The sequence below is a fragment of the Aquarana catesbeiana genome, linkage group LG05 (genome assembly GCF_042186555.1).
Source record: "Aquarana catesbeiana isolate 2022-GZ linkage group LG05, ASM4218655v1, whole genome shotgun sequence".
Taxonomy (NCBI): domain Eukaryota; kingdom Metazoa; phylum Chordata; class Amphibia; order Anura; family Ranidae; genus Aquarana; species Aquarana catesbeiana.
The window spans coordinates 494,780,067-495,068,424 of NC_133328.1; the positions used below are offsets into that span (position 1 = coordinate 494,780,067).

At 41.9% G+C, this 288,358-nt stretch overlaps 1 protein-coding gene across 1 annotated transcript; it reads right to left on the reverse strand.

Moving 5' to 3' along the window:
- Positions 1-82,150: 82,150 nt before the first annotated feature.
- Positions 82,151-224,926, reverse strand: KLHL14 (kelch like family member 14). The gene is made up of 9 exons (XM_073631530.1): positions 224,352-224,926; positions 220,376-221,297; positions 180,429-180,550; positions 114,271-114,360; positions 103,326-103,404; positions 100,114-100,304; positions 95,083-95,241; positions 90,884-91,041; positions 82,151-90,459 (listed from the first exon to the last, which is right to left on the reverse strand). The coding sequence occupies exons 2-9, from the start codon at positions 221,263-221,265 to the stop codon at positions 90,319-90,321; spliced, it is 1,830 nt and encodes a 609-aa protein (XP_073487631.1). The 5' UTR covers positions 221,266-221,297; positions 224,352-224,926; the 3' UTR covers positions 82,151-90,318.
- Positions 224,927-288,358: the final 63,432 nt, after the last annotated feature.

Here is a 288,358-nt window from a genome sequence, read left to right on the forward strand (position 1 = left end):
CAATCTATTTATACCCTAGGGAAGATAGAACCTCCCTCTATGCAGTAAAAATTGACCAATTACGATCTGTGTATGGAAGACAGACCCTCCCTCTATGCAGTAAAAAATGAACAATTACGATCTGTGCATGGAAGACAGACACTCACTTCCCCCTTTTACATAATTTCCTGTTGCCAAATTTAAAACTTTAATAACAACAAACACTTTAAAAGAACAATTTATCTGTCTAGCTATATGACAACAATAAAAGCAACTAATGTGATAGACATATGCAAAAGATTTCCAATATATAAAGAACAATGAATAAACATTAATTGAAAAAGGAAGAAAGAAAAATAAAAATAAAATAAAAATAAATATAAATATAAATAATAATAAATAAAATATAAAAATAAAAAGTTGGAATTCATTAGAAAACAAATAAACAAAACAATTTTTTTTTGAAAATTGACAATTTTTATTGATTTTCCAAGAAAGTAAAGAATTGACAACATGAGATACAAGGAAATACAGTTTTGTAGCAACAAAAGTATTTCTGCCACAAAATCAGCAAACAGTTGATTGATGAAACAAATAAACAACCGTCTAGTTTAACAACCGTCAATTGACAGCATCATTGGATTATTATTCAGATAGTACAGCATTTATACCTTGTATGACAGAACAAAAAATAAATGGACAAGAGGTAAGAGTGAAATAGAGAACGTAAAAAGGGAAGAAGAGTAGTAGAAAGGGAAGAAGAGAGGAGAATAGCCATCCGCCTCCAGAGCCCGGAGTCTCTTGAGAGAGAAAAGGGAACCAGTCAGATGCAACAAAGGGTAAGGAGCATTAAGTTATGGGGTTTTCGAAGAGGACCCATAGTTCCCATATGCGATTATGCTTCTCAAGAGTATCGTTCAGAGAGGCTGTCAGATACTCCATCCTCTTGACATCTCTGATCCTGGAGTGCAACTCAGACAATGAAGGTGGTTCTCTCTGTTTCCATTTTAAGGCCACCAAACATCGTGCAGCAGTTAGTACATGCAACAAAAGTTTTTTGGACATTTTAGAGAGAGAGATTGGTGGGAGACCCAACAAAAAGGTCTTCGGATCAAAGGGCACTTCAGCATCAAAGATGGACAGGAGAAGGAAATGTACCATTTGCCAAAAGGGAATGGTCAAAGGGCAGGTTCAATAGATATGAAATAGCGTCCCCCTATCTTTACAGCATCGCCAACAGCGAGAGTCAGCCGATGGATATATGGAGTGGAGCAGATCCGGGGTCTGATACCAATGAAACAGAATCTTATATTGATTCTCTTTATAGAGCGTGCAAACAGAGCTCCTAGAGGCCTGAGACCATATGAGCTGCCACGCATGTGGAGGCAAGTCCACACCTAGGGCCCGCTCCCATTTGTCCATATATGCATGACGAGGTCCATTTGGTGATAAATCCAAGGTTAAAAGCTGATTTTTTTTTCAAATTCCGATAGAGGGGAAAATTGAAGATTCGGTACCAAAGATTGAGCATAATGTTGTATTTGCAGGTAACTAAAAAAAGCTTGTTTGGGAATATCAAAGTCGTTTTGTGATCTACAAAAAAATTAAGATCTCAGTGATCGGGTTCTAGGGTCTATCAACTGGCCATAACGGAATAAGGCCTTCTCCATCCAAAAGTGTGACATCTGTGAGGTCAAGCTGTCTGGGATATTAGGAGTAAATAGAAAGGACCTAACCGTTGAAGAAGGGGTGGTAAGCAGATATGTCGATTTGGCTCGTCGCCACAACAGGCGTAGAAGGGACATTGGCCCTAATAAATGTAAGCCATCAGTAGGCACATCAGAGCTCCATAACATGGAGTTCGGATGAATAGGGGCTAACCACAACTTCTCAATTTGCGTCCAGCCATTGAAAGCATGTAAAGTGCACCAAGAGGCTACAGGGCATAGCTGGGTAGCAAGGTAATATTTGGCTATATTAGGAAATGCTAAGCTGCCCTGACTGCGGGAAGCATATAAAACCGATTTAGCAATCCGGTGCCTCTTATAGTTCCAGAAGAAGTTTATCAGGTCACCCTGGAGCCTCTTGAGGTGTGGAGATGGTATAGGTATAGGAAGCGTCTCAAAGAGATATAAGAGCTGGGGTAAAATTGTCATCTTCAGGGTCGCTAGGCGACCAAAAAGAGACAACTTCAGGGACTTCCATTTGGCCAATGAGGCCCTAATAGAGGTGTATAACTGGGGGAAGTTGGCCTTATAAAGGGTATCGTATGTGGGAGTGAGGTGGATCCCGAGGTATTTTAAGGAGGAGGTCTTCCAGGAATAGTTAAATGATTGCGAAAGAACCGCTAATGTCTGATGAGGTATATTAAGGGGGAGGGCTTCTGTTTTAGAGTTATTAATTTAATACCCTGAGAGGGCACTATATCGATCCAGCTCTGAGTGTAGGTTCGGAAGAGAAACATGAGGTTGTGTCAAGGTGAGGAGGACATCGTCAGCGTATAAGGAAATCTTAAAGTCTCTGGTATGGACTGGGATGCCGTGAATGTTGGTGTTCTCCCTTATATGGGCTGCAAGGGGTTCAATACATAAGGCATATAGGAGATGCGAAAGTGGGCAGCCCTGTCAGGTTCCATTTGATATTGGGAAGGTGGGGGATGAGGCGAATTGAGTGCGGACTAATGCCGAGGGGGATGAATATAAGTGGGAAATGGCTCTGAGAAAAGGGCTTTCAATTCCGGCTCTGTGGAGAGTTGCAAACAGGAAGGGCCAGCTCAGCCTATCAAAAACTTTTTCCGCATCAAGACTGAGCAAAAGAGCCTCTAACTTGGTCCTGTTGGCAACTTCCACAAGGTCAATGACCCTTCGAGTATTGTCCCCTGCTTGGCGAAAAGGGATAAATTCCACCTGATCCTTATGTATCAGCGATGGCATAAAATTGTTTAGCCTATTTGCTAATAACTTCGTAAAAATGTTCAAATCTGTGTTGAGGAGTGATATAGGTCTGTAATTAGATGGCAGAGTGTGGTCTTTTCCCAGTTTGGGGATCAACATAAGATAGGAAGTTTGCATATCCCTCGGGACAGGCGTATCAGACAGAAATGAATTAAACAGGGTTGTCATATGGGGAAGTAAGTGCGATAAAAAGGTTTTGTAATAATGGTATGGTAGTCCATCGGGTCCTGGGGCTTTATTATTCGGCAATGCTTTAATCGTATCAGTGACTTCCTCCTCTGTAATGGCTGCGTTTAGGGTCGTTAAGGCAGAAGGGGAGAGCTGAGGTAAATCACAGTCCGCTAAGTAGGAATGAATCGTTTGGGATAGGTCAGGCGGGGGAGGGTTATAGGGGACAGTCGGATCATTATATAACGTCGAGTAGTAGTCATGGAAGATCTGGGCAATTTTGGTGGGGTGGGATTGAAGAGTGCCTCTCTCATCCTTAAGAAGAGAAGTTGAGGCGGTTGCCGCTCGTTCTCGCAGTTGTCTCGCTAGTAGCATATGTGGTTTATTAGCCTTGTCGTAGTATGTCTGTCGTTATAGTGCCTTTTCGATCTCACCTAAATCTACATCCCTTAATCCCGCCCTGACGCTTACAAGTTCTCTAAGGATGTGTAGGGACGGGGAAGATAGCAATCTCTTTTCCAAAAGCTTGAGTTTATCCAATAGAACAAGTTGTGTTAGCATTTCTTTTAAGAGCAGTGGAGAGTGAGATGCACTGGCCTCTAAAGACCGCTTTATGGCCCTCCCACAGGGAGGAAGTGGAAACCTCAGAAGAGTACAAAACAAATTTTAACATATTTCCACGATATTTGTTACTATTCGTTACAATTTCATTCGGAGATTCGGATACATCCGAATCTCCAAATAACCAAAAATTCATCCGAATTTGTATTCGGACCGAAACTAATTGCATATGTCTTTTATTAATGTTCGTGCCCTTCCCAGGCATAAACCCAGTCTGTTCTGCATGAATCACCGTGGATATAACTCCCATTAACAATTTAGAAAAAACCCTTGAGGCTACATTTAGGAGGGAGATCATGTGGTATGAAGTGCATTGAGTTGGCTCCTTAGTCGGCTAAGGAATTACTACTATAGTTGCTTCTGACATCGAGGCAGGTGATATGCCCTCTCATAAATCCTCATCCAAGGCCTTGTGAAAGATAGGTGTAAAATCCTTGAATAGGTTTTAAAAAAACTCCACTGGAAGACTGTCGAGTACTGGGGTTTTCCCTTATTGGAGTGAAGTTTTAGCTGTCTGAACCTCTTCAACAGAGATCAAAGACTATAGGCAATTGTGTTGGGTCAATAAGAGAATGTCAACAAGCCAATAGGGGTCATAATAAAAATACTCATCACAATAATGTGTGTATAGGTGACAGATGTAGTTTCTGCTTCAGTCTTTAAAAGGCACAAGTCTCTCAGGTAACACCAAAACTTGAAGGAACATTGTCCCAGGAGAGGAGCACCAGTGAGGCAGCCAGAAAACATCTATGATAACAACACAGCTGGATAATGCAGCACTGTAATGCAGCATGGATAGATAGCTGGGTAGTGGCCAATGGAAGACTGTCACAACTGCAACAATATATATCAATAAAGGAGAGGTAGATGAAGCCGAGATCGATACATGGGTAGTCAGACACAGGATACATGAGTAGAAGCAAACGGGAGCTCCGAGAACTGTAAAGTTGCTCAGGCAATGCTGGCTGGACTTGGCACATGGTAAGCAAACTGGGAGGTGGGCCAAGAAGTGATGGAAGGAAAAGGAAATGGAAAGCCACAGAGTAGCAGGCAAAGCCCATAGATGAGCACAGAGCCAAACACCACACTTGAAAAAAATCACAGGACTAGCAGAACTACTGCAGCAAGGAGCTAAGAATACAGAGGCAGGAAACCTGCAGACTAACTTGTGACAAAATGAGTTTGGCTGGGTATATCATGCTATAAAGGACTCCTTATGGCCTTCACCTCATCAAATGATCTCCAAAAGCTTTACGTCTCAACTGAGAAGTCAGCAAAAATGAAAAGCTATGCATTTTCATAGTGGAGTTTACCCTGTAGCGTTGCTTCCTTGAAGACCAGGTCACAGTCCCAAAAAGTTGAGTAACTTGAGAACGAAAGTGTGTGGAGGGGTGCTAGGGGGCTCACATACAGCCTGCATGCGGTGAGCCCGCTCCCCCATGAAGAAGCTAGAAAATCTTGCTGGTGGTGAAGGTAGATGGATTAGAACATTCTATTCCCTCTGGCAGACCCAGTATACAGAAGTTGTTGCGCCGGCTCTATTCTCTGTAACCTCCACTCTGACTTACACATTCGTTTGTAGAGTGTGAAGGGAGACTGTATGGTCATGCACTATGTCTTCCACAATACTCATGCTCTGCTCTGTTGCTGTAATATGTTCATGGTAGGAGTCAAGGTTGGTGCGGATCAGGTCACTGTCCATTGCCATCTTGGACATGCTTGCAGTTAACTGGTCCAGTGTCTATTTTTCTGGTGCCTTTTTTCTAACTGTGTGCAGGATATTTGCATTTGTGCATGTGCAGGTGTTTGCAGCAATTCTCTACTCAGCCTGGTGTGTCAGAAGGGGAAAAGCTGTTTGCGGAGTTGTGACACCAGAACAAAGAACCTGATACATCCAGCAGCTCCTCCAGGGGTAAGCGCTACACTAAACAGCACTGTTTCTTATGGTAGGCAATGTTTTTGAAGCTTTCTGCCCACTGTAAAGGGATAAGGTTGGTTACTGAGGATTCCTGGCCGTCTTGGAGAATGGAAGTTTGTAGAAACAGGAGGCAGCAGATGTTGTCATATTCATTCACTGTACGGTACACATATGTACAGCCTGCTATGTAGTGTACGTATGTATTGATCCACAGTCAGGTAAATACCATATTTGTTTACAACAACAGATGGTAATTTTTATATTGTTAAACATATGCCTGTTTAGAGAAACTTCTGCACCATGCCTTTAATTCCAAACGTCACTCCAGCAGAAATGTTTCAGATAGGTGATTTGTTCATTTATTCTGGCTTCACTGTCTGTGTTTTGGATTTGCAGAGCAGTCAGAAGCATTGTTGTTTTATTGTTGTTAATGGCAGACAGTATGCTAATTAACCAGATTAACAAAGCGGGTGAATCAAGCAGTAACCCTTCTTGAAAGCAAGTGCCCATTTTGAGATGCTAAATGAGAACATAAATGCAGCCAGGCATATAGTTCTTGAAGGATGAAAGAGGTATAAACCAAGCTGGTAATATAGCTAGTCAGATAAACCAAAACATGCGGCAGTTTGTGCTAAAGCTAAGCCGTTCAAGCTACAAGTACGTACGTAACTGACACAACAGGGTGTGAATGAAATCTATTAGAAGGCATGAGGCCAAAGGCGAAGTATCTTTACCAACTGCTATGTGCATCAAGATTCTTTAATCTACATCCTGGAGTGCTGCATTGTTATAGAGGTTTGTGACAGCAGTCTCATTAACCCCAGTCATTCCAAACGTCTGCTAGCAAAAGGAAACAGTAATAAACACAGCTAATTTTTTCTTTGAACTTTCTTTGTAGGCTTCATTTCCTTGTTTAGTTCCGAACAGAAAGAGCATTTAGGTTTGAGTGAGATGGAGGTAGCATCTTTTTTAGGCTCCCAAATTACCTCAGCTCTCAGCACTTTGGGCTGTCATAACAGAGCTACACTTTTAGCACACACCAAACCACTGGCAACATTTTATAAATGAACCAAAATGTAGGTGCCAAGAAGCCCCATCTATTCCTGTGAAGCACCACCACTTTTGCAATGATGTTGATGCTAATGCAAACCAATAAACAAACACAACCAAAATGATAGTGCGCCTTTCCGAGTGTTTTGCTCCTTAAAATAGGATTTACTGTTGAAAAGATCTGTTCTAAAAAGTGACCTTTTGTCTTTTTGGTATATAACGTATAGCAAGGATAACTTGCCACAAATTTGTGAAGTCTGTTAACTTGCTGAACATTTTCACCGGCAAGTTGTACACTTGCAGAGCACTTGTAGCACAAGTTCTCGTTGACGTTTTTCCAATTTGCGTGGCAAGTCTCTAACAAGAGCAAAGTTGCATTGGTAAGTCTACAGCATGAAAATTCAGTCACAGTGACCCCTGTGGTGGGATGACTATTGTACAACATAACTGAACCAGAACTTGCAGCAGACTTGCAGAATATTTGCAAAGAAAGTTAAACTGGAGTCATGCAATGCGGACTTGCTGCAATTGTGGAACAAACTTGTGAAGCATGGCAAGTCTAGCAATAGCTTAGCAAGTCATTTACAAACTTACAGCACAATTGCTTGCTATCTGGGTAAATAAATAATTTCAAGTATCATCATCTCAGTGATTTCTAGTATTTTTATTGTGTATTTATTTTATAATTATTTTCAAATAAAATGCAAACCTTTCTTAGTTCAGTTTAGTTACAGTAACTCATCAGGAATGTTTCTTAGGAAATCATTGGAGTTGATATAAATAGGCTGTTCACTTTACAAGGAAAGTTGCAAAGGACTTTGCCTCAAAACGTATTGAATGTAGTGAAGTTTCACTTTGTAAAGAATACCCAATCAAGTGCAAGGAGAATAAAAAAAAACAGCATTTTTACTTGCACATGGTTGGATAAAGGATGTCAACAGAGCTTCACTTCATTCACTAACCTCTGGAAAAAGATTTCCATGCAAAGTACAACTTCCCTTGCCAAGTGAACAGTCTATTTGCCTTTAGCGAATCAACCCCCTCTCATTCTTTATATATAGTCTTTTATAGTATGGGGACAATTTATCGTAACATTGTAGGGATTTATAGCTTTATATCATTCTGAGCAAAACTAATCTCTAGGCACTTGTTATCACAGTGCTTTGGACCTAAAAGGAGATGGAATATTACAAGTAAAACCAAGGGGAAAAAAATAAGGTAAAAATATTGTAAGACGTGATTTGAAAGCAGCTAAAACTTCAGTGTTACATTTTAAACCAATAGATCCAGAATTGCTTCCATTCTTTTAAAATATTGTTTTTTTTTAAATTTGTTCTGAAAAGTCTTTAGTGTTTCTTCAGTATTCTCAAAGTACATACGTAGTATAAGTATTGTTGATCTTAAAATGATTATAAAGTCAATTTTTTTTTATTTAAAAATAACAAACATGTTATACTTACCTGCTCTGTGCAGGGGATTTGCACAGAGCAGCCCAGATCCTCCTCTTCTCGAGTCCCTCTTCAGTGCTCCTGGTCCCTCCCTCCTGACGAGTGCTCAAACAGCATCCAGCTTGCTATGGGGGCTCCCGAGCCGAGCCACTACTCTCTGTGTTCATTCAGACACAGACCCGCGGCTTGGCCCTGCCCCCTTTCTCTCCTCATTAGCTGACTGACTTTGATTGACAGCAGCAGGAGCCAATGGAGCTGCACTGCTGTCTCAGCCAATGAGGAGGGGAGTTCCAGGCAGACAAGACATTCCTGCAACATCGCTAGATCTAGATGGGCTCAGGTAAGCATTAGGGGGGCTGGGGGGACACTGCTGCACATAGAAGATTTTTTATCTTAATGCATAGAATGCATTAAGATAAAAAACCTTCTGCCTTTACAGCTCCTTTAATGCAAGAAAACAAAAAATTGTATCTTACTTACATAGAATAGTAAACAAAGACAGCTGTAATATACAGTGGATATAAAAAGTCTACACACCCCTGTTAAAATGTCAGGCTTTTGTGATGTAAAAAAAATGAGAAAAAGATAAATAATTTCAGAACTTTTTTCACCTTTAATGTGACCTAGAAACTGTACAACTCAATTGAAAAACAAACTGAAATATTTTAGGGGAGGGGGAGTAAAGATAAAATAATGTGGTTGCATAAGTGTGTATAACTGTGAATGTAGTTGTGTTCAGAATTAAGCAATCACATTCAAACGCATGTTAAATAGGTGTCAGTGCACACCTGCCATCATTTAAAGTGCCTCTGATTAACAATGAATAGAGTTCAGCTGTTCTAGTAGGTCTTTCCTGACATTTTCTTAGTCACATCCTACAGCAAAAGCCATGGTCCGCAGAGAGCTTCCAAAGCATCAGAGGGATCTCATTGTTAAAAGGTATCAGTCAGGAGAAGGGTACAAAATAATTTCCAAGGCATTAGATATACCATGGAACACAGTGAATATAGTCATCATCAAGTGGAGAAAATATGGCACAATAGTGACATTACCAGAAACTGGATGTCCCTCCAAAATTGATGCAAAGACGAGAAGAAAACTGGTCAGGGAAGCTGCCAAGAGGCCCACAGCAACATTAAAGGAGCTGCAGGAATATCTGGCAAGTACTGGCTGTGTGGTACATGTGACAACAATCTCCCGTGTTCTTCATATGTATGGGCTATGGGATAGAGTGCTAAGATGGAATAAAAACATCCAAGCCCGGCTAAATTTTGCAAAAACCCATCTGACGTCTCCCAAAAGCACATTGGTGTAAAAACAACACTGCACATCAACAAAAGAACACTAGACCCACAGTGAAGCATAGTGGTGGCAGCATCAAGCTTTGGGACTGTTTTTCTTCTGATGAAACAGGGACCTTAGTCAAGGTAGAGGACATTATGAACAGTTCCAAATTACAGTCAATATTGGCACAAAACCTTCAGGCTTCTGCTAGAAAGCTGAACATGAAGAGGAACTTCATCTTTCAGCATGACAACGACCCAAAGCATACATCCAAATCAACAAAGGAATGGCTTCACCAGAAGAAGATTAAAGTTTTGGAATGGCCCAGTCAGATCCCAGACCTGAATCCGATTGAAAATCTCTGGGGTGATCTCAAGAGGGCTGTGCACAGGAGTTGCCCTCGCAATCCGGCAGATTTGGAGTGTCTTTAAAAAAAGAGTGTGCAAATAATGCCAAATCAATATGTGCCATGCTGATAGACTCGTACCCAAAAAGACTGAGTGCTGTAATACAATTAAAAGGTGCTTCAACAAAGTATTAGTTTAAGGGTGTGCACACTTATGCAACCATATTATTTTGTTTTTTTATTTTTACTTCCCTCCACCTAAAAGATTTGTTTGTTTTTCAATTGAGTTGTACAGTTTATAGGTCACATTAAAGGCAGAAAAAGTTCTTAAATGATTTATCTTTGTCTCATTATTTTACATCACAGAAACCTGACATTTTAACAGGAGTGTGTAGACTTTTTATATCCACTGTACTGAAGGTCAATTTTCTGTTAGGCCCCTTTAATACATGGGTGAATTGGAGTCGCAGGCAGAATCACTGCGATTGCAAATCATGGAAAAACACGTGGCACATGTGCCATTCATCTTGAATCGCACCCAAAATGAGTTGCGATTTTGCCACGATTGTCGAGTGACAAAATGTGCGAGAATCAAATCAAAATGCAATTGCAAAACCACTCCTGGCTCAGGGCCAAAATTTGGTTCCTGGGCTTCTTTTCAGCGACAATTATGCATAGGGTAGCCCTAAGCATGACACGCATTTCTGTGTGAGAATCGCACTCAAACTAAATCGGGAACTTGAACAAAATCGGGAACTCAGGTCTTAGCGTCATGCAAAATGAAAGAAGAAACACATCAGACATTTTTCTGATCAAGAGCTTACTTTTATCAGATCTCAAAGGAATAAAAACAACGTAATGGCAATGCATTGATGGGTCAGTACAAATTTCAATGATACAGTTTTTATCCCTGCTGGATGTGAATAAATTAGTTTTATATTGAATGGACTCCTCGTACGCGAGTCACTTCTTAAATTTTGGCTCATAATTGAGTAGATGTAGTTCTTAAACGATCAATACACTCAAATATACTGTTTTTTAGTTATAAGTGAAGTATGATGAGTGGTTTCTTATACCTCTTGGGACTGCATCTCCCATAGCATAGTTCATGGTCATGTTCCTCCCTTACTTTTGGTTAAACATTTGAGTATTGCAGTTGAACTAAGGGTGTTCTCACTCACAATATTCTTCTTCATAATATAACATTAAAAATACAGTAGGGAATGCAGCAATCCCTTGTCATGGTCACAGCATGTGAGTGCAAATATCTTCCTAAGTCCCAAGAGATATTAGAAATAGTTAGGTGAATGAACATGAAAAATCGTCCTTGCCAAACCAATCTACTAACCTTCTATGAGGAGGTGAACTGCCATCTAGATAAAGGAAGGCCCGTAGACGTGGTGTATCTGGATTTTGCAAAAGCATTTGACACAGTTCCCCATAAACGTTTACTGTACAAAGTAATGTCCGTTGGCATGGACCATAGGGTAAGTACATGGTTTGAAAACTGGCTACAAGGGCGAGTTCAGAGGATGACGATAAACGGGGAGTACTTGGAATGGTCAGGGGTGATAAGTGGGGTCCCCCAGGGTTCTGTGCTGGGACCAATCCTATTTAATTTGTTCATAAAAAACCTGGAGGATGGGGTAAACCATTCAAAATTTGTATTTGCGGATGATACTAAGCTAATCAGGGCAATAACTTCTCAGCAGGATGTGGAAACCTTGCAAGAAGATCTGAACAAATTAATGGGGTGGGCAGCTACTTGGCAAATGAGGTTTTGGTTTAATGTGGAAAAATGTAAAATCATGCATTTGGGTGGCAAAAATATGAATGCAATCTACTCTCTGGGGGGAGAACCTTTGGGGGAATCTAGGAAAGAAAAGGACCTGGGGGTCCTAATAGATTATAGACTCAGCAATGCCATGCAATGCCAAGCTGCTGCTAACAAAGCAAACAGAATATTGGCATGCATTAAAAAGGGGATTAACTCAAGAGATAAAGCAATAATTCTCCCATTCTACAATACTCTGGTCCGGCCTCACCTGGATTATGCTGTCCAGTTCTGGGCACCGGTCCTCAGGAAGGATGTACTAGAAATGGAGCGAGTACAGAGAAGGGCAACAAAAGCTAATAAAGGGACTGGAGGATATTAGTTATGAAGAAAGGCTACGAACACTGAACTTATTCTCTCTGGACAAGAGACGCCTGAGAGGGGATATGATTTCAATTTACAAATACCATACTGGTGACCCCACAATAGAAATAAAACTTTTCCGTGGAAGGGCGTTTAATAAGACACGTGGCCACTCATTAAAATTAGAAGAAAAGAGGTTTAACCTTAAACTGCGTCGAGGGTGCTTTACTGTAAGAACGGCAAGGATGTGGAATTCCCTTCCACAGGCAGTGGTTTCAGCGGGGAGCATCCATAGTTTCAAAAAACTATTAGATGAGCACATGAACGACCACAACATACAGGGATATACAATGTAATACTGACATATAATCACACACATAGGTTGGACTTGATGGACTTGTGTCTTTCTTCAACCTCACCTACTATGTAACTATGCATCTTACAACATATATTGAACCAGGAATTATTTGTTTTGGTTGAACTGTAACTTAAATTCTTTTCTAGCTGTAACAGCAGAACTGTGTAAAATTAGGCTGTCTTCAGCTTCTGATAAGCTGTTGTGAGTGACTATGATTCAAAGGTTGGAAAAGGCCAATAAGAATCAGAAGATGGACACACCATACACTACCCAGCAAAAATGTTTCACTGGTATCATTGAATATCTCCACAGGGGAGGTGCAACCTCTTCTGCATACCTCCGAATAAGTAGGATGATATGCTAGAGTGGTGCTGGCACTTACAAATTCCCAAATCTGACCATGGCATCACTATAGCTATAAATTAAATGTCCACTTGAAATATTTTTATACACTGGTCTAAAATCCTTAAAATTTCAGTAAGGGCACAAATAAGACCTTAGAGAATGAACACGACAGTTGACCCCTCAGCATCATTCCTTATCACCAAGTTCTTCCTACTGCCCCAAGCATTTAACCATACACTAATGAATTATTAGGTTGAATGAGTAAAGTGAGTTAACCTGTTAAGACTTTTGTAGCCTGAAGATAAGGCAATTATTAAGTGATGTAAAAGCAGCAGGGGTGGGCTAGAAGGATCATTGAGAGCGTCAGCGTTTCCTTTGAATTCTTTTCATTTTGAGGCCTCTAAACCTTTATTTTAATTCCCCTTGCACTGTCAATTTTAAATATTTAGATACAAATGTATAATAATATATATTTAATGACTTTGTATACCTTTATAAAAATGCTTTAGTAGGAATGTCAGGAAAACGAATCATTCAGCATCTTTATCAGTTTCCCAGTATGACAATTATTTAATTAAAAAAAAGCAATTTGGCCAGTCCAGTGGCAATAAGTAGACATAGATGTAAGATGTACATAATCCTTCCTCCATACCTTAATGAGTTTCTTTGGGCAAAATGTCAAATCATATATTTTTTTTTACACTGTATTACAATTGTTTATAGCCTATCTTATTTTTAATAATCTTGAAGTTTGTAAACTTGCTATGTGAAGATCCTCACACTTTTAGTTCCTTGAATCCTAGGATAAGTATTCACTATGCCCTGTGAGAATTCACAGAGTCTACCTTCTAAACTACAGAGGTGCTGAGAGTCAGTCCTGCCTACTTAAGCTGTCCAGCCCAGGTGATCTCTGCCTTCGCCTTGGTCACATCTCTAGAGACGCTCTCCTGTGTTCCTGTTAAAGACTTGCTTGGCTGACATTCCTTCTGGCTCCAGATCCTGCTTGCTGTTCTACTACGCTCATCTCTGGCTCACTGACATTTTGGCTTGTCTGACTATCCGTTCCGATTCCTAAACTCTGGCTATACTTTGATTATGTTTACTCTGTTTACCTTTTTATTATTATTATTAAACAAGTGTGATTTAACTGTACTTCTGTCTCAGTCTGATTTGTGGTTTCTGACAGTAGGTGAAGGCCATGAATTCAGAAGATACAGTCAATCCACTTGTTGATAATATTTTTTCCAGATTGGATGTGCAGGTTCACCACATGGATCAGTTTGCCATGGCATTACAAATGCTCCTGAGTCGCATGGCTCACCTGGAATCCCCCACTGTGGCTGCGCCGGAACAACCTGAGTTGTAGGCCGTCCCTCCTACTGCTCCAGTCTCGAGTATTAACTCTATAAAGAGGTATGACTGGTTCTGCTCCGCTTCCCCAGTGATTTGGGGGTGAGCCAGTCCAATGCACAGGGTTTCTCAACCAGGTTGAGATATACTTTGAGATGCTGCCCCAGGCGTTTCCCATGGATAGAAGCAAAGTAGATTTCGTGATATCTTTGCTTTCTGAGAGAGCCTTGGCCTGGGAAAACCCTCTATGGGAGACACAAAAACTTGTTGTTTTGAGTTACCCAGAGTTTGTGGCTTCTTTTAAAAGGGTATTTGACGTTCTTATATGCTCCGCTTCTGCTGCCAAGTGTCTCATGTACATCGAACAGAGTACGAGAACTGTTACTGATTACGCCATTGAATTCCGAAGGTTGCTTGGAACAATGAGGCCCTCGTGGCTGCTTTTTCTCATGGTCTCTCGTATACCATCAAGGATGAGATAGCAGCCTGGGATATACCCACTGAGCTGGAGAAGTTGATCACCTTCGCCATCCTCTTTGACTCCAGACTCAGAGAAAGACTTCCTTTTAAGGAGCGCTTGCAGAAGCCTCTTGTACATTTGTCTCCGAACTTTGCAGTCCTACCCTTACCTCCCTCACCTCCCATGCCTCCTGGTACCGAGTCGGTCTGTGAAGATGAACCCATGCACTCGGGCTTCACGCATCTCTCTGCGGATGAGAGAACCCTTAGGAGGAGGGAGAAATTGTGCCTTTAATGTGGCCAGGCAGGTTGCTTTTTGAAGTCTTGTCCTAGCCATCCAGGCAATGCCCGAATGGTCCTGTCACGGACAGACCTTAGGTGGCGTTGTTTTGTTCCCAGTTATCCAGAAGGATAAGCCCCTGGTTTCAGTTACCCTTTCTTGGGCTGAGTCATCCGTCGAGATACAGGCTCTAATCGAATCTGGGGCTGCAGGCCTGTTCATTGATGCTGCCTTTGTATCGAAGCACTCGATTCCGCTGCAGCTGCGTGACACTCCACTTGCCATTGAGGCTCTTGACGGGAGACCTCTACAGCCTGCCCATGTGTGACTCATGAAACTGTTCCATTGTCCATGGCCGTAGGGGCTCTTCACCATGAGATAATCCAATTTGAAGTTATTTCCTCACCTAAGTTTCCACTGGTAATTGGTTATCCTTGGTTACAGAGGCACAACCCTTCTTTTGATTGGCTCCATGCTGTGGTTCTCTTCTGGTCGCACAATGCAGTAAGACGTGCTTCCAGAAGGTAGCCAAGGTCCCGTGCACCTCTTCACTCTCCTTCCTGCCAGAGGAGTACCGCGATTTTAGCGATGTCTTTGACAAAGGTCAAGCCGGTAGTTTGCCTCCACACCGGCTTTATGTTTGCGCAATTGACCTTCAACCTAGTGCCATACCCCCTTGTGGCTGGGTTTACCATTTGTCGGTCTTGGAGGATAGGGCCATGGAGGAGTATATTGCAGACGCACTTTCCAGAGGTTTCATCCGCAAATGCTTGTCTCCTGCTGGTGCTGGTTTCTTCTTTGTGAAGAAGAGTGGTGAACTGAGACCTTGTATTGATTATAGGAGTCTCAATCATTTCAAGATTAAGAATGCCTATTCGATTCCATTGATTACTGAGTTATTTGGCTGCCTCAAGGGAGCAACGGTTTTCACAAAGCTTGATTTGGGAGGGGCATACAATCTCGTGAGAATTAAGGAGGGCGTCAAGTGGAAAACTGCGTTTAATACCAGAACAGGCCATTGTAAGTACCTCGTAATGCCTTTTGGCCTTTGTAACGCCCTGGCAGTTTTCCAGGAATTTATTAACAATGTCCTCCGAGATTTGTTGCAGTTATGTGTGGTGGTTTATCTCGACGATATCCTCATATTTTCCAAGTCCCTGGCGAGCCACCACACAGATGTCTGTCGTGTGCTTCAGAAACTAAGAGAGAACAATCTCTATTGTAAATTGGAGCAGTGCAAATTCCATCGTGAACAGGTTAAATTCCTGGATTTTGTCATTTCCACTGCTGTTTTTTCGATGGACGCAGAGAAACTTTCAACAGTCCTACAGTGGCCCTGACCCGTGGGTTTACTTCCTCTGCAGCATTTTCTTGGCTTTGTCAACTATTATCAGAAGTTTATTCGTAACTTCTCATCTCTGGTCAAGCCCCTGACTGATATGACCAGAAAGGATGGTAACCCACAGAGTTGGTCTCCGGAGTCCAAAAAGGCCTTTGAGAGTCTCAAGGCTGCCTTTGTTGGCACATCCTGATCCTACGTTACCTTTCATCCTTGAGGTTGATGCTTCCGAGACTGGAGTTGGCGCCCTTCTGTCTCAACGTCCTACCTCTGAGAACGCTATGCATCCTTGTGGCTACTTTTCGAAGAAAATGTCACCTGCGGAGAGCAATTACGAGATTGGTGACAGAGAGCTGTTAGCGATCATTTTAGCCCTGAAAGAATGGAGACATCTCCTCAAAGGTACCACTGTGCCGGTTCTCATTCTTACTGACCATAAGAATCTCACATTTTTGGCTGAGGCTAAACGCCTCTCTCCCAGAAGGGCGCAATGTGCTTTTTTCTTCACTAGTTTCAATTACATTGTCTCATTCTTACCCAGTACTAAGAATGTAAGGGCTGTCGCTTTGTCACGACAATTTTCCTCCACTTCCAAGATGGAGTCAGTTCCGATTCCTGTGATTCCTCCTGATCGTATTCTGGCTACGGTTCGCATCAGTCTCACTTCTTCTTTGGGTGACAAAATTCTTGCCGCTCAGGTCCATGCTCCTCTTAAGAAACCTTGTGACCGCTGCTTTGTCCCAGAGAGTCTCCGTACTGCCAAGCTCCAGACTTACCATTCTCCCAAGGCTGCAGGCTACCCTGGGAAGAATCAACTCTTTTGCACCATTTCCCAACAATTCTGGTGGCCTAGTCTACGTGCTGATGTAACCACCTTCGTAGCTGCCTGTTCCGGTGGGCCTCCTACAACCCATACCTAATGAAGGGAGGCCATGGAACCACCCGTCTACGGATTTCATTGTGGAGTTACCCATCTCCCAGGGCAACACGGTTATCCTTATTGTGGTTGACAGGTTCTCGAAAATGTCCCATTGTATTCCACTTAAGAAGTTGCTCACTTCTAAGGAACTGGCTTCCATTTTTTCTCAGGAGATCTTTCGCTTACATGGGCTACCCAAGGTGATTGTCTCGGACAGGGGTAGTCAGTTTGTGTCCCGGTTCTGGCGAGCTTTTTGTGCATAGTACGCTTTCTCCTCTGCGTATCACCCGCAGTCTAATGGGGCCGCAGAATGAGCCAATCAGTCATTGGAGCAATTCCTACATTGCTATATTTCTGACCATCATAACAACTGGTTAGACCTCTACACGTGGGCGGAGTTTTCTCACAATAGTGCCTTGAATTCTGCTTCCCGATTGTCCCTGTTTATGGCGAACTATGGTTTTCAACCTTCCATGTTGCCTGACTCGTTTGTTCCGCAGAGTATTCTTGTGTTAGAGGAGCATCTCCGTGGTCTTCGTTCCACTTGAGCACAAGTCCAGGAGGCTTTGCGACATGCTAATGATAGGTACAGACTCCATGCTGACCACAGACACCTGCCTGTGCCTTCCTACCAGGTTGTTGGATAGGGTCTGGCTGTCATCTCGCAACCTCCGACTTCGTGTTCCCTCTCTGAAGTTCGTACCTCGGTTTATTGGGCCTTTCCATATTCTTTGCAGGATTATCCCATGGCTTACGCATTGGACCTTCCTTCTAATATGTGTATCTAGAATGTATTTCATGTCTCCTTATTAAAACCTTTGGTCTGCAACCGCTTTACCACCTCAGTGCCTCATCCTCACCCTGTACAGGTTGTGAACCATGAGGAGTATAAAGTACAGTACATTGTTGACTCCCGTAGGTTCCGTGGGCGCATACAGTACCTGGTGCAGTGGAAAGGGTACGGTCCGGAACGCTCTTGGGTCTCATCCTCGGACGTACATGCGGCTGTCCTCCTCCGTGATCTCCATAGACATTTCCCCCTCAAGCCTGGTGGTCCTCTGAGGGGGACGGGTCATTGAGGAGGGGGTACTGTCAGGGCTGGGCTCAGCCCTACCTTCTCATAGCTGGCCGCTCAGCTGTCGGCTAATTGCCAACTCCTATCTCTCCACAGTGACTCACCTGTTGATGATATCCTGCTCGTCAGTCCTGCCTACTTAAGCCGTCCAGCCCAGATGATCTCTGCCTTCGCCTTGGTCACATCTCTAGAAACGCTCTCCTGTGTTCCTGTTAAAGACTTGCTTGGCTGACATTCCTTTTGGCTCCAGATCCTGCTTGCTGTTCTACTACGCTCATCTCTGGCTCCCTGGTGGTTTGGCTTGTCTGACTATCCGTTCCGGTTCCTGAACTCTAACTATGTTTTGACTACTTATTATTATTATTATTATTATTATTATTAAACAAGTGTGATTTATCTGTACTTCTGTCTCAGTCTGATTCATGGTTTCTGACACTATCCAGAGGACCAGCTATGTTCTGCCTAATGATGAAGATTGAGTACTTTTAAGATTTTGCATTGACAATACTGCAGCACTAACTGTGGAGTGGGGGCATGGGAAAGCCATGTCTAGGGCCTGCTGTTTTGTCTGTTCTTACATGTGAATAAAATAAATCCTAGGTTTATTTTTATTTATTTTTTTCCCAACAAGCAATGTGGATAGTGGCTTGTATTTCATATTATTCTTTTCTCCAGATAATATGATTATGTGCCCCCACATTACATCTTTACAGCAGAATTAGATGATAAGAGAATGTTTAGCCATACAATGTGGAAAAATCCATCAATTGTGCAATGTGAGAGGTGTAGCTCAGTGAGTTGACTGCGTTTGTGAATGCTAGAATAAGTATCATAATGAAGCTTGTTCAGTCAAGTGAAAAATAAAAAAAAATGAGGATCTCATGTAGAGCGAGTCTGCCAGAAAATGCACAACATATACTGAGAAAGGGATTAACCCGTTGGCAACCCACCTGCCTAGCATCTCTGAATTTTATATCCTAAGTATAGGAATATAAAAAAAACTGCATACCATATAGTAAAAAAAATAATAAATACATTAAGGGGTTACTTATTACGATAGTACAGAGTAATAATGATATGCAAGATTCAGTAATACAACTAATCTATTCCAGCTTTCTATAGTTATCAATTAATGGCTTTGAGAAATTGTCACCGCCTGGCTTTTTTTCTTATTCCTTACTACAGTTTCTTAGACTCACACATCCTCGTGCAATGTATTCTTATCAATGTCTCCCAACTTGTATAACATTGCCCGCAGAGCTGCTTAGTGATTGCCTGTAGTAATTATCTAAGGAAATGCTATATGTGCAGCCCATAAATGATTTCCTCAGTGGGGGCACTACTGTTTTCAGACATCTTGTTGCTGATTATTGCTAGACCGGGTTTATGATGTTTGCTGCTTGGATCCTTGACCTGTTTATGGTTCTATATTAGTACTCCTGCTTTATTTTTGAATTCTCCATGGTACTTTTGCACTGTTATTTGTTTGTTTTTACTCCTGGGTATGGCTTTGGATTGTTCTGAGCAAACTCTTCAACGCCAGACACAGCTGGGCAGCTAGCATTTTGAGAACCACTGTTGCTGATCAAAAATATTCCAATGGTAGTTCCACTCACTGGCCACTATGACATTACTGTGCCCTGTACTGATGTAGCAGCTGGTGGGTGGAAACACAGCTATCATTGCTGGACAAAGCATCCAACACACCCAAATGTGTGATGGATTGTGTGGATTCTTCAACAAGCTAAAGCTCTGCAAGAGGGCAAAGGTAAGAATCACTGCCCATTGGACAGGTAGTAATAATTTTCTTTTGAAGGAGTCTTTTTTGTGTACATTTTTATTTGTTGGCTAGTGACAGAGTTGCTTTGAAGCTGAACTTTTAGGCCAATAGCTCAATACACAGATTACATACCTACAGTAAATTAAAAAAAAGTCTACACACCCCTGTTAAAATGTCAGGTTTCTGTGATGTAAAAAAATGAGACAACGATAAAAAAAAAAAGTAAACTTTTTCCACCTTTAACCGGTTCAATACCGGGCAATTTCACCCCCTTCCTTCCCAGGCCAATTTTTAGTTTTCAGCGCTGTCGCATTTTAAACGTCAATTGCGTGGTCGTGCGACGTTGTACCCAAAAGAAATTGACGTCCTTTTTTTCACCACAAATAGAGCTTTTTTTTGGTGGTATTTGATCGCCTCTGCGGTTTTTATTTTTTGCGCTATAAACAAAAGAAGAGCGACAATTTTGAAAAAAACACAATATTTTTTACTTTTTGCTATAATAAATATCCCAATTTTTTTTTTAAAAACACATTTTTTCCTCAGTTTTGGCCGATACGTATTCTTCTACATATTTTTGGTAAAAAAAATCGCAATAACCGTATATTGATTGGTTTGCGCAAAAGTTATAGCGTCTACAAAATACGGGATAGATTTATGGCATTTTTTAAAAAAAAATATTTTTTTATTTTTCTTAGCGGCGATCGCGATTTTTTTTGGTGACTGCGACATTATGGCGGACACATCGGACACTTTTGACACATTTTTGGGACCAATCACATTTATACAGCGATCAATGCTATAAAATTGCATTGATTACTGTGTAAATGTGACAGGCAGTGAAGGGGTTAACCACTAGGGGGCGGGGAGGGGTTAATATGTTTCCTAGGGAATGATTCTAACTGAAGGGGGAGGGGACGCACTAGGGGAGGAGACCGATCTGTGTTCCTCCGTTCTGGGAACACAGATCGCTCTCCTCAGAGCTGACAGGCTGTGGATCTGTGTGTTTACACACACAGATCCACATGCCGGCCCGGTTAACGGGCAATCGCGGGTGCCCGGCGGACATCGCGGCCGCCGGGCACACGCACCGTGTCCCGAGGAACGCGCGGGCGCGCGCACTCCCGGCGGCGCGCGCGCGCCCCCTAGACGGCCGGGAATCCCAGGACGTCATATGACGTCCACCCAGGATGGGAGATCCCATCTGTGGACGTCATATGACTATGGGCGGGTAGGGAAGTGGTTAATGTGACCTATAAACTGTACAACTCAATTGAAATACAAACTAAAATCTTTTAGGGGGGTAAGTAAAAATAAAAAACTAAAATAATGTAGTTGCATAAGTGTGCACACCCTTTTTTAACTGGGGATGTAGCTGTGTTCAGACTTAAGCAATCACATTCAAACTCATGTTAAATAGGAGTCAGTACACACCTGCCATCATTTAAAGTGCCTCTGATTAACCCCAAATACATTTAAGCTGTTCTAGTAGGTCTTTCCGGACATTTTCTTAGTCACATCCTACAGCAAATGCCATGGTCCGCAGACAGCTTCCAAAGCATCAGAGGGATCTCATTGTTAAAAGGTATCAGTCAGGAGAAGGGTACAAACGAACTTCCAAGGCATTAGATATACCATGGAATACAGTGAAGACAGTCATCATCAAGTAGAAAAAATATGGCACAACAGTGACATTACCATGAACTGGATGTCCCTTCAAAATTGATGAAAAAACAAGAAGAAAACTGGTCAGGGAGGCTGCAAAAAGGCCTACAGCAACATTAAAGGAGCTGCAGAAATATCTGACAAGTACTGGCTGTGTGGTACATGTGACAACAATCTCCTGTATTCTTCATGGCTATGGGGTAGAGTGGAAAGACGGAAGCCTTTTCTTCCAAAGGAAAACATCCATCCCAGCTAAATTTAAAAACACATCTGATGTCTCCCAAAAGCATGTGGGAAAATGTTTTATGGTCTGATGAAACCAAGGTTGAACTTTTTGGCCATAATTCCAAAAGACATGTTTGGTGCAAAAACAACACTGCACGTCACCAAAAGAACACCATACCCACAGTGAAGCATAGTGGTGGCAGCATCATACTTTGGGGCTGTTTTTCTTCAGCTGGAACAGGGACCTTAGTCAAGGTAGAGGGAATTATGAAAAGTTCCAAATACCAGTCAATATTGGCACAAAACCTTCAGGCTTCTGCTAGAAAGCTGAACATGAATCATCTTTCAGCATGACAACAACCCAAAGCATGCATCCAAATTAACAAAGAAATGGCTTCACCAGAAGGAGATTAAAGTTTTGGAATGGCCCAGCCAGAGCCCAGACCTGAATCCAATTGAAAATCTGTGGGGTGATCTGAAGAGGGCTGTGCACAGAAGATGCCCTCGCAATTTGACAGATATGGAGTGTTTTTGCAAAGAAGAGTGGGCAAATATTGCCGAGTCATGATGTGTCATGCTGATAGACTCATCCCCAAAAAGACTGAGTGCTATAATAAAATCAAAAGGTGCTTCAACAAAGTATTAGTTTAAGGGTGTGCGCACCATATTATTTTGTTTTTTTTATTTTTACTTCCCTCCAACTAAAAACAGTTTGTTGTTCAACTGAGTTGTACAGTTTATAGATAAATACTCACACGTTAGTATGGAATGTGATTAGTGATAGCAGCTGTCATCATACTATTATAAGATAAGGGATCTTTGGTTTGGTAGCTCGCAAGACCTTTGCTACTATTTTGTACAGTTTATAGGACACATTAAAGGTGGAAAAAGCTCTGAAATGATTTATCTTTGTCTGATTTTTTTGCATCACAGAAACCTGACGTTTTAACAGGGGTGTGCAGGCTTTTTATATCCACTGTATATGGGTGCTGTTTTACCTGTCAAATGATTTGTATATTTATCCATCCAGTCATGAAATTTACACAGCCTTGCCCCACGACACAGCTCTGCCTGTCAGTAAAAAAGACCTGATGTTTCTTAATATAACTTACAAGTATTGTCTCTCCTCCAGCCTGTAAGTGGACAGGAGAAGCAACAGACTTATCAGCATGCTTCCTGCACTGCAGCTCAACTGACTGGCTCCTTGTGCTGCTACATCCTCCCCGAGTTTTGTTGTACAGTGTACTGATTGCATTAAAAACAATTGTGTATTGATGTATACAGAACTGTCTTTTACATCTGCCTGGAGTTCAGCTTTGAGAAAAAGGTGGTTTTTAGGGGCCTCATTGATGGCTGATGGGTGTCAATATACGCCATAATTTCCTACCAAACAAGACAAATATGGCATATATTTCCATGAAACAGAACTAGAATACATAGATATTCAACACTATATCTACTCCTGCAAGTCCACATCATACTAGATCTCTTTATAGGCACTATGTAGCTGCTGTTGGAATAGATTACATGCAGAATCATGAAGCATGTGTAGCACTAACTCACGGTGGAGCTGCTGGTTTAAGCGGGTCTGTTACCTTCACTCTGCTTCCCTCTGTTTCACCGGCACAGGGTCTAGGGTTCCGTTGAGTTTACTTCTGGACGACACACGCACCAACACTGGAGTACGTTTTCAATGCTTTATTAAACAAACGACTTAGGAAGTAGCAGGAAAGAGGTAGAGAGGAAACTCGCAGAAGAAACTCAAATATTCTCTGAAAGGGTTCTCTTGGCAAAAGGTCTTGGTATAATTCAAATACTAATTTAAATGCGCTCCCCTTGTGGGACACACTCCTTGCTCGTCTGGATAGGCCTCTCTCACTGGTCTAGCAGCCAGTATGCAGCACAAATCAAAGTCTCTGCCACAGACTTGTTTGGAAATAAAATCCATACGATTCTCTGCCACAGGATCTATAGATTTGCTGTAGTGAAAGTCAGTCACAGTGCTTGAACCTTTAAGCCGAGCCGGCAACACCATGCTGTATAGCTACTTTTGGATACGTCCTCCAACCGAGTCACCAGGCCCTCTATAGACCAGCACGCGGCATGATCTCTCCAAGACGGGTCCTCCCCTGGGATCTCCTCGGTTGTCCAGCTTCGTCACACAGGACCGACAGCTCAGGACCATTCCTCGGTCACGGTGGCAGGCTCCAGACAAGCCTCTGGACCCACCCCTGCGCCGCTGTATAGTGGGCCTCCTGGACGGAGGACCACGAGGTAGCTCCTTAACGCATACCTGTCGGCCAGGAGGGCCAGCAGGTGGCTGTAAAACGAACCCCAAAAAATGGCGTCTGTCCCATAAATACCCTCTCCCACAATGCAAGTCGGAGGACCACCTCCACCGAGCGTGTCTCCAGGAGAGAGGAGCATCCATACGCTTCAACACATTGCCTTTCCAACCCTGACCAGTGGTAACAGCGACACCCACCGGTCAGCACGGAAACACCCACAACGTCAGCCAAGCTGGAACAGAGGCAAACTTTTAACCTTCCTAGCACACAATTTACTAAATTTACCTAACATGCAGTAGATTGCAAATCTACCAGCGCTACACATGCAAGACAAGAAGGTCTAGGATTTACAACCAAAGCCGTCAACCCAGAATAGCCCAGTAGAGTTGTGTTATGCAAAGTCAGATCAATAAAACAACAAAACAGCCATTATACATGACCTTGTTGAATCTTGTGTTGTAGCCTGTGGGGCCCCTCAATGGAAATTACTATAACAACTGGCAACTGGCTACTCAAGTCAATTCTATACTGAGAAAGACACGGCTATGACGGAGAAGCACTCTACTTAATATTCAATCTGAACATCAAATTTCATTTCTTAGGATCTGCTTTGTCCTTTGACTTAATACATTAACAATTTTCATCAGGCAAAAGCATCAAAATTATAGTCTTGTACAGTTCCTCTGGAGAAATTTCAGCTTTCTCTAAAGAGATAGCAAGGTTTCTGTCTACATTAACTCTGAAACGCCCATGATGGATCACACGTTTCAATTTCAATGCATGGGTAATAAGTTACATTACTAAAGGAAGTGAGCTACTCTAAAGCAGTGTTCCTACCCACTTGCAGATGGATGATACTTTGAACTTAGTATTTTAGACAGGACTTCAAATTCTAAATAGAACCCAATCCCTTTTGCCATTCACAAGACCAACCTGTATCCTCCTCGATTTCCTGCAATCAGTCGGGTGCCAAAGCCCAGGAGTCTGCTCTTTCTCTGCTGTAATGCACCATCCAAATAACAGGATGTTCAGCTCCAGCCCATGCTTATTGCAATGACAGCACACTGCTCACTCCCACCCAAATCTATGGCCCCAGCACCCACAACAGGGATTTATCGTGGGTATTCCCCATTCCCCATGGGGCTTTAGGTAAGAGTGAGCAGTGTGCTGTCATTACATGAAAATTATAATATTACAGTAACGCACTTGTGGTCATCACATCAACCATTTCATCCTCACCCCTTCAGATACTAAATACCATAGCACGTTGCTTTACTAAAGTACTACTCCTTAAGAGGATCATCCCCGGAAAAAGCGTTAGGGGCACCCTTTGGCTGAAAAGGCTTTCTGACACCCTCTCATGCCATACCGCATATAATTTATATATGGCCTCTACTTTTTAGCAGTGTTAACTTTGTCTACTAAATGAATACTATTTTAGTCGACTAAAATATGACTAAAACTAAAATAATTCAGATGACTAAAAATACCACTAAAACTAAAATTACAATTTAGTCAAAAGACTAAAATACCACTAATACTAAAATTGTGTTTTAGTCAAAAGACTATGACTAAAACTAAATAGAGTATATATCACAACAGCTAAATCTGTGTCAGTAGTGCATGTTCAAACCTTAATACCATAAATAATAAACATCTTATTAGATTTTTACTCCAGGAGTATATAATGTTTGGCAGTTCTAAAGAAATAATAACTAAACCCACCAGATTTTAGTAGACTCAAATACGATTAAAACTAACACAAATCAGATGACTAAAAGATGACTAAAACTAAAATGGCATTTTAGTCAAAAGACTATAACTAAATCGAAATTTGATGTAAAAATTAACACTGCTTTTTAGTTAATTATTCCTTTTTTTTTAATAAATCTTTTTATTGAACAACAAAACATCATACACATTGAACCAAAGATATAATGGTACGATTTCCAAGATCCAATATGGCAATTATTAATCCAAAGGGGAAGGAAAAAAAAAAAGGACAAATAAAAAACAAAACAAAAACCAAAACAAAAAAAACAGGTTAATTAATACATAAAGTAAACATTGGTTCCCTCTTTCGCCAATGACCTCAAACATTTCTCATATGGGAACACTCAGATTTAATACAATAGCCCCCATGGCCGTTCGATGCTGTATATGGTTTAATTATTCCTTGATGTACCAAATATCTTATTCCATAAAACCATGCACATTTATGTGATGACTCCAAGAAGCAGAAGAAAAAAGTTGCAAGATAATAACTGCAACATAAATCCAAGGAATACAAAATTTCCTGTGCATTTCACAATAAAGATTACCAGTCAGCAATCAACAAGAAAAAGTCCACTGTTTTATAAAAGGAGATTGTAGATGCAAGGAACTGACCAGACTACACAGTGTAAAAACCTCTGCAATTTATTCTGTTTACAACGTGCTATCCTAACATTACACAAATTTTTATTATTATATTATTTATATTATTAATAATACTGTACATATATTATATTATAATATTATATAATATATATTATAAGATTTTCCCTGAAACTTTATGGATAAAATCTACATCTGCTCTTGAATTCAAATGGCAACAACACAGATGATCAACCTTCATTTGGTTGGTCATCTTTAAGCTGTGGTGCATCTAGATATTGTGAGATCTGTTTGTACTCTTCCCTAATTAGGAAAATGTATAGAAAAAGCTGAACTTCAAACTCTCTACACCTACAACCCTTTCAAGTCTGATTATAGGATTGCAATAAACTGCTCCATTCCAGGTATTTAATGGTAATGGGAAAGGACAGGGTTAAATGTTCTCTTTGAATCTTGTAGAATGTTCAGCAGTGTTTGATACAGTTGACCACGAATAATAGACAGGTTGTAGGAGTTTTGTGGCAAGGGAAGGGTTGTCACTACTTCCTACCAGCCCAGCTGAATAAACAATAAAGAGCAGCCTCAGCCTACATGTCTCCACCAAGCCATTCACCCTGATGTATTTCTCCCTGCCCACCAGGGCTTAGTCATAGCGTTGGAGCATAGAGCAGGATGAAAGCTTTTATGCAACATTAACCGCAGGGAGAGGATTGTGAAAAAGGTGAGAAGCCGGTGCCAACAAGCTAAGAGCAATCCGAATTATTAAAGTGATACTCCAGCGCTATCACTGAAAATGGTGAAAAAACAAACGACTGCTGCAAACACCGATAGGTGGATCCGTGACCAATGATATGTAGATGAAGTCACGCGGTTGTGACAATATGCGTCGGGATTGATTGACAGGCACACCGGAAGTGACACGGAAGTACGAGTTCACTGCTCGTGGATTATATAAAGTGTTTCATCTTGCCAAATATGAGTTTTTTTTTATTGCCAGCTTTTATCAATAAATGTTTTAAATGCTACTACACTATTTGGGCATTCCCCTTCTTTCCTCCTACCTCCAGCTGATGAGCGTGAGAGGATTTCTATACTGCTTTAGAGGAGCCACCATCCACCATAGAGCATTAACCACTGGTGCAAGGAGAGGAGGAACCCTAAAGGTAGCGGGGATTACCAATACCTGAGAGCCAACAGCCATCCATAGGAGGACCCATAGACTATAGTGGAATACTCATTCACCTATGCTGTTACCTTACAGCAGTAAGGTGAGAGGCCATCTTGCATAGAGGTGTCACTGCATGGAAAGAAGAAACACCTGCTGCACATTTTTTATTTGCACAGTGAAAGATCCTAGCACTTCCATTTCACCCTCCATATTAGGATTTTCTTAGAGATTTATTAGTTCATTTCACGTTTTCACTTATATTATATGCTACTTCACGTTTGTACATATGCATCAGCCACGGCATTGTTTATCATTCAATATGAGCACTGATAGAATATTTGTATGTTATGCTTGAATTCTCTTTTCTACAGAGATTGTCTTTTCACACACCACTGTGAGGAATTTGCAAATTTGAAGGATTTGGCTTACTTATTTGCACTTTTGTCTGTGCTGTCATGTGATTTATTTCCATTATTTATTTAATTGTGTGTGATTGGAGCATATTTTTTGTCATATTGGTTACAATTTACAGCTTTATAACAGCACAGCACCACTCATTATTCATCAGCAATCAGAATTAGCCCTCGTTAACATTGATTGTGGCTTTGAAATCGTTTGACTTCATCTGAAATCATATGATTTCAAAGCCGCATGTCCGCATGGAAGAGATCTGTACGGCTTCATGCACAGATGTCTATCCAAGTTACACCTGAAATCGCCAAAAGTAGTGTAGGAACTACTTTTTCAAATTGATGCGGTACCACAAAGTCGGCATTTCACCGAGTAGAACAGTGCTATTGCCAACAAGAGAGTGCAACTTGTCATGCAATTTGACCTGTCAAATCGCATGACAAGTCACTCCAGTGTGAATGGGTCTTGAAAGCTACAGTGGGGAAGAGGAGTGTAAACGCACAAAAAAAAAGGCCAGGCTAAACCTTGGTTCATGTGCATGTAAAGGCAGGTGTCCCAATACTTTTGGTAATATAGTGTATATAGGAAAGTGTCGTTATAAACCACAGTGAAAAAAAAAGAATAGAGGGTAAAAATAATGAAATTAAAGATATAACAGGGCAAAAAAAGAACAAAGCAGATAAACAATAATGAGAAAAAAATAAATTATTAGAAGGGTGGAAAAATGTATAAAGAATAGAAATGAACCCTTATGACAGAAAAATTAAGATAATGTGTTAAAGAATACTGAAAAAGTGACTGTGAAAAAAAAAAATGAAAAAAAGACCAGGCATAACTTTCACTGCCTATAAAAACCCTGGATTCTGTCATCATATGTCTGTCACTAGGGCCAAGTTTACTTTTGAGCACAGGAGGCTAGGGCCAGTGACAAAGGGATTGCTTTTTCCTGTATTTATATCAACTGTGAATTTCGATGCCATCATCAGCACCTTGTCACAATATTAGTGGGAACAAGGGCCTCTTCTGCACCTTTCTGGCCCGGTGGATATGGGGGGGGGGGTAAATTACTGAATTCTGGAAGCTCCCTTTACTATAAGGAGGTCCTGCCCCTACGTCCTCCATAATTTTATGGAGGACATATGTACAGGCAGCACAGTGGTGTAGTGGATAGCACTTTTGCCTAGCAGTAAAGAGGGTTGCTGGTTCAAATCTCAACCACGACACTACCTGCCTGGAGTTTGCATGTTCTCCCTGTGCCTGCGTGGGTTCCCTCCGGGTACTCCTGTTTCCTCCCACAGTCCAAAGACATGCTTGTAGGTTAATTGGATACTGTCTAAATTGTCCCTAGTATGTGTATGAATGTTAGTTAGCTCCTTGAGGGTACGGACTGATGTGAATATACAATGTATATGTAAAGTGCTGCATAAATTGATGGGGCTCTATAAGTACCTGAAAAAAAAAAAAAATTGTAGATCCATCATCATCCACAATGAATGAGGCTCACCAACATGAAAGCGATGAGTATTGCCATAACAAAAGCTTATCAGCATTTGGAACACTTTAAAATATATGAGCCCCCAATATGAATGAGGAAGGTGTACATAGTACCCCTCAACCCCTACTTATTCACAAAAAAAGTCAAATGTAAATGAATACATACCCACTATTGACAAAGTATTTTATAAAAAAAAACACACACACACAAAAAGTGTCACACATTATACATCTATCATCAATCACATTGTCCAGTCATATAGATTCCCTGTGAATCACAATGAACGATGCCCTGATGACCCACCGACAACTACAATACACGACAGCCCATGCCTGCCTCCGATGGACTCTTGCTGCGAATGTCAGCTTACCAGCTGGCTGCTAAATGTCAACCAGGTGGTTACTGATGCTGACTGGTATTATTGACCAAATATCTATTAATAAATACATTAATCACTTTTGGCTGGAGCAGCAGTCAAAGTTCAGGTGGGTGAACAGACCAAACCTGGCCATTTTGTTTGCCAGTTCAGCGAACCTCAAACAGCTAGAGATCAGGTTGAAATCTCTGACTTGAACCCAAAGCTCATACCTACTGGAAAACACTCCCAAACAAAAGGCAGAAGCAAACAATGCTTAGGGGAACCCAACAAAAGCAAAATGCAATAACAATAGGATCTCAGGCTTATTATAGTGTAGTTGCCCACTAGATTTATATTAGTGGCACTTCAACCTTGGCAGGGTTGTTACACAGCCAAAACTTTTTCTAAGTTTGGATAGAGTGCGGATGGGTTAGAACATCTGTCAGATTTTTACCTCTCTCTGTGACTTAATTTGGGAGATTTTTAATGGAACAAAGGATAGCTTCCTCCAAAGGGAAACAAATACTGTAGCTGTGGAAACATTTCCAGATGACAAAGTTTGACAGGAAGTAAGGTTATGTGTACCCAAGAGGTTCTTAGTCCTATCTGAAGAGATTTGGAAGATTACTGCACTAAACCTATCATGTGAAAAGCTGCTGACACTAAAACAAGCTAAGTAAAAATGATATCTAAAAACATAGTGTAGCGCGAGAAAACATCAAACAGCATACTGTAATGTTTAGAAAGCAAAAAAACACTCAAAATAGTAATGGTATATACAGTAAAGAGTGATGGAAAATACAGTTCAGTGATTAAGAACTAATATGAATGAGAATGCACCACTGAGGTGAAATAATGGAAAAAACTGTTTGTGGATATAAAGAACTCCAGATCCACTCCTGTAATAAAACTGGGAAGACTGGAAACAGATGATTGGTCATGGAAACGCCAGAGATGGTGAGAGATATGTCCTTCACCAAGGAAATGGGCTATACACTCTTACCAGACAAAGTGTATTCACTTGCCAGCGGCAGAGAGTCATTCACACTTTTATTAGCCACAGCCAGGAAATCCAGTGTTGCACAAGCCTTTGAAAGGAACTGGACCTCAGCTGGAAATCGATCCAATCATGGGTAAAGGACAACAGGAAAACTCTCACCAGGACTAGTGTTTGGTATTTATTTTCCTCTTTAGGAGGAAGTCTTCTCTTCTACTGATGTCTGCTGTCATAGGGAATTTCAGGCAGGTGTGTGCAGGGCTCCATGACAAGTGCAGGGCTCCAGGACAAGTGCAGGGTTCCAGGAAAAGTGCAGTCCAGGTACAAGCTGTTGGAATTGTTTTTTAGGGTTATTTGCAAGGTACAGTGGAGATGTATCTATTGTTTTCTCTCCTTTTCTTTTACATTATTTTTCATTTTTATTTTTTTATTTTTACTTTTTGTTCTCCCTTCCACCCATGGCAGATAATTAGCTTTTTGGTTATGTATTTTTCAGATACATTTAGACGTACCCTGCATTGCTCCTGGCGAGTGGAGGTTTCCATGAAACGCGTAGAGCTTTCCTAGATGCGACGGTACCACTACTCATTTATTATCTGGATACACACTGGGGTTTTTCAGAAACATGATTGATTCTATATAACCTTTTGCACTGTCCATGTGGAATTAGGGAGGATGCATTATTTTAATTGTAACTATCATGTTGAAATCTATGTACAGTTATGCATACTCATGGTCTGTTACACATTTATGATTTTTCCTTATGAGTTTATATGTACATGTCAATAATTATTAATACTTATTTCATCTCTTTGTAGCCCATGCCTCATTTAAAGTCCTGACCTTTTTTTTTTTTATAAAAGACAAAAGATATGGAGTTTAACCATAGATGCAGCTAAAAACTTATAAACACTGCCATCTACTGGCTGATGTACTTGTTGCAAACATTACAGATGGACATTGTATTCCAGCAATGACAATTGATTCCCAGAGCACTATGAGTTACCCAAGTCACTGCTGATGAGTCATATGTATGTAAAAATTGCAGCTTGGGCTACAGAACCTGTGAGCAAAACGCTTATTTCAGCATTCTCTGAACAGAGTAGAATAAATATGTAAAAGGACCTGCTGGCTTTAAAAAAGAATGCACATTTGATATTTACCTGACTAAAAAAAAATGAAATAAATAAATTAAAGCCAAACTCTGGGAACTGTGCTATGTGCCTTTTGTTGAAGGGACATGCTGAAAAACAACATTTGGGGAGATTGCCACGCTAACATTGCATGTGTTAGTACAGCGATCTGTCCGTTTATTTAATTCAGCTCACTGGGTTGAATGAAAAAAATCTTTGTGTACCAGGCTTAACAGGGACACAGATAGCAATAAAACCTGAAAGGTGTCCTAATGACACACCGACATTCTATAGAAAACAAAGAAAAAAAAGGTTTTGTCTGTAGTTATACAATAAATTGCGAACCAAGATATGTGTGTGAGCCGCTCAGGCTGTATAGGAATGAAGTCCTGTGTCCACCACTGTGAGTGCTGGCCGGGAAGGGAGCTCGTCTATACTCAAGGCAATGGTACAGAATGATAGCTGTCCCGGGAGCCGCACATCAAGTCAAGGGCTGCTGTGTGATAGTGAATGGAAGTCTCATCCTGGACCCCTGTCAGGCCACAACCCCAATGCATTTAACTCCACCCACCGGAGCTTACTCATGTGGAATGAGCAGAGTTCCAGGCTGAGACTGCCATTCACTATCACACAGCAGGCTTTGACTTGATGTGCGGCTCCCAGGACACCTATCACTCTATGCAATAAATTGGCCACAGATAGATCAATAATTTCATGCATTGCTTCCAATCTTCTTTTTTCTTTAATGTAATCTTTATTTGTATTTTAATTTTCATCATTTTGTATGCAAAAATCACAAAATAAACAAATGAAACCTACAGAGAGAGAAAAAAAAAAGTCCAAATAGGTAGCAGTCATGGAACATAGAATAAAGTCCAGTTAACCATCCTACATTGAGGGTGTTAAGGCAGCGAGAGCAACATAACTAGTGCTTTAACATATGAACACTTACAATGATATACTACCTCAGGTAAACCAACATATATCAGAACTGATGATGACTCAGCACCCACAACTTGGACATAAGCAAAGATAGCAGTGGGAAAAAGTACTAGGAGGGAGAAAGGTGAGGAAAGTGGCAGAAGAAAGTGGCAAAGAAAGAAAAAAAAAGGGGGGGGGAGGAAAGTAACAAAATAGCACTCTACTGTAAAATAATTTAAATGATGTTTTAAAAATTGCAGAGGATCTGGTTTAATCTGTCTTATACAGTCAACCTCCTTTTAAGGTCAATGGCCTTAGATAGACCTAACAGCGTCAGGTATAGGGAATGGGGCAGAAGGGGCCATTTGAGATCCCAGCAGGGCTGTGTGAGTGTAATGACTCAACGTGGCCCAGATACTATAAAACTTGTTGTGACGATCCTTTCATGTCGCCATCAATTCCTCCGCAGCCATGATTAAGTTTAAGAGGCAAATTCAATCCTCCCACTTAGGAATTTGAAATTTCTTCCAGAAGACAGGAATTAAATGTCTAAGCGCTTTTTGGAGGTGGGGCAACACCGACTTTCAGTAATGGCCGAGAAGGATGTAGGGGACATGAAGCAAAAGCTCCAGCGGGGAGTCCGGGAGTCAGGAAGTCAGTGTTCAGGATCAATTTAATTTGGGATCTAATGTCTTGCCAGTAGGGTTGCAGCTTGGGGTACTACCACCTGCCAGCAAGCATGCGAAAAAGCTCCTTGCATTTTTGTATCCACCAAGCTGGTGTTGTTAAGGCAGTAAAGATGATCAAGTTGTGTTTCAGTAAATGTATGCTGCAGGTTTCTCTCCCACTCTCTGATGTATATAGGTTTGCCTCTAGGCTCCAGTGAATGCAACATCCCATATAGAGCAGAGATGGAATGTGGAATCGTGGAGGTGGACATACAGATGTTCTCAAAAGGGGTCGAGGAGGACTGGGAGCAGATGGCCTGGGGTAGACTACGAGTAAAATGTTGTAGCTGCTTGTAATGCCATTCCTCTAGAGGAAAACAATCAAATGGTTCTCTTAAGGTAGTCAAGGGTAACAGTCCCTGGTCTTGTACAAATCTGCCACATCTCACCTCCCCATCAGCTGCCCCGAAAAAAAGAGAGATGTTTGCTGGAATGAACTAAGGGAAGCCTCCCAAGCAAGCCAGAGAAGAAACTGGAGGGGCAATCTGTTCCAAATTATTTAAAGTATACCATAATTTCAGAGCATGAGTGGTAGTGGGAGAGGTAAATTCAGATAACCCCTGATGCTCCTGGGGAGCCAAGCAGCATGGGATAGGTTACGGCCTGCTAGGAGTTTTTTCAAGTGGAACCCATAATTTAGTGGAAACATTATGGTGCTAGTCTAATATCCGTTGCAGGGCAATCGCTTCACCCATGCCTCTCATCTATTTAGGGCATTGCAAGATGCGAAGAGCCAAACAAGGGCTTCGCCCATGACAGATTTATTTCAAGAACAGACTGTTGAGGGTCAAGAAGAAAGACCTGGGTAAAGAGGTGGGCACCATTTGCAAATAAAAAAGAATACAGGGCAACACATTCATCTTTAAGACACTGATTCGGCCCATCCATGAAAAGGTCATGCGGTCCCAACTTTGTAAATCTGCTTGTATGGTAGAAAGCATAGTTGCAGGTGTACAGCTGGGAGCAATGAGAGAGAAGATGAACCCCTAGGTACTTCAGAGAAGTATGACACCAGGTGAAGGAAAACAAGGATTGCAACTGTGTACGCAAACCCGAAGGTACAGCCAGAGGCAAAACTTCTGATTTATTTTAATAAATTTTGAAATTTGAGAACGAGTTAAAGCCCTGGAATTCTGCCACAATGTTGGGGAGAGAGAACAATGAATCGGAGATGTAGAACAGGACATGATCTGCGTAAGCGGACAGCTTATGTTCCACTGGCCCCATTTGAAATCCTTTAATATCGGGATTCAAATGTATTTTATTGAGCAGTGGCTCCAGTGTAAGTGTAAAAATTAGGGGGAACAGGGGGCACCCCTGCCTCGTTCCATTACAAATGGGGAACGAGCTAGAGAGGATGCTGTTCACCTTAACCCGAGCCTCTGGGGTGCTATAGAGCGACACTATCCATGAAAGCATATTGGGACCGAGGCCCAACCTGGTCAGTACCGCCCTGAGGTATGCCCAATCCACCCTGTCAAACGTTTTCTCAGCATCTGTGCAAAGCAGGAGACAAGGTGACTGGCCAGCCCACGACCTGGCCCAGTGGATCAGCTGGATTGCACAATTAGAATTGTCCCTTGCTTCTCTCCCAGAGATAAACCCTGTTTGGTCAGGGTGGATCACTGTTGGCAAGATGGGTTTAAGAGAGGTGGGGATTATATCCCAGGGTGCAGTGGCCTCTGGCAGGCCTCTGATGCGAATGTAATCCCTACGGCTTCTTTTTTCAAAATCATCCATCTGATCGAGCAAAGAGTTAATCCATTGATCCTGTGTTTTGCATCTCTCAGTAAGTGCCTGTAAGTTGGGGGTGATCTCCTTCCATTGCAATTCCAGGGATTTAAACCTAGTTACAGCACTTGTACCTACAGGTAAGACTATAATAAGTAGGTACTGTAAACATCTCCTAAACCTGAATGGTTTAGGAGATATTTACCATATACGATTGCGCCGACGTCATTGGCGCATGCGCACTGAAGAAATGGCTCGCTCGTGCCGTTTCTTCAGCTGCCGTCTTGTAAACGGCGACTCCCATGAACATGCATAAGGTCATTGTGGCTCCGGGCCAATCACAGCACCGGGGGCCCGCGAACCCGGAAATAACTCCAGAAGACACGTTGGCTGTCACAGCGGAGTGCGGGCTGCTGCAACAGCTTCGAGCTAAGGTAAGTATTTCACAATGAGCTGGTATGTGATGCATACTAGCTCATTATGTCTTTGTCTTACAGAGTTTTTTTTTATTTTTGTTTTCTTTGGGTTTACAACCACTTTAACTCTCTCCACAATGTGAGCAGTATCAGCCTGGAGGGCTTCTATGTCCTGTCACAGGGCCTTCTCTACCCTATTTGCAAACAGCTCTCGGCCAGCCTTAGTCTGGAGGGATAAAATATGGGAGAACAGGTCTTTATCCCCAAGGACCTCTCCCACATCTGAGTGTCTGTCTTGGCTGTCTGAGCAAGAGGGTGAGGTGGGGGAGGAAGCAATTGGAACGGTAGTTGTGGAGAGGGGATCAGGGAGGCTGCATGTGCAGGGGCCATCTTGGATGAGCCTGCAGGGAACCGGAGCGACTCCAAGGAGTCCACTGTGGTTGCGGGGACGTCCTCTGCTTGGGGGGCATAGCAGCAGTGTGACGGTATCTCCCCAATAAAGATGCTGCGGGTGTGGTGTGGTGAGCACGTCTCACAGAGCTCCATATGAACACGTCCTCACATGCTCATGCCATGACAATGCCCCCTCCCAATCTTCTTTTACTGCTTGTTACTTGCAGGCTGTTTCTACCCTGCTATATGGTGATAATCTCTCCACAAATGGCATCTAATTCTTTATTCCTCAATGAAGAAGAATGAAAGATCAGATGTACTGCATACAGTATGTGTGACTGTTAGCCTTGTAAAAGATCACTGCAGGACTTAGGACTTGAGTCCTGTCCCCACTCCTCATTGTTGGGTAGATGTCTACCTGCTTTTGACCAGCCTTAGCCATTATGTTTAGTCTGACACAAAATAATATTCTGAAAAACATCCAATTCTTCGATTTAAATTTTGCTTATTTTCAAAGTGTTAAAAGCGTTCAGTGTTACTGTAAAATATGTGCTTTAAGATGCCATTATACACATGACCTATTTCATTGCAGATGGCACTATGAAATATTTGCAGGTAATACATCCAAATTATTTTTCTAACTATTTATGTTGATGGACTTTGCTGGCATAACTGCTAAATTGCCAGCAATTGCAGTGCAGAGTGACTGGGCAGTGAAGTGGTCTGAGCAAGCAGATGCTATGCAGCAGGTAACAATCTCTTATGAAGTCTGGGTGTATATTTTTTGCAGATGGAGTTGAGATTACTCAGTTGATCATTCTTAGTCCGGCAACATATCATTTTCAGGTTATGCTCTCCCACCAAGCCTTTAACAATTTGATTTTAGGAGGTAGGTGAATTATTTCCATGAAAAAAATATAAGCATGAGGAAGCAATTTTTCCCCCAGCGTGCAATTCCTTTGCGAGAATTTACATTCTTCTAATTTCCTGGTTTACCGCACCACTTATTGCACTCCTGCAGAGGTGCAAAATGGCATCAGCACCGGAATCACAGGGATGTATGATCTATGCACTAAGGAAGTATCTTCACTTTGCTGACATTGTCTCCATTGTTTCATTTACTTACTGTGACAAACATCTATATGCCCCAATCAAGTTCAGTTTATCCTTATAATTCTAGATGAAATAAATAAAGAGATGTTTTAGACAAAGTGCCGAATAACATTACAGTGATATGAGAAATTGTGTACTGAAAGGACAGTGAACATCCACAGCAATGTGTGCTGCAATGTGCATAGCACTGAACTCCAGACAGATACAAACAACCTTATTAACCACTTGCTTACTGGGCACCTAAACCCCCCTCCTGCCCAGACCAATTTTTAGCTTTTAGCGCTGCCACTCTTTGAAAGACAAATGTGCAGTCATACAACACTGTACCCAAATTAAATTTTTATAATTTTTTTCCCACAAATAGAGCTTTCTTTTGGGGGTATTTGATCAACTCTGGGTTTTTTATTTTTTGTTAAAAAAATGTAAAAACACTGATTTAAAAAAAAAAAAATACAAAATCGTTTTATATTTCTTTAATAAATTTTGCAAACAGGTACTTGTTCTCCTTCAATGATGTACGCTGATGAGGCTACACTGATAGGCACTGATAGGCTGCACTGATGAGCACTAATAAGTGGCACTGGTGGGCACTGATGAGGTGACACTGGTGGGATCTGATAGGCTGTATTGATTGGCACTGATAAGGTGGCACTGATGGGCACTGATAAGGCGAAACTGATGGGCACTAATAGGTGGCACTGATAAGGTGGCACTGGTGGGCACTGATAGGTGTCATTGGTGGGCACTGAGAGGTGGCACTGACGGGTGGCACTGATGGGCGGCACTAAAGGGAACTAATAGATGGTACTGATAGGTGGCACTAATAGCTGGCAGTGATGGGCACTTATGGGTGGCAGTGATGGGCACTGATGGGTGGCAGTGATGGGCACTGATTGGCAGTGGTAGGTGACACTGATAGGCAGCACTGCTAGGTGGCACTGATGAGGCACTGATTGGCACCACTGGTGGGCACTGGTAGGTGGCACTCATGGGCATTGATAGGTGGCACTGATTGCTGGCACTTAGGTACTGGTGGGCACTGATTCGTGGCACTGGGCACTGATTCGTGGCACTGGCAGGTGGCACTGGCAGGCGGTACTGGTGGGCACATATGAGGCGGCTTCACATCTTCCTCTTCGGGACCGATGTCCCTTCAACAGAAGCCAGTGATCAGCTTTTTTTTCTCCTCACACTATCAGCGTGAGAAGAAAAAAAAAAGATTACCAATCTTCTGTTTACATCACGTGATCAGCTGTCATTGGCTGACAGCTGATCACGTGGTAAGGGGCCAGGATCGACCCCTTACTCCGATCTGTGATCACCCGAGTCTCATTGACTCGGTGATCACAGCGCACAGGGAGCGTGCAAAGGGGAGGATGTCTATTTGTGGCCTCCCGGCAAAGCAGATCCACGTTGTAGCTGTCATTCGGCTATAGCACGGATCTGAAAGGAGATGTATTAGTATATTCTACAGACATGCAAGGTAACGTGGAGACGTGTCCTATTAAAATAGTGCATGATTCACATTTATTACTGTATTGTGAATGTCTTTTTTTTTTTTTTTTTTTGTGGCCATGTAAATCTTATTAAATAGCTTCTACAGGGTCAGGGCAGTAAGTGGGGAGAAGGTGCAGCACATTGTTACTGTCTGGGACATCGCTTCACACCAAGGGACTTTAAAGTGATTGTAAAGACTTGTTTATTTTTCTATAAAAAAAATTTCTATGGATTTGCACAGAGCAGCCCAGATCCTCCTCTTCTCAGGTCCCTCTTCTGTGCTCCTGGCCTTTCCCTCAGGTCAAGTGCCCCCACAGCAAGTAGCTTGCTATGGGGGCACCCGAGTCGAGCTGCCGTTCCATATGTCCATTCATACACGGAGCTGCGGTTCAGCCCCGCCACCTCTCTCTTCTGATTAGCTAACTGACGTTGACAGCAGCGGGAGCCAATGGTGCTGCTGCTGTGTCTCAGCCAAAAGGGAGGGAGGGTGTCAGACGGCCGAGACACTCGTGAACATCGGTGGACAGACATGGAGCTCAGGTAAGTATTAGGTGGTTCGAGGGGTGCTGCTACACACAGAAGGCTTTTTATCCTAATTAGGGATGAGCTTTGAGTCGAACTCATGTTCGACTCGAACATCGGCTGTTCGCCAGTTCGCCGAACAGCGAACAATTTGAGGTAATAAATAAAGTGGAATACCGCGCTGTGAAAAATAAATAAATTGAGCTAAATACAAATACCCAGAAAAAAGCTGCTGCTAAAAGTGAGATACAGACAACAATACATAAACCAGAACAAAGCATGCTAAACCCACCAAAATTAAAATTGTACAGTAAAGACCAATATGGAAATAAAAATAGTGAAAAAAGTGATCTATATATTTGAATATGAATTAAATTAAAACTGAAAAGTCCATCTTATTAATTGCACAGTGCTAGTAGTAGAACCAAACTTGTGATGTAATCGAAAGTTCAATATTATCCTCCACCGCACCACCAGTGCTAAACACTAGGGATGAGCTTCGAGTTCGAGTCGAACTCATGTTCTACTCGAACATTGGCTGTTCGCAAGTTCGCCGAACAGCGAACAATTTGGGGTGTTCGCGGCAAATTCGAATGCCGCGGAACACCCTTTAAAAGTCTATGGGAGAAATCAAAAGTGCTAATTTTAAAGGCTTATATGCAAGTTATTGTCATAAAAAGTGTTTGGGGACCTGGGTCCTGCCCCAGGGGACATGGATCAATGCAAAAAAAAGTTTTAAAAACGGACGTTTTTTCAGGAGCAGTGATTTTATTAATGCTTAAAGTCAAACAATAAAAGTGTAATATCCCTTTAAATTTCGTACCTGGGGGGTGTCTATAGTATGCCTGTAAAGGGGCGCATGTTTCCCGTGTTTAGAACAGTCTGACAGCAAAATGACATTTTGAAGGAAAAAACTCATTTAAAACTACCGCGGCTATTGCATTGCCGACAATACACATAGAAGTTCATTGATAAAAACGGCATGGGAATTCCCCACAGGGCAACCCCGAACCAAAATTAAAAAAAAAAAATGATGTGGGGGTCCCCCTAAATTCCATACAAGGCCCTTCGGGTCTGGTATGGATATTAAGGGGAACCCCAGCCAAAATTTTAAAAAAAAATTGACGTGGGGTTCCCCCTAAATTCCATACCAGACCCTTCAGGTCTGGTATGGATTTTAAGGGGAACCCCGCGCCAAAAAAAAAAAAAAAAAAACGGCGTGGGGTCCCCCTAAAAATCCATACCAGACCCTTATCCGAGCACGCAACCTGGCAGGCCGCAGGAAAAGAGGGGGGGACGAGAGTGCGGCCCCCCCCCCTCCTGAACCGTACCAGGCCACATGCCCTCAACATTGGGAGGGTGCTTTGGGGTAGCCCCCCAAAGCACCTTGTCCCCATGTTGATGAAGACAAGGGCCTCATCCCCACAACCGTGGCCGGTGGTTGTGGGGGTCTGCGGGCGGGGGGCTTATCGGAATCTGGAAGCCCCCTTTACCAAGGGGACCCCCAGATCCCGGCCCCCCCCCTGTGTGAAATGGTAAGGGGTTACTTACCCCTACCATTTCACTAAAAAACTGTCAAAAATGTTAAAAATGACAAGAGACAGTTTTTGACAATTCCTTTATTTAAATGCTTCTTCTTTCTTCCTTCATCTTCTTCTTCTTCTGGTTCTTCTGGCTCTTCTGGTTCTTCCTCCGGCGTTCTCGTCCAGCATCTCCTCCGCGGCGTCTTCTATCTTCTTCTCCTCGGGCCGCTCCGCACCCATGGCATGAGGGGGGAGGCTCCCGCTCTTCTCTTCATCTTCTTCTTCATCTTCATCTTCTTCTTCATCTTCTTCTTCTTCTTCTCTTCTTCATCTCTTCTTCCTTCTTCATTTCTTCTGCGGGCCGCTCCGCATCCATGCATGGAGGGAGGCTCCCGCTGTGTGACGGCGTCTCTTCGTCTGACGGTTCTTAAATAACGGGGGGCGGGGCCATCCGGTGACCCCGCCCCCCCTCTGACGCACGGTGAATTGACGGGACTTCCCTGTGACGTCACGGGGAATGCCACAGGGAAGTCCCGTCATGTCCCGTGCGTCAGAGGGGGGCGGGGTCACCGGGTGGCCCCGCCCCCCGTTATTTAAGAACCGTCAGACGAAGAGACGCCGTCACACAGCGGGAGCCTCCCTCCATGCATGGATGCGGAGCGGCCCGCAGAAGAAATGAAGAAGGAAGAAGAGATGAAGAAGAGAAGAAGAAGAAGAAGAAGATGAAGAAGAAGATGAAGATGAAGAAGAAGATGAAGAGAAGAGCGGGAGCCTCCCCCCTCATGCCATGGGTGCGGAGCGGCCCGAGGAGAAGAAGATAGAAGACGCCGCGGAGGAGATGCTGGACGAGAACGCCGGAGGAAGAACCAGAAGAGCCAGAAGAACCAGAAGAAGAAGAAGATGAAGGAAGAAAGAAGAAGCATTTAAATAAAGGAATTGTCAAAAACTGTCTCTTGTCATTTTTAACATTTTTGACAGTTTTTTAGTGAAATGGTAGGGGTAAGTAACCCCTTACCATTTCACACAGGGGGGGGGCCGGGATCTGGGGGTCCCCTTGGTAAAGGGGGCTTCCAGATTCCGATAAGCCCCCCGCCCGCAGACCCCCACAACCACCGGCCACGGTTGTGAGGATGAGGCCCTTGTCTTCATCAACATGGGGACAAGGTGCTTTGGGGGGCTACCCCAAAGCACCCTCCCAATGTTGAGGGCATGTGGCCTGGTACGGTTCAGGAGGGGGGGGGGGCCGCACTCTCGTCCCCCCCTCTTTTCCTGCGGCCTGCCAGGTTGCGTGCTCGGATAAGGGTCTGGTATGGATTTTTAGGGGGACCCCACGCCGTTTTTTTTTTTTTTTTTTTGGCGCGGGGTTCCCCTTAAAATCCATACCAGACCTGAAGGGTCTGGTATGGAATTTAGGGGGAACCCCACGTCAATTTTTTTTTTAAATTTTGGCTGGGGTTCCCCTTAATATCCATACCAGACCTGAAGGGCCTTGTATGGAATTTAGGGGGACCCCCACATCATTTTTTTTTTTTAATTTTGGTTCGGGGTTGCCCTGTGGGGAATTCCCATGCCGTTTTTATCAATGAACTTCTATGTGTATTGTCGGCAATGCAATAGCCGCGGTAGTTTTAAATGAGTTTTTTCCTTCAAAATGTCATTTTGCTGTCAGACTGTTCTAAACACGGGAAACATGCGCCCCTTTACAGGCATACTATAGACACCCCCCAGGTATGAAATTTAAAGGGATATTACACTTTTATTGTTTGACTTTAAGCATTATTAAAATCACTGCTCCTGAAAAAACGGCCGTTTTTAAAACTTTTTTTTGCATTGATCCATGTCCCCTGGGGCAGGACCCAGGTCCCCAAACACTTTTATTGACAATAACTTGCATATTAGCCTTTAAAATTAGCACTTTTGATTATTCATGTTCGTGTCCCATAGACTTTAACGGTGTTCGCGTGTTCGAACGAATTTTTTTCCTGTTCGCATGTTCTGGTGCGAACCGAACAGGGGGGTGTTCGGCTCATCCCTACTAAACACCCAAAATGCTCGCTTACCAGACAGGCAAGCAATAGAAGCTTGCGACCTATACCCGGCCAGGGCCTTTATCCAGTCAGGAGCCAAACAGATGGATACAAGGAAGAACCCTCAGGCTGATCTATATACCAGGCAGGGACCGCCAAACTCGTGGTTCACAGATACCAAGTGTGGGTAGATGTGGATAACGTTCAGATGTATCCCAAAATGAAAGAAGGGTACCATAGCGTAATACTGACAGACATATTTAGTAAACAGGGGTTGTTGGCCGGCTAATTAGTCTGCGAGTTGTGCCACATCCTAAAACAAGAATTTGAAAAGAGAGAGTTCCCCTAGTGGTAAAAAATGAGAAAGCCACTTACAAGATTGTAGTATTTAAAAGCAGATTAGCCAGCCGACTCGTACAAACACCCGTCCCTCGAACGGCACATGCGAGACGTCAGCCTCAATTTGAGGTGTTCGCAGCAAATTCGAAAGCCGCGGAACACCCTTTAAAAGTCTATGGGAGAAATCGAAAGTGCTGATTTTAAAGGCTTATATGCATGGTATTGTCATAAAAAGTGTTTGGGGACCTGGGTCCTGCCCCAGGGGACATGTATCAATGCAAAAAAAAGTTTAAAAACTGACGTTTTTTCGGGAGCAGTGATTTTAATAATGCTTAAAGTCAAACAATAAAAGTGTAATGTTCCTTTAAATTTCGTACCTGGGGGGTGTCTATAGTATGCCTGTAAAGGGGCGCATGTTTCCCGTGTTTAGAACAGTCTGACAGCAAAATGACATTTCAAAGGAAAAAAGTCATTTAAAACTACTTGCAGCTATTAATGAATTGACCCCGTCACGGGGAATGCCACAGGGAAGCCCCCGTCAAGTCCCCGTGCGTCAGAGGGGGGCGGGGTCACCAGGTGGCTCCGCCCCCCGTTATTTAAGAACCATAGAAGAGGAGAAGCGTCACACAGCGGGAGCCTCCCTCCATGCCATCATGGATGCGGAGTGGCTCGAAAAGGAGATGAAGATAAGAAGATGAAGATAAGAAGATGCCGCGGAGGGAGATGCCGGACGAGAACACCGGAGAAAGAAGCAGAGGATCGGAGGAAGAAGAAGATGGAGGAAGAAACCGAAGGAAGATAGAAGAAAGAAGATAGAAGATGGAAAGAAGACTTTAAATAAAGGAATTGTCAAAAACTGTCTCTTGTCATTTTTAACATTTGTGAGTTTTTTTGTGAAATGGTAAGTACCCCCTTACCATTTCACACAGGGGGGGGGGGGCGGGATCTGGGGGTCCCCTTGTTAAAAGGGGCTTCCAGATTCCGATAAGCCCCCCGCCCGCGGAACCCCACAACCACCGGCCAAGGGTTGTGAGGATGAGGCCCTTGTCCTCATCAACATGGAGACAAGGTGCTTTGGTGGGCTAGCGCAAAGCACCCTCCCAATGTTGAGGGCATGTGGCCTGGTACAGTTCAGGAGGGGGGCGCTCTCTCGTCCCCCCCTCTTTTCCTGTGGCCTGCCAGGTTGCCTGCTCGGATAAGGGTCTGGTATGAATTTTGAGTGGGACCCCTACGTCATTTTTTTTAAAATTTTGGCACAGGGTTCCCCTTAATATCCATACCAGACCTGAAGGGCCTGGTATGGAATTTAGGGGGACCCCCACGCCAGTTTTTTTTTTAAATTTTGGTTTGGGGTTCCCCTGTGTTGAATTCCAATGCCGTTTTTATCAATGAACTTTTATCTGTATTGTCGGACCGGCAATTCATTAATAGCTGCGAGTAGTTTTAAATGACTTTTTTTCCTTTGAAATGTCATTTTGCTGTCAGACTGTTCTAAACACGGGAAACATGCGCCCCTTTACAGGCATACTATAGAGACCCCCCAGGTACGAAATTTAAAGGAATATTACACTTTTATTGTTTGACTTTAAGCATTATTAAAATCACTGCTCTCGAAAAAACGTCCGTTTTGAAAACTTTTTTTTGCATTGATACATGTGCCCTGGGGCAGGAACCGGGTCCCCAAACCCTTTTTAGGACAATACCATGCAAATTAGCCTTTAAAATTAGCACTTTTGATTTCGAACGTTCGAGTCCCATAGACTTTAATGGGGTTCTAACGTTTGTGCGAAGTTTTGGTCTGTTCGCAAGTTCTGGTGCGAACCGAACCGGGGGAGTGTTTGGCTCATCCCTAATCCTAATGCATAGAATACATCAAGATAAAAAACCTTCTGACTTTACAACCCCTTTAAGTCACATGTTGGTCTACGATATTTCCTACTGGGGGTAGAGGAGACAGCTATGTGCTATGACAAGACTATATGCACTATGGGCGTCAGCACTGTTCTATAGTCACACTGAGGGAGAGCACATGAAAGGTTCAGGACATTACTGCTGCATTGCAAGGCAGTGACTTACTGCTGTCACTCTGTTACAAGAAGTGGCAGGATCTCCAGATAAAATTTATGGAATCAGAATCTATTTATTTCCACATATATTATTTTTTATTAGCCTCATGTAATCCACTGTATGGCATCACTGCGAGAGGGTGGAGCATTATTATAAACTAGTCATGCTCTCCTACATTGCAGAGTGATAACCTCTATTCGTTCATTATCCAGTCACCTGATGAGGAGGGGGAACTAGACCAGGCTGCATTTCTTTATTGTAGTAAAGTAGAAAGGAGAAAGATCTGGTTATGCTGTCTAGTAGGGGTGACAAGTTCATAAGACTGACTGAACAGAGTTGCAAATCTTTTTGGCAGGTAAGGCAGTTACTGTATATGCATTTCTATGTTCAAGATTTTTTTTGTTTTTTCTTGTCATAGTATAATTAACACATTGTCAATAATACAAGGTAAAAATAATTAAGGTAGTAAACAAGTAAAAGAAGAACATATAAATATAACTGACAATGAAGTGTATCCCTTATAAAAAAGAAAGTATGGATATATCAGATTTGTTAACAAAATCAAACAATTAAACTAACATCATTGTTTAAACAAGATATTAAAAGAATCAGTATATAAAGTAATATTTACGTAGTATAATAAGTGTCATTGTAATTATTCACTAACCAATTGAATAGTGTTTTTAAAGTTGATTAAGTTAAAAGAAACATATATTAAATTAAAATAAAAAGGAAAGTAAAGAAAAGGAAGAAAAATGTGGGCAAGATAAGGACAGTTAAGGGTTGTCTTTCACGAATTTCTAGTATTCAAAGATGAATAATGTAACCAAGATCACAACATATTTTCAAAAATAGTCAGGCGTTTATGTAAAATGCAAGTCAATTTATCGTTGATTATAACCCAGTTTAACTTTTGTATAACATAATCAAATGTTATTGCAGATTGATTCCAAACAAAGTGCAATGATTACGGCTAGGATTATGTAAGAAATTAAGCGTTTGGTGTGTTTAGGTAAACTCGTATCAATTTTTAAAAAGAGCAATTTCAGGGGATTTAATAATATTTATTTTGGTGATTTCATGTATAAAGTCAAATATTTTGATCCAAAATTTATGTATTTTGGGACATCGCCAACAGATGTATACCATAGAACCTTCTTGACCACAATTTCTAAAACGTTTAGAAGAGATTTGTCGATTTATTTTAGCTAATCTCAATGGAACCATGTAAAATCACAATGGAGTTTTGTAATTAGATTCCACCAAAGACGTATTTATCAATAAATTTAGAGAGATTATTGATCGTTTTATACCATTCTGAGATTTCCCAAGAAAAATTAAGATCTTTTTCCCATTCTGCCATATACTGGAGCTTATGTTCAGGTTCAATTAAAATATTATATATAATAGAGATATGGTCTGTTATTGGATTTCTAGTAGTACAAGGCTGTTCAAATAGGGATAACTGGAGTGGGTGACTAATTCTACTAAGTTTATTCTCTAAGAGTAAAGTAATCAGGTTGTATCGAGACAGTTCTGAGGATGGTAGTTGTAGTATGGATTGATAATAATCCAGTGAGTATAATTTATTCCCAGATAAAAAGTTTGTAGTACGTGACAAACCTTTATTCTCCCACCACCAAAAAAGTTCAGAGGATAATCCAGGTATAAATTTAGGAATTATTAAACAAAGGAGATAAAGGGATATGAGGTGAACAAAGATTTTTCCTTATTTGACATCTAATCCTGAGTGATAACTAGAATGAAATATTTGGAAATAAGATTGGGGGCCTTAATTTGCTAGGAATCCACATCAAAGCTGCAATCGAACCTTTAGAGCATGCAAAGACCTCCATGTCAACCCAGTGTGAAGTTGGACCAGGAATTGTAGTGACTGCCAGTTGAGCTATCTGAGCTGCTTTATAGTAAACACTTACATTTGGGACTCCTAGGCCTCCACATTTATTTGAAGTGTAAATTGTTAATTTATTAACTAGGGTGTTTTTGTCCCCAAATAAAATTTAAGATTTTTCTTTGAAATAGAAGGAGGTCTTTTTAGGAGTTATGATAGGGAGATTACCAAAGAGATATAAAATTCTTGGCAAGATATTCACCTTGACTGATGAAATCTTTCCAAACCAAAAAAGATTCGGTCTTGACCATTTATTCATATCTTCTGAAAGCCTTCTAAACATAGAAGGATAATTTGCTGAGTAGAAAGTATGTATGGAAGAGGACAACTGAATTCCTAATAAGAAAGAGAATGAGTGGCCCATTGGAATTCAAAATTATGTTTAAGTAATGTAACCATAGATTCAGAGAGATTGAGGTTTAAGGCAATAGATTTATTTACCATCATTCCCGATAATCCCAAAAATGAGCTTAAAAGTTTCATTAGGTTAGGTATTGTTGTATGAGGGAAAGTAATATACGTTAAAACATCATCTGCAAATAATGCGCATTTATGTTCGTATTGTCCACAAAGAATGCCTTTAATATTTGGATGATCAGGTATAGCTATAGCAAGTGCTTCTATTGCAATTGCAAATAGAAGGGGTGATAGGGGATAACCTTGTCTTGAACCACGTTGTATATTTATGAAGTCTGTTTTATAACCCTTAAGAAGAATATGTGGTATAGAGCAGGGAGCATGAACAAGAAAGAAGGGCCGAATTGCATAGTTTTTAACACTGTGAACAAATAATCCCATGACAAACTATCAAAGGCCTTGTGAAGGTCTAATGATAATAACATAGCGTTTCGAATTATTGGGGAGTCCCAATGTGAAACAGCTCTGATAAGGTTTAAGGATCGACGAATTTGATCTGATGTTTGTCAATATCTGATAAATCCTTATTGGTCCTTATGAATATAATGTTCTAAGAAAGAATTTAGTCGTAACTTAAAAGCTTTCGTAAGAATTTTAAGGTCGCAGTTAATTAGGGATATACAGTATCTCACAAAAGTGAGTACACCTCTCACATTTTTGTAAATATTTTATTATATCTTTTCATGTGGCAACACTGAAGAAATTACACGTTGCTACAATGTAAAGTTGTGAGTGTACAGCTTGTAAAACAGTGTAGATTTTCTGTCCCCTCAAAATAACTCAACACACAGCCATTAATGTCTAAACCGCTGGCAACAAAAGTGAGTACACTCCAAGTGAAAATGTCCAAATTGGGCCCAAAGTGTCAATATTTTGTGTGGCCACCATTATTTTCCAGCACTGCCTTAACCCTCTTGGGCATGGAGTTTACCAGAGCTTCACAGGTTGCCACTGGAGTCCTCTTCCACTCCTCCATGATGACATCACGGAGCTGGTGGATGTTAGAGACCTTGCCCTACTCCACCATCCATTTGAGGATGCTGCGCAAATGTTTAATAGGGTTTAGGTCTGGAGACATGCATGGCCAGTCCATCACCTTTACCCTCAGCTTCTTTAGCAAGGCAGTGGTCATCTTGGAGGTGCGTTTGGGGTCATTATCATGTTGGAATACTGCCCTGGGGCCCAGTCTCAAAAGGGAGAGGATAATGCTCTGCTTCAGTATGTCACAGTACATGTTGGCATTCATGGTTCCCTCAATGAACTGTAGTTCCCCAATTTACACTGTTATACAAGCTGTACACTAACTACTTTACATTGTAGCAAAGTGTTATTTCTTCAGTGTTGTCACATGAAAAGATATAACAAAATATTTACAAAAATGTGAGGGGTGTACTCACTTTTGTGAGATACTGTAGGTCTCGTTTAATATTTTTGCATGGTCTTTATGTGGTTTGGGAATAACGCTAATAAATGCTATTCAAAATTCTTTTTAAATGCGTATTTATCTGTTTGCCTAGTGTTCAGCAGTTTTTGCATTTAATGGTGGCCACACAAAATATTGACACTTTGGGCCCAATTTGGACATTTTCACTTGGGGTGTACTCACTTTTGTTGCTAGTGGTTTAGACATTAATGGCTGTGTGTTGAGTTATTTTGAGGGGACAGAAAATCTACACTGTTATACAAGCTGTACACTCACTACTTAACATTGTAGCAATGTGTAATTTCTTCAGTGTTGCCACATGAAAAGCTATAATAAAATATTTACAAAAATGTGAGAGGTGTACTCACTTTTGTGAGATACTGTATATCCCTAAATAACTGCGACCTTAAAATGTTAACATTAACCCATTGCAATTTGACTTCAATAACACATTTTGTGGGAAACAAAAAAACAACATACATGGGATCCCATGTGTAGCGGGTATTGCAGCCAAAGATTTACATTAACATGGATGACTGCACGTACACAGGCTTTCCAGCCTGAAAGAGGGGAGAGAGCTGGCTGTCATGTCTGCATGGGCTTTTTCACCCCACCCCCTCCTTCTTCCTGTTTTCACTGACTGAGTAATGTAATGTGAACTGACACACACACATCTGTGCATTCAGCAGCCTCTCTTGTGCCCCTATTGGCCGGAAGAAGAAAACCAATTAAAGGCACGGTTACAACAGCCAATGGTAGAGACTGTACTGAACTGCAGGGAGAGCTGCAATGAATTCTGGGACATACAGTTCCCACATAAAAAGGCCCCATAGACTGTTATACAGGGAGAAATACAAATCCCAGCAGGCTTTGCTGACAGGAAACGAAAATACTAAATTTTGTGTCCTGAGGTAAAGGTCAGTCGATGAGGGAGTGAGAGAGACACGGATGTGATCTGAGGGGCTGCTGTTACCAGAGGGGATCCATCCAGCCACAGAAGTTGGTGTGTTGATCCTGCCATGGTTCCAGGAGTCAGATAGCGACGGACATCCAGCCTAAGAGGGATCCTGGCTATATCTCCAGGTGTTCTTGAGGGCTTGGGCCGATCCAGTTACCAGTTGACCAGTCGGGTTTTTCGGGGGAACTGGTGGCTTGATCTTTTGGTCGCAGGATGGGTGAGTGGGCGTTTGCCTATCTTTAAAGACACAGTAGTCAGGCAACATTGCCCCACCAATGCCCACATTTGTAGGAACACTTGCACCCTGCTGAACAGTCACTACATTCCACTTTACCTATCAGGATACTGCTAGCATCCTACATCTCATTTTTGCCTACCAGGATACTTTCAAGTACCCCTTTGTATATCCTGCGCAATAGGAAACCAAGTGCACCAATGCCAGGCTAGCTGAAGATCCTGGATATCTCCATTGTGAGGACCCTTTCTGTTACTCCTTCAGTGTCTGTAATTTAGTGATCCCAGTGACTACCTTTAAAGGGGAACTCTCACGTTAAATATTAAAGTGATAAATTGCATTTGTAGCCTATTGCCTCACATTTAATAGCCTGGGTCTGTGATTTCAGGATTTGAGGGAAACAGACTGACCGTTGTTAAGTCACATCAGTTCCCCTTTATGTCTGAGTGCATAGGCCACTCCAGACCTAATTAAGTTGTTTGACTGTGTTATTTTGAAGTCTGCATTTTGGGTTTGATTAACACTAATAAATACCACAGTTTGCCATTCTTGACTATTGAGTTACCAGATCACTGTTTGATTGTGGAAAGTCTCCCAGTAAACAAACTTCCTGCTCACTACATCTGTGTATGTTTTACTGTGTTTGCAAATACACTGTTTGCTAAGTGTGCCAGAGGGGCTGAGACAGTTCTTTGGGGTTGAGAGGCCGAGTAACAGACTGAACAAACTTAAGCAGCTCCTTCGGGGGTATCGCTACACATGCATTTAACAAGTGTGAAACATGTATTATCATTTAACACACAGTTATCACTACAAAAATGACTTTTTTCACACTTAAAAATAGAATTTAGTTTAACCTAATTCATGCACTTTATATAACAGGGGCAACAAAATAAAAGGTTTACATGTTTTACATCACAAATTGGCCAAGTTACAGTGGTAGTAAATTTTACTAAAAAAAAAATCTCCCTGCAAGCTAATGCCTTAAAGTGCTAGTATCCATTGCATACTAGCACATTATGAAAGACTTCACCCTGTCTTTCTTCAGGGATCGCAGGCTCTGGCCGCTTGAATGGCCAAGCCGCAATGAGATTACTGCCAAGCATGAGCGCAGGAGTCATGCGGCACAGAGCTGCTAAGGAACTGCGCGAGTATGCCATTCCTTCAGAGCGCATGCGCCGGTGACGTCATCAGCTGCAGAGAGACTGAATATCTCATAAACGGTGCACATTTAGGAGATATTTCTTGTACCTACAGGTAAGCTTTATTATAAGGTTACCTGTAGGTACAAGTGTCCAGGGGGAGTTTACTAACACTTTAAGCAGTATTGTTATTTATAAATGCATATGGCACATTTTGATATTGCTGTTTGGTAGTATGCAAGTATATCAAATAAAAAAAATAAAAACACAAACTAGACTACTATATATATGATCACACTTATCCACTGGTTCATTGCATGTTGAGGCATGTATTATAACATTTTTATGGGTTAATGACATTCTTTGGTACGTGACCTATGCTGTCTATTCTGTGTGCTTTTCATTTTTTGATGTTTATATATTGTTTGTACAATTGTAGCCATAGTGTTAGCACTACTGACAAATAATCCGCCAAATCACCCCACTGCCAGACTTCATGCATCCTTTCAGAAACAATGAACAGTCTTTTGCAAGCTTTGTTTTTGTTGTTTTATTGGGGGGTACAACTTGGATAGGGATTGAGATATGGGATGCCCATAGAATTAATCATTGCCATCATATTTACATATTTCAGTATACTTTGATCATAGTTAGAGCCTGAAGAATGAATGTGCACACTTGACTATATAGAAATCTTCTCCTGCAGCTCCCTGCAGACTGTAGACTTTTACTCATTCTGCATCTACATGCAGACTATTGCTACCTCTGCATCTCCATGCAGGCAACCGTTCCTAAGAGTTCTCCATCCGTCACCATTCTATCCGTCACCATGTGAGGGATAGAAACACCACTTTTGACCGTGTAAAAGTAATGGTCTTAGATCTCTTCACCACCTGCCCAAACTTGCTTCTCCTTGCACCCTTGGTTACCTCCTGCACAACTTGTAATTACATTTAAGGTATAAAACATCCTCTTCTAATGGGTATGAAGAACTCACTCTGAATAAGCCCCTCTACTGGCTCTGGTGACTCGCTGCTACTAGGCCTGCAGAACCTCTCCCCGGAGGCCTAGTAGGTTAAAGTCTATGTTTTAGGAAATTAACTACTGCTCCCAGCAAATCCAACTTGCAAACCATGTGCCAGCCTGCCACACTGATTTGACACACATCCCCACAGTCTCTTCTCTGATCCAGGACTCTTCACTATCCACTGTGTGCATGATAAAGACTCTTCTAGTGACCGTGTAGAAGCAGAGTTCCCTTACAGAATCCCTGGCACCTCCAGCCATCCACTGTGGTAACACTCACCGACCTTCTAGCCCTGAGTCCTTGATGAGGAACTTGCCCGGACCATGCATTTCAACAGCTTCTCCTGCTCCTCTGCTCCAGGAGTTCCCTGCCACCGACCGCGTGGTGACAGAGACATTGCCAATGACCGTGTAGAGGCACCTCCTGCGATCGCTACACCCCCCCAGATGGGGGTGTGCTCCTGCAGCTGTCTAGCACTCCATTCCTCACGTCACCCAGTCGACTACTCCTTCCCAGCAGCATGTGACCTCAGCATATATAGGAGGCCTGCCCCCTGCCAATGCCAGTTAGGGATTGGTCAGGGCTCCCACATGTGCAGGAGAGCTGGGGAGGCGCCTCAGACTGGAGCACAGGTGGTCACACCCACTGCTACTCTAACCACTCCCAGCCCCAAGATCAAAACAGGCAGACCTAGCTTGCAGCATAGGCCTGCCTAAATTTGCCTGTACTGAACAACCCTTACTAGCACCTACCTTCTGGTAGAGGGTGCTACACAATATTTCTCTTTACTGATATATATGCTTCTTTAATAGACGCCTGGCTCTGTATGTTATAAATCCCTGAAGAAGGGCATCAAGCCGAAAATGTCAGGTTCATCAGAGAGCCTACATGTGTCTGTATACCGGTATGTATCGTAACCCATAAAAATGCTACTGTATACTTTTGTCTTTTATGACCAAAGTTTTCTTTTATTGAATATACTATTTTTGTAATAAATCTTTTTTATACAATATAATCATTATTTCTGGTCACTTTCAAAGTCCAACCCACCAAGGGGGTTTTGCGGTTTTCTACAATCTTGGGATGTGGTGACCGCAAACATTTGATCCTGCAGATCTTGGATTTTCTCTGGAAGCGCCAATGGAGCAGCCACGCTGCCGGGATCAGCGTTGGATATGAGTTCCGGAGGCCGACAACCAGCGTGGACCGCAAACCAGAAGTGAGGTCATCAGAATGGGATGGGTTTTGGAACAGCTGATTGGTTCCTTCTTCATCAGGGGACAACCCTGATGCGTGGTCTGCTTTCCTCATTATACTTATGATGTCTATGATGAGCATGTTTTATCAACAATCTTGTAAGTGTTTTTAACCCCTTTGAAATATTAAACGTTTTAATGCTGCACTTAGAGGCACCTCGTTCTGTTTTATCTACAGTGAGTAAACCACTGTCACTGTAATCAATGGCGGGACATGCATCTGACGCCGGAGGATTTACTGTGGACCTCACTAAGATCACACATTTTGGAGACCCTCTAGGGTATTGAGCGTTTGCTCATATGTGTGCCATTTTTTGCTGCCTAAGAGCAGGACTTGTGTGGATGCTTGATGATCGACCCGGTTGAACAATGTCTTTGTGACATCAGTGGTGTATGTCTGTGATGCCACCGCCACCTCCAATCAGCAGTAAACTTACATGATGATCTTTCCATTGTGATTCCTTCCTGACTATTGCCCCGAGGAAGGGTCGCGTACACATGAGCATATTTCCCTCGGAAAAATCTTGGATGGTTTTTCCGACGGAATTCCACTCAAGCTTGGCTTGCATACACACGGTCACACAAAAGTTCGCTGAACTTTCGACCGTCAAGAACGTGGTGATATACAACACTACGACAAGCCGGGAAAATGAAGTTCAATGCTTCTGAGCATGTGTCAAATTGTTTTCCGAGCATGCATAGGAATTTTGCGCGACGGAATTACTACGGGCGATCACATTTTCGGATAGGAACATTATCCAACCAAAAAATTGAGAACATGCTCTCAATCTTTTGCTGGCTGGAATTTGGTTAGCAAAAGTCCAATGGAGCATACACACGGTCGCATTTTCCGACCAAAAGCTCTCATCGGTCTTTTGCTGGCCGAATTTCTGATTCATGTGTACGCGGCATTAGGGAGCCTGAAGAGGGTGATTGATTTCAGGTCCTGTATGCGGCTAGACTGCCAAAAAGTCTCACACATGTGATAGCTCCATACTCAGGATAAGCAGCAGAATGTATTTTAGGGTGTAATTTCTCATATACCCATGGCGTGTTTGAGCAATATATCTTCTAAGTAACAACTTTGTATAAAAAAAATAAAAATAAATGTTTTTGTCATTTTCCCGGAACTTGTGGCAAAATATAAAATATTCCATGGAATCAAAATGCCTCACAGCAAATAGCTTGGGGTGTCTACTTTTCAAAATGGGGTCATTTGGGGGGGGGTTGTGCTATCTTGGCATTTAATGGCCTCCGAAACTGTGATAGGTAACGAGGGGTAAAATAAAAAATTTACGCCCTTAGACATCCTGAAGGTGATGATTGGTTTTCGAGGTCCTGTACGCAGCTAGGCCAAAAAGTCTGACACGTGGTATTTCTGTGCTCAGGAGAAGCAGCAGAATATATTTTGGGGTGTAATTCCACATATGCCCATGGCATGTGTGAGCAACATATAATTTCAGTGACAACTCAATTTTCAATCAAATGTAACAAAATTCCTTGGGGTGTCTACTTTCCAAAAAGTGGTAATTCGGAGGAGTTTTGTACTGCCCTGCCATTTTAGCACCTCAAGAAATGAGATAGGCAGTCATAAACTAAAAGCTGCATAAATTCCAGAAAATGTACCATAGTTTGTAGACACTATAACTTTTGCACAAACCAATAAATATACGCTTATTGAATTTTTTTTTTACCCAAGATATGTGGCTGAATACATTTTGGCCTAAATTTGTGACTAAAATTGAGTTTATTGGATTTTTTTATTACAAAAAGGAGAAAACATATTTTTTTTTTTCAAAAATGTCTGTTTTTTTCGTTTATATCACAAAAAATAAAAATCCCAGAGGTGATAAAATACCACCAAAAGAAAGCTCTAATTGTGGGGAAAAAAAGAAGCAAATTTTGTTTGTGTACAGCCAGGGCCGGATTAGCCACAAGGCCACCGAGGCCAGGCCTCGGGGCGGCAGTGGTGTAGGGGCGGCGCCGCTCCTGCAGCGACTTCGCGGCCGCCCCCCCTTTCGTGCTGCCCATTAAAGTCTATTATGGGCACCAGTGCCCATAGAAAAAAATGGCCGCGAGCCGACCACGCAACTGCGCATGCGCTGGCCCGGCTCGGGAAAGCTCGTAAGCGCTCGGCCGGGCGGCGCATGTGCAGTAGCGTGATTGCGCCGCTCGGCGCCATTTTTAAAAAAATTGAGATTAGTAGTGTCAGCAGTGCGGCGGCGTGGGAGAAAGATGACATCTCCTATTGCCCGCACCGCTGTTCCGCCCTCCTCCTGATGGCAGGCAGCATGGCAACATCGGCAAGGGACATCCCCATCTGGTGGCAAGTGACATCCCCATCTGGTGGCAAGGAATATCCCCATCTGGTGGCAAGTGACATCCCCATCTGGTGGCAAGGGACATCCCCATCTGGTGGCAAGTGACATCCCCATCTGGTGGCAGGCAGTGTGGCAAGTGACATCCTCATCTGGTGGCAGGCAGTGTGGCAAGTGACATCCCCATCTGGTGGCAGGCAGTGTGGCAAGTGACATCCCCATCTGGTGGCAGGCAGCGTGGCAAGTGACATCCCCATCTGGTGGCAGGCAGCGTGGCAAGTGACATCCCCATCTGGTGGCAGGCAGCGTGGCAAGTGACACCTCCATCTGGTGGCAGGCAGTGTGGCAAGTGACATCCCCATCTGGTGGCAGGCATGGTGGCAAGTGACATCCCCATCTGGTGGCAGGCATGGTGGCAAGTGACATCCCCATCTGGTGGCAGGCATGGTGGCAAGTGACATCCCCATCTGGTGGCAGGCAGTGTAGCAAGTGACATCTCCATCTGGTGGCAGGCAGCGTGGCAAGTGACATCCCCATCTGGTGGCAGGCAGCGTGGCAAGTGACATCCCCATCTGGTGGCAGGCATGGTGGCAAGTGACATCCCCATCTGGTGGCAGGCATGGTGGCAAGTGACATCCCCATCTGGTGGCAGGCAGCGTGGCAAGTGACATCCCCATCTGGTGGCAGGCATAGTGGCAAGTGACAAGAGATGGTGGCAAGTGACACACTCAGGGCTCCCAATGATTCTGCATTATGGTGAGTTGAACTATTTCAGTTTATATTACAATGTAATGATAGAAGTAATGTGTTTCAATCATCCTGACACCATAACAACCATGGTGTCGGGGATGATTGAAGCACTAACACCAGCCATTGCCTTGAAAAATTGCCTGCGAAAAATCCTTACCCCTCGCGCGCTTACCCTGAAGTATTTTTAGTCTGTACAATTAAAGCCAGTTATTTTCAGTGTTCTCGTGTATGGAGATATGTTTTTAATTGATCTATTGTAGAAGTCATCGATAAAGGACGTGGTGTGTGTATGTGTGTGTGTGTGGGTGGGGGGGGGCGTCATTGAAGGACCCAGCTTTGGGGCGGCAAAGGGAGTAAATCCGGGCCTGTGTACAGCATTGCAAATAGGCTGTTTAATTTTCAAGGAAATTTTCACTTTGCAAATGAATTTGTCCTTAATGACTGGGGAGAAAATTCACTTTGCAAAGAACACCCAATCATGTGCAATTAATTTTCCTCATTCCCTACGTTAAGGGAAAGTTCCCTTGCAAAGTGAATATTCCCTTGCAAAGTGAGCAGCCTATTCACCTGTAGTAAATCAACCTTCTGAGTAAGGATGAGCTCCGACGTGTTCGCACACCCCGCGTGCAGAGCCCGCCAAGAAGTAGGCACTGCGCTGTGCTAATCACAGGCAGTAAGACATTTCCCAATCTCTGCAGCCCTGCATCGGGACAATGTCTCTCTGCCTGTGATTAGCGCAGCACAGTACCGACTTCCTGGCCGGGCTCCGCACGTGGGGTGTGCGAACACGCCGGAGCTCATGCTTACTTCTGAGTCACTCAGAAGGAGCAAGAAAGGAAAAGACTTAAGCCTTGTACACACGATACGATTGTTGGCAGGGGATTGTCTGTTAACAGACTGTTGTCCTAAAATCTGACCGTTAGTACGCTCCTTTTGGCAATTGTTGTCCAACTTTCAGCCAAAAAATGTTGGATGACAGGCTAGTAAATTTTCGGCGGACAACGGTTTGATATCTGATTTTCGTATGGTCAGTACACAAATCCATCACACAAAAGTCAAAAGTACAAACACGCATGATCGGAAGCAAGGAATGAGCTGGAAGCGGTCGGTCTTGTAAACTAGCGTTCGTAATGGAGAATTAACATTCGTAACGCGGCAAATTATGAAATGTCGAAATGCAGTGCACATTCTCTTCTTTAATGGGATAATAATGAAGCTGCTTTGCTGGTGATACTGATGGAGTTATGGCAAACATACTTTAAAAGGCATTTTTTTCTAGTGCTATCAAGAATATTATTATAATGCTTGTTGTTTGTTTTTTTAGGCAAGTTACCACAACACCATTATCCCGTAGTTTTTAAGATCAAAGATACAACTATGTTGGTGTACCTTGTCCATTGTACATTGTATTTTTTTAATGTAACTGCCTACTCCCAAACTGTCATTTGAAGTAAAACACATAGCCAAGTATTATTTTACACAATTTTTTTATTGTGCAGAAAACAAATTAAATTAGACATGCTATCTGCTATCCAAATGCAAAGAACTTAACCAAAAAGTGTATTCTAGGCATACAATTTATAGAAAATATAACAAATAAAATCATTATTAAAAAAAAAAAAAAAATAGAAATTATTAATGCCGACCGGTTTTTCCGTCGGAATAAACTATGAAGGTCTTTCCCATGGAGTTCCGACGGAGTTCAGCTGAAACTGTCTTGCCTACACACAATCACACCAAAGTCCGACCGTCTAGAATGCGGTGACGTAAAACACATACGATGGGACTAGAAAAAGGAAGTTCAATAGCGAGTAGCTAATATTTGCCGTCTCGTACTTGCTTCAGAGCATGCGCCGTTTTTGGCCTGTTGGAATAGCATACAGACGAGCGGTTTCCCGATAGGATATGATTCAGTCGGAAAGATTTAAAACATGTTCTATTTCTAGGTCCATCAGAATTTAAAAAAAAAAAAGTCTGATGAGGCCCACACACGATCGGAATGTCCAATGGAAAGATTCCGTTGGACTTTTCCTGCCGGAAAGTCCGACTGTGTGTATGCGGCATAAGTGGTGAAGGGGTTAAAATCCCCAGTCCAGCGGCCTTGTTGGGGGGTCTAGTGGCTGGTATTGCCACTGATGTAGTGGGTGAAGTGGCTGTGGTGTGTGGGTTGGCTGTGGAGGTGGGGCCACAAAATCAGAAATGTGGGTGCTTTCTGAAATTTGGCCCCTCACCCCCTTGTTGAGGAGCTGCATGATGAGTTCCTCACACCTGCTCCTTTGTTCACCGGCCATCTGCCTTAATTTATTGACCGTCACAAACCCAAATGCCTCAGCCTTATCTGGGTCAGTACAGAGCACAGTAGTGGCCTGGCTGAGAATGGAAGCCTCCTCCAGATTCCTGCTCTTCCCGGCCCTTTTAGCAGCAGGACACGATGTGCGACTCTGTCTGACTACTGGCCACTGGCTCCTCCAGACTGACACTTTCCTGTGTATAAAAATGGGACATAATTAGAATCTTTTTTAGGGTTTGGTCATCAATCACACACAATTTCGATATCCTCACTGTTGCAGATTGAATGTGGAGAAATAGAAAAGACTATCATTCTGACCCCAGCATTTTTCATTATTGCACAAATCATTTTTGGTCACTACTGTCTATTGATATGGAAACCACTTTGTTAAGGCAGAAATATTTTCACAATAACGTCTAGTTATCATCATTGTATTTTTTGATACAAATATGTTCAACAATGCTATACCTGGGTCAAGCTGGGCTCCTCCACATCTTCATCCTGTGCATCAGGACCTGTGCAGACCTCAGGAGCTGTGTCCTCAGCAGATGTGGAAAGGAGCGTAGACAGTGGTGGCCTGGGTTCTGTCTGGTCTGTCAAAAACCACAGGCCATTGTAATATCACAGCCTGGGGACATATAGGTCATCCACTGCTGCTTCAGATCTCTCTGATTTGAGGACCTTGTTCAGCTCCCTTTTAAATGTACTCCTCATGTTAGCAATCTTTTGCTTGACGTAGTTGGAGTCTTCCCTGGGGTATACAGGTTTGACCAACTCAACCAGTTTCTCCACAGCTGCCTTCCTAAATATTTTATTTGAGTAGTCTCTTCTCTTCACCTTCCAGAGACAGGGCAGCTCCCGGTACAGGTCAATGAATTGGGGGAGAAATTCAGGCGAAATAAATATATCCGTCATGATAAATGATATGATGCCTGCAAGACAGAACACATGGCTTAACCCATAAGCTGGTCCCAATACAGGCCTCAATCTAAGCAGTATAGACCACTACCCACCTATGCCCCAATTTCCAATTGTACCTTTGTTTTATGCATCCTTTGGTGCGTTGGCGATCATTTGTCCTCCACTCCAAAATTGTTCCTACGGCCGTTCCATCGACCTTGCATTCTGGCTTCATATACACATACACATGCGTCAAACTTCTCTCTCAGTGCGTCATGACGCTGGGGTGTGACCATCTCTCTTCTGCATGCGACACACACTGTGGAACATTCGGGAGGGACAACATGGCGGATTCGGAGGATTACAGCCAGCCCCGCTGTGGCGGAGCTCATTGGAGTCACAAAGCAACCCCCATTAGCAAGGGTGAGATGGTGGAGATGGTGCGCATCCTAGAGAAGCATGATTACGACTGCAAGCTGCACAAATGCCATCACCTTCCCTTTTCTATGCATTTTTCACAGAAAAAACCCAGAGTGCAGCATGGTGGAGTCCACTAGTCAGGAGCAAACATTGACATCAGACCAAGTGCAAGGTTGGTCAACTAATATAGCAAAATGGATGCTAGAAACAGATGTGACTTGGGGTGGCTTAATAAATGGTGTATTGCAGGGGCGGACTGACCATTTGGGCACTCGGGCACTGACCGAGGGCCCGGGCCACTAGGGGTTGCCAGCCTCAGTAAAACCAGGGACAGTATGTAAAAAATCTGTTTTTTTACATCTGCCCCTGAAATGTCCCTTACCAACATACTTTTGATGTAAAAATCCTGAGAGGTGTCTGTAGCTGCCCTGCCTCTCCACTGAATACTCAGCCAATGGGAACACAGTGTATCCGCCCCCTTCTCCAGCGCGATTTATTTGTGATATGAGCAGGAGATGCCGACAGCTGGAGGAGAGGAGAGGGAGGAGGGGACAGCCTACAATCTGATAGAAGGTAAGCTAACTGAGTGGAATATATTCTTATCAGTGGTTTACCCTGGTGAGCAGGGGGAGGGGAAGGCTGTGTTTCCTCTAGCAGGGCTCCTCCTGTCCCTGAAGCTGTCTGAGGAGAAGTGAACTGCTTCTGGAGGAAGGACATTACCTGCCCACCAGTACACAGGCACAGTCCCCTCCCCTGCATTACCACTTCCTGTGTCTGTGAGCTGCTGGGGCACTACAAGTCCCAGCATGCCAGGAGATGGAGGGAGCAGTGTGTTCCATCAGGCTGATTTTTGGGTGAAAAGTGCTGGTGTGTGTGTACTGTGTATATGTATACTGTATGTATGACTGTTTGTGTGTCTATGTGTGTACTGTGCATGCGCGTGTCTGTAAGTATACTGTGCATGCGTCTGTATACTGGCATGCGTGCGTCTGTGTGTATACTGTGCATGCGTGTGTGTGTGCTGGGCATGTGTGTGTCTGTGTGTATACTGTGCATGCATCCGTGTATACTGTGCATGCGTGTGTCTGTGTGTATACTATGCACTACTGTGTGTGTATATTGTGCATGCATGTGTCTGTGCATATACTGTGCATGCGCCTGTGTGCATGCGTGTGTCTGTGTATACTGTGCACACTTCTGTGTATACTGTGCATGCGTGTGTCTGTGTATACTGTGCATGCGTGTGTCTGTGTATACTGTGCATGCGTGTGTCTGTAAGTATACTGTGCATGCATCTGTGTATACTGTGTCTATACTGGGTATACTGTGCATCTGTGTATACTGTGCATGCGTGTGTCTGTGTATACTGTGCATGTGTGTGTCTGTGTGTATACTGTGCATGCGTGCGTCTGTGTATACTGTGCATGCGTCTATGTATACTGTGCATGCATGTGTCTGTGTGTATACTGTGCATACATGTGTCTGTGTGTATACTGTGCATGCGTGTGTCTGTGTGTATACTGTGCATGCGTGTGTCTGTTTGTATACGGTGCATGCGTGCGTCTGTGTATACTGTGCATGCGTGTGTCTGTGTGTATACTGTGCATGCGTGTGTCTGTGTGTATACTGTGCATGCGTGCGTCTGTGTGTATACTGTGCATGCGTGTGTCTGTGTGTATACTGTGCATGTGTGTGTCTGTGTGTATACTGTGCATGCATGTGTATGTGTATATAGTGTGTATACTGTGCATGCGTGTGTCTGTGTGTATACTGTGCATGCGTGTGTCTGTGTGTATACTGTGCATGCGTGCGTCTGTGCAATTTTTGGTTTTAAAAAAAAAATATGTAGACTACATATCGGCCTAAACTGTGGAAGAAATTATTTTTTTTAATATATATTTTGGGGATATTTATTACAGTAGAAAGTAAAAAATATTGCTTTTCTTAAAAAATGTACGTTTTTTTTGTTTATAGTGCACAAAATAAAAACCGATGATCAAATACCACCAAAAGAAAGCTCTATTTGTGGGGAAAAAAAAGACATAAATTTGTTTGGGTACAACGTTGCACGACCACGCAATTGTCAGCTAAAGCGACGCAGTACCGAATCGCAAAAATTGCTCTGGTCAGGAAGGGGGTAAATACTTCCTGGGCTGAAGTGGTTAAGACTCTCCCACTGGCCATGCCCATTGTTCACCATGGTTCAATATGCATGCCGCAGATCATCATCTCCCTGGTAGGGGTCCCAGTGCAGTATTTTGCCCAGGGGCGCATGATGTTGTTAAGGTGGCACTGCCAAAAAGAGTCTCCTGGTGCCTTTACTGGGTCACCAGCTCTAGGTCTTCTGCAACTCTGCATGTCGCCGAGCTTGGTGCACCTCCTCTAAAAAAGACGGCTGCCATGTGGCGGTCATCTGTAAGCCTGGGGGCCCCATAATCTCCTATTGCTCGGGGGCCCATGAGTTGTCAGTCTGCCCCTGGTGTATTGTTTCTTTTTAGAGGAAAGTGAATGTGGTCACCTCACCCAGGATGTTTCTTTGAAGCCATGGGATCTGACTCCTGGACCCAGCACAGACATTGCCATTGTGGATGTCAAATCCCCTGATGCGAGTCACAGTGAGGGCCAAAGCGAACCAGAAGAGGAAGAAAGTATTCAGGAGCCTCTTGTTTGCGCAAGTAAGTATTCATGGAATCTTGCTTCAAATGTGTATACATGTCGAGTGTTTAGATGTCCAAATCAAACACCCACATACATTACCAAAGTATGTAGTGCCTTAACATTAGCATGGAGAAGGAAGAGGTGGAAGGAGCTAGCAGTGTTGTTAGGTACCTTAAGTTTGGGAGACCCAGGCACCAGGGCCAAGATTACAGAGTAGTTGCAGTGTGTGCATTCCTAGTAGTGTAGGTGTCTGAAGGGCAAGCAGGTTGCAAGCAACAATAGACTGGATAGGTAAGTATTTCCTGAATTTGACTAGTAACTTGACCATAACTCACTATGTATGGCCTCAGCCACTTGACCATCATTCCCTTAATACTTTTCACTCTTCTTACTAAGTCACGATCTTCCACAATGTACTATTGGCAGAATGAGTGCAGATATGTTGCATTGTTTGAAGGAACTGGAGCAAATCAAGGAGGCTGCCACTGATTTACAGTGAAGAATAAGAGATTTTGTGGACATGCTTGCCAAATTTTAATTTCCTCTTGCCTGGTCTGAAGTTTATTGTTCCACTTGTTGGCTCCTGTTTGCCCTTTTACTAATTACCATGTTTTTATGACATTTAAATGTGAAAGTTGAGGGACAGAACTCAGTGTTTCTACACTCCACTCCTCTAGGTGCACCACAAGGTCCTGTTTTCTAGATTTTCCTCAGTCTAAAAATTACTGTGCGAATTATTAACAGTGAAAATGACAACATCACCTATGCCAAATTCAAGAAAACTCGAAAACACGACCTGGGTTTGCATCTTGAGGAGGAGAGTTGGGAAACATTACCCTAACTAATGTAAATTGTAATGTTTATGTTTTTGTTTTTTTAGAATCTAAAACCCAAAATGTGAAGGTGCCCCCAAATTGGTCCTTAACATTCTTATTTCCCCCCATGATCTAAAATGTGTGTAGTTCCATACATCTATTTTCAAAAACCCCAAAACACACAGTGTGTCAACATGTGCTATCTCCCATCATGGGGTATCAATGGACGCGTTTTGGGGGTGCAACCCCTTCCTCATAACTAAAGTAGCTCAGAGGAAGGGGTTGCACCCCGGAAACGCGTCCATTGATGTCCTGTGATGGGAGATAGCACAGATAGCACATCCACACAGTCTTGGGATACTAATGTCTCATTTGGCCTTCATTTTACCAAACTTGAACTTTGTAAGTTACTGAGTTTGGGATGCGTATCTAATGTTTTAGAACATGCCTGTTTAGCCACAAAAAAGGAGAAATAAAGCAAAACATACACGTTATACACCAAGATGTTGGTTTGTTTTAAAACCTTAAAACAGACATGTGAATGTGCTTTGAGTAAAATGTTTCTTACTAAACAATGTGTGGCTTATTATTTCATTGCTCAATACCAGTGTATTTCGTAAGTTGTAGTTACAGTGACAATGTGCTCTTAAATGTGGACAAAGCCTGCAATTTTTAGGCCTCCAAAAAATTAAAGGAGTTGTAAAGGCATAATGTTTTTGAACTTAATGCATTAGATCCAGTAAGAACAAAAACATTGTGTGTGTGTGTGGCAGACCCACAGCACACCATAATAGTTAGCTGAAGAAGATTTTGTCACCTCATGTATCAATTAAGGTACATTTGCCCTATTGGAGCAAGTGGTCAAAATAAAGCCCATTTGGGAACATATTAGAATTACAGGCAACAGTAGTTCAAATGAAATAGGAGTTTATGATCTACAAAAAAAATTATAAATGATCAGCTACAATTTGCTGCCAAGCCACTGCCCCTCTTCCCACAAAATATTCCAGGGATTTCTGCCGTAAATCTCGGACAATTTGTGAGGGCAATCCAGCACAAGCATTTTCAATAGCCGTCAGCACACCCACAGACGGACGAGCTTCAGCCTCTTCAACTGGGCCTGCAACTGCAGGGTCCATGTCACTTGGCCGTGAAGCTAGGTAGCTGGTAGCACTCCTCCTTAAAAATTATGTAGAATACAGTAGCACAGGACCACATGGTTTATCTTGTAGAGTGCCAGGTTGATTGGAGTCAAAAACATACTGAAACGATTCTATAGGATGCCAAAGGTGTTTTTGATCACCCTTCTGGCACGAGAGAGCCTGCAATTGAAGGTTCTCTCCTCTGGGGTGAAATTCCTCACAGGAAACGGCTTCATCAGATGTTCCCCCAGAGCAAAGGCCTCATCTGCCACAAAAACCAAATTGAGGCCCTCAACATTTTCCTCAGCAGGTGGCAAGTTTAAGGTGGCATTCTGGAGCCGCTTGTAGAACTCTGTCTGCATAATCACTCCTCCGTCTGAGTTGCGGCCATTCTTCTCAACATCCAAATACAAGAACTCGTAGTTGGCAGACACTACAGTTAGCATGCTGCAAAAGACCTTATAATTAAAATAATTGGAGCCAGAGTTGGGCGGTGGTACAATAGGGACATGCTTGCCATCAATAGCACCACCACAGTTGGGAAAATCCCACTGATGATGGAACTGGGCTGCAACGTCCTGCCATTGCTCTGGGTTGGAAGGAAACTGTGGATTAAAAAAGAAATTACTACTTCTGCCCATAACATTGCAAGCAGATTTGACACAAACATGCTTAACCAACATAAGGATACACTTAAATGAGTATTTAAAGACAAAATTGGAAGGTCAACTTATCTGATTCCTCTCCCCCTAGGGTGGCCCATTAGACAAATTTTAGGGGGGGAGGTAATGGATAGATGTTTTGGACAGGTAACCCTCTCCACTTCCATGAGAGCTGTTTGCATAAATAATCAGTGATACTTTGGCCAGCCCCTCCTTACTTACACTATTGGCAGCCCAGTGGACAGGTAAGGAGTGTCATAATCCATAAAGCTGGATACACACTGTCCGAATTGCAGCACATTAACCAGTCAGTATATAATAGTAGACAAAAACTTAATAAGTTTCAATATGAAGGTAATCAGCCAGGCCCTTGCACTACATGGTTTGGTGAATTTATACAGAAATTTGAACACAAAAGAGGGATAGTGTGTATGGGTTTTGCAAACTCAACAGATAGAGTATTTGGATCTGTTGACTTCGCATTTTTAGGGGAGAGGGAGGGTTCCAAATGAATTTGGGCCCAAAAAAATGGCCTCTTACACTCTGTTGAGGACAACAATAATATTTGTACACATTTTATTATTATTATTATTATACAGGTTTTATATAGCACCAACAGTTTGCGCAGTGCTTAACAAAATAAAGGCAGACATTACAGTTACATTACAATTTGGTACAAGAGGAATTAGAGCTTACAATCTAAAAAGGGAGGGTCAATTGATACAAAAGGTAATAGCTGTGGGGGATGAGCTGATGGCAGAAGTAAAACAGGGTTAGTTAGAAACAGGATAGGCTTCTTTAAAGAGAAGGGATTTCAGGGATTGTCTAAAGATGGATAGATTAGGGGACAGCTGGACAGATTGGGGTAGGGAGTTCCAAAGGATGGGAGAAGCTCTGGAGGCGAGCATGGGAGGAGGTGACAAGGAAGCTAGAGAGCAGGAAGTCTTGGGAGGACCTAAGAGAGTGGCTTGGTTGGTATTTTGGGACTAGGTTAGTGATGTAGCTGGGGGCAGAATTATGGATGGCTTTGTAAATTATTGTTAGTACTTAGAATTTTATTTGTTGGGTGAGTGGAAGCCAGTGGAGGGATTGGCAGAGATGGGTGGAGGACACAGAATAGTTGTTAAGGTGAATAAGTCTTGCAGAAGCATTCATTATAGACTGAAGGGGGGATAGTCTATGTAAAGGTAATCCAATGAGGAGGGAGTTGCAGTAGTCGAGGTGAAAGATAACCAGGGAGTGAATTAGAAGCTTGGTGGTGTCATTAGTTAAAAAGGGGTGTATTCTGGAAATGTTGCGAAGGCTAAGGCAGCATGATTTGGACAGGGATTGGATGTGGGCCTGAAAGGACAGTTCAGATTCTAAGGTTACCCCTAGCACCCTGGCATGTGGGGACGGACTGATAGATGTGCCATTGATCTTGATAGAGAAGTCAGGGGAAGGGGCACGTGGGGGAGGAAATATTAAGAGCTCAGTTTTAGATAGATTCAGTTTGAGGAAGTGGTTCGACATCCAGGCTGATATGTCTGTTAGTAAATCAGTAATGCGTGAGGAGATTGATGGTGTGAGCTGAGGGGCAGAGAGATAGATTTGGGTGTCATCAGCATATAAATGGTAGTGAAAGCCATGGGAGGCCATCAGCTGGCCCAGGGAGGACGTGTAGATTGAGAATAGTAGAGGTCCAAGGACAGAACCTTGGGGGACCCCAATGGTAAGAGGAGTTGGAGAGGAGGAAGTGGAGTTGTAAGTGACACTGAAGGTGCGATGAGATAGGTAAGATTCAAACCAACGGAGAGTGCAGCCATGGAGACCAAGCAAATTTAGTATTTTGAGGGGGTGGTCAACTGTATCAAAGGCAGCGGAAAGGTCCAAGAGTAAGAGTACGGAATAATGACCGTTGATTTTGGCTGTTAGAAAGTCATTTGTGAGTTTTAGGAGGGCAGTTTCTGTGGAGTGCTGTGGGTGAAATCCAGACTGAAGAGGATCAAGAAGGTTATTCTCAATGAGGTGGTCACTCAGTTGGCTGTAGACTAAACGGTCAAGGAGTTTGGAGGCAAAAGGGAGTAAAGAGATAGGTCTTAGGTTGTTAAGATTGGTGGGGTCTAGTGAGGCCTTTTTTGGTATGGGAGTGGCTAGCACATGTTTTAGAAGATTGGGGAAGATGCCAGTAGAGAGTGAGAGGTTGAAGATATGAGCTAAAGAGTGTAGGATAGAGTCAGATGGTGACCGTAGTATTTGAGAAGGAACAGGGTCCAGGGGGCAGGAGGTTAGGTGGGCATTAGAAAAAAGTTTAGTGACTTCCTCTATAGTACCTGGGTTAAAAGAGGGAATTATTGATTGTGCAGGAGGACAAGGAGTGTAAAGTGAGGGAGGTATCTGTAGAGTGGAGATCTCAAGACGAATTGTCTCAATCTTATTTTTGAAGTGATTAGCAATCTCCTGGGCAGTGAGTAAGTTAGTGAGTGGAGGTAATGGAGGACAAAGTAGAGTGGTAAAGGTAGAAAAGAGTTGACGGGGACTGCGTGAGAGAGTGTTAATGAGAGTGATAAAGTAGGTCTGTTTGGCAGTGTGGAGGCAGGAATGGTATTTTTGGAGGGCAGACTTATATTGGCTGAAATCTTGCTGTGACTTACTTTTTTTGAGGCTTCTGGTATTGTCTGTCTGCCAGGGTTGTAGCAGTCGGGGCCTGATTCTGTGTGTAGTGAGGGGGGCGAAGGTATCCAGGGTGGATGACAGTGAAGAAGTGGCCAAGTTGGGGCAGGACAAGGATGAGATTTTGTCGTAGAGACAATCTGTAGCAGAAAAAAGAAGAGAAGGGTTAAGATGACAAAGGTTTCTACGGGGGATAGTTTGGTAGTTGGCAGGCAAGGAGGAGGCAGACAAGGAGAGTGTGAAACTAATAAGGTGGTGATCAGAGAGAGGAAAGGAATATTGGAGAGGTTGTGCAGAGTGCATAGGTAGGAGAATATGAGGTCAAGGCAGTTGCCAACAGAGTGAGTAGAAGCTTGTATCCATTGTTTAAGGTCAAAAGAGGAGGTTAGGCTCCGCAGCTTAGAAGTAGCGGGAGTGTTAAGATTAACAGGGATGTTGAAGTCACCAAAAATGATTGTTGGAATTTCAGAAGAGAGAAAGTAGGGTAGCCAGACAGAGAAGTCATCAAGGAAGCTTGATACCGGTCCAGAGGGCCAATAGATCACAGCAATTCTCAATGAAACTGGAGAAAATAGATGAATACAGTGAGCTTCAAATGAGGAGAGGGACAGAGGGGGGGTGGATGAAGAACCTGAAAAGTGCTTTGAGTGGATAGGAGGATTCCAACACCACCTCCTTTCTGTCCACTAGGCCTGGGAGAGTGAGTCCACAGGAGGCCACCATAGGAGAAAGCAGCAGGAGAAGGAAGGTCAGATTCTTGAATCCAGGTCTCAGTAATTGCAAGTAGGTTCAGGGAGTTTGTGATAAAAAGGTCATAGACAGCGGTGAGTTTGTTACAAACAGAGAGGGCATTCCAAAAGGCACAGGAGAAGGGGAAGCTGGTTCTAGGCTGAAGCAGAATTGAAATGAGATTGTGTGGATAACAGCTGCTATCAGAGGATGGGGGGTGCTGGGTATGTTGGCCGAAGGTAAATGATGGTGGTCCAGGATTTGGGGAAATATCTCCAGAAGTTAGGAGAAGCAGAAGGGTGAGAGAGGTGATATGGGAGTATGACTTATGTGGGGGGACATGTCCCAGTGTCCTGCAGGTTTTATTGGTATATAGGTTCAGAATTAGAAGGAGCTGATACGTGCAGTAATAAGGTGAAGACAGGAGTGAGGGTGATATATATAAGCTGTGGGGTGGAGAAGATGGGTGAGAGAATTTAAGGAGAGAGGATGCAACTGTGAGAAGGAAAAGTAGGGAGTGCATGATACAGAGTGGTGAGATTGAGAGGAAGCTTGGATGAGAGATGAAAAAGTTTGATGGAGAATCAGGTCACCTGTTTAGGTTTCTGTCGAAGTCTGTTGTGTATTTTCGCTTTGCGCATTCGCTGAAGTGCTGAACCGAAGTGTAATACTTAATCCAATATGAATACTTTATCCAAGATGATAGTTGTCAATGCAATCCCTGCCTGTGCAAACCCCTGGCTTTAGGGTAAGCCCCAAAATGTAGCTGACAAAAAACATTGTTAAGTTACTAGGCTAGGTGTGTATGGGCCCAGGATAGCATGCTGGGGAGGTTAGTGAAGGAAATATGCATGTAGGCCACAAAAGGAGGAAAAGCTTACAGCATGCACAAGGACAAAGAGGGCATTCATAGCATATTACAATATTGATAATTATGTAATCAACAAATTAATAAAATAGATTAGCAAACATAAATACATAGAATGTGATCTTAAAAGAAAAAACTTACCCGAATATAGTCCTTCTTCAGGACTTGAATGATGGCTGAGCAGGTCTCTGGAATAATGACTCCCAGAGCCTGGGAGGAGATCCCAGTCGTAAAACTTGAGATCCTGGAGACTTCTCCCCGTCACCAAGCCCAGCAAGCTGGCTATGAGCCTTTGCTCTGGAGTGATGGAAAGCCTCATACATGTGTCCTGCTTCTTAATATAGGGGGACACCAATGCCAAGAGTTGGTGAAAGCAGGGGTCCGTCATCCGGAGATAATTCTGAAAATCATCCGGATTATTCTCCAGGAGCTCCCTCAGCAATGGCAAACGACATCATTGGTCACGATTAAGCAACCAATTTTTGGTCCAAGAACTCCTCCTCCTCCTCCTGTTCCTGGACTGGACTTGGGTCGAAGCAATAACTCCTAGCCCAATAATCACACATTCTCTCCTCTGATTACACAACATGGCTGGTTGACGAACGGCCTTTCAGAAACAAACTGAAAAGCGCAAATCAACAATCACCAACTTCTACTAAAACAAAATTAGCAGAAGGAGCCCAAAGGGTGGCGCTTGAGAAAAGAACTTCCTCTTTATAGTCTTGTAGTACGTCTAGTACGTCACTACATCCATGTTGTCGACCGACAATTTGTGTACCATTAGTACACAAGACAATATCCTGGCACACGCCCTTTTGACCTACCCCTTGGGAGGCACAGCTGTATGGTCCATATTGACCACACTCCCAAAGTGTGTTTTCTCACACTAGACCAGATTTCTACCAATCCGAGAGGTGATGATTCAAATAAATTACTTTTACAGAGTTAATTGAGGTGGATTTTCCACCTCAATTATACCATACCTCCTGGCCTCAATGGGGCATTTAACTTTAAACCATACCTTGATGGGTTTCAGTCGGGGGTGTGCGAATTGGATCTCTAGGTGGAGTGGTATTTTCCTACTTTGGTGACCACTTCACCTATTAGTTTTCACAACCCAGAGGCTCACATTTATTGTTACTCTCTTTTATACTTGTGTATAGATTTGCCATTATGCTTAAGAATGCGATGTCTGTGTCATCATTCTATTGTGGTGCTGATGGGTGAACTTTTCTTGCTGACCACCGAATTGTGCTGTTTTTTCCCCCTCGGGCCATTGCTGGGTCGCCTGGCTTGGTTTCCCTGGGCGGATGTGTTTAGTGCGGCCCTGGTCCCGCATGTGGATGACTTACGGGTGTGCGGCATTGTATCCTGCTGCGCGGCACGCGAGGGTCCCCAGATCCCGGTCACCACTGTGGCCGGGACTCAGGACTCCTTTGGCTGTAGGGGTCTGTCCATCACAGGATGAATTCTTTCCTGTTTGCGCTCCACTGTGAGGCGCGCGGTCCTGTCAGAGAACTCTCTGACAGAGTGTTGCAGCAACTGACCTGGCACAACGCTCTGCCATTCCGGCCACAGCTGAATCTTGTTTGCTTTACAGCACTCAGCTTCAGCTTGGTTTACCAGCCTTATATAACCCTACTGCCAGCCTACACATCCATATTGATGCTGACTAGCTGATGGGACGACTACAGTCAGACTGAGTGAGAGAGGTACTTTGAAAGCAGTAACTGTTATTTATCTCTACTCTGCTTTACTTATAAGTTTTGTATAGATTTACTCAGTCCATACTTTGCTCAATATAGTGTGCAGCCAATACAGATTGGCTTCTTATTGACTTGGAATATGCTTCCTCTTAGCACCCTCATCATCTTTTGTTGTCTCTTTTTTCACTTTTAGAGACACTACAATTGGCTATTTCTGCCATGAATCCCATACTGCATTATTCCACTTCCATACCTATTCTATTCTGGCACTTCTCTCCTACATGTAAAAATCATCATTTTTTTGCTAGAAATTTACTCAGAACCCACAAATATTATATATGTTTTTTTAGCAGACACCCTAGGGAATAAAATGGCGGTCATGGCAACTTTTATCTCGCACGGAATTTGCACAATAATTTTTCAAACACCTTTTTTTTGGAAAAAAAAAAACGGTTTCATGAACTAAAAAGTAACAAAACAATAAAGTTAGCCCAATTTTTGTGTATAATGTAAAAGATGATGTTATGCCGAGTAAATAGATACCTAACATTGCGCACACTCATGGAATGGCGCCAAACTTCGGTACTTAAAAATCTTCATAGGCGACACTTTGAAAATTTTTACAGGTTACAGGTTTTACAGAGGAGGTCTAGTGCTAGATTTGTTTTACACACTCTAACGCGCACGGCGATACCTCACATGTGTGGTTTGAACAGCGTTTACATTTGTGGGCTGGACTTGCGTGTGCGTTCACTTCTGAGCGCAAGCTACCGGAGACAGGGGCTTTTAAATTTTTTATTTATTTATTTACTTTTTTATTCTACTTAATTTTTTATATTTTTAGACTTTTTTTTAACATTTTTATTTTTTTGATCACTTTTATTCCTATTACAAGGAATGTAAACATCCCTTGTAATAGGAATCTATTGTGACAGGTCTTCTTTATGGAGAGATGTGGGGTCAATAAGACCCCACATTTCTCCTCCAGGCTGGAAAGCATGAGACTGAGAAAAAAAAATTCACCGATCTCATGCTGACAGCCGCAATCGCGGCTTTGTTTACATCCAGGAACGTCGCGCCCGGGCCTCCGACGGGTATAGAGATGACTGGTGACTATCTGGTCACCGGAAATCTCTATCGTTGTCATCCAGTGCCGGTCGATTCTTTCTCCGGGCCCCCGATGGCACGGGAGAGCCCGGAGAAGCACCGGAATGCGGTGGGAGGTAGCTGCAGGCATCATTCAGATATCCCCGCACAGTCACAAGTCAAGGACGTCATATGACTATGTGTGGTATTGAAATGGTTAATAGCCGGTTTTCATTGGTAGGAGTATACACTCCAGCCAGCAGAGTTCTTGCAGTGGTTTTCCATGTGCCTGCTCTCCTGTTTTTATGTCGTCACTCGCGGGTCTGGTCTCTGACTGTATACCGTCCAGACCCCTCCCTTGATTGCAACCCACTGGCCCGGGAGAATCCAGCCTATATTCATCTTTCCCTGGTTTTAATCAGCAAGTAGCTCGCCCATGTAAGTACAATTTCTGATGCTATAACATCAATATATATGTGCAAGCATGCAGCTTTTTGCTAATAGCAAAATTATGAGAAAAGATTTTTAAATACATAGTATGTTTCTTATTAAATTGTACTAATATTCCTTATAGCTATATTGTGGAATACGTTTCGATTCTCCAAATGATATTAAGCCTCTGAGGAAGGACTACACGGTCCAAAACATGTCAGGCGTCATTTTGTAGCTTGCACTCTCGCTAGCCCATCAATGCACATAGGGTAGCTGAGATCTATGCCAATGTTTGTATCCAATCTTTTTGGTACTAACATTGTATAACGTATATATATATCCTTCATTATCATACTCTTCTTGCTAATGCAATTTTACTTTGTGATTTCAATAAATATAATTTTTTTTACATGAATACCTGGTCTGCCTTTTAAAATCCAGAGGGGTCACACCGTGCCTTGAGCACTAGGTTTTCTCTTGTTTTGACAAAAATGAGATGCTCGGTTGGCCAACAATCGTACGGTGTGTACGAGGCTTTACTGACAGTTTGGGGCAGTGAACAAAGGCACTTGGATGAAAAAGTGATAATGACGATATAGTATATGGTGTGACACTTTGTGGCTGTACCCACGTGATGGCACTGAGCAAGGCTTACAAGGAAGTGTTGTGATCCATTGCAGATTAAAAGTGTAAATCAATGTAAATGCTGCTCTAGGTGAGTCAGCCAACAATCACCTCCATACTCCTCTCATACAGGTACAGGCACAGTTCAAGTTGCTGAAGCCATGTAGATAAAAACTCCGGAAAGTTGCACTCCAAAAATATTCACCTTTATAAGATATAATATAATGGCAGCTGTCAATGGCTACACAGACTCTGTGGGCACTGGAAAAAAAGTGTAATTATGACTACTTCCCAAGGCAGATCATTAGTTTCAATAGCCCGCCCAAAACCTGGAGCAGCTGAGAGAGTTATGAGATTACTCATATAAAAACACGTACACAAAACAGTATCAAAACTACAAAAGATAATAAAATCCACAATGCATATACATTGGAGAAAGTGCAATAATACTTCTCAGGTCACCCCAAACAAAACATTCACATGTATATATATATATATATATATATATATAGTGCCTTAAACTCTCTCCGTGTTGATTTCATGATCTTACAGTCAATTAAAAAATAAAGGTCAAAGGAGAAACTGGCACAAAAACAGCAAACCGAAGGAGAAACAGAATGAAGCAACTATACTCCATCAATTGTCAAAGATTGATCCATGTATATGATCATCCACTACTCACCCAGCACTATCCAAATCGGGTAACATTTTAAATGTTGTTCTACTGCATTGCCTTTATATGGGTGTTGTGTCTACTGAAAAATCTTTCCAGAACAGCTTTGAGTGTGCAACCCCAAGGGACAATGGCAGGACATGAAAAACAGTGGAGGAAACTCTTTAAAAGTCACCATGGAAGAAAATTGCAGAAACTCTCTGTTGAAATACTACATCTTTGTAGATATTTGGAGCTAAGAAATTGGCAGAATCCTGGTGAAATCTCAGTTCACCCATCTCTAGTAATAATACAAAGTAGCACCGAAAAGGATTATTAGTGGAGAATTGTCCATGGGTGGACTTCTCCTTAAATTCTAACAGCCAATTAACAGATACAAGTGAATTTGACATGAAGAAGGTTTGTAATCTCAAAGCAATTAGATACTTAAGGTTTATCAGTTGTTTAACAAGCTTGAAAAGCAAATGTTTGCCCAGGTGGCCCTGCTTGGCAACCTTCCCATTCCCGAAGAGAATATTATGAAAAACAGAGGTCTCTGCATTATTACACAAATAAGTGCAAATTCCAGTATGAGTGTGCAGCTACTCCTTAGGTAAAAGGTAATGTTACTGTGATTTTTCTTAACAAGATAGTAAACCAGAAAAACTAAAGGGTGTAAAATACAATTTTCCTGTATCTTAGTACAGTATTTTTTGTTTCCTCAAGAAAAGCTGGAAAGCTCCAGCCACAGGGTACAAATGCAGATAGTGTACATATGGTAACTTTATTTTTTCATAATGCATGCTAAAGAACAATGTAATATATTGTAAAATACAACCCTATACTACTGTAAAGAATCAAGGCACTTATTTGTGCCAAATAATATTCTTAAGTTTCTATTACACATTGTGTTATGCCAGGTCAGCTGCTGAGACCTCTTTATGTTATGGAAACAGTGTTGTGTTACTGTTAATCTATTTTTTTTTTTACACTAGTAAAGTTTTTATAATATGTACATACATTTTTTTTTTCAATAAACATTTATTGCAGATTGTGCCCATGACATTAAATATAAAATGCACTATGTTTCTACAGTGAGAGTACAGCAGAAGCTGTTTGCTTTCTACCTTTCTCTGTCTGTGATTTAAATTTCAACATCTCTGTATAATAGAAGGCCTTTTTTAAGTACAGCTAAGAAAAGGTCAACAAGTGAAAAGAACCATAAGTGTAAGCTACACCTGAAGCTCATGTTGAAAAGTGAACTGATGAGCTGCTGCTGCCCACAACCCTGAATCTGCAAATAAGAGCAGAGGAACATACAGGTCACATGACCACGAAAACAAATGTGGAATAAAGGTATTTTCCAGCTTAGGTTTTATTGCTACTGAATGTATGTGAAAAGTACATGTCTGAACGGCACCCCGTCTGACTAGGTTGGATGGGATTAACATATACTTTAACCCTTTTTCTGCCAGGACCAGCCTCTCATTTTTTACCTTTACCATTTTTGCTACTTTTCACTATTTTACACTTCCAGCTTTATAAGTTAGTAAATTTACTAACTTTATATGTTATTAAAAATTACTAGTTAAACCATATATTTTCTGAAAGCACAGGGCTTGTAGAATTAAAGGACGGTGCTAATGATTTTTTATGCTCCCTTTGAATTGCACCCCAACAAACTTTGGCAGTAATCCCTAATGAACCATTTGTGCGTTGCTGAGCACTGTGCTGAAAAAAGCTTCATACCAGATTTTAAGTCTATTGTGGTGTGCTGGCACTCCATTAAAAAAAATGAGGTTGCCTTAACACCCTGTCTATTTGCCCTCTCAAAGCAAAGTGACAGTGCTAGTAAGAAGTCCCCCATCTCCCATAATTACCTTTTCATTGAACCCCCACTGCTCCTTTCTTATTTGCAGCTGCTACTGAAATACCCAGTGCCATAGTCTAAAGGAAGCAGTGACATGGGGCATGGGGGGATTTTTAAAGACATTGTCATTTTGCCTTTAACTGGCCATTAGTGGCCCATTCACACTTGTGCTTGTGTTAATAAAACAAGTGTTTTGCAGCTTGTTGCTGCAATGCACAGCAATTCAGTGCATTGTGGTAACATTACATTTGAATAGCACCCCAATGCTCTTATACGGTAATGAGCAATGTACCCCCACATGTTGTTCATTGTGATGTGCTAGAATGTAAAAAGAAAGTAATGAAGGCCATACTTTCAATGGTTTAATAGCCACAGATCACATCCAGCCATAATTCCATGCAGTACTGGGCACTAGATGGCTGCAAGATTTTTGTTACTGAAGCAAGCATAAACCCACAGCCTGTGGAAATGCACTGGAGGGCAAGGGCTACCGGCTGGCCTGCTGCAAGCCGCTCTGCTCTGGCATAAGCCTTACATTTGTGGTAGTTACAGACGTAATGCAGGTCCCATGATATCACTACTCATATTTGGCAGTGATATCACAGAAAACTCCTTTTTCAGACTACCCGGGACACATAAAACTGTGGTGGGAACTTTATTATTGCTAGAACAGAGTCTAAGAAGTAAAACAGGTAGGGCCTGTTCTCCTCTCTCCTCTGAGCTGCCAATGCTGTAACAGATGCCATGGGACGTTTTCAGACATCGCTGGAACTTGGCAGTTAAATATTGATTAAAAATACAACATTGTAGATTTATTTCTATTTTCCTTTGGAGTTGTGTTAATGTTTTTTTATTTTTCTTACATGTAAACTGATTGAGATAAACCAGTTCATTAGGAAGGGTGGCAACCACCAGTGGTGAGCAGGTAGGTGGCACATAAGCCCCCCCTTGTTGACACATAAGCCCCCCGTTGTTGACACTCGCTCCAATAAAAGGCATGCGGGCTGGTATAAGTATCATAGGGGCACGCTTTTTTAATATATATTTGTTTCATAAACACAGGTTCAGCACTCTATCATGAAATCAGTACAAAATGCAATGAATCGAGAGCTCCACCAGGTGTAATTTATTGGGAAAGATTCCCTTTTATTTTACCTAAGGTTGGTGTTACTATAAAGATTTTTCCTCCTAAAAAAACAGATGTTGCCAAATGTCATTTACTTGGGATAATCTAGGACAAGTTTCCAATAATTTGGCTGGATACATAAGGTGAATATCCACCAAAGATACTTCAGCAAATATAAGGTGAAATGACCTTTGACTAATTGGTAAATATTCCCATTAGAAAGTATGCACCCTAAAGTAAATGTGTCATGAGAGAAATTTGGGGGTTGCTACTGTTTACCTTCCTATAATTTATGTTGCCCAGCTGCTATGCTTTCTCCTTGGCTTCAAAAGTCACTGATCTGAACCAATTATGCAGCTCAGGAAAGTATACAAAAAACAGGGCCCTTCAGTCAGAAAATTATAGTACGGAAGCCAGAGAGTTGGATTGCCAGCAACAAGGCAATTTTAAATAAGAGGGTTGTCTATTTCTCTACAGCTGTGTCAGGATGAAAAAGTCCAGGGGTGGTAGACAATGTTGCCGCATGAATTTCAAAGCTAGATCAAGAGCATACCTTTATGGGATGTTTAATTTCATAAAAAGAAAAAAACATCAGCTCACCCTCCCTAACCCACTAATCTAGTTTAAACCAAGATCTCATTTGCTTCTGCCTGACAACAGTGGCCTCTGTGGTGTTTACCAATCTTTGGCTGAAAATCTTCTCTGATGCCCATAGTCCCCATAGACTTGAATAGGCCCACAATACTAGCATCTCTAGTGTTCAATAGTAGTGCCCCATTCAAGTGTATGGGGGGCTCACCGTGAAGACGCAACCTGTGGCGAGGAAGACTTTTGGCCAAAGAAGTATACAAACCACCTGTTAGAGGTAAGTAAGCAACTGGTGCGGGTGTCTGGGTTAGATTATCTTAAGAGGTGAGGGAGGGTGGGCTGTTGTTTTTTTTTTTCTTTTTCCTAAAGTAAATGTATTCTTTAATGTTCATGTACATCTTGTGTGCTCAGATTTCTATACAGGTGTCACATTGTCTTTATTACCCAACCCTACGGCATGGTGATCCATCCCAGTGTGTGACAGGAAACAAGCACTTTTATTTTTGGTGTCAGGCTCTTGTAAGTGTGTTGAATACTTTGTGCAGTGGTGAAGGACTAAGACAGCAATTGCAGAAGTTAGCAGAGTTCACTTTGCAATTCATGTAAGCTTTATTAAGCAAAGTATGGCATATTCATTCAAGCAGGGAGGAGGGGATTAATCCTGCATAAGTAATTCTAAAACAAGTTCTTTCTTTCCCATTTCTGTAAACTATTTGAGTTTCCATTTTCAGGATTACTGAGATTTCCGTCAGTCAGATTTTAATTTTAGTTTCATCTGAAATGGCTTATGCATAAGGGTCCAAAGCCGTGCATGGAAGCGCCTTGTGAAAAATGTAATTGGTGTGGAACAGTGACATACACAGAATACATCTGACAAGGTCCAAGAAATGAGTTTCGGTTCTATAGTTCAGCATATCAGCTAGAGATTAGCAGAATCTTTATTGCAGATACAAACTATACAGCATTAACAGTGAAAAATATAACTTTTGCATCAATAAGGTACATTGACACAGTTACTATGTACTATTGTAATACTGTTTTAGGCCACGCAGAATGTTGCAAAACAAACACATCTATCTGTTTTAATGCTATTGGGATTCATCTATAAATAATAGTTTAATGAAACTAAAAGTGATCACAACAGCTAATATGTTTCTGACTGTCATTAGTGGGGATGAAAGACATCTCATTGGTTGCTATAAGCAGTATTATCATTGTTTTCATTTACTTAGTTCTACAGTACTTAGAAATAATTGAACTAGTTCATTATTTTCTTTGATATAGTAACTGCAATATCATAGTAAAGGATTTTGGCACATGTGTCAATTAAAGAGAGCTATATAAAAGTGATAATGAACTATAGTGAAAAGATACTTACTTATCTGCTTTTTTGTTTTGTTTTTTTAAGTACAATTTGGAAGAACAAAATGTCCTATGAAGTTTTGGGCCTGTACCAAGAAATTAAGCAAGATTTCAGTTCCCAGGCCACTTTTATTACGCTCCTCCTTGTGATAACAGACATCCATGGCTGCATAGTTCAATTTTGGATTGAGTTGGAAAAGGTTGGAGCCTTTGTCAGGTTTTAATGATAGGTTAGGTATCTCCTCTCTTGCACCAATGTCATCATGGCAGAAAGAGACGGGAATTTCAAAATTTAACAGTTAAAAGGAGCAGAAGGGGAAATCTCCCAATGTGAACATCTGTTTTATGACAGCTGTAGAGGGTTTAATTTGCCCTTCATTTTGTGGAGTTTTCTTCCCATTTCCTGTTATGCCCTTTCAAAGGAAGTGAGGAAAATATCTCCATCTGGGACAATAGTTGAAAAACCAGACAGAGTTTCTAACTCTTCTCCATGCTATCCAAAATTAGAATTAGAAAATTTTTTGGTTCGGGTTTCATTTTTAGTATAATTTATATAAAGATGCATGTTGCCTTGACTAAAACACAGACTGACATTCACCAATGAGCATAACATGGGACACCATTATTGTCATAGACTCCAACTTTAGGAAAGGAATAGACATACCTGGGGAGTTCCTTGTGAAAATTATACTTAGGCTGTGGAGTTATAAGGTATGACCACCACGTTACATTCTCCATTTACCTTCAAAAAAGCTTTTCAGAAGAAAATCAGTTTGGCTAAGGTTTACAATGCGTGGGCAGGGCTAAATGTAAATGTCAGTAATTTAAAGTTTTAATTTTCTGACTGTAAACTGATTAAACATTTTATAGAGACATCATTTATATAGGTATTAAATAGTAATGGTGAATAATAATGTTTATTCCTGCAGTTATCTAATCGGACTTGCCATTTGAGAAGCATGACACTTGAATACCAAGTTATGGTGATTTACTAAAGGAGTAGAGAATGTTCACTTTGCTTAGTGATTACAGTAGAGCTGTTTCCACTCCAATCATACAGTAAAAGTATTAACATTTTCCCATTGGGGGTCAATGGGTATCTTCAAAGTCTTTTTAGGTTATCCAATGACCACATATGTCTATGCAAGCAATTAACATAAATATTTGCATTTTCTTCTCACAGGCCAGAAGATTGACAGATGTCCCAAATTTCCAGATAGTTCAGACTCAGAAGAGACTTAGTCAGATGTTTTAAAGATCTGGTTGTCTAATCTTAAACTCCAGTCTGGTTGGGCAGCTGGAGCGCTTTAATAATGGCCATATTTTTCATGGCTAAATAAAGACAAGGAACGATATCCTTTGATACTTAGCATTACTGTTATAACAGATGAACTCTTGACAGTAATGTGCAAAGCTGATCAACTGAGGTAAAAATAATTGTTATTCAGTGAGTCTTAACCATTATCATTAGATTTAGACATGCTAATCAGATGACTCTACCACCTTGTTAATGGACACAGCAAAAAAATTCATATAAGATACTTTGTTCTTTAAACATATAAGTTTCATCTAATGCATAGTCTTTTCAATGTTCTATATAAATGACATGTAGAATAGACCAGCTTGATGTAAATGTTCTCATGAAAAATATGGTAATGTTTTAAAAGATGTTTCTTCTGTGTTAACTTTGTAATTCATTGGAGCAGCCATACTTGCTCATTATATTTGCGTACTCTGTTGCCTGTTTTGCAGTGTTACACAGTTATTGATCTTTACTCAATGCAACTATATAGGGGTAAAATACTATCGACATTAGGACAGCTCATTTTGCAGGGGAAGCAGCATTTTGCAACAGAGTTAGCCCCAGAGCTTAGCGAATGAAGTGAAGCTTCAATGACTTCCACCATCCAATCTCGGCAATCTCGTGCAAGCACAATGTTTTTTTTTTTTTTCTTGCATTCCTTGCACATGGGTATTCTTTTCACTATAAAGATATAAATATAAATTTTACTATATTCACTAAGCTTTGGGGAAAACCCCACTGCGAAGTGCAACTTCACTTCCAGAGAGAACAGCCTATTTGTAAATCAACCCCTATTAGTCAGCCAACTCAATAAAAACATAATGGCTGATATCCAATCTCAATGCTCATTGTGGCAGAAAGAATATTTGCACTAAGCCACTAAGAACGTTCTCTAGCAGCTCATATACATATCTTGTTTCTATAGTCAATATAGTGATACAAATATTGACATGTAAGCTTCTGAAAAGATTGTGAAAGACTTCTTTAAGAGCCCATTCTGACCTATGCATCAATATGGTAAAATGAGAAATATAATGTGCATTACTGCAATGTTCAGCAGCACATGTACACTAGTTCAGTGTGATGTCATTCATTTGTCATTCAATGGAACTACCAAGAAAATGCATGTTGCAGAACACCACGACACATGGTAGCACATTACTATGCACAGTGGTGTACTTGTAAAAGAAAAAATATTGTAAGTCCTAGTTTAAGTGCATTAGCAACTTATTCAAATAAATAGTCTGCCTTAATGCCTATAATGCACGTTAGGCAACAGACCAAAGAGTCTCAATGCTCCCAGATAGTTTGAAAGCAAATACTACAATAATGACTCAAAATACATGCAAACTGAAAATATGCTATTCCTTCAGTTTAATAGCTAGGTTTTCAACTTACAAATATACAAAAACTCACATAAATGGTTCTCTTAATGTTGGTAAAAGGTAATCCACTTTATGTGCTAAAACCTAAGCATTTGTAGTTAAAAAAACTAATAATCAAATACATACGAAATAAAATCATTTTTTTCTATATACTAAACATGACTGTTTACATCACATTTAGTTTCACCAATGGCTTTGGCTCTGAACATACATCATACCAAATGCTCTCTTTGTCTTGTCTTATTAGGGGAAATAGCTCTTTCCTCTGGTTTTCATATACAGACAGTCCCCTAGTTACAAACATCCGACTTACAAATGACTCCTACTTACAAACGGAGGGAGACAACAGGAAGTGAGAGGAAATCTACCCCTAGGAAGAAATTCACTCCTGTAAGAGTTACTATGGGAAAAATTGTCTCCACTAAAGCTTTATCACCAAGGCTTGTTTCCACAACAAGCCAACATTTTCAAAATCCAGTTGTCATTGGGACAGAAAGTGAGGTGAAATCTTCTGAAATGGGGCACAGACAGCAAAACAAACATTACTGGGGAGTTAACCCTTCCCTATGCTATCCAAAAAGCTTAAAAATATTTTTTTTGGCTGGAGCTACACTTAAAAAATGTACCTGTTCCGACTTACAAACAGATTCAACTTAAGAACAAACCTACAGACCCTATCTTGCTTGTAACCTGGGGACCACCTGTATTGTCTAGAACTACTATAAACATAGACTTCAGAAGATATGATCTTTACCCAGCCTACTACATTCCCCTCTTTAATGACATCCAACTGAATGTTCATTGAAAGGATTTCTTTTCAGCTAAGTCAAATTTAACCAAAAGGCCACGACAACAATAAAGAAAAGATTTTGACATGACAAGAATGAAACACCAAAAGAGTAATTCTTACATAAAGTTTTATTTAAAGTTTTCTTCCTACAAGCAAGCTCAATTTATACATTCTGATACTGTACAAAATTTACATCCTTTTTATGATTTGTTCAATAACACTGCTTTTCTTGGTCATGCCTTCTTGAAAGATAGAAAGCTTTAAATTACCATGGTTAAAAAGGAACCTTTCAAAGGACAACAAATAGCCTTTTAAAGTTAGAATTCAGAAGATTGCACATTTCATTAGACAAGTCAGGTGACAGCTGCCGTAAATTGTTCCGAAACAAGTCTTCCAACAATTTTAATACTAAGCAGGGATGCCTCACTTTGTGCTGGAGTAAATTGCTTTTACCGTTTTCTTCCAACGGAAAAAAAAAATAATCTATCTCACCCAATGTCTTATTTTACAAGGAAATTGGAGTCCTTGGGATACAAAATGTAATTTTCCCTCTTACCACTTATACAAAAACAACATACATAGCACTTTACATTAATCATAATATGGGTATTTAAATCTCACCAAATAACCTAATGTTTTCATTTATTTAAGGGGCCGGTTCTGCTGTGCAACAAGGTGGACAAGAGTAATTACCTTCAAATGCTAAAGTATGCCTCAGAACAGCTTATAACATCAGTAAATTACAATTCACTTTTTCATTTAATGTACTTTTTACACTTAATTATAAAACAGTGCAAGGACATTTTACAAGTTATTCTTTACAATGGAAGATACATTCTATAAGGGCTGCATAAACAGTAAGGGTGCTCTCTATATAAATGAAAATAAATGCCTTAAATATTAATTTAACGTAAGCAAATCAGTTTTGAAATGCTGTTCGTTGAGTTAAAAAATATTGAAGCGAGAACTCATATGACATAATCACTGTAGAAGGTGCTGTAAATGTGCTGTTAGTCCACGTTACAAGTATAATAGGAAGTAAAAAAAAAATTACGATAGGGAAGCATACTTTTGCAGGTGTTCACATGATATATATATAGCATATGCATAAACCATGACTATTAAGGTTTGTGTAGAAGTCTTTTTAGGAGGCTGTGCATGCTAATCTGTGGGTTGCATTTACGAGCATGGTGCAAAATATCTGAATAGGATATGTTCTGCTCCTGGCAAAACAGCTAGATACATATGCACACCACAGTGGAGCCACTGCCAGAAGGGTTCAATATGCCCTCCATGCAGCAGGTGGAATTTCCTCATACAGAATCTGATCATGGCTGGAGTTGAGAAGGTGAATTGTACGCAAGGTAGTGGCTGGTCTGTCCTTCACAGGAGACAGGTAAGTGTCTGGGGGACGGGGAAAAGGAACAGTCTTAAATTCAAAGTCAAGGCAAAGTCTATTTTTGACTTTAGGTCCACATTAACCACCTTAAATAATAGTTTGCACAGGAAATCTGACTATTTTGACCCGGAATTCCAGGAAAAACTATACCCAGTTTATATGTATATATATATATATATATATATATATATATATATATATATAGGTACTATTTTACATGCCAAATAATTTGCATTTCTTTACAGCCAATATTGTAATTTACATACCATTGCCATGCCACACCGCTTGCCATTTGATGAACTTATTTCTTGGGTGAAGAAACCAACTTGATATATAACCCCATACCCTACACACTGCTCAATGCACAATTAATTAGCATCATCACATCATTTAGCATGGAGCTGATTTGGGAAGAAGTAAACCACACTTTGTGCAAACCACAAAGGAGGCTAAGCAAGATTACAATAATTCTATGGTATGAAACATTTAGGCTGTGTATTTTATTTAACTCTTAGCAGGATGCCTCTAGGATATTTCCTGTTTTATTGGAAACGGCCTCTGGAATTCACTTTTTTAATAAATGTATTTTTTAAGTGAAGTAAACCTACTAGCAATTGTAAGCCCTAGTTTAAGTCACTTCTGTATGCAAACTTTTTTTCCAATGAATAAAAATATATTTTGAACTAATTTATAAAATGAATCAACTATCTAACCATTTTTTATTTTTTTATTTTACACCATAGAGAGTGATTTTTAGATTTGTATACACATTTTAGATGTCCATTGTCACTTCTTGTAAACAACACAATATTATCCTATGAGAGCTTGATGCAAAATCTCCACATTATATAGGAAGTAATAGGATTCACTGAAAATTCTGCTTAATTTTCTTCCTAATATAATATTTTCCCACCACAGTTGTATTCATGTTTCTCATAATTCCACGCCATATACATACAGTATGTGGAAAGTACAATAAAGTTAGAAACTTCTTTGTACGAAAGCCCATTTTACAACTATCAGTAGTATGTGTTAAAGTGACTCTGTCACTGGGGAAAAGTGTGGCTAAAAATGGCCCCCATGTAGTCATGATGGAACCAGAAAGTGTTTGGGTTAGTGAAGCAAGGCAAAGTATTCATGCCTATAACAAGGATAAATATTTTGTCAGTTTCCAAAATTAACTTGGATCCATACTAACAGAACATGTTTGATGTCCATTTAAACACATTTTTATACATAGGTGACTGGTTCATCTTGTAGTGAACCCATGTCCTTAAAATAATTCATGATCAGATCGTCTCAGCACACAAAGGAGTAAGATGAACATAGAGGTTGATTCACTAGAATGCACTGCTGACATTCAGATTACATCCTGATGGTGAACCTATTAATACTTCATGGTTGTCTGCCTATTAAATTATATTTTTCCTTCAACCTGTAAAATTTGTGTGCATGTAGAGCCCTGTAGGTAAAACTGATTATATTCTGTAATTGTAAAAAGAAGGACCCTTTGCACTTTTATGCACATAATAAAATATAGTACATCAAGAACAGATGCTGGTAGATGATTGTCTTAGAGGAAAGTCAAAGGGAATTTGATATGTAAGAAAGTGAACAAAGAATTAAGAAAAATAAAACAGTAAGAACTGATTTGCTGAACAGTGTGAACATCAATTACCGTGTGAGTTTTTTTAAAAAGATAAATGAAAAGTGTACCTTTGGAAAAAGAAATCCAGCAACACTTTCCCCGCTTGCTAAGCCATTGCATCAATAAATAATCTAACATTGGTTACATCAGATCTTTCTAAATGTGTTCACTATGCATCTTGTACTGAGGCCTTCTATGCTACATGTAGCCTTGTGCATACAGGGAACGCTCCATTTTCACCTTGAAACATGTTCTGGGCTGACTGCCATCATCCTAAATGGCTTTACCCTGTCCTCTGAGTGCAAAATCCAGCACAGTGGTAGAAAAGACTGTGGTGGTTACAGACAGGTCATACGGCTATGCAGGTTTATCATTTTTATTGGTGCAGAAATTAAAAGAAGTGGGTAGTTGCAGGCTTTTTCCTGAAGATTTATTTACAAAATATCTACATTCACATTGATCAGAATGTGAGGTCTTTCCAATGTTATTAGATATGAATTAAAAAAGTTAAAATGATAATTTTAGGCTGTGCTTCCTCTATTGCAGTACTACACAATGGTTGTGCTTTACTGCTCCTTTTTACAGAGTAAGTCATGGAGCCGGTTGACTCACTGAAAACAACGTGCTTCCTAGATGGCTAATATCTTATTGCAACTAATGTAGAGGCAAGGACAATAATATGGAAGATTAGGCTTGTAAATATGTCAAAGCCAAATCAAAGTTTGCTATAGGTAAATGCTGCAACAATAACTGAAAATGTGTGCTAACCAAAAACACATATACTTTCTCTTTACGTTGAATGCCAGTAGAAACAAAAAAACATTTAGGTCGGTATAGCCAGAACCATGTTCCCCATGTTTTCATTGAAAAATCATATAAAAGCATGGTGCTATAAATGGTGGTATTTCTTCAAATTTTTCATTTCTTTCATTTCTTTTGTAGGATTTTACAAGTATGGAGCTTTTCACCTTTTTATTTTAGTATTTTGATGATTTCATACCATAGAAATGTTTGTCTTCTTTAGAGGGTCAATTTACAGGAAACTATATTTATATGGTAATTGAACATTTAATCTGTGATTCCATCAGTGAGTAAGTTCCCAGTAATGCGGCCTACATGTACACTATACATGTGCACACTATACATTGTACGACTCTCTCCTATAGCTATTCTTCTGCTGTTCGTATTTCTTCTTTCATCCCTCTTAGATTTCCCTTTGTGTTCCTTTTAAGCTTTTTAAATGTGTTTCTTTTCAGTTGAGAGCATTGCGTTGTGGTTTTAAATATACTGCAAACAGGTTTCTGTATGGCCTCATTCAGATGGGCACTGAAACCCAAAGTCTGTGAAGGAGCGCATTGTTTATGTTGCTTTAGCTGCCAGGTGCTGTGTGCAGGCAACCTATCCATGTCTATTGGGACAAAGCGATAGCACAGACACAGCCATTTGCCCCAATTTGACAGCCAGGTGATCGGCCACGAAGGCGGGCAGTCTGCATTCAGGGCTGCTCACCCACACTCACATGATTGTCAAATTAGGAGCCCCAATAGACATGAATGGGCTGCCTACATGCAGCACCTGGAAGCTGAAGCCACATAAATAAGGTGCTCATTCACAGACTATGAGTGTTATAGCCTGTCTGAATTAAAGTGTTTTTTAACTTCTGTGTTCAGCTCCTCCCGCAGCCCCCCACATACTGATCTCAATCCAGCCATTGGTTCCTGCTGCTGTCAATCACAGCCTGTGAGGAGGGAGCAGAGGATGGGGCTGAGCAGCACTCTGTGTGTCCATTGACACACAGAGCCCAGCTTGGAAATCAAGCCCACAGGAAGCTGGCTATGGGAGCACTTGTAAGGGGGAGGGGGGAGAAGCGCTGGCTAGGATACCAGAAGAGGAGTATCGGGGATCGGGGCTATTAAAAATGTTTTTTTTTTTTTTTTTTTCCTTTACAATAATGTTCATGTTTATATTTCTGTGGTCTTGAATCCATGTGACCACATCTTCCTCTCTTTCCCATCTGTAGTGGTGCACAGCTCAACCTTGTCATTGATTGCATGCATGATTGATAGTCATTGAAGTAATAAATAGTGGTACTTACTCAAAGAGCTACACATTTCTAATAAAACAGAGGAAACATGTGTCTATGACATACCAAAAAACAAGCTACTGCGCTGACGGACCCATTAATGTCATACTGATTTCACTAGTATATGGACAAGCCACGGTCTTGAGTTCTCTTAATGCACACACATATTAAAAGCAAACAAAAGAGGGCACCTTCATCTAAGTATAGACAATTTATTAAAACAAGGGTTAAAAGATATAAATATATATATATAGATATATCTATATATATATCTATATATATATCTTTTAACACTTGTTTTAATAAACTGTCTACACTTAGATGGAGGTGCCCTTGTGTTTGTTTTTATTATGCATCTATGACATGCAATAGATGACGAGATAGAATATGTATTTAAATATCTTTAATCTTAAACCCCATTCAGATTGCCATAGGATTCAGTAGATTACCAAAAACACTGTTTTTCCTAGGCAATGTTCTGTCCACAGCTGGACCACTCTACTACTAGTGGAGAGAAACCATGGAAGACCAAGGTCAAAATGTTGCAGACAGGCCACTTCAATGCAGCACCCTACAGCTAATTGTAAACCTTGAATGAATATGTTCAGCTTAGAACGTACTTCCAGATCCAGCTTTGTGAGAGTCACAACTGCCTGCCAAGCATCCAAAAACAGTCAGAAAAGGCTGCAATCTTCACCCAAATACCGTATAGAGCGTTGTTTTAGAAAACAGTTGTAATGTCTTATTTTGCAGTAGTAACTTGCAGTATATTGTTCCCCACTGCACAATTCAGAATCTGTATCAACAGGCTTTTGTTTGCTTCAGACAGGTTTTGCTTTCCCCAACAAGTCTATGGCAATGCAAAAACTGCTTGGAGCAGGTCATATGCAACTCAGATAGATATCAACAGCCGGTCAGATGCACCTGTCAATGAATTCTAAATGATCTCAGCAGCATCTTAAACTGACTTCAAACTAAATCCATCAACACAAGCCCAAAACCTGTTAACACAGGCCCCTAGTTTCACTACTTCTGCTTATGTAATGTAAAATAATGGAAAATCCAACAGAGAATGGAACTTCATCACAATAACTATGACAGTAGCTTCAATCAGACATCACCAGCAAAAGCTTAAAATATCAACTTTGGATGGACTGACCCTTTAAATAAACATAAATATTAATTCTGTTTTACTTTAACCAGTATAATAGATCTTTCCATACCTATTGGTATGCATGGTAAAAGTAGCACTTTGCACCTATTAAATGTTTTGGTATTTTAACTCAAACTCTCCTAAATACACATTCCCATTTAGCCTCACCAAGTGCTTCTTTAGAAAATTAGTATACTGTTATCTAAGCTTGCTTGTCCTAGGAACAGGGAACAACAGCTAATGTTGGAGACAAATAAAGGAGTACAACACACCCATCTGTCTATATGTTATGCTATAAAGTCCCACTTTAAGATGTCTATTTATAAAGCACAAAATGTGGCTTTCATCAAACATTCCCTGGTGGAGAAGCAATCACTTCCACTTAAAACAAATCCAGGAAGTTTCTTCACCAGAGTTTGGTGAAAGTCCACTTTGTAAAATGTTGGGTGGTCATTTATGCAGCTAACACATTTTGTTTTGTAGCCATAAATTCTAAGAGATTGTGACATTCTGATAGCCACATGGGAAAAAAACTGATATAGAAATCAGTACTGGCCTATGTGATATTTTATGCATACTACCAACTCACCTAATATTTATGGTCAGTGGGCTTTATATAAAAAGTACAAAAATCAGGTGGTAGAGCCCACAGCAACCAATCAGCTTCCAGCTATCAGGTTTTGATGCAGAATAATAAAGTAAAATGAAGGAACACCCTATATTACCCCAAATCTGTTTGTCTGTTTGCTTTTGGCAACATGGGCAGTTACCCTTTGACTAGCTTTATGCAGAAAGCTCTGTATGTGTCTTCTGACATACAAAAACAAAGAACTAAAGAACTATAATAATAATTTTTTGTGGAAGATACAAGTTCCCAGAGCCTATACTGAAAAATGTATTCTGTTTCATTAGACTATATTTCAAGAAGGGGCAAAACATGCTTTTTATATCTTGAAAAATAATCCTAAAAATAAAAAAATGACAATCACGATCAGTTTTCAGCTTTCAATGTGCTGTATGAAGGGTAATCTATAGAAGGATTCTTTACTATAGGTCATACCTCCAGTTATCCTTTGCAATAATTTTTACACCTCTGTGCCAGGTGTCTTTGTGAGATTTTTAAATGTTTGTCAATAATCTATTGGAAAATCCCCTGTTTTTAAATAACTACTTCTTTGAGTAATTCCACCAACTTGATGAAAGTTCCAGTACTGATAAATCTCTCAGACTTTGTCAAGCCGCCTTCTCCTTTTACAACCTTTTTAAGGAAGAAAAATTCCAAATAAAAGTGGTCCATTAGTCTCTGTAATGTTACAGTGTCCATCTCTGTACAGTCTTTATTTGTTGTAGGGGACACAGGTTGGTAATATGACAGTAGCGCAAGCTGGGCCGGCAAGAGGCTCCGCAACATCTCCCTCCAGTTCTGTCCAGCTGGCTTTATCAGCACTGTAGCAAATAGTGGAGGATTTGTAGGCACCCTGGAAGCACACAAAAACATACTGTTAAAATATGTTCATTTTCATTATACCATCAAACGAGGATAATAAAATTGAACCATTCAGTAACTCTACTATACCATTACGATTAATAGAAGTCTTGTCTATAATATGGTTGGCAGTTTGGAAAGGTTTTATCAAATTAGAGACCCATGGTACTTCATTCAGTTCCAGCATGCAGCTCTTAGACTATAATGTTGAAAACTAAGATGATCCAGCTATATGTACAACTTATGCACTTGGCTACAAAAAGTGTGAATCTTTCTGTTTGCTCACATTAAACTGCTTAGAGTGACTTGATTTATTTTTTACTCTAATTTCTGAAGCGCACGATCAGGTTAGCCTATCTCTAAGTCTAGTCACATACCAAACCAGCATATATTGCTGTTTATAATATAACACTTACCATACTCCAACTGTAGCCTCCAACAAGGTAAACTCGATCGTCCAGTACTGCACACCCTGGGCCACTGCGTCCTTCCAGAATAGGTGTCTGTAGAATGTTCCACTGGTCTCCCTTTGGGTCATAACACTCCACAAGCATAACGTCCAGGTGGGAGAATCCTAAACATTAACAGACATTAATTTATATCTTTCTATGGGGATGATCACTAATAAACATTGGAAATAATATCTAAGCCACACTGCTATCAATTTTTAGAGAGAAATAGCAAGGAAAATATAGTCTCGAAACATCAAAATCTAAGTTTGAAAAGTGGATTATTTTTAATTTGAGTTTGTGTACAGATATGATCATAAAAGCTATGGTGCTTTGTAACAAATGTATTTTGCAATAGGAGGGGGAATTTTTATAGGGACGTTCACTCCGTGTTATGGAGTTCATTCCGTGCAAATGAAAAAGACTAGATTTGTATAAAGCAGCCTGTAACACACTGTAGGGGTTATTTACTAAAGCTGGAGAGTGCAAAATCTGGCGCAGCTCTGCATAGAAACCAATCAGCTTCCAGGTTCTATTGCCGAAGCTTTAATTGAACAAGCTGAAGTTAAAAGCTGATTGACTACCATGCACAGCACCAGATTCTGAGTGCACCAGTGTTAGTAAATCTACCCTTATATATGTTTTTATTTCTGGACAGGTTCTCTAAAAATTGTCACATATTGCTACCATAAGCAAAATCACCACTTTCTTTTTCAAACCTTCCCTTAATGATCTCCTATGTCCTGGTGATTAAATAAAAATGGTGCACAATTCTTATCTTCTTTCCCGTTAATAAAATCATGCCCCAGTTAAAAATAAAAAAACTATTAAAGAATTTCTTTTCAAAGTAGATATTGTTTTTCAGAATTTGATCTTGCTGAAACAAACTGAGCATCTCCTAATTCTCTGAATGCCTTGATGCTAGGTGAAAAATGCTGAGTTGGCCAATAAAATCCGTCTGTGTATAAGGGTGTACCTGCAGCAACCGGCCTGTGACCATACACTTCTATGACCAAATCTGACAGATAAGAGATTTCAGCAGCCATATTGAATCTCTAGTTTATGTGAGGAACAGTAGGAACAGTAGAAACAGATGGGCAATGACAGACGCTAGGCCCCATCATACCATCAATCTACATAACTCTCTTAATGGAGATTTAATTTCAGAATGTTATAACTGTTCATTGCATAATTACCACCAATGACTATAGATGTTATGAAGTAGCTCTCTTTCTTGTCCTTGCTTTCTTAGGCATAGTTAGCCTCTCAGCTTTGTAGACTGGCTTTCACCATGTCAACCATGATACTCACATGCTGCACATAAAATCATATTAACTGGATTGACCTTTCTTTTTTGTTAGTTATTCTTTTCCAAATACTTGACTTGATAATGTATTTTGTTAAATGAAACATAAACTGGTAAAACCATTTTGTTTTAGAATACTGTTAAAAATTAGATTTTAATCTATAGTTGCTTTATTAAAGCCAGTGATTTGCTAAAATACCACCCATTCAAATGTTTGTACTATTTTACCCCATCTCTCTGCTAATATGCATAGCAAGGTAAAATGATAGGCATTCCCTGATATTTGATTATTAGTGTGATAGCATGTGCACTCATAAATGGAAGCTGGTGAAGCAGGTTTTATTATAACAATATTGGGACTGCCGATGTGAAAGAAGGACCCTCTTACTTAGCAATTTAGAGAACAAATACTGAAAAGGCCTACATCTGTATCTACAGAACAGAAGTAAGTCATTCTCTCCTACAGAGTTCTTAAATTCCATGTAAACAGCTGATCTGAGAGTGATTTTTTCTCATTAAAACTAGAATGTCAGAATGACATAACTACCATTACATGCAATGATGCAGCCATTGTCTGATCAGACATCTCTTCCAGTTTCCCCACGATTTTTGAATATAATAAATGGACAGGTTCTACAATGTTTCAATTTGGTTGCCAGTTTGGTTATGTATTATCCTTTAGTGAAATTACTAAACAGCATGCACACTCTAGCAATCTTTCCTTTTAAAGTGATTGGAAAGGTTCAATTTTTTCTTTACAAATATAACAAACATTTTATACTTACCTGCTCTGTGCAAGGGTTTTGCAGAGAGCAGCCCTGATCCTCCTCTTCTGGGGTGCCCCGCCGCCTCTCCTGGCTCCTCACCTTCATCGGCTGCCTCCAAGGAGAGTCGCTTTCAATGGGGGCACCTGTGCGTGCCTACTCTCGAGTCCTGCTGCTGCGCCCATTGACACAGACAGCGGGACACGGCCCCACCCCCCGCTTCCGTATCACTGGATTTGATTGACAGCAGTGGGAGCCAATGGCTTCTGCTGCTATCAATCTATTCAATGAGGACAGAGACAGCGGGTGGAGCTTCTGGGCTCATGCTCAAATAGGCTCAGGTAAGAAAAAAGGGGGCTCTGGGGGCAGCATAGAATGCATTAAGATGAAAAACAATGAGACTTTGCAATTCCTTTAACTACCTCATACAAGGTACAAGGTAACTATCTCAAACAGTGTAATTTTTAATACAAAAATTTGTAATAAAACACTTGTATTTGTGTAGCGCCCTCTTCTGGTAAGGTTGCTAGGTACATTTAGTTTTTGGCTCCATTGTAGTGAATGGAGTAGTAATTGATTGTGTAAGTCTGTTCAGGTTTTCCTGAGCTGGGAGTTTGATTACTTCCACCTGCCTCTGAAAGAAGCTTCCAGAGCATACTAGCTGGGAGTTTTAAAGGATCAGCTGAATATTTATCATGCCAGATTTACTAGCCATTCCCTGCTACCTCCAGAAAGCTGTATTTAACCCCCGGTATTCGCAAGTGTGGCTCGGGGTGAATTTTCAGTACCAAAAGCGGTAACCCCAAGCCGCACTCAGGATTGCATTGCAGGATCCAGGTACATATTACTTACCTTGTCCCCAGGATCCTGCGATGTCTCCCCGCACTATGAGCGAGCCGTCCTCCACTCGATCTATCACAGAGCGGAGCTCCATTCCCTGCGAGCGTTGCGATGCACGGGGACAGAGAACGGCGCCAAATTCAAAAAGTAAAACACCCAATACATATACAGTACACTGTAATCTTACAGATTACATTACTGTATCAATTTTTTTCACATCCCTTTTGTCCCTAGTGGTCTGTCCAGTGCCCTGCATGCAGTTTTATATCATAAATACTGTTCTTTCTGCCTGGAAACTGGAGATTGTCCATAGCAACCAAAACCGCCCTTTACATCAAAAGTGGTTTTAGACCAGCTAGAGAACAGCGATAATAAATTAGAATCACTTGCAGAATTGAGCGATATCGATTTGTGGGGAGATTCGTTATCAAACACTGAAAGTAATGACAGCGACAATTCTGCAACTGAGCAAATTTCAGTGTTTTTGATTTGATTACATTATTGAATAATTTTTATTATTATATAATTATTTGTTATAATTATTTATAGTTATTTATTATATTATAATTTATGATTTCGTTTTTCAGACTTTATCATACCCAGGATGTCTACTAGACTCTTGTTTGGACAGATTTAAGTGAGTTATTCCTAAGAATTACAGGCCTACAATATAAAATGCCAAATTTCCATGCAAAATAATTGTACCGCTTTCAGCATCAAAAATAATCATACCGCCAGGGAGGTTAAAGACTAGAGAGACGTTTGTTCTCCTATTATTGCTACTGATCATTTTGGAGTATCATATGACCCTAAACCCTTCTCCTGTTAAAGTTCTTCAGCAATAAATGCTAAAAATAAATTCAGTCATAATTGTGTGTGTGCATGGGACTGTGCTTGTGTGACTGTTGGCCTCTGTACAATTTAGGAGGATCTGGGCATATTTTCAGCAGCTCCTTCGGGGGTGAGCGCTACATTTGTAAATATTATTGAACATTTTTTACATTTACAAACTAGTGTTTGAAATGTATGAGCCTGTTGATGATAGCTATGCAACATATTAATACAATAGGATGGTAGATCTTTAGGACAGCATATCATAAAATTGTTCATAGTTACAGAATACGTGGGATATTAGTAGATCTGGTTTAAAAAATACATATATATTTCCATAACAATATACTACAAAGGTAATATGCAACTCCCAATGCATTGCCTATTGAACCATAGCAAAACAGGTATAGTGTTGTTAAACTGACCTTTTAAATGGTTTCCGCCAATTGCATATAGACGATCATTCATTACAGCTAAGGCATGGATTGCTCTCTTAGTGTTCATATCTTGCTTCCGAGCCCATACATCCATTACTGGATCATAACAATACAACCATTGCACATACTCGCCATTATGAACACCACCTGCAATTTGAATGATTGATGATTAATGATTGCCTTTTCTGATCTAGTCTGAAAATTTTGGATATTAAACAATAAGGGAATAAGATCAATTTTTTGGCATTTTTAAAGCCATTTTTGAAAAGAAAAGAAACATACAGACAAAAGCATTAAAACGTCCTACTCTCCTTCACTCTTTATGTAAGCATTACATTATGTCATCATATAGCAAAGGCGCATTACAAACTATTTAGTTAGTTCAGGTTTCTATCATCATATCTGAACACATGTTCCTTTTGGTGCATTGTTTATGAGATGTGGACAGTGAGGGCATTCCCATTTTTTTTACAGTTTAAAAAAACCCCAAAACATATGATTGTGTAACCAGTGTAATGGAAATTTGTAAGTTCTGTATATAATTGTATTCTATTTTGTACTGTATGTATCGCACACTGCCCTCACTGTGCACACAGCACTAATAATGTTTTCAGTACATGTTTACATTCTTTTGAGTCCTGATTAGAATAAGCCTGCCTATGTAACGCCCCTTGTTACCATAAACGTACAATTGTAATATTAATGTGATACCTACGTAATCATGTTCATAAAAACCTTCAATTGCGTCATAATAAAGCAGAACAGTTATTTGGAAAGATACTGAGCGTATCTTTTGTGTCTGTTCCCTACTGCAGTAGTTATTATTAATTTGGAACCACTAAACAATATGAGGATAGGAGTTGCCTATCATCAATTTAACCGAGTCAGCATGGCGAGCCAGCCAGGAGGGGATTCCAGGTGACCCTGAGTATCCGAAACGAGGAGCTTGAGACGATCCGGGAATTTCTGATAATCAGCCAGCTGAGGTAAGCCTTTTGCTTACATTTGAGTTATCAGACTTCCTTGATTGGTAAGGCATTTTCGGGACAAAGGGTACCTATTTTACTCCCCTTAATCGAACTGTATTGATTGGTGGTTATATGTTATGTTGTCCCTGTCTATTGTCCATTGGAGTGTTATAGATAAGAAAGAGAATAATAGTGCTGTTCACAGGTATATGTAGTAAATCTGCTAGATAAAGTAGTTTAGAGGCAAGAGGGTATGGGCACATGTAGAGAAGAGAGAAGACTGGCCAGTCATTATGGGCATCGAATTAAGTAAGGGAATGAAGGGTAAGAGACCCTCAAAAATGCCCAGCACAAGAGGAGCGCTATATATGAACCTAAGGTGCGGAGGTTCCAGGTTAAAGGTGATAGCAGGTATGGTTAGTGATCAAAATATTGATCAAAAGAGGGGAGACTGTAATGGAAATTTGTAAGTTCTGTATATAATTGTATTCTATTTTGTACTGTATGTATCGCACACTGCCCTCACTGTGCACACAGCACTAATAATGTTTTCAGTACATGTTTACATTCTTTTGAGTCCTGATTAGAATTAGCCTGCCTATGTAACGCCCCTTGTTACCATAAACGTACAATTGTAATATTAATGTGATACCTACGTAATCATGTTCATATAAACCTTCAATTGCGTCATAATAAAGCAGAACAGTTATTTGGAAAGATACTGAGCGTATCTTTTGTGTCTGTTCCCTACTGCAGTAGTTATTATTAATTTGGAACCACTAATCAATATGAGGATAGGAGTTGCCTATCATCAATTTAACCGAGTCAGCAGTATCAACATATAACTTCAAGCTAACAATAATATAGTACAACTGGTGGTGATGCAGGTCTAACATTCCAATATTTAACAGGTCACTCCCGTGATACTTTTTTAAATATATTTTATTTGCACTTAATTTTTCAGGACAGCTTCCTGGGTATGTCCCCTTCTTTAAGGTTTTATATTCTTATATTTCCCAAGTATACTATTGCCATATACCGGTAAGTTTCCAAGTCTGCACATCTGCTGTGGCATTAGGAAGGGGTTTCTACTCTTCCTGTTGCATTTTTTTTAATAAATTTTGCTGCTGAAGTGTCCAAGACACAAAGGAATGTCTGACTTAGTCTAGCAGGCTTCATCTTTTACTTTTGGGTTGACAGGAACATTACAGAGAAAATCAGATCTCACAATGTGCCAGTACCTAACATCTTATTAACGCACCAAAGAACCATTTAAAATAAATAGAGCAGCCACTTTAAAGAGACAAATGTATATAAAAATATCTACCAAACACAGAATCTAAGGTAAATAGTAGCGCTAAAAATGCAATAACATAACCATTATATATTACACATCTAGTGAATAATAGTGCAAAGGATGCAAAAAAGAAAAAAAGTCCATAAGATATAACATCCAATTCTGGGTAATAAATCCATTGATAGGTATTCAGTTGCTTGAATGATCTGACACCACATCACTTGATCAAAACCATGTCTCCGTTCCCCAGTTAAATGTAAACTCACCAACACCAATTGCCTCATATTCTCATGTTCGGCTAGTAAAGCATTGTACCTCTCAGGGTCATGGATATCCCATCAAACATTCCAGGCATCCAAAGACCACAAGATTAAAGGAAAAAAGGAAAATGAAAGCTCCAAATGCAGTAATATCACAAAATGGAATTTATTGAGAACACAAATCCTAATGGTAATGCACCTACAAGAAGGCAGAATAAAACACGCATTGGTATGATAAGCAGATGCTAGGGATACTTATTTGCGGCAGACATAGGCTAAACACCATATCTCACCCAACCAACATGGCAATGCATACGGAGTATCACTTCCGGTGATGCGTAAACGTCACTTCCGGTTGCCATAGAGCCACGTCCCAGTGTGTTTCGTCATTGCAACTTTGTCCTGGGATTCAGAATCACTGGCATCTGCCAATCATACCAAAGCGTGTTTTATTCTGTCTTCTTGTAAGTGCATTACCATTAGGCTTTCTGTTCTCAATAAATTCCATTTTGTGATGTTATTGCACTATTTGGAGTTTTCATTATCCTTTACATATTACGGATACCTTGTGGTCTTTGGATGCCTTGAACGTTTAATGGGATATCCTTGTGACCCTGAGGGGTACAATGCTTTACTAACCGAACATGAGCATGTGAGGCAATTAGTGTTGGCGAGTTTACATCTAACTAGGGAGTGGACACGGTTTTGATCAGGTGGTGTGGTGTTAGATCATTCAAGCAACTGAATACCTATCAACGGATTTATTACCCAGAATTGGATGTTATATCTTATGGACTTTTTGTCTTTTTGCATCCTTTGTACTATTATTTACTGGTGTGCAATATATATTGTTTATGTTATTGCATTTCTAGCTCTACTATTTACCTTCAATTCTGTGTCTGATAGATATTTTTAGGAACATTACAGAATTTAAAAAAGAATAGGCATACTCTCTTTTCAAAACAACCCCTCATATTATGTCATTTTACGTCAATAATGGCATACCTTACACCTTTTTGCAAATTGGACAAATAGTAGATGAAACACCACAGTCTATGTTAAGAAATCTGCCTTAATAAAGTTGTGAAAGTAAAAACTGAAAGGGGGAATTGAAAGGGGGAGATATTCAGCTTGGGAGGAGTATGATCATTGCTTTTACCAAGAGCTGTTTATTAAACAAATATACACCTTTATCCGGTGCTTGGTGCCAGGATGAAACCTCCTTTGGCAGCTCAGAGGATCCTCAAACATACAAAACCTGCATACAGGTCTTTGTCCAAATTAAAAACTCTTTCACTTCATTACAAAAGCATTGCAGTACAAACCAGTCAAGCTCCCTTATCCCACAGTAATGTTTCAGACCATGTCTAGCCCTTTAACAAACCAGGAGCAAACTGCAGGGAGCTTGCCTGGCTTGTACTGCCATGCTTTAGTAATAGAGTGAAAGAGCTTTTAATACGGACAAAGAGCTGTTTATTTGGATTGACATTCTTGCAAGTCTACAGTTCTTTTAATGATGACTAACATATATAGATCTATATACAGAATTCTAAACTGGCACATGGCTAGAGAAGTGGCAGTTAACCCTATTTGAATATGCAAGCATTTGCTTTTCCCTTTAACACTCTCACTTTGTTGCTATGGGATACCAGAAGAAATAGATCTATTAAATATAATGTAATCCTCAGATTCAATTTAATCCAAAAACAGATTACAGTAAGTCCCCTACATACGGATGAGTTCCGTCCTGAGAGCCCATTCGAAAGTCCAGTTTGTTTGTAAGTCCAACAATTTGTTTGTAAAGCCTAATAAATTACTGTAATAGGTTTATAACACATTTCACATAAATAAAATATGGAAAAAGAAGGTTGAAATAAAGATACAGTACTGTATACAATAGAGTAAACAGAAACACAATCAATTGTAGAGGATGCACGCATGAGCATGTACACCAGAGGTTTGAACTAACTCACATCATTGGACATGTGAATGCATGTTCGAATCTTTGAAAGGTCCTAACTTGAAAGTTCATATGTAGGGGACTAACTGTATAGGATTTCTTTTCCAACCGATTTTTTTCTAAATGTTGGTCAAGGCCATATTTTCATGATAATATAGCAGTCTTTCTGAAAAAGATTTTTCTTTTTTTTTACTATACTAAGATGATAGAATTACCCCAGTACCTATACACACCGGACCCTCGTCTTACCCCACTAAGCCATGTCCATGTTGTATGCATGTTCCATTGTGAAGCCATATCTTACCATGCATCCAACAGTAGAATACATGCATATAACTGATTATGAGTAACTGCCATATATGATGGGGAAGGTAGGTTGCTTTGAGGGATAACAAGGGCAGGAATCTGGTGATTTTATTTCTATTTGAGGCATGTATTACCTATTTGACTCTCATATACATTAGTAAAATGCTTCTTTTAAAATTTTGAGCAATGTCAAAACTAGAAAAGTGATACTCCTTGCATTTTTCCCACCTGATGTATATATTTTGCCATTGTGGACGGCTCCTGCATGGGCTGCCAGAGGCTGTGGTAATGGGGACACATAGCACCATTCATTTGTCTCTAGATTATAGCACTCAACACTCGACAAGTATCCTGTTTCATTTCTTCCTCCGATGACATATAGGTGCTTATCCAGGCGACAGGCATAGAAACTGGCTCTCCTGAATGAAGAAAACACACAATATAAAGATTATCTCCTGAATCATACTGTATTAATCACTTGTAGAGTAACTACTACGTTTTTACTTAAATGCATAGTTACTCTAGTGCACTAAATACAATTTACTACTGATTGAACATGTTTTTATTTTCCTTTTTTTCTTGTGAGGCCGTTTAGGGACTGCTAGCTCTTTAAGAAGAATTTGCCAATGTATAATGACAATGAGAAAGATAAAGAAGATACCTTAACAATTATAAATTATCTTGACATTCACTATCCTTATGGTCCTTCAAGGGTCATTGTTTCCAATTTACTAAAAGAAGCACATCATCAAAATTTTTTTTCTTCCGTTAGCTTTCCCTTTCCTTGCAGTTAAGCTGTAAAGAACACAACATTTATGTGTCCAGACACACATGAAAGTTGCAAATTGTGCATCATCTATTTCACTTTTTTCTGCAACTTGTACCAGAGTACATATGCCTGTTGGTAAATTGCAGGTATAGACTAAGAATGTAAATTGAATGGCTGTGATCTATGAAACTACAATAAACTCCAGCTCTCAGATCTGGGGGAAGAAAACTTTGAGGTAGGTAGCCTCCAAAATCTGTTGCATTTGACTTTAAACACATTTTAGGTTTTTACATCTATACAGCAGAATTGTGTGAAAATAGCAACATTTTCATGAGGGTTCACAAAGCTACTTTTCTTGACTGACATACAGTATCTCACAAAGGTGAGTGCACCCCATACATTTTTGTAAATATTTTATTATATCTTTTCATGTGACAACACTGAAGAAATTACACTTTGCTACAATGTAAAGTAGTGAGTGTACAGCTTGTATAACAGTGTAAATGTGCTGTCCCCTCAAAATACACAGCCATTAATGTCTAAACCGCTGGCAACAAAAGTGAGTACACCCCTTAAGTGAAAACGTCCAAATTGGGCCCAAAGTGTCAATATTTTGTGTGGCCACCATTATTGTCCAGCACTGCCTTAACCCTCTTGGGCATGGAGGTTGCCACTGGAGTCATCTTCCACTCCTCCATGACGACATCATGGCGCTGGTGGATGTTAGAGACCTTGCGCTCCTCCACCTTCCGTTTGAGCATGTCCCACAGATGGTTTGGTTAAGGTTTTAGGTCTGGAGACATGCTTGCCCAGTCTATCACCTTTACCCTCAGATTCCTTAGCAAGGCAGTGGTCGTCTTGGAGGTGTGTTTGGGGTCGTTATCATGTTAGAATACTGCCCTGCGGCCCAGTCTCTGAAGGGAGGGGATCATTCTCTGCTTCAGTATGTTACATTACATGTTGTCATTCATGGTTCCCTCAATGAACTGTAGCTCCCCAGTGCCGAGAGCACTCATGCAGCCCCAGACTATGACACTCCCACCATCATGCTTAACTGTAGGCAAGACACACTTTTCTTTGTACTTCTCACCTGGTTATCGCCACACACACTTGACACCATCTGAACCAAATAAGTTTATCTTGGTCTCATCAGACCACAGGACATGGTTCCAGTAATCCATGTCCTTAGTCTGCTTGTATTCAGCAAACTGTTTGCAGGCTTTCTTGTGCATCATCTTTAGAAGAGGCTTCCTTTTGGGACGACAGCCATGCAGATCAACTTGATGCAGTGTGCTGCATATGGTCTGAGCACTGACAGGCTAAGCCCCCACAACTTCAACCTCTGCAGCAATGCTGGCAGCACTCATACATATATTTCCCGAGGACAACCTTTGAATATGCCGTTGAGCATGTGTACTCAACTTCTTTGGTCGACCATGGCAAGGCCTGGTCTGAGTGGAACCTGTCCTGTTAAACCACTGTATGGTCTTGGCCATCATGCTGCAGCTCAGTTTCAGGGTCTTGGCAATCTTCTTATAGCCTAGTCCATCTTTATGTAGAGCAACAATTCTTTTTTTCAGATCCTCAGAGAGTTCTTTGCCATGAGGTGCCATGTTGAAATTCCAATGACCAGTATGAGAGAGTGAGAGCGATAACACCAAATTTAACACACCTGCTCCCCATTCACACCTGAAACCTTGTAACACTAATGAGTCACATAACACCGGGGAAGGAAAATGGCTAATTGGGCCCAATTTGGACATTTTCACTTAGAGGTGTACTCACTGTTGTTGCCAGGGGTTTAGACATTAATGGCTGTGTGTTGAGTTATTTTGAGGGGACAGCAAATGTACACTGTTATAGAAGCTGTACACTCACTACTTTACATTGTAGCAAAGTGTAATTTCTTTAGTGTTGTCACATGAAAAGGTATAATAAAATATTTACAAAAATGTGAGGGGTTGTACTCACTTTTTTGAGATACTGTAGACAGTCTGTTGCACCCTCACAATTAGCTCCCAGATTGTGTGTGCTGTTTTCGGAGTGTTGTACAGGGAGCCCTATCCACTTTAGAAGACCTGAAAATCTGAGTAACCCCAGTCTCTAAATTAGTAATCTCAAGAATTACAGGATGGTCTAAGGGGTGAAAGCACATTTTTAATTAGTATTAAGGTAAAAAACAACTTTTGTTGAAATCAGCCTTTTTCAACCAGGATGCCTTGAGGGTGCCTTGGCAAAATGCCTAGAAATTGCCCAAGAATTTTATAGAAGCCAGTGTGCAGATTGAGCCTGCGTATTAGTTACATAAAGCCACAAGTTTTCATTGTGCACCATTACAACCTTCGACCCGTCAGTGTCCTAACAACCAAAGACATCATCGGTTGATAAGGAGGATGTCGGGTACTTGCACAGCATCATATTTTGCCCCTCTCCTGATCCACTCCATCAGCTCTGGGGTCACATTAGCTGAGTGAGGAAGAGAAACTGAGAGAGACGAGAAACATTAGAATACTAGTCAGTACCAATGTGCAAAGGTGTGTTTAGTTTAGTTTTTAAATTTTAGTATGGGTGCCTCAAGATTGTACAGAATTTTAAAGGGTGCCTTGGCTGAAAATAGGTTGTGAAACACTGGTTTAAATTAACAATAAGGGGCAGAAGAAGAAACACTTACCTTTCCTGCATAGGTGGAAGCTGTATCCAGCTGTTAAATCTTGGATCATATCGACTCACAAAATTTGTACTGTGTTTTCCTGCAAAAATAGAAATGTGTTATAAATAAGAACTTTGACTACAGTTATAACAAGACAATGTGAATACAATACAGCAGCAAAGAGTGCAAGGTGCCAGCATAGTTCTAGTATAATTATACCTAATCACAGTAGCTAAATAAGCAACAAAAAATCAACTGGAACTTGACTGAATTATAGTAAAATGTTGCAGCTTTAGCAGGAAATCCAAAGTCTTAGTGTGCCCAAGACTTTCTATACTTGGCTGTTACTTTTTATCGCACACTCAAAGCACTTGTCTAGTTATTTAGTAAATATATTGTATATTGCGTACAAGGTTTGGCAAGGCTCTGGTGCTGTATTTATAGCCTGGAGCCAGAACATAGCTTGTCATTTTTTACATAACTTCCTGAGCTGGAAAGCATCTAAATTCAGAATGGAGCCGAGCTTGAAGCTGAATTCACTTGGGGGCTAAAAACATAAATGCAAACTATTCACTAGGGGGAGAACCTCTGGGGGAATCAAGGATGGAGAAAGATCTGGGGATCCTAGTAGAAGAAAGACTGAGCAATAGCATGCAATGTCAAGCTGCAGCTACCAAAGCCAGCAGAATATTAGCATGCATATAAAAGGGGATATACTCCAGAGATAAAACTATAATCCTGCCACTTTATAAAACTCTGGTAAAGACACATCTGGAGTATTCTGTCCAGTTCTGGTCACCAGTCCTCAGAAGGGATGTGCTGGAGATGGAGAGAGTCCAAAGAAGTGCAACAAAATTATACAGGGATTGGAGGACCTCAATTACGAGGAACGACTACAAGCACTAAATTTATTCTCGCTGGAGAAGAGACTCTTGAGAAGGGATATGATAGTGATTTATAAATACATTAATGGTGAACCCAGCATAGAAAAAAAACTATTCAGTCTCAGGGAGTGTAAGAGGACAGGGGGCCACACAATGAGACTGGAGCAGAAGCGGTTAAAGCTAAAGCTGCACAGGGTGTTTTTCACTGTCAGGGCGATAGGGAAGTAGAACGCTCTTCCACAATTGGTGTTGTTGAAGACATCACTACCGATGCGATAGAGATAATGCATGCATTTAGCGACTATTATAAGTCTCTGTATAAATCCAATAGGGGAGCAGGGGGTGAAATAATGGATGATTTCCTCCAGTGAATACCAATCCCAACCTTGTCAGAGATAGATAGAATAGATATAGAAGCACCAGTGACTCTAGAGGAGCTAAAATGGGCAGTGGCTGGGATGCCCAACCAAAAATCACCAGGCCCGGACAGGCTCCCGGTAGAAATATATAAACGTTATGGTGAAGTATTACTCCCAGAACTGCTGAAAACATTGGGATGGGCGTTAGACAATGGGAGTCTACCTACCTAAATGTCGGAAGCCACTATTATCATAATATACAAGGAGGGGAAAGATCAACTGGATATCTCCTCTTATCGCCCAATTTCATTATTATGCACTAATGTAAAAATCTTGGCTACAGTCTTAGCAACCTACCTAAATAGATGTATTCAAGATCTGATACATCCTGACCAGTCTGGTTTTATCCCCAATAGATCAACTAGCATTAACATCAGAAGAATCTTCTTAAATATGCAGATCCCAACTGACAACTTAGGCTCCAAGGCCACATTAGCCTTGGATGCCGCCAAGGCCTTCGATAGTCTAGAATGGGACTATCTATAGAAGGTGCTAGAGCGATTTAGGTTTGGCCCCTCTTTTATTAGATGGGTTAAACTACTCTATAGCGAACCAAGAGCAAAAATAAAAATTAACAATGAACATTCAGAAGTGTCCCAGTTGGAGAGAGGGACGAGACAGGGTTGCCCCTATCTCCCCTATTGTTCGCACTTGCAATGGAACCACTAGCAATTATGACTAGATCAAGGCTAGACATACAGGGGTTCCGGCGTCAGTTAGAAGAGGACAGGATAGCACTGTTCGCAGATGACGTCCTGTTTTTCCTTGGGGATGTTGAAACCTCATTAAATACACTGATACAAATGGTTGGTGAGTTCGGGCGACTTTCTGGTCTGGTCATCAATTGGGATAAGTTGGCTCTGTTACCGGTTGACCCAATATAAACCAATATGTTAACAATAATTTAGCCCCATTGCTATTGAAATAAAGCAAAAGGGACACATCTGGTGCCGATTCCCCCTATCTGTTGCAGGGCGTTGCAATCTAATAAAGATGATATGGCTACCGCAGATATTGCATATGCTCCACAACACTCCGACCTGGATAGGTCAGAAGTGGTTTAAGAGAATAGAATCCCTTTTCAGGGAATTAATTTGGAAGAAGGGCCAATCTAGGATTAGCCTGCAAACTATGCAATTACAAATTAAAGAAGGTGGTATGGCGATCCCGCACCCGAGATGATATTTTTGTCATCCCAGCTGCAACACCTAGTGGGCTGTGGAGCCCTAGGTGGTGGGAACTCCAGCAATAGAATGATGATAATGGGTGCTCCACAAAATACACTAGTGGAAGCATTACAGGCAGACTCTTTTATTCATAGATGCCCGACGAGAAAAATAGTTAGTAAAGTGTGGCAGGTAACGAAGGCACTAATGGGGTATAATGGGGTAACACAATATACCCTTTTATGAGCACAACAAAAACCTGGCCGAAATAAGGGGTATAGAGAGACCTAGGGAATGGGAAAGGCGGGGTATTAGCCATTTATTTCAACTATATGAGGGTAACCTCATGAAGACATTCCTATAACTAAGATGGGAATTTAATATTTCAAACAAGGTGTTTTATAAATACTCCAGATTAGGCATGCCATTCAAGTACAGTTCAGGTCTTAAATCATTGAATGGACCCAGATCCCTGTACTCCTAAAAATAATTAAATCAGCCTCAACTAAAGGTCTAATTTCCAAGTTATATGCTAGATTGGAGGATAGAATTATAGGTGGAGTGGGACCTCTTAAGAGCAGAGCGGGGTGGGAGAGAGACGTAGGAACAATAACTATGGAACAATGGGATAAGATTTTAGAACAAGGAGCCCTGGTCTCGATTTCCCCCTCGCAGAAAGTCTCTCACCTGTTCCTAATCCATGGAGTCTACTATACCCCCCCCCAAAAAAATGTTTAAACTTGGATGGAAACAAAATGATGAGTGCCTCAGGTGTAAGGCGACAGGAGATCTTATCCACATGGTGTGGAAGTGTCCAAAGCTGTTTAGATATTGGGTGGCGATAGTTGATAGGATAAATAAAATCTTTAGGACCACATTAGAACCTGAGGCCAAGACATGCCTATTAGGGAGCTTAGAGGAAGATAGAGCTCTGCCTGGTACTACTGTAGCATTGCTGAGATAACTGTTCCAAGTGATTATTATTAACACAGAAATGGCAGGCACAGACCCCCCGATTGTGAAGAATTGGATTGAGACTATTAATTCAATAGTTTGGAGCAAGAGAGAGTGGCATATATTAGGCAAGACAACCTCAGAAAGTTTGAGAGAATGTGGAGACCTTGGCTGGAGGAGATGGGGTGTCCCTTATGAGGGGATGGGGGGGAGCTGGGGAGAATTCCTCTCCCGCTCCCCACCATGCCCCTGTCTCTGCCTTTTTTTCTTTCTGTGGTCTCTTTCCTATATCTCTTCTCTGCCCACAGAGAGGGTTTCTTCTTCCTCTTTGGCTATATAGATAGACAATAGACAAGTAGTCATGTATAATTAATGATTGGGTGGTGTGTGGTAGGGGGGTGGGAGCAGGTTGGGAGGTGGGGTGGGAGCAGGTTGGGAGGGGGGGTGGGAGCAGGTTGGGAGGGAGGGTGGGAGAGGGAATATAAAATAGCAATAGTTTTTTGCATTATGCGATTACTATATAAAAATTCATGATGCTGTATGTTTTTAAATTTTGCAATATGAAAAACAATAAAAAGGAAATAAACTAAAAAAAAAATTGGTGTTGTCAGCGGGGAGTATTGATATTTTTAAAAGACTCTTGGACGTGCATCTTAGTGAACACAATATACAGGCATATGGGAAATGATTATTGACACTGACACGCGTACACCGACACAGGTTGAACTGGATGGACTATTGTCTTTATTCAACCTTACCTATTATGTAATTATGTAACTATGAAGCTCAAGGATACCAAAACAAGTAAATAGTTTGAATTAATTATTAATTGAATGCACCTTAATTTTTTGGATCTAATGCTGATTGTCATTTTATGCTGGTGAAAAAATGGCACGAAAATGTTTCAATCTTTTTTCCTACTCATACTATTTTGTGACTGGAAATGGAAAAATACTAGATTTGTGGGCATGTTAAAGCCCACCCCACGAAAAATTAACAGTCAGCAGCTACAAATACTGCAGCTGTCGACTTTTAATATATGGACACTTACCTATCCAGGGAGCCCGCGATGTCGGCACCCCAGCCGATCTTCGGATCAGCTGTCGTGTGCAGTCGCCAGCACTGCTGGTAAGGAAATGCGGCAGTGAAGCCTTTTGGCTTCACAGCCGATTCCCTACTGTGCATGCGCTGGGACAGCTGGGGCCACTTGGAATGGAGCTAGATATTTATCTAGAATCTGGAATGGACTTGAAGCTGGAGAGGAACTGCTCCACTGTAGAGTAGTAGCTAGCAAACGTGGATACTGCAGGCTCCTCTAGGTACTTGTGTTAGGTTGCTAATACACAATAAACTGCTAATTATTGCTGTGTACAGACATCTGTGGTAGCATGGCCTTTATAATTAAGCTTCAAGTATCAGAAGATCGTATGATGGTCTACCAGAGTCTACCTGAATTATAGTGAATAAATTCACTGTGAATGTAAATTCACTTATATTATTAACAACTACACTGTTTCAGTATAGGAATTATGCATTGATTTTAATGTAATTGTGATAACATAATCTAGTGGAGTGTTGTTGTTGTTGCATGGAAATGAGACTCCTCAGTATGAATATGCAATAGGGATACAGTATTTAGCCTCCACGTGCCTTAATTGGTTAACATGAGTAATATCAGGTTTTTACCACTGAAGACATTTTTTAGTTGGGTGAGGCAGGAATAGAACATGTCAATTTTTTACTGCTATCTGTGTCCCCATTTAGGATTTTCCCTCACTTCTTCTTCTGGTGATTGGGACAGAAAAAGAGGGAAAGTTTAACCATGAGGCCCTACAAGGTTGCTGTTACATATTAAGTGCTGGGTGTTAGAATAAACTACAAAAAGCACGACTTTGCTTCTGTACTGTCATCCTACCCTTTCCAGCCTGGCTTCACCTCTACAACTTCTAAAATTTAGGAAGAAACTTCACACCATGTAACAACCTTTCCAATATTTGAGATAAAAATAATAAAAAAAGCAGCAATGTTTAGTTAGTGCATAGCACAACAGTAATGCACAAAGTGTAATAACCCATAACCAACAATCAACACAGTTATTGTGCTATTCAGTTTTACCACCATCTTACTGAATAGGCCTACTTCTGTTATACAGCAATGCTACATTTGTTGATTTGTATCTTGAACACCAGAGATGCTATTACACTGTTTAATTTGTCCCCTTAAAGTCAATTTAAAGTGCTTTAAGTGTTCATATTTCTTTTTGCCTTTTTCTCTCTGAGTCAACACTTTTAAATATTAATGTATTTTGCACTTTCAGAATTACTCAGCCCAGCATTAGGATGCACTGTAATTTAACATGGTCTGATAACTTTTCCATGTCTTTGGACGGATTTCATTTATTAAAGTAAGATTATTTAAATGTAATATCTTGGGCTGATGTTCCCCTGTGTTGCCATCATTTTAGATTATACAAAAAGAATAGATGAATAAAATATCAGTGCATGGCGCAACACTGATGTAGCGATATGTTTTACCCTGAAAAATACATGCAGGGCATTATTTTAATTATTTTTTAAAGGAATCACAGAATGCTGATATTTTTTTAATAACATGCTATTGTGATAATGAATAAATGAACATATTTTTAGAGCAGAGTGCACAATCAGTACATATCCAGATTCACCTAAAACGTCTCCAGTTTTTTATCTGGGAATATCAGTAGAAAGATGGGATGGCCTTGTTCATTTGTTTTTATCCACCAGTACCCATTGCCAAAATATATTTATTTAAGACTAGCAATCATATTCCATATAATGCATTTACGTTCCAACATTGGCATCATTCTCTTTTCCTAGTGTACTGTACAGCTTTATGTCACACACTTCTTTTTTAGTTTTGGTTGGAGTAGGTAAGGGTTGGAACATCTGTAATGTTTTAATGCTATCTGTGTCCCCACTTCAGAAGACTCACTCTATTTGTTGTGGTGACTACTGTGACTGGAAAGAAAAGTGATGGGAAATTCCAAAATGTACAGCTGTCCCCAGAAGAGGCATTGAGAGGACATCTGTTCCAGGGACAACTGTCTAAGAGGAGATATCCCCTCAAATTAGAGAGATTTCCTCTCACTTCCTATTGTAACTAAATTAAACAAAAAAGAAAGAAAACTGACAAACACTATAACCCTTTAGTGCAGTGGTTCTCAACCTCTCTAGTGCCGTGACCCCTTGATAACATTTCCCAAGTTGTGGGGACCCCTAACAGTAAAAATTTTGTAAATGTTCATGGGTTTTCAGCACCCAAGGCAAGACAAGTAATTTGCGCCCCTAACCCACGGACATTTAGCACTCTCTGAGTCCCTTCCACTCCTACAATATTAAAACCCCTTATGGTACATTTCAGGATGTACCACTCTCTCTTTGTTCTCCTTTATTTCCCTTTTATCTGTCTCAGTCCTAATTGTTTGTTTTTTTCCCCCATCCCTCTGTCTAGCCATCCTTCTTGTTCTTTCTCTTATTCTTTCTCTCCCTTTTTCTTTGTTCCTCCCCCTCTTTTCCTCTCCCTTCCATGTATTCTCTGTTTTTTTTCTTTCTCTTACTCCTTGGTGGGGGGGTGGGGGGGAAATGGGATGAGTGGCAGCGCTGGTGGGTAGTTGGGATGAGTGGCGGTGCTGGTGGGGGGTGGGATGAGTGGCAGTGCTGGTGGGGGGTGGGATGAGTGGCAGTGCTGGTGGGTAGTTGGGATGAGTGGCAGTGCTGGTGGGTAGTTGGGATGAGTGGCAGTGCTGGTGGGGGGTGGGATGAATTGCAATGCTGGGGGGAGTTCTGATCAGCCAACTTAGGTGCTCTCGATGAAGGTCATCTGCTGATCTAAGAACTGTAGTCGGGACTTCTAATGGCAACTCTAATCACAGGTAGTGTTTACTCATTGTGTTTCCGGCTTCACTGTGACTCCAGCCCTGTGGTGTCTCGTAGCAGTGACACCTATGCCAAAATCAGGAGATAGGGTCTCCTCCAGCCCCTTCCACTTCCCATTACTCATCAGTCGGTTGACCTCTAGTCTCTGCCCCCCCAGCCATCTTGTGAACTGAATGGACGGCTGCAAAGGGGCTGAGTGGGCAGCCACGGGCTCCAGGAACAGCCCAGCTGGGTGGCCGTGAAAAGGCTGGGAGAGCTGTGTGGGCTTCAGGAACAGCCCAGGATTCAGTGACCCCTGGCAAATCGTCATTCGACCCCCAGGGGGGTCCCGACCCCCAGGTTGAGAACCACTGCTTTAGTACTATGCTCTAAACCAGGGGTCTCCAAACTGTGGCCCGTGGGCTGGTCGTGATCCTTTCTTCCCTTTATCTGGCCCTTGGGTACAATTCCTTCCACTGACACCAAAGACATGGCACTATTCCGCTCACTGATACCAACAAGGGGGTACTAACACTCCCACTGACACCAATTATGTAATTTTTATTACTTAAACTGACCACTAAGCCTATGGCATTGTTTACTCCCACCAATGCCATGGCATTTTCTACTCCCACTGTTTACAGTCCGGCCTCTCTAAAGTTTGATGGGCAGTAAACTGGCCCTTTGTTTCAAAAGTTTGGGGACCCCTGTCCTAAACTATAAGAAAAAGGTTTCAGCTATATATTTTTTTTTTTGGAGCAAAATACTGTAGATATGTGCCATGACAACTAACCAAGTTATGTCTTTCAGAAACATGCATGAGAAAACAACAATTACAATAAAACAAGGAATCTGACTGGTTGTTGTGAAAAAGTGCCCTTTTTGCTCTACTTTTTGCACCATTTGGGTAATCAGTCAAGAACATATGCTAATAATATATACACTCACTGTCACATTATTAGATATACCTTGCTAGTACTGTAGTACTGGATTAGACCCCCTTTTGCCTTTAGAACTGCCTTAATTCTTCATAGCATAGATTCAACAAGATGATAAAAGCATTCCTCAGAGATTTTGATCCATATTGACATGATAGCATCACGCAGTTGCTGCAGATTTGTTAGCTGCACATCCATGATGCGAATCTCCCATTCCACCACATCTCAAAGGTGCTCTATTGCATTGAGATCTGGTGACTGTGGCAGCCATTGGAGTACAGTGAACTTGTTGTCATGTACAATAAAGCAAGTTTGAGATGATTTGAGCTTTGTGACATGGTGCATTATCCTGCTGGAAGTAGCCATCAGAAGATGGGTACACTGTAGTCATAAAGGGATGGACATGGTCAGCTGCAATACTTAGGTAGGTCATGACTTTTAAACTATGACAAATTCTGACCCTACCATCTGAATGTCGCAGCTGAAATTGAAACTCATCAGACCAGGCAACATTTTTCCAAACTTCGATTGTCCAATTTTGGTGAGCCTGTGCAAATTGTAGCCTCAGTTTCCTATTCTTAGCTGACAGGAGTGGCACCCGGTGTGGTCTTCTGCTGCTGTAGCCCATCTCCTTCAAGGTTCGATGTGTTGTCCATTCAGAGATGGTATGCTGCATACCTTGGTTGCAACAAACAGTTATTTGAGTTACTGTTGCCTTTCTATTATCCTGAACCAGTCTGCTCATTCTCCTCTGACCTCTCCTATCAATAAGCCATTTTAATCCACACAACTTCCTCTCACTGGATATTTTCGCTTCTTCGGACCATTCTCTGTAAACCCTGGAGATGGTTGTGTGTGAAAATCCCAGTAGATCAGCAATTTTTTAAATACTCAGAGCAGCCCATCTGGCACCAATAACCATGTCATGTTCAATGTCACTTAAATCCCCTTTCTTCCCATTCTGATGCTTGGTTTAAACTTCAGCAAGTCGCCTTCACTACGTCTAGATGCCTAAATTCATTGAGTTGCTGCCATGTGATTGGCTGATTAGAATTTGTGTTACCAAGCAATTGAACAGGTGTATCTAAAAAAGTGGCCAGTGAGTGTATTTACAGTTACTAAGCAGTACAACTAGGGAGCTTTGGCTTAAAAATCTACCACCCTAATTTATGGGAAACTTACCACTATGTTGATCAACATTAGAAACATTTGAGAACCAGGATGCCTTGAATAAACATACCTATCTATGGGGCTCCCGTTCATGATAGCATATACAGTATATCTTCAGGTTTTATTTTACTTTAATTCCAAGAACTAACGCTTATCTAATTCTTAGTCCCCGTTTGTGCAGATGTTTTGTCACTTCACTTTTGACCTGTACTCACACAGATCATAAATGAACAGCAATGTATCCCTCTAGGTGGTCGGATGTAAGATCTGACTGTATCCGCCACTATCCGCCACCATCCAGGTTCAGTCAGGTTTATCGGGCTCAATGGAAACAATTTTTGTCTATGTCTACTTTTACTGACCTGATCGGATGTGAGTGGATATAGGCAGATGCACATCCACTTACATTTGGCCACCCATAGGGATTACATGGGTCCACTTTTTCCTTCATCATAAGATGGAGTAAAAGAAAAATGGAACAGACATAGATGTCACATATATGATGATATCTGTTTCCATTCTGATCCAACCAACCTGGGATCCCCTGCTGAGATAGAAGAAAGGGCACCCGCCTGAAAGGGGCCTAAATGATATCAGTTTAAAAAATAGAAGTATATCTTTCATGCTTTAAAATACAACTAAAATTGCCTAAATGAAAATATAAATCCAGTTACTATGCAATGCAGAAGCCTCATAAGGTTAACAAAAAAAAAATTCTTCCCTGAATTGGTCAAATCTTCCTTCATTCATGTCTTAAACTCCCCTCCCCAGGCTGTAGCTCACAATGGGAGGGTTTCAGAAACAGAGAGAATGCTGTCACTACAGAAAGCAGTGTGCAGGACTTGGTGTGGCCAGGTGGTGAATGACAAACTATGAGCTTGTGAATTAGCAGTGACAATGCTGATGGCCACACCTCCTGTCACATTTTATCATCCCACTGCAGTGAAAGCAGGGAGAGTCTACATGAGAGTGGCAACTCTGCTCTGAAATTGGGAGCAGTGCAGCATCATTGTCACATTATCACAGGAAGACTGCATTTGGTTGACTTTACCAGCAGGACATATTGGCATTTGTGGGACAGGGGTACTAAGAGAAATCTGTAAGTGTGGATATGCTTATAATTGATTGCTGCAGGTCATGCTTTTTCATGGGAGACCAAGTTCTACTTTAAATTCATATTTATTATAAAATCTGAAAAACAATTAATAAAAAAAAAAGTATGGTAGCTTTGAGACAGAACAATTATATCGTTTTTTTTTTTAGAAGCAGATCTATCGCTGTGATTTGAATGCAATTCCTCAATGCTGCAGGTCATCTACACCAGCAGTTATGTTACTATAATGTGCTTAAGTGAAGTTTCACATTTGTTCTCCAGCTACAAAAAACTGAAAAAAAAAATCTGAAGCCAGCTAAGTATTGGTAGCTCAAACAGGCTGGTAAAATTGTTTTTAATCCTGTCATAATTATACAGTATTATAAAGGCTCAATATTAAAAAGAAGGAAACAATAGTAATGTATAACGTATAAAGTCGTAGTTCTTACCATTAGGATTCCACTGGTCTTCTCCTCCTAGCACAAATAAGAAATTTTCCACTTCAACCACACAGTGGTGAGCACTGTTGTATGGCATAACTGAGAAACAGACAAAAGAAAGATGTGAGATTCTGATAACATATGTGATACGCAGGGAATATTCACGGAGCAAAATGCATTAAAAAAAGCTTCTGTTTTCCAGGAAATAGGGTACTATAAGTTTCTCACAAGTGATCCAAAGCCATATTTTAGACTAAAACACACTCTGAGCTAGTAAACATGGGTGCTTTTTAATTTGCTTTTGTTCTGCAATACTTTGCTGTAAAAAAGAGCAAAGCTAGGCTGGTGCCACTATATATAAAGTGATGTGCAAACTGTGTACAGTCACATGGGGTGAGGTTCAGATATGAATTGTAGAAAAATATACCCAACACCACTAGGAGGTCTTATTTTAGGGCTCATGCCCAAAGGGCATTTATCTAATGCTCACAAGCGTTGTTCCTCCTGGCAGCAGCGTTTGTGGCCATTGAAATGAATTAAGGATCAAGCGCTTCACATACCTGGCATTAATGCACGTTTAAATGCTTGTACATGCACCTAGGTGCGTCAAGTGTTTTTTCTGCTGAAATGTGCTGGATTTTTTTTACACCTATAATTACCCTTTAAACCCTTGAAATGTGCTGGCAGTGGATTTTCTTTTACACCTCTATTTACCTTTAAAAGCCTCCAAACATCTATGTGACCATGGACACATAGGCTAACATGCAGGGGCATTTAGAGGTGGGAAAAAAACACTGGATGCCCCTAAAAGCAGTGTTCTTAAAAGAGGAGTATGGGTTTCCCCCCCAAAAAATACATATATTGATATTTACACTGAGAACTGAGCGATCAAACACCAATGATTGCTCAGGTCTCCCATCTGCTCTGAGCAGAGAGCAGTGAGTGTCAGTCACCAACTCTCTGCTCTGCCTCTCCAGTGCTTACTGCAGGGCTGGCTCAGTCTCCCAGCGGCTCACTGAGAGGCTGAACCAAGTGCCATGCAGGCTGCTGGGTGAATCCTGTCCCGACTGTATAGTTGGGATCGCTCAAGTGTTTGGACCAGCTGGGTGACATCAGCCGACAGAGACAGTGGGTTACAGGAGTGCAGAACAAACTGCACTCTTGTGATCCATAGGAGAAGTAGGGCCAAATAAGCTTCGGCCATACTTCTCCTTTAATGCTCAGTATGCATAAGGCCTAAACTGGATTAAGTGCAATTACAGGTGTTGTGATGTGATTAGTCATATCCTGGATCTAAATTACAAGGTCAGGCTAGAGAATGAATGTTTAGGAAAGAGTTCTCAGGAGAAGATAATCATGGAATGACACCAGGCACTTAAATCTTCTTGCCAGGAACACTGGCATGCTCACCAGTTTTTTACACAGAAGATTGAAAGATTGTGTTGGCTTCCAGGGAAATTTTGCAACAAATTGTAAATTCTCACTTTTAATTTAAGCAGCTCTTCCCATCGCTTGGGGGACATGTTATCGCCTACTGATAATTCAGAAATTGCCTAGTTCTTGCAAGTAATGCTTATAAATTGGCTGTCTTAAACATAATATTTTTTTCTAAACACTTTGAATTTTACTAGACTGGCTGCTGAGCCCTGATTACCGTGGTCAGTTTACATGCCTCCGTCATCCGCTGATCACCTCTCACAGTCTCTCCCCTCTTCCCCTCCCTCCCTATCAGCATGAGAGAGCTTTCCTCCCGCCGCTATTCAGCTGCATAATGCAGCACATGTCAATGTATCCCATGCAGGTATCCTGCCATTAACAAAAGTGTATGTGTTTGTTTAAAATGAAAAGGCTAAATAGCTTTTCTGACACTGAAGCTGTGCGGTCACGCGATCCACCTGTGCATGTCCGGCCCTGATCTATGGAGAGAAGCAGGAGGGGCCAGGATTCCACTGTGACATCAGCCGGCCAGCAAAGGGGAATCTCAGCCCTTCCCGCTTCTCTCCATAGATCAGGATTGGCCAGCACAGGGGGATCACATGACCGCACAGCTGCGGTGTCAGCAAGGGTATTTAGCCTTTTCATTTAAAAAAAAACACATACACTTTTGTTAATGGCAGGAAACCTGCTTGGGATACATGTACAGTCACATAGTTACTTTACAAACACTTTAAGTAGGGGTAACTCCTAAATTTAGTTCTGCCAGGCTGAAGCAAGCCTTGATTTCTGTTGGGTGTCCTCTACAATGTGATTATTGTTTGCTTCTGCTTGCTGCTGGGGAGTGTTCCTGGCAAAAAGATTTAATAGCCAGGGTTATGGATACTTATATTTCCTTGGCCAATCACTAGAAAGCTTATTTCCAGTGTTGCATGCTGAAGAAAGGTATAAATATTTGGGGGAACTTTCAGGAAGCTCTCTTACCTCCCAGGCTTTGTCGCCTGAGGAGCACACATGTGCTAGTTGATGACAGGCCCTGGGCTGCACTGCCAGGCCAGAGAGCCTTGCCCAGGAGAAGTGCAACTGACTTCTCGACAGCAGTAACTAAGGAGAAACTAAGCTGTAACTGCTTACAGCTGGAAGGCCGCAAGATGCTGGTCTGGCCTAAAGGTTCTCTTTTTCTGTATGGCTGTGAGTAGAGGTTGTGCTGCTATTAAGTCTGTCAAAACATTCCTAGTGTCAGTGTTCACCTAAAGGACTTTCTGTATGAATGGAAGTGGTATTTTGTAATCTGTAGTCTGTGCTGTATTTATGGCTATTGTGTTTCCCTATCCTTCTCTCCCTGGAGTTTATTGGTGTTAATTGAACTCTATCAATTGTCCAAGTGACTGGCGCCAATCTGTTCATCTCCTCACTTCGCATCAAGAATCCTTGACAAAGACAATGCTATCTTTCTATTTGGGGATTTGGTATAGGGTGCTGTATTTATTTTTGTAATTTTATACTTTGGCAATGTGGAGTTTATAAATGTAATAAAAGTATTAACGTTAGTAAAACCTATTTAAATTTCATATTGTGTACAAGCCATGTGGGTTCTGACAAGGTGGTTCCTTTTGGTTCAGGGTATCTGTGCCTTGACCTATCTTTTTATTGTACATCAAGAATCCTGCCTTGAAGTGAATCAGTCAACTCACTTAACCTCTGGGGGTCCCAAATATCTCTAGGGGGTAAGGAGGAGCTACATATTAAAACCTCACATTCTTATTTAGAATATTTTATTGTTGCTATCTAAATGACATTGTTTTAAAGCTGAAATCCGGGCAAAACATTAAATTCATGTTGTTTTAGTATGCACCTAGCAAACAGTTTGTATATCCGTCCATTCTATTCTGAGATTTCTGCAAATATGCTAGGTAGCAGAGCCAGGTTGACGACCTCACTTTTATATACTGTATTTAAGCAACACAGCTAGGTCACCTTCCTGCCCACAGCCTGTGACTGGAGGATGAAAGAGTAGCAGCAGCACACCCCTCCCTCTGCTCTGTCCTGCTGGCAGCATGTTCCATGCAAACAGTAACGGCATTAATTAGTCCTTTTATTGTATGCCTGGAAATAGCCTTTAATTCATAGTAAGGGGGCAGAAAATGCAACAGAAAATGTTCCTGTTACAAATCACAGTTTCCTGAAACAAAGCACATTTTCCTCCACCTCCGGTTGTCATGGGAATCCTGTACATACTGATTTCTTTTCAATTCTGCCAACTAATATATGCTTCAATTTATTTGGATTAGTTTAACCATCCTAGAAGTGTCATGCGCTAGGCCGTATGTTATACCTGTCCATAAATGTCATGTCACATCCTTTGAAAAACATACAAATGTAGCTCTGTGGTATCATGTAAAATGAGCTGGAGCAATAGTCAGAAAATGATGTCCTTGCTCATCTCATCAAATGGACACCTTAAATCTAGGTGAGGACAAAGAGGGAAGCGATGTGCATGTTGAGGCTGGGAATTTATTGCTGGACACGGATCAACAGAGCACTTAGAAAACCAGAGCAGTGGGAAATCAATATGACACAGGGCCAGCTCTTTCTCTATAAACTTCTGCCAAAGAGAAAAAAAAAAGCCAGCCGAACTCACACGTGAATTTTTTCAGTTATATATCTCTCATTGCACTTGATTTACTATCTCCTTCTTGCAAAATGCAGCAGTGCAATATGGAATGTTTAATGATAATTTTTATCATTTTGATGCTACTGGCTGCCCAAACTTGGCTACAGCTCAGGAAAGATTTATCAAACTTTAACTCACACACACAGCTATTCTGTTGTATCTTTTTTGGTTTCATTATATTTTAATGTAAGGTTATTATCAAATGGCACACAATGATGTCTATCATTAATTGACATCAGACTCATTTCCATATATCAAGAGAAAAGCACCTGCTGGATTTGTTAATGTCAGTTGTCTGGACACTGAAGGCTGCTCTTACAAATAGACTTTTAAAGGGAAAGTGAAATTGTTTTAGTGAAATATTATATATATATTTTTTTAAGTTTACACATTTATCAAGCTATTGATATATATTTTATTTTTATAAAAATCTTCAATTTGCAAGTTAACTAATCTGGAGATCTATACATGGCATTGTGTTTGCAAAGGATGCTGGGCTTTCTCATAACAAAGCCCATCACAACCTCTATGCTTTCTGGTAGACTGCATTAATCTACTAGGTAAAACTTGTCTATCTGTGCTAGAAGAGGAGAAGGAAGTGTGTATCCCTCCTCTGAGTTATTTAGGTTTCTGTTAAGCATAACTACTGCTCTCTTAAGCCTCGTACACGCCATTTTCTTTTTTCGTTCAACCCAGCGGGTTGAACGAAAAAAAAAAACCTGACCGCTCAGGTGGGAGCTGCTGTACTAACAATCCAGTGTTAGCACAGCAATCTTCCCTGCTGTGCTATTGTGTTCTGACAGTGTTTTGACATTTCTAAGCATTTAACATAATTAAAAAAGAAAAAACTCACTTTATAATTCAAAGAAGGCTGTAAAACCAAAATCTAGACATAAAATATTTAAAAATTAAACTCTCAAATTTCTAAAGTTACCAAAAAAGAACAAATTTAAATACCGGTAGATACTTTGGGCAACATTATTGATTTCCCATTGCTCAAAAAAAGTTACATGTAGGTTGACACTGAACATAATCAGATAAAATGTTAAGTAAACCTGGAGCACATTTCTTAAAACTGGTGCTTACAAAGTAGTTGTCTGTAGGAAATTCAGATTCCATATTTAATTTTTCTACTGCAAACTAAAGATGAAATCTAACTGGTTGTTGTAAGCAAGGTGCCACCCACATGGCCCAGGAATTATTGAGGATTGTGTTTTGGCAGTTCTAATTTGCCTGGCAAACAGTATATGAAGCAGTATATGTGTAAACACACATTTCAACCCATATGCTCCATATAATGCTTTTTTAAGTAAAGAAGTAATTAGACAGGTTGGGGGAGGTTTTAATAGTTTTTAAATAGGATGTAGTGCGTGGATGTTGCATGAATGGTTTGTGAGCTGAACTAACATGGTGTTGTGCATTCACCTCTACACAAATACCAGGCCCTAGACTCCCATGTGGGCTGCATTGTGGTTAATCTGGATCTGACAAAAATACCTGAATCTGTTGGGGTATAATCACACTAGGCATGGTTGCCTTGTACCTCCCCACTCCCCCACCAGCTGGTGCTCACATTGTGCCGGGCCAGCCAAACTACAGTAATCCTTGCTTCTGTGGCCACTGAATGCTCATTGATCAGGGAGAGTTCTGTGCTTGGACAAGGTTAGCGTTAATACAGATGAATACCCTGTCCAAATCCAACTGAACCATGCCTAAGCCAGTACCTCTTCAAGAGGGCTAGGACGTGTTACAGAGTGATCACATTAGTCAACCAAACTGGACTTCAGGGGTTAACTGTGCCCGGCACAGTAAGGATTGACTAGTGTGAGTATACCCTAAGATAACAACGTCCTGCAATACCCTGCCAGCATCATTCATACTAGGAGAGGGAGTGCTAATACTCTGGCCTTGTTGCTCTGGGGGGGTTTTGTTAGTCTAATGCCCCGTACACATGGTCGGACATTGATCGGACATTCCGACAACAAAATCCTAGGATTTTTTCTGATGGATGTTGGCTCAGACTTGTCTTGCATACACACGGTCACACAAAGTTGTCGGAAAATCCGATAGTTCTGAACACGGTGACGTAAAACACATACATCGGGACTATAAACGGGGCAGTGGCCAATAGCTTTCATCTCTTTATTTATTCTGAGCATGCGTGGCACTTTGTGCGTCGGTTTTGTGTACACACAATCGGAAATTCCGACAACGGATTTTGTTGTCGGAAAATTTTATAGCAAGCTCTCAAACTTTGTGTGTCGGAAATTCCGATGGAAAATGTGTGATGGAGCCTACACACGGTTGGAATTTCTGACAACAAGGTCTTATCACACATTTTACGTCGGAAAATTCGACCGTGTGTACAGGGCATAACAGTATGAATATGTTAAAACTAAGGGAGAGTAGAGGGATGGCCTCTTCATTGAGGCGCTGCTTCTTTACTGCCCAGTTATTCCCTTCATTGGCCAAAGCCTGGGCCTAGTGCTGGTCCTGGCTGCATTGCTAAACTGTTGTGTAGCCTAAGGAGTAGCCCAGGACATGGCTATTGGAAGTTATGCCTGGATCACAAAAATGGCTTAATGGAATTATAGGTCCTTTGGAAGGTAAATTGAGTTAACACACTTTATAACACCCTATGTTTAGCTGTTTATCTGCAGTTTAGCTTTCAATTGTTTTCCTAGGTGACGGGTCAATTATGTATTCAATTGCTAGTTGAGGAGCCATTTGACAGTCATTTTGTTGATACTTTGAGCCTGATATTTCCAGCACAATTCAATAATAAATCAATCCTTCATATGGGAGATGTGTTTGATTGAGGAGATCTGTTGGGCAGTGCATTGTCTCAAGCACCTCCCATGCTTATTTGCTGATGCACCCAATTTCTTAGCCCCGCTATCATTAATCAGACTAGGAAAGGGAGAGGCAGCACTAGGGACCAGACTACATGAATGTTACTTGTGCTGACAAAAAACATTTTGACCAGAGAAGAGTGCAGAGTGAGCAGATAGGTACAACAGCAACCATATATTTTTAGAGACCCTGTCACTAAGGCTCCATTCACACTTAGGCGATTTGAAACGTGGTCAGAATCACAACGATTCTGCCCGCGATACAAAACGCCTAGGTGTGAATGGAGCCTAACCTAAATAATTGTAAGTATAAACAGAAAAATCAGGCATTTTAAATGCTTACTTGCAGTGGTTTTCTTTTTCTATTTAACTGCAATATGCCTTTGAACTTGCTAGCTAATTTGACTTCTTGAGGAAATTCAAATTTCTAGCACAGTCCCCTCCTTCCTTCTATTCATAGCCCTTTCCTTCTCTGGGAGTGTCTAATTAAGCTGGCCATACATTAAACCCTTTCTTTATTCAATTTGCTTTAGATTTACCTTAAACTATGTAGTGCAAGGGCCTACCTGTTTGCGCACAAATTGAAAGTGTTTAGGTTTGATCTCATATTATAAGGTTTTGGTAAATCTAAAGAAAAATTGTAGAAGAGAATTGTATAATGTATGGCCAGCCTTACTGTCTCCGCCGGCTTAACTCCTCCCTCATCTCCTTAACCGGTTCAATACCAGGCCTTTTCACCCCCTTCCTTCCCAGACCAATTTTTAGTTTTCAGCTCTGTCGCACTTTAAACGACAATTGCGCAGTCGTGTGACGTTGTACCCAAACAAAATTGACGTCCTTTTTTCACCACAAATAAAGCTTTTCTTTGGTGGTATTTGATCACCTCTGCGGTTTTTATTTTTTGCGCTATAAACAAAAGAAGAGCGACAATTTTGAAAAAAACACAATATTTTTTACTTGTTGCTATAATAAATATCCCAAATTTTTTTTTAAAAAATCAAATTTTTTCCTCAGTTTCGGCCGATACGTATTCTTCTACATATTTTTGGCAAAAAAAATCGCAATAAGCGTATATTGATTGGTTTGCACAAAAGTTATAGCGTCTATAAAATACGGGATAGATTTATGGCATTTTTAAAAAAAATTATTTATTTATTTATTTTACTAATAATAGCGGCGATCGCGATTTTTTTTCGTGACTGCGACACATCGGACACTTTTGACACATTTTTGGGACCATTCACATTTATACAGCGATCAATGCTATAAAATTGCATTGATTACTGTGTAAATGTGACAGGCAGTGAAGGGGTTAACCACTAGGGGGACACAAGGGGTTAAATGTGTTTCCTAGGAAATGCTTCTAACTGTAGGGGGAGGGGACTCACAAGAGGAGGAGACCGATCAGTGTTCCGCTGTACTGGGAACACAGATCACTCTCATCTGAGCTGACAGGATGTGGATCTGTGTGTTTACACACACAGATCCACGGTCCGGCCCAGTTAACGGGCAATCGTGGGTGCCTGGCGGACATCGCGGCCGCCGGGCACACGCAGCGGGTCCCGAGCAACGCGGCGGGCGCGCACGCCCCCTAGGCGGCCGGGAACCCGAGGCCGTCATATGACGTCCACCCAGGATGGGAGATCCCATCTGTGGACGTCATTTGACTATAGGCGGGTAGGGAAGTGGTTAAACAACCTTTTATGTAGCTGCTGGGGGAAGAGTGAGTGGGAATACTATAACATGACTTCTTGAGTGATAGCTCTGAGACAGCTGTGGCTACTGACATCACATACAAGATGGCGGGCACCCAAGTGTAGTCTCAGGGATTTTGAATGCCTACACAAGGGAGGCTTTTATGTGTAATTAAAATGGCTATATTACATAAATAATGCACATACTGTATGATCTTATAGGAAGATTTTTGTTGGGATGAACGGTTTAGTGACAGGTTCTCTTTAACATTAACAAAGTTTTTTTACTTTGCCTGGAGTTCAGCTTTGTCACTAAATAATGGGATACAATAATGACAACTATATTTGCCTGTGTTATCATTCTACTTCTAAAATGATTGGCTTTCTTTACATTAAAAAAATGTTTGCAGCACTTTATGATGCTCAAAATTTAATATATTTGTAATTATACTTATTGGAAAGCTGGCATCTCTGTTACGCCACTTAAAAATATAACTACACGATCAGAAGCATATAACTATGTGATTAGGCAGAATACTCATTAATATTCATGATGTCACATTCAACCCATGTGCATGCTCATGAATATACGCTGGAGAAAGTTGCAGCCAGCTAACTTGAACATTTTCCAACTCCCACAGCCAACGCAAATATCTGTACCCAACCTTGCTATGTAATGGGCATATGTGCTTGTGCTCTGGAGACTTGCTTGTCAGCCATATAGTATAGTATAGTATAGTATAGTATAGTATAGTATAGTATACATATATACATATAGTAAGTGTTACTTTAATAAATCTGTGGAAATATTTGCCGAATATGTTTTCACATGTACTAATGTACACACATGTATGCTCAGTCTCAGTCAGAAAGTTTTCACCATTTAAATTAATAGGGCAGGTAGGGGGCATTTAAATCTATTAATTCAATTTGAAGACACAATCGTTTTTATTGTATATATGAGAAAGTGAACAACTTAAAGCAGAACTAAAGGTAAATTTGCAAAAGTTGTTGCAGGTAAGTTTTTTTTGGCTGAAGAGGGTCTGTATGACTCGTCTATCTGTAAATTGCCTTCCACGCATGTGCATCTAAGTGTACCATTGCAGCATCTGTAATACGCCAAAAGAAGAAAGGTGTGGGGATGAAGTAACTTCTGTGCATATTTGTGGCCAGCCAACAGAGAAGAGAGAAGACTGCACACCCAGAAGAAGACTGGGAGAAAGTGTTAATAATGGAGCAGTGAGAAGCATTGTGGCCATTGTGTCGCTTGGGGTCCAAACCAAGCCAAAATGGAAGATAAGGCTAACTATAGATATTCTTAAAATGTGGCCTCTTCCCTACTTCTACCTATTCTGCATAATCCACTCTGATGTGGTCACTTGATCCAGCAGCTGCTACCTCCTTGTGTCAGAGAGTGGCTGCTGCAGGAGAAGAGGGAGCGCCAACAACAGAGGGGAAATGGGAGTGATGTCACAACTCCAGGAACTCAGAGCCATTGGATTCCTGGAGCTTCTGGATCACGTGACTGCACCAAAACAGATTTAAAAAGGTCAATACACAGAAATGTTTTAAACAAGTTATTCAGTATAGGTAGGAGGGGGGAGGGAATGTTTATAACCTCTTCGCGCCAGTGGTATGCATATATGCGGCCTCTCGGTGGGTGGGCCTTGATGCAGAGAGGCCGCATCTATGCATACCAGAATGTAAACAGAGCTGTGCTGAGAGCTCCTGGCACAGTTACTGGTGGCTAATGAAAAGCTCCTGATCTCTTGCAAGCTTTCTGATCATGTTGTAACAGCCAATCACAGCGTTTACATGACCAGAAACCCCGCCCCACCTCCCGGCATTAGAAACCTCTTAAAGGGCTGGAAGGCGCTGGCATTAAGGAGTTAAGTATACTGAAGCTGGCCATAGATGGTTCGAATCTCGGCCTGTTTAGCAGGGTCCGTCCAAAATTCGATCCATGTATGGGCAGGCTCATTGTACCTTAGTCGATCTATCCTTCAACTTGGGTACTACCAGCATGTCAGATTTCTGGCATGCGATTATTGCCAGCGGCTATAGCCACTAGCAATAATCATTGTGTTCTCCCAGCAGGGACGCGCCGCCCCGTGCCCCCTGCTGGGCGAATACAATAGCTCTGCGGGAGGGATTCCCCCATTAACACTGACTACCAAATTTACTCTTTAAAGAAAAACTATAATCTTTGCATTGTTTTTTCAGATATCCATTACAAAGGGCTGGTCTGATGTAAATAATGTTATCAGTAGGTTGTAATGTTTTAAAAACCATACCTCTTTGTAAAGTTATTTCATCTGTACATGGGGGCAGCCATATTTGATCGGCATACATACGGGCCTTGCTTCCTGTGTTCTGAAGATTTTTTTCGATTAAATGTAGTTGAATTGTGCCTATTTGTCTGACCACCCTCTGAAATTTGCAGACAGTTTTACTGTTCCTTTCTTTCAATGCAAGCCTACCAGGCAGGCCTGTTTGATTCAAGATGCACTGTCTATGCAGTGGAGACTTTTATCACTGCAGTTGTTATAATAGTATAGTTGTTGTAACCCTTCCCTACAGTAAGACGATCCTACAAATCTGTATTGTAATACACTGAAAATAATTTGTAGCAAGCATGAATAAAGTATCCTATCAAAATAGCCTTAAGGCATATTTAAGATGTGTTCACATTGAAAACGCTCTCAGTTTTCCCTTTCACATACATATTCATTTCTATCAGTTGTGGACGCTGATTCACAATTGTTATTTAATATATTGTACTGTGAACTGAAGATCTTTTGCCTTTTTAACCATAATTACATGAGTAACAAAGAAAATGTTAATACAAATTACACTTAAAAAATTTCATATGAATTGTATAATATAGAAAGACTGTGTATAGTTTGTAGTAACATATTTACGATGGAGCAACTATATTTGCTCGTATTCAGACTCGGCCTCCTGCTTGGAATTGCAGTAAAGTGCTTGTGTCTTTTGGTTCTTTTCCCTCATTGCAAGTCTACCAGTTAGGGCTGACTGACTGAAAACAATACCTTATCTATGTAGCTGAAATTTTACCTTGGCAACAATGGATAAGGGTGCTTAAAATTACGGACACTAGCTGAGAAATCCCAAAATCTGTTAATATTATATAATGAAAATATTGTACAGAAAGCATGTGAAAATGTGAACGTTGCATAAAAATATTTTAAAATAAATTGTACAAGAATAACTCAAACGATCTGAAATGAAAAATAATTTTAAAGATTTTTTACCATTTGCAAATATACTATTTTATTTTGTTATTTTTGTTAAAAAATTTACTTTTTGGATTTGTTGCAAACTATGGTAAATCAGCAGATGTAAATAGCCTTTTTCATAGAATGTATTGTTACCATCTTAATCCTTATTCTATAAATACGTTTAACACATTTTTATGCAGCATGGGCTATTCTTTAGTAAATCAAGTCCTTAATGCACACTCAGGTGCCCCAAATAATCATTTTCAGGGTAGCTGAGTTTCCCTTATTAATGACAAGATATCCCTTTCTCATTTTTTTTCTAGACATGCTATCTTTAGTAAAACCTCGTACACACGATCGGATTTTCCAACAGGAAATGTGTGATGACAGGCTGTTGGCGGAAAATCCGACCGTGTGTATGCTCCATCGGACAATTGTCAGATTTTCTGCAGACAAATGTTGGATAGCAGGTTTTAAAATTTTCCGAGGACAAATGTCTGTTGTTAGATTTTCATAGCGTGTGTACACAAGTCCGTCGGACAAAAGCCCAAAGTACAAACGCGCATGCTCAGAAGCAAGGATGAACCAGAAACGGTTGGTCCTGTAAACTAGCGTTCGTAATGGAGAATTAACATTCGTGACGTGGCAAATTATGAAATCTCTAAATGCAGGGCACATTCTCTTCTTTAATGGGATAATAATGAAGCTGCTTTGCTGGTGATACTGATGGAGTTATTGCAAACTAATTTTTAAAGGCCTTTTTTTTCTAGCGATAGCAAGAATAATATTATTTTATTTTTATTTTTTTGGGCAAGTTACCACAACACCATTATCCCGTAGTTTTTAGGATCACAGATACAACTATGTTGGTGTCCCTTGTCAATATTACATTGTATTTTTTTAAATGTAACTGCCTAATCCCAAACTGTCATTTGAAGTAAAACACATAGCCAAGTATTATTCTCCACATTTTGTTTATTGTGCATTAAAAAAAGAAAACAAATAAAATTAGACATGCTATCTACCAATAGAACTTAACCAAAAAGTGCATTCTCTGCATCCAAAAATATAGAAAATATACCAAATCAAATCATTATTCAACCAAAAAAAATAATGTCAAAGAAATAACTCCAAGGACAATAATTAATAACACGTTATCTCCTCCAATTCCGCAACATGTCTGGTTGACGAACGGCCGTTCAGAAACGAACTGAAAAGCATGAAATGCAAAGCGCAATTCAACACTCACCAAACTTCCACTAACACAAAATTAGCAGAAGGAGCCCAAAGGATGGCGCTAAAGAGCTGAAAAACCATGTAGTATGTCATTACATTCGTGATTGTTGGCCAACAATTGTGTGCCGTATGTGTGTGCAAGACAAGTTTGGGGCAACGCCCTTCGGACAAAAGTAAACGGTTTTGTTGGCCAACAATCCGATCATGTGTACGAGGCTTAAGACTGACCAGGGCTTTCCACTGAACTCTACTCTCTGCTGATTGTCCAGTTCACCCATTCTCTCATAGGCAACCATTTTGCAGCAGTTTGGTGTCGTAGTCAAAAACTTAATTGAGACAAACGGCTGAAGTCTTGCTCGAAACAATCAGTGATGCAATGATCTAGAAGTGTCTCTCTAGGTTGTGCCAACACGTATTTTTCCAGGCTAAGATTAATGGATACTGGATACTTTAGTCTACATAATCTGTCAGCATAGTACAGACTCTCCACTGGAATGAATGGTAAGGGCCCATTCACACCAGAAACTGCACATAACTGCACGTTTTTGACTGCATGTCTACATGCATTTGAAGTGTGTTTGAAGCAGGCTTGATGTGCACTTGAAGAGTGCTTGAATGCGTTTAGCGCTGCGTTTGCAGTACATTTTTCTATACATTTTTGGGCTTGACTTTCTTGGCTTAAAGGGGCCCGTTGCGGTGTGTTTGAAGTTCGTTCCATACATTTGCGGTGTGGAAAGCTATATATATATATATATATATATATATATATATATATATGTGTGTATATATATATATATATATATATATATATATACTTTTTTTAAATTGCGCTGAACTGCACTGCAATGATGTGAACTATGCCCATAGGATTACCTTGATTTTGGTCTGTCTATATAGTTGGGGTGCAGTTCAAAATGCATCCAACTGCAGCCAACTGCGTTCGGTGTGAAAGGATCCTAATTGCAGCTTTAGTGTGCAAGGGAAGCAGAACCCAACAGTTCAGAATTTGAAGAAGAGGCTAAGTAAGTAAGTAAAGTAAGTAATGGTAAGTGTGTGACTAGTTATGGGTGATCAGGAATGACATCGATGACCACTAAATGTAACCCCACTTAAGGTGGCAATACACTTTAACCACTTCCGGAATGCCGCACAACGATATATATCCTAAGTTTGAAGAGGAATATTGTTGTTAGTGCTGCAGCCAGCTGCCATATCCCTGGTATAGTCTTTTTCATCCGGCGGTCCGGTTTCCGATAATAGTGGTCTCTGCGACGGATTCGCAGCAAGATTACTTTTATCGGTGGCGGGAGAGGGCCCCCCTCCCGCCGTGCTCCGGTGCCATCCGCCACTTACCGGAGCCATCGGCAGCAGTGGAGGCGATCGGATCCTTTCACGTCAGTGGCATGGAGACGAGTGAGGGGAAGATGGCCCCCACCTGTCTCCATACCATTGCAGGGCGGAAGCAACGTCAAAACATCACTTCGGCCCATAGCTCTTAAAAAGCCATTTTTTTAAATTTTTTTTTTTTTTAAACGACAACATTTTTTTTTTTATTGCATTTTAGTGTAAATATGAGATCTGAGGTCTTTTTGACCCCAGATCTCATATTTAATAGGTCCCGTCATGCTTCTTTTCTGTTACAAGGGATGTTTACATCCCTTGCAATAGGAATAAAAGTGACACAATTTTTTTTTTTTAAAGAACAGTGTAAAAATAAAAAATAAAAGGTAAAATAAATAAGAAAAAACACTTTTTTAAATGCGCCCCGTCCCGCCGAGCTCGCGTGCAGAAGTGAACGCATATGTGAGTAGCGCCTGCAAATGAAAATGGTGTTCAAACCACACATGTGAAATATTGCCGCGATCGGTAGAGCGAGAGCAATAATTCTAGCCCTAGACCTCCTCTGTAACTCAAAACATGCAACCTGTGGAATTTTTTAAACGTCGCCTATGGTGAGGACTTCTGCTCTGCTCCAACTTATTGGTTTTCAGCAATAAATATACAAATTACAATACAATTACAAATTAAAATACAGTATAAGTCCAGCTCCACCTCAACTACCTCCTGCATCTCACTCTTGGTTTTGTAATGAATGGCAGCCTAGTGCATCAATTATAAGGCACAGAGAAAAAAAAGGGCAGGTCCAGTGCTCAAATTTCACAAACAAAGTTGTGATTGCATAATAGTGCAATAGAGGGCTTCACAGGTCCTGGGGGGTTCCAGTAGCCTGTAACTGCCTACTACAGGCATACCCCACTTTTAAGTACACAATGGGGTTTATTTACTAAAGCTAGAAAGTGCAAAATCAGGCTGACTTCTGCATAGAAACCAATGAGTTTCCAGGTTTTATTAATATTATTTTTATTTATAAGCTTAATTGAACAAGCTGGGGTTAGAAGCTCATTGGTTTCTCTGCAAAAGTGAGCCTGATTTTGCAATTTCCAGCTTTAGTAAATAAACCCCATTGTGTACTTAAAAGTGGGGTATGCCTGTATACAACTCTGAGGTTAGTTTATTTTAATAGTGGAATCATTTTAAAATTTATGTGAAATAAATTAATTCCTGTGTTAAAATAACCACAGAAAAGTCATTAAATAACCTCTGCTGAAGACCTCTGAGTTCCAGCAGTTAGCAAAGGATATTATGATTCTGTAGCATAATGCATACAGTACATATTCCCAATACACAAATCTGGAATAATTTAACTTCGCTTAAATTTCAAATTAAAATGAACTTGTGACCATCACGTCGTAGATAATGAATAGCCTGTATTTTAAAGACCATTCTTGCACCATCCTTTCTCATTTGTCCTATCAGACTAAACAAAGAACCCCAAACAGGAACCATATGTATGTACAGAAGTGATATCTATGAAGCTTGTGGCTCTCTAGAAGAGAAGGTGTTAAAGATAAGTTTTGTAATCCGCCCTGAAACACAGCACACTATATGAGTTTCTAGCGTGTCAGTCAGTGAGTTAGAGGGAAAGGGTAAAGAGAAGCTAATCAGGATGAAATGAGATTAAAGGCTGTCTAATTTTACAGCAACTGTGATCCATCAGGCACTGTGAAAGTGACAGTGGAAATGAGTGATGGAGACAGACAGGTGGGGCTGTACATTCCACTGATTTATCCTCAAATGCACTGGGCCTTATTTTATTGAGTGAACATGACCGCATTCATCATGACTGTCATCTAGGCCCACTTCCCTCCATTTAAAAAGGTCACTTTACTAGGAAGGAGTGAAAGAGTAGGGGAGAGGCTCTTTCAAAACAGATTTAAAATCTCATGCCACTTTTTTCTAATAGATCACGACGACTCCGAAGTTCTGCATACGTAGCTTGCAAACTGGCAGTGATCAGATAATTGTCTGACAAGACGGTAAACTGTCTCATGGCAGGGTGCGTACTAAATTTGATACAGCCATAGTCACCCATAAGAATCCAAACATCACACAGCAATACTATTATTTTACTCTTAAATATGCTCTTTATGTAACTAGAGTCAATAGGGTTAATTTACTAAAGGCAAATAGGCTTTGCAAGGGAATTTTCCCCAGAGCTTAAAAAATATATTGATATATCATAGGCAAGGAAGATAAAAAAAAGAAATAATAATAATTTTTGCTTGCATATGATTGGATGATAGAAGTCAGCAAAATTTCATCTCATTCACTATTAAGCTCTGGGAAAAATTTCCTTGCAAAGTACAACCTCCCTCTCAAAGTGGACAGTCTATTTGCCGGCAAATCTGCATCTATCTGCAGACAAAAACAACATAGAGGGAATAACACTGTGGGGTTTATTTACTAAAACTGGAGAGTGCAAAATCAGGCTCACTTCTGCACAGAAACTAATCAGCTTCCAGGTTGTATTCCGAAAGCTTAATTGAATAAGTTGAGGTTAGAAGCTGATTTGTTTCTACACAGAAGTGAGCCTGATTTTGCACTCTCCAGCTTTAGTAAGACCCCTTTCACACTGAGCCATGGTCGCGTTAGCCCTAAAGCACCGCTGGTTTTAGAGCAGATTTAGCGCTGTGTAAGCAGCACTTTTCGGCCGCTAGTGGGGTGCTTTTAACCCCAAAGAAGGGGTTAAAAATGCCCGTGTTTCGGGGCTTCCGAAGTGCTTTTTAGGCGCTTTGGAAGCGCTGCCCAATTAATTTCAATGGCCAGGGCGTTTTGGAAGCGCTGTTTACAGCGCTCCCAAACCGCCCCAAAGATGCTGCTCACAGGACTTTTCCTAACATCCCACAAGCGCACTGCCCCAGTGTTTTCTGGCGCTATTTAGAAGCTATTTCTAGCGCTAAAACGCCTGAAAACTGCTTAGTGTGAAAGGGGTCTATATAAACCCCTATAAAACAAACTGTGAGCAGGGCCTTTTACAAGCTAGAGAAAATTGAGTAAGTATAAGGTAGAAGTGATTATTTTGTGCTGGGAACCAGACAATATAATGTATTATTATATAATGATATATATAATTTTTTTCTATTAATCAATTAGATGCTACCTGATTTATCTTTGCAAGTTCTCCCTGTGTATGTGTGGTTTTGTTCCAAGAACACAAGTTTCATCCCACACTTAAAAGACGTGCTAGTAGGTTAATTGGTTACTGTCCCAGACAGCCCTTAGATGGCCCTGCAGAGCTATTGTATTCTGACAGCGGGGAGACTTCCCCGACATCAAAATACACTGATCAGCAAACATCCGACAGGATGGTTGTACAAAAGTCGTTCTGTAGATCAACTTCTGTATAACCTCCCTTCCCATACATGGATCTAAATTCAGCTGCTCCCTGCAAATTTCGATCTATGTATGGCTGGCTTAAATTGTCAATAGTATGTGTATGTATACATGTGAGATAGGGACTATTTTAGATTGTAAGCTCCTTAAAGTGGTTTTAAACCTTTGTTTTTGATCAAAATAACAAACATGTCATCCTTACCTGCTCCGTGCAATGCTTTTACACAGAGCAGCCCTGTTCCTGTTCTTCTGGGGTCCCCTCGCTCTTTGGCGAGGGCCCCCATGGAAAGCTGACACAGACAGTGGGACTCGGTCCTACCCTCTGCTCTGGTGTCACAGCATTTGATTGACAGCAGTGGGAGCCGCAGCACAGAAGGTTTTTCACCTAAATGCATAGAATGTATTAGGGTGAAAAACCTTAAAAGAGAAGTCCAACCTAAGATTTTTAAGGTTGGGCTTCTTCTAAGGGTCACAGGAGTGCAATTCATTTTGCACTCCTGTAACCCGTTTTCAGCAGAGAGCGGTCTGAAGTCCGCTCTCCGCTGACGTCACAGGGATCAGTCGAGGCAGCGTGTCATCCCGAGTCTGGATCCGCCAGCTGCCTTGACTGATGGCAGTCTCTGAGATGGCCGCTCCCTGCCCCTCCACAGCTCAGCGCTCCAGGGAGGGTGGTGGGGGGGCAGAGCAGGAGAGATGCTGACTGACAGTCAGCAGCTCTTTGCTCGGGGAGGAGTGAGAACCGAGTCATCGGCGGTATTCGGTGGTTGGTTCTCAGTGTAGAGACGCCGGGGGACAGCTGCAGCATCTGATTCACCTAGGTAAGTATAAATAGGAGAAAAAAAAAACATACTTCTCTTTTAAAGCTTTACAACCACTTTAAGGGCAGGGATTGATGTGAATGTAAAACATATATGGAAAGCACTGCATATATTGCTGGTGCTATATAAATTCCTGTGACAAAAAAATAAATAAAGATTAATGACCCAGCAAGATCCTGTCCAAGGACTGAAATAAAAAGTGCAGTTGAATTGGGCTGCTTTTGCTAAAAGGTAAAATCTTATGGTTGCTGAAAGTAAGCTGCACTTTGCACCTCAACTTTATGATCGTTTTTACTAATATCTAAATTGTTATGTAATGAATAAATGATTATTATTACAGTAGTAACTAACAGTAGTGATATGTAGATACAGAAAACCACTGTGGACTGACTTACAAACAGCAGAGAACTGAAAAATATGCTATGGACTTGGAGTCCAATAATCTTTTTCTTCTAGTTGGAGTAAGAGAATGAAAGGAGACAACTCAATATTTGCTATAAAAACATTAAGACTATTGCTCCTTTTGTTCATGTGTATGTAAATGACACTCTTCATGATGTAAACATGACAGTGATAATAACAATATATAATCCATCAGCATATCTGGAAAAGTCTATGGTGTCAAAAATACGTGTCCCAGCCTAAATCCCAACTGTGATCTGTGTATTTTAAGGTTCAGTTTTTCAATTGATTAAAAAATTGATTTATTTGATTTTTAAAAGATTCAAACAACTTTTACCCAGAATTTACACATATTTCCAATTTGAAAAAATGTGTGATTCTTGGGTGAAAGTTGTGTAAATCTTGTGTGAAAGCATTATTCTACACTATTTTTTCAAGCTGACCCTTCTTTGTGAATCTATTGTAGTTTGCAGGAAGACCTGCCAATTCTTCCTGCAGGCTGACAACAGATAAGCTACTAACTTGCAATTAGCATTATGCCCCGTACACACGGTCGGACTTTGTTCGGACATTCCGACAACAAAATCCTAGGATTTTTTCCGACGGATGTTGGCTCAAACTTGTCTTGCATACACACGGTCACACAAAGTTGTCGGAAAATCCGATCATTCTAAACGCGGTGACGTAAAACACGTACGTCGGGACTATAAACGGGGCAGTGGCCAATAGCTTTCATCTCTTTATTTATTCTGAGCATGCGTGGCACTTTGTCCGTCGGATTTGAGTACACACGATCGGAATTTGTCGGAAAATTTTATAGCCTGCTCTCAAACTTTGTGTGTCGGAAAATCCGATGGAAAATGTGTGATGGAGCCTACACACGGTCGGAATTTCCGACAACAAGGTCCTATCACACATTTTCCGTCGGAAAATCCGATCGTGTGTACGGGGCAATAGAGTTGTCAGCTTGCTGAGTGACCTTCTTCTGTTGGCCATTGGACTGCTTATTTGATTGGCAGCCTACTGAGTAATTGAAAGAGTAAGCCTGGCAGTCTGAGAATACACACAAAACTGTATACAGTGAGACATGATACCAAACATACTGAAAAGTAGATTTAGAGTTTACATACACTTAAAAACTCAACTCAACGGAAACGTCTGAACCTCTTTCAAAATTTTATTGCTATCTGTGACCTCATTGAAGAGATTATCCTGGTGGAAAGGAATCACATGGACAGATATTAATGGCAAAACTCCATAATGGAAACACGGATAGCACCAAAAAACACAAACCACCCTTTTTTGGTAGAATGGCTCTGAACGGTTTTTCATATTTCTGTGTTTTCCAAGAGACAAAATGTCCAAAATGTGAATACAGACAACAACAAAAACTCAAAGCATGTACAAACTGTTCCCCATTCTGTACAATACAAGAAAAAAAGAAAAAAAATGACCAGAGTTGGGTTTAAATAGCTGATCAGTAATTATCAGCAATAATTTCAGAGAGTTTACCTAGTTTAACTGTACCTCACTCATCTTTGTTGACACCCATACTCACTACATTAACCTCAACCAAAACTTTTTTGCTTTTTTTTTTTTAAGCCAGGCAAAAGAGTCAATACATACTTTTATTGCTTGTGGAATATATACTTCCTTTGTGAATTGAAATCATTAAACAATGGGATATTCAGTAAAGGGACTGGATGATAAAAATCCTAAAATGCCTATTCCCATTTCTGTTCTATACTGCAGTCACATTGACTTGAACATTGTAAATTTAGGTATAATATTCAATGAAGTGAAGACAAAAACCAACAATATGTATTACAAAATAATGCTGTAATTTCCCAACAGAAGGTTTATTAGATCCATAGCAAGAAATGGAAATACAGAAAAAATACTGCAATGTTTTTATTCTGTTCATACTGATCGAATCTCTCATCTCGTCTTGAGTATTTCAATGCAGCGTCGCAATTCTACATTGTACCACTAGATGACATACCTTACTCTCGCCTCTCAGAAATACCAGACTGAAGTCAAACATACACAACGGTCTTATAACAGACTACATCTTTGTGCAGCAGCTGCAACAGTGTCTATATATCCAACCGACTATATTGTGGGAAGATGTGTCATATATGCAAAGGGTGAAATATTTCACAGCACTTCACATGTACTATTCAAATTACTCTTTATTCTAGAGGAGTGACAGCCAAACGTCCCCCACTCAGTCATACAAGCAAATACGAAACTATACACAACAGAATCAGAAGCTACTGTTATTAATGTATAAGTAAGGTTTTGGGATAAAAAGCAAAACAGACGGCACTCCAGTAAAACAGACTCCTTTATCAATACAAATCCATGAGGCTTGTACAACAGGAGGACTGAGACTTCATATGTGTTTCCTGCTAAAGAGTGCTTCATTGGAATCTTTGACTAAACACTCTTTAACGTGAAAAGTATAAGAAGTCTCACTTCGTCTCCTGTGCCAGCTTTATGGATTTGTTTCAATAATGGAGTCTGTGGTCTTCCACTGTCTTGCTTTCTGGGCTTACAGTAATGAGCTGAACTTGCACCCAGGATATTCCAAGCAGGTGTGGACAAACGTAGAGCAGTATTACATATGTTTTGACTAAGACTTTGTGGCGTTAAGGGAACAAGAGAACCTAAAGTAGATCCACGCAAACTCCATACATATAATTGTCTTTATGGTAGGCAATCCCAAAACCTCAGCAACACAAGAGTTTTAAACCAGATAAAAAATTCAACTTTCACAACAATGGCCACAGCTGACATAGTAAGCCTATGGGACAGATGCAGGTGCTCTTGCCAAAACGTGCTTGTGGCAACACTGCTGATGACTATCTCTACTTGGCATTGCCTTGGTAACGTTTTACGTTTTTAATAAATGTTAAAACTACTTACAACCAGCAGGAGTAAACTCACATAATATACAGTCAAATACATGCAGCCACCCTGGTGTGCATGTTGGTATCACCGCTGTAGTTCCTACTGACATGTTTCATTTGAAAGAACATTATCAAGGGGTAAAGGAGTACAGAATAGGGAACAGTTTGTACTTCCATTGAGGTTTTTTTTTGCTGTCTGTAAATACATTTTGGACATTTTGCCATCGTGCCCACCAGGGTGCTGGATGTGTTTGACTGTGTTTTATGCAAGTTTACTCCTGCTTGTTGTAAGTAGTTTTAACCTTTATTAAAAACTTGAACTTTTAATACTACACTATGAGTTCCTCCTCTGTTTCCCCTTCTCATCACGTGCACTGCTGGACCATTTTGACTGCATGGTCTATCCATCTTGGAACCCTTGCTCTTGGCATCCATCCATCCCATAGGGATATTGGGTTTAGGTGCAGTTATACTAATACCTAGGGTCCTAGCGGTTGATTGTGGTTTATCCTGTTTTCTTGGATTTGACCATTCTGGAATCTTGGCTCCTGGCATCTATCCTTCGAATAGGGATCTTGAGATATATTCTGACCTCCATTCTAGGGCCTTAATAGCTGGTAAACAGCTAGTGGATAAGGAGTGCACTGTCTAGGTGTGAAGAATCCTTCTTTATTCACTTTTGGAGCACTGGATTTTGTTAACACTTAAATGTTTATATGGACTTTTTTTGCACTGAAGCACTTTATTTCCTGGACTTTATGGATTGTTTGGACCCCTTTCACACTGAGGCGCTTTACAGGTGCTACAGCGCTAAAAATAGCGCCTGCAAAGAGCCTCTCCTGTCTCTCCAGTGTGAAAGCCAAAGGGCTTTCACTCTATAGCGGTGCGCTGGCAGGGCGCTAAAAAAAGTCCTGCTACCATCATCTTTGGAGCAGTGTATACACCGCTCTTTCACCGCTCCTGCCCATTGAACTGAATGGGCACCGCTGCCAAACCGCCGGCAAAGCGCCACTGCAGCATCGCTTTGCGCTTTGTTTTAACCCATTTCGACCACTAGCAGGGGTTAAAACCATCCTGCTAGCAGCCAAACCCCCCCGCAAAAACTGCGGTAAAGCGCCACTGAAAATAGCAGTGCTTTACCGCCGACGGCGCCGACACCCCAGTGTGAAAGGAGCCTTATGGATTTTTTAATGAAATGTTAATGCTTGCCAATCTGGAGGTTTCTTTGTGCAGTTGCTGTACATATGGAGACTTATGAAGACTTCTACTACACCGGGATAAGTGGAGTCACAGGAAGAACAAGAATTTTTCCAGGTACTTTCTCTGCTACCTGGCACCATCAAGCATTTATTGCATATTCTGGCAGCAGGGTGACTCTGAGGCTCCATTTGCAATCTAAACCTGGCAGGGTTGCCAACCGTCAATACATTTATGGACAGTTTGTAAAAATCAGTATTTTTTTACAACGATTTGTAAATATCAGTGGATGATAATTTGTCATGCTGTGTTGACTTTTTCAGTGTAAACCAGGCAAATTACTTGTTCTGGGTATTGTCAGTGTTTCCATATTGTGTTTATACTGTTTCGTTATTGATTGTCTTCGTCTTTAGTATGAGTTCTGTAATTTTTCAAGTTATCAGTAAAAAATGCACTCCATCAGTAAATTTTCCATGTTTTGTCAGTAAAACGTGCTGCGGGAGGTTGGCAACACTAAATCCTGGTTATGTAGAAGCAAAAGCATCAGAAGAAATTACTACAGGGACTATGTTTCTTAAGGGTTGTGTTTTAACAATCCTTCCAAGCTTGTTTCTTTTCTCTTGAAATGGAACTTAACTGAGATATGTTCACTAGGAGAGCCTTCACCATTGCTATTAAGGTGATGCTGATATGGTGACTGAGCTACAGCTATCCTTCTTTCCCACGTCACAGGTCTTAACCCTGCATTTAATTATGCATGTTGCCTACATATAGGTGAAAGCTGACCTGGACAATTCTAGTCACAACTAAGACCATAGAAATACAGTACAAAGCTTATTCCACCAAGTGCGATCAGAATTAGGCAGACCTATAGATAACCTGTGAGGATACAGATACTAGCATGTTGATCATATAGAACAATTCGATCACACTATCCTTGATGTACTGCAGTATATTCACTGCACAGTGTATAGCAGCAGACATTTGAAAACTTTCAGAGAACTTTATGGTTTTTTAATCAAATTAGTTTCTGCACTATAAAGTGGAGTGAACATCTTTTTATTAAAAGCAATTATGCTCAATACACAAAAGTTAACAATTCAACTAGTTTGCTTGCTCCAAGCACATTTTCTCTGATTAGTCCTCAATGCTTAATTTGAAAGGTCTTTGCTAAACAGAACATATAAATGTAACAGCAATATTACAATTCTTTAATGAACAGCTTTATTTAAAATGTCACTTAAATGAAAATGCCTCATATCCTTATGACTGTGCATAACAATATACAGACACAAGGGCAAAGTAACAGTAGTTGGAGTATTCGCAAAAGTACTGAGCAGGAAAAAGTTTATATTGTTCACTGTGCCACCTCCCCTCACCTCCCCTCCCTACATATACAGGACCAAATATCCAATATATGCCCACTAAGCCTCAATGTATGTCTTTGATCACAGATCCCCCAACACCTGGCCAAAAAAAAAGAGGAAGCTGTAAGACTAGAAGTCCTATCTTCATCACCCCATGGTGTTACTTTGTGGAGGAACCAATTTTACAATCATGTGTAATCCCTGTCTTTCCTGCTCCCTGTTTTTTAAGTTATTTATTTCCAAGGATTGGAAATACAAACTACACATCCGATAGCTGATAGCTTGGAAGTATATTCCCTTATGCACATCTCTTTTGAATAAGGTAACTTGTGTTTGAGGTTTGATGGTCCTTTAAAGCAGCTGCTTTGGTAGTAACTGGAGGATAACTGATGCTTTGTTCAGCTACATTGCACCCGATTTCATAAATTACAGAATATATTTAAATATATTATGCAAAATCTATCTAGGCAGTTTATATTTCTTTAAAAAAATAGCAAGACATTTTGAATGTTTGAGAAGATCGGGGTAATATAGAATTTCCTAGTGGCTGAGGGTACTTGTTTCTTTAAAAAAGAAGCTGTGCACTCAGTCAGTGGCAAATTTGCTTCTATTTGCTGAATCTAGCTAGCATGGACTATGTAAATTAAATTTTGCTCACTAAATGAAGCATTTTGCTTACAGTCCGTAATGGTGCTATGTAGCTTAATGCTGAGAAGGGTGAAATTTTATGAATTGTGCTTTGTTGCATTTAACAATGGATGAGCAAATTTACTATGCAATTAGAAGGTTGCTTTCTTTTCCCTTTCAACTATAAAATGCATATTTATACAATATTATTAAAATGATCACATTGATAAAAATGAAACAATTATATTAAATGTACTTAAGTAAAGGTGTGCCATAATGCAGACAATGCGCATGTTATATTGCCATTTTTACAATGTATATATTATTAGATACAAGTACATAATGAATTATTGTTCAGGTTTAGCCTGAAAAGATGCATTTTCATTAGGTTTAGCCCTTCATCATCAAATGGTATGATGATTCAGATGGAAGCAAAAAAAAGCACTGTACATAAAACCATACATTTAAACTCCAAGCAGATAAAAAACACCATTTAGTTCAATCATGTATTCTTTTACAATATTTGTATTTTTACATACGTGTACATCTAACATAAGTACCGGAATCTGTCTTGAGATTAACCACTTTCATCTCTTGCACAGCAACACTAATGCCTTGTACACACGATCGGATTTTCCGACAACAAATGTTGGATGTGAGCTTGTTGGCGGAAAGTCCGACCGTGTGTATGCTCCATCAAACATTTGTTGTTGGACTTTCCGCCAACAAATGTTGGCTAGCAGGTTCTCAAATTTTCCGCCAACAAATGTTTGTTGTCGGACTTTCCGATCGTGTGTACACAAGTCTGTTGGACAAAAGTCCATGCATGCTCGGAATCAAGTACGAGCCGAAGATATAACTAGCGTTCGTAATGGAGATATCACGTAAGTCTTGTACGTCACTACATTCGTAATTGTTGGCCAATATTTGTGTGACCGTGTGTAAGACAAGTTGGAGCCAACATCTTTCGAACAAAAATCCACGGTTTTGTTGTCAGAAAGTCCGATCGTGTGTTGTACGGGGCATAAGACTCGAAGAAGGTGGGACAACACTATATATATATATATATATATATATATATATATATATATATATATATATATATATATCTCTCTCTCGCACATGAACTTTAATGGCATCCCAGTCTTAGTCCGTAGGTTTCAATATTGAGTTGGCCCAACCTTTGCAGCTTCAACTCTTCTGGGATGGCTGTCCACAAGGTTTAGGAGTGTGTCTATGGGAAGGTTTGACCATTCTTCCAGAAGTGCATTTGTGAGGTCAGGCACTGATGTTCAACGAGAAGGCCTGGCTCCCAGTCTCTGCTCTAATTCATCTCATTCATCCAATCTATCGGGTTGAGGTCAGGCCAGTCAACTTCCTCCACCACAAGCTCTTGCTTTGTGCACTGGTGCATAGTCTATTTGGAACAGGAAGGAGCTGTCCCCAAACTGTTCCCACAAAGTTGGGAGCATGAAATTGTCCAAAATGTCTTGGCATGCCTTAAGAGTTCCCTTCACTGGAACTAAGGGGCCAAGCCCAACCCCTGAAAAACAACCCCACACCATAATCCCCCCTCCAACAAATGATTTAGACCAGTGCACAAAGCAAGGTCCATAAAGTAATGGATGAGTGAGTTTGGGGTGGGGGAACTTGACTGGCCTGCACAGAGTCCTGACCTCACCCAGATAGAACACCTTGGGGATGAATTAGAGCAGAAACTGCGAGCCAGGCCTTCTCGTCCACATCTGTGCCTGACCTCACAAATGCACTTCTGGAAGAATGGTCAAACATTCCCATAGGCACATTCCTAAACCTTGTGGACAGCCTTCCCAGAAGAGTTAAAAATGAGTGGAGTGTACCAGGCCTTAGACACTATAGTGACGTTAGAATAGCATTTGGGAACATATCACTCTTTCCAAATGATTCCTGTTCAGTTTAGCACCAGGCATGAGAGCATAAAATGTTTATCTTGCCACACTACTAGGTACTCGAGAGTGCCAAATGTTATGCTCTGAGTGACTGTTTACTATGCATATACACTGACTGAAGAGCAATGTTTCCAAGCAGGAGGTGGACCATGCCTCTTCCAGCATTACAAATATCAGCTTGTATGCACAAATAGGTTAGGCAACTAATCTACTACTTCACTTTCCAAGGTACAGATGAACACATAATCCAAGTGAAGGCTGACAGACAGAAAGACTAGCTGCTTACGTGAAGTATGGCAAGAGTCTCCTGTGGTTCTGAAGAGCTAATTAAATTAGATGTAAATCCAATTAAATGACATTTAGTTTGCTAAAACACTGTGGGGGAGATTTACTAAAACTGGTGTACACAAAATCTCGATAGTAACCAATCAGCTTCTAGGTTTTATTGGCAAAGCTTAATTGAACATGCTGAAATTAGAAGCTGATTGGTTACTACTCACAGCTGCACCAGATTCGGTGTGCACCAGTTTTAGTAAATATAAGCAATTGCCATTTTTTTAAATACATTCTTTACTTCACTTTTTCATTCTTTGCTACATCTCAGTGCTGTTGATCTCTGGAAATCACTGGAGTCATTTCCTGTTCATATACAGTACATGCACTTCAGGCTTGCTGATGACAGAAGTGGACCATGACTGTGTACCAAGTTAAAATGGTCCCTTGTAGACTCTACAGGAAGCCAGTGTTATGTGGTGACAATGCAGGAGCACAAAAATGAAAGCATGGATATCATTCTATCATCCTATAACAGGAAGTATCGGAACAAGGGCCTTCATGGCAGGATAACTAGATATTATAGTGACGGTTACCTCTTGTTGCGCTCACTGCCAGGGTTGGTAAGTGTGCTTGGCCAACTTTTTCAAGTACTATATATATATCCTTTCTTATTCCCCTCTATATAGAGTGTGGTTCACTATATCCGTATATTTTACAGGAATTTGTCGCATCTGCTCCTGATGAGTGGAGAAATATCTACGAAACGCGTCGAGCTATACTTGATGCTACAATGATATCTATTATGCCCTGGTGATGTTAGCAATATCAATTTAGTACATTATTATTACAAATACAGGTACCGTGCATGCCGCTTTTGGCAGCTGCAGGCCATATTATTGTTCTATATACCATCAATATCATGTATTCATCTTGATTAATGCGTTTTTACATATACCTTTGTATTATTATGCTTCTACCTTGTGCTTAACAGATGTATATTTATGTATACATATGAAATTACCTTTTATCATATATTGTTATGAATTCATAAAATATTTTTTCTATTCTCACCTCCGCATTTCAACTGCTTCATTCAAAGTCCCAATTTCCCTTTTATGTATTTGATTCAGGGATGGAGGCGCTATTCCGTGCCTCATTTAAAGTCCCAAATTTCCCCCCATTATAAACTAGATATTACCACACTATAAGATGCAGATTTAAAAAAAGATTCAAAAACACTTTTCACAGTTTTTCATTAAAGCGGTTGTAAAGGAAAAGGGGTTTTTACCTTAATGCATTATCTGCATTAAAGGGGTTGTAAACCCTCATGGTTCTTCACCTTAATGCATTCTATGCATTAAGGTGAAAAACCTTCTGTGGTGCTGCAGCCCCCCCAGCCCCCATTTTACTTATCTAGCCCCGATCTTTCTCCGGCCAGGAATGAGCACACCAGCACTAGCTGGTGTCTCGTGTCCTGATTGGATAGATTGATAGCAGCGCAGCCATTGGCTCCCGCTGTTATCAATCAAATCCAATGATGCGGCACCGGGGGGCGGGGCCAAGTCCTGCATTCTGTGTGAATGGACACAGAGGCGTGACTCAGGAGCGCGCCCGCACGGGTGTCCACCAAGAAGAGCACTTCTCCGAGGAGCCACCAGCGCTGCTGAGGGACCCCCGAACAGGAGGATCAGGGCCTCTCTGTGCAAAACGAACTGCACAGTGGAGGTAAGTATGACATGTTTGTTTTTTAAAAAAAAAGAAAACAAGGCTTCACTTCTCCTCTCCTCTCTCTCACAGACTTGGCTGAGAGCAGTGGGAGCCATTGGCTCCTGCTACTGTCAGTCACATCATGTTTTGAGGGAGTGGGGGGGCAGAGCCAATCTATACTGTGCGTGTCTATAGAGGCACACAGCCCTGCTCAGTAACAAACCTACACATCTTCCCCCCTAGCAAGAGTCTTTAATTAAAAAAAACTAACCTTTCTAACCTCTTTAAAAATTACTATATGAAAATGTATATGCCATTTGGTTTGGTTTACTTATGCGTTAAAGACACAAGTGATATGTGGCTATTGATGATGGTCCTATATGTGTGTGTGCATATACATGTGTCTTCTAGCCTGATTTTTTGCCCAGATTCTGCTCAGCTGGGTATCTCAGCCCCCACTTCATAGAATCTTGAATACTATACCCTACCAAGGTATTTGTCGGGCAGCACTCACGTTCTCTCCAAGTTGTTTATCTCTAGGTATTTAGGGTCCCTGTAGTGAGTCTTGAGTTGGTTGAGGATGAACTCTACTTTGAGGGATAATGAGGAACAGTCACGTGAAAGGCTAAGCAAGGGACTAATGCCTTGTGGAGATGGGGGTAAAAGACAGATGAGTTCCAAGTTAGTGGAGATAAAAGATGTTTAAAGCTGCCAGAAGGATGTGAGTACAGAGGCTCTCCCAACTGAGTTTTTGTTGTTACTACTTTCAAGAAAGCATCTGTGAAAGAACAGACCCTATTGTAATGGAAACTATGTATACTTTTTATTTCACCAAGTAAAGAAAAACTTTGCAAAGTCAAGACCTGCTAGTTTGGACATTCTCTTTCTTTGTGAAATGCACCTCATGAAAGATTTTGCTTAAGGAGGAGTTGGGTTAATGCTTACTTGGTTTTGGACTCTGTGGTGGTAAAGATTAGTCTGGCTCTGCCAGGCTGGTGACTCGCTAATGTATGCATTAAGGTAAAAAATCTTATGTGTCACAGGATCTCCCCCTCACCTCCCTTATACTTATCTGAGCACCAATTTCGATCCAGAGCTGTGCGTGAGAGAAGCGTCTCTCTCCGCTCTCTCCCTCTTCACAGGGCAGATTGATAGCAGCAAAAGCCATTGGCTCCCACTGCCGCTTCAATCAAAATCTCTGAGCCCTGATGGAGCCCTGCTGTGTGTGCCAATAGAGGCAGACAGGGCGGCTCAGGAGTGAGCCCACACAAAGGCCCCCCACTTTCAATGGGAGCACTCGGGGGGGAGCCAGGAGAGCCAGCGGGAGACCCCAGAAGAGGGGGATCGGGGCTGCTCTGTGTAAAACCACTGCACAGAGCAGGTAAGTATAACATGTTTGTTATTTTATAAAAAAACAAAAGTGTTAAACAGTAAAAGTGTTGGGGGGGGGGTCGTTTTAAAGTGTATAACAGGGCAAAGAATTAATATACAGTACATCTTCCTAATACATGTCTTTGTTTCTTTAAAAATACTGCACGTACAGAAAATATCTCCTGATCCTGCCTGAAATCTAGTGAGCGTTTAACTTCATGTGCGCCTCTGCGCCATTGAAATCCTAAGCTGTGTTATCAGCCCTGCTCACTTTTCCTCTGCTGAACTGCAGGATACACCCCATCTCTATCATATGGGGATGAGCAGAGGCAGAGGCTTTTTGTAGTCCAAATCAGGAGTGTGCAGCCTCTGGAATGAGTTACGTTATTGGCAGGATCACTAGGTGAAAATTAGGGAAAACATGTACTGTGGGGCAAAAAAGTATTTAGTCAGCCACCAATTGTGCAAGTTCTCCCACTTAAAAAGATGAGAGAGGCCTGTAATTGTCATCATAGGTATACCTCAACTATGAGAGACAAAATGTGGAAACAATCCAGACAATCACATGTCTGATTTTTGAAAGAATTTATTTGCAAATTATGGTGGAAAATAAGTATTTGGTCACCTACAAACAAGCAAGATTTCTGGCTCTCACAGACCTGTATCTTCTTCTTTAAGAGGCTCCTCTGTCCTCCACACATTACCTGTATTAATGGCACCTGTTTGAACTTGTTATCAGTATTAAAGACACCTGTCCACAACCTCACACAGTCACACTCCAAACTCCACTATGGTGAAGAACAAAGAGCTGTCGAAGGACACCAGAAACAAAATTGTAGACCTGCACCAGGCTGGGAAGACTGAATCTGCAATAGGCGAGCAGCTTGGTGTGAAGAAATCAACTGTGGGAGCAATAATTAGAAAATGGAAGACATACAAGACCACTGATAATCTCCCTCGATCTGGGGCTCCACGCAGTGGAGTGCCAGACGTGTCCGCCTGCTTAAGCCAGTACATGTCCGGGCCCATCTGAGGTTTGCTAGAGAGCATTTGGATGATCCAGAAGAGGATTGGGAGAATGTCATATGGTCAGATGAAACCAAAAGTAGAACTGTTTGGTAGATACACAACTCGTTGTGTTTGGAGGAGAGAGAATGCTAAGTTGCAACCAAAGAACACCATACCTACTGTGAAGCATGGGGGTGGCAACATCATGCTTTGGGGCTGTTTCTCTGCAAAGGGAATAGGACGACTGATCCGTGTACATGAAAGAATGAATGGGGCCATGTATCGTGAGATTTTTAGTGAAAACCTCCTCCCATCAGCAAGGGCATTGAAGATGAAACGTGGCTGGGTCTTTCAGCATGACAATGATCCCAAACACACCGCCCGGGCAACGAAGGAGTGGCTTCGTAAGAAGCATTTTAAGGTCCTGGAGTGGCCTAGCCAGTCTCCAGATCTCAACCCCATAGAAAACCTTTGGAGGGAGTTGAAAGTCCGTGTTGCCCAGCGACAGCCCCAAAACATCACTGCTCTAGAGGAGATCTGCATGGAGGAATGGGCCAACATACCAGCAACAGTGTGTGACAACCTTGTGAAGACTTACAGAAAACGTTTGACCTCTGTCATTGCCAACAAAGGATATATAACAAAGTATTGAGATGAACTTTTCATATTGACCAAATACTTATTTTCCACCATAATTTGCAAATAAATTCTTTCAAAAATCAGACAATGTGATTGTCTGGATTTGTTTCCACATTTTATCTCTCATAGTTGAGGTATACCTTTGATGACAATTACAGGCCTCTCTCATCTTTTTAAGTGGGAGAACTTGCACAATTGGTGGCTGACTAAATACTTTTTTGCCCCGCTGTATATGCATTTTTTTCTCTTAAAACAAACAGAAGACACTTATTATTATTATTATTATTATAATTATTATTATTATCATTAATATTTTTTGTTGTTGGAAATGTGTAAGCTCTTGGACTGTCATCCTCATCTTTGCTTTACTACTCACACTACTCTACTTCACTATTTATTCACTTACTTAGTCACTTACCAAGAACAGTTATGCAGCCAGTAAAGTCAGAACTGCTGATCTGCACCTCTTTTTTAGTAACAGATGCAAAGAAAAGATAACTCTGGATCCTGCACTTTCAAAAGCAAGTCTCCAATAGCAGCTACCATATTTCCACATTGACAGGTCCCCTTTAAATAGATTCTGACCTTGAACATGTTTGAATCAATGCCATATTTTCCAGACAAACATATATTCAACCGTTTGTTTTTGTCTCCAAACCTGCAGTCCGGTCAATACTTGTATTATATATTTAATCTTACATGCACACATTACATTAAAAACGAGTAATTACCCATGGGTGGAAGGCATTTTGCTGTTATGCAAGAGTAGAAAGCGTATCGCCAATTCTAAAAGAGAACTATTGGAACCATTAATCACTGAGTGGGAATATAACAGTTCTGTATGATCATCCTTTGAATGCACAGTACAGCTAAATTAGGTCCTCTCAAGTGATGTACAAGAGTCTAAAAAATTGAGTTCTTTTCTTTCTGTTATAAAAATATGCATAAATAATCCTCGGCGCTGAACCTCACAACAGTGAAAGAAGTTATAGGAAATAAAAAGAAGAAATAAGGTCAATGTGGATAAGTCCAAAGGTGGTTAATAACCCCCATTATTTTCTGTAAATCAAAAATATTATAAATTTACAAGCAGAAATGTTCAGTTGTTAAAATGTATGTACACATTCTCATAGCATTAATGTGTTGGATTCCTAAAGGCAAAGTATGTTTTTTTCTTTTTTTATATTTTCTTTCTGTTACAGATATTGCATTCTTTTGACACTTGCTGACCATTTTTATTTTTCTATTCTATTTATCCAAAGTTTTTTTATGGCAAATTATATGCTTTGCATGTGGAAACTGGTCATGGAGACACAAGCTTGCTGCATCAAAACTGATATGAACTAAATATATCAGAATTAAGATGGCTCCAACCACAAACTTCAAATAAGTAATCATATAATACACATGAACTTGTTAAAGCACCAACAACAGATATACACTATATTATCAAAAGTATTGGGACGCCTGCCTTTACAGACTTTAATGGCATCCCAGTCTTAGTCCGTAGGGTTCAGTATTGAGTTGGCCCACCCTTTGCAACTATAACAGCTTCAAGTCTTCTGGGAAGGCTGTCAACAAGGTTTAGGAGTGTGTCTATGGAAATGTTTAACCATTCTTCCAGAAGCACGTTTATGAGGTCAGGCACTGATGTTGGACGAGAAAGCCTGGCTAATTCATCTCAAAAGCGTTCTATCGGGTTGGGGTTAGGACTCTGTGCAGGCCAGTCAACTTCCTCCACCCCAAACTTGCTCATCCATGTCTTTATGGACCTTGCTTTGTGCACTGGTACACAGTCTATTTGGAACAGGAAATGTCCCCAAACTGTTCCCACAAAGTTGGGAGCATGACATTGTCCAAAATGTCTTGGTATGCTGACACCTAAAGAGTTGCCTTTACTAGAACTAAGGGGCCAAGCCCAACCCCTGAAAAAAAACCCCACACCATAATCCCCCCTCCACCAAATGATTTGGTCCAGTGCACAAAGCAAAGTCCATAAAGACATGGATGAGCGAGTTTGGGGTGGAGGAGCTTGACTGGCCTGACCTCAACCCGATAGAATGGGTGGGCCAATGCAATATTGAACCCTATGGACTAAGACTGGGATGCTATTCAAGTTCATGTGCGTGTAAATGCAGGCGTCCCAATACTTTTAGTAATAGTGTAGATGATCATCACTAAGTCCAGCCTAAAACAAATCACAGCAGGAATTGATATAACAAAAATACTGTATTTCTGGGAACCCCCACCGACCTATGCAGATACTCTCAAGATTACTGATCATGGAACAGATGACAGGATTGATTGTTTGCAAAGGATTTTCTAAAGTTTTTTTCCCAGGAAATATTGACAGAATAAGAAGTGTCTACTCTGATTTCATAAACATTCATATTTGTCCAATCCAATCATGGAGGTTTAAAGCATTATTGGACTTTTTTTATATCAATACTGATCAGACTGTATAAACAGCAATAGATATGGGCTTCTTTTTTAAACATTTTTTACACTATTTGCTAGAACAAGGATTAAAATGTCACAAATGGTCTTCAGGAAAAATGGTCAAATACTCCCATAGACACACTCCTAAACCTTGTGGACAGTCTTCCCGGAAGAGTTGAAGCTGTTATAACTGCAAAGGGTGGGCCAACTCAATATTGAACCCTACGGACTAAGACTGGGATGCCATTAAATTTCATGTGCGTGTAAAGGCAGGCGTCCCAATACTATTGGTAATATAGTGTATGTTACATTCCCTACTTCATGATTTTTAATTTCTAGTGTCCTTCTGGCCTTGCCTACTTTTTAATATTTTGTTTGTTGCCCTGGGTGATCTGCTCAAAAGAAGCCCTATATATTTAATACAGAGTCCTAGTCACAACAGTCAAGGAAGGCAACCAGTGCATGGAGTGAAGTAGTATGAAATATATATATATATATATATATATATATATATATATATATATATATATATATATATATATATATGTAGCACTAACCCCAGAAGGAGCTGCTGATTTATATCGGGCTGTTACTATCACCTCTTTACCCGTAGTTTCACCAATACCAGAACTTAGAGTCCATGTTGAGCTTTGTACCTGACAATGTAAGCACCAGTCACTTTAGTACTTTTCCAATGCTTTAATAGGAAATAACTGGAAGAAGTAGCAGGAAGGAGGTAGAAGAAGAGTTGCAGGAAAGTTCAAATACCTTTTCTTTAGGACACTGAGGAATTAGAAATCTTTGGGATGAATATACCTTCAGTCCTGGATTAAATATTTGCCCACCCGGATAGGTCTCTCTCACTGACCTAGCACCTCACTGACCTAGAAGCGTAGCACGAACAAAAAGGAAGTCTCTGCCACAGGCTTGAAAAGAGCAATATAACTGTAAGATCCTCTGCCACAGGACGTAGTAGTTTTAGATGAACAGCAACACAGTACCAGAACCTTTAAGCCGACCCGGCAGTACTTGTGTGGTAGATTAGGTTGAGATGCATCCTCCAATTGAGTCACCAGCCCCCTCTTGAGACACCAGCATTCCGCATGGTCCTCTCCAAGTTGGGTCCTCCCCTGGGTCTTCTCAATTGTCCGGCTTCTTCCCGCAGGACAGACAGCACAGGACCATCTCCGCAGCAGTAGGCCCCAGACAGGCTTCTGGGCCTACTTGCACGGCTGCAGCATCACAGCCCTCCAGCCTGGAGGGCCACAAGGTAGAACTCTTCCCTAGCACATGGCATCTGTCCCTTAAGTACTCTCTTCCATAATGCACAGCAGTGGACCACCTCTGCCGAGTTACCTCTGGGAAAGAAGAGCACTCAATATACTTCAGCTTGTTGCTTTTCCAACACTGACCTAAGGTGAAAACGACACCTACAGGCAACAGTGTGGAACTACACGCAACACAGCCAATGCTGGAACAGAGGCTAATTTAGCCATAGATTAACTCTGAACTATATACAGAACAGATAACCCACTAAATTTACAAATAAGCGCCTGATCAAAAATTTATCAGCGCTACACACACACACATATATATATATATATATATATATATATATATATATATATATATATACATATATACAGGGCTTCTGACATTGTTAAACCAGTGGGAATTGTGTATACACTCTGAAGGAAAAGAAATTGTATGAACTTCTCATCTTCTGTCATTTGTCCAGCATAGGCTAGAATATGATCTCTTCATCTTCTTAGCTGCTGCAGACAAAACGGGCACTTGTCCATTTGCATAACTGTTGTACCTAATGCACCTAGTATGCCATATTCAGTTTGCAGTTATATATTTCTTATTTTGTAAGCTAAAACAGTTACTCATTTTTCAACAAGAAAATACAGAGTGACTGTTCATTGTACTCATTGTAATCATTGTACTCTCTAGCTGTGTCATGACCACATTCAGGAAAACTGGGTGTAGCTAACACTCCTTATAAATCTAGCTTTTCCACATTTCAGTCTGGAAATACAAATGAGACACATTCATGACATGTACTGAAAATATTTTATTTGTGTGTGTAAACACACAAATCCCAGTTAGGGGAGTAGAAACAGATTGTCTGTTTTTACTAAGTAGGAATAACGATCTGGCTCCTCCTCTAGTCAGTCACATCCCCTTACAGCTGGAAATACACCTAGGGAACACACTTAACTCCTCAATCGCCCCTAGTGTTAACCCCTTTCCTGCCAGTGACATTTATACAGTAATCAGTGGCTATTTTTAGCTCTGATTGCTGTAAAAATGTCAATGGTTCCAGAAAAGTGTCAAAAGTGTGCGGTCTGTCCGCCACAATGTCGTAGTCTCGATAAAAATCGATGATCGCCGCCATTGCTAGTAAAAAAAAATTAAAAAATAAAAATGCCCTAAATCTATCCCCTATTTTGTAGACGCTATAAATTTTGCTCAAACCAATCAATATACGCTTATTGCATTTTTTTTTACCAAAAATTTGTAGAAGAATACATATTGGCCTAAACGAATGAATATTTTTTTTTATATTTGGGATATTGCGCAAAAATTGTTTATTGTTTTTAGTATATATAAATTCTTTATCGATCGATTTAAATGATAAAATAAAGATAAGTTTTTAATAATAGCCTTTAAAATCCCAATAATGAGGTTAACATATCATTTCAAATAAGTGCTTTTACCAATATTTACAGATAAGGCACAGACAGCAGAGTTCGGATGAAGTAATGCCGCCCTTTTAAAAATTCTAGTAAGAGCTACTTACACTGAAGGATTAATATATCAAAGTTGTGTACTAATATTCATCTAGTGGCATTGGAAAATAAACTGGAGCTCCCATGCAGAGTAAGGTAGGGAGATGACGTGCGGGAGTTGACTGATGAGCAGTGGAATCGTATATTAAAATAAGTAGATTTAATATCTTTGTCCCTATCACATTTTAAAATTCACAGGGCGCATTATACACCATGGAAACGGTTTTTGTTTGGGAGACGTCCAGATGCATCATGTCCCAGGTATAGGGATCCATCTGGAGGTTTCATTTATATGTTTTGGAGATTCCCCAAATTACAGAGATATTGGGAGGGGGTGGTAAATACAAAAAAGTCGGTATTTAGAGTAATATATATGGAATATCAATATGCCCCAGAAAACTGATTGCTCAGAAATAGATAACTCCCTCTCCACCTTCTCACAGAATGATTAAGAGTCTCTTATATGCTAATAAGAGGAAAACTTGCCTATGTAAGAATGCGGTGAGAATGGGGTGTGTGGGCAAATTTGAAAAGCCATGGAAATTATGGGTGGAGGCCCATAGCCCCTGGATTGGTACCTGGATTTGGAATATCATATAATGGTTTTCTTTCTTTCTTTTTTTGGTAGATTATCATATTGTATCTTGTTAGTACACTATTTTGTTATTGTTGTTACAATATATGTCTGATACTTTTGATAGTTTGGGGTGTTTTTTTTTTCCGGCGGGGGTATGGTAAAATCTAGATAGAAAAATCTAGATCGATCTATATAGACAGAAAAAAATCATATATTTAATTATGCACATACATTCTTTTACTATCTATCTATCTATCTATCTATCTATCTATCTATCTATCTATCTATCTATCTATCTATCTATCTATCTATCTATCTATCTATCTATCTATCTATCTATCTATCTAACTATCTATCATATATATATAGATATGAAGCATGTTTAATAAAAATTATTTGAAAAAAAAAGTTAGGTAAGTGCATTCTCCCACATATGTTTTCATATATATTTCTTTTTCCAATCAACAACATGGCTGGCATTAGCCTCTGCCTGTCAAACATTTACCATTGCCTAACTAACTCCTAGAGCAGTGCACATGTCTCTGCCACAATATGTACGGAACATAGATTTGTTGGTTTACCTGTATTTTGGCTGACTAATCCTTCTTTTTCCTGCTTGGGGTTTCACTTCTACCCTAGCTAATATGTAAATTTTTTCTCTAACTTAGCTTTGATACTCTTCTACTCTCTACACCTTTACTATTGCACATTACTGAGTCTGTAAGTTCGTATTACTTTGCTTATCAGTTTTGATATTGCTTTTCTTTAACCTCCCTGGCGGTATGATTATTTCGGATTTTAGGTGCTGAAAGCGGTACCATTATTTTGCATGGAAATTTGGCGTTTTATATTGTAGGTCTGTAAATCTTAACAATAACACACTTAAATCTGTCCAAACCAGAGTCTAGTAGATATCCCGGGTATGATAAAGTTTGAAACACAAAAACATAAATTATAATATAATAAATAAAAATAAATAATTAAAAAAAAAAAATAGTAATAAAATAAATTTCCCCACAATTCACTATCGCTCAATTCTGCAAGTGTTCTAATTTACTATCGCTGTTTTCTAGCTGGTCTAAAGCCACTTTTGACGTAAAGGGACACTTTTTGGTTGCTATGGACAATCTCCAGTTTCCAGGCAGAAAGAACAGTATATATCATATAAAACTGCATGCAGGGCATTGGCCAAAGCATTGGGGACAAAAGGGATGTGAAATCATTTCATACAGTACTGTATGTGTTATGATTTTTACTTTTTTTTAATTTGCCGCCAGGCTCCGCCCCCGTGCGTCGCTCGCAGGGAACGGAGCCTGGCACGGAGAGGCTTCGGAGGAGGACGGAGCCCTCGGACACTGCGGGTGACATCGCAGGATCCCGGGGACAAGGTAAGTAACGCCGCCCCAGGATCCTGCAATGCGATCCCGAGTGTGGCTCGGGGTTACCGCTAATGGTACTGAATTTTAACCCCGAGCCACACTCGGGAAAACCGCCAGGGAGGCTACGATAGGCATCAGAAAAAAACACTTTTCACTATTGCATATATTAAATAGACAGGTTACTGTTTACTGTGGGTATTTCATTATAATCTAAAAGAAGGCTTGTTTTAAATCTCTACTTTACCCCTCCCTCCCAACCCACCATCGGGTCACTGGTAACAAAAAATCCCTATCTAAATGCCCATTTTTACTTACTCTAAGTCATGGTCATGTAATGCCACACCCTGGAGTCTCTTTGTCTTCTGTTTAGTTTAGTGGCAAAGGACCTCTAAGGGAAACTTAGGTGATTATATATCTGGCTTCCCAACATATTAAGAAAGAAATGCCTAGTAGGATGGGAAAGGAGTGGTTTGGGAAGGGGTGGAAAAATAATACCCCTGGAATGGGACAAACTATTTTTATGGGCTAGGATGTATTGTCTGTATTTTTTTTTTTTTTGAATACTCAAGCTATTTGTAATTGCATAAAGATTTTTTTTAATTGTGCTGCAGCAAATTGTTTTTGGAATGCATTTTTGTGGCAATTTTTATTGAAAACATAGAGCCCAATGGTATTATCCTTTTATATTGAGGGCTCCCTGAGAATATATGGCTTTGGAGACGTTTAAGCAGTGGCGGCTGGTGGAAAAAATGTAATTCATGCGTCGGGTGACCCAAAAGGGGCCGGATGCATGAATAGGGGTTGGCCACGGCGGCCATGGGTAGATTCATACTATGCGTGAATCTATCCATTATCAAATAGGGAGTGGCCTGGAGAGAGGGGGAGGCGCCCGGGTGCCCCTAATGGATGGGCCGCCACTGTCTTTAATAAACTTTTAGTTCTCTAATGGGAGTTCATGGTGCACATGAAAAACAAAAAAACAAGCTCAGCCATGGGGCGCTTATAAGTTATAGTACTGAACTGGTTAAATGATAAAACAAAAATCAGCACTTTTGTTTTTCTGATGATTTTCTAGAAGTATTTAGGCATTTTCATGTGCTTTAAAATTCAGACATTAGTAAATGAAATCATGTGTAAATAGTGGTAAGATAAGTGCTCAATCAAATGGTAAGACTGCACACATCTATGACTTTCCACACTGTCATATTAACCACAAGACAAAGGCATTACAGAAGAATTAATCATGTCAGAAGATTTTAGCACAAACAAGTGAGATCAAGCATAAAGCATCGCTATGTCTAGTGTGAATTCATGCTCTGATTAAAGACATATAATGAAAGTGAAAGTGATACTTCATTGACTTAGCAATAGGGGTTTTACAAGTGGTATACAAGTTATATTAAATCAATCAAGTCTATACTTTACATCAATGCATGTTCCCATACATTAACATAATTACAGATTGAAGAGGCTGCAAGCACTTTTTTTTATTAAATGCATTATATTATTATTATTGTGATTATTGTTATTATTAAACAAGATTTTTATAACGCCAAAAGTTTGCACAGTACTTTACAATATAAAGGGAGACAGTACAGTTACAATACAGTTCAATACATAATGATTAGGAGGGCCCTCCTTATGGAGTTTACAATATAAAGGGGGGGGGGAGTTGGTATAAAAAGTAATAACTGTGGGCGATGCTCTGATGGAGATGGCCGAAGTTCAGCTGGGTGGAGGTGGAGGTGGGTTTCTCTGAAAAAATATGTTTTCAAGGATTGCTTTTAGGTGATACAGGGTACAGTGGAACCTTGGATAACAAGTAACGCAGTTAACAAGCGTTTTGAAAGACGAGCAACTTTTTAAAAAAAATTCTGACTCGGTTTGCGAGTGTTGTCTTGAAAAACGAGCAGAATTCAAGCAAATGTGGTGTGCAGTACCGCATTTGGCCAGAGGTGCAGGGGCGCCGGTGACACTCGGAACGGTTCGGAGCCCCTCAGAAATACTCAGAAACACTCAGAAATACTCAATTTCCCAGCCTTTCCAAAGGTTTCTGAGTTCAGCCGAGCTGTCCCCAAGTATTTCCAAGGCTCTCCGGCGTCTCCCCATCTTGGGCCACATGCGGTATTGCATGCCATAGAAGTCAATGCGGAACAAATTATCTTCGTTTCCATTGACTACTATGGGGAAACTCATTTTGATATGCTAGTGCTTTGAAATATAATTCTCCTGGAATGGATTATGCTCGTAATCCAAGGTTCCACTGTATTAGAAAACTGGACATGTTGGGCTAGGAAGTTCAAGAGGATGGGAGAGGCTCCGGAGAAGTCTTGGGTGGAAGTAACAAGAGAGCTAATTATATTGCTTTTTTTATGCATATTAAACGAGACAATTTTGTTCTATTTTAAAAAGGTAACAGGTATTGTGTTTTTTGTGATTTCAAATTTTTGTGAATTAATAAAGATTATACTGATTAATATGGTTGTAAAGGCAGGGATTTTTTATCTTACTGCATTCTGTGCAGCAGCTCCCTTCAGCCCCCCCTAATACTTACCTGAGCCCCTTCTCTATCCAGCAATGTGCATGAATGCCATCGGAGACTCTCCCTCCTGATTGGCTGAGACACAGCAACATCACCATTGGCTCCCGCAGCTGTCAAAGTCAGTTTGTCAATCAGAAGAGAGAGGGGCGGGGCAGAACCGTGGCTCCATGTCTGAATGGACACAGGGAGCTGTGGCTCGTCTAGGGTGCCCTCATAGCAAGCTGTTTGCTGTGGGGGCACTCAACAGGAGGGAGGGGCCAGGAGCGCCAGCGAGGGACCCCAAAAGAGGAGGATCCAGGCTGCTTTGTGCAAAACTATTACACAGAGCGGGTAAGTATAGTATGTTTGTTATTTTTAAAGAAAAAAAACGAGACTTTAGTATCTCTTTAATTTAAGCCACATGTGTCAATTAAGCAGCTAATGTATGCTTGAGACATTGTTTTGTACTGTGTCCCTGGAGTTATTTATTATGGGGGATCATATGACTTACTCAACTTCCTCCTGCAAGACATCACTGGTTCTTGGCAAAAAGCTATTTAGGTACCCAGAGTTGTCACAAGGGGGTAGAGAGAGAGTCTTCAGCCTTCAGTAAGCTATGACTTAGAATTTAAATAGGACTTCTCCTTCTTACTGTCCTGTGGGAACATAGTGGTGGGCACGCAAAGGGAAAATAAGAATAAACTCTTATGGAGGTCAGCATTAAAATGGTCCTATTGCAGCGCTCTGCACTTTAAAAATAGGCTAAAGGCAACACACAATAAAGTATTTATAGGTAACCTATTTATACTTTTTTCTTTCTCAAGTTACACGTAAACCTGAAACAATTATATTAAAATTAGTCCTCATTAATATTCATGATACTAGACACTCTGTTCATGCATGAGCAGAGTGGTAATCATTGTAACTGGCAACAGGATAGGCAAAAGTGTGTAAATACATATGGTTAATTTCACAAAACTTGGTTTACTTTGGAGCCAGTAATAACCCACCACAATCCACCATGGACTATATATCTGAAAGTTACTTTTTACTATCTTACAGTATTCCTTTTGATATTAAACTTACATTGGAATTACACTGCACCACAAACCAAAAACACTATTCATTTCATTTTTAATATTCAAAGCAAACTCAACCATCCATCCCTGTCTTCATGCTTTATTTTTTTGAAAAATCACTTTGAAAAACACCTAATAAAATTTCTGCCCATGGCCATCTTGCATAACTTGCATAAATGCAAATGATTAATGTAGCATTTACTTCCTGGTATCCATCTGTCCTTAGCTCAGGCATACAGGCAGGAGGGTATACTTAGCTGAAAAAACCCTTCCTCCCCTCCTGAAGTCTCTTGGGATGTATAAAATCATTTGCCTAAGCTTGGAAACCAGGAAGTAACTGAAGAAATGTAAAAAAAAGGTTAAAACAAGTAAATATGATAAACCTTCCTAATATATTTACTAATGCTAGAAGCATAAGGTTTAAAAAAAGTAAATGTTGATTGAGAGAGTGAAGTTCTGCTTTAAAAAATATAAATAGATTGGAATGTTAACATTAACAGAGTTAACATTTAATGTAGGAAAAAAAGATTTATTTTAAATTGATTTTAAAATATTATATATGCATTATAATAAAAGGATAACTCCACTTTTGTAAGAAAAAAAATAGCAAATAAAACAAAACAAAAAAAAATTTAGCATATACAATTGCGACACGAGTCATATTGTTATTGTTTGACATTAAAAATTAGCTTTCCTTTTCAATCTGCAGCTCTGTAATTTTCTGTAAAATGCAATGCAATATGGCTACCTGGAGGTGTTCTGTACACAGAGTGTGTACAGACCACTCCCCAGATATGTCATTTCCTGCTTGTGTGATTGGCTCGCTGATATTCCCAGAAGTCTTCACTAAGATACAAGTCAGATTTCAGGCATCCAAAAATGTAATTTTTTGGTGAGATACTCCCATTAGGAAATTACGTCTAAAGGGATGCATACCCTGCAATGTTCCTCGTTAGAGCCCTGCATGTGCAGCAGCTGGTTGATAATTATGAAACCACTCCCATTAGATTCACTTTTGTACATGGGCAGAGAGAAACACACAGGGATTTCTTCACACTAACAAAAGGTAAGAATCTGCAACAACGTTTGTTAAAATCTTTCCAATGTACATAGATCACTCAGAGGGGAATATCTGTTTCTCAACAAAAGTGGAATTACTCTTTAAACTTTTGGAATTACTCTTTAAACTTTTATCCTAATGGAACTGGACAGGCCTCATCACTATAATGCAAGTACCCAACAGTGCCTGAACATACCTTTAGATGCCCTCTTCAGGTCTGGGAGCTGTTATGTGCAAGCACGTTTTTTTTTTTTTCCTGATAGTGTCAAGTGCTCATCCACATTCTTCTGCATGATCCTATTTGCCCATAGGTACTATTAAAGTAAATAACCAATAGGAATACATGGGAAGCGGAAAGAGAAAGACCTACTCTAGACACAATCAGAAAGTGTGTAAATGTATATGCTATAGCTCTCTGGGATTCAGGACAACCAGAATGCTGGAGAGGTTATTGTTAAATTTAATGCTGTAGCCTTTTCAGCACCATTAGGACTCTTTCATATGGTGCCCTCTGAAAAGTGATTGGCACCGGATGGGTGGTAGAGTGGTGGCTGCCAGGAATTCAGGAGGTATTCTTTTTGCTTCTTTTTTTAAATCCCAAGGGACCTCCTGTCAAATTTTGCAAGCCGAGACAAATTTGCCATGACTATGAAGCAAAGCATCATGGCCATATCATGTGTACTACACCATCTGGCTGCAATGTTATTTAAGTGGGTGGTTAGGGGTGGTAAGAATGTGGAACAACAGTCGGTTTTTAACACCCCTTTGCCACCTGTGTATACTGACCATTATAGTACTGCAGATTTACAATAAAATGTTTATAAAAAAAAGCCTTCTGTTTGAAAATCTGCCAAAAAAGCTTGTAATCTGATTGTTTCCTGTGCATAGGACTCCAGTCCGGATGACCATGGTATAGCCAGCAAGTTATTACTAATAATCTTCCAGAAGCTCTCTGTCTCACTGAAAACAATACACACTCTATGTGGCTTATTATGTTATCGATTCTATTTCAGCAGTAGTCCACCAGAGACACTGACCACCCTCCCTGGTGCCCAGGCAACCAATAGAAGAAAATCCAATTAACATATATTAATATATTGGATATATATAATACAATAGTGAAACATGGAAGTTATATATAAGACGTGAAAGTCACACAAAGATAATATTTACAAATTACAAAAAAAAAGTAAAATGCATATTGGGAGAAATACGCTTTTCTGCAGAATGGAGATGTGTGTTACAAGGAAAATAAGATGCATAAAACCCATGCCAGTCATAATCTCTACTTCCGTCACCAATCTGACAGGTGAGAACGCTGTCATAAATATTTAGCTATAACAAGCTTTTGGTGAAAGTTGATATTTAAAAAAAAAAGAATAAAGCATTTTCAGTTTTTAGACTACATTGAATTATCTTCTGAAAACACAGTGGAGCCAGATCCAGCAACTCAGGAATACTGGTCTACTGTATATTTGGGTATGACTGCAGTAGGGATGTTACTAGGCCTTTTCCAAAGCCTCTCCAATCCTATGGAATGCCCTACCCCAATCTGTCCTACTTTATTAGCTTTCAGAAGATCCCTGAAAACCCTTCTCTTCAGAGAAGCCTATCCTACCCACACCTAACAACTGTATTTTCATTTTTTTTTCCATCAGCTCATCCCCCACAGTTATTACCTTTTGTTTCCACTTGACCCTCCCTTCTAGATTGTAAGCTCTAATAAGCAGGGCCCTCTGATCCCTCCTGTATTGATTTGTATTGTAAGTGTACTGTCTGCCCCATGTTGTAAAGCACTGCGTAAACTGTTGGCACTATATAAATCCTGTATAATAATAATAATACTATGTAAGCTCCTTATTTGGTAGGGTTAGAGAGCTTCTATCTGATAATCATTTCCACATCTGTGGTGCAGTCAATGTTCACAACACTGTGGCTAGTCTGCAGTCTCCATGACTTGAAAGTATGAAAAAGTAACCACACTTCCCCATACTGGCCTTCACCATCTACATCAATGGGAATCAAATCATTGGCTCAGGTTCACAGCACAAAATACATGAACATATACTGTAATTTGCCAATAAAGATTACATTTCCCACAAAATACAGGAGGCCTGGAAATAAGATTTTAACCAGATGTTACCTACAGTCCTTTATAAAATGTTCTCCACCAACCCAAACACATGCTGAAGATGCCACAAATACCCAGGTACTCTTGCATAACCTTTGGCCTAACATTACTGAATTTATTCACAAAATTGTGCATGTCTAATTGGATATGTAACCTGCAACATCCCTGCTCCAATACCTGCACCTAAATAACTCTACAAAAAGAACTTTACCAACTTCTTACTGATCCTTTCATGTCATTCCCTCCATAGCAGTTTCTACCCCTTCCCTTCTACACGCTAACATTCCCTACCCCCTACCTTTTTCTTTTATTAATACTGTACCTATCCGATACATTAATATTCAACATGAATCACAGATAATCCCTTACATAAAACTAAAAAAGCAAGCAGGAGGGGAAAATATGCAAGCCCACAACAAACAAAGAGAGTAATAGGTATCCCGTAAGCCGCACATCAAGTCAAAGCTTGCTGTGTTATAGTGAATGGCAATCTCAGCCTGGACCCCTGACAGGCCATGCTCCCATCCTCCGGAGCTTACACATTCCATCCACATTCCATTCCCATGAGTAAGCTCTGGTGGGTCCAGGCCCAGCTCTGGTGGGTGGAGTAAAATGTGTTGGGAGCGTGGCCTATCGGAGGTCCAGGCTGAGACTGCCATTCACTATCACACAGTAGGCTTTGATTTGATGTGCAGCTTCTAGGACACCTATTACTCTCTACCATTGCCTGGAGCATAGACAAGCATTCACAGCGGTGGGCGCAGGCCTTCATTTCCATACAGCCTGAGCGGCTCACACACATATCCTGGTTCGCACAACAAGTTGTCCTCATACACTTGGCTACTACTAAGATGATGGTTCACTGGAACGACCTTGGGTTCTACCAAATTACATGCAATGTACACAGGGCCAGGACAAGGGGTGGGCAGGAGGGACAGCTGCCCTGGGAACTGTGGTATCATGTGAGGTGGAGGGCACCACAAGGAGATTGGCAGGAGAGGGTTTGTGTTGAGAAGGGGAATTTAGGGGTAGCGGGGGTAAGAATTGTTCTAGGAGGGCCAATTTAGGGAGGTGTGTTAAGAGCTGTGATTTGGGGGGGATTTGTGTTGGGATGGGGGATGAGGGAAGAGGATGGGGGTGCTCTTTTGGCATATTCGCCCTGGGTTTTAGATAACCTTGTCCCACCACTGGATGTTAAGGCTATGTTGTGTTTGGAAATTTTCTACTATGCTTGTGCAATTCTTCTTATGCTCAACTTAAATAAAGAATTTGAAGAAGAACCATACTCAAAAACACCATCTGGACTTACCATAAGTGGCAAGATGTCTCCAAATGATGTAATTTGTATAAACTGATAATTTCGTTATCAGATAACTATTCCCCAGAAATATTGTAAATATGTGGCTGCTTAAATGCTGTTACCACTAATTACATAAACATAGAAAATGAATCCTTAAAAACAGTCACCACATTCTAATATTCTCTTTGTTTCTTTGATTACCAAAAATTCAAATGTACAATTCAATCTACACTGTTTTGTTAATTTGTAAAAAAAAATGCTCAAGACTGTATAGCTCTTCCTGTATACTGATATTGCAGTTCATATACCTAATGCTCTTTATTAATGTAATTTTCATTTAACAACAATTTTATTTATTTTTTTATTTAGACTACTTCTTTATGGCTCACTATTTCTTGTTGTGAAAAAATAAATAAATAAACGGATAGCATGGCTTTTAAAGCAGGGGTCCACCTATCTATCGTTTTTTTTTTTTTGAGTTCATTCACAAACTTTTCTTCTCAGCATTACATACTCACATATTGTGTGTAATATGTCCGCCTGTGTCAGATTTCGTCGGAAAGAATAACTTGCTGTATATTATTCACTGCAGGCGGTTTCCATCTTCATTGTGGGCATTTGAAGCCCACAAGCATTTATTTCCTGGATGTGGTGAATGCTGTGCTCCCAGCATTCACTGCTCGTTCCCGCACATGCTCAGTGGCATCCTGGGAAGCCTGAGACTAGCTCCCAGGAGTCTGGGAGAGGCTAGAAACACGCCTACTCCCACGGGAGGAGAACCAGGAAGTGCAAAGAAGAATAGAAAAATAAAAGGTAATTACGGCGATTTAAATTTTTTTAAACGGCATGTCAGCATCTAGGCAAGGAAGAGAATACATACAGATATTGTTCAAAATTTGGGTGGAACCCCGCTTTAACTATTATGCCATTTGTTCAAACAGAAACATTAAAATGTGAGATCAATTTATTTTATCCACCCTGGCTCTACAAATGATATTATCTATTTTCCTCCTGATACTCCATATCCAGAACAACTCCTACAGTGGTATATTAGTTATTTTGTGCAGCCAGCCAGGGCTGAGAGGGAAGTAACCGCTGTCACTGGATGTAATGATGTAATATTATGAGAATTTTCTGCTTGATACAGAGGTTTTATAAAAAAAGAGATCTGTTGACCTATACTGCAAATTAAGTTTCCAGAGGACGTTCACATATTCTTCAATGCAAAAGTACATTTTCCATGAAAATAGGACATCATTTGAATCCTTCACTTCTAAAACACCAAACAGCTTAATTTGGGTAATAAACAACAGTGACAGCTGACTTCTTTATATAAAAATAGATCTGTAAAGAAGCATATCATACTCTATGGGCATATGGAACAAAGGGTGGAAACATTTTAAATCAAAAATTAGCATTTTAGAGTTCTCTAGTTCCATTTTCAAGTCTCGGTTTCTGGTGATGACATACTTTGTATAAATCTCCTGTACTATGCACTGTGCACTACGCACTATGTGTGTTTCTGGGATGCTACCACCAACAGTGGTCCCAGTTGCTTCATTTGTTCCTACGGTATGGCAACTGTCCCACCTCGCCACTTCGTCCAATCAGAGAATGTTCTGCAATCATTGAGAAAATGCAAAGTGATTTCAGAATAGCACTTCTGCTAAGAGGGTGACCTCCTATATTCAGAATGCAGCAGGGCAGCTTCTCGGCACAGGACCTGGAAGCTGGTGGAGAACACTGTAATAGTGGTGTCTCCTACAGCGATTTCCAGTTTATGGAGGGATCTCACCGGTATGGTATATACATAGCTAGACTGGTCCAAGCTGGACCAATGCAACTATCTAAAAATATCTATACCTGGAGTTCTTCTTTAACCCCTTAATGAAGAGGGTAAAACAATTCCCAATGCCTAAACACAGTTTTGCAAGTTTGACATGTGTTAGAAAAACTGTGCATAACATTGCACCTGGTTAGTGTATCCAGATGAATTATTTTCATTTGATGGTAAATGGTAATGGATATCTCCTGATTTTATTTATTAGCAAAGGAAAACTGACATAAAATAGTAAAAGAATACAGTATAATTTTTTAAAATGTAGCTGTATATTTCTCGCTATTACCATAACCTACAGTACCTCAAAAGAACAACCCAAAACAGATTCTCCTACTTTTGATGATCACAGCTATACCACATATGCGTGTTATTTGTTGTCTATACCTGTAGTACAGCCCAGAAACAATGGCACACATTTTCCTTCTTTTTTTTTTTTGTCCTACTTAAAAACCCACTGACACTTACTGATATGGATACATTTTTTTTTAAATCCTTCCTAAAATACATTGACCCTGACCTTTGATCCTGACTCTGATCTTTGACCCTGGCCTTTCCCCTAACCCTGAACCAGATCAAACCCTTATCTATCTTTTTTTACACATGTTTTTTTTTGGTTTTGTGTACATTTTTCTCCTCTAGCAAGAGGAAAAATATATATTGTATCTTCTTCTCATTTCAAGAACAGAAAAAAAACACAGGGGTGGGCTGCACAGTGAGTGATCATTAGTACAGAACCTGAGGCTCTTTGTGTATACATATATATATGAATATATGCGGTCTCACGGAAGAAGACCCACTTCTGTGATACATGTGCACACGTGTGGGGAAGGGGTTATATAGAATTCACCAAAACCTCTGATTTGAACATGCCAATTACTGGTGACACACAATGGCACCCTGCTAATAGAAAGTAAATAAGATTTTTGCATACCTCTCAATCTGCTCTATAGTAATGTGATCTCGTTTCACATGTGCTTTACACAAAAGGGTTCTGAATTTAAAAGCAGGAATCATTATATACAATACATATTCCCATTTCAAGACCAAAATGCAATATGAACACCATGCACAGCACAAATAATTCAGAAATATTACTGAAAATGTTCTTCTCACTCACACCCATGGGTTTTAAGTTAAAATATACATATATTAAGATATACAATATCTGGTAACAAGCTCCTCCGATTAAAAAGAATATTAGTTCAATACCCCATTGCTTGACTTATGGCTATTATGTGGTCCATCTTGGCAACTGATGTGGTTCCTCAGTGACTCGGTGCTGAAGACAAAGGATTTGCTAATACATTTTCCATTTTTGTTTTTTCCAATATTGACAATGCTACCTCAAGATGCATGCTGTGCATTACTGTGGGCCATTTTAGGGTTTTATTCAGTGCCACAAAGTCATATTCATAAATCATATCACCATTCAACAGACACATTTACTTTGTAAAGCATATGTCATCTGACTATATGAAATTTCTTATCAACAATTACACTCTTGATCCTAACCCATTACTTTTTCAGCTAGTCAGTTTTCCATGATTTTAATGGTTTTCACTTTAAATGTGTAGCCACTCTGTCATAAGCAGGAGTGTCTATCCAAACTGTAGTCAGCTTACTCAAATTCATAGTTCAGATTTCTTAAGTTTCTCCTATGCTATGGTTACTGTGTGTCCTTCTACTGTCAGCAGGTTGCACTGCCACCTTTGGCAAAAGTATGAGAGCTACACCAACCAGAGGTATTACTATTTATATCTTCCTAGCCAACCAGTAGCAGTTTCCTTGCTAGTGATGCATGCTGGGAGAGAGTATAGATGGTCAGGGAGTGACCTTGGGAAGTCAGTTCTTCCCTGGTCCTCCTGCCTAAGGGAAGTGGCGTGTCTCTCTGCTGAAACTTCCCAGGCCTGTAGCCTGAGAGGGTGACCATGAGGCTGGGCAAAGGCCTGATGGTGATATAACAAATATGTAATTATATGTAAAAAAGAAATGAAGGCCTCAAAAATTCAAAATTAACGACAGATTGCAAAAGCTAGTGGGAAAAACCTCCAAAAATTCTTCAAATATATTAATAGAAAAAAGGTCAGGTCTGACCATGTAGGCTCGTTACAAAATAATCTAAAGTGGGTGACTGGGGACAAAGAGAAGACAAATTTATTAAATACCTTCTTCAGCTCTGTGTATACAAAGGAGCATAGGGGAGCTCATGTCCATAATGGGGATGGTATTGACACAGCCCTAAAAGGGTCCACAATGGCTCAAAACTGATATGGTCCAGAAATATTTAGACAGAATAAAGGTGAATAAAGCACCTGAACCAGATGGCATACACCCACTGATTCTAAAAGAACTGAGCTCTGTCATTTCAAAGCCATTGTTTCTACATTTTAGGGATCCTTTAATGACTGGAATAGTACCACTGGATTCGCGTAAGGCCAATGTGGTGCCTATATTTAAAAAAGAATCAAAGTCTCTACCAAGTAACTATAGACCTGCTAGTTTAACTTCTATATTTGTGAAGATACCAGAGAGTTTAATAAAAGACCACATAGATGATTTCTTGCTGGAAAAAAAGTATTTTAAGCAACATTCAGCATGGACTCATGAAATTTAGAAGTTGTCAGACAAATCTGGTTTCTTTTTATGGGGAGGTAAGTAAAACCTTAGAGGAGTTGCTGTGGATGTAGTATACTTGGATTTTGCAAAAGCATTTGACACAGTTTCCCACACATGGCTAATGTGTAAGGTAAAGTCAGCAGGCTTGGAAAACCTAGTTTTTAATGGATAGAAAACTGTCTAAAAGACCATATTCAGAGAGTAGTGGTTAATGATTCATATTATGAATGGTCTAGGGTTGTTAGTGGTGGGAGTCAGTGTTGGGACCCTTACTTTTTAATATATTTATAAATGATATTAAAAATACCATTTCAGCGTTTGCAGATGACACCAAGCTATGCAGTGGAATAACATCATTACAGGAGGTCTCCAACTTACAAGTTGACCTCAGTGCACTGTTTAATTGGGCAACTATTTCGCAGATGAGGTTTAATGTTGAGAAATTTAAAGTTATGCACTTGGGATGCAGTATATACTAGGGGGAGTACAACTGAGGGAATCAATGGTGGAGAAGGATCTGGGTGTGCTGGTAGATCATATGTTTAATACTAGCATACAATGTCAAGCTGCAGTTTACAAAGCAAGCAAAATCCTTTCTTGTATTAAGAGAGGTATGGACTCCAGAGAGAGAAAGAGATATCTTATTGCTCCTGTACAAATCATTAAGACCTCATCTGGAATATGCAGTTACGTTTTGGGGAACCAGTTCACAAAAAGGATATCAGGGAACTGGAGAAAGTGCAGAGAAGAGCAACTAAACTGATAAGAGGCATGGAGGAGCTCAGCTGTCAGGAATGATTAGTGGAACTGGTTTTATTCTCTCTTGAGAAGAGGAGATTAAGGCGGGATATGATCAACATGTATAAATACATATTTGGTCCAAATAGTTAACTTATTGTTGAGATTTTCACTTTAAGGTCATCACAGAAGACAAGAAAGCACTCTCTACATCTGGAGGAAAAGAGATTTAATCTCCAAATATAGAAAGGTTTCTTCACAGTAAGAGCTGTGAAAATATGGAATAGAGTCCCTCAAGAGCTGATTCTGTCCAGCTCAGTTGGCTACTTTAAAAAAGGCCTGAAATCTTTCCTAAATGTACATAATACAACTGCATACTAACATTTAAAGGTAAAGTTGATCCAGGTAATATCTGATTGCCTCTTGGGGGATCAGGAAGGAAGTTTTTCCCCTGCTGGAGCAAATTGGATCATGTTTTGCTTTTTTTTATTTTTTGCCTTTCTCTGGGTCGACTGTGGGTATAGGATTGTATATATAAGATTGTAACATTGTTTTCCCTTTTATTGGTTGAACTAGATGGACTTGTGTCTTTTTTTAACCAGAGTAACTATGTACAGTAAATATTGTAAAAAGTGCTTTACAGTCAGGGAATACAATCACAAACTGCAGTGGCAGTTTCATGATTCTCTCTCTGTGAAGACTGTAAGTACTTTTGTTCCCCTTTTTAGTCTTCTATTTCATGGGTGCCCTATGCCCTTACTCTCTGTCCCTGGAGCTTTGAGTGTGAGCAATAAACACCTTCTTGTTGCACTTTAAAGTGAATGAAGCCCATCTGTTCACGTCCTACTATTGCACAAGTAATCTACACCTTGAGGTGAAATGTCAGCTCACTCTGTCTCTAGGGGACCACCACGTCTCCAGGAGTTCAAGGAGCTGCTACAAATGAAAAAGTGAAGAACCCCTCCTGCCACTATATAATTATTTTTTGTACCCTCCTTTGTAGTCTGTTGACTGGAGCTCACATGGCTGCTAGTTGACAAGCAATTTAGAAAAAACAGGGATGGGTGTTGAGCTTTTGTTGAAAACAATACAAAGTGTAAATACTGTACATATGTGTGAACTCCCTTATCTGGCAGTAATTCTGTTCTGCCAGCGTAGTGCCCTTGTCCTAAACAGGGCTGCTAGTAAATTTAGTTGTGCTAGGTGGTAACTAGCCTGTCTAATTTGTAGTTTGATCAAATGAGTTTCTCCTAAGATTGAGTTGAACTGTGACTCTCTCTCTTCTGTCAATAGGTGGCACTCTTACCTTTGGCATTAGTATGATAGATTACAGTTAATTCAGGTTATGAGTGAATGTGTTTCTCAGCCAATCAGCAGGAGTTTCTTTGGCTGCTGAGGCTGCTGGGATAGTCTATTTATTTGGAGAGAGTCAGGTGATCGAGGTTCTTTCCACCCGGGCTGCGGCCTGGGTGGATGAATGTGGAACAGCAGTAGAGGTGTAGGCCTGAAGCCTGAGACCTAGCCACATGTAAAGGGGCTCAGCCCAAGGGAAGCCTGATCATTGCCAGGAAGCAAGGGAGAAGAAGTTGCCAGAAGCAGGTATTGAAGGGATGGAGTTTTGAAGGAGTACCAGAGCAGACTCTTCATCAGCCGGGGACTGTGAAGTGGTGGGAAAGCTTCAGGAGAGAACTCATCAAAGACGTACAGCGGGTAGCTGTGAGTAAAGCTTGAAGGAGTACAGTGGGTAGCTGTAAGTAAAGCTTGAAGAGAAGTACAGCGGGTAGCTGTGAGTAAAGCTTGAGGGTTCTAGCTGATAGCTGTGAGTCAGAGGAACCCAGCGGATAGCTGTGGGTGAAGCTTGAAGAATACAGCATGTAGCTGTGAATGAAGCTTGAGAAGTCCAGCAGGTAGCTGGGAGCTAAGCTTGAGGATCTACAGTGGGATACTGTGAGTTAAGCTTGAGGATCTACAGTGGGATACTGTGAGTGAAGTTGTTGCTATAGGAGACAGCAATTTCTACAAGATACAGATTGCTGCATTCAGCTTAAAGGCTTTTTTTCTGTATTGATGTCTGGCTAGTTCTAGTTTTGTCCAAGGAGTCTGCCAATTTGCTATTGCATTTGCCCAAGGGTGTTCTGTGCCCTACCCCTTTCTGCCCCTGTTCCTGTTAAGAGAAATAAAACTCCCATTGTTCTTTTTAAAAGTGACTGATGCCCAACTTTCCACCTTGCACAACACCCACCATGCCTAGTAACTTGCACCCTGAGGAGGAATGTCAGCTCTCCCTGACTCTGGGGGTCACCACTAGGCCTCTGGAGGTTGGGGAGACTACTACACCAGTTTTCTATATATACCCCACAAGAGACTATACAAAGTCCTGACTATTTACTTCACTCCACTACCCAGTCAAGAGACTGTGGGGTTGATTTACTAAAACTGGAGAGTGCAAAATCAGGTGCAGCTGTGCACACACCAATCAACTTTCAGTTTTTTTTTGTCAAAGCTTAATTGAACAAACTGAAGTTAGAAGCTGATTGGCTACCATGCACAGCTGCATCAGATGTTGCACTCTTTAGTTTTAGTAAATAAACCCCTGTGAGTTGATAGTAAAAGAGTAGCAGTTCACTAGTGGGGTAATCTTTGGACTCTTGCCTCATAAGCAGACAGTGGTACTGTTTAAAAATATATCTACACACTTTTACCAATATATCACCAATATATCACTGGATTAAGTGATGTTCTTTTTAATCCTGTTTTAAATATGCATTTTACCTGATAGCAGGTTGTAGCCTTTTTTAAGAAACATCCTTTAACAAAGGATGAAACACAAAATTTTGGCAATCTTTTGTCTTCTCTAGTCTGTCTTTTGCTACTATGAGTCGGTTTTATAGCACTACCCGGAAAAGGAAAAATTATGGAACAATTAAAACAAATGCCAAGGGTCAAATTTAACAAGCACTAAAGAGTTTATTAATTTTATCATAGATAAGTCCAAATCAGCAATGCAGCATGGATAATTTACCCGGATTTACAGAAACTGAGCTTAAAGAAAAATGAATGCAGAGTGGGGCTACAGAAACACCTGCCATAATATGCAAGTATGCACAGTATACTTGCAAATTGTGTCAAGCTTACCTCCAGGTTTACCTGGTTCTACAACTAGTGGTGCCATCTTCACCAAAGCTTCTTCTTCAGCCATAAGACACCACTGATGAAGTAACTCCGGCATATTCACAATGGAGTTGCACCATCCCATCACTCCACTCCACTCTTCAGCATTTTACAGATGCAGACAGTGTGCATTGTACCTCGAATGCACAGCAGGTAGCATAAATTAAACAGTAGCTTTTTGCTAGCACAAAAGGAAAGGAGTTTTTTTGGGCAGAACCTTTAACCTGAAAAATGCTGCATTTGAAATGCATGGGCATACCTGCTTCAGTACCATGTGCATTCTAATTTACTGTAATCATGCTCACTTTCCCTTCGTTTTTTGTTTTTTTTCGTTTTTTTTTTTTTTATAAAACATTAATGCTGGAAGTTTTTCTTAATTATGGTAAATTATTTAGACTTAGAAACTTTAAAATAATTTAAAATATTATTATTTCATTTTTAGTTTTAATTATTAAAAATGTTATCATTTTGCCTAAAATAGCTACATTTGAAATACTGTTTTCCTCCATGATGTTCACAATTTGATGTATTTATATAATTGTTAATATATATTATTTTAACCATACTTATCTGAAGGTTGGCAACTTTCATATGCCACAGTAAAAGTATACCTGTGCTTGTAATCTGGGAAAGTAATACAGAAATGTGAAAATATACCAATGCAATTGAGGTGTCATTTAAACTATGCGTTAATATACTGATGCTGTAAAACAATAACAACACATATATGCATGTATAAATGGGATACTAATGCACACATGCACATCAGTGGTGTGAAAATTAATTGATGTAACCAAATCATTTAAAATCATTTTGCAAAATTTTAAATGTATGTTATTGCTTCAAAGGCTAATGATTTGTACTACTTTTAATTCCAGTTAATAGCATTGAAACAATGGCGTGGGTTAACTAAAGGAATAGACGCTGTTCCCTTAGCAAAGTGAAAATTAGTAAATAAGGTTAAGAGAATAAGGTTCACTTTGAGTACCCAATCGTGTGTGAGGGAAATAAATAAAAGGATTTTGCCAGCATATGATTTATTGGTTGAAAGGAACCCACATCACAAATTTAGCCAAGATGTCGCCTGTAAAAGAAGAGGGAATATACTTACCTTTTCAGAGTCCTTTGTTTTAAAAAGCCACTGCAAATAGTTGACTGTTAAATGAGTTGCATACATACCCCCCCTCCGCTGTGGTTCCTCCTACTAACTTGTACGTCTTGAAGTGACTATGAGCCAGTGGGAGGATACGTAGCAGCCAGTAGGGGAACAAGTATTTTACATGGCCGGAAGTGCAGAATTCTTGCAATAGTGAGGAGGTTTGGTGTCTTTTCAATACATGGGCCTCTAGAAGGTAACAATGAGCACTCTCTCTTCTTTTACAGGTGAGCTATTGAATAAAAGTGACCATGTGACAGGGTTACATTAGTAACCCTGTCACATGGTCCCATTGCAATTATTGTGTACCTTGTAAGATTTGAAGAATGTGTTCATTGACAATTGTTCAGACTAGAGCATTTTCCACTTATGATCTGTTAATTTATCAACCAAATCTCTTGACATCCCATAGATCTTCCACCATGTTCAAGGCTTGTGCAAGGAAGCCAGCGTCATTTTGCCAGAGAAGCAGATTGAACACAGCCTCACACTTGCTGGCAGTCACATGAGTACATCAGGTTCCTAATAGTTGTGTTATCCATGTAGCATAGTTTATGTATACTCTTGGTTTCCAGGTCAGTGATTACTTAGATTTTGGGTGTTTCAGAGATGACATCTTTTGACGTAAAGAAAGATAAAATGAGCACTTGTTAGTGAAGTGTAACCTTCTGGGAATGTGAGAGTAAAATAAAGCATGTTACATAGCCATTGCTAAAAGTGTGTGGTCAGTGTGCCCACTGTCCCTGAGGTCCCAGTAACACCTAATTTTAAAGCTACTAAATGTCTGTGGTTTTTCTCCATCCATGTGTGTAGTCAGGGGACATTGGCTGCTCATTAATCAGCAGACCATGGCCAAGCAGACTAGAGATATGAAATGTTGTTATATTACACTGTCTAATACAACCTTTAGCTTCACTAATATAATTGCTTGTCATAAAAAGAAGAGTGAATTGCATTAATTCCCATATCACATATGTTTCTACCATTTTATATATAACCTCCCTTTTTGGATCAGTTCTATTTAGTATAGATATTTCAGCGGTTTTATCTAGTTGATGAGTGTCCTCTATTTAGGCATCACATTTTGTGAGCTGCAGTCCCTGTTCATTCCTATGGAAGGGTCCATACTAGTACTCGAAAGTGGGAGGGCTTGGCCAGGACTGTTTTTGAGAAAAGGCTATGTGGCACCAAGCAGGATCAAACATTGAGTATATCTGTGGTTAAGTTGCAGGAAACATGGAGAATTCACCACAGGGAAGGTCAATGAAGGACAATTTCACTGAAATCAAAGTTTCTCTTTAGGTTGATAGATTTTAGGCTAAGATTTAAAGAAGACTATCACTCAAGAAATTCAGTTCCCACCATCCCAATCTCCTCCCAAATTCCACAACTTAAAAAAATGTTTTTATTTCCCTTTGTCAACCCACTCCCTGCCGCCATTCTCACCTAGGCAAGATTGATGTGAAGCCTCCCTCTGCAGCCTCCTGTAATACCAACATTACCTATTCCAGGAGGCTGTGAGAGGCTTCCCTACAGCACCAGACAAATCATCATTCATCTGGCACTGTGTCATCATTAGGCCAGCTGTAAGATCCCAATAGAGAAATCTGGCTCCTGAAGTAAACAAAGATAATAGAGCAGAATAAAAATGAGGGAAAGTCAGAAGAGGACTGGCAACTTTTGGCCTGGAAGGCAAACACAACCAACGGGCAGAAATTGCTTCCTTGTAGCCTAAACAAAGTGCACCAGAGATTGGTGGCCATGTTGAATTTTGGGTGTTGTTTTAAAGAACATGGTAGAATATATTATATATATATAACACTAGGGGAATTGTACTTTTAGTGATGAATTGTAAACAAATAAATATTTATGAGGTGAACAAGATGACTGCTGCTTTGTGAAAATGGTATGAACTCACCGAAATAAAATACTAAGTAAATACATATTGAGAAATATTAAGTGAAAAATAGTCTGATATCGCAAGTGATTGAATGGTGAACAAATATTCAATAACAATAAACCTGTGAAGAAAAATTTAACATAAAAATCCTTCCAGCCTCATTGAATAAATAAAGTCTTTGCATGAAAAGTTAATTTTCAAATGAGGAATCTGGATTTAGAGACACCCTGTGAGATATCCTCCATAAAGAAGCACTGTGAATCCACCACCATATAGATTGGAGGCTTACCAGCTAGACAAGCTGTGGAAGCTTGTGGCCTATACCCGACCTGGGCCTTTGGGTCCTCCTCACACCTCTGATGGCCACAAATATGCCATCAATGGGTAAGCAATGAGTCTATATGTGAAAAACAAAAAAGGTTCGCCATGCGTAAAACCAAATGGTTTTTTTTTTAATAAAAAATCTTTTAGACACACGTAAACTAAAAAATAATGCACTAAAATTCATAGTAAGCTGGCCGGCAAAAGATACAAAGCACGACAGCGTGGTGACGTCAGAACGTCGCTCCTCCTTGGTTTTATGCATGGTGAACCTTTTTTGCTTTTCACATATGGGCTCATTGCAAAGACTTTATCTATTCAATGAGGCTGCAATGATTTTTATGTTAATTTTTTCTTCACAGGTTTATTGTTAATGAATATTTGTTCACCATTCAATCACTTGCTATGTCGGACTATTTTTCACTTAATATTTCTCAGTATTTTTTTTGTGCTCATTGGATCACATCCTACCTATGCCGTTTTTTCTTTGCAGGTTAATTGCAATCATTATTACCATATGTGGCACATGTTTGTTCACCTCACTGTGTATACCTTTCCTTTTTGTAGCGCAGCTCCTTTTTTTCTTTATTTCCAGTTTGGTGTGTATTTCACTTTGAGTTGCAGCTTTATTATATTTGATGTTTACCAGCTTTTGTTTATGTTTTAAATTATCTGTATTGTTCATCTTTCTTTAACAAGTAAACCCAACACATTTTACAGTTTTGCATGCTTCCAGCATTGACCTCCTTTGCATTTCTCTGCAATGGGTCACAAAACATTTCAGACCTGCAAAGGAAATCAGTGCTATCCCAGATCTGAACAATGAGCTATAAAATGCCCAGCTAGCTGTCGCTGACTGCCAGTCCTGCTGTAATGGTGATCAAAATGGGGAAGTATCTCCGATCAGGGCCACAAGTCCAAATGATATTTTCTGTAACAGCCTGGGAAGAAAATATCCCTGACCTCCATCACAGTACTCCCCCTGCGTGTATAGTAAGGATATAAGCACCAGTGTCAAATAGATACCTGTGACAAAAAGTTCAGTCATGTACAATTTATTGTTGCTGAAGTGTCTGTGTTACAAAAACGTTGCTCTGATGCTCCTGTGCCATATTTCAAAAGCCAGACATTGATATGATGGCATTATTGGCTGGTAGATAGACTCCACTCATTCTCAGTTCATGACACTCTGAATATGTAAAAATATATTTCAAGGTGTTGATCCAGTGTGTCACTTAAAACAGATTTGCCTTCTTGATGCTCTTTTCTACCTTACCCTCATGCTTTATGTACAGGATTCAGCCAGCAGTGTGACAGCTGCCTCATTTTCATTAATCAAATGGCCAGGTCTTATTAATGACTCATTATAAAACCATCATTAACCCCTGATAATATACTACACAAATGAAAACAGTATATAAATGTATTTGGTTTATATCTAAATAAGTGGGAGACCACAGGGAGCTTGGCGGCCGCAGTGTTTTATACATTTTAATAGGGTTTTACCACCCTAAACAAATATTTGGTTATCAAAATATTTCCTCTCTCAGGAAAAAAGTTTAATGATCCATGAGTTTTGTGGATTTTTTTGTCGTTCAAGTCAAGCCAATCTTTAAAAATCTATTCAACATTTGACACATAATGGTAAAATATAGAATAAAGGGGAATATTTTTTAGTGAGAACTAGCAATTTTATGAAAACTAGAACTAGAACATAGTTGATATGGATCATCCTGCTAATATTCTTTTGTGATAGTTTAAAAAGCCCACTACAGCGCTGGGTTTTTTTTAGATATGGGGAAACTTGAGTTGTTACCACTAGCACTAGTTATTCGGCTAGTTACAAAATAACTCCATCAATGACATTTCTACAGTAGTGAGGGAAAAATATTTTGAGTTAACAAGTTGTCCTACATAACCCTTAAAGGAGAGGTATGGAGTTTTTTGGGGTTTTTTTTCAGAATCATACTTACGTAGGTGGATGCAGCATCATTTCAGTGCTGCATCTGTACCCTGCCGGCTCTAACGCTGAAAACTAAGCAATAAACACCGCCGATCACTTGGTTGTCAGGGCTTCATGAGCAGAGAACTGTTGACTGTCAGTCACCGGCTCTCTGCTCTGCCCCCTCCTCGCTCACTGGAGTACTTGGCCGTGGAGGGAGTGAGAGAAGCTGGCACAGGCTCTCAGCGGCTTGCTGAGAGGCTGAGCCAACTGTTGGTGCAGGCTGCTGGGTCGATCCCGACTGTATAGTTGGGATCAATCCAGTGCCTGGACTAGCTGGGTGATGTCAGCCGATAGCAGGCTTTAGCTAAAACTGGGTCACAGGACTGCAGAACAAACTGAGAGGCTGAGCCGGGTGCTGGTCCAGGCATATGGGCAGATTCTGACTTCATTGTCGCGATCTTGCCTGAACCTGGACCGTCTCTGTGACTTCAGCCCGCTGTCTGCTGAAAATAGGTCACAGGAGGGCAGCATGAACTGCACTCCTGTTATCCATGAGGAAGTACAGCCAAACAAGCTTCATATCTTTGACTATGGTGAGATTGCTGTTACTTTTCCAATGTTCAAAAACACCCTAATTTTATATAACTTTTTTTCTTGGTTTTGTTATTCTTGATTAATATAATAAATAGCTGGTATTGATTTGATATACCCAAGATTATTTCCTGTATTTTGAATGACAATCTAGTTCCAAGATCAGAGCTCCCCTTTTCATTTTAGTATGAAATTAAACCTACTGGTAACATGTATCGTGGATGGAGAAATCATAGGTGCAGAAACTACATAATATGAAGACTATTTTCCTTGCAGCATTCCAGCGAGAAACTTAGAGGGTGCCTGTCAGGATAGAAATATAGGAGCTGTCATTGCTGACTTGTTTTAAAGTTGCTTCCAGGTTGTTTGGGGCCAGGAATTCCCCAGGCAGAAAATGGAGAATAACTATAACAGTTCAGGAGCAAGCACTTTTAACAGGTCAGCAATGGCAGCTTCCATAATTTCATCCCTAAAGGTTCCTCTTAATGGAAGGGTCCCCATTACTTTCCAAGTTCCGATGGAAGTGCAGAGTTTCCAATGCCATATGTTCTGTCAATTGTGTAGCATGGCCAAGAATATATGAAAATGAAATCTTCAGAAATTAAAGTGAAGTGCAGAGAGAGGCATGGCTTGAGACATTTTTAGACATTGCTGCTTTAAATTCAAAGCTAAGAAATCTGTGTATTTTTTAATATACACACAACTGACAAGTAATCAAACTATGAATATTAACCATTGATAAGATCTATGCATTGCACACCCGAAGTAGAATATGATTAAAAACATGACCAGTTGATCCCATACATACAAATATTATGGAGATCATTTATTTAAAGAGAGATGGGTATATATCCAAAGTGACCAGCAAGAGTTTAGCTTTCATGACTTCATAGTCAGGATATAAAAAAGATGATTTGATTGCTTGCAATGATACAGTTCTCTCACCAAGAAATACATGTATTGAGAGATCTCCTTTTGGCTATTACTTGTACAGAGCCATGTATTTCTGACTCTCGTGCTCTATGCTTTTTTGTGGCACATGCATGATTAAATGTTGTTTTATTTTTTACGAAGAAGAAGAAATAATTGCTAGACAATCCTGAGATTTTACCAAATCTGTGCATGATTACGAGCACTTTCATGTTCCAGTGATTAGCATAATGTGTTCCCATACACATTATACTGCCCAAGTGTTGGGCAGTATAATGCAATATGAGTTGCTTATGTATATTAAAGAAGAATTCTGAACTAAACACAAAAATTCTAGTTTCTAAAGGGGGAACTGATTTTTTTTCAGTTTCTGAGGCTGAGAGAGTTGCTTATATGTACATTAACACATCTAATCAGACAAGCAGAATTTGTTTAATTAATAGTATGGATCCTGTGCTCTTCCAAAGCCTTCAACCTTCCTAGAACATGTATAAAGCTGCTAGGCACAAACTCACTCCTAAAATTGTGCAGTCCCCAATGTGTGAATACCAAATCAATCAATCAATAAGTGCCACCCTGTCAAATATTTTAACACTTGATGCCTCAATAATCAGTAAAAACATTAAATAGCAATGAACATAAATAAACATGTGTCAATATCCATGAACACAATATGTGAATAGTAAATAAATTAGAAAAACAATAATCAGTCGTGCTCTTTTTTGTGCAAATAAATACAATAAAGCTGATGTCCAGGTTTACTTTGACTTCAAAAAGTTTGTTTGGGCCAAGCTGTCCCAAACAAACTATTTTCTTCACTAAGACCCTTTTCACACTGAAGCGCCACTATAACAGTGCTAAAGCGCCGGTCGTTTTTGCGGTGCTTTAGCGGCGATTTTGCAGCACTTTTCTGGCGCCAGCGGTGTGTTTTCTTTTTAAGGTCACGTGACAAGGTGACCTTAAAAAAATCCAAAAGACACCCATTTTGCGGCGCTTTCAATGCTCTTTTAAGGCGCTTCGAAAGCCTAGCCCAGTCATTTCAATGGGCAGGGGCGTTTTTGGAGCGTTTTTTACAGTTCTCCGAACCTGTCGCAAAGATGCTGCTTGCAGGACTTTTTCTGACGTCCCGCACACGCACTGCCCAAGTGGGAAAGCACTCAAGCAAATGAATGGGAGACAGTTTTCAGGCGCTTTTAAGGCACTATTTCTAGCGCTAAAATGCCTGCAAACTGCCTCAATGTGAAAGGGGTCTAACATGTGCACTCATTCGGCATGCTATATAAAGGACATGTAGGCTCAGCTACATACAGAATACAGGACTGTGTTCCGGGTGTGAGACGAGACCTTCCTGAGCGTCGCTCTGAGCGGTGCTCAGCCATTCAAAGGCAGCTTTCTATTCTATTAATGAATAGAAAGCTTGCTCTGTTTAGCCAAGTCAGAGATCATGACGTCATCATCCACCACCCTCCGACTCCAGAGAAAGTGTTATATTTATTAACAGAATACAAAGCAGCCTATTAATGGATAAGTGCGGCTAAGGTCTCGTTTCACACCCAAAACACAGTACTGTTTACTGTATATAGCAAAGGCTACATACTGTTTACACAGTGTGCCCAGTGGGCGCACATGTTAGTGAAAGTAAACCTGGACATCAGCTTTAATTAAAAGAGTGACAGCAACTTTTATCAATCAGTTCCATAACAAGTCCATGTGAGCAAATCTTCAATCTCCCACTATGTTATCCATGTGGGAGGAGCACGTGGTGCACCTCCCCCCAAGATCACCACGTGCTCCTCAGGTGAAGCACCCATGAGGTTTATTTGACAGCTTAGATGATTAAATTGGTTTAACACAGCCTGAACCTCATCAGTCTGTTTCTGCACTTTTACTGTCCATTCACAGTCTGGGGGCCAGGAGGTAAACGGTGACTGAGCTGTTTTGCTTATGTGCAAATTGTCGACCAAATTTTAAAAAAGAATAATCTACTAGACTGCAGTATATCTAAGTTATTGCTCTCACAGCTCCACTCTGGGCCGCCTGGCTTTGTGTCTCCCCGGTACACAGACCTGGGCTCCTTCTCTTACCTCATTTTTTTGTCCTGCTGTAGGACCAGTGGAAGTCAGTGCAAGCCATGTGCTTTCTGTGCCTACCTCACAAATGAATCACCATGACTAACACATGAAGCACATGAAGGAAAATGTTACTGGTTTATGGTAAGAGTTTTCTGGTCTTGACTCAGACCTGCTCAGCCACATGTGAGCGGCTAGCTGTGGCCACCAAGCCCTGTACAGTTCAATGACTGGTCGGCAATGGCTGGTGGTATCCCTGCCTGTCTGCAGGGCTAACGATTACCTGCGGTGATCACTGCTGGACACACAGCTAATCGCCGACCCTGCAGACAGCCACAGATAGCTGGAGCCATTGTGGACTTGCTATGTACAGGGCTCGGTGGCCACAGCTTGCCATTCACAGATTCCTGCCACTGTCATTCACACCCGTGCTAGTTGCTCGTGTGAATGTAGCCTAATGAATTTGGGGTGAATTTCTTTTACGGTTTGTAAGTAATGTTTTACAAATAAACACTTAATAGAAGTAAACAGATTCCCAAAGCAATATGGGTTAGCTATAAAGACAGCAATGCAGTAGTTGCTTGCCTTGACACCTACTTTGCCTAATTGAAACCTAGTGCAGATCCATCCAGTAAGAAATTAATCGTTCCTCCAATTCATTCACTTGTGTTTGTAAATTTCAAATTCAGTTATTCAGCACTGTAAACCACAGGCTTTCTAGGCCCTATTCACACCTAAGCATTTTGTAGGCTTGAAGCCTGAAGCTACAAAACGCTGGAGGGAAAAAAATCAATTATGCTCTATGGAGATGGTTCACATCTCTACTCCAAAATGCCAGAAGCCAAACTCCTGAAGTTTAAAAAAGTTCTGGAGCTTTTTTTGTAGCTCAGGTTTGGGTGTTTTTCTTCTTTTTACATTGGTGCCCTTTTGACCTGTACAAAAATGCGGCAAAAACGCGGTAATACGCAGCAAAATCGCAGGAAAATTGTGTGACTTTCTGCATGAAAACGATACGCTCAGGTGTGAATGCAGCCTTACAATAAACTTGCTACGAAGACAGGGAAAGCCTTACATTCCACTGGCAGTACAGAAGACTACATAATATTTATTATTTTTATTTTCAATATATATGTATGCAATATTTTTTCAATGCTGATCATAATGAAAAAAAAAAATATATATATAGTAATGCACTATAGTGTACATAAATCAAAGCATTTTTCTAGATTTTAGAAATCTCAATCTAAATATGTTACAGGGTTGATTTACTAAAACTGGAGAGTGCAAAATTGTATGCAGCTCTTTATAGAAACCAATCAGATTCCAGTTTTTTTTGTCAAAGCTTATTTGAACAAGCTATAGTTAGAAGCTGATTGGCTACCATGCACAGCTGCACCAGATTTTGTATTCTATATAGTGGAGTTCTTTAATGACAATGCAATTGTAAATCACACAAAAAAAGAGACATGGATTAATTTCTATTTTACTTACTTGTGAGTATTTTCCATGTCTTCTTTTCATCATCATAGTATTGAACCAAGTTGCTGGGCAATCTGTCTGGTCCAGGAGGCAGTCCTCCGACTAATAACAACATCTTCTTGTTGGATCGAATTCTTCACCCGAAACAGGAAAGAAGAAAAATGAACCTTGTCATATCTCAAGCATGCTGGCGCCCAGCTGTAATCTGTTTTAATGGGTCTTGCATCTGCCCATAATCATGTCACAATAAGTTTGAGGTAAGAGAAGAGCAGGAAAGTGCTCATAAAAGACTGCACATCACTTTCTGAAAAAAAAAGAAAAATAAGCTCCTCTTTTGCCATTTGTTTAAGGTTCCTTCCAGGATTGCTTTTTTTTTTCACCTATTATCCTTATAAATCATTGCTCTCTACAGCTGAGCACTCATGAAATGCCCTGCAGTTGTGATAAGGTTAGGCATTAAAGTTACACATCAAAAATCATATTAGTCAAATCATTATTATAAGTCGTTTTACACCTACAGAACCTTGAGAAATGATAAAGGTTATATGCAGAGACAGGAGACAAAGTTCTGACGACACTCTCCTTCTGTACATATATATGTGACTACATTAATTAGCTGCTAAATTGTGCTGGCCACACACTATGCGATGTTTACAAGTTGTGCGGTTTATTTACTAGAGGAGTATGAGCCATTCACTTTACAATGGAATCTTCACTTAGCTTAGTGAATGAGGTGATGCTTTTTTTTCACTTGCATGTGATTGGGTATTCTTTGCAAAGTGAATTTTCACCATATCCACGAAGCTTAACGAAACTTACCTCTTGGCATAATTTGCTTTGTTTTAGGGGTTTTTACTTGGCATTAGAAGTTTTTTCTGCATGAGCTTTTTTTTTAATTCATCAAAACTTTGTTCATTTTGGAATAAAAGTAATAGGTTCACTAGTACCCAGGTCCAATTAAGAGCATAATAGGCCCCCGGGCAATACAGCGCACTGGGGCCCTGTCTACACAATTACACATGAGAATAAAAATGCAAATTATCAATAAGGCTATATTTCTTGGTACTTCCAACAAAATCAGTGTTTAAACATTAACACAACGTTTGGACAATATAACACGAGTTTGATGGGCACAGTGGCAGAGTTTGATGAGCACTGTGGCAGAGTTTGAAGGGCACAGTGGCTGCTTTTGATGGGCACAGTGGCTGTGTTTGATGGGCACAGTGGCTGCGTTTGATGGGCACAGTGGCTGTTTGATGAGCACAGTGGCTGTGTTTGATGGGCACAATGGCTGCGTTTGATGGGCACAGTGGCTGTTTGATGGGCACAGTGGCTGTGTTTGATGGGCACAGTGGCTGCGTTTGATGGGCACAGTGGCTGTTTGATGGGCACAGTGGCTGCTTTTGATGGGCACAGCGGCTGTGTTTGATGGGCACAGTGGCAGCTTTTGAGGGGCACAGACAGTGGCTGTGTGTGATGCACAACTTGAACTTAAGTAGACAGTGTCAGACTTACTTGAGGCCGCCGGCCTGGTGCAGTACAGTGTGTCACTCACAGCAGCAAGGCAGTGCCAGCTATCAAGGGCTGTCTTTCTGGTCCACTCCCTCTCCACGCTGTCTCAAGAACATCGCAGAGGTGGGCGGAGCTTGTTCACTAGCAGCTGGGGTGGCCGCGGGGTGCTATGAATGCTGGGGCGGCCGCGGCCTCTGACTGACGGCACTGGTTGCTAGCTAGACGCCAGGCGGCCGGCGATTCTAGCAATTGAGCAACCAGTGCAGTCAGTCAACTAAAGCAGCAGATTGCATCGCTGAGGATCGGCCCTGGATGGGGCCCTCCAGACAAGTGGGGCCCCCGGGCAACTGCCCAGCGCGCCCAGTGGAAAAAAGGGCCCTGCTAGTACCCATCCCCTGCTGCTAATACTTACCTATCTTCCCTTCCTCTTCCTCCCACAGTACAACATTGGGTGCCTAAGAGGCCATCTACCAGGCTTGAGTGCTGTCACTTGGAGGCATGGTACTTAGCCTTGTGTAAGCTCCAACCAACTGAACTAGGAGCTTTCATGTGACTTTTATTCACTTGGCACTTGTGGAAGGTAGGTATGAACAGCAGATTGGAGGAGTAGGCCATTAGAGGGACCTGTAAGGCCCCTTTCACATGGCTGGTTTGTTGTGGCCGCCGGATTCCTGGGGATTCTTGCTGCTGGAATGTCCGGTTTATGCGATCACATTACTGCTTATCGCATGTAGCCGCACCCAGTGATTAGCTGTGGTCGGGACAGAAGTCTGAGTCCGGATGCAATCAGGCAGGGACTTCTGTCCTGTACAGCAGCTAAGCTCACTGTGTGCGGCTACATGTGATCAGCAGCTCCCACTGTCAACCCGCCATTATTTTAACCGCTTGGCGTCAACAGCTTTCAAATATGCGGCCTCCCAGTGGGTGGGCCTTGGCGCTGAGTGGCCGCATGTTTGCGTGCAATATTGTAAAAACAGCTGTGCCGAGAGCACGTTCTATAAGCTTCCGGCGGCTAACAGAAAGTTACCAATCGCTACTTGCGATCGGGAGCTTTCCAATCATGTGACCATCGTGACAGCCAATCACGGCTAAATCCTGCCTCCCAGGATCTGAATCCCCTTAAAGGAGGTGCCGGTGCCAAGAGGTTAAATGGGCTGAACAGCCGCTGCTGATGGCATAACCTGGTCCTTCTAGCAGCAAGAATCTGCACATTCTTGTCATAGGAATACGACAACTGCAACAAACCATCCATATGAAATGTGAAAGGGGCCCTACCTTTCCATAAGTTGACAGGCTAAAATATGAACCTACATAATAAAAAATGACAAACACATAAAATGTAATATTAGGGCAAGTCCTAAGCTGGTCACAGACACAAAGATATGGCTTCCACACTAGGCTGATATGTGCTGGCTGTACCATGCTGTACCATGTACTTGTATGAACTTGTGTCTTTGTATTGCTTCCTTTATGTGAAATCCCTGGTATTCCTGTTCATCCCTCTGCTTTCCTATTAAAAATTGACCGCACTAAGCAGGAGAACTGACCACACTAAGCAGGAGAGCACACCATGGTCAGTTCTGGAGCTGTGCTGGGAACTCAGTGTACACTCCTCCAACGATCAGACTTGTCCTGACACGCCCCTGCTGCACATCCATACACTGGCAAGCTCAGTGTGCTGCTGCTTCTCCTCCCCCCAGCTCTTCTGCAGCTGAGAAGAGAGGGAATTTGACCACTTATAAAAATACAATCACTTATATCTATACAAAATATTTTGCCTTTCATTTCTATTTTAAAGGGAATGGATTGTTTTACAAGGTGATTGTTTACAATCACTTTAATCTTGGGTGACTTGATACTATTCATATGTAGATTAGGCCATACATACATATTAATGTCAACTGCTGCCGTGTTGTGTTTGTTTAACACATCCACCACAACGTCAGGGCTACAACTCTGTAGATGCCAGTGCATTTATTGTAAAGTTGAAATTCGGAGTGAATGGTGACTTGATAAAAGAGTTAGGGAAGGCCCATACAAGCACCATCTGGTGGTAAATTAGGTCAACATCAACCCTTTTTAATCCAGATCTGGAACGTTTATAGGCACATTACTTCTTTGTAAAGCTTGGCATGTTTTATGTGTGTAATAAAAATGGGATCATAAATACATAAGCCAAATATCCCCACATACAGCACTAAACCCAGGTCCACTGCCATCTCCTCTGTTATACTGTTCAAAAACATTTTTTGGAATGCGTCCAAGCACAGCACAGTAGTCTCTTTTAAGGCAAATCTAAAATAAATTCCACTTTAATCACTCATGAGGCAATTGTTTCCATCACACCGTGCCCCAAGTCATTCATTTGATAGGGTGCACTGCAAGCAATTAGGACAAACCTGGCCAGTCTGGTGTGCAGGTTTACGTAACAAAGCTCTAAGTTTTTTATTACAATGGTCTTCCAACTGTCCCTTTTTTACGGATTTGAGTTACAAGAACATATCAAGACAGAGATATGAAGACTGCCACTGCTGACTCATTTTTGACAAGGCAAGCTACAAGGCTATCATCCTCATCCTACCTTCACTATTTCAGGAATTAGTGACCTGGAATGAACATGTAGTTTGGGAGTACCAACTTCACTTGCTGCATACTGGTTCTGATTCACTGACCCCACTAGATGACATAAATGACAGACCCAGGTTTTTTTAAGTCCAGCTTTTGAATAGCCTTATTTTACTACAAGTTTTAAACCCAAAAGCAAACATTTATTTATTACAGGTACTTATATAACACAGTCAATTTACATCAGTCCCTGCCCTCAAGGTCCCAAACTCACATTCATACATACACATGCTGGGGTCAATTTAGACCAGAATGCCTTTAGAGTGTGAGAGCAAACCAGAGGAAACCCACGCAGGTACAGAGAGAACCTGCAAAACACCTGCTGTGATTGGGATTCAAACCAACGACCCTAGTGCTGCTAGGTGGAAGTTCTAACCACTTAGCCACTGTTCATTTACTCTATCATAACTTACCTAATCTTAGATGTGATGGCTGCATTTGTTTTCCTTCTTTAAAGTATAACTAAAGGCAAAACTGTTTAGTTTTGGATAGAGTTGAGAGGGATTAGAACACCCGTGAGTTTTTAATGCGATCTGTGCCACCGCTAAGGAGATTCACCCTCTCTATTTGTCCTGTTTACCATTATCATTGAAATTGAAACTAAAAGAAAATCCCAAATTGGTCTGTCCGCAGAAAAGTAACAGAGGGGAAATCTTCCAATGGGGACACTAGTTCTGGTGACCTGGGGGTCCCCAAGAAATTTTCTTAATTTGCAGGGATTTCCTCTCACTTCCTGTTTTGACTATGGGACAGGAAGTAAAGGGAAATCTCTGCAATTGGACACAGATGGAAAAAAAAAAAATCTGACATGGATTATAACCCTCCCTGAGGCTATCCAAAATGAAAAAAAAAAAAAGTCTTGCCTATAGTTCTACTTTAGTTTTCACCTGGTAATCAGGCCATTAAGTCTGTTGTTTTTTTTCTAAAGAACAATTTGGCCATTCAATACTGACATTGGTCAGTCTTTATTTAGTTGTGCAAAACCTTCATCCCAAAAGAAACACAACTGTTTATGTAACTGCGTAGAAAGTGTAAGCTGGAGTTTGGCTTCATTTTGTTAGTGTATCTAAATCCGCTAGTACAATATACCCCCCCCCCCCCCGACTGATGATGTTGCTGTCCAAAGGTGCTTCCTGTGCTCTTCCATCCAGAGTGTAGACACTCTAATGCAGGAGGTTTGCTATTATCCAGATCACCAGGTGAAAACAGAGGGAATAAGCCTAAAAAAATGAAAATTAATGCAGCCACAACATATACTGAGCAAAATTATAAACGCAACACTTTTGTGTTTGCCCCTATTTATCATGAGCTGAACGCAAAGATCTACGACTTTTCTATGTACACAAAAGGCCTATTTCTTTTAAATATTGTTCACAAATCTGTCTAAATCTGATGTCGCAAGTTTTGAGGGAACGGGCAATTGGCATGCTGACTGCAGGAATGTCCACCAGAGCTGTTGCCCTTGAATAGAATGTTCATTTCTCTACCATAAGCCATCTCCAAAGGCGTTTCAGAGAATTTGGCAGTACATCCAACCGGCCTCACAACCGCAGATCACGTGTAACTACACCAGCCCAGGACCTCCACATCCAGCATCTTCACCTCCAAGATCGTCTGAGATCAGTCACCCAGAAAGCTGCTGCAATCGGTTTGCATAAGCAAAGAATTTCTGCACAAACTGTCAGAAACCGTCTCAGGGAACCTCATTTGCATGCTCGTCATCCTCATCGGTGTCTCGACCTGACTGCAGTTCGTCATCGGCCCCGACTTGAGTGGGCAAATGCTCACATTCAGTGGCATCTGGCACTTTGGAGAGGTGTTCTCTTCACGGATGAATCCCAGTTTTCACTGTACAGGGCAGATGGCAAACAGCGTGTATGGCATTGTGTGGGTGAGCAGTTTGCTGATGTTGTGGATCGAGTTGCCCATGGTGGTGGTGAGGTTATGGTATGGGCAGGCGTATGCTAAGGACAACGAACACAGGTGCATTTTATTAATGGCATTTTGAATGTACAGAGATACAGTGATGAGATCCTGAAGCCCATTGTTGTGCCATTCATCCACAACCCTCACCTCATGTTGCAGCATGATAATGCAAGGATCTGTACACAATCCCGACAACATCCCAGTTCTTGCATGGCCAGGATACTCACCGGACATGTCACCCATTGAGCAGGTTTGGAATGCTCTGGATCGGCGTATATGACAGCGTGTTCCAGTTCCTGCCAATATCCAGCAACTTTGCACAGCCATTGAAGAGGAATGGACCAACATTCCACAGGCCACAATCAACAACCTGATCAACTCTATGCGAAGGAGACGATATACTGCACTGCGTGAGGCAAATGATGGTCACTCCAGATACTGACTGGTTTTCAGACACCTCCAATACACTAAAACTGCACATTTTAGAGTGGACTTTAATTGTGGCCAGCCTAAGGCACACCTGTGCAATAATCATGCTGTCCAATCAGCATCTTGATATGCCACACCTGTGAGGTGGATGGATTATCTCAGCAAAGGAGAAGTGCTCACTATCACAGATTTAGACAGATTTGTGAACAATATTTGAGAGAAATAGGCCTTTTGTGTACATAGAAAAAGTTGTAGATCTTAGAGTTCAGCTCATGATAAATAGGGGCAAACACAAAAGTTGTTGCGTTTATAATTTTGCTCAGTGTATAATGACTGATAAGCTGTAATTTATTACATTTTAAGTTTTAGGTTTAATCTTGTTTTAGATCTGCCTTATAGTGCCTTTGATTTTGCTTCGCAAAATTAAAGTAGAAGTCCACCCTAACACTAAAATCTCAGAAATCTACAGGCATCTGAAGCCGCTCCAGTCCAGTCCCACGCTGCGCTGTCAGCGGTGGCTTCTCTGTGTGGGTGAGTGCAGAAGAGGCAGTGGACAACGGAAGTCCCCGAGTAACTCTATAGGTGACATCACTTCCTTTAATTTCCTAGCCGTTGTCGGTTGTCTCCTCTGGAGACCGGACCAGATCGGCTTTAGAAAAGGTATGTATAGCGTTTATCTTCTTTACAGGGCTAGATAGGTTAGTCTTAGATTGTGGATGCCAGTAGATTTAGAGATTTTAGTGATGAGGTGGACTTTCACTTCCAAGATGAACTCCAGGCAAACAGCTAAATGGTGCGACAAAATACATAAAGGGGGTATGTTTCACCTGCCAAAGAATTTGTATGTCTGTCTACCCAGCTCTGAGAATTACACTCTGATAAGGGTTCGGTCCTGTATGGCCCAGTTTTTTTATGCCGCAGTTCAATAATTCTTGTGAACATAGAATGAAAGCAGAAACAGCATTCTTTTAACCGCGTAGCGTAGCTATGCGTCGGCTCGCGAGGTCGGGATAGCACCGCGCGCCCGCTGCATAGCGGGGGTGCAGATGCTCGTGGCTGATGGTCACGATGATCACCGCCCGCGAGCGATCGTGACCAGGAGACACAGAACAGGGATGAGTGTGTGTAAACACACACTTCCCTGTTCTGTTCTGACAGGAGTGACAGATCCTGTGTTCCTATTGGCTGGGAACCACAATCCGTCACTTCCTCTAGTCAGTCCCCTCTCCCTTCGGTTAGAATCACCTCCCAGGGAACACAGTTAACCCTTAGATCGCCCCCTAATGTTAACCCCTTCACTGCCAGTGACATTTTTTACAGTATTCAATGCAATTTTATGCACTGATCGCTTTATTAATGCCAATGGTCCCAAAAATGTGTCAAAATTGTCCGATGTGTCCGCCATAATGTCATAGTCACAATAAAAATCGCAGATCGCTGCCATTACTAGTAAAAAAAAAAAAATTATATAAATCTATCCCCTATTTTGTAGACACTATAACTTTTGCACAAACCAATCAATATACACTTATTGCTATTTTTTTTTAAAATGGGGATATTTATTATAGAAAAAAGTACAAAATTTTGTGTTTTTTTCAAAATTATCGCTCTTTTTTTGTTTATAGCGCAACAAATAAAACCTGCAGAGGTGATCAAATACCACCAAAAGAAAGCTCTATTTGTGGGAACAAAAGGACATCAATTTTGTTTGCGTGCAACGTCGCACAACCGCGCAATTGTCGGTTAAAGCGACGCAGTGCCGAATCTCAAAAAGTGCTCTGGTCAGGAAGGGGGTATATTCTTCCAGGGCTGAATTGGTTAACATGCGCCTTGCAGCCCAGCTGTTCATTGTGCTGCTTCTCCCTCTCTCAGTCTGAGCTCTGATGTGGAGGTAGCGCACAAGGCTAATATCAAGGCAAATTCAAGTACTTACACTGCCTGCATTATTAAAAACCCATTCAATGATGAATTCATAAATACAGAGCTCTATTAATGTGTATATTTTATATTTGCAAGGATTTCGGTTTTAGGACAGATTAAAAATTGTGTTAGTTTGGGTTATGCTAACAGTCACTATGTTTGTATCATAAAGACACAATGAAAGTGTCCTCAGAATTTCTGTAGCACGGAAAATAACTTAAACCCAAGACAACCTTAACCAGACAAATGGAATGGCATAGAGGATCCAGAGAGATAGAAATTGCTGTACACTGCCAGTACTATAAAAATCTATTCTAACAGCAAGGCTAACAAGATATCCATGCAATTGACAAGATTTTACCCTGCCTGCAGAATTTTTTCACCACTTGATAAATAAAAGCCAGACAAGTAATACCCAAAGTTTTCCTCCTTCCCCGCTATACAGAAATACCAGGTTTTGTTTTGTACAGGAAGGAAATAGGTGCAATACATCAAGCAAACAGTTTTAACATGGTAGCTGTGCTTTGTAGCTTAGAGCATTTTCAGATGTTTTTTGTTATTGCCCCTGAATCTTCAGAATGTCTAATCGGACCTCCAAGCTCACATTAATCAGTAGAATCCAGTACAAACAACCCCTTGTGTGATAGCGCTATCACTACAGAGCCAAAAGAGCTATGCTTCTTTAAAGCTCAAATTGAATCTGCTTATATTTTGCCTTACAAGGGTTCAGCCCCCTCCTTCATCAACATGTAATTACATTTTTAAAGTAATTGTAAGGGTTCCTTTTAAAAAAAAAAATAACAAACATATCATACTTACCTCCACTCCGCAGCTCGTTTTGCACAGAGTGGCCCGGAACCTGGTCTTCTGGGGTCCCCCGGCGGCTCTCGCTGCTTCTCCCTACATCAGATAACCCCCTAGGAGAAGAGCTCTCCCGAGGGGGTTACCTTGGGGGCACGCTCCCGAGTCCAGCATTCGGCATCCATGTATGACTCAGCCCCGCCCCCGTCATTGGATTTGATTGACAGCAGAGGGAGCCAGTGGCTGTACTGCTATCAATCTATCCAATCAAGAGCCGAGAAGCCCGAGCAGAGAGACAACGCGTCCCCGCCGGGTCAAGTTCCAGGGCTCGGGTTAGTAAAACGGGGGGGCTGGGGGCCGGTCATTGCCAGGTGTTTTTTCACCTTAATGCATGGGATGCATTAAGGTGAAAAAACACGAAGGTTTACAACCCCTTTAAATAAAACCTTTACATTTTCACAATATACCTTATTTTAGTGATGTCATTACCAGGCCTCTGTGCTTCTCTATGGAATACAATCAAGCCAGTAGAAGAACCAGCTGGGTGCTGTACACAGCTTCCTAAACACATCACAGCACCCTACCTTAGTACTTGTCTCAGGAACCCTCATCTTAAAGCAAGCAGGGGGCTGGCTCTTGGGAGGAGCTATGCAAATATCATAATCCCTTGATGGGTGGATGTCAGTCTGGAATACATAGGATGTATTTGCATGTAGACTGTCCTAAGTAATGCCCACATGGGACAATGAGCTTCCATAATTGAAAGAACTGAAATTCAAACAACAAGAAGCACTCACATGAGTGTAGACGGGTAGGCCGCACACCCCATACAGTGCATGAAAAGAACAAGAAAAAAACCCCTATCGGGGCTTTTAAGCAGCCAATAAAATACAATATGGGTGGTTGAAAAAATTGGGTTTTATTGGTACAAAAAGTATATATATAAATAACGTTAAAAGAGAAAATTCATAGAAATGAATACTGACTGTTAGAGTCAGGACACGAACTGAATATGGCGTACATATGCAACAGACAACAGCCTACAGTGAAAACCAATGCAAGACACAATGTATACGGGGGCAGCCTAAATTCCCCCAATTGTGAACCTTGGGGTTAAATAACAATAGATGCCTCTAAATAAAGACAGTAAGCCATACAGTGTATGTGGGACAACAATAATTATATGTAATAATACTGACGCGTTTCGACCCTTCCCGGGTCTTCTTCAGAGGATGGCTGTCCACACTAAAAGAAAAGGGGGGTAACATATATCAAACATAACATCAAATTTCCACGGTGCTAGAAACCATGCAAGCATACCCTGTAATATAGTTGAATAAATTGTATAGTTACCTATCGCAAGAATTGTGGCAATACAATGTCATTGTTGACATTGCAAAATGTTTGAGATGATACAATTATTCCTTCGCTCCCCTGTCTCCCCCGTGTCGGACCAACTCCCCCAGGGACGGGTGAAGGACCAAATGAGTCTTATGAGAGATCACGCTTACCAGCCCCCCACGTGGGAGAGGGAGGGAAGAGAAAGGGCGAGACGGGCAATCCAGAACCGCACCCAGATAGGATTCACGTTAGTACTATAAATCAAAAATGGAAAATAACGGAGGGTCAGTTGATTCATACCATGTAGTTGGGAGTTTCCCAACCATGGAGTTCTATGTGCTTTCTAAATTATAAGTCCATGGGTGTACAGGAGGGCATTGCTAAAAGAATGAAAAGGGGAAGGAAAGAAGGGGGAGGAAAGGGGGGGAGGGGAAAAGGGAGGAAGGGGAAGGAGGGCGGAAGAAGGAACAAGGGGAAAGGAAAGGCATGTGAGGAAAGAGTGAAAAGAAAAGGAAAAAAGGGTGAGTAAAGGAAGAGTGAGTGACGATAGTTGAACTAGAAAATAGCAAATGCCCTGCTGACAATTGTTCACCATGCGACTTCAAAATATATAAGAAAATTGATAGGGTAAAAGTACCAACAAACCACAACGGAATGGACAAATGAGCAGAAAGAAAAGAAAAGGGGAAAAGCAGGCCAACGGTATTGGATGGGACAAAGGGAAGAATAAAGGACAAAAGGGGAGGGGGGGGGGAAGAGAAAGGAGAGAGGGGAAGGAACAGGGGGGGGGGGGGGGGGGGAGAGAAAGGAGGAGGTAAAAAGCAATAAAATAAACATGACGGGAGGGGGAAGGAGGGGAAAGAGGGATGTGCAGAGAGTGTAGCGGTGAATGAAGTGTAGTGGTGAATGAATAAAAGTGAGTGAAGAGTGATAGGGATAGAAAATGGGGATGTGAAGAGGGGGATATAGGGGAGTGAGACAAGAAATGGAAATGTGTGTAGGATACACAACGACAATGTGTGAAGGAAGGAAGGAGAAAGTGCGACGGTGGATAAAAGAGAGTACCCCTGGATGCACAGCATGAACAAGTGAACGTGAACAAAAAACACACCAAAAAACAACAACACTGTGACAAAGTACAAGGGTGGTGGTGGGACTAATTACCCAGTCAAGCTGAACTGAATAACAGAGTTGGTACATTCGTTATTCTGAAAGAATTGGATTATGAATAAGAAGTCATGACAAGATCAGGAATAGTTTCAAAAAAGAAACAAATTGCTAAGAAGCTTGTATAAACATGTTACCATCATTTTGGGTACACTTACCACTTTGATGGATTAGTCGGCGCTTTGCCTAGTGTCTCTGTGTCAGGGAGAATCCAATAAAGTGCCTCTGAAGTTTCCTCTGTTTATAAGGAGTGTCAATTGACTCACTCCCATCAGGTGCAAGTGTATAATTGCCTCCCCGCCCCTCCCCCCGCCTCTCACCACAACGGGGGGGGGGGACGAGCAACACAGCTGTGTGCTCAGCGTGATCCCCCCGGCGTTCCGGAGAGGATAGGTCCTCCGGGCGTCCCCGTACACTTTCGTCGCAACTGCGCAGGCGCCGCTACGTCACGCGCACGCGCACTAGGGCGCGCGCGCGTGAGCACGGCGTCCGGAAGGGATCCGGGACGCCGCTGGCAGGGCAAGAAGTGCCCACTGACGGTGCAGCCGCCTAGTGGGCACATTTAGGAGATGCGGGCCCCAGCATTTCCTCTCTCACCCTGCCAGGAAGACACATAGGTGCACCCCCGCCCCCAGAGGGGAAGGACAGGCACTGAAGGAGAGGTAAATCTAGCACCATATATCCGATACTGTGCAAAAAAATTTTTTTTCTAATGAAGAAATAGTATTAACAATCCTCATCACTTATTCACAGGGCACTGCATGCATGATCCATGCAGGGCGGATTGACTACATGCTGACCAAACCATATACATCGTTCATTACATATCATTGTTTGTTTAAGCAGGGTTATACACTTATGATGGCATCGTCCTATTGCAAATACATATTTACATAACGTGTATTCAAAAAAGATAAAATTTGCATAATATTACATGTTATTACATATAAAGAACTCAGAACTGTATTTTAGGCTAGATTTTCCTCAAAGAAAGAGCGCACACTTTAAAACGCTCTTTCTTTGAGGAAAATCTAGCCTAAAATACAGTTCTGAGTTCTTTATATGTAATAACATGTAATATTATGCATGCAGTGCCCTGTGAATAAGTGATGAGGATTGTTAATACTATTTCTTCATTAGAAAAAAAATTTTTTTGCACAGTATCGGATATATGGTGCTAGATTTACTTCCACCTCTCCTTCAGTGCCTGTCCTTCCCCTCTGGGGGCGGGGGTGCACCTATGTGTCTTCCTGGCAGGGTGAGAGAGGAGATGCTGGGGCCCGCATCTCCTAAATGTGCCCACTAGGCGGCTGCACCGTCAGTGGGCACTTCTTGCCCTGCCAGCGGCGTCCCGGATCCCTTCCGGACGCCGTGCTCACGCGCGTGCGCCCTAGTGCGCGTGCGCGTGACGTAGCGGCGCCTGCGCAGTTGCGACGGAAGTGTACGGGGACGCCCGGAGGATCTATCCTCTCCGGAACGCCGGGGGGATCACGCTGAGCACACAGCTGTGTTGCTCGTTCCCCCCCGTTGTGGTGAGAGGCGGGGGGAGGGGCGGGGAGGCAATTATACACTTGCACCTGATGGGAGTGAGTCAATTGACACTCCTTATAAACAGAGGAAACTTCAGAGGCACTTTATTGGATTCTCCCTGACACAGAGACACTAGGCAAAGCGCTGACTAATCCATCAAAGTGGTAAGTGTACCCAAAATGATGGTAACATGTTTATACAAGCTTCTTAGCAATTTGTTTCTTTTTTGAAACTATTCCTGATCTTGTCATGACTTCTTATTCATAATCCAATTCTTTCAGAATAACGAATGTACCAACTCTGTTATTCAGTTCAGCTTGACTGGGTAATTAGTCCCACCACCACCCTTGCACTTTGTCACAGTGTTGTTGTTTTTTGGTGTGTTTTTTGTTCACGTTCACTTGTTCATGCTGTGCATCCAGGGGTACTCTCTTTTATCCACTGTTGCACTTTCTCCTTCCTTCCTTCACACATTGTCGTTGTGTATCCTACACACATTTCCATTTCTTGTCTCACTCCCCTATATCCCCCTCTTCACATCCCCATTTTCTATCCCTATCACTCTTCACTCACTTTTATTCATTCACCACTACACTTCATTCACCGCTACACTCTCTGCACATCCCTCTTTCCCCTCCTTCCCCCTCCCCCCCTCCCGTCATGTTTATTTTAATGCTTTTTACCTCCTCCTTTCTCTCCTTCCCCCCCCCCTTGTTCCTTCCCCTCTCTCCTTTCTCTCCCCCCCCCCCTCCCCTTTTGTCCTTTATTCTTCCCTTTGTCCCATCCAATACCGTTGGCCTGCTTTTCCCCTTTTCTTTTCTTTCTGCTCATTTGTCCATTCCGTTGTGGTTTGTTGGTACTTTTACCCTATCAATTTTCTTATATATTTTGAAGTCGCATGGTGAACAATTGTCAGCAGGGCATTTGCTATTTTCTAGTTCAACTATCGTCACTCACTCTTCCTTTACTCACCCTTTTTTCCTTTTCTTTTCACTCTTTCCTCACATGCCTTTCCTTTCCCCTTGTTCCTTCTTCCGCCCTCCTTCCCCTTCCTCCCTTTTCCCCTCCCCCCCTTTCCTCCCCCTTCTTTCCTTCCCCTTTTCATTCTTTTAGCAATGCCCTCCTGTACACCCATGGACTTATAATTTAGAAAGCACATAGAACTCCATGGTTGGGAAACTCCCAACTACATGGTATGAATCAACTGACCCTCCGTTATTTTCCATTTTTGATTTATAGTACTAACGTGAATCCTATCTGGGTGCGGTTCTGGATTGCCCGTCTCGCCCTTTCTCTTCCCTCCCTCTCCCACGTGGGGGGCTGGTAAGCGTGATCTCTCGTAAGACTCATTTGGTCCTTCACCCGTCCCTGGGGGAGTTGGTCCAACACGGGGGAGACAGGGGAGCGAAGGAATAATTGTATCATCTCAAACATTTTGCAATGTCAACAATGACATTGTAGTGCCACAATTCTTGCGATAGGTAACTATACAATTTATTCAACTATATTACAGGGTATGCTTGCATGGTTTCTAGCACCGTGGAAATTTGATGTTATGTTTGATATATGTTACCCCCCTTTTCTTTTAGTGTGGACAGCCATCCTCTGAAGAAGACCCGGGAAGGGTCGAAACGCGTCAGGATTATTACATATAATTATTGTTGTCCCACATACACTGTATGGCTTACTGTCTTTATTTAGAGGCATCTATTGTTATTTAACCCCAAGGTTCACAATTGGGGGAATTTAGGCTGCCCCCGTATACATTGTGTCTTGCATTGGTTTTCACTGTAGGCTGTTGTCTGTTGCATATGTACGCCATATTCAGTTCGTGTCCTGACTCTAACAGTCAGTATTCATTTCTATGAATTTTCTCTTTTAACGTTATTTATATATATACTTTTTGTACCAATAAAACCCAATTTTTTCAACCACCCATATTGTATTTTATTGGCTGCTTAAAAGCCCCGATAGGGGTTTTTTTTCTTGTTCTTTTCAAGAAATGAAAGGGTCAGGGAAAGCCAGGCTGGGGAGGCACTGATGAGGTGGCACTGGTGGTGGCACTGATGAGGTGGCACTGGTGGGCACTGATGGGTGGCACTGAAGGACATTGATAGGTGGCACTGAAGGGCACTAATAGGTGGCACTGATAGGTGGCACTGATAGCTGGTACTGATGGGCACTGATAGGTGGCAGTGATGGGCACTGATGGGTGGCAGTGATGGGCACTGATCGGCACTGGTAGGTGACACTGATAGGCAGCACTGCTAGGTGGCACTGATGAGGCACTGACTGGCACCACTGGTGGGCATTAATAGGGGGCACTCGTGGGCATTGATAGGTGGCACTGTGTGGGCACTGGCAGGTGGCACTGGCAGGCAGTACTGGTGGGTGCAGATGAGGCGGCTTCTTCTGGACCAATGTCCCTTGCACTGAAGCCGGTGATCAGCTTTTCTTTTCTCCTCTACTGTTTACCTCACGTGATCAGCTGTCATTGGCTGACAGCTGATCACGTGGTAAAGGGCCGGGGTCGGCCCCTTACTCCGATTTGTGATCACCCGAGTATCATTGACTCGGTGATCACAGCGAGCACCGCGCGTGCCCTGCAGGGGGCGCGCAGGGAGCGTGCAAAGGGGAGGACGTCTATTGACGGCCTCCCGACAAAGTAGATCCCCGCTGTAGCCATCATTCAGCTTTAGCGTGGATCTGAAGAAGTTAAATTGTGCATTATTTAAGCATTCCTCTAGAATTTCCAAACTCATTATATACTCCCGGAGTAAAAATCTAACATTAGATACTTAAATCTATATTCCTGTGTGATTGTCATAAATAGATGAATACATGAATAAACACCATCAGAGTTAATTTTAAGTGTAAGTGAATAAAAAGTTGCTATGCGACACAGAAAATAGCAATATGTAAATCAAATACTAATATTAACCATTCCATACAGATAAATATAGAAAACTTGTGTGCAAAAAACAAGGTTATTCCACCCAAGTGCAAAGTCATAAGTGAAAGAGTTCAAAATTACGTCATGAGTCGCAAAAAAAAACGCATATCCAAAGTTCATAAGTTGCATTCCTTAGTGTGTATAAAGGAATAAGGGGACGTGAAGGGACCTCCAACCACCAGTGGATCCAAAGGTTGATAACAGATGTATCCTTACCAGACGCGTTGGACCTCCTTTATAGCAAGGTCTTGGAAGCATACAGATTTAGCCCTCTGCAGGGACAGGAGATGACAGCTCACCACACGACCGGAGATGATTCCGACACTTCCGCGTTGATGTAAATACTCCCTCGTTTTAAACTCGTGAATAAAGAAGGGGAGAAAAAGAAACTCCAATAGTGTAGTAGATAAAAAAAGGGAATTTTATTACCTCAGACAACTAGGCATCATACAAAAACATCCAAAATATAAAAGCTGGCAAAATATAAAAACAGCAGAGACGCCCGTGCTAAATTACATGGGGCTCTATGGCGATCTGGCATACACTGCGTAGCCATGCCCTACATGTTTCATGATAGGTCACGTCTTCAAAGGGGCACCTTTGAAGACGTGACCTATCACGAAACATGTAGGGCGTGGCTGATGCCTAGTTGTCTGAGGCAATAAAATTCCCTTTTTTTATCTACTACACTATTGGAGTTTCTTTTTCTCCCCTTCTTTATTCACGAGTTTAAAACGAGGGAGTATTTACATCAACGCGGAAGTGTCGGAATCATCTCCGGTCGTGTGGTGAGCTGTCATCTCCTGTCCCTGCAGAAGGCTAAATCTGTATGCTTCCAAGACCTTGCTATAAAGGAGGTCCAACGCGTCTGGTAAGGATACATCTGTTATCAACCTTTGGATCCACTGGTGGTTGGAGGTCCCTTCACGTCCCCTTATTCCTTTATACACACTAAGGAATGCAACTTATGAACTTTGGATATGCGTTTTTTTTGCGACTCATGACGTAATTTTGAGCTCTTTCACTTATGACTTTGCACTTGGGTGGAATAACCTTGTTTTTTGCACACAAGTTTTCTATATTTGTATGGAATGGTTAATATTAGTATTTGATTTACATATTGCTATTTTCTGTGTCGCATAGCGACTTTTTATTCACTTACACTTAAAATTAACTCTGATGGTGTTTATTCATTTATTCATCTATTTATCACAATCACACAGGAATATAGATTTAAGTATCTAATGCAAGCGCACAAATTTTTTTCTTTTTATTTAAATTTTTCACCTCATTGATATTTGTGGTTTTTGTTGCAGCTGCAGTCACACTCATTTTTGCTTGGTAGCGCAGGTTTTCTTTCTTTTTTCCTAAAAATCTAACATGTATGCAATATAATGTTATTATGGTATTAAGGTTTGAACATGCACTACAGACACAGATTTAGCCGATATATAACGTCTTTATAAATAAAACTAAGTTTCATATACAAGCAAATATATTGCTTTTTGACAAACAGAAGTGCAGTGTAAATTTTGACGTTAAAATTCGATAGATTTAGTCCTAGTTTTTTTCCTAAAATGCCATTTTAGTTTTAATCAAATTTTAATCATCTTAATTGTTTTACTTTTAGTCATGTTTTAGTCAACTAAAAGAGTGTTAATTTAGTCACCAAAAGTATATTTGACGACTAAATTAACACTGGTGAAAAGGCAACTTTTCTTTTCAATATATTTGTATTAAAGTGGATGTAACCCAGTAAAGTGAACAGTCTCAGATGATACACAGAGATGAAACAAATCCCCCTACATAAGTTTTCCATGTATGTCTACTGTCTTCTCCTTTATATATTCTTTAGAAAGTGCACATCCTGTTAGAAATGTTTCTTCCTGTTTCAGCACTGGGAGGGGCGTCTGGGCTTACACTGTGTGAGAGCTGACTGGAGGAAAGGCACCCCCCCTCCACATAGGCAGAGGAACAAAGAAACTTGCAAAGCTGTACTGTGAATAGACCAGCTCTCTGCTTATTTGTCTCTAAGTTACCTCCCCGACACAAATTTCCAGCTGCTTTTATCTTGTGTGTCAGAGAGCTTGTCAGAAGTTACAATGCTGATAATAGAGGAATGAAGCAGCAGAAAGACACGGCACTCAGAGCTGTGCAGAGAGATAAGTAAACACTGCACATATATGTGCCCAGTTCAGATTCCATAAATGGTGTTTACAACCACTTTAAGGATTTTATGCATACAAGGAGGCAATGCAGTACAAGATAACATTTGAGTACAAGTCATCTCACAGAGAATTGACAAAGAATTGCCCCCTCAGTAGCTAGGACAGTTTTAATTGACCATCTAAACTTACTCAGATTTACCCTAAACATAGGGACTCGGTTTATGAAGTCTCTGTGGCTCTTAGCTTGCCAAAGGATGGAGAGAGGGGAAGGATTGGGTCTTGCAGGAAAGAAAATTTCTTTGTCTATGGCCGGACTTAGATAGACGAGGAAGTCGATCCAAGACATCCAGATCTGTTTGAACTTAGAAATGGAATCCTTAAGGGAAGCTGCCATTTTTTCATTAAGAAGAAAACAATTAATTTTCTGTTTCACTTGGGCTATTGTAGGAGTAGACGGCCACCACGCACTAGAAAGGACCTGTATGGCTGCAGTGAATAGAAAGGTTAATAGGCCAAATTGAGTATTCATATAGGTTTCTGGTTTTAAATGTAATAACGTTTTTATCGTTTTTTAAGGAGGCCTCTCACCAGGAGTGTGTAAGCTAGCTGATACACCAGTCCAGTACCTTCTAATTTTGGGGTATTCCCATCAAATATGTAGATGTGTGCCCTGGGTCTGACATTCCCTGGAGCGAAGATCCGAGGCACTTGGGATACATTTTGCCAAACACTGCAGGACCATGTACCACCGCATGAGACCATGACCATGTACCACACATTCAGACATTAACCTAACTGGGTTTATGAAGGGAATGGTGATAATAAATCATTTGAATTTCCTGCATTTTAAAGCAGTATGCTAAAATACCTTACTGTGTAATGTGAAAAGTCAATACAATATTTGGGAAAAACATAAATCAAATCAAATTTTTAGTTAGTAAAACTGCACATATTATCACACCTGCTTAGTGTATCTAAATGAATTGTATCTTGTTTTTTTCAGGTCAAATTGGGCCTTAACTTTGTGATAAATGGTAATAGGTATCTTCTGATTGTTTTTTTTTTTTTTATTATTATTATTAGTTTAGGAAAACTGGCACAAAATGGTAACAATATATATTTTTTAGCATCAATGGGCATAAAAAAAATAGGACTTTGGGGGAACAAAAAAAATATTTTACACTACTTGGGGGGGAGCCCTATGTAAACTTTTATTAACAACTGCTTTAACCTCTTCAAGACAGAGGGTAAAACAAATCCTAATGCCTGAACACAATTTTGCAACTTTGACATGTATTAGTAAAACTGTACATATCATAACAACTTAGTATATCCAGGACAATATTTCCTTTTTTTTCAGGACAAATTGGGCTTTCATTTGGTAGTAAATGGTAATAGATATCCAACAGATATAAGAAAACTGTCAGAAAATAGTAAAATATTTTTTAAATTCAGCTGTAAGAACCACCCAAAACAAACGCTCCTACTCTTGACGATCGCATTGATACTACATATGTGTATGTTATTTGTTTGTACCCATAGTAGGGCCCAGAAACAAGAGTGCGCATTTTTTTTTTTAATCCTACCCAAAACATACTGACACTGATATTAATTTAAAAAAAATAATTTTTTTTTTAACCCTACCGAAAATATACTGACCCTGACCTTTGACCCGATCCTTGACCCTGGCTTTTGACCCCAACTCTTGACCCTGAACTTTGACCCTGACCTTGACCCTAACCATGACACCGACCTATATCAAATTTTGACCAACTATTTTTATTATTATTATTATTATTATATATTTTTTACACATATTTGTTTTTATTTACATTGTTCTCCTCCAGCAAGAAAAAAAAAGATATATTGTATCTTTTTCACTACTCAAGATGAGAAAAAAACACAGGGGCAGGCTGCACAGTGCCTCGTCATTAATACATGACCAGAGGCTCTCTGTGTACACATATATGAGGCCTCAAGGAAGAAGACCTACTTCTGTGAGGCCACATATATGTGTACTCGTGGCAGGAAACAGTTACGTATCTTCTTTTATGAGATTTTTAATTTTTTTTTTATAACTAATTAAAAAAATGATTGAAAGCTTTGTTTTAAGGAGTTAAGCTGGCCATAGAAGGGCTGAAATTCAGGCAGTTCACGGGCCCGGTCGAATTTCGATCCATGTGTAGCCAGTCCTGTTCCACAGAAGTCAACCTTTTAGATCGATTCTGTTGAAAGGGAATGTTGGAAAACTTTAGTAGATCAGCAGCTGCTGCCGCTGATCAGTGTATTCTGGTAGCAGAGAGTCCCTCTGTCAGAATACAATGTCATGGCAGGGGAAATTCCTTCATCCATCTTGCTTTTGTGGATGGAGGAATCTGGTTGTTTTAAAATAAAATCATCTATGGCCAGCTTTATTTCCTCCAAAACGTGTACTTCAAGTTAAAGTACCTGATAGTTCCTTATTTTTCTCTGTGATTTCATTCAAGTGATCTCTGCACTTAAATTCCCAGGTCTGCAAAGCTGCTGTGGGCATCAAGTGAGGTTTCTGCTCTCCTTGTTGGGATTTTATTTATTTCATATTATAGACATGCAAAGAGAGGTGCAAGAACACTGAAGGGTGAGTGGAGAGACCTAAATTCCTAGCTGAACAGAAGCAGAGAGGGAGATTTATCAATTCTATTACAGAGGAAAGCCAGCGGGAACAGTGGTGCGGATTTACTATAAGACTGCAGCTTGATTCTCAGGCCTTTTATTAGCTTATACTGTATATACTATACAAGTATATATCCTACATGGGCAATTTTGTTCTAATGAAATAATGTTTTTAAAAATAAGCTTTCCATTCCAATTGACAGGCACTATGACTTCGACTGCCGCAAATCAAATTTCACATTCTTGCAAACATGGCTTCAATGTTCTTGGTTCATACAGAATGCTCCAGGAATCTCATTATTGTTTATGATGAGAATGGCTCACTGTTTCCCAAAAACCTGGGGTAAGAGTAAAGTCGTCACCTGCTCCTCCCTGAGGTCAACTAGAGCTAGTCTCTAATCATTATTGATATTTTGGCCTTTAGAATACAGAGTACAAATAAATAATTCATATTAAAAAAACTGTTTTAAATTGGCATACAAATATATATTTGAAATCAAATCTCTATTATTTTTTGGCAACAACAGGGTGTGGCCGTATTTCTGCCAGTCACCCCCCTCCAGCCTGTGTCTTAGAATACAAGGGAGGTGAAGCCTCCTTTAATCGACATGTAATATCCCTCCCCTATTGTGTTTAGCTGGATAGTGGGCATGGAGGAGGAGGGAGGGAGTGGGCTGTCATTTACCACTCTGTATACACCCACATGTGTGACTCTATAGCCACATGGGTTGTTCAGATGTGATAGGGAGGAAATGCTCAGCATAGAACCTCAATGAAAACTGAGAATGTACAGAGAGTTGCCACCACAGCTACAAAAACCCTAGCTGAATTGGGGACATAAACGGAAGGTGGGGATAGAGAGCAACAGGATCAACCAGGTTTTTGCAGAATACGGAAAATGAATCTCACAGTAACTGAGTAAGTATGGACAGCATATAATACAGCATTCATTGATAGTTTTTTATGATGTGGGTTTATTGACACATTAAAGTGGTTGTGAAGTCACATGTATTAATTAATTTGATTCTCTCTGTTTTAGGTCCCTGTTCAGTACCGTGTGTGTGTTTTTCTAAAATTATAATGCTAAATACCTTCTTTGCAGAGCCCTGCTGTCCTGGCGTGTGACCTCCCTCTGCTTCCCTTAAGTACAGTGGAAGGGGCTGAGCTTCCCCTCTAAAGAATGCAAGCTAGCAGAGGGAGGTGACATGACAGCACAGTAGGGCTCTGCAAAGAAGTTATTTAGCATTATAATTTTAGGAAAACACACACACTGTACTGAACAGGGAACTAAAACAGAAAGGATCAAAGTAATTAAAGCGGTTGTAAACCCTGTACAACCACTTTTATCTACAGGTAAGCCTATATTAAGGCTTACTTGTAGGTGCTGGAAATATCTCCTAAACCTGCACGATTTAGGAGATATTTACAAAATACATTTGCGCCAACTTCATTGGCACATGCGCACTTTAGAAAGGGCACAATTGTGCCCTTTCTAAAGGGATCATGCCGTGACTGGCGGCTCCCGTGCACATGCGTTGGAGTGACGTCACGCGACTCCGGCCAGTCACAGAGCTGGAGTCCCCGCCCCTGGAAGGAAGAGGGGCGAAGATGGACGCTTCCAGACAGTGGGGACATTGCAGGCTTTGTTTTCAGGTAAGTGACACATAATGGGCTACTATACGATGCATAGTAGCCCATTATGCCATTATTCATTACAGAATATGGAAGAGGGGGGAGATGCAGAGATGCTGAGGAGATGGATGACAGAGGCACATAAACTGACCACGCAATCAGAGTCCAGCAGCCATGATAAACACAGTCAATTTACTGAGGGGAAGAAAGTAGAAGTAGAAAGTATTTTTTAATGGTAAGAAATATAATATAACAATGAGCTTCCAGGTTTCATTGCCAAAGCTTAATTGAACAAGCTGATATTAGAAGCTGATTGGCCAGCTTGCAGAGCTCCACCAGATTCTGAGTGCTGCAGTTTCAGTAAATCAACCCCGGTGTTTGTTTGCAGGCTTTGTTTATACTCTTGCAACCTGCCAGCCAGTTCCTGGTTTGTGTTTTATGAGCTCTGACAGCAGCATACAGAGGGCCTGTTAATACTAGCAAACTCTATAGAATATCACATATTAATTTTATCACATCCCTTTCAAGTGAAGCTCCAGTTTTGTTGAGAAAATAAATCCCTTTTAGGTAAATAATATACAATGTAAGGATTTTAGCAACTTTTTACAGATTTATACCTTTCTCTCTTCCTTGGAAATTGCTTCCTCTTTTTATGTCTTCTTTGCAAACAGGACCCAATCACATCAGCAACCTGTGCTAAACTCACACTTGCCACTGTGCACTGGGAGAGAGCTGATATGTTGCAACCCATGGCGCTAAAAAAAAGCTGCTTACAGTATTTTTTTTCAGTGCACACAACGCGATGGCAATGCAATGGTGTGAATTGACTGCATAGGAAACAAGGCATTTTGCCTTGTTAACGCATTAGGGCAGCACTGGGAATAGCTGCCAGCATATTCCCAACACATTTGGTCAAAAATAGCCCTATGAGTCTGAATGAAAGGGCCTTCATTATAGTCACCTGATGCAGTCACTGGGGTTAATTTACTAAAACTGGGGAGTGCAAAATCTGGTACAGCTGTACATAAAAACCAATCGGCTTCCAGGTTTTTTTTGGTCAAAGCTAAATTAAACAAGCTGAAGTTAGAAGCTGATTGGCTACCAGGCAAAGTTGCAGCAAACTTTGAAATCTCCAGTTTTAGTAAATCAATCCCACGGTGTTATAATGAAAGGTGCAATGCCCCCATCCATTTAGAAGTGGATAAGCCTTACACACTATTTTACTCCCCCCCAAGATGATTTTGCAGTGAATACCTAAAATGTAAATTGTATTTTCGTGTGACCAGACAATCACAACAATGAGCTTTCTCAGTTATGGTGTACCTCCAGGAAGGAACTGGCATTTGCATTTGTTTTAGAGAAAATTGAGTACTGTCTGTGATACTTTTTTATTTGCACTAACATACAATTTTTCAGGACAAGCTTTCGGGGTATGTCCCCTTCTTCAAGGACATACCCTGAAAGCTTGTCCTGAAAAATTGTATGTTAGTGCAAATAAAAAAAGTATCACGGACAGTACTCAATTTTCTCTGTCACAATTGCACTTATACGGCTACAATCAAATCAAGCATTTGTTTTAGAAAACTATCCACTTGCCGACCGCTGCACGCCGATATACGTCGGCACAATGGCAGCAGTGGGTAAATGGGTGTACCTGTATGTCCCCTTTAATTGACGGGGCTAGCGGGTCCCGCAGACTCGATGTCCACTGGGGCCCGAGATTATGTCACGGAGCCGAAGAACTGGGAGATGCCTGTAAACAAGGCATTTCCCTGTTCTGCATAGTGACATGACAGGGATCTACTGCTCCCTGTCATCGGGAGCAGTGATCATTGTCATGTCAGTGGTAGCCCATCCCCCCCACAGTTAGAATCACTCCCGAGGACACACTTAACCCCTTAATCGCCCCTAGAGTTTAACCCCTTCCCTGCCAGTGTCATTTACACAGTAATCAGTGCATTTTTTATAGCACTGATCGCTGTATGAATGACAATGGTCCCAAAATAGTGTCAAAAGTGTCTGATGTGTCTGTCATAATGTCGCAGTCACAATAAAAATCGCAGATCGCCACCATTACTAATAAAAAAAATAATAATATAAATGCCATAAAACGATCCCCTATTTTGTAGACGCTATAACTTTTGTGTAAACCGATCAATATACGCTTATTGTGATTTTTTTTACCAAAAATATGTAGAAGAATACATACTGGCCTAAACTGAGGAAAACATTTGTTTTTTATATATTTTTGGGGGGTATTTATTATAGCAAAAAGGACAAAAAAAAAAAAGGACGTCAATTTTGTTTTGGTGTAATGTTGTACGACTGCGCAATTGTCAGCTAAAGTTACGCAGTGCCGAATTGCAAAAAGTGCTCTGGTCAGGAAGGAGGTAAAATCTTCTGGGGCTGAAGCGACTATAGCAGGTATAAAGTGAGATGAAAAGGTATTTGTGAAAAAAAAGAATACTGACCAGAAGTTAAAAATGCTTGTTGCTTGCACATAGCACTTGTCTCTGTTAAAATCTGTGTGGTGGTTGCTGAGCAGTGTGGGTAAATAGTGGTGGGGGGAGGGGATGAGCTACCTGACCACACTAATGCAAGAAAACAAATACTTAAAACAATATTAAACTTAAAACCAAAAAAATGTCCACACGTCCTGGCTGAAGAGTGTCCCCACTCTGGATGGAGGAGCCCAGGCACCTTTGGATAATAGCATTGTCAGTTTGGAAGGAGGAAGGTGTTATGCTGGCCATACACTATACGAAAAATCGGCCGAAATTCGATCATTTAGACAGTTCGTTCGATTTTTGGACAGTTCATGGGCACAAAATCGATAATCGTTGGGATGTTTTTCAGCAGAAAAAACAAAGGACAAGTTTGGAAATTTTCTGCCGAACGAACGATAAATTGAAAGGTTAATGTATTTCCCGTCTGAATTGTCTGCACTAGGTATATGTAAAAAAAACGAACAAAAAATGCCTTAATTTATGTCCACTGAACGATTTATCGGTCATTACATGATGGCACTGTCGTTTGCGCTCACGGCCGAATGTTCGTTTTTTGAAATTGGGTGCAGCCGAATTTTCGTATAGTGTATGGCCAGCATTAGTCAGGCAATAGAAAGCACACATTTTTTTTCCTGCAACCACAAGTTGCAGGAAAGAAATTCTCATGACTGTGTTTCAGGGGAATCCCTCCTGCTGAGCACTTGTCTTCTCCCAGGGGGGGGAGTGGGTGGGGGAAGCCACCCCCGTCGGGAGAAGACAGTGATTATCGCTAACGGCTATACCAGCCACTTGTAATAATCACAAGCGAATCTGGCAGGCTGGTTATACCCAAGTTTATAATCAATCAACTTGGCACATTCAGCATGCCCATTAATGGTTCGAAACTCGGCCAGTTCCTGCTAAACATATGGCTGGCCTTAGATGTATTAACAGATTTAAATACACTAACCAATGGAATACAAACTACAGCTCACATTTTATAATTAGTTACAGCAAACAGTTTTTTTTTCCTTTTGAAATAAAGGTTTTACATGAAAAAATAAAAGTTGATCATTGCAAGCACCCCTGTCAGAGGTAAATGGTTTGTCTTGTCTCTGTAAAATGATACATCTGGAGGAGAGCTTCTTTTGAAAAACAACAGACTTACTGGCTGGATCACCAGGTAAAAATTTAAGAAAACTAATGCAGACTTTACATCTAAGATCTGATCAGCTGTAATATAAATGTGTGCTTTTAGATTTAATACCACTTTAATTAGTCCTGATTGACAGTGCACAGAGAAGAATAGGCAGTACGGACACAGATCCTGCCAGATGGATCATCTGTTGCTCTCCTTAGCGTGCAGCCTCCTCTGCTCCCTTTGTACTGACTAAAGACTGAGCCTGCAACATCCTGCAGCCACCAGTTTGTCTGGAGGAAATTACTACAGTTTTACCTGTTGGCACGTTCTGCCATTCTTCATAAAAGTAAAGCTGTATCCAAGAAGTTTCCAGCGCATGAATTCCATTCCAGACAACAGTGAATATCTGCAAGTGGAGCCGTTTGCTGTCATTCACAAGACACAAGCCCACAACAACACACATGACTACCACATTTGCTTGAGAAAGACTAGTGTATTCGTTGAGGTTGTATGTTGTTGTGGGCTTGTGTTTTGTGAACCTTTTCAGCCACCATCACTCACAAAATAATCAGCGAGAATGGATAACTGTGGCTTCAGTAGACATCCCAACCTGCAAAAATTCATTTCAGGGAGGTGGCAAGCTCATTTCAGGGAGGTCATGCTCCGTGCCGACACCCCCCTCCCCCGCCCCCTATTAATAATAAAATACTATAATAAAATAATACTTTAAAGATAATTAATAATATAATGCCATAATAAAGTAATACTTTAAAAGATAATGTTGTGTCACAGTCACCAACAATACACCCTCACTGTGCCCACTTGCAGCCTCATCAGTGCCAACAATGCAGCCTCACTGTGCCAATCTGCAGCCTCACTGTGCCAATCTGCACCCTCACTGTTCCCACTTGCAGCCTCATCAGTGCCCATCAATGCAGCCTCACTGTCCCATCAATGCAGCCTCACTGAGCCATCAATGCAGCCTCACTGTGCCCATTTGCAGCCTCATCAGTGCCAACAATGCAGCCTAATTGTGCCCATCTGCAGCCTTACTGTGCCAATCTGCAGCCTCACTGTGTCCATCTGCAGTCTCTCTGTGCCCATCAATGCAGTCTCACTGAGCCATCAATGCAACATCACTGTGCCCAGCTGGAGCCTCATCAGTGCCAACAATGCAGCCTCACTGTGCTCATTTGCAGCCTCGTCAGTGCCAACACTGCAGCCTCACTGTGCCCATCTGCAGCCTCACTGTGCCAACAATGCGGCCTCACTGAGCCATCAATGCAGCCTCACTGTGCCCATCTGCAGCCTCATTAGTGTCAACAATGCAGCCTCACTGTGTCCATCTGTATCCTCATCAGTGCCCACCTGCAGCCTCACTGTGCCAACAATGCAGCCTCACTCTGCCCCTTCTGTATCCTCATCAGTGCCCATCTGCAGCCTCGCCAGTACCTTGATTACACACAGCAGGTGTTTCCCGCTGTGTCATGCAGCTGCAGTCTTAACTGTTCGGCGTCCATCCACTGTAACAAAGCCCACGCCTCCTCATCCATGATAGACGGTCAACTGAACACTGATACAATGCTGGGAAATTGAATCAGTGTTCCATCTATCATGGATGGGGAGGCGGGGCTTTGTTACAGTGGACGGCCGCTGAACAATTAAGACTGCAGCTACATGACACAGCGGGAGACACCCACTGATTGTGATTACTCCAGGCTGAGTGGCAGTGCAGGAAGCTGGGCTTCTGCATAGGATGGAGCAACAGACAGCATAAACAGAAATAAAAATTTCATTTTATTTCCAAACCACAGCCCCTATTTTAATTGGGACAAATGCTGAGTGCACTGGTCCCCCTGAGTGATTCAATAAGTCTTTTTAACTTCTGGTGATTTCTACTTTGAAGTATAAACTAGGGCATTTTTTTTTATAGAGTGCAGATGGATTAAGACAGGTTTTTTTTGCTGCCAGTGTCCCCCAGTGTCCTCATTTCTATTCATCCTGGTGTTTGTTACCAACGAAGTTGAAAGTGAAGGAAGATTCTAGATTTCAAGTATTCACAAGAATGGGAATAGAGAGGAAACTTCCAATGGGCACACTATTTCTGGCAACCTTAGTGACTGTAGCTGGGTGCTGCCACGGGCTGTGTGCTGCTCTCTCTCTCCCCCTTTCCCCCCTCTGCCACTCTAGTTGTCATTGAGAGCAGCGCCATGTTGTGTGTTTTCCAGCTGGCCTCTCTCTTCTTGCTTCCCTGTTGTGCTTCAAACAGACTCCCCCCCCCCAGTGCAAGCTGTGTGAAGTCCCCCCTCTCCTTTCTGGCAGCAGCCAATCAACAGGCTCAGAGAGGACTTGCTGTGCAGTGCCAAGGATCATGAGATATGTAGCCCAAAAAGGAGCTCTGTGCAATGGAGGCTATAGGCTGCAAATTTTAATACCCAGGATTCCCTGCAAATTGTGGAGGAAAGATCAGAACTTTTCCCGGGCAAACTACAAGCAATCAGGGCAGACAGTGTGGGGAAACCAGTGCATGCGAACCTGTTGTGGTGCATGCCTACACAGAAAGCAGGGCCTGGTGTGTGGGGACTGGTGCTGGGTATTCTTGCTGTTTCCTTAGAGCCAGAGGACAGGGCCAGAAGTACCCCTCTCAGGAACGCATACACCCACTCACAATTGGGGTTGAATGCGTAGTGTGCACACAAGGACCTTTATTCTTGAGTTAGTTGTTGCTGATACTTTAATCTTGTTTGCATCACACAGTTCAGTTGACTGCCAGCTTATGGGTCAGTGTTCAGATTATCTAGTAAGAGCAGTTTAAGGATTCATGACAGAACAAAGGACCCATCAGACCAAGCGACTCCCCCGGGGGTAGCTCTTCATGACTACCAGCGATTTCCCTCATTTTGGAGGGATTTCTTCTTACTTCCTATTATTGGGAAGTGAAAGTAAATCTCCCCACACAGAATGAAAAAAAAATCTAAAAAAGTATTGCCCCCCCTTATACTCACTTGATCCAGCGCTGTGCTCATCTGCATCATCACTGTCCTCTCACTTTCCAGTCTCATAGGCTTTCCAGAGGCAGTGGCAGCCATGGGTTCCCGCTGCTGTCAGTCAAATCCTGTGACAAGGGAGTGGGGGAGGGCTGTGCAGTCTGTGTGTATGGACACATGCAGCATGGCTTGGGATCTCGCCTGCAGGTGTGCCATGATAGGAAAAGGCTTCATATGGTGGCACACTGAGAACAGAAGGAGCCAGTAGTGCCAGCGGGAGACCACAGAAGAGGAGGATCAGGGCTGCTCTGTGCAATGGAATTGTTAAAGCGGTGTTCCAGCCGAAAATTTTTTTTTTAAAAGTCAGCAGCTACAAACACTGTAGCTGCTGACTTTTAATAAGGACACTTACCTGTCCAGCGAGCCCGCGATGTCGGCCCCCCAAGGCCGATCCGTCCATCTGATCTGGTGCCGGTGCCTGCATTCTAAGTAAGGGAAACAGGCAGTTGAGCCTTGCGACTTCACTGCCCGTTTCCTATTGCGCATGTACGAGTCGCGCGGCGCTTTGTGAATGGCCGGCTGTCTTCTGGGACACACCCAGTTCCCAGAAGACAGCGGGCCCCATTTCCCTGGAGACAACACAAGGGAGGACCAGAACAAGGAAGACTAGGAAGTGGTAGATTAGGACGACTGCCTAGCAACAGGCATTTCTCGTAAGTAAACATTTTTTTTTTCAAATGTTTTTTAACAGATTTTAAGGAGCCCGTTAATGTATTTTTTTTTTTAGGGTGGACCTCCGCTTTAAGGTAAGGCAGGTAAGTATAAACCTGTTTGTTTTTTTAAAAAACAAACTTTAGGTTTGCAATCACTTTAAATTACAACAAGTACTGTATGTATGAGGCACACGTGAGCTCGGCTGACTGGGAATAGGTGAAAAGTTGAGGTGTAGATTATTGTTAATCATCTCATCTGATCAGAATCTGCCAGATGCAGATTTTGCAAAGTTCCTAAAAAATATGATCTAGTTTATTCTACTATACATGGTAAGGAAATCAGCCATAGTCTCAGATGATAAGATACTTCTGAGTAAGCAGTGTCAAATATATATATGTAATGTTATAGTAACTCAGTACTAATCATCAGCACTGATAACTTGCTAAACAACATATTACACATTACAGGCTGTGGTAGGTATACACTACAAATCATATCCTTGCTGTGAGTTAGTAACATATATCTAATAATGAACCAAATAGTAACTGGAATCACAATCATTCATAAATAATATGACAGTAATATCCAATCAAAGTCATGAATCTGTTTTACTGCTATGTTGTGAATGCAATTTTCTGTGAAATACTACTGGTCTAAGGACATGAATCACAGTCATTATTTACATAATGTGTAAACTCTACTGTGACTGGACATTGATTAATAAGAACCAAACAAAAAAATGCAGAATAGTTTGTAAACGTGCGGAAATGCCTGCAGCAGCAAAGTAACACGTGAAAACCAGGTTTATTTCTGTATACTGTAGTAGACTTTCACAAAAAATAATAACACATTCTGTAATTTAAGGTTATATACAGTATATATAGATATATCTATATTTATTATATAGCTATATCTAGTTTAGTATAGATAAACCTGGTTTTCACGTTTTACTTTGCTGCTGAAAGCATTTCCGCACATTTACAAACTATTTTGCATTTTTTGTTTATTTCTTATTAATCAATGTCCAGTCACAGTAGAGTTTACACATTATGAATACTATAAGGCTCCAATCACATCTAGGCGGGCAGAATCGCCATGATTCTGTCCTCGATCCAGAATAACGGCAAATCGCGGAACGCCCATGTGAGCCCCATCACTTCCAATGGCACCCCGATCAGGGTGCCATTAGAAGTGACGGGGATCGCACGGGTGTCCCATGATTTAACGTAATTCAGGACCACGGGCAGAATAATTTTATTTATTTTAAAAGAAAATATAGAATCGCGCTAAACCTGTAAATATAAAGTGAATATGAGTCACCCACTGATTGAGGAGCAATCCAAAACTCAGCATAAGTCAAAAATGAATGTGCAAGTGCATGAGTATTCATTTCTAGAACCAAAAATCCCATAAGCACACATACACATGAATGAAAACCTTCTAAACCACAAAATAATAAATACTCCAAATTCAATTATAGCAAATAGCTAAAATAAGTGACATTCATATAAGTGAATAGATATATAATGTCCAACCATATATATATCACTAAAACATATGCAACATCCACCCTTGCAAAATAAGTGAAATAAAGTCCATCCACAAATAAGGTGAATCTTCAAATGTTGGTATAGAGACGATTGTGCTGAATCCACCACCGCTATATAGAAAATCACGTCTTGCCAGAAGCCCAGGATCCCCCATTACAGAGGATCAAGGGAAGCCTGTAGTATTAATATATTCTCCATGGCGTACCGAGCAGGACCCATGCACTTCAGATCGTCTGTGGTAGTAGTACAATCTCCAATGTACACCAAACAGGACCGCTACTCTTCATACCGCCTCATTGAATTCAAGCCCATGGGTGGATGTGTATGGCATGTAAAAATATAAGTACTCCAATAGTGTAAAACCTGCGTGTTTTCTATATTTCCTATGAAATATATTCCGAGCATGCGTGGAACTTTGTGTGCCGGAATTGTGTACACACGATCGGAATTTACGACAACGGATTTTGTTGTCGGAAAATGTGAGATCCAGATCTCAAATTTTGTGTGACGGAAATTCCGATGGAAAATGTCCAATGGAGCCCACACACGGTCGGAAATTCCAACAACAAGCTCCCGTTGAACATTTTCCGTCTGAAAATCCGGCCGTGTATACGGGGCATAATAGTCACAGGGTAAGATGTAACGTGTAATATACTTGATATTTTAAAGATGAACTAAAGTAAACAAATTAAAAATTTGTGATGAAGCAGGCTCTTTATTGAAAAAAACATTCTATTGCCCCGTACACACGGTCGGACTTTGTTCGGACATTCCGACAACAAAATCCTAGGATTTTTTCCGACGGATGTTGGCTCAAACTTGTCTTGCATACACACGGTCACACAAAGTTGTCGGAAAATCCGATCGTTCTATACGCGGTGACGTAAAACACGTACGTCGGGACTATAAACGGGGCAGTGGCCAATAGCTTTCATCTCTTTAGTTATTCTGAGCATGCGTGGCACTTTGTCCGTCGGATTTGTGTACACACGATAGGAATTTCCGACAACGGATTTTGTTGTCGGAAAATTTTATCTCCTGCTCTCCAACTTTGTGTGTCGGAAAATCCGATGGAAAATGTCCGATGGAGCCCACACACGGTCGGAATTTCCGACAACACGCTCCGATCTGACATTTTCGACCGTGTGTATGGGGCATAAGTCTGTTCTCAAGTAAAACAAACATACCTGCCTGTTTGCAATCTTTTCTAGAATGTATCCCAAGTTGCACATGCACAGCTCAGTGTACACTATTGGCACACTTTGGAAATACACTAAATTACCAAAAGTATTGGGACACCTGCCTTTACAGACACATGAATCTTAATGGAATCCTAGTCTTAGTCTGTAGGGTTCAACATTGAGTTGGTCCACCCTTTGCAGCTATAACAGCTTCAGCTCTTCTGGGAAGGCTGTCCACAAGGTTTAGGAGTGTGTCTATGGGAAAGTTTGACCATTCTTTTTAGAAGCGCATTTGTGAGGTCAGGCACTGGTGTGGATGAGAAGGCCTGGCTCGCAGTCTCCACTCTAATTCATCCCAAAGGTGTTCTATCGGGTTGAGGTCAGGACTTAATGCAGGACAGTTCCTTCACCCCAAACTCACTCATCCATGTTTTATGGACTTTGCTTTATGCACTGGTCCATATCATTTGGTGGAGGGGGGATTATGGTGTGGGGTTGTTTTTCAGGGATTGGGCTTTGGTTCCTTAGTTCCAATAAAGAGAACTCTTAAAGGGTCTGCATACCAAGACATTTTGGACAATTTTATGCTCCCAACTATGTGGGAACACTTTGGGGATGGCCCCTTCCAGTTCCAGTGCACAAATCAGGGTACGCGCTCTTATCAAAGAAAACGGTTTACATAAAGCTGCACAACATCAACAGGAAGTGGTTAACCACACCTCCAACTGTATTCACACCCACAAAACCACCCTATTTTTAACAATCCCTTAAATTTTTGGTCACAGACTTTTGAAACAAGAAATCCAAGGTATAAGGATAAAATGCCTTGGGCATCATGAGTGGAGAAAAAAATGCGGCATGTGTAGTCTGCAATGGTGAAATGTGAGTGTGGTCACATTGTCGCACAGGTGGGAGGGGCTTAAAGGAATACGGTTAAATACAGCTTGAGCTTATTCTGCTATGGGTCAACAGGATTTAACACACAGAGTGCAGGGGTCAAGACTGTGTAAAACACAGAGTGCAGAGACCAGGAGTAAAAAATATACAGAGTGCAGGGGTCGGGTGCAAGTAATGCATGAAGTGCAGGGGTCAGAGTATATATTGTGCAGAGTGCAGAGGTCAGAAGTGTGTAATGCATGGAGTACAGAGGTCAGGAGTAAGTAACACACAGAGTACAGGGGTCAGGAAAGTGTAATGGACAGAGCACAGAGGTCAGGAGTAAGTAACAGACAGAGTTTAGAGGTCAGGAGTAAGTAACAAAGTGTAGCGGTCAGGAGTAAGTAACAGTATTATATAATAACACAGAGAGCAGAGGTCAGGAGTAGGAAACAATAAAAAAGAATACGGCAAAAGAAGACTGTCTGGAGTCACAGGCACCACATCCCTTACAACAAATTCAAAACATGTGTAGAAGGAAAGGATGGGATTTTAAAGGTGCCCAAGGAAGGACAGGAGGTCCATATTTACATCAGTGACTTTGTTTAGTTTAATGCTTGGGCTTTCTGTCCTTTTGCAGCTACTTCATGGTCAGATCTTATATTGCTCTACAAATAGAATTAGATGTGGTTTTAAAGGACCCGCGGATGTCTATCCCCTTGGATTTCTTTCTTCCATAATAGTGGCATGCAATTTATCGGTTTGTATTCTCCCCTGTGGCTCACTGATATCTCCACGGAGTATCCTGCTGGTGTGTGATCCAATGTACTAATTTATAAAAATGATTGTGTTGTAACACTGTGATTTTGCATGCTGTATTTGTAAAGTCTCCTGAAGAAGCCATAGTTTGGCGAAACATGTTAAGCTGAAGTTACTGCATCCTTACTGTAGCCACATGGATGTTCTGTGATGGTTTTACATGAATTTTCTATCATTTTAAAATGTTTATAATAAAATGTGGATATCTTTATACTAATTTGTGCTGGCACCTTTAAAATCCCGTCCTTACCTTCTATACATGTAATAAAAAAGAACAATTTGGTGTAATGCAGGGTTAAAGTAAGGTTAGAATTCTGAAAGCTGTCCTAACCTGCACTGGTTATACAGCCCCTTAATGTGGCTGGATAGGGAAGATTCAGATACTAAAGAGGACATAAAAACAGAGAACAGGGCAAAACGTTGGGCATTAAATGTAAACACTCCAATGAGATAAAGATAAAAATGCACTCACAGGCATACAAGAGCAGAGCAGCATGTCACAAGCCAATGCAGAGTTGGCAGCCCTCATTGGCCTGTAGAGAGGCTGTGTGGGATGGAAAGATCCTTACAAAAAAGCAGTCATGTTCCCAGTCACAAGTCAGTAAAATGTAAGCATCATACTGCACAGATACCTTGGCCACCCCAAAATGGCATTACTGGATTTCTTAGCCAAAAGCCAGAAAAAGAAAACTGCCCCACCGCAAGAGTATTGCAGTGCATGCAAAAATTAAAAAGAGAAAGAAAGTAAACAGACAATGCATTGTAATAACACATCACATCGTCCCTACACAACTCATACCGGTGCCCACACATTTTAGCATGCAGGCTGGCATTATCACAAAATGAGCACAGAAGGCAGAGTTGTTACTTGGAGTATCTATTCAGAATTCTACAGGCTGCAACAACTTCACTTTTGTGGTCATTTTCTTTGCAACGGAGGTAATCACCTGAGACATATTTACTAAGGCAATACAAACTGCTGCAGTGTTCGCTTACCAACAACCAATCAGATGTCACTTTGCGTCTGTTTGGAGCAATCACTAGAAATGACAAAACTTTTTGTTGTGCACCATGCTCTTTGTATTTTGCAAGTAAAGACTGATGAAATATTGTTTGTTTATGACAATGGAGGGACACTGAAAAGTTTCCACCTATTCATGGTAAATTAAATGATAATCTATCAGCTATTTTAATCTCGTCACAGATACCAGAAAGTCTTTAGACAGATAGTCACAACGACCTCCATTTCTGCCTTGCAACAGCTGAGCTTGCTAATGTACATTGTGGACACTCTTGATGCCAGTGCCCATCTCAGGAGGACAATAGGCTTTTGGCAAAAAAATTCAACCTGCAGTCTTTTCCCTCTGCCAGAAAGCTGGAATCATAGGTAACCTATGATCTAATCGGACTGCCACTTGAATCTGTTAATATTGTGGATATCTGATGGTAAAGTCCGGCAATTCCTTAATGCTGAAAAGAAAAATTCCCCTGCACTGAAAGGGTTAAATGCTCATTTATTCCCAAGGTACCAGTTACAAGGATTTTTATTAACCTAATCCCTCATTGCTCTGGCAGCCAGCACTCTCCTCTCCTCCCTGATATCCCAGGATGATCTCTTGGTGTCCCTTGGTGTCCTCACATACCATGCAGGGCTATTGGCCCTTCGTAGTACTTGATGATGAGAGAGTGACTGTAAAGGTCGGAGCACCTTTGAGAAGAGGCTGCGGGGAGCATGTCTTATTCTATGCAGGGAGCCTGCAGGAATGAGGGATTGGGTACGTAAAAGTCCTTTTTATTGGTACCCTATGAGCATTTAACCCTTGCAGTGCAGAGGGAGCCCCACTGCAATAGAGGATTTTTATTTGCCTAGGAGTTCAGAGTTTGTAGTGAGAAAGTATTGAGGTTGCCATTGGTGACTTCTAATTCTGAAAATACCAGTTGCCTGGCTATCATGTTGATCCTGTGCCTTCATTACTTTCTGAGTCCCTTGGATCAAGTATGCAGATTAGGAATTAGGAATAAACTTCTCTCACTTTCGTTATATGCATGCTTGTCCAAAGTCAATTCATCAAAGTAACAAGGCCAGAGCCAGACAGGAAACTTTTATTTTTACAAGGAGCTCAGCAATGGCAGCCTGCATATTTCTCTTATTACATGTGCACTGTAAGATTAAATGCACAGGACTGAAATGTGCTGGCATACACCTGGCATTTGTGTAAACTGATATATCACTGCAACCATTGACAGCACTGGTGACTGGCATAATGTTGTAGTTCCCAATAGTTTTTACACATTTCATTTTGATTTTCTGAGCACTCAGTATTATGAAATCATCCACTTTGACATTCTAGTGTAATACTGAATGTTTATTTGGGATATTTGAGTGTAGAAGGCCTAAACGTGGCTATATAGTCATAAATAGGACAAGTAGCATGGAACCAGCCATGCATAGGAATAAATCTCATCCTAGAATTGCCATACCTCCTCATAAACTTCTGTCACGTTTTAATTTCTATGTGTAGCACCCACCTAGCGTAGGATGCTAGGTATATTTAGTTTTTGGCTTCTTCTGTAATCAAGGCAGCGATGATTGTTTGTCCTGGTCTGTTCAGGGTTTCACAGGCTGGGAGTTTGATTTCTTCCCCTGCCTCGGGAAAAAGCTTCCAGAGCTTAGGGAGGGAGATACAAACAACAAGCTTGAATAGTTATCATGCTCCAACTAATCCCTGAAAAGGAGTGTCCAGAAGGACACCTAGAAAGGTGATAAATAGTCGGAAACACTGGGGGGGGGCTAAGTTCTCTCTCCCCAGGAGGGTTGCAAAGTCCGAAGGGGCTGCTGCCCTCAGGTAGCCCATGGACTGTGCAGCTGTTCCAGAAACCTTAGCGGTGTCAGGGCTGAGGGCCTGAATAGATATTCCTAGAGGCTGACTGCAGGACCTCACTACAAGGGATTTGGTCTGGAGAAGGACTGGCTCACTCACTGGACTGTGTCCGGAGGAAGCTAGAAGTTGGCAGCTGTCTTGGGGCCTTGTGAGTGAAGACCCTAAATTGATCCCTGTGACTGTGCAGTGTTCTGGAAATTGCATTGGCTACCAGTAGTTGTGCAGAGGTGCGGAGTGAGCATGCAGGAGTGCCCCCTTGGGAGGTGGCTTCCTATGGGGGCACTGGACAGAAAGGAGGAACCAAGAATGCCGGCAAGGGACCCGAGAATAGAATGTTCAGGGTCTCTAAGTGCAATGAAATTATTGAGATGTTTGTTATTTAAAAAAAAAATCCTTTATAATCACTTTAAGTAGAATTCAAGTCTCAACCCTTAAAACAAGCTTTAAGCCTTCAAGCCTCAACCTTTAGAACAAGCCTTTAAAATGTTCCCTCCTAGCTATGCTGACTAACCTGTGTAAAAAAGATGAATATTTAATACTTACCTATTTTCAGCCCACTCTGGTCCAGTCACATGATAGCTCGTGTCAGCCAGCAGCAGGGGAGAGGAAAGAGCTCTCCACAATGGGTGAGAATGCCTGAGGGGTGATGTCACCAATAGGATCCCATGACCCATCTGTTGTCAGTGCTTCCTCCCCTCTCCTCCATAGATCTTAGGAGGAGGACCGGGACAATTTTAAAGACTAGTTATGTTTAGGCTGGAATATTACTTTTTTTTTTAAACTTTATTTTCCATTTCAAGAAACATACAAAAAAGAAACAACAGTCACCACCAAATACATTTTAGACTGCGGGAAAAGTTTTACTTTAAAGTATATCTAGGTCCAAAACTTTTTAGTGTTTGGACAAAATGAGACAATGCTAGAATTCCTGTCAGGTTTTACTGTTACCAGGGGTTCTGAGAGATTTTCTCTCACTTCCTGTCCTGAAGATAACCTTTTCACCAGACAGGAAATGAAGGAATCTCTCCAACAGAGCCTCTGAAAGCAGGAAAACCTGACAGGAGTTCTAGTCTTTCCCCACTCTATCCAAAGCTAAAGATAACTATTGACTGATACACAGATTAAATCTATCCAATTGCTCTAAAGCAGTGTTTCTCAACTCCAGTCCTCAAGGCGCCCCAACATGTCATGTTTTCAGGCTTTCCTTATTTTGCACAGGTGATTTGATCAGTTTCACTGCCTTAGTAATTACCACAGCCATTTCATCTGAGGGAAATCCTGAAAACATGACCTGTTGGGGCACCTTGAGGACTGGAGTTGAGAAACACTGCTCTAGAGAACAGAATCACACAGAACCACGTGGTGCCAAAGATGTTTCACAAAAGGGTTGGGGACCCTTTCCTTGCATTTCCCACAGATACAGCAGCCCCCCCGTTCAAATGAATGTGCTGCTGTGCCTGCCCAAATTTGAACACACAGATGTGAACCTAGACTTACGGAGACAAATTGTTAGAAGTGCATAAACAGTGTTAAACAGTATGTAAAGAAAATTGATGAAGCAATGATTTTTTATACTGTATATTGTATAAAATGTTTAATTTAGGGACAAGGGGCAGTCCACTCAAAATGTATCTTTTAGCTAGGAGTGGCTGATTGAGGTCTCGTGCAAACAGGACGTTTGGCCATCTTTTCTAGATGCATTTCCTCCTGGCAGCAGAGTTTCGGCAGAAAAATGCTTGATACTTGCAAACACATATAAAGCGTTTAGGCGCATCAAGTGTTTTTTCTGCCAAAACGCAGCTACTTCTGGATGCGCTATTTTTTTTTTCTGCCCCTAAACGCCTGTGTTTTTATGGACACAGAGGCTAACATGCAGGGTTATTTAGAGGATAGAAAAAAATCGCCAGAAGCCCTTAAGAGCAGTGTTAAAAACATCCATTCCATTATGAATGAGGCCTTACACCCATTAGTTTATTTCTCTAAGTCACTGGAATTTCACTCTTGCATTCCCCATAATATATTAATGTAAAATAAATAGAGGAACACAAACAGTAGGCTATAACGGCTACATCAGATATGGAAACTCAGGTGGCAAGGCCTCACTGCCAAAATCCCTAAAAAATATAGGAAGCTGATAATGTCCACCAACTAGAGAATATGACTTCATTCTCTGGCTCAATGAACCTTTATAAATTACTGTAGCAATATATTTTAATGGGGTCACATTAGACCGAATCGTAGAAAGTCAACTACAGCTGTTAATCACTTGTGAATTGACAATGGCACAGTTATAGCAAACCTGAAATACAAATCTAGTGCTATCAGCATATAGGGGACACCCCTGAGTGCCTGTATGTCAGGTCTGATTTTGATATAAATACACTGGTTCACATGGGTTATGTTCCTGCCCCTCTAGCACATCATAAACCTAATTAATGATCCATTATGTGATGGGTAGCCACACTGGCCAATAGTGAGGGTAAGAAATTAGGGGATGCCTGGCTTTCAAAATGTTGGCTCAGAATTATCTGTACTTTAGGATCTTAGTCTGTCAGTCTTAGTAATATGATGGCAGCACTAGGTTAGGTGAGTGCTTTACACTTCAGGACTGCACTAAAGACTATGCTGTTGTGGCTAGTATTGGAAACATATTAAGAAAGGCCTCACCTGCTGGCCAGGCTCTGCCTGCAGTGCTGTCTGAAAGGCATCAGGTGATAGTTCATAGCATCCAGCAGTAACTTTTGGCATACAGGGTCAGTCCTCATAAAGTCCACTGATTGCACCCTTTCCACCAGCTCTGGAGCTGGAATGAGTGCAAAGCGAAGCCTTTTCATCAGATCTGGTGCATACTGCATGCGGGTTTCCCTGTCATGCTCCAGCCATAGCACAGACATCTGAAAGAGAGCAAGCTCAGACTCCACTGGTGGTGGCAAAGAGTCCAGCATGGAACGCATCTCTTCAAAATTGAGCAGCAACACATCCTCCACCAGATACTTATTGGCCAGCTTCTTGGTTTCCTCCAGGCCATGCAAGGCAGCTATTTTGCACACCTGCTTGTAGTTCTGCACTGAGATTTGATCATTAAGAAACTGTACACAAAGCTTTGTGACCTGAGGGATGTGCAAGATTTTACTGACAGATAATACCTCCTCCACTGTATCTAAAGACAAGGTTACATTTGCTGTATAGAGATACTCCAGCACCAAACGCAGCCCAATTGAAGAACAGCCTTGCAATACCAGGTTATTTATGGCCCTGGGGCTGACCAGCAGCTTATCATCAGGGGAGGAGGAGGGTGTCCCAGGCTCCTCTGACTGCTGTTGCTGATCCTTTGGGACAGAAGACAGACCATCCTGGACAGGGTGGCTGGAAAAGAGGGATCTGAAGTACTGGGAGCAGGATGCAAGCACTGCTTTATGGCAGTGGAACTGCTGTCCTTGTGCAGTCAATGTCACGTCGCAAAAGAGCTGCTTTCGCCACAAGAGGTTCAATCCATGCAGCAGATTGTCACTGTGGCTCGGGTCAAATGTAGAAGTCCTGTCCCCCGATCTGGACATGGCCGGCCTCACGTTCTACCTGTTGATGAAACCTAAAGCAAAAAAATGACATTAAAACATTTAGTAAGAGATATAGAGAATATATCAGCAGTCATATTTATAACAGGAAAAGGCATCCTATTCTAAGTGTCTTGCTTCTTCTCTCCCGTGATATCACAGCTAACAGAAAAGGACAACCCAGATGATTTCAGGACATCCAAGAACAGTACTGCCATCAGGTAGTTTGGTGGTATGTGTGTGGATTGTGTTTTCATGGACACTTACATTTACTACTTTTTAGTACAGTATTTTTACAGTACTTAAATATAATGCTCACTGTGTGTGTATATATATATATATATATATATATATATATATATATATATATATATATATATAGCCTTAAAATACTTTAGCTTTTCCTTATCATTCCAATGACTAGTTTTCTTTCTATAGACTTTTATATCAAACCTAAACCTGACAGCACATTGTTTAAAAGGAAACTCCACTTTTTAAACATTTCTGGCAAAGTTAACAATACAAGTCAGCACAGCACAATTATCGACTTTACCATTATTCTTGTACAGGTCTTGGAAGAATCAACAGCACTCGGGAGGAAATATTATTTTTGAAGACATAATAAACTATAGATGTATAACATACAGTGGAACATGGTATCGATAGGAACAGTTTATACATAAAAGTGCAACCATCAGAATGTTAACTTTCCTAAGTAAGCGTGTTGGATGCTCCAAAATTCCATAAATACATAAAAGAACCAGTTAGATAATGTATACCTTTTACATTGCTGATGATTTCACTGTTCTGATTAACATTTCAAGTTTCTCAGAAACATGTACCAAATACAAGCTGCAAAAACACAGTGCACCCAGTTACGCCTGACCGAATAGAAAAAACAACAAGAACATACTTGTATTTAAACGGTTTGATTAAACATAATCCAAAGGCAGATGTGTGCTGGAGTTGGGGCAGTTCTTATACATGTTTGAAATATTTACAGGACTTGTAATAATGTATTGTACAGCATACCGACAAAGTTGATTTGTTATTCTTCTCAATGAGGAGAAAAACATCAGGATGTGATCAACTGACAATCCTGTGACAGTTTCCCAACAGCTTTCTTTACTAACTGACATTGAAGATACTGAAGAACTTACTGATCTGAACATTCCAACAGCTCTTCAAGCTGCCCACAACTTTGAAATGTGTCAGCTACTTCTAAGTTTAGGTGTGATCACAAAGGTGGTCCCTCCTATTCATTCCTAGTAAGGATGCAGAACTGTCTGACACTATAAAATCGTCACTGGAACTCCTGTCTGATGGAACTCAACTCTGTATATTCCCCTGGAACTCATCTGTCAGTTGTTGCCCCTAACCAGGAAAAGGTTGCCTGGGGCTATTGACTTAGCAGCAGCGCATTTTACTAGTAACACAATCTCTATAACTAATTACTTGCTTATGCTGAAAATTTTTCATTTTCTGCTTGCTCTCATGAATAAATACCAGTCCTGTATTATTCCTTTAACATCTCAACCAGTGATCACACAGCACACTTTTGCTAGTAACATACATAAATACCAAAACTGCATGCGTCCTAGTCAATTCCCAGTTTCCTTAGCATCCTAATTCTGGTATTCCTAGAATAAACAGATTAGGGATACCTCTTTCCTACTATCACCCTTCTTTAGCCACGTCTTGGTCATCCAATCAATTCCCGGCTTTCTAAGCATCCTAATTCTGGTATTTCTAGAATAAACAGATTAGGGATACCTCTTTCCTACTATCACCCTTCTTTAGCCACATCTTGGTCATCCAATCAATTCCCGGCTTTCTAAGCATCCTAATTCTGATATTCCTAGAATAAACAGATTAGGGATACCTCTTTCCTACTATCACCCTTCTTTATCCACGTCTCGGTCACCCGATCAATTCCCGGCTTATCAAGCATCCTAATTCTGGTATTCCTTGACTAAACAGATTAGGGATAACTCTTTCCTACTTTCACCCTTCTTTATCCACATTCTGGTCATTCAATCAATTCCCACTTTACCAAGCATCCTAATTCTGGTATTCCTTGACTAAACAGATTAGAGATACCTCTTTCCTCCTTTCACCCTTTTAAATCCACGTCCTGCTCATCCAATCAATTCCCACTTTACTTAGCATCCTACTTATAGTATTCCTTAACTAAACAGATAAGGGATACCCCTTTCCTACTTCTACCCTTCTAAATCCACGTTCCTGGTCACTCAATCAATTTCCACTTTACTTAGCATCCCAGTTCTCATATTCCTTAACTAAACTGAGTAGGGATACCTCTTTCTTACATTCACCCTACTAGATCCATGTTATAAATAGACACAACATACACTATGCCCAGGCATTAGCTTCTGTACTTCCTTGGACCAATTTCAAAGCAATCAGAGGCATCTCTGCCAGAAGAACAAAAAATACTTTTCAGTTTCTACTGAAATGCTGAAAAGTTGAGTTAGAATTTCTGCGAAAGAAAGAAGGGAGCCGACTGTAAGCTGCCTGTAAGGGAAGAGGCAGCCACCAGGCTCAGCTGCTCATCCCCTCTCCTGGATATTAGAGACCCTCTCAGTGTAGATGCCTTACCGGTCCCGCTGCACTGCAGATCTGCCTCGGGTCCCATTGTTGTAACATTTTCCCTTACTCTCTAGTCTGCAATGCCTTTTTTATGCTTTTCATTGGATCAACTATGAGTATAAGATTCTTTATAAGGTGGTTCTCTACTTATCCATTAACTGATCTGGTAGGTTTTTTATCAACTTAACAGTGTAACCTGTGCCGACTCGGCGGCTGAGGGGTTAATAGCACTTGTAGTATCCCATACTACTTTGGCCCCCTCTTCTCCGGCATGTGCCAGTGTATTAGGAATAGGATCTCCCTGGACACGGTTGCTCCCCCCCCCCCCTCTCCTATTCTTCGCCTGTATATTGTTTCTGTTTTTAGAGTTTACTAGCAACAATTGACCCCCCCCTCACTCCTTCTATAGAAAGCAGAAGACAGCATGGAAACCCAACGCACACACACACACACACACACAAACCAGGCCACAAACTTACCTGCTTGCCAAACAGATGCCAAAGTCTAGGCTGACTTTCGCTTTTCGATGGAACTCGTCGTTCCTTTTTCGGGGGGATGGCAGCTGGCTCCAGAGGAGGGGGAAGGAAAGGAATGGAGTCCCCCTTGTCGCTTCCCAAACTCCAGGCAGCAGTCAGTCTACTCTGTTTATTTGGCTGTACATCATTTGATCATGGTGAATTAGAAAAAAGGAGCAAGAGGAGTATTGTGAGAGGGCGAGAGGCAGCAGAGAAGGAGAGAGGGAGAATGAGCAGAGCTTTTCTGCAAGAGAAGAAGAAGGGAAAAAAAAAATGTACGTGTGACAAATTATGCTACCAAGAAACAACACATCATTATCCTTGGGCCTGGGGCTCAGTGAGTCGTAACGAGAGTAATAGGAAATCCACGGTTGGGGAGAGAAACGGTCGTGCATGGCCAGTGGAGAGAGACCATGCAAGGGGGATGGATGCTGAGGAGCCTCGCAAAATTATGGCTCAAGGCTATTGTAAAAATTGTCGAGCGTAAATGACTGCGATTTCAAACATCTTTGGAAGAAAGAAAGGGGGGAACCATAGCCCTCCCCCCCTCCCCTTGTCCTCCTCCTCCTCCCTTTCCCCATCCCTCTCTCATCTCTCTCTCTATAAAGAACCGTCAAGTTTTAGTGCGCATTGCTAATTAGTCAATTTCTCTCTGCCTTCACAGGCTGGCGACTTTGCTGCTGAGCCGAAACTGCTAATTTCTGCGACCAGTTTTTTTTTTTTTTTTTTTTAGCTGTGATCTGGATGAATGAGTAGCTGTCTCCTGAAGATGACAAAAAATAAACTCTTATCCCATCCCTCCCCGCCCCCTCCTCAGAGCACATATACACACACAAAAAAGCAGAAATTGTGCCCACATCCTTGTCAGGTTAGAGATGGATGAGGTGGAAGCTGCTCATGTTATGTGCAAACTTTCTGTGTCATGAGGGGAGGCTGATTTCCCCTCTACATCATGTACTGGAAGACTCACCACATCAAAACAAGCCATTCAGACTTCCAAATATTTAGCCTTACCTTTATTGCAGATGGATGTAAACTCGCGTTTTTTAATGCGTTGCGTCTTCATTCAACGCATAACGTGTTTTACAAGCATTTTGCATGCATTACATCCTTGGTCACCTGGGAAAAATTGACACGTGGCTCAAAAAAATGCACTTTAAAAAAGCGCTGTGCGTTTTCGATGCTTTTTTGGTGCGTTTTTTAAAAAGGGCACTGAAGATGCAGCAAGCAGGACTTTTCAAAAGTGCAGCACGCTGTTATGCCGCTTACACACGATCGGAATTCTCCTCGGAAAAAGATATGATGGCTTTTCCTATGGGATTCCGCTCAAGTTTGCCTTGCATACACACGGTCACACAAAAGTTCGCTGAACTTACGACCGTCAAGAACGCAGTGATGTACAACACTACAACAAGCTAAAAAAATGACGTTCAATGCTTCCGAGCATGCGTCGATTTGCTTCCAAGCATGTGTAGGAATTTTGCACGTTGGAATTGCCACAGACGATCGTATTTTCGGATAGGAACTTTTTCTGACCGAAAAAGTGAGAACATGCTCACAATCTTTTGCTGGCTGGAATTCGGCCAGCAAAAGTCCGATGGAGCATACACACGGTCGCATTTTCCGATGAAAAACTCTCATCGGTCTTTTGCAGGCCGAAATTCCGATCGTGTGTACGCAGCATAAGAAAACAGCATAAAAATGTAAACAATTAGATAGAGGAATAGTTAGATAACAGTTAGGCTAAGTTCACACTGGCATTAAAAGTAGGCGTTTGAGGGGCGTTAAAAAGGCCCCTCAAACACCTATGCAAATGATACCTTGGAGAGCACACAGCTGTTCACATTATCAATACATGAAGCGTTAGCATCGCGTCATTGCAAAATTGAAGCCTCATGTCGGGTCAGGAGGTGTTTGAAGCCTTTCATTGCCTCCTATTCAAATCTATGATAAGGCTTTGCAAATGGCAGTCCTTTGCGCCGCTGTTATGGTGAGGTTGCGGGGCGTTAAAATTCGTTTATTTCCTGTAATGTCCCTTCCTATTTAAAAATAGGCATTTGTGGAGCAGTTTTAATGCGCCTTAATGCTCATCAAATGCTTCAAAACTGTGCATAGGTCGTTTGGGAGAGTTTTTAACTACTTCCCATCCAGCCGCCGTCATTATACTGTGGCAAGGTGGCTCGTTCCCGCAAATTGCCGTAGCTGTACGTTGGCGCGGTAACTCGCTTTTGTTGGGGTGCGCTCCCATTGGCCAGCGGGGGGGGGGTGCCAATCAGCGGGTCCGGCGGACTCAATGTCTGCGGGCCACCTATGATCATCCCACCACAGTGACAGAACGGGGATCTGCCTGTGTAAACAGGCAGATCTCCGTTCTGACAGGGGAGATCACACAGATCCCATCTTTCTGCTATGCAGGAAGATGGATCTGTGTGTTTCCCCAGTCACACATTCCCCCCATACTCTTAGAAAACAAACAGGGAACACATTTAGCCACTTGATCGCCCCTGATGTTAACCCCTTCCCTGCCAGTGTCATTAGTACAATAACAGTGCATATTTTTAGCACTGATAACTGTAATAATGTCACTGGTTCCCAAAAAAATATCAAGAAATCTCAGTTAGGTGTCCAATCTGTCCGCCGCAATGTCGCAGTCCCGCTAAAAATCACTGATCGCCGCCATTACTAGTTAAATAAATAAATAAAAATGCCATAAATCTATTGCCTATTTTGTAGAAGCGATAACTTTTGCGCAAACCAATCAATAAACGCTTATTGTGATTTTTTTTACAAAAAATATGTAGCAGAATATATATGGGTCTAAACTGATAATTAAATTTGTTTTTTTACATTTTTTTTGCAAATGCTTTAGAGCAGAAAGTAAAAATTTTTATTTTTTTTTTCAAAATTGTCGCTCTTTTTTTTATTTATAGTGCAAAAAATAAAAACCGCAGAGGTTGTCAAATACCACCAAAAGAAATCTCTATTTGTGGGGAAAAAGGATGTCAATTTTGTTTGGGTACAGTCTCGCACGACCGCACAATTGTCAGTTAAAGCGATGCAGTGTCGTATCGCAAAAAATGGCCTGGTCAGGAAGTGGGTAAATCCTTCCAGGGCTGAAGTGGTTAACTCATTATTAACGCTTGTAAAAAGCCAGTCCATCGCCCATACGAAAGCTCATTAACGCGAATCTAAAGCTCATACCAACGCTATAGGAGCGTTTGTTAAGTGTTAGAAATTTAGTCAAGTGTGAACAAGCCCTTAGAGGACTCATTTTTATGTGCTTTTGCCATGCTGGGAAGGTGCCTTTTATCGAGGCAAAAGCGCACAAGTGTGAACAGGGCCTAAGCATAAATGTCTCTAGGGCTAATTCACACTTATAGTTTTGTAGCATCTAAACGCAGTGCTATAGGAATGAATGGGGCCATGCTGTACATACAAATTGCAGATTTTACGTGTGTATGCATGTAAAAACATGTAAACGCATGCACACCAACACGCATAAAGTTATTAGAAGTATTGTATGTGTCTAAGCACATCTAAGGGGCTCATTCAGACGGGCGCAGAGACCTGTCCTTCATGCTGCCACTTTTTGCTGTGTGTGTATCCAGCTCAGAGCAGCGTGCAGGCAGCCCATAGAAGTGGACGCAGACGCAATGGCTGCATGTTAAAATTTGTCATGCAGGCAGGGTGTATGGATCTGAACAAACACTGATGTGTGACTGTGGCTGTGCCGGGGATGCGTCTGCATCCACTTTACCGGACATCTCCAAACGCATATAAATGCAAGTAGTGAACTTTCAATGGTGCTATTTACACAGAATGTTTACCTGCATTTAGCTGCAGTCAATATATCTGCGCTTGGATTAAATAAAATTCTGTGCATCCAGGAACTGATTACAATTCCTAAATACAGCTAAACCCAGGTAACTAAAAGTGACTAAACCTGCTTTGGGAACATCATGCAGGAAAAAAAAGTGATCTGGCAGGAATAAAAGGATTTATGCTTCCCAGATAACTTCTCCTGCGTTTTTTTAAAAGTTAAACGCAGGTATGCCAGTGTGAATGAGGCCTTAAGCTGCATAGGCAACTGGTCGGGGTTGTATGCATGGCACAGCTGCGATGCTTTGCTTTGACAGGCAGGACTGTCTCCAAATGCGACTCATTTAAGTGAATGAGCTGTACCACAACCATGACCCAAATGTTAGGCAATATACTGTATATTTTTTTTTTTTCAACTTTTTTTTTTTTTGCACTTTTATTTGTAACTGTTTTGCCCCGTACACACGATCGGATTTTCCGACAACAAATGTTGGATGTGAGCTTGTTTGCTGAAAGTCCGACCGTGTGTATGCTCCATGGAACATTTGTTGGCTAGCAGGTTTTCAAATTTTCCGCCAACAAATTTTTGTTAACGGACTTTCCGATCGCGTGTACATAAGTCCATCGCACAAAAGTCCACGTATGCTTGGAATCAATGCTCACCAAACACATCATTAGAAGAAGGAGCCCAAAGGGTGGCGCATGACTATTGAACTTCCTTTTTATCGTCTCGCCGTACGTCTTGTACGTCGCTACGTTCGTAATTGTTGGCCAACATTTGCGTGACCATGTGTATGCAAGACAAGTTTGAGCCAACAACCTTCGAACAAAATTCCACGGTTTTGTTGTCGGAAAGTCCAATCGTGTGTACGGGGCATTAGGGTTGCGGGGCAGTTTTCCCATTCAAAAACCCTGTTCAGCTGGTAAAATATTTCCTTTTGAATGCCTGTCAGCAGTGCCTGCACCACTCTCTGAAAAGTGTTCCATATCACAGGTGTAAACAAGCCTTTATGGTTGTAGCGCTGGTAAATTTGGTCCCATTTCCCGCCTCCGAGCACACACACAGCCAGGCACACAGCATTTTCCACATTCTTCCAATGGCTCAAAAACCAGTTTAGGAGTTTTTGCGTTTTTGATGGGGAACAATAAATTTGGATAGGGATGGGGAGCGTGGGATACCCCGGAACTGCAAATTTGTACAACTTGAGGACTGCTTGACTTGCACAAACTTCTAGCTGTATTGCAAAATCTCTGGCTGCACTGCACTTGCAAAAGTAATGTCCCACCGGATCTCAAGGGTGACTGTGACCAGCACTCCTTCCAGAGTCTTAAAGCACCACACTCTCACACTCTGCAGCACTGGGGTCTTGTACTCACTCAGCCACAGTTGCCTTCTGCCAACATCCACCAGACAACTTCTGGAGAGCCTGGGCTCTCTCCCACAGCTTCATCCCAGCTCTCTCCCGTGAGCTTTCCCCTGACCCAACTGGATCCTTGAACTAGGACTTGTAAATAGGCACCCCAGCTAAGCCTTGCTGGGACCTCGCTGTCTTCAGGCTGGCTTCTTCCCAAGCTTCTGTGCTGCACAGGGGTCTCCACCTGCTGGACTGGACCCAGGAACCCTGCTCCTGCTACCCAGGCTTCAGACTATTTATGGGCTCTCCCTCCACCTTCTGTTCAAACCTCCCCAGGGATTAGCTAAAATGCCATTAATATGCAGGCTACCTATTCTGCTCTCCTCTTATGCTTCTAAAAGCCTCTAGAAGACAGGGAATAGTAGCAGAACGGCAGCCTGTAAAACACTGAGCAGCCCTACTCAATCAACCCCTGATCCACTGTTTACACTTAATTTACTTAGCAGCCTGCTCTAAACTAGGAGGGTGCTACATAGTGTCCATACACACTTAATAAATGATAGATTTATTTTCCGATCAATTCTCCTGATAGGAATACATAATTAATAGTCAGCAATACAATAGATTAATATGCCACATACAGGGAAGTGGAATATGATCGATCGTTTAAAGATGTGATTGTAAGTTATCAGTTTTGTTTTTCACCATGCAACCTCATAATCCATTCAGAATACGATCATATTTATATCCGGATAATCTCACTACTGCTGAGATTGTCCACCTTTGGCCGATCAATGATGTTTGATAGGATTTAAACCAAATCTAAATTGAACGGAAGAGAAGTTATCGCTATTTGATTGGTTTCTGATATGACTATTTTGATTAAATTGCACATCGATCAGCTAATAAAATTGAAGCGTGTATGGCTACCATTATTTGCTCCCTTTTGGCCTGTTAAATGAAACCATTAAAACTGTTTTATTACAGTATATCTTATTATATGCAACTTTTACACAACTGTAGGGAACAAAGTGTCTAAAAAGTAAATAGCGTTTTTTTTTTAATACATTTTCACATCCTCAAGACGATGTATCCAGCCACCAATACCTCCTGAGATGTCACCTATCCTAGGAGGCAGTGTGCCAGATTCCACACATGCACAGATAAGCTGCAGGTCGGGCGAAGGTGGAGAGGAGGGGCAGTGACACCAAAATCTCCACATTGTTCAGTCAGAAAACATTTGTATTTATTGAGAAAAATGCAAGGCGTTCTGTGAATGGTAGCAGTACCGAGTGAGCGACCTCCTGTGTTCACTATGCAGAAGGACAGTCGGAAGACCGTGATGATCACTGTTGTACAGTAACTACTACAGTGTCTCTCCACTTCCACAGGGATCCCACAGGTATGTATACTTGTACTGGTTCAAGGCAGTGGCGGCTGGTGAAATTTTAGGATGGGGAGACGCCAGACCCCACCCTTCCTTGTTGACCCTTCCCACTTCTCATAAGCCCCACCCCTTATAGCATCCACCCACTCTGTCCCCTGTATTCCACTTGCTTCCACCCATAGTGTCAGGAGTATACAGCTCAGCATTACAGGACAGAGTATACAGCCCCAGAATCACAGGACAGAGTATACAGCTCAGCATACAGGAGAGTATACAGCCCCAGAATCACAGAACAGAGTATACAGCTCAGCATTACAGGACAGAGTATATAGCTCAGCCTCACAGATCAGGGTATATAGGTCTGCATTACAGATACCGTATATAGGTCAGCATTACAGATACGGTTAATAGATAAACATTGCTGATAGTATATAGATCAGCATTACCGATAAGGTATATAGATCAACATTACCGATAGTATATAGATCAGCATTACCGATACGGTATATAGATCAGCATCACAGATCAGGGTATATAGGTCTGCATTACAGATACAGTATATAGGTCAGCATTAAAGATACGGTATATAGATCAGCCTCACAGGACAGAGTATATAGATCAGCCTCACAGATCAGGGTATATAGAGCAGCATCACAGAACAGAGTATATAGATCAGCCTCACAGGGCAGAGTATATAGAACAGGGTATATAGAGCAGCATCACAGGACAGAGTATATAGATCAAGGTATATAGAGCAGCATCACAGGACAGAGTATATAGATCAGCCTCACAGGACAGAGTATATAGATCAGAGTATATAGAGCAGCATCACAGGACAGAGTATATAGATCAGGGTATATAGAGCAGCATCACAGGACAGAGTATATACAGTGGGGACAGAAAGAATTCAGATCCCCTTAAATTTTTCACTCTTTGTTATATTGCAGCCATTTGCTAAAATCATTTAAGTTCATTTTGTTCCTCATTAATGTACACACAGCACCCCATATTGACAGAAAAACACACAAAAAATAGGTAGTACTACGTATTACCAGGGGGGGGGCGGACTTTTTAGGCTGAGAAACACTGGAGAGGAAGTAACAGTATAAAAATATACATTTGTGGAAAGTTACAAATACATAAAAGTAAGAATGAAGATTATAACATAAATGCATCTATGAATATTGTGCAGTGAGCCCTTGTATGTCTACGCGTTTCGCCGCTAGGCTTCCTCAGGACACGGCCAAGGTTCACAGACGAGACAGATAAGAGAATATGTATGCACCCTGCAGTCGATTGCTGTCTCCCAGGGGCATGCTGTGATATTGAAACTTTAAACATACAGCGATTGGCTGTTGGGCTATATATAGCCATAAGCAGTACTGGAATTCAAATCCAGGATTCACTGTGGGATACTCTTTGATGGCCCTCCTCTCTCTGATGGCCGTTCCCAAAATAAGGAATACTATTCACATGCCCCTGTTCATACATTCAGCGGTACTTAATATATTTCTTTAACCTTTGAGTGAATTACCCACTGTATCGTGACTGTACATGATTGTGCATTCCAAACAAGATAGAGAAACATATTCTCATAGCATAGCGGCGAAACGCGTAGGCTTACAAGGGCACACTGCACAATATTCATAGATGCATTTATGTTATAATCGTCATTCTTACTTTTATGTATTTGCAACCTTCAATAAATTTATATTTTTATACTGTTATTTCCTCTCCAGTGTTTCTCAGCCTAAAAAGTCCGCCCCCCTGGTAATATGTAGTACTACCTATTTTTTTTGTCTTCATATAATAACGGACGTGGCCTATTTTTGCACTTTCTTCTTTGTCTGACAAAAAAACACAGAATTGTTGACATTTTTGCAGATTTATTAAAAAAGAAAAACTGAAATATCACATGGTCCTAAGTATTCAGACCCTTTGCTCAGTATTTAGTAGAAGCACCCTTTTGATCTAATACAGCCATGAGTCTTTTTGGGAAAGATGCAACAAGTTTTTCACACCTGGATTTGGGGATCCTCTGCCATTCCTCCTTGCTGATCCTCTCCAGTTCTGTCAGGTTGGATGGTAAACCTTGGTGGACAGCCATTTTTAGGTCTCTCCAGAGATGCTCAATTGGGTTTAAGTCAGGGCTCTGGTTGGGCCATTCAAGAACAGTCACAGAGTTGTTGTGAAGCCACTCCTTCGCTATTTTAGCTCTGTGCCTAGGGTCATTGTCTTGTTGGGAGGTAAACCTTCGGCCCAGTCGGAGGTCTTGAGCACTCTGGAGAAGGTTTTCATCCAGGATATCCCTGCACTTGGCCGCATTCACCTTTCCCTCGATTGCAACCAGTCGTCCTGTCCCTGCAGCTGAAAAACACCCCCACAGCATGATGCTGTCACCACCATGCTTCACTGTTGGGACTGTATTGGACAGGTGATGAGCAGTGCCTGTTTTTTTCCACACATACCGCTTAGAATTAGGCCAAAAAGTTCTATCTTGGTCTCATCAGACCAGAGAATCTTATTTCTCACCGTCTTGGAGTCCTTCAGGTGTTTTTTGGCAAACTCCATGCAGGCTTTCATGTGTTTTGCACTGAGGAGAGGCTTCCGTTGGACCACTCTGTCATAAAGCCCTGACTGGTGGAGGGCCGCAGTGATGGTTGACTTTCTACAACTTTCTCCCCTCTCCCGACTGCATCTCTGGAGCTCAGCCACAGTGATCTTTGGGTTCTTCTTTACCTCTCTCACCAAGGCTCTTCTCCCCCGATAGCTCAGTTTGGCCGGACGGCCAGCTCTAGGAAGGGTTCTGGTTGTCCCAAACGTCTTTCACTTAAGGATTATGGAGGCCACTGTGCTCTTAGGAACCTTAAGTGCAGCAGAAATTTTTTTGTAACCTTGGCCAGCTCTGTGCCTTGCCACAATTCTGTCTCTGAGCTCTTCAGGCAGTTCCTTTGACCTCATGATTCTCATTTGCTCTGACATGCACTGTGAGCTGTAAGGTCTTATATGGACAGGTGTGTGGCTTTCCTAATCAAGTCCAATCACTATAATCAAACACAGCTGGACTCAAATGAAGGTGTAGAACCATCTCAAGGATGATCAGAAGAAATGGACAGCACCTGAGTTAAATATATGAGTGTCACAGCAAAGGGTCTGAATACTTAGGACCATGTGATATTTCAGTTTTTCTTTTTTAATAAATCTGCAAAAATGTCAACAATTCTGTGTTTTTCTGTCAATATGGGGTGCTGTGTGTACATTAATGAGGGGAAAAAATGAATTTAAATGATTTTAGCAAATGGCTGCAATATAACAAAGAGTGAAAAATTTAAGGGGGTCTGAATACTTTCCGTCCCCACTGTAGATCAGCCTCACAGGACAGAGTATATAGATCAGGGTATATAGAGCAGCATCACAGGACAGAGTATATAGATCAGCCTCACAGGACAGAGTATATAGATCAGTCCCACAGATCAGGCAATATAGAGCAGCATCCCAGATAGGACTGACAGCACTGCATAGTGCTAAGTCCTTCTGAGCCCTATGCAGGTCTCCAAACCTCTGGGCTAAGCTATAGTCACAAAAGTCACTAGAGCAGGTAAAAATAATAAGACTACAAGCAGTAGACAGGCAGCAAACATTAGACAGCATGGAGACTTTGGCTAGAAAACATTTAATGTCCATTTCCATTTCTTTGCTGACAGCACCATAACCCCCCCCCCCCGGCACACGCACCGACAGCACTACCCCCCTGGGCAGCGTGGGGCACACACACCAACAGCGAGGAGTCCAATCCTCCAGCTTCCTCCCCTGTGTGTCTCTTCCGCTTATTGGATGCCCGGCACTTTGCCTAATTGGGAAACAGGTCTCACTGACCTACCTCCTGATTGGCGAGGAGGCACTGTGGTGTAAAAATAGCAAAAATTAATTTGCAATGGTCACACAACAGGGTGGGATCAGGGCACACTCTCTGCGCCCAGAGCCCACCCTTTTTTGAAGCCTATTAGTGCCTCAGGCTCTAATCAGGTGCTTAAAAAAAAAAAGACCCCTCCCACGCTGCCATAGGAGTCCATGCGTCCGGCGTCCTGAAAGGGGCCAGGCGCATGGATAGGGGCCATAGGCCCCTTTGGTAGTGTAGCAAAAATAAGTCCCAGTGCTCAGCTGTCCTACTCCTGTGGCTACTGATCCCAGCACCACCTCTTCAGGCACTGCCAGCCCCGCCTGGCTGCAGCTACCCTTTTCAGTAGCCCTCCTGGCTAAGATTCCACAGTCCTCCCAGACTGACTCTGCATCCATCTCAAACTGCTTGCACCTAGTCCTCTCAGGTATGTCTCTAAGTCCTCTGACTGTACAGTCACCAGCCATTTTGGCTGTCTTCCTTCCTGGAGATTTGCCCAGCAGTGTTTTCCTGCTGTCCTCAAGCTTGCTCCCCTGCCTCCTGATCAGGACACCTCTGTGTGTCATGAAGTGGGTCCCTTCGGCTGCACCCAGGCCCGAGGTCACTCCCCCCAGACTAGGGGGCACCTACAAGGACCACCGACAGCCCAACACTGCATCTTCCACCCGAACTCGACTGCCCCCAGCTGGGCTGACCCAGTATTTGAAGGGGCCTGCTCTCTGCCAACCCATCCATTGGGGATTGGTCAGAGCCCTCATGAATACTCCAGGGAGCTCCTCCTCACCTCCACTCTTATTGTTCTAGAATCTTCTACCAGTTTCTAGAAGTAGAGGGAGGTCTTAGAGATGTTGCCTGTGAGTCATACCAGCCTCCCTGAGTCACTCCCCTGACCCAGATAAAACAACACAGGCTTGGCTGTCAGCCAAGCCTGACAATTTACCTACTCTGTTCAAAAAACTATTTACACTTCTAGCACTAGAGGTTGCTACACTTACCTCCCAACGTCCAGCCTGTCCCCACGGCTGGGAGAATTAGGAAAATAGCTTCTGGGCCCAGCCCAAAAAATTTAAGTGGGAGGGGAAAAGGGAAACAACAGGCACTGGGGCTATGTTACAAATAAATAGCAGTACAAAAATAGACAGGTAATCTTTGAAAAACATATGTACATGACATAATCAATCAGCATATACTGTATACATCCTAGCTACAGGTCCCTGCAGCTAACACATTAGAAACAGACAAACATATGAACAGCATCACATGGAAGCACCTACCCCTCGAGGTAAGCCCTCCCTATAACTGAAATTCTTGCATCCGTTTGAAGCAGGGTGAACGGCCCTTCACAACAAGGCCTGTACACAGAAAAAGACACAGGGGAACATGACCTATCACTAATCCTAACAAAATATTCACAGATTCTGTCAGCAGGGGGTTATGATCCTACTGACAGAAAAAATAAACAGCAAACATACACTTTTTTTTTTATTCTGTCAACAAGGAATTATGATCCTGCTGACAGAAAAATGAAAAGTCTCTGGTGGGAGGGAGTGGGAGGGCTTGGTCAGCAGGCTCTTTTTAAAGAGTTGGTGTCAGGATTTAGACCTCACCCAAGTTCAACAGTGAGAAGAGTTCATACAGCTGACATAGGTCAGAGTGGCAACCCAGCTTAATCTGAAAGAAACAAAGCAAGACACAGGCTGCTACAGTATCTCCAAGTTGTCCATGTTAAAGACCTTCACCTGTAAGCTGCACACTCCAGCATTTCCTCATAGATAAAAGTCAGGATTTGGCAATCTTCTCATGCTGCCATCAGCTCTCCTGGCAGCAATAGAGTTGTGTCAAGGCTGGGCTCAGCCCTTCCTTCCGCTGAGCTGGCCTCTCAGCTGTCGGCTAATTGCCAGCTCCTATCTCTCCACAGTGACTCACCTGTTGATGATATCCTGCTCATCAGTCCTGCCTACTTAAGCCATCCAGCCCAGAGGATCTCTGCCTTCGCCTTGGTCAATATCACAGAGACTATCTCCTGCATTTCTGTTAAAGACTTGCTTGGTTGACATTCCTTCTGGCTCCAGATCCTGCTTGCTGTTCCAAAACCAGGGATTTAGTTAGCACGCATTTGCAAACGCATGCATAAGCTGCAAGGCCTCTTCACGGTACCCTGTGTATGTTTGCAGTCCTAACGCTAATGAATTTATAAGCGTCTCCACAATGGAAGCACATGCATTAAATGGATAGATGAAGGGCAGGTGGGCCTGGAGGCAGCCCAATCCCCCTTAAAGGACCAAAAATGAAAAAACCTGTTGTCTTGAGTTACCCTGAGTGTGTGGCTTCTTTTAAAATGGTATTTGATGTTCCCGCACACTCCACTTCTGCTGCCAAGTGCCTCATGGCCATCAAACAGAGTACGAGAACTGTTGCCGATTACGCCATTGAATTCTGTACTCTGGCAGCAGAGGTTGCTTGGAACAATGAGGCCCTCGTGGCTGCTTTTTCTCATGGTCTCTCGGATACCATCAAGGATGAGATAGCAGCCCGAGATATACCCACTGAGCTGGAGAAGTTGATCACGTTTGCCATCCTCAATGACTCCAGACTCAGAGAAAGACACTCTTTTAAGGAACGCTTGCGGAAGCCTCCTGTAAATTTGTCTCCGAACTTTGCAGTCTCAGCCTTGCCTTCCTCACCTCCCATGCCTCCTGGTATCAAGTTGGTCAGTGAAGGTGAACCCATGCAATAGGGCTTCACGCGTGTCTCTGAGGATGAGAGAAACCTTAGGAGGAGGGAGAGATTGTGCCTTTATTGTGGCCAGGCAGGTCACTTTTTGAAGTCTTGTCCTACCTGTCCAGGGAATACCCGAACCTTGAGATCTTGTCACGGTCAGATTTTAGGTGGCGTTGTTTCGTCCCCAGTTATCCAGAAGGATAAGCCCCTGGTTTTGGTTACCCTTTCTTGGGCTGAGTTGTCCGTCGAGATACAGGCTCTAATTGACTCTGAGGCTGCAGCCGGTTCATTGATGCTGCCTTTGTATCGAAGCACTCAATTCCGCTGCAGCTGCGTGACACTCCACTTGCCATTCAGGCTCTTTACGGGAGACCTCTACAGCCTGCCCATGTGTCTCATGAGACTGTTCCGTTGTCCATGGCCATAGGGGCTCTTCACCATGAGATAATCCAATTCCAAGTTATTTCCTGACCTAAGTTTCCGCTGGTTATTGGTTATCCTTGGTTACAGGGGCACAACCCCTGTTTTGATTGGCTCTGTGCTGAGGTTTTTTCCTAGTCGCAAGGTCCTGTGCACCTCTTCACTCTTCTTCCTGCCAGAGGAGTACTGCGATTTTAGCGATGTCTTTGACAAAGGTCAAGCCGGTAGTTTGCCTCCACACCGGTCGTCTGATTACGCTATTGACCTTCAGCCTGGTGCCATACCCCCTCATGGCTGGGTTTACCCTTTGTCGGTCTTGGAGGATAAGGCCATTGAGGAGTATGTTGAAGAAGCACTTTTTCGAGGTTTCATCCGCAAACCCTCGTCTCCTGCTGGTGCTGGTTTCTTCTTTGTGAAGAAGAAGAGTGGTGAACTGAGACCTTGTATTGATTATAGGGATTTCAATTGTTTCACGATTAAGAATGCCTATCCGATTTAGTTGATTACGGAGTTATTTGACCGCCTCAAGGGAGCAACGGTTTTCACAAAGCTTGATTTGAGAGGGGTATACAATCTCGTGAGGATTAAGGGGGGCGACGAGTGGAAAACTGCATTTAATATCAGAATAGGCCATTATGAGTACCTCATAATGCCTTTTGGCCTTTGTAACGCCCTGGCAGTTTTTTTGTTGCAGTTATGTGTGGTGGTTTATCTCAATGATACTCATTGGGGTTTTGGTGCAGGTGCCGGACCCCCCCTACCCATCAACTCCCCCATTTGGTTGCTCCCTAGTGTGACTCCGTGTAAGTCACATCAGGGGTGGAGGTGTTCTCCCTTGGAAGACACGTGGTACGAACACACAGGATCATCTGATCGATTTTAGAGGAACTCTGGTCAGGAGATTGTTTATCTACACCCTTCATTGGTAACTATATCCCATGAAAATTCAACTTTTTCTTGATAATACAAGGAAAACTGTTTTTGTATACTTATATATATTTTTTGACAGCAAATCAAATCCCTGAGGAAGACTTCAAAACGCGTTGGCAATTTGCATACCAGATATTTTGATATAATATTGTGTACTATTGTATGTTCGCATGTTTTTGTATAATCTCAAATGGTGTAACATCCCCTGACCAGAGCTCATATTTTAAACGCTTATGTGTCCATGTTACGTTGCCATTTTTCAATAAAGAATTCCTTTTAATTACTTTTCTAACAAATTGTATTTTTGCTGCAGAAAAACCCCACTGGGGGAGACCTTACCTTATTGTTTATCCCAACGATATCTTCATAGCCTTTAGAGTAGAGAGTAGAGAGCGCTAAGTAGCATGACTTCAAAGCTGCACTGGTGTGAACCAGGGCTTAGTCAAAAATAAAGTCTTGCTAGATCATGTCAGGCTGGTCCCTTTTACAGGTATAGCTATATGAAACATTAAAAATAATACTGTTTTAAATCCAGTAATACACCGTCTCACCCTGCTCTGCACTTGATTAGTTCTATTTTTCAGCACTGTGCCTAATTTGCATAGGCTGATCTGCTGACAACCTAAGGATTTACTGCTGTTCAGGGGCTCAATGGCAGCCTCCAACAAGAAGAAACATTTTGGTGGCATAATTATGAATGTAGAATGTATGTTTCTTGATAAAGAACATTATTTTTATCAAATTGTTATGGGTAAACTCCACTTAAAATCTAGTCAACGTCACCTGATTGGAGTTCAAGGATAGTTTTGTAATGATAAAAGGTAAAGGCTTTGTGAAAAATGTGAAAGAAATCATAAATAAATATGAAAACAAGACTAATTCCTGATGTTGGCATATCTGTTTTATAGAGGTAAGCCAATGTGCTTTATATATCAGACCAATGATTTATTAGTAAATTTAAATACAAGTCATAGTTAATTCTGCATCATGTATACAGTATATATATATACAGAGGGGCCCAAAAATGTATACACACTTCAACATGAAAAATATATGCATAGACCTGTTTATTACTAGATTTATACAAACATCAATGGGTAGCTGTAAGTCATGTTTGAATTATGCAATCAAATTAGGTGCTCAGTGGTCACTATTAGCATCTAGACATTTTTGGTTTTGGTGAACTACTGCATGAACAATATTGACTAGAGTGTCCACAGGAATTACTCCGCATGATGTCTCAATTTCTTCCAAAAGTGCCATCAGTGTAGGTGGTTTTCTATGGTACACCACATCCTTTAGTGTTAGAAATTAAGGGATGTTAAGTCTGGGGAATGTGGAGGAAATTCAACAGCACCTCTATGTCCTATCCAACGTCCTGACAGAATGTCATCCGCCATCACGTCTCTGTGAGAAGTAAAATTGCTGGAAGTAAAATTGCTCATCCGCATAAACCACATGCAGGGCTGGTGCAAGGATTTTTGACACCCTGGGAGAAACCTAATTTTGCCACCCCCTTGGCTCCATTCCTGACTCCACCCCCTTTGCTCTGCCCATGTATACCCCACCTTTTTAATGAAGCAACCATCAAATTCAGCCTCACCAGCGTCCATCAAATGCAGCCTCACCAGCGCCCATCAAATGCAGCCTCACCAGCACCCATCAATGCAGTCTCACCAGCGCCCATCAAATGCAGCCTCACCAGCGTCCATGAAATGCAGCCTCACCAGCGCTCAACAAATGCAGCCTCACCAGCGCCCATCAAATGCAGCCTCACCAAAACCCATCAATGCAGCCTCACCAGCGCCCATCAAATGCAACCTTACCAGCGCCCATCAAATGCAGCCTCACCAGCGCCCATCAATGCAGCCTCACCAGCGCCCATCAAATGCAGCCTCACCAGTGTCCATCAAATGCAGCCTTACCAGCGCCCATCAAATGCAGCCTACCAGCTCCCATAAATGCAGCTTACCAGCACCCATCAATGAATGTTTGCTTGCTTCCATTCATTCGGGAGTCGGGACACAGACACAGTCCTCCGCTGCCGTTGCGACTCTGACACTATGTGCGAACAAAGCGGCGGCTGCCTGCTGATGCTGAAACTTAGTTGCTTGCTGCAGAGAGAAGAGAGTAGGAACACCAGTGGCCGGGCGTCTTAGGCAGCAGTGCGCCCTAGGCGGCTGCCTAGTTTACCCAGTGGTAGCAACAGCCCTGACCACATGAATGGCCAGTCACATGATGACATCAACAATGGTGCGACTACTAACATCTTTGGGGAAAACATCAGTGGTGGAACTACCAAGGGTGCAGACACCTGCAACTGGGCCCTGACTTTCCGCCACCGTGGGGGGTCCTGGGCCCCTCCCCAGCAAAATCTGATTTACACACTCTGTGCTAATTCCTGGAGCCCAGTGCCAGGGAGCAAGCTACAGCACTGAGCTCCGGTTCCCTGCCCAACAGGGTGCGCCAGCGTAGGCACTCAGGACACCTGCCCCGCATCTCTTGTGGGGTGCCAGGTGTCCCACACATTGCAATCGCCCCCTGTGTGGCAGACAGCATGTCTCCCCACTGACTGCCTGCACTTTCCACACCTTGCTGAAGCCAGCTTCTCCCTCTCGGCTTCGATGTTCTTCTGTACACAGACATAAGGAGCCAGGAAGGAAGAGTATAGAACAGGAAGAACCATGCTGCTGAGGTCTGTGTGTTTATTGCTGTATTCAGAGGAGGTGGACTAGTAACTGGGAATGGGAAGGGAAAGGGAGCAGGTAATATGAAAATACACCTGGAGGAGTGATAAGTGGGTGGTAAGTGGATATGTTTTTATATATTTTTGCCAGACTGGTGGTTGGAAGCTAAACAGTGGGGACCTTGAGTGGAGAGTGTGAACAAGTTTTGCTTTTGACTGCTGGTGATTGCTGTGTTGCATTTTTAGGTTCTTTTTGGGGCTTCTCCTTGCAGCTTTTTAACAACTTTTTCTGTTACTTTTTAAACAGCCTTTTTTTTTTCTTTCCACCCTTCATCCTACTAATAGAGGAGAGTGGTTAATTGGTCACAGGTGCTTGAGGCATATATAACTTTCCGTAAAACTCGTTTTAAGCCTGCTCATCTTTGAGTTTGCTGGAACTTAGACCAAGTGGTGAGTTAAAAACCAGAGTTAAAAACAGGAGGCTATAACAGGGGTCAAAGTACCTGTGTAGTGTGAGTGTGTACCTGTGTATTGTAAGTACATGAGTGCTGCGAGTGCACATGGGCTGTATTGAGTATTAGTGTCAGGTAGTACCTGTGTATTGTGAGTACCTGAGTGTTGTTTGAGTAGTGTGTGTTGATCGTTAGTACTTGCGTATTGTGTGTACATGTGGGTCTGCGAGTGCACATTCTTCTGTGAGTTCATGTGGGTCTGCGAGTACCTGTGTATTGTCTTTCTGAGTATTAGTGTCAGGAAGCTAGTTGTTAGGTAATTTGGACAGGGTATAATCCCCAATCCTCATTAAATTAGTAGGTACAATGCTCGGCGGGTGTGGAGATGCGACTCGGTGTACATCTTGCGGCATGTATGCATTCCTTGAGCATCCGATCGAGGGCATATACTGCTGTGCAAAATGTAAGCACATTGTTTCCCTGGAAGCCCAGGTTCTGAATCTGGGGAAGCAACTGTCAGCAATGAGAAGACCCTCCATAGTAAAGGAGAGCTGGGAACGTACCTGGCAGGTGCCGGAATGGGCAGCACAGAGGCGGAGGGAGACAAAGAGGTGCAGCCACTTGAAAAGAGTAGATGGGTGACAGTCAGGATGGGTAGAGGGGGAAAGTGCCAGGGAGGCCGATCCAGGGCTGGAGCATCCCAATAAGTACGCTCCATTGAGTGACATTGGTGAAACCAGTCAGGGACCAGCACTGCTGGAGCTGAGGGACTCTCCTAGCTGCCGGGGGAAGAACTCCTCCAGTGAGAGTGGGGGGGGAGCGAAGAGTAAAGGAAACACAGATTCTGGTGGTAGGGGACTCAATTCTTAGAAGGACAGAGAGGGCAATCTGTAACAAAGACCTGAAGTGCCGAACTGTATGTTGTCTACTGGGTGCTCGGGTTCGGCACATCACGGATCTGGTGGACAGATTACTGGGAGGGGATGGGGAAGACCCTGCTGTCATGGTGCATGTTGGCACCAAAGACAGAGGCAGATGGATTGTCCTAAAGAATGATTTTAGGGACTTGGGAGCTAAATTGAGGAAAAGGACCTCCAAGGTAATATTCTCAGGAATACTACCGATACCTTGAGCCACACCAGAAAGGCAGAGGGAGATTAGGGAATTAAACAAGTGGCTGAGGAGCTGGTGCAGTAAGGAGGGGTTTGGGTTCCTGGAGGACTTCTCAGTCGATCACCAGTGCTATAGAAGGGATGGACTACACCTAAATGAGGAGGGTGCAGATCAGCTGGGAGTAAAGATGGCCAAAAAGTTAGAGGAGTTTTTAAACTAGATGAAGGGGGGGAGGGGCCCCAGAGGTAGAGATAGTCAGCGTGGAACATATTCCAGAGGGTAGTATTGGGGGCATTAGTGGTAGGTTGACTAAAGCACATAAACCCAAGATAAGTATAGTAACCAGTCCTAGTTGCAATCTCGGAACAACCAATAAGAGGATAGTATGCAACCGGTCTAAACTACTTGGCATGTTCACCAATGCCAGGAGCCTGGCGGACAAGATGGTTGAACTAGAGATACTGTTGTACGAGGAGGATTTGGATTTTGTGGGAATTTCAGAGACCCAGTTCAACGGCTCTCATGATTGGCTGGTAACCATTCAAGGGTATACCCTTTATCGCAAGGATAGAGAGGGTAAAAAAGGGGGAGGGGTATGCCTATATATCAAGAATAATGTACAAGTGAATGTGAGAGATGACATCACTAAGGGAGCTAGGGAGGAGGTGGAATCCTTATGGAGAGAACTCCAAAGGGATGAAGCTAAGGGGAAAATAATACTGGTAGTATGCTATAGGCCCCTAACCTGAGGGAGGAGGGGGAGATGGATCCCCTATCACAATTTGGATTAGCAGAAAGGATGGGAAGTGTTATCATAATGGGGGATTTTAATTATCCAGACATAGACTGGGCGGAGGGAACCACGCATTTGTCTAAGGCTCGCCTAAATGTCTTGCAGGACAATTTCATGGGTCAGATGGTAGATGCACCACACTAGAAATAAAGCGTTACTGGATTTACTGATTACCAACAATACAGACCTGATCACGGATGTGGAAATACGGGCAATTTAGGAAACAGCGATCACAGGTCAATTGGCTTCAGTATAAATCACACAAATAGGAAACATAAGGGGAATACAAAGACACTGAATTTCAAAAGAGTCAACTTCCCTAAACTATGAACCTTGCTAGAAGGCATAAATTAGGATAAAATCTTAGGAACAAAGAACACGGAGGAGTGAGGGGTTTGCTTTAAGTGCATAATAAATAAGGGCATTAGCAAATGCATTCCATTGGGTAATAAATTTAAAAGTGCGAACAAAAGTCCTGGATAGTTTAACTCCAATGTAAAAATGCATATAAAAGCAAAGGAGAAGGCCTTCAAAAATAATAAGTTTGAGGGATCATCATTAGCATTCAGACTTTATAAAGAATGCAACAAGAAATGTAAGGGTGCAATTAGGGCGGCTAAGATAGAACACGAAATACACATAGTGGAGGAAAGCAAAAAAAATCCAAAGAAATTCTTTAAGTAAGTAAGTAAGTATGTAAACAGTAAAAAAGAGAGGACAGACCATATTGACCTCATAAAGAATGAGGAAGGACATCTGGTTACAAAGGATGGGGATATGGCAAAGTTATTGAATGTATTCTTCTCTTCAGTCTTCACGAGGGAATCAGGGGGCTTCAGTAACTAAAACTGCAGTGTTTATCCTCACAACACATCACAGGAAGCACCTCCATGGTTAACAGAGGACAGAATTAAAACTAGACTTGGGAAACTTAACATTAATAAATCACCGGGACCAGATGACTTGCAACCGAGGGTACTTAGGGAACTCTATGAGGAGGTGAGTTGCCATCTAGATAAGGGTAGGCCCGTAGATGTGGTATATCTGGATTTTGCAGAAGCATTTGACACAGTTCCCCATAAACATTTACCGTACAAAATAAGGTTTATTGGCATGGACCATAGGTTGAGTACATGGATTGAAAACTGGCTACAAGGGCGAGTTCAGAGGGTGGTGATAAATGGGGAGTACACAGAATGGTGGGGGGTGGGTAGTGGGGTCCCCCAGGGTTCTGTGCCGGGACCAATCCTATTTAATTTGTTCATAAACAGCCTGGAAGATGGGGTAAACAGTTCAATCTCTGTATTTGTGGACAATACTAAGCTAAGCAGGGCCAATAACTTCTCCGCAGGATGTGGAAACCTTGCAAAAAGATCTTAACAAATTAATGGGGTGGGCAACTACATGGCAAATGAGGTTTAATGTAGACAAATGTAAAATGATGCATTTGGGTGGCATAAATATGAATGCAATCTATACACTGAGGGGAGAATCTCTGGGGGAATCTAGGGTGGAAAAGGACCTGGGGGTCCTAGTAGATGATAGGCTTAGCAATGGCATGCAATGCCAAGCTGCTGCTAACAAAGCAAACAGAATAATGGCATGTATTAAAAAGGGGATCAACTCCAGAGATAAAACAATAATTCTCCTGCTCTACAAGACTCTGGTCCGGCCGCATCTAGAGTATGCTGTCCAGTTCTGGACACCAGTCCTCAGGAAGGATGTACTGGAAATGGAGAGAGTACAAAGAAGGGCAACAAAGCTAATAAAAGGTCTGGAGGATATTAGTTATGAGGAAAGGTTGCAAGCACTGAACTTATTCTCTCTGGGAAGAGATGTTTGAAAGGGGATATGATTTCAATTTATAAATACCATACTGGTGACCCCACAATAGGGATAAAATTTTTTCGCGGAAGGAAGTTTAACAAGACACGTGGCCACTCATTAAAATTAGAAGATAAGTGGTGTAGTGGTTAGCACTCTCACCTAGCAGTAAAAAGGGTCACTGGTTCGAATCCCAACCACGACACTACCTGCCTGGAGTTTGCATGTTCTCCCTGTGCCTGTGTTAGTTTCCTCCAGGTACTACGGTTTCCTCCCACATTCCAAAGACATGCTGTTAGGTTAATTGGCTTCTGACCATAATAATAAGTTGGCCCTAGTGTGTGGGTTGGTGACCTTGGCTTGTGGGCTCCTTGGGGGTGGGGACCGATGTGTGTGTGGAGCACTGTGTAAAAATTGACGGTGCAATATGGGTACCTTATATAAATAATAATAATAGATGGGCATCTTGATGGGTCACAATGTATAGGGATGGGCACAATTGTGGACGTGCACCAACACTCACTCAGGTCAAACTGGATGGACTGGTGTCTTTATTCAGCCTTACTTACTATGTAACACTATGTAAAAGAGGTTTAACCTTAAACCACGTAGAGGGTTCTTTACTGTAAGTGCGGCAAGGATGTGGAATTCCCTTCCACAGGTGGTATCAGCGGGGAGCATCGATAATTTCAAAAAACTATTAGATAAGCACCTGAATGACCACAACATACAGGGATATACAATGTAATACTGACATATAATCACGCTCATAGGTTGGACTTGATGGACCTGTGTCTTTTTTTCAACCTTACCTACTATGTAACTATATGTAATTATGTAACTATGTGCTGGGGGTGCTTTGGGAGAGGACAGGGTGCTGTGTGTGTGTGTGTGTGTGTGTGTGTGTGTGTGTGTGTGTGTGTGTGTGTGTGTGTGTGTGGGGGGGGGGCATTGGGTTTGACACCACACCTTGTAGCACAAGTCCTATCCCCTCCCACAGCACCCCCCAGCACATATCCTCTTACACCCCCAATCAAAGAGATGCCGCCTGCCTCAGAAGGAGCAATTGCAGCGTCTGTGACCCCTCCACCCTGGAAGAGATGCAGGGCAAGTGCCCTGGGTGCCCACTCAGGAAGATTGGGGGGGGGATAGGGGATTTATGCTTAAATGGAGGGGTGTTGTGCGGGGAAGGGGGATTTTGGGGGTTAAGAGAATTTGTGCCGGAGAGAATTAGGGGAGTGGAGAGGATTTGTTTCAGGATTGAGGGGACAGGGACGTATGTACAGGGGATTCAATTGCAGCATATAGAGGAGGGGCGGTGGGGATAGCATATAAAGCAACCATTCCCCTTCCATTTACCTCCTGCAGCCCTTCAGTGGCTGTAGAAGGAAAATGGAGGTGATTGGTTCCTCTACATGCCATCCCACCAGCCCTCCAATCTACTTCCTGCTTCCCCTAGGCCCCTGTGTACTCCCCTGGCTTCCTCATCTCCCGCAGCGCTGCAGGCTTCCCGCTCCCCTCTCCTGCCAGATGCTGTCAGGATGGAGAGTGAGCAGGGGGCTGGTAAATGTGTCATTTATTGGCTCTTTCCTTTTTGTAATGATTACAGTCAGTGATCCGTACCAATCACTGCTATGAGCTATTCCTGTCCATTCATTCTGTGCAGCTGAGGCTGCAGCAATGGAGATTGAGGGCTGTGTCCTCAGTCTCCTTTCTCTATCTCAAAGGTGAAACATCAAAGGTCTGTTTAGACCCCTAATATCACACCAAAAAACAGGGCTCCTAAATTTTTTTTCTAAATAATAAAAAATAAAATTAAAAAAAGAAATTAATATAAATGGTCAAAACTAATAAACACATAAAATAACAAAAAAACAAAAACTACTGACACCATTGGTGAAACTACCAGAGTCACAAAGGTTGCACTTGCAATCAGGCCCTGCTTTTTTGCCATCGTGGGGGCCTCCGGCTTGGGGGTCAGGGGGGCCCTCTATGATTTCTTGCACCGGGGTCCTAAAAGTTTTAGTTATGCCTCTGAAAAACATAATACTACACATTACTGCCATCATTTCATTTGAGTTTTAAAAAAGGGCATATATAACAACTGTTATAGAAGTATATATACATTTTTGTTAGGCCCTATCTATCTATCTATCTATCTATCTATCTATCTATCTATCTATCTATCTATCTATCTATCTATCTATCTATCTATCTATCTATCTATCTATCTATCTATCTATCTATTTATCTATCTATCATCTATTATATATATATATATATATATATATATATATATATATATATATATATATATATATATATATATATACAGTTATGCTCATAAGTTTACATACCCTGGCAAAATTTATGATTTCTAGGCCATTTTTCAGAGAATATGAATGATAAATTTATTTCACTCATGGTTAGTGTTTGGCTGAAGCCATTTAGTATCAATCAACGGTGTTTACTCTTTTTAAATCATAATGACAACAGAAACTACCCAAATGACTCCGATCAAAAGTTTACATACCCCAGTTCTTAATACCGTGTATTGCCCCCTTTAACATCAATGACAGCTTGAAGTCTTTTGTGGCATTTGTGGATGAGGCTCTTTACCTTCTCAGATGAGTTCTCCCCAGAGTGGCTCAATGATACTGAGGTCAGGAGACTGAGATGGCCACTCCAGAACCTTCACTTTATTCTGCTGTAGCCAATGACAGATCGACTTGACCTTGTGTTTTGGATCATTGTCATGTTGGAATGTCCAAGTACCTCCCATGCCCAGCTTCCTGGCTGATATATGCAAATGCATTTTATAACATACTGCATTCATCTTGCCATCAATTTTGACCAAATTTCCTGTGCCTTTGTAGCTCACACATCCCCAAAACATCAGCGATCCACCTCCGTGTTTCACAATAGGAATGGTGTACCTTTCATCATAGGCCTTGTTGACTAATCTCGAAATGTCGCATTTATGGTTGTGGCCAAAAAGCAACATTTTGGTCTCATCACTCCAAATGACTTTGTGCCTGAAGGTTTGAGGCTTGTCTCTGTGCTGTTTGACGTATGCATGATACTTTGTGGCATTTGCATAGTAATGGCTTTCTTCTGGTGACTCGACCATGCAGCCTGTCTTTCTTCAAGTGCCTCCTTATTGTGCAACTTGAAACAGTCACATCACATGTTTTCAGAGAGTTCTGTATTTCACCTGAAGTTATTTGTGAGTTTTTCTTTGTATCCCGAACTATTTTCCTGGCAGTTGTGGCTGAAATTTCAGTTGGTCCACCTGACCGTGGTTTGGTTTCAACAGAACCCCTAATTTTTCACTTCTTAATTAGATTTTGAACATTGATTGGCATTCTCAATTCCTTGGATATCTTTATATCCCTCTCCTGTTTTATACAGTTCAATTACCTTTTCCCGCAGATCCTTTGACAATTCTTTTGCTTTCCCCATGACTCAGAATCCAGAAACGTCTGTGCAGAACTGGATGAAAGATGCAAGGGTCTGTCAGGAGTCCAGAAAATCATTGACCTTTTATACACACACACTAATTACAAGCAAACAGATCACAGGTGAGGATGATTACCTTTAATAGCCATTCAAACCCCTTTGTGTCAACTTGTGTGCATGTTATCAGGCCAAAATCACCAGCGTATGTAAACTTTTGATCAGGGTCATTTGGGTAGTGTGTATTGTTATTATGATTTAAAAAGTTTTCAAAAAGTTTCAGCCAAACACTAACCATGAGTGAAAGAAAAGTTTTTGTGTTATCATTTATATTCTCTGAAAAATGGCCAAGAAATTATAAATTCTCCCAGGGTATTTAAACTTATGAGCACAATCCAAAAGTATTGGGACGCCTGCCTTTACATGCACATGAACTTAAATGGCATCCCAATCTTAGTCCGTAGGGTCCAATATTGAGCTGGCCCACCCTTTGCAGCTATAACAGCTTCTACTCTTCTGGGAGGGTGTAACGAGCCCCTTGCTCACTGGGTTCCACTCTCCCGACACTCCTCTGCAGCTATAGAATCAGATTGCAGATTGCAACATCTGATTGTTCGGTCATCTGATGCTCCGGGACTAGAACTACAGCTCGGTGCTGTTCTAGTCCAGTTGTGATAGCTCAGAACAAACACCAGGCAGGCTGTATGTAAGTTCAAACAGGAATCTCTCTTTATTGACAGGAATACAGTCTTATTTATACAATAAAAGAGGAGGTGCAGACCTCCTGCTCATAATACTCTAACAATACAGCTGTAACCTAATTAACCTAATTAAACTAATTAACATGAGCTAATTAACTAATCCCTTTAGACAGCCTAGATGACTCAGACATGACCTTTAGGTCAGATTGGCCGTCTTGTAGTTCAGAAAATTCAATCAACATTATCACAATCAACATAGACACCTCTTCACACAATAGCAGAGTTAATTAACACAAACAACAATGGGGATCTAATGACTCTTAGATCCCATACTAGAGACTTATTTACAATACACATTTTAGCAGACAACAGACAGACAGGTGCTGGAATTTACATCAGCATCTCCTAACAGTATCTGTCCCAGCATTATGAATCAGCCACTATTCCAATATGGCAAATCCAGGGTCCCCAGAGTCTGTGTGTCCTGGGGGACCAGGACCCGAATCCACAGTAATACCACTTCAAGGGTCCCCAGGCATACAGCTCACAAAGAGCACCGTTTCCCCAAATGCAAGGGCCCACGATCGATCGGCAAGAGGCTAGCATACAGTCCCCTCCAAAAGTCTCTCTCCCGGCTAGGTCTGTCACAGAGTGCTATCCACAAGGTTTAGTATGTCTATGGGAATGTTTGACCATTCTTCCAAAAGTTCATTTGTGAGGTCGGCCACTGATGCTGGACAAGAAGGCCTGGCTTGCAGTTTCCGCTCTAATTCATCCCAAAGGGGTTCCATCAGGTTGAGGTCAGGACTCTGTGCAGGCCAGTCAAGTTGCTCCACCCCAAACTTGCTCACCCATGTCTTTAAGGACCTTGCTTTGTGAACTGGTGCGCAGTCATGTTGGAACAGGAAGGGGCCATCCCCAAACTGTTAGAATGGGAAAGAGAAGCTGCGCTATATAGAGGTGCAGGCCAACAATGGCTTGTATTTTCCAAGGTAGTGAATTGCAGTTCAAACAAATCCACAAAGAACACCCAGGTGAGCTAGATCCTTATTAAATGCCACCACCTAATGAAAAACTTGCTTACCAGATGGCAAGCGGAAGCAAGCGGATGGCTATAGCCCAGCTAAGGCCTTTGCTTGAGCGAGAGGAGCGTCCAGACAGGTGCAACCAAATAGATTATCTGTATGCTCCAATCCCTTGATGCCGTGAATCTCCCATGGGCCTCAGTAACTCTCAAGGATGAGTTAAAGACTCATCTACTGAGGAAGCCCAATGAGAGGGTGAATCGCGAATAGAGGGGAGGAGCCGAGTCTGTGAGAACAAACCAATGTTTTATATGCTTATCTGATGTTTTTACTTTACTGATTAAAAGCGGAGCTGAACCGGAATGAGAGAGTGAAGGAGGGTCCTCCCTGGAATCAGCTGTAGTGAAGCCACCAGTGTGAATGGGCAGTTTAAGGAGCATAAGATTCTTACCACCAATAAGCCGAGAAGTAGAAAGGAATGAGGTGGATTTGAATGCAAGATCTTTTCTATGAGTTTTTAACTCATCCTTGAGAGTTACTGAGGCCCATGGGAGATTCACGGCATCAAGGGATTGGAGCATACAGATAATCTATTTGGTTGAACCTGTCTGGACTTTCTTCTTGCTCAAGCAAAGGCCTTGGCTGGGCTATAGCCATCCGCTTGCTTCCGCTTGCTATCTGGTAAGCGAGTTTTTCATTAGGTGGTGGCACTTAATAAGGATCTAGCTCACCTGGGTGTTCTTTGTGGATTTGTTTAAACTGCAATTCACTACCTTGGAAAATACAAGCCATTGCTGGCCTGCACCTCTATATAGCACAGCTTCTCTTTCCCATTCTATTTTGTGTATCTTGTTATATGCTGCTACTCTTTGGACTTTGATATTTTCATTATTTCTTTGAATATTTAAATCAATATTGTTATATAGAGCTAGCGCGTTTTTTTTTCTTTTTATCCCAAACTGTTCCCACAAAGTTGGGAGCATGAAATTGTCCAAATTGCATTGGTATGCTGATGCCTTAAAGGGATTGTAAAGTCTGCTTTTTTTTCTATAAAAATAACAAACATGTTATACTTACCTGCTCTGTGCAGTGGATTTGCCCTGTGTCCATTCAGACAAGGAGCTGTGGTTCGGCCTCACCCCATCTCTCTCCTGATTAGCTAACTGACTTTGATTGACAGCAGCGGGAGCCAATGGTGCCCCTGCTGTGTCTCAGCCAATCAGAAGGGAGAGTCCCAGACGTCTGAAACACTCGTGGACATTACTGAACAGAGATGGGGCTCAGGTAAGTATTAGGGGGGCAGAGGACGGGCTGCTGATAACAGAAGGCTTTTTATCTTAATGCATATAATGCATTAAGATAAAAAACCTTCTGCCTTTACAACCACTTTAATGTAAAAAAAAAAAAAACTTTTGCCTTTAGAACTACTTTAACAAGCATTTAATCCTTGCAGTAAGGCCCCCACACTCTCTTTTGTTGTGCCCTGAGCTGGGCTTTAAAACTTCTGTCAGCTTATTTTTTTCTATCTGTGTCCTGTAGGGGAGATTTCTGTTTACTTCCTGACCTAAAGATGCAACAGGAAGTAAGAGGAAATCTCTTCAAAGGGAGGGGAAGTCAGTTTTTGGCAGAGCAGGTGTCTTCAGCCTCAACTCTTGTTCTGTGTAAAGAGTAGACTACAATAAACACTTAACATGGGTTCTAATCCTTCCCTAAAAAAACAATAATTAAACTTTGACTCTGCAGTCATGCACTCTTTCATAAAAGATGCTGTCAAAAACTGTTTTTTTCTTTTTTTCCTAACTGAAGATTTTAATGACACATTTAATTCTGCAGCACGCAATAGTGACAGCAGTGTTACTGCCAGTAACATAACCCCCAACATATCACTGGCAGCAATAATAACCCCCGGCACTGGTGTATGTGGCCGTGTTGACCTTTCAAAACTGGTGATCAGTGGCTGGCTATAAATATAACCCCCACCAGCACTGGTGATCAGTGGCTTGCTGGTAATATAATCCCCCTAGAACTGATGTTCAGTGGCTTGCTGTAACAAACCCCCCAGCATTGGTGGTCAGTGGCTGGCTAGAACAATGTCAATGGCTAGCTGTAATGACAACCCCTCCAGCATTGGTGGTCAGTGGCTGGCTGGAACAATAACATCTCCCAGCTTTGGTGTTCAGTGGCAGGCTATAACAAACTTCCTTCCCCCAGCACTGGAGGTCAATGGCTATAACAATAATAATAACCCTTCAGCACTGGTGCTCAGTGTTTAATTACCTGAACATACCCTCCCACACTAGGAGCTATCTTTCCAAGTCAAACCAGTATTATAATTCAATTTTCAGGCAGAGGTGTTGTAACTTAGAGAGTGCCTCTATGCACCCTCCACATGGCCGACTACTGTACCCAGGCATCCTCTAAGGATCCGCCATACATTTTACAATCTCTCCATATAATCTTTGTACATTTAATATGAGGATCTACTTAATCTATCCAACCAGTCTGTATACAATCAGATAGACCCTTGTACTAGATGGTTGTTGGTAGATCTGTAGGAGATTGTACATTCAGATTATAATGTGTATTGTGACCCTAAGTGGTGGTATCTAGTGCACATCCCACCCCAAGGTATACCACTGAATACTGATGAATGTTCCAGATTGCAGGTGGGAACCTGGCACTATCTGATTGACAAAATAAGTATTTGTTTAAAAAAAATTCTGTTCCAATGTATTTATTGGTTTTATCATTCACTGTAAAAGATCCAGTGCAAGCATGTAAATTGCCCATACAGGGGCTAAAGATTTGTCAAGTATTATAGAAGATTCCATAAAAAATTACAAACATAGCAACCATCGAAAAACAATTCTCTACTATAAAGACCATATCAAAGAATAATGAGTGCTAAAGGAAAAAAAAAAAGCCATCGTTCACGGATGCAGGGCCTGCACTAGCGCTAGGTGAACTAGGCAGCCGCCTAGAGCACACTGCCACCTAGGGCGCAGGCACGGCCGATGGCTTCCCTATTCTACGCAAGATGACATCTCCTTAGCAGGGGCAAACTAACCATAATAAACAATTGTGCAGAGTGCATGGTGGCACCGCCCCGGCCAGGATGCAGCTCAGAGTCAGTGCAGCTAATCATATGGCTTAAGGAAGGGAGGCGGGATCAGGAGACCAATGGGCGGTTACGATCTTTCCCCCTTCCCCTCCTGGCTGCTCAATATAATTTCACTCCTTCCTAGGGGTTACCCCAGCGCCTACGCCCCTCCCTTTCCGTCCAGCTCTGATTATGTAGCTCTCCTCCAGATATTCCTGGCTCACCCCGGCACCTCGGTTCCGACCCTCCCTGGCTCCAAGTATGGAGCTCGCTCCTGGGTATTCCTGGCTACTCCTCTTGCTCATCCCAGTGCCTCAGCTTCGCCCCTTCCTCCCCAGAAGGGCTCCTGAGTATGGAGCTCGCTCCTGGGTATTGCCGGCTCCTCACCCAGCTCAATCCCAGTGCCTCAGCTCCACCCCTCCCTCCCCAGCACAGCTCCTGACTCCTGAGTATAGTATTCCTGGCTCCTCCCCTCTCCCCAGGCTGGCTCCCGAGTGTTGCCGAATGTGCTCTCCCTCTCCAGGGAAGGATGCTGGGGATGTCAGGACCAATCAGGCTCTGCCAGGATCTGCCCTTCTTCTCTATTACCCAGGATGAAGAAGAACCAGGAGTTGCTCCAGGCTGACCTGTGCACCATGATGCAGAAGCTGCTGCAGTGACCCAAGGCAGGTAAAGCCTACAGACATACCTACCTACTCTGATGATGATGGGTTTAATGGGATCAGACATTAGATGAGATTAGAGCTGGGGGGGTGATCAGGACAGGCTGGGGGCAGGGGTGGACTAACGATTTGGGGACTTGAGCACTGCCTGGGGTCTCACTGGTATCCCAGAGCACTTGGCTCCACTAATTCACCTCCTACTGCAGGGGGAGAATACACTGCAAGGGATTACATTGGGGTTATTCATACGGGGAGGGCTACACTGGGTGGGATTACACTGCAGGGAGTACACTAGGGGGGGTTTACAGGATGGGGTGGGGTTACACTGGGGGGGATTTACTCTTAGACGAGTACACAGGAGAGAGTACACAGTGGGCACCAGATTTGTGGGAGGGGGGTACAGAGGGGAACAGATGTGTGAGTGGGATACAGTGGGGAACAGAGGTGCAAAGGGGAACAGGCATTCAGGGGACTACAGATGAAGCAATTGGGGTAATCTGAGGTGTGAAGGTAGAAGAATTGTGATGATCTAAGGCCTGAAAATACAGGAATTGCAGTGATTTGAGGTGTGGAGATTCAAACTCCACCTTTGTAAAAAAATAATAAATGCAGATGTTTTTGCAGGTTAAAAAAATGTGCATTTATTATTATTTTTACTAGGAGCCTGTAAAGCAGTGGTTCTCCTGTCCTCAGGACCAACTAACAGGCCAGATTTTAAGTATTACCTTGGGGAGATGCAGGCTAGAATACTACAATCACAGAGCAGCAAATGATATCACCTGTGATGTATTTTAGTTATCTTTCAAACCTGGCCTGTTAGTGGGTCCTGAGGACCGGAGTGGAGAACCACTGCTATAGAGCATTGTCAGTGTATCTGTCTGCTCATACGAACAGACAGTTACACAGCCAGCTTGTCCATATACTGCCCTAGCCTGTCTATATACTACCTAAGCCTGTCCATATACTATCCTAGCCTGTCCATATACCCGTAGCTCCCAACTGTCCCTGATTTTGAGGGACTGTCCCTGATTTGGAACAAAGTCCCTCTGTCCTTCATAGCTCCTCATTTGTACCTCATGTTGGTCAGATCTATATAGTTGTATATAAAATGTACTATTTATCTATCAAAAAATGTTTCCCAGTGCTAAACCTTCTAAACCTTTCTAAATTGCTGCATTTGTAAATTTCAAAAGCCAATATAACAGGAATAGCAGTGAAAAAAAAAGCACTTGTGGGTTTAACCAATCAATTTCTTCTGTACAATTCTCCTTTGGGGGGGCGAGGCAGGGGTGTATGTCCTATGGCTACATACTTTTTCTAATACGTGTCCCTCATTCCCCTTTCAGAAAGTTGGGAGGTATACCTATACCTGCAGACCATAGCTGGCATGAGGAGGCAAGCTGGTGCCATCACTATTTGTCTTCAGGCCGGGTCCAGAGGCGTAGGTGAGGGCCTGTGGACCGCAGCAGAAGAAATAAGTGGAGAGGCGCTGCAAATATCTCAGTCAGGGGTGGAGCCAATGGGGGGGTGGCGGCAAAATGAGGTTTTGCCTAGGGTGTCAAAAATCCTTGCACCAGCCCTGCACAGTTGTTAACATGCTTTAAACATGCATGCTTAGTTTGCCCAAGGATGAATGTTTATGCCTATTTGTGTGTGTGTGGGGGGAGTAAATAGGAAGCACTGATCCATCACACAGTGGATGTTGAAGAAATCACAGTGCGCCTATATATACTGTACATGTAGCACCCTCTTGTGTACATAGTTGTGTAGCGTAGATAGAGGCTTGTTAGAAACATGGGTGTGAGTCAGGGGGCTAACTTTAGTTCAGGCTGGAGGGCTCTGCAGGTCAGGCCTCTGGTACCCCAGCCACCCCCCCCCCCCCTTGGTTCTAGAAACTTGGAGCCGTTTCTAGAAGCTAGTGGGCGGAGGCGCTGATCTGAATATGTATGGTTACCTGGCCAATCCCCAGGAAGGAGGCTGGATAGGGTAGCTGGTTAGCCCATAAATATATAGGAGCCTGGCCAGCGGAGAGGTTGGGTGGAAGATGGATGGTTGAGGTGCTGCTGTGTAGCCTGGGAGGGAGCCGAAGAGGTTGGAGGAAGAAGGAAAGTAGGCAGAGGAAGCTCCACTGCCCTGCAGCCCTCCGGGGAAAAAGGACAGCTTGCATAGCCTGGAAGGGAACAAGCCCAGCAGAAGGAGTTTTAAGAAGCAGTTTTATCCATAGCTGCAGGACAAAGACAAAGTAACTACCACTATCATAGCTCCCACCTGCTCCTGATTTAGAACAAAATCCCTTTGTCCCTCCTTCCTCCTCAATTGTCTCTCATTTTTGGCTGATATATATAGTATAGTTGTATATAAAATGCACTTTTTATTTTTCAAAGAGGGTTTTCCAGTGATAAACCTGTCATCCAAATATCTAAATCAGCAACAGCTGATTGGTGGGAAGGGGCTTTTTACACTAGTACAAGATCAGCAAGCCGGATGTCTATCACATCACTGTATGACACCTGTCTGTGCTGTATGATACCTGTGTATCTCTACAACCTATAGGTAAGAAACCTTTTCTCTGTTCTGACCACTACCACCCTAACCTTGCGCTAAGTTTGAACTCTATGCCAACATTAAATGTTGCTCTCTATAAGGGGAACTGCTATTTCAACTTGGGGATTTTTAAATTCGTTGACGCCACCACCACTAATCTTTTACTATGGCCCAGCGCCTTGCTACATTCAAGTAGTTAATAAATAAAGTCCAATATACTTGCTCCAAAGCCTATAAGAATATAGCTAACATGCTTATGCATCTATGATGTTTTCACAAAAACTATTATTTACCTAATAAGTGATTTATATATCTGTCACTATTCTAGCCATCATCCATATACAACATCAATCGTTGGACCGTACAACAATTCCCAGGTACGATCTTTTGTTCGCACACACAACCATTGCTGTCAAAAATGTTTAGATAAAGCCTTAAAATTAAATTTTTAATTTCTAATGCCGCGTACACACGGTCGGACTTTCTATCCTACTTGGTCCGGCACACTTTCCGACGGACTTTGTCCGCCAGGTGCGCCGGACTTTAAAACGAACGGACTTGCCCACACACGCCGGGATTTTCCGGCGGGCTAAGTCCGCCCGTCTTTCCGACGGACTTTCGCCGGAGTTCCGGCGGACTTTCAGAATGAACGGACTTGCCCACACACGGACAAGTCCGTTCATTTTGAACGTGACTCAGGTGCGACGGGACTAGAAAAGGATGTCAATCTTGCCGCTTTTATCGGCTAGATTGACACCTTGCGAGCCCCGTCGCGGGGCATACCAGGCCCTTAGGTCTGGTATGGATTATAAAGGGGAACCCCTACGCCGAAAAAACGGCGTGGGGTCCCCCCTAAAATCCATACCAGACCCCGATCCGAGCACGCAGCCTGGCCGGTCAGGAAAGGGGGTGGGGACGAGCGAGCGCCCCCCCCCTCCTGAACCGTACCAGGCCGCATGCCCTCAACATGGGGGGTGGGTGCTTTGGGGGAGGGGGGCGCCCTGCGCCCCCCCCCCAAAGCACCTTGTCCCCATGTTGATGAGGACAAGGGCCTCTTCCCGACAACCCTGGCCGTTGGTTGTCGGGGTCTGCGGGCGGGGGCTTATCGGAATCTGGGAGCCCCCTTTAATAAGGGGGCCCCCAGATCCCGGCCCCCCACCCTATGTAAATGAGTATGGGGTACATGGTACCCCTACCCATTTACCTAGGAAAAAAGTGTAAGTAATAAAACACACCACACAGGTTTTTAAAATATTTTATTAAACAGCTCCGGGGGGGGGATCTTCCTCCGGCTTCGGGGGTCTTCTTCCGGCTTCGGGGGTCCCTCCGCTTCATCTTCTCCCGGCGTCCGGTTGGTTCTTCTCCGCTCTCCGGCCTCTTCTCCCGGTGTCGCAGGTCTTCGGCCGGCCCCTCCGCTCTCTTCATGTAGCTCTATTGCGAGCGGAGGTCCGGACTTCTGGGCTTCTGGGCTTCTTGGCTTCTTGGCTTGGCTTGGCTTCTCTTCTCTTCCCCCAGATGTTGACACGACGCTCTCTCCGGCTGGACTGGTGTCTGAGGGCTGCGTTGTGACTTATATAGGCGGAGACCCCGCCCCCATATGATGTCACAGTCCCTGGGCATGCTGGGACTGTGACGTTTTAGGGGGCGTGGTCGACCACGCCCCCTAAAACGTCACAGTCCCAGCATGCCCAGGGACTGTGACATCATATGGGGGCGGGGTCTCCGCCTATATAAGTCACAACGCAGCCCTCAGACACCAGTCCAGCCGGAGAGAGCGTCGTGTCAACATCTGGGGGAAGAGAAGAGAAGCCAAGCCAAGTCAAGAAGCCAAGAAGCCCAGAAGCCCAGAAGTCCGGACCTCCGCTCGCAATAGAGCTACATGAAGAGAGCGGAGGGGCCGGCCGAAGACCTGCGACACCGGGAGAAGAGGCCGGAGAGCGGAGAAGAACCAACCGGACGCCGGGAGAAGATGAAGCGGAGGGACCCCCGAAGCCGGAAGAAGACCCCCGAAGCCGGAGGAAGATCCCCCCCCCGGAGCTGTTTAATAAAATATTTTAAAAACCTGTGTGGTGTGTTTTATTACTTACACTTTTTTCCTAGGTAAATGGGTAGGGGTACCATGTACCCCATACTCATTTACATAGGGTGGGGGGCCGGGATCTGGGGGCCCCCTTATTAAAGGGGGCTCCCAGATTCCGATAAGCCCCCGCCCGCAGACCCCGACAACCAACGGCCAGGGTTGTCGGGAAGAGGCCCTTGTCCTCATCAACATGGGGACAAGGTGCTTTGGGGGGGGGCGCAGGGCGCCCCCCTCCCCCAAAGCACCCACCCCCCATGTTGAGGGCATGCGGCCTGGTACGGTTCAGGAGGGGGGGGGCGCTCGCTCGTCCCCACCCCCTTTCCTGACCGGCCAGGCTGCGTGCTCGGATCGGGGTCTGGTATGGATTTTAGGGGGGGCCCCACGCCGTTTTTTCGGCGTAGCGGGGTTCCCCTCTATAATCCATACCAGACCTAAGGGCCTGGTATGCCCCGCGCTCGCCGCAATAGGAAGATTTGTTTTTCCTATTGCAGCGAGCGCGAGATGCAATACCATGCCCTCGTGTCGTATTTGGTCTGTCGGACCAGCCTACACACGAGCGGGCTTTCCGTCGGACCAGCACACACACGAGCGGACTTTCCGCCCGAAACTGAGTCCGACGGAAAGATTTAAAACATGTTTCAAATCTTGGTCCGGCGGGCTTTTGGGAAAAAGTCCGCCGGAAAAGTCCGCCGCCGCCCACACACGGGCGGATTGTCCGGCACACTCTGGTCCGCCGGACCAAGTATGCCGGAAAGTCCGACCGTGTGTACGCGGCATAAGTAGATACAATACAAGCCTTTCTACCATGTTTTTTGCAGGACTCACCTCTCGGCCTCAGTGCATCCTCAGAAACATTATTATTACGCCCTCTATATATATATATATATAGATAGAAATATATATATATCTATATATATATAGATATATATATCTATATATATATATCTCCCTGGTTCTAATCTGGGGCTATAATGCTAATTTAGTTTTTTGGCTGGGCTGTAGACAGCTCAGACTGATTGCAGTTTATATTGGTCCTTCTCTAAGCTCAATTAGGTTGTGCATTTCTCGCTGCCGCAAGTAGGTGTCACTGGTACCACAGGCCATAGTATGAGATAGTACAACTAGACTGAGTTATAAATATTTATATTTCTTACAGCCAGCCAATTAGGAGGTTCTTGATCACGGGTGCATTCTGGGGGAGGATATATATATTTAGTGAGTTGCCTCAGGCTTCTGGCCTCGGGAGGTGCTGCTGAAGTGAGCTCTGCATGTAGACCAAGAAGCCCGTCTGGGGCCTACTAATTCTGAGGTGATCCTTAGGCTGTCAGGACCCTTGCAGGATGAAGGCTGGTCCCCAATGAGGGCCTGGTGACTCGTTTGGAGGACGCACCTACAACTAAAACGTGCTTACAGTGTTGCTGGGTCAGCTTAAAGGTTTTGACACTGTGAAGCTGGATCTTGTTCTACATCTGAAAACGTGTTTGCAGTATTGTCAGATTGGCTTATAGGTCCTGGTAATGTGAAGCTGTACTTTTTTCTAGACCCAAGGAATCTGTAAGTGATCTGCAACTGGTATCTGAGACCCCTAATCCTCTCTACTGCTACCTTTTTTCAAGTTCCACATTAAAACTTTGAAAGGATCAAAAGGGACTGGCACCCAATTTTTGTTCAAAAAATTATAGCCATGGACTCAGCCCTGGGGTAAATACTAGCTTGCTCCCTGTCTCTGGAGGTGACAGCTTGCCTTTAGAAGACCCAGGGGGCTGGGGGTGGGGGGCGCTATATATATATATATATATATATATATAAATATAATCATTTTCCAGTATAACTGTAATAGGCAGGATTAAGCAACCTTCCTGTGTTCTGACACCTTTACTAGTTTCCCCTTCCTCTTTTTTGTAATAACAGAAAGCTGGCTTTCATTGTGTCACTTGCCCTATTGTTATTTGATCAACAGCCCTACAGACTTTTGCATAGCAATAAAAAATAGTAAGTGGTTAGAGCCGTTTCTTGGTTTCCGTTCCCTGCGCTATAGACGATTTATGATCTTGTTTGAAAGCAGATTTTCTCCATCGTTTTGTCTGGTTAGACAGGCGGCTCGTAACTTCGGTGTCAGCTTTTCTGCGGCCCAGAGTGGTTTAGAAGAAGACAATTTTTTATGGAAAAGATTAGCATTTTGTCAGATTTGCTTTTCACTTTCCTGGCTTTGCGTTGCAGAAGTTTGAATCTAATTGCTTGAAACGTCTGTACGTTTTTGTCAGAGTAACCTTTAAACTTTCTATCACATCTGATATTTAAACCTCGTTTACACAACACATTGGTGGACGGATGACACATGATTAATAGCTTCAGTAGCCCTGTTAGAATTATTTCTGTACATTCATATTTGTTGGGTAACACAGCACTTTCTTCCTGTTCAGTGCAATGGTGTAGCATTCTTAGCTTAGTATTTTATTTACTGGATTTATGTGTGAGTTGTCATCTTTATTTTAAAGTACATACACAGGAATTTACTAAGACTGGAGCAGTTGTGCATGGCAACCAATCAGCTTCCAGCTTTCATTTTCAAAGTTTAACTGAACAATATGAAGATAGAAGCTTATTGGTTACTATAATATCTGTTTGCTCCAGATTGTGTTCGGTCCAGTTTTAGTAAATTTCCCCACAATATATTAAAATAAACCTGTACTGAGAGAAATATAGGGGGTGCCTTTTCCCATCTCCTTCTGAAAATTCTAGTGATCTGGCTGTCTCTGGCCTTAAATGGACACACAGAGCTGGCACGGGAATGAGCCCACATGAGTGCCCCTGTAGCTGTTGCAGAATGTTGTGGTTCACCTGGACAGCTCAGATAGTTTCAGTGTAGTGTAGTGAGACAGTGTCAGTAATCTTTACATTAGTGTATAGCTAGAGTAGGGACAGTTCAGATAGCGTCAGTGTAGTATTGGTTGAACACCGTCTAATTGATTGCGTTACTGCCAGTTTAAAGCCATTTATTCAGTGTGCATTACTGCCAGTTTAACGCCATTTACTTCTGTGTGCGTTACTGCCAGTTTAGCGCCATATAGTTCTGTGTGCGTTACTGCCAGTTTAACGCCACATAGTTCTGTGTGCGTTACTGTATGTACGTTACTGCCAGTTTAACGCAATATAGTTCTGTTTGCGTTACTGTCAGTTTAACGCCATATAGTTTTGTGTGCGTTACTGGCAGTTTAACGCTATATAGTTCTGTGCGTCACTGTACGTTTGGTGCATTATATTGCAGTATATTATAGTGTATCCATGGAGTGTGTCTGTGTAGTGCGAGTACTCAAATTAAAGTGCACCAAACACCTCTCTACATTGATTAAAGTGCATCTACGTACATATTTCAAATTCTTCTTTACATTTGCTTATAAGCACCGTCCCCTCCCTCCCAATAATGTCTGGGAGGACAACAAGGAGAGGCAGACGTTCCCTTGGCACCGTAAGGGGGCCAGCAACAAATGTGTCCACAGGCAAAGGTGGACGTGGTGGTCAGTTCTCGGGCAGAGCATCATATCCTCTGTTTAGTGAGTTTGCCCATGCTATCCAGCCACAGCATGCAGAGGAGGTGGTGGACTGGCTTACTAAACCTTCCTCATCCTCCTCATCCTCTGTCACGCAAGCAGAGACAAGTGTGCAGTCCCCTGCAGTTGCCAGAGTGGATAAACCTGCCTCCTTGTCCACATCTACTCCTGCCATAGCCCCCACATCAGCCATTGAGGAGTCAGCTGAGTTATTTGACCACAGCGTCAGCCACTTACTCCTTGACGATGCCCAGCCATTAGTGGATTCAGATGTTGGTTCTGAGGATGACAGGAACATGAGCCTAGAGAGAGGGCGGAACACTGGTAGACAAATTGGCATTCCTATTCCACAAGCTGCAGCGTATTATCTCCAGTGGTAATGATGAAAATAGAGATGATGATGATGATGAGGTCACTGATGTGACTTGGGTGCCAGATAGAGCAGAGGAGGAAACTGAAGGTGAGGCGGCACAACCCCAAGGAGGTCGACATCAAGAAAGAGTAGAGAGCAGCCACCCTATTTAATCACATTAGGCAGCTGTTATCTCCCGGCCCACACCCCACAGCTCAGCAGTCTGGGCCTTTTTCAGCATATCTGCAGCAGATCGCACTGTTGCTATCTGCAAACTGTGTCTCAGGCACATCACATCAAACGTGGCAAAAACACCAACCATTTGGGTACCACATGCTTAACACAGCATTCAATGTCCAACCACTCAGCCCGTTGGCAAGAGCACCTAAAAGCCACACAAAAGGGGCACACATCTGTCCCTCCTCCTCCTCCTTACCCATTTCAGTCTGCCCCTGCTATACCGAGTCATTACCTCTCAGCAGGCTCCACTGACAGGGATGATGGTATAACACAGGGTGTCCCAGGTCCTAGCAGCAAACCACCAGCTGTAGACTGTAGCCGGCAAATTTCTCTGCCTCATCTGCTGCAGTGGAAAAAAAAATACAGTCCCTGCCACCCACATGCCCAGCGTCTAAATGCAAGCTTGCCAAAGCTGTTGGCTCTCCAACTTCTGCCTTTCAGCTTGGTGGATTCTGTCCCCTTCCGTGAATTCGCACATGTGCTGTACCACAATGGCAGGTTCCCAGTTGCTACTACTTTTCACATAAGGCCGTAACATCTCTCCACCATCACGTGGAAGGGAATGTTCTGGCATCGTTGGGCAAGGCAGTCAGCTGTAAAATCCACCATACTGCTGACACGTGGTCCAGCAAGCATGGACAGGGATGATATATTTCGCTCACAGCACACTGGGTAACGCTGCTTGCAACTCGAAAGGATGCAGGACAGGGCTTGGTGCTGCAGCTTGTTGTGCCCCCACGTCTCCATACAGCTGGTGGTGATGATGCCAGACCTGAGAGCTCTACCCCCTCCTCCTCCTCTGCCACCTCCATGCCCTCCTCTGCAGATATGTCCTATGAACATCAGGTATCCCCTAAGCCCTATTCCCAGAGTCAGGCTAAAAGGTACCATGCAGTGCTTCAGCTGGTGTGTTTAGGGGACAGGAACCACCCTGGAGCAGAGATTCTTGCAGCTCTGCAGGGACAGGCCCAGAGGTGGTTCACACCATGGCGGCTGAAGCCAGGAATGGTGGTGTGCGATAATGACTCAAACCTCCTGTCCGCCCTTAGACAGGGAAAGTTGACACATATGCCATGCCTGGCACATGTCCTCAATCTGGTGGTGCAGCATTTCCTAAATACGTACCCAGGGTTGCAAGATGTGCTAAAGCTGGCCAGAAGAGTCTGTAGCCATTTCCGGCGGTCATAAACAGCCAGTGCTCAGTTGGCTGAAATTCAGCCGGAAATCCACCTGCCCGTAAACCGCCTGATTTGTTACATGCCCACCAGGTGGAGCTCGACTTTGTCAATGCTGCAGCGGCTATACATGCAGCAGAGGACCGTCAACTAGTACCTGTGTGAATACGGCATGACGACAGGCTCAGGCCACCTCAGCTTTTTTTCCCCACGCCAATGGCTGATCATTAAGAGTGCATGCACTGTATTGTCACCATTTGAGGAGGCCACAAGGATGGTGAGCCGTGACAATGCATGCATCAATGACACAATCCCTGTTGTGTTCCTGATGGAGCAGACTCTGTGTGGCATTATAGACAGGGCACTGGAGGCAGAGAAGCAGGAGGAAGAGGAGGACTTAGTTTCCTCTCAAGGCCCACTTTATGCAGACACCATCATTCCTATGTCACAGAACAGGAGAGATGGGAGGAGGATGAGGAGGAGGATTCTGGCCCTTTCATAGGCTTCGAAGAAGAGGAAGACATGTGTCAATCTGTAAGCGATGGCTTTCCAACCCCAGGACCCTTGGAAGTAGTTCATGGCTGGGAGGAGGAAGTTCCAGATGCTGTCATCCTGAGTGACCCCAAGGAGTCTGCTTTTCAAGCCTCTGCAAATTTTAGGCACATAGGCAACCTCATGCTTCAAAGCCTGCGAAAGGACCCAAGAATACGTGGCATAAAGGAGAAGGATTATTACTGGTTGGCAACCCTCCTTGACCACCGTTATAAGGGGAAGGTCTCAGAACTCATCCCGTCCCCACAGAGAGTGCAGAAGATAAACTCTCTTGAGGACACCTTAAAGAGGATTTTATTGAACATTTTTCCTGACTCCAGTAGGTTACAGTATCGTGGAAAACGTAGTTTTGAGTCTTCTGTTGGTCAAGTAAGGAGCGTTGGAGAAGGCATCCACCTAAGTGAGGCATTTTGGAATTTTTTCAGTCCTCGCCGCCCAGGGCTGTCAGCTTCCACATCCCATCAGTAGCGTCTGCATCACATGGTGGACGATTACCTTGGGGCCAAAACAGAGAGGGAGAGCGATCCACTGACTTACTGGGTCATGAGAATAGACCACTGGCCAGCACAGTATGCTGTTGAGTTGTTGGGCTGCCCTGCATCCAGCGTGCTTTCAGAACGGGCACTCAGTGCTGCAGGAGGTTTCATTATTGATCATAGAATGCGTCTGTCCACAGACTCTGTGGACCGTTTGACTTTTATACACACAAAGACCAAATTTTCAGCACCTGTTTGACAGGTGCATATCATTGCAATTTTTTTGCCTTCATCAAGAGCACTTCTATAGGGTTACGGTGGGAAGGCGTCACTGACACCCAAAGACCAATTTTTCTGCACCTGTTTGACAGGTGCATATCATTGAAATTTTTTACAGCAAGGCCAATTCTTGCTTTCTTCAAGAGTACCTCTATAGGGTTATGATGGCAGAGTGCCACTGACACCCAAAGACCAATTTTTACGCACCTGTTACTTCTATACAAAGTCAAAGTGACACAAGAATGTATCCAAAAAATATCTAATATTGTTCCCAGTGCACTACATTTTAGCCTCATCATACACACTGTCTCCCCAGCTGTTGCTGAGCAAAATAAAGGCAGCTTACAGGGAAAATGTAATTTTTTTTGGCTTTATAAATGCAATTATCGCTGCAGCAGATTCTAGACATAGTACAGATCTCTCACTTTACAGGTAGACTAAGGGGACCCCCCAGACGCTATATTGGAAGGAATTTTTCATTTTTAGACTTTCACTTTAAAAATAAAAAAAAAATCACTGTTTATTTAAAAATTACGTTTTTCACAAACTTTTTTTTTATTGATACATGTCCCCCAGGGCAGGACCCGGACCCCTATAACCATTGTATGCCCAATTACGTATATAAGCCTTTAAAATGGGCACTTTTGATTTTTGACATTTGGGTCCCATTGACTTTAATGGGGTTCGTTATTCGGGTCTGAACCTTCGCGGTGTTTGGAAGTTCTGGTGCGAACCGAACAGTGGTCCGTTCGGCCCATCCCTATCTGTGAGCTGATCCCCTGCTGATTGGAACAGATACCACACGGAATCCACACCATGTGAAAGGGGCCTTGTGTCTACTATTCATACATGTTTCTGAAAGAAGTCTTCTCCTGTGGATTACAGCAGTGCAGTTCCTTCTGCACTCCCTTCTGCACTCCAGTCTGCATGTAAGTAATCTCAAACTCTATTTAACCATACCCCTTTATGCCATGCCCAATATTCAGCATCATTTAAGCCATGCCCACTTTTGGCACACACTGCATTTTTATCATATTTACTGTAAGCCACGCTCCTAACAAATGAATGCTCAACCCTTAATTAAAGTAATGCTCCACCTACAGTGGCTTTCTGGACAAAAAAAAGGGTGTCCCTAAAAACTTTTTTGAAATGTTGGCAACTATGCACTGGGTGGGGAGGAGGAGCAAGGAGCGCTGGTAGGGGACCCCAGAAGAGAGGGTATGGAGCTGCTCTGTGCAAAACCGTTGCACAGAGCAAATAAGTATAACATAGTTACATAGTTACATAGTTAGTAAGGTTGAATAAAGACACCAGTCCATCCAGAACATGTTTGTTATTTAAAAAAAAGTTTACAATCACTTTAAACCCCCTATTTATGTTATTGTTATTCTTATTGTTAGTTAGTCTGGTTGAAGAAAAAAAAAGACACAAGTCCATCTAGCTCAATCAATAAAAGGGAAAAAAAATACAATCCTATATTCACAGTTGATCCATTCCAGAGGAAGGCAAAAAAACAGCAAAGCATGATCCAATTTTCTCCAGCGGGGGGAAAAATCCTTCCTGATCCCCCAAGAGGCAATCTGATATTTCCTGCATCAACTTTACCTATAAATGTTAGTATTCGATTATATTATGTACATTTAGGAAAGAATCCAGGCCTTTTTTAAAGCGATCTACTGAGCTGGACAGAACCAGCTCTTGAGAGAGTCTATTCTACATTTTCACAGCTCTTACTGTGGAGAAACCTTTCCGTATTTAGAGATTAAATCTCTTTTCCTCCATTTGAATTAAATTACATGCCATATATGGCACCAATACATTCTGTAGCTCTTTGAACTCTGAACCAAGGATACTAGTTCTTAAATAAAACTCACAATTTAAAACTCACAACAAAACCTGTCATTGCAACATATATTTTTTGCATTTGGGATAAATCAAGGAAATATACAATATCCATGCAAATACCTCTTAAATTGGAATGTAGCAACAGAATATGGATAGCTAAACTCATAGGGTTGGATTCAATAATGGAGTAAAGCACGTTCACATTGAAAATTAATTTTACCTTTGCTTAGTGAAGGAGGAGAAGCTCAGTGCAAATTAAATGATATCCATCCATGTACAAGGTAACAAAAAACAGGCTTTTGTTCACACATAATTGGATGATTGAAGTTAGTACAACAGCCCCTCATTAACTCAGCTAAGGAAATATTTACTTTTCAAAGGCCCCCATAATCTACCCCATAATGTAGGACCACTCATTTTATAACATAATGCAAAAATTTGTTTTGTGGACTATCCAAAATTTCTTTCCATTGATTTGATCAAAGATGTTAAGGGAAATCTATGGTCACAACATACACAGTCAGAAGATCGGCATTATAATAGCAATACAGTACAAAGAAAAGATATATTTGACAATCCAATATAAACTTTCTTGATAAGTCTCCTTTCATGTATTTAGTTCTGTCAGTCTGCTGGTCATCTCTTCCACAACTTCCTGGATTCCCTGCATGCTTTGCAGCTTCTCCTCCGCTGTTTACCTTCAATTTCAAATGACTACATATCCCATGGTACTTTGCTGCCCACGAGCAGTGATTCCGGTACTGACTTCGCCTCCTGAAACTCCTCCTCTCAGCACCTCTGTAGTTCAGAAGGCGGGATTGTTAAGATTAATAGGAGTAGGCTAGAAATAACTGAAATGCAATTTGGAAATTAATATATGATTTAAATTTTTACCAAATATATGCCTGAAATGCATTCCTAACTGGTTGTCATGATTACTGCACACCCAATATTATTTTTTTATATAATAAACCCAGATATGTTTTAGTGTAGATTTGACATTTGGTAGCCAGGTTGCACCTTTTTGTGTATTGACTGCCTAGCAGTGTATATACAAATGTTAATATGTAAACAAATAGTGCTATCCTTGAAGGCTGCAATAGCAACTGGCATTAGAGATTTCTTAGACAAGATACAAACACACATTTAATGTCTCACAGAGGGGCCCTGAGTCTGCCACACGCAGATGTTTTTTCTACAAAAAGTGTAGACATATCTCTTTTTATTTATTAGCTGGAGGAAAATCAATGTATTTATTATACATAGGAAACTTCACATTTCTATTGAAGCTGCAACCATTGAACTGTGGAAATCACTGCAGTGTTAAGACTGATTGTAAAATGGCAACCCTGCCTAGTCTTTTCAACAGAAGATTAGTGTGCTTCAAACAGAAATAGGAAACTTTTGTATTCTACTCTGTGCTATTCCAGATTGATTTAGGGTAAAAACAAAAAAACAAAAAACAAAACAAAGATAGTATCTATAACTATAGTAGTTATTTTTATGAAGCAGTGTCACATTAAAGCTGGATACACACTATACAATTTTCTGTAGATTTTTTTCCTTCAGATTTACCAAAACCATATAATATGAGGTCAACCCTCTTTTTTTTATTTTATTTTTTAAAATAACAAACATATCATACTTACCTCCACTGTGCAGTTAGTTTTGCACAGTGTGGCCCTGATCCTCGACTTCTTGGGTCCCCCAACGGCGCTCGTGGCTCCTCCTTGCATCGGTAAACCCCCTAGGAGAAGTGCTCTCCCTGGGGGTTGCCCTGCAAGCGCGCTCCCGAGTCCAGCATTTGCGTCCATTGAATTTGATTGATAGCAGCAGGAGCCAATGGCTGCGCTGCTATCAATCTATCCAATCAAGAGCCGAGAACCCCCGGGCAGAGAGGTACAGTACGTCTCCACCGAGGAAAGAAACGGGCTCAGGTGAGTAAACCGGGGGGGGGGGGGGCGGTCAGTGTCAGAAGTTTTTTCACCTTAATGCATAGGATGCATTAAGGTGAAAAAACACGAGGGTTTACAACCCCTTTAAGAGTTTCAATTTGTATGCAATCAGGCAGGCCCTTGCACTACATGGTTTTGGTAAATCTAAAGGAAATCAGACAACAAAAGTTGTATAGTCTGTATGGGGTCTTAGGTATAATGAATAGTGACAAAATCTGGAAGCAAGACAATTTCAGGGAAAGGGGCATTTGCTCAGGACATACCAAGACAGGGCTCACTGAGAGAATCGTACATTATGGACAGTGGCCCTGAATGCACACTGCCTGTGTTTCATGCTTTCAAACGCCTGTCAACTTAGGACCTAAAGCTGTGATCATACAATCGCTGCATCCCCATAGCGTAACATAGGCTATAACCACAAAGAAAAAGATTTGGTTCAGGCCACAGTGCTTAAGTGAATGAGCCCAGAGACCTCATTCACATACAGAGCTTTATTTATTAACTTAGCACAGATTTATCTTTTAGATTTTGCAGGAATAATATAAGTTATGTTGTGTTTATGTTCTCTAATAAGGATTTTAGTGTATTTTTGGTGAAAATGAAATGATAACACAGGAAAAAGTCGGAAAACTCACAGAAAAAAAGCAGCTAAAAGCAATATGAGTTTAACCGCTTGACATCCGGAGGACGTCATATGACGTCCTCGACTTTCGGGGCTTATATCTGAATGATGTCTGAGGCTACAGACATCATTCAGATACCGGCATTTTCAGCCGGCGATTCCGTACACCATAAGAACGATCATAGCGGCTGTTCCGCCGCTTGATCGTTCTTACGGGTGGCGGGAGGGGACGTCCCCCCCCTCCCGCCGCCCTCCGGTGCTACTACCGACTCACCTCAGCGATCGGTGAGTCGGATAGCGGATCCGCCGGCGCCGGATGTTCACCATAGAGATTTCCGGCGGACCAGATGGTCGCCGGAGTCTCTATGATCGTTCGGAGGCCGGGCGCGATGTTATGACGTCACGCCCGGCCTCTGCATTCAAAAAAACGGCGCCGCTTCAGCTGTGAAGCGGCGATCGTTTTATTTTATTTTTTTATTTTAGGCTTCCCAGCCTAGAGGTGAGATGTGGGGTCTTATTGACCCCATATCTCACTGTAAAGAGGACTGATCGTGTCATATTCCTATTACAAGGAATGTTTACATTCCTTGTAATAGGAATAAAAGTGATCAAAAAAAAAAAAAAAAATTTAAAGTGTAAAAATAAAAATTTTTAAGTAAAATTAACAATAAAAAAAAAAAAAAAATTTTTAAAGCGCCCCTGTCCCCGTGAGCTCGCACGCAGAAGCGAACGCATACGTAAGTCCCGCCCACATATGAAAACGGTATTCAAACCACACATGTGAGGTATCGCCACGAACGTTAGAGCGAGAGCAATAATTTTGGCCCTAGACCTCCTCTGTAACTCAAAACATGTAACCAGTAAAAAATGTTAAAGCGTCGCCTATGGGGATTTTTAAGTACCAAAGTTTGGCGCCATTCCACGAGCGTGTGCAATTTTGAAGCGTGACATGTTAGGTATCTATTTACTCGGCGTAACTTCATCTTTCACACAATGCAAAAAAATTTGGCTAACTTTGCTGTTTTGTTTTTTTTTAAAGCATGAAACTGTTTTTTTTTCAAAAAAAACGCGTTTGAAAAATTGCTGCGCAAATACCGTGCAAGATAAAAAGTTGCAATGACTGCCATTGTATTCTCTAGGGTCTCTGCTAAAAAAACATATATAATGTTTGGGGGTTCTATCTAATTTTATAGCAAAGAAATGATGATTTTTGACATGTAGGAGCGAAGTGTCAGAAATGGCCTGGATGTGAAGTGGAAAATGTGCATAAAAATGCAGGTAAGGGTAAGTGCTTCCATATGAGTTTTTATTTGCACAAGTGTGAACCAGCCAACATTTTCTGCAAGGGCACCAAAAAACAGAAAATTTTTCATACTTACCGCAATTTTCTTTTCCTGGTAACTATCCATGGCAGCATACCTGTGACAAGCTCCGCCTTGACTCCTCCCTCAGGACCAGTGAATATTATAAAAGAAAAGGATTAGTGCACTCCCAGCATTCTACGTAATATAGCATACTGAGGGTGGGATTGTATGCTGCCGTGGATAGGCACCAGGAAAAGAAAATTACAGTAAGTATGAAACAATTTTCTGTGTTCCTGGTGCCTCCATGGCAGCATACCTGTGACAAATAACTAGCTGGGTGGGATGATGCATAGTAAAAGATTTATTTGAAAAAGAATTTAAAATAGGCAAATGCTAGCCTGATAGCCTGTCTGAAAGCTCCCGGGTGTACTCTGTAACGTCTCGTAAACACATGTTGAGATGACCGTGATGCTACACTTTAGATCGTTTTGATGGATACCTCTGCTCTGGCCGTCCAAGAAGTAGAAAACAACCGGGTGGCATACAGCCCAACTGAAGAGGGGGTTCCGGTCCCCTATCCCTGTACACCTTCTTAACCAACTTGATTATCCATGAAACTATTGTACTAGAGCAGGGATCTGCCAACCATGGCTCCCCAGCTACCGCAGAGCCACGTGTCTATAGAGGTATTGTAAAGCTCTGATATTCACATATATGACTAGACATGATGGATACTGCAGTTCCGAAATGGCCGGAGGGCCCCAGATGATGCTTCTTTGCATCTGTCTTTTTTTTTTTTTTGGGTGTTACAAATAGGTTAGATGAAAGTCTGAAGGGAGTTGTGGGAGTTGTTGAAGATTGTGTCTTAGTACCGAAGTAATATCGTCTTTGTGCAGAAGGTCAAAATTGGATCTGAAAAGATTGGCAGGGCCCAAAGCACAGAGATAGTAGAGGAAGAGGATAACCTGAGGATGAATCCATGTACCGTTCTTAGTGCCACTCTATCGGAGTACAAAAAATAATATTATTGTCTTCTGATCCCAGAGCCTGAAGTTCTGATACTCCCCGATTCCATCGCCACAAAGAAAAATGGTTTCCAAGTGAGATTCCACAAGGATGCTGAATCAGATGGGGCAAAAGGCTGTTTAGATAAGGGCCCCAGAGTGATAAAGAGATCCCAAGTGGGAAAGATTTGTTTTAATGGGTGGGCTTATCTTCTTGACTGTCTTGAAGAATTTGATTCTTAAAGGATCTTGTTGTCACAGCAGAGATTGCCACCAGCTGTACCTTCAAGTTGCTTAATCCTAATCCTAAATCAAGGTCTGCTTGCAGGAAGTCAAAGAGTTGTGAGGAAGAGGGTACATTCTAATGTGAAGGTTCAATCTGTGAGGATTCTGATGGGTGTGATGCCTCGAGCCAGAAGAAAGGGTATCGGAGGGATATTTACCTGAGGCTGGACACCAAGAAATTTTGCCCTAGGGAATCATGGGTCTCCCTGCAAATATGGCAGAACTGTTATCACCGTTTATTGTTGATATTGCAAGTCTCGAGAGAATTTTCGAGGTAGGAGGCCTAAATTAGATTTCATACCCAAGGACTTGACAGGGGATCTAGTGCTTCTGCCCAAGAATGGGGTAGAAATAAACCTCCACAGCTTGGTATTGCTTGCTATTGCTTGTTGTAGTAAAAGGATGCAGTTCAAAAAAGGTCCACTAGCCAACAATCCAACTGAATAACTTCAGTTGTAGGGACCATTTGTTGGGATCCAGGAATCCTTGGGATAGGTGATCGGCATCTGTGTTTAAGTGGGCTGGAAGATAGACTACTGTTAGGTCCTTCAGATTACCCTCTGCTCAAATGAAGATGGGTTCCACTTTCCTTAGTAAGGAACTGTTGGTTCCGCCTTGGTGATATATGTATGGTATTGCAGCTCTATTGCCTATCTGAATCAGAACTGATTTGTCCTTGATCTGAGAGAGCAAATGCTGTTGATGCGAGATAAGCCGCCTGGATTTCCAGGATATTTGCAAAGATGTCTGCCGCATTGAACGCCCATCTCTCTTTAACCAACATCTGGTTGCAATGTGCCTCCTAGCCTATTGCATTGCCGTCTGTGGTAACTGTGGTCCAGAAGACATGCCTTAATGGACGTGGCTTTACAGGCACCTCCCTCTTTGTCCACTAGTGCAGACACCTGTGCATCAAACTTGTTTGATATATGGACTGGGATAGAGTGTTTGCTCCATTGCTTCAGGAATTCTAGCTAAAAGGTGCCTGAGGTATCCATGTGTCCATGGAACCATTTGGATACAAAAAGACAAAAATCCCTATTAAGTTGAGTTAGCTCAAGGCTATTATGTAGGACTATGTCCTCACTCTCCTTACTCTGAAACTATTGCCCACACTTTCTGAGATGGCAGGGACACCATTCCCTTTTGCGGTGTTGAATAAGACTTCTAAACTGGAGAAAAGGTGACTCGTTTGATGATTTACCATCAAACCATATCTTGATAGTGTAGGCCACAGCATCCACCTGTGTTCCACTAGCTGGGCTGGATCTTTTGATAAAAGGAGGATTTGGTCTGGTTAGTGATAAGAACTGAGACCCAACTCTCATAAAGAAGCTTGGATAGTGATAAATGGGCCCTCGTGAGAAATGGGAAGTACATCTTTTGACTACTCAAATATAGTGTCTGCTTTCTCCAAGCCAATAGCTGGCTTTACAGGATGGACATAGAGCTGAACTAGGAAAAAGTTAAAGTCCAAGGGCCAAGCTCTTCTGAGGTATCCTCAGATGGCCCCCCATCATCCAGATGTCTAGGAGGGATACTTGCTACACGGTGAGGGGATTTTCTCGAGGATGGGCCAAGAAGAGTTAACTTCTCTTCTCTTCGACTATGTATCTCCTGCCCATCTTTGGGTAGGACAGCTTACCTGTTAACCCTCTGACTCTCTGTCTGCTGCATAGACTCTAAAACAGCTTTTGCAGACCAATTGGCTGGTAATGGGATGACCCCACATGCTCGGCATTTAGGGATTTTAGAGTTGGTGAATGTGAAGAACTATGTCCTTTCACGGATGAACCCTTGCCGGTTGCATGATATCCTGATCTGGTTGGGGCCATTATAGGTTTGTTTATGTTGCCTTGATGTCCGCTTGGACTTCTTCTGGCGTACAAAGCTGAAATACATAAATTTACCAGCATACTCTTTTTTTTTTTTTAACTTATCTGGATGATGGTCCCTACCTTAAATGTTGGAGAGTGTCTTGTTCGGGTGGCGTACTGCTTATTTTAGGCAGCAGACAGAAAAAGCAGCTAGAGAAAGATAAAGGAGTTAGCAATTGGTATTTCAGCTGGAGCAAGGAAACGGTATTCCTGAGTTAAGAATAAGAAAGAAATTACATTTACTGTTGGCAAAAAACAGGGTCCCCTCCAGGGGCTCCCCGCATAGGCAACCTCCTCAGATGACAACAGGCTGCCATGCTGAAAGCCCCCAGTAATAAACAATGGAGAGGGGAGGGGCATCTGTGGAAGATACAACCCTCTAAAAAATGATTTTGACAAACAAGGGCAAAAAATTAAAAATTTGACCTAATTCAAGATGGCTGCCACAACCTCAGGTCAGACCGCACATGGGCAGCCAGTGGCACTAGGACCTATGCGGCCCGCCCGACTCAGCCCGGCCCAGCCGGCTCCTGATGTCCGCGCATGCGCAGAGCGAGCAGGAAGACGCTGAGGGACTCAGAAAAGCCGACGCAAGGTGTGCGCCACCCACTATAGCAACCAGGAATGAAGGTACAATATCACAAGGAGGGGTAGGTGGTGGGGGAGGAAGAAAGTGAGAAAGAGAAAGAGAAACGTAAAGAAAGGAAAGCGAGAGGGAATGGATCACAGGAGGGAGAAATGGAAGGATAAGGCTAAGTGAAAAATACATATAGCTACTTTCTCTGCTGCAGGCTTGAGCAAATGCCAGTATATAAATGCAGATAGGAGCTCTTAGTTAAAAGACAACTGCTGTCCCAAAAGACCCACAGAAGGGACTTCCTATCTTATCAGTGCATTTAGCTGCCCAAGAATAGGGACTGCACCTGGGAGAGGCTTGAACCCAGCTGTAAGCTGCCGACTGCAGAGATAAGGGATGTTCGACCACCATTAACTGACCATGAGGTATGAGGAAAAAAGGGAGAATGCTGTGCGTGCACTAATCCTTTTCTTTTATATTATTCACTGGTCCTGAGGGAGGAGCCAAGGGTGTGAGCTTGTCACAGGTATGCTGCCATGGAGGCACCAGGAAAAACAAGTGCCCTATTCACACCAAAATGTTGATATTACGTGAATTATTTTTTTTCTGCGCAGAAAACTGCATACACAGAAAAAATCTTTACATGATACCAGTGTTGTGAACAGAGCATTCACACCATGTGCACAGGGCTGTGTTTTGGCCTAGGCCGACTAGGCCTAGGCCTAGGGCGGCACTTTGCGGGGGGCGGCAAAAAGGGCCGCCCCCCCGCATGAAAGAAAGCCCCCCCGCATGAGAGAAAGCCCCCCCCACCCGTCTTGCTGATTCCCGGCTCCCGCTGCCGCCTCCCGCACACATGCAGCCCACGGCGGCCGGCTTTCTGTAGCGGCGCCGTGGTGTATGGGCGTGCTTGTCAGAGTAGGGGGGCGTGAGATACACGCCTCCACCCTCTGACAAGCACGCCCATACACCACGGCGCCGCTACAGAAAGCCGGCCGCCATGCGCTGCATGTGTGCGGGAGGCGGCAGCGGGAGCTGGGAATCAGCAAGACGGGTGGGGGGGCTTTCTCTCATGCGGGGGGGCGCCGTGTGTCACTCGCGCCCCCATAACCAACAGGTGACAGGTGAAGCCTTAAGCTCCGCCTACCCTCCCCTGCACTGCTTTGCTGCAGTGAATCTTCTCCTCGGCCCTGGGGCTGTGACGTCAGGAGAGAGAGGAGCATGAGGGAAACCCCCAGGACAGCAGGTACAATGATTTAATAAAGTATATCATTGTTATGGGCACTGGCAGCATTTGATGGGCACTGGCAGAATTTGATGGGCACAGTGGCTGCGTTTGATAGCACGGTGGCAGCATTTGATGGCGCGGTGGCTGCATTTGATGGGCACGGTGGCTGCATTTGATGGGCACAGTGGCTGTGTTTGATGGGCACAGTGGCTGCGTTTGAGGGCACAGTGGCTGCGTTTGAGGGCACAGTGGCTGCGTTTGAGGGCACAGTGGCTACGTTTGATGGCACAGTGGCTGCGTTTGATGGGGCACAGTGGCTGCGTTTGATGGGGCACAGTGGCTGCATTTGATGGGCACAGTTGCTGCAATTGATGGGCACAGTGGCTGCAATTGATGGGCACAATGGCTGCAATTGATGGGCACAGTGGCTACGTTTGATGGCACAATGGCTACGTTTGATGGCACAGTGGCTACGTTTGATGGCACAGTGGCTGCGTTTGATGGGGCACAGTGGCTGCGTTTGATGGGGCACAGTGGCTGCAATTGATGGGCACAGTGGCTGCAATTGATGGGCACAGTGGCTGCAATTGATGGGCACAGTGGCTGCAATTGATGGGCACAGTGGCTGTGTTTAATGGGCACAGTGGCTGCGTTTGATGGGCACAGTAGCTGCATTTGATAGCACAGTGGCAGCATTTGATGGGCACAGTGGCTGCATTTGATAGCACAGTGGCAGCGTTTGGAGGGCACAGTGGCTGCATTTGATGGGCACAGTGGCTGCATTTGATGGGCACAGTGAGACCCCCCCCCCGTCATAGCATTAAAACTCAGCAGCTAAAAATACTGTAGCTGCTGACTTTTAATATTAGGACACTCACCTGTCCAGGGATTCAGCGATGTCGACACCTCAGCCGATTTTCGGATTGGCTCTCGGGTTTTGCCACTATCATTCATGGTAAGGGAAACCGACCGGTTCCCTACTGCACATGTGCGAAGCGCGTTGCACTTTCTGAATGGCCCAGTGGAGGAAGGAGGAGGGGGGGGCAAACTTCAGAGGGGACAGCGCAGTTTTCCAGAAGTGGGGAAGGGTACCTGTCAGAAACAGGTACCCGTTCCCCCCTGAAAGGTGCCAAATGAGCCTAAAGAGGAAGGGGTGTTGTTTACAGATGATAGGGTGGGTCTTAAACAGGAAGGGGTGTGGCCTCGGCCGGATGGGGTGGGTCGTATTTAAATTAGGGGGGTGCATGCGTTTAGTCAGGCCTAGGGCAGCACAAAACCTAAATACACCACTGCATGTGCAGAGATGTGAGTTTTTCTGCACCTGTTTCTGCAAGGGCACAAAGACATTTATTGTTCTCTATATAGCCTGTTCACAACACTGGTATCACATTAAGCTCCGCCTACCCTCCCCTGCACTGCTTTTCTGCAGTGAATCTACTCCTCGGCCCTGGGGCTGTGAGGTCAGGAGAGAGAGGAGCATGAGGGAAACCCCCAGGACAGCAGGTACAATGATTTAATAAAGTATATCAGTGTTATGGGCACTGGCAGCATTTGATGGGCACTGGCAGAATTTGATGGGCACAGTGGCTGCGTTTGATAGCACGGTGGCAGCATTTGATGGCGCGGTGGCTGCATTTGATGGGCACGGTGGCTGCATTTGATGGGCACAGTGGCTGCGTTTGATGGGCACAGTGGCTGCGTTTGAGGGCACAGTGGCTGCGTTTGAGGGCACAGTGGCTGCGTTTGAGGGCACAGTGGCTGCGTTTGAGGGCACAGTGGCTACGTTTGATGGCTGCGTTTGATGGGGCACAGTGGCTGCGTTTGATGGGGCACAGTGGCTGCATTTGATGGGCACAGTTGCTGCAATTGATGGGCACAGTGGCTGCAATTGATGGGCACAATGGCTGCAATTGATGGGCACAGTGGCTACATTTGATGGCACAATGGCTACGTTTGATGGCACAGTGGCTACGTTTGATGGCACAGTGGCTGCGTTTGATGGGGCACAGTGGCTGCGTTTGATGGGGCACAGTGGCTGCAATTGATGGGCACAGTGGCTGCAATTGATGGGCACAGTGGCTGCAATTGATGGGCACAGTGGCTGCAATTGATGGGCACAGTGGCTGTGTTTGATGGGCACAGTGGCTGCGTTTGATGGGCACAGTAGCTGCATTTGATAGCACAGTGGCAGCATTTGATGGGCACAGTGGCTGCATTTGATAGCACAGTGGCAGCGTTTGGAGGGCACAGTGGCTGCGTTTGATGGGGCACAGTGGCTGCGTTTGATGGGGCACAGTGGCTGCAATTGATGGGCACAGTGGCTGCAATTGATGGGCACAGTGGCTGCAATTGATGGGCACAGTGGCTGCAATTGATGGGCACAGTGGCTGTGTTTGATGGGCACAGTGGCTGCGTTTGATGGGCACAGTAGCTGCATTTGATAGCACAGTGGCAGCATTTGATGGGCACAGTGGCTGCATTTGATAGCACAGTGGCAGCGTTTGGAGGGCACAGTGGCTGCATTTGATGGGCACAGTGGCTGCATTTGATGGGCACAGTGAGACCCCCCCGTCATAGCATTAAAACTCAGCAGCTAAAAATACTGTAGCTGCTGACTTTTAATATTAGGACACTCACCTGTCCAGGGATTCAGCGATGTCGACACCTCAGCCGATTTTCGGATTGGCTCTCGGGTTTTGCCACTATCATTCATGGTAAGGGAAACCGACCGGTTCCCTACTGCACATGTGCGAAGCGCGTTGCACTTTCTGAATGGCCCAGTGGAGGAAGGAGGAGGGGGGGGCAAACTTCAGAGGGGACAGCGCAGTTTTCCAGAAGTGGGGAAGGGTACCTGTCAGAAACAGGTACCCGTTCCCCCCTGAAAGGTGCCAAATGAGCCTAAAGAGGAAGGGGTGTTGTTTACAGATGATAGGGTGGGTCTTAAACAGGAAGGGGTGTGGCCTCGGCAGGATGGGGTGGGTCGTATTTAAATTAGGGGGGTGCATGCGTTTAGTCAGGCCTAGGGCAGCACAAAACCTAAATATACCACTGCATGTGCAGAGATGTGAGTTTTTCTGCACCTGTTTCTGCAAGGGCACAAAGACATTTATTGTTCTCTATATAGCCTGTTCACAACACTGGTATCACATTTTTTTCTGTGCAGAAATCTGCAATGTGTATGTAGTTTTCTGCACATAAAAAAAAATCACGTGACATCAAGATTGTGGGGTGAACAGGGCACATGGAGAAAAATTTGTGTTTTTTGTGCCTTTGCAGAAAATGGATGTTACATAGTATTTCATATTAACCCCCTAAGGAAGTCACATGATTGTGACGCAATGCATAAGAGTGGAGCGTCCTAACAAGGAAGTATGAGTTTTTCAGGTTTAGGTCTGGCTACTGACCTGCAATGTCCAGTCCCTAACCTGCTCTGCAAAATGCAAATACAGAGAATTCATTCAGAATTTCTAGTGTTAACATGTGGTCACACCCCTTTAGAATCCAATGGATTATATACATGTACAAGCTATTGGGATTTGAGCACAGGTATATCTTATTTCTGTTGCATTGTCAGTGGCCAGACCTGAACCTAATGTCTCTCCCCCAGTTTGTGTCTGTTTGTCCCATGTTGGTATTGTGTCCACAGTAGCATTTGCATTTTGCAGAGCAGGTTAGGGACTGGCCATAGAGGGATTACTTTGACGCAGTTGGCCAGCTTAAACATGTATTACAATATATGTGAACTAAAAATCCCTGTTTTTTTGATGAAAAGTTTGCTAGAAAGGGTATATAGCAGTGTGCAGAGAGTTCATCCAGAATTTCTAGTGTTAACATGTGGTTGCACCCCTTTAGCACCTGATGGACTATATGCATGTACAAGCTATTGGGATCTGAGCGCAGGTATATCTTATTTCTGGGAACACATAACAGTGCAAGATGCAACATAAGTATATGTATAGGGATTTTTTTTATATATATATATATATATATATATACACACACACTATATTACCATAAGTTTTCGGATGCCTTTACACACACATGAACTTTAATGGCATGCCAGTCTTAGTCCGTAGGGTTTAATATTCAGTTGGCCCACCCTTTGCAGCTATAATAGCTTCAACGCTTCTAGGAAGGCTGCCCACAAGGTTTAGGAGTGTGTCTATGGGAATGTTTGACCATTCTTCCAGAAGTGCATTTGTGAAGTCAGGCACTGATGTGGACGAAAAGGCCTGCCTCACAGTCTCCGCTCCAATTCATCCCAAAGGTGTTCTATCAGGTTGAAGTCAGGACTCTGTGCAGGCCAGTCAATTCCTCCACTCCAAACTCACTCATCCATGTTTTTATGGACCTTGCTTTGTGCACTGGCACACAGTCATGTTGGAACAGGAAGGGGCAATCCCCAAACTGTTCCCACAAAGTTGGGAGCATGAAATTGTCCAAAATGTCTTTGTATGCTGATGCCTTAAAAGTTCCCTTCACTGGAACTAATCCCAACCCCTGAAAAACAACCCCCCACACCATAATCCCCCCTCCACCAAATGATTTGGACCAGTGCACAAAGCAAGGTCCATAAATACATGGATGAGCAAGTTTGGGATAGAGGAACTTGACTGGCCTGCGCAGAGTCCTGACCTCAACCCGATAGAACACCTTTGGGATGAATTGGAGCAGAGGCTGCAAGCCAGGCCTTCTCAACCATGTGGAACCAAATGGAACAAAGACCATGGAGATGCTCCTCTAACGCAGGAATTCTTTGAGGAGCAAATGAGTCAGGCAACATGGATGGTTGGAAACCATAATTAGCCAAAAACTGAGACAATCGGGAAGAGGTATTGATGGCACTATTGTGAGCAAACTCCACCTAAGGTAAGAGGTCTGACCAGTTTGTTATGGTGGTCAGAAATATAGCAGCATAGAAACTGCTCCAAGGCTTGGTTGGCTCGCTCTGTGGCCCCATTGGACTGCGTGTGATATGCAGAGGAGAAGGAAAGCTGAATTCCCAACTGTGCACAAAAGGCTTGCCAAAATCCGGAGACAAACTGGCTACCCCTGTCTGAGATAACCTTGGGTAGCCCATGTAATCGAAAGATCTCCCAAGCAAAAATGGACGCCAGTTGTTTGGATGTGGGCAACTTCTTAAGTGGAATACAATGTGACATTTTCGAGAACCAGTCAACCACCATAAGAATAACTGTGTTGCCCTGGGAGTTGGGTAACTCCACAATAAAATCCATAGACAGGTGGGTCCAGGGCCTCTCTCCATTGGGTATGGGTTGTAGAAGATCCACTGGAAGGTGTTGTGGTGTCTTACACTGAGCACACATGGAACAAGCGGCTATGAAGGCGGCTACATCCGCACAGAGACTAGGCCACCTGAATTGTTCGGAAATGACCTAAATTAGTTGATTCTTCCCTGGGTGGCCAGCTGCCTTGGGAGAATGGTAAGTCTGGAGCAAAGCAGTGCGGAGACTCTCAGGGACAAAGCAGTGACCACAAGGTTTCTCGGGAGGGGAGTGGATCTGAGCGACAAGAATTCTATCACCCAAAGGTGAAGTGAGACTGGTACGAATAGTGCCCAGAATACATTCGGGAGGTATCACAGGAACAGGAACTGACTCCATCTTGGAAGCGAGGGAAAACTGTTGCGACAATGCATCAGCCCTTACTTTCATGGTACCGTGTAAGAACGAGACTATGTAATTGAAGCTTGACAGAAAAAGAGCCCATCGCACCTTTCTGGGAGATAAACGTTTTGCCTCAGACAAGAATGTGAGATTCTTGTGGTCAGTCAAAATAAGAACTGGCACAGTGGTACCTTTGAAGAGATGCCTCCATTCTTTAAGAGCTAAAATGATCGCTAACAGCTCTCTGTCCTCAATCTCGTAATTGTATTCCGCAGGAGACAATTTCTTGGAAAAGTAGCAACAAGGATGCATAGCGCTCTCAGAGGTAGAACTTTGAGACAGAAGGGCACCAACTCCAGTCTCAGATGCATCAACCTCAAGAATGAAGGGTAACGTGGGGTCATGATGTGCCAACACAGGAGCTGAAACAAAGGCAGCCTTGAGAGACTCAAAGGCTTTAATGGAATCCGGAGACCAATTCTGTGAGTTACCATCCTTTCTAGTCATATAAGTCAGGAGTTTGACCAGAAAAGACAAGTTATGAATAAACTTCTGATCATAACTGGCAAAACCAAGAAAACGTTGTAGTGGACATAGACCTATGGGTCGAGGCCACTGTAGAACTGCAGATAGTTTCTCTGGACCCATTGAAAAAACAGCAGTAGAAATGACATAATCCAGAAATGTAACCTGTTCACGATGGAACTCGCAGTTTTCCAGCTTGCAGTACAGGTTATTATGTCTCAGCCCCTGTAACCAAGGATAACCAATAACCACCGGGTAATGGGGTGAGGAAATAATTGAAATTGGATTATTTCATGGTGAAGAGCCCCTACGGCCATGGTCAGCGGAGCACTCTCATGAGCCACATGGGTAGGCTATAGAGGTCTCCTATCATTAGCCTCAATGGCAAGTGGAGTGGCACAAAACTGCAGTGGAATTGAGTGCTTAGACACAAAGGCACTATCTATGAACAGGCCTGCAGCCCCGGAGTCAATTAGAGCTGGTGTCTTGATGGACGACTCAGACCAAGAAAGGGTAACAGGAACAAAAGGCTCATCCTTCAGGATAACTTGGGACGTAACGACGCCACCTAAGGTCTGTCCCCTACAGGACCTCAGGTGCAAGCGTTTCCCGGACGGGTAGGACAGGACATTAACAAGTGACCTGCCTGGCCACAATAAAGGCACAATTTTTACCTCCTCCTAAAGGCCCTCTCCTCCGCAGAGAGACATGTGAAGACCCACTGCATGGGTTCTAATTCACTGGCAGGCTTGGTACCAGGGGGCATGGGAGGTGAGGGAGGCAAGGGTGGGACTGCAAAGCTCGGAGCTAAACGTACAGGAGGCTTGCGCAAGCAATTACTACTATCACATCCAGGTGAGCAGTGCGCATCAGGAGCTTCTGTAACGCTATGGCAAACTGATCCATGCAGTGATCCTGCTCATTGTCTGGAAAAAATATTACCACTAGGTGGATTGCCTGCATCTTCTGAATTCATGGCCTTCGCCTACTGTCAGGAACCATGAACCAGATGGAGACAGAAAATGCCATAAAAATCACACCTTTTAATATAGTGGTAAAAATTGTACAAATAGTAAATGTAGACAAAACATTGCAATTGTTTAATAGACTTCTTTTCTTTAAGTTGTTTTTTTTTTTTTTTTTACAATAAAAGACATTTCTCTAAAATGATGATTTCCACTGGTTTTGGAACACCAGTAGCTAGCATTATACTTTTCACTTGGCACAAAGGATTGGCTTTCTTGCTTGTCTGTATGTTTGGGCGTAGTGTAAAACAAGCAAATTCATCTATGTGATACAAATAAAAATACACTGTGACACACAGGACAAGAACAATGCATTATGTGGGCATCATGTTTGTGTCTGTTTCTCCTCTGTTTGCTGACGGATTATACTTCTATACTATGTGGGTGCTGTAGACATATTTATCTGTCTTATGATTTTGTACCATGCATTGCGGTTTGATTTGGCTTTTTGTACAAGTGCTCAGTCACCGAATAACAATATGTGTCACTTTTCAACCTGGTTCTACCAAATCTATTCTCTGTTCATATGATCACAGACATGAGAGGGATGATGGTCATTAGAAAACAATCCTACTGCCCAAAGGACTTTCCTTTCCCCTACACACACATTTTATCTGGCTTCTTCAGAACCAATGAGCAATTTGTAACCCATAACAACCAATCAGAAATGATCCTTTTATTGTTTGATTGTCCATATTTGTTTAAGCTAATCATATATGGACAGATATATCTGCACATAACTGTATAACAGGTCTCCAAATCACAGTAGCAGATGCTTTTAATCCTTCATATAGAAAATCAGAAGCACCATTTGTTTTTAATAAACCATTTAATGCTAGCTTTACAGTACTTTCACCAGTGCCACTATACTTTGTATTTAATATGCATGCATGTTGGTGTGGATTGCTTACATGTTTGAAACCATTGTTATTACAGGGTAACACTACATTAAAATGAATGCCCACTGTCAGGGCTGGGCTCAGCCCTTCCTTCTCTGAGCTGGCCGCTCAGCTGTCGGCTAATTGCCAGCTCCTATCTCTCCACAGTTATTCAGTTGTTCATATCCTGTTCGTCAGTCCTGCCTACTTAAGCCATCCAGTCCAGAGCGTCTCTGCCTTCACCTTGGTCAACATCACAAGAAACATCTCCTGCATTCCTGTTTAAAGACTGGCTTTGGTGACATCCCTTCTGGTTCCAGATCCTGCTTGCTGTTCCACTACTTTGATCCCTGACTTCTGGCTTGGCAGACTATCCGTTCCGGTTACTGAAGTCTGGCTATGTTTTGACTACATTTGTTCTTTTTACTCTTATTATTAAACAAGTTTGATTTAACTGTACTTCTGTCTCTGTCTGATTTCATGGTTTCTGACACCCACCCCCTTAAAAATACAATTCTTGGTGGCTTATACTCCTTTTGATTGTGTTGATGGAGTTGTCTTATCTTTGCATGCTTATTTTATTCGGTTTTCACCCATTGACACCAGTCTTTCAGTCCTAGGGTGTTCTAAGTTGGCTCCTGCAGAGGTGTGTATCTGAAGGAGCAGCACTGTCACATTAGGATATGCAGAGTGCTGATGCACAATCTAAAGACAGCCCACCCTAAATTGTAAAAAATGAAACTAATAGTTTTACATATCCACACATGTAGGATGCCTAACATTACTGCAGATTTTTACAAAGCAATATACCTTTGCATACTCGTACTGACCAGTATTCCAGTTTTGCCTCTTCCTCAGTTTCTCTCCCTCACTCAGCTAATGTGACCCCCAATGCTGACAGAGGGGGGCAGGGAAGGGGCAAACAAGGATGCTTTGCAGGTGCCCAATGTCCTCCTTTCAACCAATGACTTAATAATTGTTAGGCTGTGTTAATTTTGGCAGCAAATTATGATTTAGTTTTAGTCTTAATCTTAGGACTAAAATGGCATTTTAGTTTTAGTCCCATTTTAGTCTTCTGCAATTGTTTTAGTCGTATTTAGTCGACTAAATCTCCAGTACATTTTAGTCAACTAAAACTAATTTTAGTCGTCTAAATTTTAATGGGTATAATTGTAATGCATTAGTTAACATTTCTCTACAATTTTCAAACTCATTATATACTGCTTGAGTGAAAAATCTAGTATGTTATTATTTATGGTATTGAGGTATGAACATGCACTACAGACTTGTCGCGTACCTTACAGCGGAGCCCGAAATGATGAGGGTGGCCTCTTGCATGGTTCCGGTCCAAGCATCCCTGGTGGTGGGTACAGGGAGTGCGAGGGCAACGAAAGGGTACAGGTGCCCGCAGGCAGGAGGCTGGAACATGGAGATACAGGAACCTCTGCTGAGGAGATGTGGAAACTGATCACCAACCTTGTTCAGCAGGAGCCAGATCAGGATCAACTGCAGAGTCAGGAACAGGCAGGAGTCGGCAACAGGCTGGCAGCGGGGTACCAAATCAGAAGGCAGAGCCGTAATCATAAGTCCACGCCAAGGTCAGTATTGCATGTAGAGGCAGGGGAGATCCAAGAGAATGGTCAGAAGATAGCCGGGTTTTCAGGAACAAGGTCAATCAGGCAGAGTAACAACAGGAACACAGGGACAAACTGAAGATGATCCAGCACTGATGCTAGGCAGACTCTCTGTATATATATATATATATATATATATATATATATATATAGGGTGCCGTGTGCCAGGATTCAGGGCAGTGCACATTCGTGCGCGCATGCGTGCTAGTGCCTTAGCGCATGCGCATTAGCATGCTGGCACTCGCGGATGTGTGTTAGCATGCGCGTTTGCATGGAGGTGCCATTGTGCATGCCCACTCTGGATCTCATTTGTCTCTGGCTACGGTTCCATGCATGCACATTGGCATTAGCGGAACGAGGGTTGGCAGCTGCTGCACGGAGACGAGTGCTTGCTTTGTGAGTTAATTTTGAAGTCAAATTTCAATTTAGTTTTAGTCTTAGTCTTTTGACTAAAATGGCATTTTAGTTTAAGTCCCATTTAATCTTCTGACTAAAATGCCATTTTAGTTTTAGTCCTATTTTAGTCACCTCAGTTGTTTTAGTTTTAGTCGAATTTTAGTCGACTAAAATAATATTCATTTAGTCGACTAAAATGTTTCAATCGTTTTAGTCAACGAAATTAACACTGTTGTTAGGATACCAGAGGTTGACCGGCATGGTTCCCAAAGTTGTAATGCTGCACAATAAAAACCTGTGGCTTTGTGTAACAAAAAGGAAAATTTGATCCACCCACTGGCTTCTTGACATTTTATGGGCCATTTGGGGCAATTTTAGGCATTTTTCCAAGGCATCCCTTAAGACTTTAGAAGGTACCTCACGGTGCAATGGCACCCTGGCTGAAAAAGGCTGCTTTAGGGTAGTTCACACCATAACTCTTGGCAAAAGTACATAATGATGCATGTTGTAGTGTGTATTACTGTACCACGAGGTAAGGTACTAATGTTGTGCATTGTACTGCATTAGCAAACAAAAAAAATCTTTCGCTGGTGCGAAAAATTGTTATAAGTATAAAACAGTAGGGTACTGTTCACGCCAAAATGTGTTGAAACCCAACATGTACAAAAATTATAAAGAGATAGGGGGTTATTTACTAAAGGAAAATACACTTTGCACTGCAAGTGCACTTGGAAGTAAAGTCGCTGTTGATCCGAGGGAGACATGCAAGGAAAATATAAAACAGCATTTTAGCTTGCACATGATTGGATGATAAAATCAGCAGAGCTTCCACTCATTTCAGATCTACCCCTTAGATTTAGAGCGACTGCACTTGCAAAGTGGATTGTGCTCCCTTTATGTGATAGTAGTAATAAAATACCAACTGCGATAAAAAAGAAAAATGCAAGTAATGACAATACCAAAGTAAACAAAATCAAATGCAGTGTATGAAATTACCATAAATGCAGAAAACAACGTGTCAAAACTGAACAAATATAAATACGAACTCCAATATAAAGTCCAATAAAGTGCTCTGTGGAAAAGATGGTCACTCTTGCCCAATTCAGTGCTTCTGCCACATTAAACACTTCAAGCCTCTTACCAGAAGCTATAGACCTTAAATGTGAAGGTCAGAAGCGTGTAGAGATTGGTATCAGCACACTGGCCACTAGGGATGAGCTTTATGTTCGGGTCGAACATGAGTTGAACTCGAACATTGGCTGTTCGCCCGTTCGTCGAAAACCAAACATTATGGGGCATTCGCGCCAAATTAGAGCGCCGTGTAATGCCCCATAATGCACTGCGGGAGCACAGTGCATTGCTGTATGATGATTGGTCAAAGCATGCACCATGACCTGCATGCTTTGGCCAATCCGAGCGCCCTCAGCTAAGAGAGCCATAATTGGCCAAAGGCAGGGTTGCCTTTGGCCAATCATGGCTCAGGGGAACTAAGTCCACGCCCCACACTATATAAGGCTGCCTGCACATCGGCCCCGTGTAGTGTGTTGTTGGCGTGGACAGAGAGAGTGTCATTTAGATTGAGCAGGCAGGAAGGAAGGTTA

Coding starts and splice junctions, on each gene's coding strand:
- KLHL14 (XM_073631530.1), bottom strand. CDS start 221,265: ATGTCCAGATCGGGGGACAGGACTTCTACATTTGACCCGAGCCACAGT. Junction 100,305..103,325: donor CTTCCACCTATGCAGGAAAG/GTAAGTGTTTCT, acceptor TTCTTCATTCAG/GAGAGCCAGTTTCTATGCCT. Junction 91,042..95,082: donor TGGCGGAAACCATTTAAAAG/GTCAGTTTAACA, acceptor GTTAATGTTTAG/GATTCTCCCACCTGGACGTT.